Here is a 256,663-nt window from a genome sequence, read left to right as displayed (position 1 = left end):
GGCACAGATCCCTGCAAATTTAATAGCCGCCGCGTGCAGTGCAGTGGTACGGTGAAGCGGTAAAGCTGTCTGGGTCTTTGTTGGTTGACAAGTATTCAAGGTTATTGCCACCTGTACGGGCCGTTATCACGCGTCTAACCAGGAGTTTGGCTGAGTCGTTCCCCCTTGTGTCCAGGATCCGTGATAACGTTAAATGCTATGAATTACAAGCATCTACAGTAATAACATTAAACTAACAGTGAAAGCGTAAAGGAAAAGCAAATGCCTGAATCTGTGTAAATATTTGTGTTCTTTTACTGTTCATCATTCACGGGTAGAGACGGCATGTAGCACACAATCAGTTCTAAGCTCACTGTTGGATTGATGCAAGGACGAATGGTTATCAACAAAAGGGTCTATTTTGGACGCATACGAACTGGCCCACTTGGGGTTAACACGTAAGGTAGAGAGTCCAATTCGCCAATGTGGTGCGTGCAGCTGCGTGGAACATGCAGTTAATTTGATCCTGAAATCCAACTCAAATAATGACCATTTTTTCGCAAGTTACAGAATGCAGAAAGTACTTTTGTGAAACAATTAAGTGACCTGCAAACGAAGTCACAGTTACCTTAAAAAACATTTTGTCACCCAGATTCATATTTCATTCAGTAAAATCATACCAAATTTTAACACAGGAGGCCCACAAAGTCTTTTTGTTAAAGTGTATCTTAGATAGTAAAAACAAAAATTCCGTGAAGCCTATTATAACCAATAAACCAGAAGATTATTTCATTTCGTTCAGTCCCCTGAATGCCCTTGGATATTTCCCCCCGCCCTCATTACTGTGGTGCCACGAAATTACACACTTCTCATATCTTTAAAACGCCAAATTATAATTTATGTTAGTTATGAAATTAATAACAAAAGAGTGCATACATTTTGCATGAATGTGGTTGGTTATAGAGTGTATGGTATTAATTATAATTTACTGACCTTTGTTTTATTGTACGATAATAACATTTCATAAATGCAGCAATTTTAGCGCAGAGGTATTTGCTTTATATTTTTCAGGTAGCCCCAAACCAAACCTTGAAAAATAACCAGTAGGCTAAATACTTCCAATCATGCATTCCTTTGTATTCATACAAAATATAGCACTTATAGAGTTAGCACACTTCCAGCAAAAGCTAAAACAGTAAAAGTCAATCCCTTTCAGTTTAAGCGAATGCTTTTCAGTAAAAACCTTTTTATTCATTTGTATTCATACATATTGGAGTAGATGAACGTTACAGGTGGAAGGGGATTAATTTATGGTTCTTGGGAAGTGGTTTGGGTTGTAAATCTGTTTATCTAGGGCAACATCGTCTGTTTTAATCTAGGGTTTTAATTTTTTAGTGGTTTTAATTCCTTTGGTTATACATCATATGTTGTAATTTAGGGTTTAAATTTTGTGTGGTTTTAATTCCTTGGGTTATTTTTAGTAATGTATTCATTATGTCTTTTTTGTGTTTTTTTGGTTAAATTTTTGTGGTTATTATATTATGTTTTTATGTAATCCAGGGCCCCAAGGGAGAACAGTTCATTGACAACTGATGGGACTTCCCTGTTAAATAACACGAAATAAATTTAAAAAAAAAGTAAATGTTTAAAAATTGACAGTGAATGTAAACGCTCGGTCTTTTTTTGTTTTATACATACGAACGTATGTACCTCCTATAATCAAGCAAAAGCTAAACAAGTATGAAGTCCATGTTTTCAGGCTTAGCTCAGGCTCAGGCTTTTATTCATACATATAGGAGTACATGCTTAAACATTGCAGTAATTAAGAAATGCTGGGTTTTCTTTACATACGACAAACGAACCTATAATGTGCCTCCTATGTGTCACCTATGTGCCGCCTATGTGTCACCTGTTTCGGTCCTCAAAGGGTGTTTATGTTCCTTTTCTGGCAAGCTCTGGCAATGAAACACCCGCTCCAGTACAAAGAGGAAAGATTCCTATATCTTGCCATCACTTTTCACCCGTGAAAAACACAGTGTTTTCTAATTAAAAATACTTCAACACTTTTCCCCTCTAAATTTGACTTGTTATGACATATTATCACTTTTTGATGGCTGATAAGTGTCAGAAGGGAAAAATTACTATCTTTATGCTCTATCTTTATAGGACTGCATGGTGACTAATATCACAAATCTTGTTCATGTTAAAGTTCTCCACTTTGTCTTCCTTGGACTCTACTGCATGTTGGGCTCTACCGCATGCAGGTGTTTTCAGTGTTAGAATAGAGTTCTACATGTCCAATGCGCCTGTATGGTCTTGAAATAAGCACTGTGACTGAAAACTATGTAGACCTATGTCTACCCGGAAACAACCCGTTTTTATTTCCCCCTCGAAACATCGCCCATGTAACAAACACCAGCGCGAGTACCTACCTTGCTATAATCACAGTTCACGTAGATGAAAGTTCGCTGTGTTTTGGTCTCCGTTTTGTGCTATCACTTAACGTATTTCCAAAAGCTCCACAATCGTGAAAAATCGTAGACACAACCCAATTGCAAATAATGCGTATTCAGTGGGTGTACACTTCGAGTTAAGCTCAGACTATGCACTAAACGGTGGGTATTTCTCATACCCGGAAAAACTTGTATTTTTCGATGCACAGCCAAAGTTGGCAAGTTGAAGGTCATAATGGCTTTCTCGTTGCAGGCTCGACTTATTTACATTCCTATGGATAATGGCTGCAGTGTGTAAATTACCATTACAATAGTTATGACGTTGCTGAATCTATACATCACAGATGTCTACGGAAGCCTGGAGTTGCAAACACGTCCACAAAATTGTGAAGTTCTAGTCTCCGACTGTAGAGTGCGGTTTTAATTTATTAATTATTCTGTCGTAAATCTAATATCCATCCTCATCTTTTTTTTCTTTATAATGGAATAAAACAAGTTTACCCGGCTTTAAACAAGTACGTTTAAAACTGGCCAGGGGCACAAAAAAATTAAGTCATCCAAAAGTACTTATATGCGACGTAGTCTTAATTTAAGGCAGTTATCGTGAAAATGTTTTCGCTTAGTGCCCCTCTTATATTCGCGACTTACATCTAAGTGTGGTCGGACCTGTCTGAAGTCAAGTTAAGTGGAGCACTAGGGTGTCATGGCAGATTTATTTCTGTTCGTTGGTTTGTAATTATTTAAGTACAAAATTGGACTTTCTAGGGCATAATGTAAATTCTCGTAAATATCGAACTATTAGGAAGGGAAGCCAAGATGAAGTTAATGTCTGACAATTCTAGGATTGCAGTTCGTAAACATTCTAACATAGATTTCAGTTTTAAACTATTTTTTTTTGGGGGGGGGAGTCGGAGAGGAAATGCAAAGACGACTGCGCTGTCAATCAAAATATTATTAGAGCAAAAGCATCAATGTCGGTTACAGTCTCCGTCAATTGTTCAAAGACTGCCCAGGTTTCCAAAGGTCAAGTAATATCAGCCTTACCCCTATCCTTTTGAAGCTTTGTAATCCAGTTCTTTATCGCTGAAGTAAAAAGGAGGTGTAATTGAGAATCAAGCTTGATTGTTTTGAACGAGTTGGAATACATGGCGGCATACGCGATTTGCAAGGGTGTAAACAAAGTGCAAATATTTGAGAAAGGACTGGAATCGAGTTTTCTTGGAAATATTTGGAAAAATTTTCAACAAATCTCGTTGTCCATTGATTCATATTCCGATACAATTAAAAGCCAAGGAACTCAGAAAACACTGTATTGCTTTTCAGGCACAGGGTCGACTTTCACCGTATCACATTAAATTTCAGCATAGCTTCATGGGAAAAAAACATCTGCAATAGGGTGCGAAGGTTCAATGAATTTATATGTATATGAGGGGATTCAGCGAAAATCATCGTGGCGCTCCATACTAATGTTTTTATATGCGCCCCATACTTCTTCTGCCCCACGAATGTATACAATTGCCCCAAAATGTATACATTTGGGACGTGTACGCAAACAGCTACCACGTATTATAGTCAGTTCTACTATACAGTTCTACTATATACAATCGACAACAGACGGATGTATTTTTTTTGCATTGTTGGGCTACGTTTCAACCCTTTTGTGCGCTTATCACTAGGTTTGAACTGAGCTGAAGGAGCTGTGAATCAAGTAATATCCTTTTGTTGAACTTGATACTGGGGTATGTATCTCTACAGGGTGACCGTTTAAGCCGATTTTCGGCTAACTTTGACAGAATTTTTGTTCAAAAACGAGTGACAGAAAATTTGACAGAATGGATTTTTTTGGCAGATTTCTAGCAGAATTTTGCAAAAATGGTTATTTGACAGAAAAACAGCAAATTTGAACAAAAAATGGTACATTTGTTTGAAAAAGCTTCAATCCTTTCAAACAAACCCTTGCATAAAAGGGACAAATTGGCTGGTCTAGCCTAGTTGCTGAGGTTCCATGTGGCCGGATCCAAGTTGTACCTGAAATTTACGCCATAATTTCACAACATCTTTATGAGACTATAGATTATTTTAAATGTAATTTGAACTTTAATTTAAGCAAAAGAACCAAACTGCATGTGATTTTAAGTGTTTATAGTGTATTTCGAGTAATTCTGGGGAATTTGGCAGATTTTTGATAAACCTGACAGATTTTGATGTGCATTAAGCAGAATTTGGCTCTGACCGTACGGTCACCCTGTATCTGCATAAAATTATTTTGAAATCTAATTCTTAAAAAGGACACTTTAGTGATAGAAAATTGTGTAAAAAAAATGTCCTAGCTCGTTCAGTTGTTTACTAATTGTAATTTTAGGGTTCTTCCTTTTTTTCATCATCAGTGAGCCTTAAAGGTAGAGTCCATCATTTGCAGCCATCCGAAAAGTAACTGGCGTAATTATTGTTGAAAAACTAACTTGGTTGAAAGATAGTAAGGAGACTAAACTCCCTGTGAAATTATTTTTTCTGGGAAGCTGTCATTTTGAAGTAATCAACGAAAGAAGGCATTTCCAACGGTGATTCTTAAGAAGCACCGTAGGAAAATTTAAATTAGTAGTTCGTTTTGTTATTCAGCGCAGCGCGCACAAGTATTTGAACGACGCACACGCGCGCGCGGTTGTTATAATTCGTCGGATCAGTGCGCGACGTCGCGTATAGTTGAAATTCAAAACAATTCAAAACATGATTCAGCAACTTTTGATTTGAAATTGAGATCTTAGAATGCTGTTTTTCTCGGAATGTACAGCTGAAGCTTAGCTGAAACTTCATCAGGTTAGTTGCTCAGTATCCTTCATTAGATTTTGAACTCTTTTGTTGCTTCAAACGAACAAAATGCACAAATTGCAAATGATGGACTCTACCTTTAAACACGTAAGGGCCCTGCACAGTAAAGAATGAAGAAACTTAAAAAATGAGAGAAGCTTGTCATCCGTAATTTAATGAACCAGCGGGGCCTGCCGACGAGGCGACCCTACACTGATGTGTGGCTTCACTGCTATAAACAGGGTTAGTCAAAAAAAGTGAAACCCACATTTCGGGACTGTTTTATTGAAGTTCTTGCACGTAGTACTTGAACATCTACGATATGAAAGCCCAGGTTATAAGCTCTCTGTTAGTACAAGAATCATTCAAATCACTCATGTACTTTTCAAGTTAAGGAATTTTAAACACAACCAGCGTTCTGTCCACAGATCACAAAAAATGTGTGCGTTTTTTCAGCAAAACGAAAACAATTCACACACATCCCTATGTGATTTTGTTTTGTTTTGCTGAAAGAACACTTACTTTCTTGTGATCGGTAGACGGAACTTTAAAACGGTGGTTGTGTTTAAAATTCCGTAACTTGAAAAACACATGAGTGATTTCAATGATTCTTGTACTAAGAGAAAGCCTATGAATTGGGCTTTTGTTTGATTCTAGATTTTAAAGGGCTACATTCAGAACTTCTCTAAAACAATGATTCCGACATTTGGGTCACGCTTTTTGACTCGCCCTGGTTACTCTCAAAAGTGATAATTCAGTGGATTATAAAACTGCTGTACTATTAATTACAATTTTAATAACGTTTTCAAAATGACAAAATCAACACTCTGCAATAATTATCTAAACTATAAAAGAGAAAATGTAAGATTTTTACCGATTTGTGGAAAAATCAAAGTCAACAGAAATCGATATTTGCAAACAAATTAACGTGATATTTATCTGTACAGTGTTTTTCGTTGCACATTCCAACTTTCTACCAATCACGTTTCGAAATTGTACTTTAAAATGATGGCCGAGCATTAACGGTGATAATGGACCGGCTTCAAAGATCAAGCGAATAAATGGCCCCTGAACCAGCATTGATCCAGCTTCGTTCAGCCCCATGCAAGCCAATGATTGGTCAAAATATAGTAACAGTCCTGCGGTAGCTTTTAACACAGTTGCTAGGGATGCGTGCGTTAGGAAGTTTTGAAACGGCTAAAGATGATTTTGTCCAAGAGAGCTTCTCTAACTTAATATCTGTTTCTCAGCGGTTAGGCATCTAACATCCACCCGTTCTTTATTTATTGAATCCTGTTGCTGCAGCTCGCACAATCCCAAATTAATGAGTATAGTGTGTTTTGTTTGTGTATGATGATTCAAATGATAAATGTTGATGCATTCGGTTGAGTCCAGAACGAATTAGAATGCATCGAATTTATCATTGATATGCTGATGATTGTATGGTTTGATGGTCAGAGCGGGAATTTTGAATAGGTAGTGGTATGTGATGCCAGCGGAGAAACGCGTCGCTTCACGCTTGCTAGCAGCAACGCAACACACGTAATTTAATTAATTATATGCTATTGTAATGGCTAAAGTAATTCAATCTTAAAATACATTTATTTAAGAACCCCCCCCCCCATAATCATTGCTTAGCTAGCCCGAGAGCGATCGTCAGCATAGGTCAGTGCATACGTTTCCACTTTTTCCAAAAAGGTTTGTGGTTTTTCGTATCTGACGATCACCAAAAGGAATGGGTCGAATTCACAGTTTGTTATGTTGATATATCGATGTATATCGTGCAAAATTATCAGTAATAATGATGTGTATTAAAGAAGTTGTAGAAACAAGTGTAGGCTAATTAAAGTACCGGTTGCTGCAGCTCGCACAATCCCAAATTAATGAGTATAGCAGGTTTTGTTTGTGTATGATGATTCAAATGACAACTCCTTCTATTGTCTTAAGCTGGAGATAGAAAGAACCTCTAAGCTATGAAAGCCCTAGTCTTGGCCCAAGACGCTATTGATCGATAATGGGTCGTGCATAGTGCGCCCTCTAATGGCACAAAGTAGACCAGCGGGCCTACTCGCACTAACGTCTTGGCCTTTTCTTATCAGTGGTTTAATTTTTTTTTATTTCCGTAGGCTTTCCTACGGAACCAATCAGCGATCGAGAAAATGATTCAGTGGCTCGCCCGAAGTGCGGTGGTAAATATTCGCACTATACGAATAGCCATTTTGTTCGAATTGATACAGACAGTCCTATTAACATACAATGGCCCGCCCCCATTTCTACGAAGTGACCAAGACGTTAATGAGAGAACGTAAAAAAAAAACCGGTTGTGCAAGGACGCTACAGAACGTTGCTAACATCGTTCTTGATCACTGACGTCTTGGGCCAAGACTGTAGAGGGCCCGGCTTTTTTCAATTTCTTTTTAATTCAATTCAATTCAATTTAACAGAACATTAAAACACAAGAACTAGAGACTGGCGTTTGTTGAGTTACAAAGACAGAGCGGTCGGGCTCGCATCTGTTTCATATGTCATAAACTTTGGCACAAGAATAAACTAAAAATTCATTTTACCTGCCACTAGAGGGCGCACTAATATTTTATGACGTCACCGGTAATTTGTTTAAAGTACAACCTAGCCAATAACATTGTTGAAAGCAATTTCACATCTTCTTCCACTTTCAAATTATAAGGCACTCCCGGTTTAGACCGGAAGGAAGGGTCAAGTGATTTTGCACGTAATATCACAAATGAAACGCTGGATTATTCTGTCAATTTCAGTAAAAAGCAAAATCAGATCTGTCACAGTTGAATTTTTTATTGATTTTCAAAGAATAAATCTACAAATCTTTGGTTACTTGTTATATGATACTTGATGACGTTATCTTAACGTCATTACCAGAAAGCTCGAGAGCTATGTTAACTGTGCTGTTTGGAGCAAAAATCTGGATAATATCGCTTGCGGTTGATTTTTCAGCAATTTTTTAAAGTTTAAAGATCTTTTCATTGTAACTTCCGGTTTGATGAAGTCATCATTGTTTTCGATTATGATTTCGATTTTGAAGCGATTACCGCAAACGTCGCCACATATATCAACTGAGAGTTCATTTTAGACATTTTTCAACCTGCCGCTAGATGGCACTCTAACAGTTTATGACGTCATCTATTTGTTTGTGTAAAGTACAACCACAACCTAACCAGAGACTAGCATCGTTAAAAGCAATTTCACATCTTTGTACACTTTTAAATAATAGGGCAGTTCCGGTTTGGACCGGAGGGAAGGGTAACGTGATTTGTCGCACACGAGATAAAATGAAGATCCTTGATTATTCTATCAATTCAGGCACAAGTCAAGTTCAGGTCTCTCATGGTTTGATAATATTGATTTTCAAAGTTTAAACCTAGAAATGTTTAATTTATTGTAATTTGACACCCGATGACGTCATCATGACTTCAGAGTAATATACACCCCTAGGGATGTGGGTCAATAAATGTTGAAAGTTAGCACACAGTTCATACCACATATCGTTTAGATGAAGGAACCAAAGCTGTATTAAAGTACCTAATTTGAACAGGGCTTTTCTTCCTTTTCACTAAGGATGCGAGGTCTCAAGCTTAAATTCACCAGAGGCGTGCGTTTATGTTTTACCCTTACAATATCTAGAGTTACATACCCCTTTCTTCGTTCATTTTATCAAGATGTATGCATATGCATTGCACAATACGCGCCTCGTTTAAAATATGTGAAGTTATGTTGAGAATACTCATTCACATTAAAGATATATTTGTTGTACTGAGACCTAGCGATATTGTTATTACTATTTGTATTACTATTTTATTTTAGATAGATAGATAGATAGATAAATGGTTTATTTTCATTAGACTTGATGTGGCAATCAAAGATTGAATTGGATCAAGTCAACAGATAAAAATGCTAATACAAATACATTAAATAAAATAAATTAAGTTAAATTTAAAATAAACAAGTACTTTTACATTGAAAGGTCCAAAAACTGTCTTAACCCAAAAGTATCTCTGACATGCCAATCTTCATTAATTAAAAATTCCATTTTACAGATAAAAACAAATGTCATATGGTATCAGTTGTGATAAAAAATAAACAGATATGTATGCAATAATTAAGAAATTTGACAAAGATAACGATAAAGATAACGAGAACAATAACAACAATTAACCACAATCACGACTATATAATGATGAGAATAACGATTAAGACAACGATAATGACGACAAGAACCATAATCACAATAATGATGATAAAAGTAACAACGAATACAACAAGGACAGTATTGACTACAATGGAAACAATAACCACAATTTCCACAGTGACAACGAAGATATAACGAAGACAACAACAACAACGATTACAGCTATAACGACAATCACAATCACCCCGATTTCCCTGCGATTCATCAGGATTTCCCTAAAAAGAGTTGGGGTCTAGCAAGGAATAAAAACTGGTGAACTTCAAATCTAGCAATCATAAAATTAAAAAAACACTGGAATTAATTAGAATTAATTAAGTCAATGAGGTAGGGTACTGCACTGTTCTTGAATCTATTTGTTCTATATTGCAACTGAGGAATACTGGAATTACGTAGAAATCTGCCATTTGTGGGGCGAGTGGGGATGATATTATTCAACTTGGAATTTGCTTTCAGATCTGTGGCGAATTTAAGACACAACTCAGTTCGTCTGCTACTCAAGGTCGGTATGCTAAGAGTATCTAGGGCATGTTGATAATGTGTGTAATCAGAACCTAATATAAGTTTGAGTGAGCGTTTCTGAACACGTTCAAGAAGATGTACATGCTGTTTGGTTATTCCGCCGTTCCAGAGTGGTACAGCATACTCTAGAAGCGGCCGTAGAAACCCCTTGTAGATTGTAAGAAGGTCCTCTACCGGTAAACCATGGCCTTTGAGAACTCGGATCATGTGTAACCGTCCATTTGCTCGTTGTAATATTGAGTCGACATTTGTATCCCACTTGAGATTCTTCTGTATGTGTACACCCAGGAGTTTCACTGTATCCGACTGCGGGAGCTGTTGACCATATATGGTGAAGATTGGTGGAATTGGGGGGTCTCTCATGAAGTTAATTTCCATTGATGAACATTTCGCAGGATTGAGCTTCATGTTGTTTGTTTCAGACCACAGAACAAGGGACTCAAGGGATTCTTGCATTCTTGATGGTGCATGTGAGGACCGATTCTCAACTATACTCAGGTCATCTACATATTTCCAGTAATGTGTGGAGTCATGATTGTTTTGGAGCGCATCATTGACTACTGCTAGAAACACGATTGGTCCAAGGCGTGTTCCCTGCGGGACACCAGCATGCACATTGGTCCAATCAGAGTTGATTCTTCGATAACGCACACACTGCTGTCGGTTACTGAGAAAGTTACAAATCCACTGGACTAGTGTGGGTTCAACTCCTAAGGCAAGTAGTTTCGTGATAGCGATGTTGTGGTCAATGTGATCGAAGGCCTTGCTGAAGTCAGTTAAGATAAGCGTGGATGATGTTTTAGGTTTCTCTGCATGTTGAAACAAAGTATGTAGCAAGTCAACAAGATAGTGTGTGGTGCAAAATCCCTTGCGATTTCCAAACTGGTGTTGATCTATGTTAGGTGCCAAATCCTCAAAGGTCCATTTGGCAACAAACCCTTCAAGAACTTTGGCAAAATGGTCTGTAAGAGCAATCGGCCTTAACTTGTCGGCCACAGCTGGTGATGTTTTGGGAATTGGAACAATAGTGGCTCGTTTCCACAGGTCAGGAACCACTCCACAGTTAATAGATGTATTGAATATGTGGGCCAATGGCGTGCTCAGTTCACAAGCGAACTCCCTGATAATGCGAGCAGGTACATTATCCGGTCCACCTGATTTGCCAACTTTAACACGTTTCAGTTCGTGGAACACCTCCCAGGGTTGAACGTTGGGAGGAGGTACCTGTGATGGCAGATATGCTGGTAGTTGAGCAGTGTCAACAGGCTGGAGATCATCAGTGACAGCCACCAGTAGCTTGTTGATGTAATTAGCTACCTGGGCTGGGCTCGTTATGTCTTTGTCTGGCACACTAATTGTTGGTCCCACCTGATGACCATGGGTAATGGCTTTTATTCCTCTGTACCATCCAGCTGGGTTAGATGCCTTATGAGTCTGTATCCTGGTGATGTAGTGTTTTCTTTTAGCAAGGCGTATTTCTCGGATGACTTTGTTTCTAAGTTGTTTCCATGTTCTGTCTTGTTTATGATGGAAGGCATTTTGTCGCTTCCTAATCAATGATTTGATTGCAGGGGTTATCCATGGTCTGTCCTGTGAGTGCAATTTGGTGGTGCGAGTTGGAAGGAAGCAGTCCAGAGCCCAGTTCAACACTTCATAGAAGGCCTCGCATTGCTGGTTAGGCTCAGTAGCCTCTAAGACAGGTGACCAGTCATAATTGCAGATCCACATCCCAAATTGGCGAGGGGGGCAAGATTTGTTTTCGTGAAGCGTTATCATGCAACTGAATCAAGTAGTCCGCCTCAACCAGATATAACTTGGTTTTACGTAAATTATAGAAAAAGATAAGAGCTGTAAACAAATAATGTGCCTTCACGTTCGGGTTGCAAAAGCAATTCAGGCACGCCTCGAGAAAAACTTGCATCACGCTCATATTTCAAAGATTTTGTTCATGCTTATATGAAACATATTTAAATCTACCTCGTTTTATGCTTTTGTTTGTGTGTGTGTCTCCCCTATATTATAAATTGCGAAAGGCAAGGCGTGGGGTAATTTTAATGTGCATTTCTGCGTCCAAAATCTAGCGCCCACAGGACTCGGCGAACCATTCGATAGGAAGTACACATTTTGGCTGTAATCACTGCGAACATTGGGCCAAGATGGACTGATGCCTGTGTGTGTTGTCGGTTGTGACGGGTTGTCGCCAATCAGTACGGACTAATATGGCTCACACCCGCTGAAAGATCTTGACACAGATACAATCAGCCGCCACGAGGTCTCCACTTTGCGTGAATGTCAGGCCGCAGGTAGGGTAAATTCCGCGAGCCACCCGCCCAATGAAGACGCCCTCGGGTGAGTAATGGTGCACTTCACCGCCTCCACTCTTGAGATGAACGGAAACATAGATGTCCCCATTATTGGCGCAGCACACGTGAGAGGGTAGTACATGTTTCCCCCGAAATGAAACCTGGGCAAGTAATCTCGTCTGTCTTGGTGTGCTGACTGCTGATGAACTCTTCAAGGCAATTCAGGCAGAAGATGTGCAGACAGTCCAGCATCTTGGGATCGGTGAAACGACAGCAACAAATCGGACATTCAAGGTGTCCCCGACTGATTGTACCCAGCACGGATTTGGTTGCAGCTTTTGCCATCTACGACAAAATGAGAGTGAAAAGACATACCCAGTACCATAGTGGGACAACGTATCGTAACAATTCCAATGCGTATCGGTTGAACAAAAATGATAGAAAATCTGAGACAAAACTTGCAATTTGTTTTACAGATCTTAAGTTGCGGTGTTTTGTTGTCTCAACTGAGGGTATTTGGGGTTATCTAAGTTCAGGAATAGGATGCGATAGGGCACTTTACAAAAGCCTCCTCTTCATTCTTATAAAGGGTGGATCAAAAAAAAGTATACACTTAGAGAAATGTATCAAAAAAGGATGTTTTATAATTTTCAAAAATCTGTCACTAAATATTGATGGACCAAGGTCTTACGTTTTAATTGCCACGATGTCCATCTTCAGCTGTTCCGCATGAGTGAACACTAGCTATTTACTTTCAGCAGATTTAAATCGGCTTGCGCACAAAATTGAAATGGTTAAAACATAATCAAACACCTTGGTAGGGAAGTTTAGGCATGTGTTTTGTTGCTCACAAATTTTCAAGAAAATTGGATTAACCCTTAGTCCTCCACAGGCCCACCAAGTTTGGACTCAAGTTGCGCCTTCCTCAAATTATTAACAACAGCATGACCTTACAAGTCAATGATTAGGCCTAATGGTAATCGTCATGAGGGAATGCAACGTTTGCACTTCATGCATGCACGATTCAGTCTTTGACGTGGCCACCTCTTCTTTGCACGCAGAATTCTGTCCTCCTCAGCATGTCATAAACTGCGCACCTAATCATTGCGGTATCCTGCCTCACAACATCAACTTCGGCAGTAACACGTTCTTGCAGGTCATCCAGGTCTCTAGGTGGAGTGGTGTTACTCCTTAGACTTAACATGGCCTCACAAGAGAAAGTCCAGTATGTTGGGCGATCTTGGGGGCCACTCGACGGGCCGGTTTAATGCGATGAAGCGATCGCCAAACAATTCAGTGAGCCGTTCAGTTACGATCCTCCTCTTGTGCGGTGGTGCCCCATCTTGCGCCCACCAGGCACGCCTAAATTGTCCATTTCTTCTGCCAGGACGAAAATGACGAAAATCATTGACATGCTGAGGAGGGCAGACGTCTGTGTGCAAAGAAGAGGTGGCCACGTCGAAGACTGAATCGTGCATGCATGAAGTGCACACGTTGCATTCCTTCATGACGATTACCATTAGGCCTAATCATTGACTTGTAAGGTCATGCTGTTGTTAATGTTTTGAGGAAGGCGCAACTTGAGTCCAAACCTGGTGGGCCTGTGGAGGACTAAGGGTTAATCAAATTTTCTTGAACATTTGTGAGCATCAAAGCACATGCCTAAACTTCCCTACCACGGTGTTTGATTATGTTTTAACCATTTCACTTTTGTGCTCAAGCCCATTCTGATGAAAGTAAATAGCTAGTGTTCACTCATGTGGAACAGCTGAAGATTGACATGGTGGCAATTAAAGCGTATGACCTTGGTCCATCAATATTTAGTGACAGATTTTTGAAAAATTATAAAACATCTTTTTGTTTGATACATTTCTCTAAGTGTATACTTTTTTTGATACACCCTGTAGTTCAAAACAAATAAAAGGTTCGCATTGTCTACTTTCAATCTAAAACAGGTATTTTCACGTTTTTTTAAGTGTAAAATACTAAAATATATCTTGGCTGCAGCTTCCACCATATTTTACAACCAAAAAAGAATGAAAGATTTACTGGTTACATGGTTGGACAACTTATCGTAACAATTCTGATATACGTTGGTTGAAAGAAAATATTGAACATCTGAGAAACCGTATACCAAGTTTCACTGCCGTGAGTTGATTTCTGTGTAATGGGGAAGGGAAAAGGAACGAGACATTTTGTCAAAGGGTCATATACTCCGTTCTTGTGGTGCACGTTTGTTTTTTGGTTTTATGGATAATACTTCTTATGAAGTCCATCCAGCCGTCTCTACTATAGAACACCTGTTGCACTTTTTCTAATGTGCGCATGCTAAGTCTGCAGTTACCTTATGTTTGCTTAGGTGCGTCTCCTACACTCGACCAAAAAAAGTCCCCTTCCTATACTTTTTTGTCGAACTCAAAAGCTACTGAGAGCCTCTCGCTCAAATAACGACTAATCGGTACAGAAATTCCCTAGCAATCCAGCCGTACTCTATATTTGGCCCAAAAAAGTGATCATATGTACGAAATAATGCAATTCGTGACAAATGCTACCGAAAACAGTTCCACTTTTGTGTACGTGCAAGTTGTGGTTCACACTCACCTTGCAAGTTTAAAAAGTGCAACTTTTTTCGGTGCCCTTTGTCATAAATTGCATATTTTTTTTTTTTTTTTTTTACACATTATCACTGTTTTGGGCCAAACATAGAGTATACTGGATTTCCAAGGAATGTTTGTACCGATCATTTGTAATTTGAGCAAGATGGGCTCAGTAGTTTTTGAGTAAGACATAAAGGAAGTATTAAGGGGGGGGGGGACTTTCTTTTTGGGTTGAGTGTATGTTTCTAAAGATGCAGCTTGTTGTATTGAAAACAGTTCCTTTTTCTGTAAACATAATGTATTTAAAATGCAATTGACAACTTTATCACCAGTAACGTAAGCAATCGCATTTACTTTATAAACATATAAAATGGTTGAAATTTAAACTTACAAATTCGACATGTATTTTTTTTTATATACCATGACACCCACCTTGTCTGAACTTGCGAAAACACTAGTTCAAGATCTCCACCATGTGTGGTTCTCTCTCATGAAACTTCTTGTAATGGTAACAATTGAAGAAGAGAACTATCGCTGTGAGGGAATACATCCGGATGATGACTGTTATGAATTCGTATTCACTATGTAATATACTACTCCGATTTCGCAATGTCGGGAAAAACCAAAATCTATTTTTGTAGCCCACTGCATATCGATATAGGTTAAAAGTCATTTTATCGTGCGTCGTCTAGTAGCTGTGTAGCCTTAGCTACCTCTCAACGTCCGGTATGAAAGATAATCAATGCTGTCAACCTGACAATAATAAGTAGCTATTGCACCTCAGTCCAATGTTTTACTGTTGTTTCAATCTTGAAGTATTGGACTTTCTTTTGTCTAGCCTCTCATAATTTTTTTTCCTGAATATGACTTAATGCAACTGCTGCCAGATTCAGTTTTGGTGTTCAAAATGCGTTGGGTGTATCTCGCCGTTTGGGGACAAAGTCTCCAGGTCACTGTAATATTGGAACAGTTCTTTACCAACCAAACCACTTGACTTCAATGCTTGTTGACACAATTGATAATGTAGCTTAGGCCCCTATAATAATTGCATGGGCACATGGCGTTGTACCCCACTACACATTGAACGCAGAGGTGAACAATGATGAACTCTACTTCTAGGCTCGTTTACTTCACAGAGCACTGCCTGGCTTGTGATTTGCAAATGACGCTGCTGTCCTTTTTTGTTTTACCCATTTTGACATTGCGCTCTCTCACGATGGTGACAGTTACAGACAATCTCAAAACCTACGCTGGTGCTCGTGGTTTTATATAGTTTTGTTTATTGCATTACCATTTAAGTGTACGTTAAACAATGACACTGGTTTATTTCAAGTGCACTAAAGTCTGGATCTAAGTGCTATATGACTTTTCCCATGTACTTTTCAAGGCGTGAAAGTGATTGTATGAATACCACAACAAGTGTATATTTTGTCCAAATACATGTCCAAATTTGACAGCAACAACCAGCATTTTAGGTCATTTAGAAGAAAAAAAAACAACTCGTGGAGAAATATTTTACAGGCTTACTTTGGCTTTAATAGGTGAGCTTAAAAAAAACCAAAACATTTCCTATCAGTAACGCCTTCGTCAACTTTACTGAAATTTTGACTTCGTAACATTGAAATTTGAGTCCATTCTTTAAACCATTATTAGGTGATTGTCATTGATTTTGTTTTTGTTAACACAACCTGCAGGGGGAGGAAATGCAATCTCTGGAAATGCCTGTAGAACGCTTGGGTCCATCAACAAAATAATTGTAAATTGTCCTTCATCGTGGCTGAATTTGTTAAAAATTCTTTGGGTTAATTTATTAATACTTTGACAACCGATTCGAAAATTCACTATTATTTTTTCCTCGTGGGGTGCTCAGAGAGTTGTCTGTTGACATTGCTCATAGTGAAACCTGCAATCAGCCGGGGTGTTGGTAAACCCTGCAATAAATAGACGATCATCATCGAGGACAAGAGTAGCTATTTTCGTGGCACAATGCAAATTGAGAGGTCCAAAGTCGAATCAGTCATCCCGTCCGTGCACTCGTGCCTAGTAATTGCATTTACATTGCTACCTTGCAACACCTGGTGTATAACACTAGCAATGATGTCAACTGTCAATACAAAGAAGCTTCTGTATTTTAATCAAATGCTTGCATTTTCTTTTATTCTTAAAGTTTTTGATTCATTTTGTTGGTTTCTTAGACCTACAGTCAGTTTTAAAAATAAGGTAAGGAATAATGCAACAGCTACAAATTCAATTTTTGTGGTAAAGTCAAATGTCGGTTGGGTGTATCACGTCCCGTGTGGGAACGAAGTCCCCCGATCACAACGATATCGTAACAGTTCTTTGACATCAGAACCACTTGAACGCTTGTTGACATGATTTATAGTTGACTTATCTTGCATGGGCACTTGTTAAAATACAAACTACAATTTGCACTACACGCAAAGCTGAACAACGATGAATAAGTTGAATCGACCCGGCTCTTGTAATAATTATGTAGGAGTAAACGATGCCACTTTTCTCTCCCCATTTTGATATTGCGCCCTTTTGCGATTGTGATCTCCCTCTTACGCATCGTTTAGAATCCTACGGGTTTAGTTATGCATCATCATTCACTTGTGCTAAGACCGTGAAATTGATCTATTCTAATTGGAATAAAGTCAGGAGCTCAGTGCCATCATGAGTCGTTATCTTCATACGACCCTTTCCATGCTCATGTTGGGGCCAACATTAATGTCTGTATGAACTGAAAGTATGAACTATAAGAACAAAACGTTATTCCTTCAAAGTTGGTAAAAAGTTCGTCTTGTGGTTACTCTGCAAAATAATCATTAAATTGACGTTCAAGGACTCAAAAATATTTGTACCGAAGTGGAAAGAATTTTAATGAAAATGAAAAATCAACCCCAAAATAAAATGACCCTTATGGAAAAACCCATGATAATTATATCACCAAATAAAAAATATATTAAAATAAACATCATTAAGCTCTGACAATAAAGAATTTTTTTCCCCGAAAAGAAATAATTCCGTTTATTATTGTTTTACTTTTTTGTATGGAAGTTGCTCAAAATGGCATAGCAGATAAGAGGACAATGATGCACACGAATGGGAATTGCATTGACTATTAATATTACATGTTTTCTCTAAGAATAGTGTTCATATATTCCAATGATCTCAGAACTCGTATTGTATCTATATATGACTTTCTTGGAGTAGACAAAGAGTCAATTCTAGTTGCTCTTAGCCTGCCCAATCATACGTCTTAGTGCCTGACGTTGGGTGAGGATGGACCGCTTTTGAGCTCACGAAAACCTCTCTGATTAGGTAGGAGTTTGAGGTTGTTGACGCCATGTAATTGCGATTCATTATCTTTGAAATTATTTTCATGTGAGAGCTATGGCTCAGAAGTTATCCCAAATTGCACGCGAACCATCTACTTCTACCTTGATGAATACTGTTTTAGAAAGCATAAACATTCAATGTAGAGCAAATAGCAAACTGAGATATTTCCTTTAGAAATTTGTGCTATTACTGACTGCGCTCTGCTTCAACGAAAAGCCTTAATCTGATGTTAAGATTGCTCTGTTTATTTTATTATTTTTTTTTTTTGTACAGTAAACGCTCATAAAGTACAGAAAATAATATGCCATAGGATTATCCCCTACGTCAAGGATACATAAAACATGGATCATGATCTGGTATTTTAAGAGCTTTTATATGTTTGTATAGGGGGCGCTAAACAATAGAAGACAATAGGGTCCACAATTTCCGAAGGTCCCCAATGACAATCGTGAACAAAACATATGGGATTTCATCCTAAAACGTTTAAGTACAAAGAAAAGAGGGACAATAGGGGTCCACGATTGCAGGTAGGTACACTTGTGCTCTAACCGAGTAACCGTACATAGGCCTACTCCTGCGGACCTGTAAACAAAAGTTGCACGGAGCGTGAACGATTTGTGGAATTGCACACGTTCACACGAGGTTTCCCCTTTCTAATAAATTAGGTTTAGATGCATTTTTGGGTTTGGTTTATTAGTCGCAAATTGAAGAGGAACACTCAAGGAAATCATGAAAAAAAACAGTGCAAGTAAGATGAGCTTTTACTCTGTTTTTCTTAACTACACGAATACAAAAGAAAGTCCACAATAGGTATGTAATGTGTGGAAAAGTATTACATTTACTGTTTGGACTTCCGAACAAAAGATGTCCACATCAACCGGTTTTCATATACGTTGTGTGCACTTGCCCACGTCCACACAATGTTTCCCCTTCTCTGGAAAACAGGTTAAGAGGCATTTTTGGGTTACGTATATCCGTGGCAAAATGAAGAGAAACACTCAAGGGAATCATAGTACAAAACGTGGGTTCAAAGAGTTTTTACAGTGTGAGTAAAATGATTCTTCTCACAGGTTTTTCTTAACTACACGAAAACAAAGAAAATTTCCACACTAGGTATGGACATGAGTGTGTTCATGTGCGTGTGTGTGCATGATATATGGTGTAAATCGAGGACGCACATGTGAAGCATGTCAAGTAATTGAGGACAAGAGTCAAATCGAGGACGACCTCGATTAGAAAACCTGTACAAAACCAATGGGAGCTTTGCAAAAAACTTATAAACACAAGATCGATGATGAGGAGCAACAAACAATCTCTGATTACACCAAAAACAAACCCGAGTGTGTTTATTGGGGCTTTCCAGAGATCATAAAACTCTAACACTTGTGTGCAAAAGACGTTTCGTAGTTTTAGTGTTCATCAGCGTCGATTATCTCGAGCCCAACAGTACTCAGCAAATCATTAAATAGTTAATACTAGATCGCTGATTACTACGAACATAAAGTCAAAATGAAGCAAAGTCCGTGTGTGTTGTCGGCTAATGTCAATCAGTACGGACTATATTCGGCTCACACCCGATGAAAGATTTTGACAGTCACACAATCAGCCACCACAAGGTCTCTGCTTTGCATGAATGCCAAGCCACCGGGATACCAAATTCCGCGAGCCACACACCCAATGAAGACTCCCTCGGGTGAATAATGGTGCACTTCAACGCTTTCACCTTTATTGAGGTCAACGGAAACATAGATGTCCCCAGCATCATCGCAGCACACACCAGATGGTCTTATAATTACAGGTATTTCGCCAATTGAAGTGTCGACATTGAACACCTCATCTCCCGTGTAGGTAGTGCAAATCAACTGGTTCTTAAGGTAGTTGGTGAAGATCAAACGTTCCTTGATCCCGATGGCCAAATAGCCACCGACCATGTCCCCATGTGGTATGGTTGTAATCAAGGACCCATCCATATGGTGGAGAGATATCAGCTTTCGCCCTCTGTCTGCAACTGCTATCCGATTATTCTTGTCCACAGCGATGTCGTCAAGACGACACTTTGAATCAACGTTTTCCGCATCCTTTGATGATGCAAACTGGTGAATGAATTCTAGACTACAGTCAAACACCTTAACATAGTCCTTATCAGTGACCAGAAGTAGGTCATCGGAGGTCGCCGCTACTCCCCATGGGTCATTCAACTTCTCCCGACCAACACTTCCTTCATACTTCCCAGTGGAAGTACAATTCATCAACTGCTTCTTATCATTGTCAACTACGACAATGTCACCATTGCTTAAACAGGCGATGCCTGTAACAGTCTCAAATTCTTCCTGCCCAACATTGAAGATCTCTTCCCTCATCTCCCACTTTTTTTCCTGAAGTACTTCACCGAGGTGTGTATCTGTAACGACATCTTGACATTTGACCCCGATGAATGAGAGCTCATGCTGTGCCTTCCTCAATTTGAGTTTCTTGTGGAACTTCAAGTTGTGCATCACCTTCGGTTTGAGGTCCAGAAGCTCGAAGTCGTCAGCTTGCTGAATCAAGTTGTTGACTGCCGCTACGATTTGCTCAGCCCGCTCCATTTTGTCACGGTTGCTTTTCTGGTCTTCCTCGAATTTCCTATCTCGTTCTGCTCCGATTTGTGATACTTTGTCTCTGAGAAGGCGAGATTTGTCTCTGATCTTGGCAATCTCTTCTTCTTTGGCGGTGATGTCTTTACAAGCCCGGGCGACCATGATTCTGACCCGGTTTCTGGCATGCGTCAGTGATTCGTCGGTGACTTTGAAAACCACTTCGCTCCGTCTGAACCTTTGCAGAATCTGTTCGACATCCAGACGGTACGATCGTATGGCATCGGCAACTTCTCTGTATTCATGCTCTGCTCCTCGATGATCTAACGCAGCACACTTTACACACGCTAGGGTTTTGCATGTCTCGCAGTAAAAACAGAGTTCCTGATTAGTATGCTTGTGACATTGCTTCCAATCTTCCTTCCGAAAATCTTTCTTCCGAAAATCCTGTGATCTACTTGGATCGAAGTTTACGATCCGATGTTTCTTAGTAGATTTCATTTTCCGATGGGCATCCAAACATTTCTGACAGATGTTCCCATCACAGTCTAAGCACCTTGAGACGGCTTCTAAGCCCTCGTCGCATTCCTCACATGAACGAGTATCCGCTCTCGCGTCTTCTAGCAACCGCTCCTGCTTGTTGAATTCATCGACGAGGGAACTCAGGAAAAAGCAGTTTGGTAGACCCTGCAATCCGGTGTCTGGTACCGCAGTTACCCATCTGCAAACTGGGCAAGTAATCTCGTCTGCATTGGGTTGCTGTCTGCTGATGAGCTCGAGTAGACAGTTTAGGCAAAAGTTGTGCAGACAGTCCAGCATCTTGGGATCGGCGAAACGACAGCAACAAATCGGGCATTCGAGGTGTCCCCGACTGATTGTACCAAGCACAGATTGGGCTGCAGCTTCCGCCATCTTTCTACAACCAAAAAGAGTGAAAAGACATTCTGGTGTGCAAATATTTTGTTTGCATCTCGGTTAAGTCATTGACTGTAATACGTATGCGTGAAACATAATTATCACGTAAACAACAAATTTTCCCCCAAAGCGAATATTCTACCCCAAATTGTTTTGAATCAAGTTCTGATGAATGATAAAATAAAATTCAGCCTTTTCTTCTCATTTAAAGCTCCGGAGTTTAAAAAAAAAGAGAAGTAAAGTCCAAAACAAAAATTCTCCGGTTTCTGGTATGCGCGCGCGTTGCCGTAGCCATGCGCGTCGGCAAAATGAAAATGTTTTTTTTTTTTAAATAAAAGATGATGTCTCAAACCGCCAAACTCATTGGTTTGACTGAAATCCTGCTGCTGCACAATTTTAACGGGAATAAGCTTTATGTGGCCTCTCTGGACTCCCATTTATTTGCTTTAAGTTCATCTGCACCATTTGCAGTCATCAGCCGACATTTGAAGCAAAAAAAAAACAGGTAAAAAAAAAAAAGCCGCGTCGCCGCACCACTTTTTTTTGGGCAAGCTCCATACCAAAAACCGGAGACTTTTTGGGGGGCCTAAAGTTCGAGAACCATTTTGTAGCCCAACTGACGCATGCACATATGACCATACATGGTTGCATACATAAGTTATTGCTTCCGATACCCAAAGTTGGATGACTTATGGTTCCCATGCATTCTGATGCACGTTGTTTGAATATGGATTGAGAATCCGAGAAAACATTGTCTTTCAGTAGATCACATCTTGCAGTAGGTCACAAACGGATTTCCCAATGGCATTGATGTAATAGGGATTTCAAATCAGGGAGAAATGAAGGCATATCTTAATATTTAATTCTTTGTTTATCTGGGGGGGGGTGAAGGGTTCACTTCTGCAAATTTCAGTGCTTTGTATGTCATTATTTCAGCAGTTATTTCATGTCATCGGAGCACCAACTCGTACTACTCGTAGGCCTACATAGAATCCAACTGTTTTAACGACATTCTGTTATAACCACATTCACCATTTGATTTAAACAGAATTGAGATTGCTAAATGAACTGAGAGAATATTAAGGCTTTGAATTTATTTCACTCAGTTTCTGTCTAAAGCAGCACACCTTGCATCCTAATACCTAGAGTATGATTAGTTTGTAGTTCCGATAACTTTGTTCGGTTATTCGTCATCGTATTGGCATGTACCACATTCAATGACTTCATCACCATTCCTGTTTTCAGTTTAATGCACATTATGAACAATTATGGGTGAAAACGTTAACAATTGATCAATTTCATTTCCATCTCAGCTATGACACCTACCTCATGAACTTGCGTAACCACTAGATCAAGTTTACCGGCCCATTTGAGGTTTATGTCACGGTCAAAAACGCTATAAAAACCGGTGAGAATTGAAGACTGTGTGTGTGTGCGGACGTAGACATCCGTATGATGAGTGGAATGGATCCGTAGTTATATTTTGTGTAGTTTACTACTCCAATCGTGCATTTTCTGGAAAACAATGACTGCATGGGAAAACCAGATGCTATTTTCGTGGCACAAAGCAAATCGATATAGGTCCAAGGTCAAATCGATCATGCAGTGTGTACTCCTGTCTAGTAATGCCGTTTCCTACCTCTCAATGTCTGGTTTAACACGACTATATAACAATGATGCCAATGTAAATTTACGGAGACGAGTTGGTCAAATAATTGGCACAAGTATTAGATTCATTTCACAGGTTTCCTATACCCTAGCCTCATCTTTATGAATATGTCTTCCTAGATATGAAAAAAAATGCAACAGTTGCAAAATAATGTTTTTTTTTCTGGTAAAGTTAAGTATCGATAGATTGTATTTCACGCTGCGTGGGGACGAAGTTTCCTGATCACTACCATAATTGTAACAATTGTTTGACATACAAACAACTTGAATGCTTAATTGTTGATATCATTATTATAGTTTAGCTTTTTGGTAATAGCTGGCATCCACGCTAGATCAATTCTTCAACCATAACAAACGAGATATGGGTGGATGCCCTCGTTAATTTGACCCTCAATATACATAATTTGCATAAATCGTTAATACCTGCCATATGATATTTTCCACAATATTTGGGTGTACTTGGTGAATAACAATAATTATAATTTATTAATTTATTTAGCGCAAATTCTATAAAAATATTTTCAAATGCGTTTTCCATAAAAATTCTTAAAATACACTAACAAGTGCCAAAATCACTATATGGAAAATCATGAATAAGAAATTATATAATTAAGACAATGCAAAGACCAATGAAATGTTAATCATTAAAAAATCAAATCAGAAAAAAGATACACCAACTTCAATTTACACGGATAAAAAGCTACACACAAGAATAAAGAAAGATTAAAACATTAAAGCAAACATTAATTATGAGGACATAGTAACGATCCAAAATGGCTACTATCATACCCCATTGTTGCGCGCATTTACCTTGTCTCCAGATATCTTCAAGTAGTCTTGCCAAAACCTCAGTATTGATGAGCTTCCAATTCACGAAGTTGCTTACTGGCACAGTTACCCTATTGGGTACAATAGTAGCCATTTTGGATCGTTACTATGTCCTCATAATTCAGTCACTTATATGCTTCAGACAAATGTTATTTAAGTAAAAGTGTGTACGTAGAAAAAAACAAAATAAACTTAAAAATAGAAATTAATAAAGAATATACCCGAGTATGGGATTAAATATATTACACGGTAGGGATTAACAACTTATCAAAATTTTGGCAATTTGGGTAAAAATAAGGGTGGCATCCACCTACATTTTCTTCTCCACCCTTTGACTGATTGATCTGACATGGTTGCCTGCTGTTACCAAAAAAAACAACAAAAAAACCAAAAAAAAAACCAGTCCAAAGTGTAAAATTCCACTTTGGTTAGTCCATTAATATTGAATTTACATCACCGCCACGTAAATTCCATCATGAATATCTGGGATTGTAATATATTGTGGTGAAACAGGGGTAGACTTGCGTAGGAGTCTATGTCATGAATTATTCATATACTAGCGGAATGCTGCGCCTCGCGCGGGCACCAGCTAGCTGGGTTGGGTCGTAAAGTCCCCGCCTCCTTTAAATAATAATAACAATAATAATAATAATAAAAAGAGGTATAAGAAAAATCTGGGGCAAATCGACCAGGGGCGACTTCGAACAATCATCTGACCAGACACTAAGACAGACATTTTGTTCATCGTGTTGTTCCAAGAAATCCCCATAAATATCCGAATTATTCATTATTCCCGATAAATTTCCCCAAGTATCCGAATTTTTTATTTTCCTCTCAAGCACATCAGCTACAGAGATCCTACCTTTGCTTAACTGAACACCGGAATGAGCGAAAACCTGATGGAATCTGACAGGAATGATCCATGCGCCCTCAATTGACGTGTGTTTACTTTGACCTCAATTTGCATGTTAACCCCAAATGGGCGTGGAAATCCTTGGTGAAACATTTTGGCAATTTTGTCATCATCAACGTTATCTTTTGCGTAATAGCATTACGTTTTGGAATGTTTTCCTAGAGATAATGTTGTTACAAGCAAAAGCAAAAGAAAACAAATAATTATCAGACGACAGACAGACGACAGTCAGAGTAGGATCTTTTAATAGAAGTCTAGGACATTAATATTGTAACAGAAAGAGTTGAGACTTGTATCCAGTTTATTTCCTACGTCTTTCGTATAAAGTTGCAATAATGTTAATTCACCGTGTGTTTGGGAGCATCTAGAAATCCAAAACCTTTTTCGGGCCCTTAAGCGGGACCCGAACCCCACGCGGTAATTTTTTGTAACCAAGTTTTGGGTGACCACATTTTTTTTGGCCCCCCAAATAGTGTGTTCTGGATCCGCCCTTGACGCCTGAGTGAGGTTATTGACGCCGGTTTGGTATCATACGATGGAACATATTACAAGTGAGACATATGTCTCGAAAGTTATCCCCATTCCATAGACACAGTCCTCCTTTGCCTTGATTCATCAAGCAAAACCATAAAATGCATAGGAAAAAACAAACTGAAGTCTTTCCATTAGGACGTTTGGATATTACTGACTGTACTTCTTCAACAGATATTACGAAACCCGCGACCAAGCGCAACGATAAACGCGTTGTACGTCTCATTGTCAGATAGTTTCTCTTACGCAAATGTCAGCAGTATCGACACACTCAGCTTATTAGAATTAGTTTCACATCTGGTTGTGAAATCACAAAACGACTACATCCGCTGGAAGATCTTGACTGACACCTCGTCAGCCACCACGAGGTCTCCGCTTGGCGTGAATGTCAGGCCGCAGGGAGAGTGAAGTCCGCGAGCCACCCGCCCGATGAAAACACCTTCAGGTGTATAATGGTGCACTTCACCGCCTTCAAATTCTTCGGAATCAACGGAGACATAGATATCACCTGCATCATCGCAGCACACGCCAGAGGGTCTGCCATGTTGCTTGACACATGAAGTACTAACACTGAACACCCCTTCTCCTGTATAGGTTATGCAAATCAATCTCTCATTTGAGTAGTTTGTGAAGATCAAGCGTTCTTTAATGCCAACGGCCAAACCGTAACCAACCATTTCATGTGGAATGGTTTTCATCAGGGATCCATCCAGCATGTGGAGAGATATGAGCTTTCTGCCGCTGTCTGCCACTGCTATCCGATTCTTCTCGTCCACAGCGATACCTGTGAGACAACTCTCTGAGTCCTGTCCTGTGTCATTATGTGATGGTGTGAACTGGCGAATGAATTCTAGACTTGAGTCAAACACCTTGACATGCATCTTATCGGTGACAAGTAATACATCATCACCAGAAACAACAACTCCGCAGGGGTCATTCAGGATATCCCAACCAACAGGTGTTTTACCTCCAGCCGAATTTACAATTTTTAACTGTTGTTTGCCTGTGTCTGTTATGGCCAAATCATCATTGCTTAGACAAGCAACGCCTTCAGCGCTTTTATATTGGCCGTCACCAGAGTCCTCATCCAACACTTCCTTCAACTGCCATTTTTCTTCCAGAAGCACTTCGCCAAGGCTTGTATTTGCAACGACATCTTGACATTTGATCCCAATGAATGACAGCTCATGCTGCGCCTGTTCCAATTTAAGTTCCTCCTTGAACTCCAAGTTATGCATCACTTTCGGTTTGAGATCCAAAAGCTCAAAGTCGTCAGCTTGTTGCATCAAATCGTTGACTGTCGCTACGATTTGCTCGGCCCGCTCCACCTTGTCACGGTTGTTTTTCTGGACTTCCTCAAACTTCCTATCTCGTTCTTTTCCAATGTGTTTTACTTCGTCTCTGAGCAGGCGAGACTTATTTCTGATCTTTGCAATCTCTTCTCTCTCTTTGGCGGTGATGTCTTTACAAGCCCGGGCGACCATGATTCTCAGCCTGTTCCTTGCATGTTGCAAGGAATCATCGGCGACTTTGAATTCCTCTCTGCTCTGTTCAAACTTTCGCAGACTCTCACTGACATCCTGACGGTACGATCTTATGGCATCTGGGACTTCTCTGTATTCATGCTCCGCTGTCCGATGATCTAACGCAGCACATTTCGCACAGGCCAAGGTCTCGCATGTCTCGCAGTAAAAACAGAGTTCCTGATTAGTGTGTTTGTGACATTGCAGCCAATCTTTCTTCCGAAGATCCGCCAGAGGTACCTGTGATCTACTTTGATCGAAGTTTACGATCCGATGTTTCTTAGTAGATTTCAGTTTCCGATGGACATCCAAACATTTCTGACAGATGTTCCCATCACAGTCTAAGCACCTTGAGACGGCTTCCAAGCCCTCGTCGCATTCCTCACATGAACGAGTATCCGCTGGTGCGTCGCCCAGCAACCGCTCCTGCTTGTTGAATTCATCGACAAGGGAACTCAGGAAAAAGCAGTTGGGAAGACCCTGCAATCCGGTGTCTGGTACCGCAGTTACCCGCCTGCAGAATGGGCACGTAATCTCGCCCGCCTTGGGTTGCTGTCTGCTGATGAGCTCGTCTAGACAGTTCAGGCAGCAGCTGTGCAGACAGTCCAGCAGCTTGGGATCGGTGAAACGACAGCAACAAATCGGGCATTCGAGGTGTCCCCGACTGATTGTACCCAGCACGGATTTGGCTGCAGCTTCCGCCATCTATGACAAAAACAGTGAAAAGACATACCCAGCACCATAGTGTGATAACGTATCGTAACAATTCCGATGCATATTGGTTGCAACAAAAAAACGATAGAAAATCTGAGAAACTAGCAATTTGTCACAAACCTTGTACTAAGTTGCGCTGCCGTGATTTTGTGGCAAATAAAGTAATATACGCCGTTGCAATTGTGCACGTCTGTTTTTGTGTGTTTCTCAACGGGGTGTTTGGGGCTACTGAAGTCCAGGGGTGGGATGCAATAAGGTTCTTCATTAGGCCCGCGTATTCGAAACGAATACAATGTTTGCATATCTAGTTTCAATGTTACTTACTGACAAATAACGTCCGTCATTATACGCATTTATAGAAACCGATTGTTTCAGCATACACCGATATCAATCTTTCCCATTTACTCTTTGCAATCAAACTATTATGTTTGCGCAGTGATATGTGCGAGAATGAAAAAAAAACTTGTAAAGTTCATCCTTCAGTATCTACTACAGACAACCCAGTTGATCGCCAATGCACACAAGCAAATAAGTCTGTATTGTAGTTAACCTAGGTTCATTCAATCTCTGCCCCTATGTTTGAGCTAGTTGTATTAGGCCAAAAAATATATATCTCCGGGTTCTGGGTGGAGCTTGCCCAAAAAGTGGTGCGGCGACGCGGCTTTTTTTTTTTTACCTGATTTTTTTTTGCCTCAAATGTCGGCTGATGACTGCAAATGGTGCCCGACTAGACTTAGTGCAAATACATGGGAGTCCAGAGAAGCCACATAAAGCTTAATATTCTCGATCATAACCCCATCTAAAAACACGTTAAAATTGTGCAGCAGCAGGAATCCAGTCAAACCAGTGAATTTGGCGGTTTTGGACATCATTTTTTTTTTCATTTTGCCGACGCGCATGGCTACGGCGACGCGCGCGCATACCAGAAACCGGAGACTTTTTGTTTTGGCCTTAGCCAGTACAGCTGTTGAATTCACCAGGCATGTAAGCAATCGCATTTACATTATGAACGTGTAGGGTTGAAATTTATACCCACATATTGTACTTGTCTATATACTATGACACTTACCTTGTATATGAACTTTCAATTTCTTGCAAAGGGTAACAATTGAAGAAGAGAACTATCGCTGTGAGGGAATGCAGACATCTGAATAATGAGTGGAATGGATTCTTACTCACTGTGTATTACTACTCCAATTTCGCAATGTCGGGAAAAACCAACACCTATTTGTGTAGCACAATGCATGTCGAGAGGTTCAAAGTCCTATAGATCATGCGGTGTGTTTGTGTGTAGCAGTTTTGTTACCTTTGGTACGGTACCCCTCAACGCCTGACACGAAACGACCAGCAATGTCACTCAATCCGACAATAAAAAGAAGCTTTTGTATTGTATTCATATGTGTTACTATTGTTTAAATCTTGGAGTATTGGACTTGTTGGTTTCTTTAAACTAGCCTCGGCTTTAAAAAAATATCTTCCAGAATATAAATGAATGCAATTATTGTAAGATTCAATTTTGGTGTTAAAGTTCAAAATCTGTTGGGTGTATCACGCCGTCTGGTGACAAAGTCTTCAGATCACTGCGATATTGCCACAGTTCTTTACCAACCAAACCACTTGCCTTCAACGGTTGTTGACACAATTGATAATGTAAATTAGGCCCCTATAATGATTGCATTGGCACTTGGCATTATACCCAACCACACATTGAACGCAAAGATGAACAATAATAAACTCTCCGTCTTGGCTCTTTTACTTCACAGAGCACCGCCTGGCTTGTTAGTTGGAAATAACGCTGCTGTTTTTATTCTACCCACATTGATATGGTGCCCTCTTGCGATTTTGACAGTTACGGACAATAATCTCAAAACCTACACAGGCACTCTCGGTAAAGTTGTTGTGGTAGCACCATGTGGCAAAATCTATTTTGTGAGTTTGTGTGGTTCTGAAAATGAACGGGGGAACCACACATACTCACACAAATTTTTACCACACGTTGCTACCGCAACAACTTGGCTTATTGTAGCGGTGAAGCCACATATCTAGGGTCGCCTCGTCGGCGGGCCTCCCCGGTTTATTAAAACACGGATGACAACACACTTCAGAATCTCTTCTTTCTTTATTTTGCACTGCAGGGCCCTCACAAAAATGTGTTTAAGGCTCAGTGACGATGCAGTAAAATTAAGAATCCTGAAATTACAATTAGTAAACAACTTAACGAGCTTGGGCATATTACACAATTTTGTATTAATTAAAGTTTCCATTTTAATAATTAGATTTCTAAAATAATGTAGTACAGATACGTACCCAAGTATCAGGTTCAAAAAAGGATATGTCTTGATTGGATTACAGCACAGCTCAGTTCAAAACCAGTGATCTAGGCTCATCAAAATGCTTGAAAACGTGCAATGATGTAGCCCGACAAGGCCGTAGGAAGCGGTACGGCAGGTACGGCTATGGCCGTACCAATAATAACAGGCATATCTTTTTTTTAATGTATACAAGGCCTTGCATGGCCCCAAGGGTGGATTTGGTGTTTTTTTTGGTTTCTAGATGCTCTGTGGTGCGATCTGAGGCAATTTCTGACCACTTTAACCATTTTTTTTTTAAAGGAAAAGGTGGTGTATGCAGTACCTGCCTCTATTGCGACGACACTGAACAAAAAAAAGGGTTCCATTTTTTTGGGGGGGGGGGGGATGTCCCCCGTTGCCCTCCCCCAAAATTTTTCTTGTGTTGTTTTTGTGTTTTGTTTTGTGTTTGTGTTTGTGTTTAAAGGGAAAGGGGGCGTAATCATACATGTCGCCACTAGGCCTACATGTTAAGTTAAACGGAATGGCGATTGGCAGCCACCATGAATTTTAGTTGTCCTCAGACTAGTACTTGTGTTTTCTTAAAAAGAAGTGGTTTTCTAAATGAGAAAATAGCAAGGAAGAACCGGTTTTGTGCAAGCAAAATTCAGGGAATAATCCGTTGAAGTTAATATCTTGTTGGAAAATTCCAAAATTATCCAAAGAAAGTAATTACCGCTGTGAGTCAGAGTTTATGAAGGGACGGAAAGTGGGATTTGCTATCAACAAGACCGTTCGTCATTCTTTACCTGATGGGATGTGAATCAATTGGAGGATGAGAGACTCTGCGAGCTGATGTATTTTTTTTTAGAAAAAAAAAACTTAACAAATACGCTCGGCAGTTCAATCATGTACGTACACTGGTATCCATACCGGTGAATTAAATTTCTAAAAAATACATCAGCCCGCAGAGCCTCTCGTCCTCCAATTTGATTCACATCCCATAAAAGGTAAATAATGAGGAACGGCCCTGTTGATGCTGATAGCAAATCCCACTTTCCGTCCCTTCATAAACTCTGATTCACGGCGGCAACTTTCTTGAAATGATTTTGGAATTTTCCAACAAGATATTAGTATCAACGGATTATTCCCTGAATTTTGCTTGCACAATACCGGTTCTTCCTTGCTATTTTCTCAGCTAGAAAACCACTTCTTTTTAAGAAAACACTAGTACAAGTCTGAGGAAAACTAAAATTCATGGTTAAATTTCATTTAACTTAACGTGTAGTGCATGGCGACATGTATGATTGCGCCCTTTCCCTGTAAACACAATCATGGATCAAGCTAAAGAGCACAAATCTAGAAAGAGAGTCAAGCTACAGTTTTGATGTGATGCTTGTGATGTTATTTATCATCTTTGATGACCCACCAACTAAAACACGAATACATTTTATTCAAAAAGTCAGGGGAAAGTGGCCAGGAAATGCCTTAGATTGCACTACAGAGCATCTAGATCCAAAAAAAGTTTTGCGATGAGCAAATGTCCAAAACTTTTCACTACGATAGGCTAAATTTTGACGAATTAATTTTGACGATTTATGTAAAGTTCATCAAGTGACATATACTGGTTAAACTTGCAGATGTGCAGTGCTCCAAAATGTGTCTTGTACAAATTACGAAGAATAAAATTCCCTGTATACATGCATAGTGTTGGGGGGGGGTGGCTTTTGGTTACATTTGGGAGGGATTGGGTCAAATCCTGTATCTGCCTCAGCAGGCCTGCCAACTCTAACACATTGAGCGTAAGACTCACACATTTCAGGTTATTCTCATGCTTTAACGCCGACATGGGATTTCTCACGCAAAAAAATATATATAAAAAGATAATTGACTCCAAACTTTAAAATGATGTTTAAATGATGATAGCTCAAAAAAAGGTTAAAGTGGTCAGAAATTGCCTCAGATCGCACCACAGAGCGTCTGGAATAAAAAAAAAAAAAAGAACCCCACGCCGTTAGGGCTTCGCGCTACGCGCTCGCATCAACTGAGCTCCCTGCCCTGAGATGAGCCTGACCAATAAATGTTAGCTTCCTACGGGCTTGTAGCCCGACAATGAGAAAAGGCCTACATTACGGTCTGCTGTTAGTTGAACTCGCCAACGTGGTACCTGGTTTCTTTTCCGTGCGCGTCCCGAATGTATACATTTTGTGGCAAATGTATACATTTCGTGGGGCTGAAGAAGTATGGAGCGCATAGAATAACCAAATTAGTATGGAGCGCCTCAATGATTTTCGCTAATTCCCCACATTATTATTACCCTTTACCATGCAAACCTTCAAATCTCATCTGCTCTCGGTTTGATACAGTTTCATATATTGCATTACCATTGGAGTGTACTATAAAATGATGGCACTGGTTACTTTCAAGTGTACTAGTGGAGCTAAATGCTATTCAACCCTTCTTATGCCCATTTCAAGGCTAAAAAGTATGCCTTTGCGAAACTGAATGTATGGGATACTACCAGAAATTGTCAATTTTGTCCAAATGCATAACTACATTTAACAATGATAACAGGCATTTTAGCTCAGCTTGTAAAATGCGACTTGTCTTCGTGAAATGTTCGACAATGATTCGATTTGGTTATATTGAAACTTGAGTATATTCGTTTAAGCATTAAAAGCTGTTGCGAATTGTCGTTTATTTGTCGATTTATTTATTTCTTGATTATATTTTTTTAACCAGGGTATGCCAAATTTCGTTGTCGTTGATTGTTTTTTGTTTGCAAACACAAACCGCAGTGGGAGGAAATGTCATCGCTGGAATAGTCTGTGGAAAGCTTAATTGGGCCCATCGAAAAAATGTTGGTGAATTGTCCTTACTTTCATCGTGGCTGAAGTTGTTAAAAATGTTGGGGTATTTAAATTATTACTACAATGACAACCAATATGAAAAGTCATTATTTTTTTTCTCGCAGGGTGCGTGCTCAGCCGGGGCGTGGTTGGTTAACCCTGCAATGAAGACATGAAGAGTGACAAAGAGTTTCTTTTCGCTGGACTTTTGCTCGAGTGGTTGTGTAGTTATCAGGCGCGGATCCAGGGGGTTTTGGGAGTCAAACATCCCAGCTCTGTCAAGTTTTTTTGGCATAGAGATTCGTTGAAAATATGTCGGTTATTTTGTAAATTTTACACTATGTGGGTTACAATTTTTTTCAATTCTTTTTCAATCAACCTAAATTAACGAGCGTTTTGAGCGTGTACGCATCATGCGTTTATAACACGGCTCCATGCGTGAACTTCATCACGACAACAGACGGAAATTCAGTACCTTATGCAATAATCTACCATTCATTTTAATAACGTAAACAACTGAACAAATACTTGCAATTTACATGAATTTACAGCATCATGAGATAGTATTTATTAAAGTAAAAGAGATGGATGCAGTCTGAAAAAAAAGCATGATCACAACTGTCATGGAGGCATCCATGTTTTCTTCACGTTCTGCTGCAATCGGCATGTAAAACGGGCCCAAAACGCTATTTTGAAGGCTCAATTCGACAGATGAAATGGTCCTGTTGAAACTGTTGGCTTTCAGGTTTGGATCATCAGATTCAGCTCTCAGTTTTTACTAAGTCCCAGCTCTCAGGTTCTGCTCAGCTGAGACTCAGTCGGCTCTCCGTTCCCGACTCACATCACAGCCGTCAGGTGACGAGCTGCATGAAGTGCAGACCCTGGTCAGAGTGCACCTGATCTGGACCATCTTCAGAGAGACTAACCTGTTGAGGGAGAGTTCTTCCCCAGTCGACGGGTACGGAGATAGTCTACGGTTGATTCCGTTCTCCAAGGAGCAGTACACCTGGACTGGAACTAGAGCACGCGTGCAAATATCCTTTGAAACTGTCTGTTCCTTGTTAGTGGAACACAGAACGAGGACAGAGACAGAAAATCCAGGAATTCTGGATCCTGGTTCGCATTATGTACATGTACATGTTTTATTAAAGTTGAGCGCACATTTTTTTCTTGTTGTTCTTAAATACCTTAAATCTGTATTCATACGGTCTAAGTAGTTTAATCCGATTAATCAAAAGTAATTTGTTGTTCAGAAATCCGTGTTGAATTAAAGTGTTAAATCAAAACGAAACAGATAGAAGTCTTTGTGACACTGGTAGTTTGTTTATGTGGGTTACACTTATCTTATGCATGGGAACATTAAAGTCTACAGAATATATTCAACATATTCAAAATTCCTACTTATAACTCTATTGAAATCGTTCTGAGCCTGTGATAACGGCACACTTAACTAAGACAAGATTTTTTGTAAATTTTAATGACTACAAGCGTGTTTTGTTCAAAAAATAAAATTAAGCAAGAGTAAGGTAAATTATTGATATCTTACAACATTATGATTCAGTCTACACATTTTCATTTCTTACATGAAACGAAGAATCGCATTTTAGATGACAACATGTTTACAACATTTTCAAAGTCTATACACTCTGAAGATATTCGTTAAATTTGATTAGAAATCAGTCGACTTTGCAAAGTGTTCGGGTGAGTGCAAGCAAGACTGTTTTCTTGTTAAATCAAAATTGGTGTTTTATTATTTTTTGTCTGTATCTTAAAGAGCCTACCAATGCCAATATACTAAAAAATTGAATTGATATCACATGACGTCAACTGGCAATGTACATGCATAATTTCACTATTGAGACATTTCTATTTAATTAGATGAAGCTCTTTAAAGTATTTACATTGCAAGGGAAATAGAACAGAGATCGCAAAAAACAAAAAAGCATGAACACAAAAGTCAGAAGATTTGGTCAGTTCTTTCAAACAAATGTTGCAATAAAAAAGACAACAAACCTTAGCCACATTCTACCCTTGCTCCCCTAAGAAAACCCAATACTACCAAAAGGTTCACGTTTACTTTTCAGTAGAGATGCGAAATCTAAACCCAGAGATAAAGCCTGAAAGTTCACCCCGGTTCTTGTGATTCCTATGGGCGCAAAATATCTAACACAGAAATTAATACTTTTCAATAACACACGGAAGACGGATAGTGCCACTAAATGAGTGTAAATATATTTTTTGGTGCGTGTGAAAATATTTTGTTTGTACAGCGGCCGCCACTTATTTTGTGGCGGCCACCAGATAATAAGTGGCGGCCGCCACATAAGTCGTCATAATAAGTTGCGGCCGCTGTACAAAAAACATATATTCACACTTTTTTAAGTGGCGGCCGCCAGATAATAAGTGCCGCCACATAAAAAAGCGTAAAAATATTTTTTTTTGTACAGCGGCCACCACTTATTATCTGGCGGCCGCCACATAATAAGTTGCGGCCGCCATATAAGTCGTCATAATAAGCGGCGGCCGCTGTACAAAACAAATATATATTCACACTTTTTTATGTGGCGGCCGCCACTTATTATGTGGCGGCCGCCAGATAATAAGTATATAAAAAATATATTCACACTCATATACTGGCACTATCCGTCTTCCGTAGAAGTGTTATTAAAATAGTATTAATTGCTGTGTTGGATATTTTGCACCCACAGGAATCACACGAACCGTTCAATAGTATTAATAAGTGTGGACTCAGGGGTGGATCCAGAATTGTTCGCGGGGAGGGGGGGAGGGGTTCATCGGCAAACAAAATCTGAAATAAGGGCACGTTTTTTTCTTCTCCTGATACATCACCTCCGTAAAATCGAAACGCAAGGGGGGGGTGCTATATGGCTCACACCCGCTGGAAGATCTTGACGGAGTCCCCATCAGCCACCACGAGGTCTCCGCTTTGAGTGAATGTCAAGCCGCAGGGAAAGCGAAGTTCGCGAGCCACACGCCCGATGAAGACTCCCGCAGGTGAATAATGGTGCACTTCGCAGCTATCAAACACTTCACCGCCTTCCCAACCGTCATCGCCTTCACTGCCGTCATCCCCTTCACTGCCGTCATCCCCTTCACTAACGTCATCACCTTCACTGCCGTCACTGTCTTCACTACCGTCATCGCCTTCACTGCCGTCTTCACCTTCACTGCCGTCACTGCCTTCACTACCGTCATCGCCTTCACCACCGTCATCGCCTTCACCGCTTTCACTGCTTTCAGCTTCTCTGATACCGACGGCAACATATATTTCACCGGCATTATCGCAGCACACGCCTAAGGGCCGTACAGTTTCCCCGTCCAGTGAAGTATTGACATTGAACACCTCATCTCCCGTATAGGTAATGCAAATCAACTTGCACTCCTGGTAATTTGTGTAAATCAAGCGTTTCCTAATCCCAATGGTCAACTCTGTATCGATCATGTCATTTGAAATGGTTGTAATCAAGGACCCATCGAGATGGTGTAGAGATATGAGCTTTCTGCCGCTGTCCGCTACTGCTATCCGATTCTTCTTGTCCACGGCGATACCAGTAAGATCACTCTTTGAATCAACGTCTGCATCATCATGTGATGGTGCGAACTGGCGAATGAATTTTAGCCTGGAGTTAAACACCTTTACATATTTTCCATCAGTGACCAGAAGTAGCTCACCAGAGGTGGCAGCTACTCCGCAGGGGTCAGACAACTTCTTTCGATTAACACTTGATTTATACATCCCAGTGGATGTAAACAACATCAACTGCTTATTAGTAGTGTCCGTTACGGCAAAGTTACCATTGCTTAGACACGCGACGCCTGAAGCACACTCAAATTGTTCATCTCCCGGCCCGATCTCAATAATCTCTTTTTTTAACTGCCACTTTTCCTCCGGAAGTACTTCACCGAGGTCTGTATCTAATACGACATCTTGCCATTTGACCCCGATGAATGAGAGCTCATACTGTGCCTCTCTCAATTTGAGTTTCTTCTGGAACTGTAAGTTGTGCATCACCTTCGGTTTGAGGTCCAAAAGCTCGAAGTCGTCAGCTTGCTGCATCAAGTCGTTGACTGTCGCTACGATTTGCTCGGCCCGCTTCATCTTGTCACGGTTGTTTTTCTGGACTTCCGCGAACTTCCTATCTCGTTCCTCTCCAGTTTGTGTTACTTTGTCTCTGAGATGACGGGATTTGTATCTGATCTTTGCAATTTCTGCTTCTTCTTTTGTTTTAATGTCTTTACAAGCCCGGGCGACCATGATTCTCAACCTGTCCTTGGCATGCGTCAGTAAATCGTCGGTGACTTTAAATTCCTCTCTACTCTTGTTGAACTTCTGCAGAATGTCGCTGACATCTTGACGGTACGATCGAATGGTATCGGCGACTTCTTTATATTTATGCTCCGCTGTTCGATGATCCAATGCAACACATTTTGCACACGCCAAGGTCTTGCATGTTTCGCAGTAAAAACAGATTTCATGATTTGTGTGCCTTGTGCATTGTGGAGTAGCTTTCTTCTGAGGATCGATAGTGGTTACATCAAATCTGTTTTGTTCTTTACCAATAATCCGATGGTGTCTCATGGATTTCATGCGCTCGTGGGCTTCAAGGCATTTTGTGCAGATAAATTTGCAGCAGTCTAAGCACCTTGAGACGGCTTCTAAGCCCTCGTCACATTCCTCACATGTACGAGTATCCGCTGGCGCGTCTCCTAGCAACCGCTCCTGCTTGTTGAATTCATCGACGAGGGAACTCAGGAAAAAGCAGTTGGGTAGACCCTGCAATCCGGTGTCTGGTACAGCAGTTGTTTGCCTGCAAACCGGGCAAGTAATCTCGTCTGCATTGGGTTGCTGTCTGCTGTTGAGCTCGTCCAGGCAGTTCAGACAGAAGCTGTGCAGACAGTCCAGTATCTTGGGATCGGTGAAACGACAGCAGCAAATCGGGCATTCGAGGTGTCCCCGACTGATCGTACCCAGCACGGATTTGGCTTCAGCTTCTGCCATCTTTTCTCACCAAATCTGTACAAAAGCATTTTCATTATATTCAGCATCATTTTGAGTCAGAAAGAGATATTTTGGTGAGCATCCCAATGAACGTTTTTAGATTAATTTCATTTTGAGCTTACCCCGGCCTTACGCACAAGTTGGCCATTTTTGTCGTGCTCCCCGAATGGATTTCATAAATTGTGAATTGTTGCATGGGATGGCGCCAGACTTTTTATTCACAATAGCCTCAATTTCATTTGTTTTTTAGTACTTTAAATCACAATGAATAAATTATTCACCAGAGCAGACTGGTATTAATTTGTAACGCCATTGCTTCATTTCTCTGCGCAAGTTCCAAAAATGAAGATTTCACCTCACTCTCAATCCAGTATGGCCGACACGTGAATAAGGCATAAATCCGGGAAGCGTACATTGTGCCCCCTCAGTTACTCTTTTATTTAAAGCTCTGGGACACATTTACCGAGCAGTATGAAATTGGATGGCATTACCAAACAACTAACGGGGGTCAGTTATACCATTGCACGCTATTGGGACGATTAAACGATTTTTCTATAATAATGATAATAATCCCGGAGTCTGATAAAGCGCACGTATCTACCAAAAATTAGGTACTCAAAGGCGCTAAAATTGCGTCTATTATTAAAGTCAGGTATATGAAGTTGATGAGAAATATGAGACTCCTTATGAAGCACCTTATAAGGATTTACAGTGTTTTCAAGGTTTACAATATTCATATTAATACTTATAAGGTAAGTTGAATTATGTACATAGGTAAACATTTTTACGGAACTTGAAAAGAAAAGTATGGGGAGGTCAGACAAGAAGCTGAAGCTTGTACTTGGTCTGCCCCCTTCACAAAGAATACATGTAGTTATACGATTCATGATTAACAAAAGGAAAAGTCGATAATAAATAAAAACAGTTAATACATTAAATTCATGACGTAATACAGTTCAAAAAAATGTATATGTGTAAGGGAAAAGTCTTAGATTTCCTCCAGGCCCATAAAGTGTCCCTTCGCGATGACTCCGAGTCTCGAATAGTGTGCCCCTCCCCCGAAAAAAGGTAGCTAACAACAAAGTGATAATATGAACAAGCCATGACCTATTGTAGTTTGATCATAAAGTAGGCGCAGGATATCTTGGATGCGTGTTACTGGTCATGCTTCACCGTGTTCCACTGTTTTGAAATGATATGTGAAAACCCTCTAAGACATAAGATAAGTAGCCACAAGACATATTCAACTTCATGAAACATGTGACCTACTGAGGCAAACTGAGGAATGTTATCCCAAACCTTGTTTTGAGTAATGGACGCCTGAATTCGGAAATACTAGAAAAATCATGTCAAAATAGATATTGATTGTTTTGGTTTTTGAGTAGCCAAGGTATCCCAGATTAGCGCCATGTATTTCTGTTGGAAAATAATACCCACCAAAGTGGAAAAACTGAAGAAAGTTTTTCACAGTCGTTTGTGGTGCAATGCGTGTCTTTTTTTAAAGCTGCTTTTCTCGAAATAAGATAAGCGAAATTTGGCAGGACACTGTTGAAGTTCCTACGGCATATCTTTGAAATAAACTATTAAAGATACAGAAATAAATTTGGCATCTTTGGAAAGCCAATGATTAGCGCTTTAACATGATGTACATAACGCGAAAAGTCAAAGGTGGGGGTTATTCCTCATTATGCTATGGCAGGTCACATAATGTGGTTGTTACATCAATGCCAAACGGTTCTCTTCTGCACTAAATGTATATCTCTTGAAATATGAATGAATCAAAAGTTTGCATATAAAATGTTTAATTTGGGCAAATCGATATGCAAACAAATGCTTAAATATTTGGATTGCCCTGCGGTGGCCTGTCGGCATGACGTCACATTATGGGCATAATCTATAGAGCAGAACTGTGTAAGCCTGCAATGAACCCTTCAGACGAAATGATTCAATTCCACTGCCATTTATAGGACTGCACGGTGACCAAATTCCAGAATATCTCTCACCGATAATCTAGAAATGCTGTTCACTGTGACTGAACACCGCTAAATTTATGTACCCGGAAACGCCATTTTACATTCACAGCATCGCCTATACAAAAACAGTACCTTGTTTGCTAACCACAGTTCACATGGATCCTGTAAGTTTTGCTGTATTTTAGTTTCCGTTTTGTGTTATTGCTAAAGAATTTCCATTGGTTCGACCATTCAGCAGGCTGTCGTAAATGGTACTCAAATACAAACAATCCACACTCATTCGGTGTACACTTCGAATAAAGCTCAGACTATATGCACTCATTGCTGGGTATTGCTCACATCCGGGAAAAAAATAATTTCGATGCACAGCCAAAGTTGAAGGTCAAAAGGCTTTCTCGTTTCCGGTGTTCCCTTTCCGGCTGAACTCATGCACTCCCCGTGGATAATGGCTGCATAGACTCTTTGAGATATGGCGGACAGAATGGGAGGGCGCCTTTTGGTGTGAGCAAATAAAAAGAAGAGATTTTAGCCGAAATCAAACAGCGCCCCCTACCTGTCTGCCATATTTCAAAACGGCTAATTGTGTCGACAGTGACGAAGTGTCGTCATAACCATTGAAGTGTCGACTCGACACTTCAATGGTTATGACGTTGCTGAATCTAAACATCACCAATGTCTACGGAAGCCTTAAGCTACAAACATATCCACAAATTGTATAAAAATCTCTTATTGTCATTTTCTATTTAAATTACTATTATTTTGCAATATATTAAATGTAAATCCTCAATATACCTCTTCCCCTCCCGACTTCATGACATGTCTCATAACGTTGATTGATCCACGATCAATACCTAAAAAGCCATCCTCGTTCTTGAGATTAAAATGTTGCACTGAAATACCACCTTTCGTTTCATAATTATTTCGCTATGAAGCTTGTTTGAAAACAAAAACCAATAAAAAGCTCTTTTTTTAAAAAGTTATTACTCGGCACATCTATAGGGTGAGCTTAAAAGGAAACCCAAATGGCCGGAACATTTTTAAAATAAAGTTCTGCATGTAGCACTTTCAAAATCTAGGATATAAAAGCACAATTTAGCTTTCTTTTAGTACAGGAATCGTTCAAATTACTTGTGTTCTTTTCAAGTTACAGAATTATAAACACAAGCACCGTTTGAAAGTTCTGTCCACGGATCATAAAAAATGCAAGTGTTCTGTCAGCAAAACAAAAATAATTCACATACGGATGTATGTGAATTATTTTGGTTTTGCTGACAGAACACTTACCTTTTAATGTCTCGCCTACCCTTTTCGCTTGTTTGCAATCCAGTTCCTTTTCGCTGAAGTAAAGAGATGGTTCATTGAGAATCAAGCTTGATTATTTTGAATATTAAGTTGGAATAATGGCACGATTTGCAAAAGTGTACACAAAAAAAAAAAAATTGAAAAAGGGATCCTTGCGATTGTTTTGGAAATTTGAACCAAAAAAATTACCCATTGTCCATTTACTCATATTCCGAAGCAATTAAAAGCCAAGGTACTCAGAAAACACTGTATAGCTTTTTAGGCCTTGGCTCGATTTTCAAAGCACCACATTAAATTTCAGTAACGCTTTCGGAATAAAAAAAATGCAATGTGGTTGCAAGGTTCCATGAGTCCATATTTGTATTTAATTACTCTAAAAAAACCTCTCAATTACTCTGGAAACACATATTATACTACTTTCTAAATTCCAAAGAGTGAGACTATAGAGACCAAACGATTAGATTGACAATCATCTCATTTTAGATTAAAAGACTATGAAAAAAAGGGAGTAAATCCAGTGGAAACTCGAGTGAAAACTCAATATATTGGATTAAATGAATTCCACTCGTAAGCGTCTGATCCCTACTTTCAATCGATGGGAGTGAATTTTCACTCTTTGGAAATAAGAGAGCAGTATCTTTAAAGATACTTCCACACCTCTTTTGAAAAAATAAGTGTTTAATAATAATAATTTAATTATCCTTATATCAGATCAAACAGTCTACATTTTGCCCGTAGTATGACAACGAGTGACAACATGACTCCTACTAAGGGTGACGAGGCTGTACGAGTGTGTAGCAGTAGCGACTGGACAGGAGATTACTGCGAAAACGTCATTGGTTATTATGTTAAATCTTTCTTTTTATTACAGTATTCAGTATGAGTAATTATCCAGGTTCAAATAACCAGGGGGAAGGCTTCAGCACGATAGATCATGCATCATCCGTTTATAATGCTGCTCTACGTGAGAACATATTCAGCTTTAAAGAAGAAAACAAGACACTATTTTTTTTTCAAAGTGATAATCCAGTATACAAAACTGCTGTACAATTAATTTGAATGTTAATTACGTTAAGACAATTACACAATACTTCCAATCAAAATCAGCGTTCTTCGTTATTATCTTAACTAAAAGAGACAAAATCAGATTTTACTGATTTGTGGAAACATTAAAGTCTGCAGAAAACGATATTTGCAAACGATATTTGTACAGTATTTTTCGATGCAAATTCCAATTGTCTACCAATCACACCTTTAAAATTATACTTTATAGAAAGCTAATACGATAAAACCACACTTAAAAAAACATTTGAACATTTTTTGGTGACAACACCAAGGCTGTTTCAATATACAGTTGAACAGTAAAGTAATTATCTTACAACACTAAGGATTTTATGCATTATCAATACTTAAATGAAACGTAAAATCACATATTAGATGACACTATAGATACATCATTTTCAAAGTCTATACACTCTGAAAACACTCAAGTTAATTTTGATACGAAAACGATCAAATTTGCACTGTATTCAGATGGCTGAAATTTTTGCTGTGTTCTAGTCAAATTTAGCTAGGTGTTCTGACAGTGTGTACTTTAGTACTATCATCGCCGATACCAATGAGCTAAATCTTTGAATTCATATCACATGACGCCATTTGTGACGTCACAATTATTTCACATGTCATTTCATTGAGGTGACAGTTTGATTAAGATGTAAGCTCATCAGTGTATATACATGTAAAGAAAACAATATTTGAAATCGGAAGAAAAAAAATGGACTTCAGAACATTTAGCCAGTTCTTTTGGATAAAATGTCACGACGAAAACCAAGACAACAAAACCCGAGCCACATTCCACTCCCCAGACAAAAAAATATAAACAAAGGCAGATGCCAAAAAATATTGTAATGAATTTAATCACCAAAATGACCGAAACTTCACTGTTACATTTACGCAGGAAAATGGTCCGACTGGTCCAATTGGAGTCCTTGCTCAGAGTCATGTGTTCAGAGAAAGCGGGGCAGGTCGAGGGAGAAGAATCTTACAGTCTGGCTTGCGTTTTAACAGGTAAACAGAGAAATGCTTTCATTAATGAGCGTCATCATGAAATTATCGCCAATTATTCGATTTCTTTATATTGTAATTTGAGTCAATCTGTTTAACCGTTAACAGCTGTTACGGATTGTCGTTGTTTGTTGCAAACCAAACAGCAGGAGGAGGAAAAGTCATCTCCAGAATAGCCCACGGAACGCTTGGGCCCATCGACAAAATGTTGGTCATTCTCCTTACTTTGATCGTGGCTGAACCTTTTAAAATTTCTTTGGGTTAATTTATGAATACTTTGTAAACCAATTCGAAAAAAATCACTATTATGTTTTTCCTCGTGCAGTGCTCAGAGAGTGGGGTGCTCTGTTAGCATGGCTCATAGTGAAACCTGCAATCACCTGGGGTGTTAGTAAACCCTGCAATAAATAGACGGGCATCATCGAGGACAAGAGTAACCAGGAGTGTCTTTTCGCTCAGCTTTTGCCCGGGTAGCAGTGTAGTTATGTTCTATTTGATCTAATTAGTCAGGGTGGGACCCGATTATCTTTAGGATATCAAATTACGATGTATTGTATCTAAGGCCTTTTTGTAGTCGATAAGAGTCAATGGTATATAGATCCTCTTGACCTCAACGCCTAACGTGAATGTTGTTTTCGCAAGCATGCACATAATCAACTAAAGTATAAAAGGAAACAGACAAAAACTCACATCAACAGTTTTTTTTATCAGGGATGTTCAGGATATAATAGTCTGCACCTCTTCAACTGGTATTTACGGAGTCCGCGACCAAACGCAACAGAAATCGAATTGTGCATCTCAAACTCATATTTCTCACGTCAAGAGGAAAAGGGGAAAAAATGAGGCACGGTCAATTGGATGGGAGGTTTGCGGTAACACCATGTAAATGACATTTCTTAGTTTTAGTGAGTTGTGTGGTTCTGAGAAAAACAAATAGTTGGTTTATTCGACGATTCGAACGTTGAGACACAGTCGTTACAAATTGTCCACAATAACGGCACTTGCCTAAATGGGTTAATCAAATGTCAGCTTATCGTGTTTACGTTTGAAATATGGTTGATAAATCAGGAGAGTTTCCCGTTTACACCCGCTTGAAAATCTTGACGGAGAACTTGTCAGCCACCACGAGGTCTCTGCTTGGCGTGAATGTCAGGCCAAGGGGGCAGTAAAGTCCGCGAGCCACCCGCCCAATGAACACTCCGCCAGCTGAATAATGGTGCACTTCACCGTCTTCACCTTCCTTGAGATTAACGGAAACATAGATGTCCCCAGCATCATTGCAGCACACACCACAGGGCCGTACCGGTTCCCCGTCAAGTGAAGTATTGATATTGAACACCTCATCTCCTGTATATGTAGTGCAAAGTAACCTGCTCTCCTCGTAGTTTGTGAAGATAATGCGTTCCCTGATCGCGATTGCCGAATCGTTACCAACCATACCATTTGGAATTGCCGTGATGAAGGACCCATCCTGATGGTGGAGAGATATCAGCTTTCTCCCACCGATTGCCACTGCTATCCGATTGTTCTTGTCCACAGCGATATCGGTAAGACGACTGTCTGTATCAACGTCGTCCTCATTCTGTGAAGGTTCAAACTGTCGAATGAACTGTAGATTGGAATCAAACACCTTAACAAACCCCTCATCAGTGACCAGAAGTAGGTCCTCGGAAGTCGCAGCTACTCCCCATAATTCATTCAACTTCTCCCCACCAGTTGTTTTATACTTCCCAGTGGAAGTAAAATTCATCAACTGCTTCTTATCACTGTCAATTACGGCAATGTCACCATTGCTTAGACATACGACGCCTGTAGCACACTCAAATTCTGCCAGCACCACATCAGAAATCTCTTCCCTCAACTCCCATCTTTCTTCCTGAAGTACTTCACCCAGGTCTGTATCTGTGACGACGTCGGGACAATTCACCCCGATGAATGAGAGCCTATGCTGTGCCTGCTCAAATTCGAGTTCCTTCTGGAACTCTAAATTGTGCATCACCTTTGGTTTGAGGTCCAAAAGCTCGAAGCCGTCAGCTTGCTGCATCAAGTCGTTGACTGTCGCTACGATTTGCTCGGCCCACTCCATTTTGTCACGGTTGCTTTGCTGGGCTCTCTCGAATTGTCTATCTCGTTCTGCTACGATTTGAGATACTTTGTCTCTGAGAAACCGAGATTTGTCTCTGATCTTGGCAATCTCTTCTTCCTCTTTGGTGGTAATGTTTGTGCAAGCCCGAGTAACAATGATGCTCAACCGGTTTCTGGCATTCGTCAGTGAGTCGTCGGCAACTTTGAATTCCTCTTTGCTCTGTTCGAACCTTTGTAGGATCTCACCGACATCCTGACGGTACGATCGTATGGCATCTTCGACTTCTCTGTATTCATGCTCCGTTGCCCGATGATCTAACGCAGCACATTTCCCACACGCCAATGTCTTGCATGTCTCGCAGTAAAAACATAGATTCTGGTTAGTGTGCTGGTTACATTGCGGAGTAGCTTTCTTCCGAGTGTTGATCGGGGTTACATCGAATCTGTTTTGTTCTTGTCCAATGATCCGATGGTGTCTCATGGATTTCATGCGTTCGTGGGATTCGAGGCATTTTGTGCAGATAAATTTGCAGCAGTCCAAGCACCTTGAGACGGCTTCTAAGCCCTCGTCACATTCCTCACATTTACGAGTATCCGCTGGCGCATCTCCTAGCAACCGCTCCTGCTTGTTGAATTCATCGACGAGGGCACTCAGGAAAAAGCAGTTGGGTAGACCCTGCAATCCGGTGTCTGGTACCGCAGTTACCCGCCTGCAAACTGGGCAAGGAATCTCTTCTGCCCTGGGTTGCTGTCTGCTGATGAGCTCTTCCAGACAGTTCAGGCAGAGGCTATGCAGGCAGTCCAGTATCTTGGGATCGGTGAAACGACAGCAACAAATCGGGCATTCGAGGTGTCCCCGACTGATCGTACCCAGCACGGATGTGGCTGCAGCTTCCGCCATCTACGAAAAAAAAGAGAGAAAAGACATTCCCCAGTGCCATAGTGGGACAACGTATCGTAACAATTCTGATGCATATTGGTTGAAAAAAATGATTGAAAATCTAAGAAATCAACTTGCAATTTGTCACAAACCTTTTACTAAGTTGCGCACTCGTTATTTGAATGTTAAGGTAGCGAAGGGGTAATATACAAACTGCGCAGGTTTTTTTGTCTCAACGGGGTAATGGTGGCTATTGAAGTCCAGGGGTGTGGTGCGATAAGGTGCTTCATAAGTCCCGCGTGCTGATCATTATAGTCCAATAAAAGGTTTACACGTCTAGTTTAATTCTAGAACAGGTATTTTTACTTTTTCTAGTGTTACATAGTAACACATTTCTTCTGTCATCATAATAGCGTACATAGAAACCAGCTGTTTTAGCATACACCGATATCAATCTTTCCCATTTACTCTTTGTAATCAAACAAGTATATTCAAAATGATAACACCATATATTATAACCTAGGGTTCCTACATACATTTATATAGTACATCAAAATTAATGTTGTGTATATCATTTACGATTGTTAAACTAGCTTTATAAAGATTGTAATAATTAGATTTGCAAAATTGTAATAAATGGGAAAAAAGTTATATTTGCGAAATGATATTTGTGAGAATAAAAAATTAAAATAATTTCTTTTAAGTTCATCATTAAGACCACCCTGTTGCGAGCCAATGCATTTATATATATATATACATACAGGTTTGTTTTGTCAATACCTAAGTTTGTTCAGTCACTGCCCCTAAGTTTGAGCTTGTTGTTTTAACCACGGTTTAATTTGTCTTTAACCCTAAAAGGGCCGGGTTATTTTGACCATCTCTCCGCTGGGGGGGGGGGGATTCCGTCCCCGTAAGATCTCGGCCATCGAGTGACAGAAAATTTTGAAACTCGGTACATACATAGAGCAACTCTTCATAAACATACCCAAGAAATTTCATGACTATAGATTAAACCAAAATTTATTGTAACATGCATTTCCACGACTTCATCACCAGGCACGTAAGCAATCGCATTACTTTATGAACATATAAAATGGTTGAAATGTTTACCCACATATTGCACTGGTATATATATATACTATGGCACCTACCTTGTATGAACTTTCAATGTCTTGCAAAGGGTAACATTTGAAGAAGAGAACAATCGCTGTGAGGGAATGCAGACATCCAGATAATGATTGTAATGGATTCGTATTCACTGTGTAATATCCCACTTCAAGTTTTCAATGTCGGGAAACCAACAGCTATTTTTGTAGCACAATGCATGTCGAGAGGTTCAAAGTCACAGCGATCATGCGGTGTACTCGTGTCTAGCAGTTTTGTTACCTTTGCTACCTCTCAACGCCTGGCACCATGGGCGTCGCGACGGGGGGGGGGGGGCTAGGGGTGCACTTGCCCCCTGGAAAAGCAAAATAAAAAAGGAAAAAACAAGAGAAAAAGAAAGAATGGAAAAAGAGGTCGAAGTCATAGTGGTGTAAATTTAATGGGTTTGGTTGGGGGGCAAAATGTCCCCGCCCCCTCTGAAACTTATATATCGACTTATATTAAACTTATATATTGAAAATACAGGAATTTGTTAGGAAAACTTTGTTTTGTCCCCCTCTAGAAAAAAAATCCTGGCGACGCCCATTCCTGGCACAAAACAACTAGCAATGTCACTCAATTTGACAATAATTATAAGCTTCTGTATTTTAGTTTTACTATTGTTTTACTCTAGATGTATTAAATCAAATTTGTGGGTTTCTGTTACCTAGCCTCGGCTTTAAAAAAAAAATCTTCCTGAGTATAAATGAATGCAACTGTTGCGAGATTTGGGTGTTCAAAGTCCAAGTCCTGTGGGTGTGTAACGCCGCGTGTGGACAAAGTCTCCAAGGCAGATCACTACAATAATTATTGTATCACATCTTTGACAACCGAACCACTTGACTTCAACGCTTGTTGACACAATCGATAACGTAGATTAGGCCCCAATAATTATTGCACAGGCCCATGACATTGTACCCCTCTACACATTGACCGCACTGATACAATGGTATTAAAACTCCCCTTGTAGGATCTTTTAATTCACAGAGCACCGCCCGGCTTGTTATTTGCAAATGACGCTGCTGTTTCTATTTTACCCACTTTGATATTGCGCCCTCTCGCGATTTTGAGAGTTACAGACAACTATCTGAAAACCTACCCAGGTGTTCTCGGTTCAGTTTTTGCGGCAGCACCGTGTGGCAAAATCTCTTTTGTGAGTATGTGTGGTTCTGAAAAGAACCGGAGAACCACAGATTCTCTCAAAGGAGATTTGACCACATGGTGCTACCGCAACAACTTACCTTATTATTACCCTTCACCATGCAAACCTTCAAATCTCATCTGCTCTCGGTTTTGTACAGTTTCATTTTTTGCATTACCATTGCAGTGTACTATAAAATGATGACACTGGTTTATTTCAAGTGTACTGGACCTAAGTGCTATATGACCATTCATATGCCCATTTCAAGGCTAAAAAGTAGGCCGTTGCGAAACTGAACGTATAGAATACTACCAGAAAATGTCCATTTTGTCTAAATGCATACCTACATTTGACAATAACAACTAAACAACAGGCATTTTGGCTCATTTTGTAAAGGCGACTTGTTGGGAGAAGAATTTTACAGGCTTGCTAGCGTTTTAGTAGGTATAAACAGAGGAATGTTTTTGCTTATATTTTAGAGCGTCATCGTGAAATGTCCGACAATTATTCGATTTGGTTATATTGAGATTTGAGTAGATTCGTTAAAGCATTAATAGCTGTTACGAATTTTCGTTTATTTATCGATTTATTTATTTATTGCTTACATTTCTTTATCCAGAGTATGCCAAATGTCGTTGTCGTTGATTTTCTTTTGCAAACAAAAACTGCAGTTAGAGGAAATATTACCTCCGGAATAGCCTGTGAAACGCTTGGGCCCATCGACAAAATGTTGGTGAATTGTCCTTATTTTCATTGTGGTTGAAGTTGTTAAAAATGTTGGTGTATTTTATTAATACTCTGACAACTAATTTGAAAAGTCATTATTTTTTTTACTCGCGGGGTGCATGCTCAGTGAGAGTTACAGTCTGTTAACATGGCTCATAGTGAAACCTGCAATCAGCCGGGGGCATTGTTGGTTGACCTGCTATAAGAACAAGAAGAGTGACAAAGAGTGCCTTTCCACTGGACGTTTACTCGAGTGGAAGTGTAGTTATCAGGCGCGGATCCAGGAGGGTTTTGGGGGTCACCCCCTCCCCCTCAGCTCTGTCAATTTTATTTTGCATCGAGATTCGTTAAAAATAATGCGAACCCCATTCCCTGACACCCAAAAAAATATACTGGTAATGGTAATATTGTCCGCCCGTGCACAAAATACGGACAGAGGCAGCTTGGTTACGGTGTATTGTACAATATTCTGTGATATATCTATTTATATAAGAGAGAGTTTAACTCGGCCTCCGAGACGATGTTTGCTCATGAAAGGATCCGAGACCGCGGGCTCCCGCGGCGCCAAAATCGCTCCACGTCCGTGGAAAAATGCGGAGGGTGTCTTCCGCCGGGTCGGACGCTTCGGGTCGTCCTGATTTTCCCGTACGGACCGGCGATCCGTTTCGTCGATTTGTCGTGACTGCGTTTTGCGCAGGAATTTGCCGTCGTGTGCGCTTTCACTTTGACTGCCTGGCCGCCCCCTGTGCTGGCTTTTCTGCGTGTCTAGACAGTGCGAGGTCAGCGGCTTCGAATTAGGGGTTGCGTTTACGTGTGCTACTCGGCTGTTCTGCAAAAAAAAAAAAATTCTCCATGGTGCGTGGCCTCCAAGTGTCCCTATTCTTTCATGTGCTTTGCTTGCCGCCCCTGCGCCGAGTGCAACGAATACTCAGAAGGACTAACATTAGTATGCCTTGCGCGGTCTGACCAATCGAAAGTCTACACTGCGTAGTTTTTCCGGGCTATGCAAAACTGTCGATGGCAACGCGTACTGCAGCCTGCTCCACACCCTGGAAACGAGGTTGGGTCTACGGTGCTCGCTATATGAAGCGCAAGCATGTGGCGTCGCGTGATAGAGTGCTGTTGCTTCCATAATGTGTTTACAGCTCCATGCTTCCACCACCAAGGCTGAGCGTTGTGAGTTCGCTGCCCGCCACGTATAATTCAGTGTTGCGTTATAATTTCGGGGGCCTGCTTGGGGCCAACGAAGGATCGATGCATTGCTTCAAATATCGCGATCTTAAACGCAGTCACAAAAAAAATCGACGAAAAAGTGTCCGACACGGCGCGAGACACCCACATTTTTCCACGGACGTGAAGCCGCGGTCTCGGATCCTTTCAGGAGCAAACATTTCTCGGAGGCAGAGTAAAACTTGCTCTTATATAGATGGTTGAACCAACTTCAATAAAAGTTAAATCGACTTTTTCCTCGCAGACGGTCTCGCAAATTGTAAGAAGTTCAAGTTTACGTTTGTTGAAGAGTCCAATACTGAAACTTAATTATGACTTTCCTCCATGATTCAGACCGTTTGTAATTTTATGGTAACACTCAACATTTTCATTTCAAATGACACGTTCACGTTTTATTGCATTATGATTTAAACCAGCCTTCGCCTGTGTACTACAGTAACCTTTTCACTACGTTTTCCAAATGCGACTGCCTCACAAAAAGCCAATTTAACAGACCAACGGCGACATTTACAGACAGTTGCCACGGTACATAATTATCATGTGCGTAAATCGACGGGGGACAGGGGGAACCCCCCCACCCCCCCCCCGCCCACCCCCCCCCCCCCCACACACACACATTTTGAGGCGGGGGGCATTGTTTGGTCCCCCCCCCCACTTTTTCTTCCCCGAATAAAAATATTGTAGCCAACAATAATGATTCTATTGCTCAGAATACATGTAGCTGATTCAATTACTCCAAACTCAAAAACTTTAAAAGAAGATCTTTTGCTCAAATTGGTTTTATTGGTCAGAAATTGCCTTAGATCACACCACAGAAATTGCCTTTCTATAACTGCATGTCTCCCCAACTATATCCCCCATTTACATTTAACTCCCCACATTTTCATCCCCAACACTACGCCCTACCCGATCTATGATCGGGTAAATCAGCTTGTTGTTAATAATCGTCGGATTTGAACAGCACTCCCATTGAAAGTATGGCACGAGGCCCCCCCCACCATACACACACACACCTATTGATTTTCGGAGGCCAAGTGTCCGAAGAAAAAACCTGTCTATATTTCATCATTGCTGATGAAACTCCCACCCTGCAAAAATTCCTTGATCCACCCCTGGTTATGCTCTATCTGAACAAATTAGTCATGGCTGGGACCTGATAACCGTTATACATTGTATCAAATTACAATGTTACTATATTGTAGCCAAAGGCTTTTATTTTGAGTGAATGTTGTTTTCGCAAACATGTACATAACCAACTAATACATCAAATGAAACAGACAAAAACTTATAAACAGAAGTCATGCATGTTGAAGATATACTGATGCGAAGACGTGATTGGTAATAACTGGCTTTTGTTAAATCTTTCTGTCTGAAAGAACGTTCATTGTGAGCAATCCGTTCATGCAGGTTAACAGTGTTGTAGTACTCGGTACTCGTACTCGAGTACTCTTTTGAGTACTCGTACTCGTACTCGAATGTCAAAGTACTCGAACTCGAAATGACGGTACTCGTACTCGGGCAGCAAAGTATCGTACTCGACATGTCGAAATTGTACTCGATCTTTAAAGTACTCGTACTCGAAAGCAGTACACGGGGGAAGCATGTTGTAGCTTCACTTACCATGGCCTTCTTATTTTATCGATACTTTCAGTTTGAAATGGTTGATTGGCTTGTGGAGAAATGGAAATGTCCTGTTTTTCCTCTGTGCAAGTCCGGACAAACTCATTTAACAGCTAGCCGCAAGTGGGTCTGTATATCGGTCTGACTGGACCTGTGCCAATTACGCCGCATGAACCATTTGCCGTATGGCCGTATTCTGAAATGCGATTACTCGAACTCGTACTCGGAAGTACCAGCACTCGTACTTGACGCGAAAGAGAAATATCATGACAAAAATTAACCTCTAACTCGACTCTGACAAACATCTAAAATACATGTGGAATAGTGGAACTCAATGTAGTGGTTCAAAGATAAAATATTATGCAATACTTTTGTGGCGGTTATAAGGTGAAAACGTACACTTAGTAAATGCGTAAATTGTCTAAAGTGCAATTGTTATAATTAAACTTGAAGGACCCATAAGCATTTACAAAAATTCTAAAGTGACGGCTGATAAGGACTGCATTCAAGTTAGCCTTGGTCAAGGCGTTTGTCATTATCCGTTGGTACAGCGCGAACAGCGACCTCAAGCGGTCACTATTATTATGCAAATCCACCGGGGACAGACTAACACCTTGGTCGAATCGTCCTTGGAATCGCATTTTTTTTTGGCGTAAGAGTTTTAGCCTACGACCTTGTATGCAAATACAGATAAGTTTTATATATGCGGGGCTAATTTATGGAGTGTTCAATCACACCTCGATTAATCCCGACGTCATCACATTATATGCAGCTACGACAAATTACATCTGCGCCACTGTTTTTGCAGTAAAAATGTAAGGCTGGTTTCAATTTTTAAAAACCTTTACCCCCTTTGTTTTAGTAATACTCTTTCGCTTTTTAAAGATTATGATTTTCGTGTTGAGTACAAAGCGTCATTTTTCGGGGCACGCTTTTTTTTCGTACCGTGTTTTTCCCGTACCGCATTAAGCAGATAAAACAAAGAAAAAAAAGCTGGCCTCAGGTCGACCCATGACTTGCTTGCGCCGCGACGAAGAGCCATGGTCTATGATATGCGAGTCAATTCGCTGATTAATGCAAGACAGCCGCCTCTTGGCCTCTAGATTTTGACCAATCAGCAGGCGCTTTCTATATCGGGTCTTCGGTCCATCACCCGTTGTCGCGTAATAGACATGGATAAACAAAACCTAGACACAGCAAACAAATGCTGTGGTCACGTGCTCTGTAATGTGTTACGCGATACGCTTTTCCCCCTACCGCATCTGGCAGATTAAACATGGTTTACGCTTAACATAGAATGAGTACCATACAGTCAACTTGTTGCTTTACGTAGGGTTGCATACAAATGCGAGAAATTGTCAATGAGTTGGGAACAACTCGGATCAGTTTTACTTGTATGCTACACAAGTGTTATGTAAATAGTATCTGCATTTTAGTGTTGGATATTTTGCGCTCATAGGAATCACACGAACCGTTCAATAGTTAATACGTGTGGACTAATCACTGGGAACATCAGGCAAATACGGACCAATGAATGTGCGTGTTGTCAAAGACTATGCACACGGGCTGTTGTACAGACTATCCGCTCCGTGCGCAAGTACCCCCATCAACGACCAGAAAAGGAGAGTTGGGGTGATTTAGACTGGTTCCCGATCCATCCACTGCGTATTTCGAATGTCTCCAAAGACGTTGGAGGCGGAGATTAGTCTCGGAGACCATTGCAAGTTGAATTCGAATGTATTCGCGCGCCGACGACGCCTGACGCTTTTGCACACTCAGTAAGTCGTGCGTACTTTGCGCACGAACCAGTACAGTACGCGCACGCCGTGTCCCCCGTCCACGGAGCTCAAAAACGCGCCCTCATTTGGTAGCGCACGGAGCTCATGTGGCTCACACCCGCTGAAAGATCTTGACAGATTCCTTATCAGCCACCACGAGGTCTCCGCTTTGAGTGAATGTCAGGCCGTAAGAATTGTGGAGTCCGCGAGCCAAGCGCCCAATGAAGACTCCATTGGGTGAATAATGGTGAACTTCGTAGCTATCAAAGACTTCACTGTCTTCATCGCCTTCACTGTCGTCATCGCCTTCACCGCCTTCACTGCCGCCATCGCCTGAACCGCCTTCACTGCCGTCATCGCCTTTACTGCCTTCCCTGCCGTCATGGCCTTCACTGCCTTCCCTGCCGTCATCGCCTTCCGTACCGTCATCTTCTGCACCGCCTTCACTGCCGTCATCGCCTTCCCTGCCGTCATCGCCTTCACTGCCTTCGTCGTCTTCACTGCCTTCACTGTCTTCACTGCTTTCACTGCTTTCACTGCTTTCACCTTCTTTGATACCAACGGAAACATAGATGTCCCCAGCATCATCGCAGCACACGCCAAAGGGACATACTGGTTCCCCATCAAGTAAAGTATCGACATTGAACACCTCATCTCCCGTATAGGTAGTGCAAATCAACTTGCTCTCAGAGACGTTTGTGAAGATCAAGCGTTCCCTGATCCCGCTAGCTAAATCACCAGCGACCATGTCATTTGGAATATTTCTAATTAAGGACCCATCCAGATGATGCAAAGAAATCATCTTTCGCTCTGAGTCTGCCACTGCTATCCGATTCTCCTTGTCCACGGTGATACCAGATACATTTGTCTTATCGTCTGCATCGTCCGGTGATGTTGCGAACTGTCTAATGACCGATAGACTGGAGTCCAACACCTTGACATAATTTTTATCTGTGACAAGAAGAAGACCACTAGTGGTCACAGCAACAAACCTAGGGTTATTCAACTGCTCCCCACCAACATTTTTGTTATACTCCCCAGTGGAAGTAAAAACCATCAACTTCCATTTCTCCACGTCGGTTACGGCTATGTCACCATTGGTTAGACACGCGACGCCTGCAGGACGCTCCAATTTCCCATCTTCTGGCCCTGTCTCACCAAACTCTACTTTCAACTGCCAGTTTTCTTCCTGAAGTACTTCGCCGATGTCTGTATCTGCCACAATATCTTGACATTTGACCCCAATGAATGAGAGATCATGCTGTGCCTGCTCAAATTCGAGTTCCTTCTGGAACTCTAAGTTGTGCATCACCTTGGGTTTGAGGTCCAAAAGCTCAAAGTCGTCAGCTTGCTGCATCAAGTCGTTGACTGTCGCTACGATTTGCTCAGCCCTCTCCATCTTGTCACGATTGCTTTTCTGGACTTCTTCGAACTTCCTATCTCGTGCTTCTCCGATTTGGGTGACTTTGTCCCTCAGATGGCGAGATTTGTTTCTGATCTTTGAGATCTCTTCTTCCTCTTTGGTGGTAACGTCTTTACAAGCCCGGGCGACTTTGATTCTCAACCTGTTCCTTGCATGTGATAGTGAAGCGTCGGCGACCTTGAATTCCTCTCTGCCCTGCTCGAACATTTGCAGAATCTCGCCGACATTCTGACGATGCGACCGTATGGCATCTGCGACCTCTCTGTTTTCATGCTCTGCTCCCCGATGATCTAATGCAGCACATGCCGCACACGCCAAAGTCTAACATGTCTCGCAGTAAAGACATATATCCTGGTCATGGTGTTTGTAACATTTTAAATTACCTTTCATTCGAGGACCGATCAAGGCTTCAGCGAATTCGTGGTCTTCTTTTCCAATTATCCTATGGTGTCTCATGGATTTCATGCGCTCGTGGGCTTCGAGGCATTTTGTGCAGATAAGTTTGCAGCAGTCTAAGCACTTTGAAACGGCTTCTAAGCCCTCGTCACATTCCTCACACGTTGGAGCATCCGTTGGCGCGTCGCCAAGTAACCTCTCCTGTTTGTTAAATTCATCGACGAGGTTACTCAGGAAGAAGCAGTTGGGTAGACCCTGCAATTCGGTGTCTGGTACCGCAGTTACCCGCCTGCAAACTGGGCAAGTAATCTCGTCTGCCTTGGGTTGCTGTCTGCTGATGAGCTCGAGTAGACATTTTAGGCAAAAGTTGTGCAGACAGTCCAGTATCTTGGGATCGGCGAAACGACAGCAACAAATGGGGCATTCGAGGTGTTCCCGACTGATCGTACCCAACACGGTTATGGCTGCAGCTTCCGCCATCTTTCTACAACCAAAAGAGTGGAAAGACATTCCGGTAACATAGATGACCACGTACCTATCATAACAATTCTCATGCACGTTGGTTGAAAATATATTGCAAATCTGAGAAATAAGCAATTGTCACAAAACTTACACTAAGCTGTGGTGCCGTGATTTTGAATTCAGTGTAGGGAAGGGAAAAGGAGCCGTTTGTCAAAGGGTCATATACTCTTCTTATGGTGTACGTCAGCATTTTTTGTTGAATGGGTATTTGGGGCTTTGAAGTCCTTGGGAGGTACGATACGAGGTGCTCTAGGAGAACTGCGTGCATAGCTCCATAGAACAAAACGAGTCAAATGTGTTTGTGTTTCGTGTTCGAAACACAGCCAAACAGCGGCTGTCAGCGTACGCCTACATAATTATTATCCAACTGCTCTCATTATCAAACACCCTATTCACTCTTTGTATTTAAATGTCAATTGTGTTTGTTCATTGATATACCTTTCAAATGAAGAATACTTTCTTGTACTTATGAAGTTGAATCCATCTAGCGGTATCTGCAGCTATAGAACACCCTGTAGCATCCTAATGCATACATGGTTAGTCTGCAGTTACCTAAAGTTTGCTTAGTCGCGTCTCCTGTGCTTGTGTCCAAGACAATACTATACAAAGAGCTAGTTGTATGCCCAACAGTTTAGTTTTTCTTTAAACCAAAATGTATTTAAAATGCAATTTGACAACTTCACCAGCAGTCATGTAAGCAATAGCATTTACTTTATGCACTTATAAAATGGTTGAAGTTTATACCTACATATTCAACATGTATTAGTCTATATACTATGACACCCACCTTGTATGCTCTTGGAAAAACAGTAGTTTAAGATCACCACCATTGTAGTTCTCTCGCTTTCAATTTCTTGCAAGTGGTAAACAGAAGAAAACTGTCGCTTTGTGGGGATGTAGACATCGTAATAATGAGTGTAATGGATGTGTATTCACTGTGTAAAATACTACTCCAATTTCGCAATGTCTGGAAAAACCAACAGCTATTTTTGTAGCACAATGCATATCGAGAGGTCTAAAGTCACAAAGATCATGCGGTGTGTGAGTGTCTAGAAGTTATGTTACATTGCTACGGTACCTCTCAACGGCTGGCACAAAACGACCAGCAATGTCACTCAATCTGACAATAAAAAGAAGCGTTTGTATTTTAGTCATATGTGTTACTATTGTTTAAATCATGGAGTATTGGACTTGCTGGTTTCTTTAACCTAGCCTCGGTTTAAAAAAAATATCTTCCAGAATATGAATGAATGCAACTGTTGTAAGATTCAATTTTGGTGTTAAAGTTCAAAATTTGTTGGGTGTATCACGCGCGCAGGGACAAAGTCTTTAGATCACTTTGATATTTAACGAACAGTTCTTCGCCAACCAAATCACTTGACTTCAACACTTGTTGACACAACTGATAATGTAGATTGGGCCCCTATAACGATTGCACTGACACATGGCTTATATCCCATTACACATTGAACGCAGAGGTGAACAACAATAATAACCTCTACTTCTAGGATCTTTTACTTCACAGAGAACCGCCTGGCTTGTTAGTTGGAAATTACGCTGCTGTTTTTATTTTACCCACATTTATATCGAGCCCTCTTGCCATTTTGACAGTTACAGAGAATAATCTCAAAACCTACACAGGCATTCTCGGTAAACTTGTTGTGGTAGCACCATAATAATAATAATAACAACACAGTTTTTATATAGCGCATCTAATTAATTAAGGTCTCGATGCGCTTCACAGGAAACAACAATTAAAAGCAATTAATGGAACAGGTGAGTTTTAAGGAGTGTTTTAAATTCATTTTCGGCATTGACAGTTCTAATATGGAGTGGGAGAGAGTTCCAAAGCGATGGTGTTGCATGCATGAAGGAACGATGTCCATAAGTCTTAGTGCGAGTGACCGGTGTACTGAGCAGCAATGTTGGCAAAATCTATTTTGTGAGTTTGTGTGGTTCTGAAAATGACCGGAGAACCACACATACTCACACACATTTTTACAAAAGTTGATACCGCAACAACTTAGCTTATTGTAGCGGTGAAGCCACATATCTAGGGTCGCCTCGTCGGTGGGCCTCGCCAGTTTATTAAAACACGGATGACAAACACTGCAGAATCTCTTTTCATTATTTTGCACTGCAGGGCCATCACAAAAAAGTGTTTTAGGCTCAGTGACGATGCAGTAAAATTAAGAACCCTGAAATTACAATTAGTAAACAACTTAACGAGCTTGGGCATATTACACAATTTTGTATTAATTAAAGTTTCCATTTTAATAATTAGATTTCTAAAATAATGTAGTACAGATACGAACCCAAGTATCAGGTTCAAAAAAGGATATGTCTTGATTGGATTACAGCACAGCACAGCTCAGTTTAAAACCAGTGATCTAGCTTCATCAAAATGCTTGATAACGTGCAATGATGTAGCCCGACAATGAGAAAAGGCCTACATTATTACGGTCTGCCGTTAGTTGAACTCGCCAACGTGGTACCTGGTTTCTTTTCCGTGCGCGTCCCGAATGTATACATTTTGTGGCAAATGTATACATTTCGTGGGGCTGAAGAAGTATGGAGCGCATAGAATAACCAAATTAGTATGGAGCGCCTCAATGATTTTGGAATACTACCAGAATTTTTCAATTTTGTCCAAATGCATACATACATTTAACAATGATAACAGGCCTTTTAGCTCAGCTTGTAAAATGCGACTTGTTGGAAGAAAAATTTTAAAGGCTTGCTAGCATTTTGATAGGTATAAGTAGAGGAATGTTTTTGCTTATATTTTTGAGCGTCGACAATGATTCGATTTGGTTATGTTGAAACTTGAGTAGATTCATTTAAGCATTAAAAGCTGTTACGAATTGTCGTTTATTTGTCGATTTATTTATTTCTTGATCATATTTCTTTAACCAGGGTATGCCAAATTTCGTTGTCGTTTTTTTTTTTTGCAAACACAAACTGCAGTGGGAGGAAATGTCATCTCCGGAATAGTCTGTGGAAAGCTTAATTCGGCCCATCGACAAAATGTTGGTGAAATGTCCTTACTTTCATCGTCGCTGAAGTTGTTAAAAATGTTGGGGTAGTTTATTACTAAATAGAGATTCGTTGAAAATAATGAACCCCCCCCCCCCCAATGCTCTGACACCCAAAATACTTATACTGGTAATACTATCCGCCCGTGCACAAAATACGGAAGGAGGCAGCTTGGTTACGGTGTATTTTACAGTATTCTGTAATATAGTGTTAATAATCGTCGGATTTGAACAGCGCCGCCATTGAAAGTAAGGCCAGAGGCCCACCTTCCCTCCCCACCTATTGATTTTGGGAGGCCCAGTGTCCGAAGAAAAAATATGTCTACATTTCCTTTTTTTTTGGCTAATGAAACCCCGTGTTCTATCTGATCAAATTAGTCATGGTTGGGACCTGATTACAATTATATCAAATTACAATGTTACAGTATGTATCTAAAACCTTTTGTTTTGAGTTGTTTTTGCAAGCATGTACATAACCAACTAATGCATAAAAGGAACAGACAAAAACAGGTTTTTGTCAGGGATGTTCTGGATAAACTGATACGAAAACGTGATTGGTAATGATTGTCTTTTGTTAAATCTTTCTGTCTGGAAGAATATTCATTGTGAGCCCTCCGTTCATGCAGGTTAACAGAGCAAAAGGAAAACAATCCAATGCTTGATTACACCTTTAAAACGCTGGTTAAAATTTGGTTGGTTGAAAAAAGTTTGTTAAATTTTAATTAACATTGTGCAAGATTTTCAAATTTTTCCCAAATGTTTACCAAATGTTTGGCACATTCTGCCCATTTTGTTGGGTATTTATGTTAACCAACTGTTGGGCTGCTCACCTGGTAAAAACAGTTCGTTGAAATTAGTCATTTTACCCATGTCGGTTATTTGGAAAATTTTACACTATGTGGGTTACAATTCTTATCAACTTTTTCAACCAACCAAAATTAACCAGCGTTTTGAGCGTGTGCGCATCATGCGTTTATAACACGGCTCCATGCGAACTTTATCACGACAACAGACGGAAATGCAGTACCTTATGCAATAATCTACCATTCGTTTTAATAACGTAAACAACTAAACAAATACTTGCAATTTACACTGATCAGCATCATGAGATAGTGTTTATTAAAGTAAAAGAGAAAAGTGATTTTTTATCTTATGCATGGGAACATTATAGTCTACAGAACATATTCAACATATTTAAATTTCCCATCTATAACACTTTTAAAATTTGACTAAGCCTGTGATAACGCCACACTTAACTAAGAACAGATTTTTGTAAATTTTAATGACTACAAGCGTGTTCTGTTCAAACATAAAATTAAGCAAGAGTAAGGTAAATTATTGATATCTTACAAAATTGTGATTCAGTCTACACATTTTCATTACTTACATGAAACGAAGAATCGCATTTTAGATGACAACATGTTTACAACATTTTCAAAGTCTATACACTCTGAAGATATTCGTTAAATTTGATGAGAAATCAGTCGACTTTGCATTGTATTCAGATGAGTGCAAGCAAGACTGTTTTCTTGTCAAATCAAAATTGGTGTTTTATTATTTTTTGTCTGTATCTTAAAGGGCCTACCAATGCCAATATACTAAAAAGTTGAATTGATATCACATGACGTCAACTGGCAATGTACATGCATAATTTCACTATTGAGACATTTTTATTTAATTAGATGAAGCTCTTCAACGTATTAACATTGCAAGGGAAAAAGAACAGAGATCGAAAAAAAAAAGCATGAAAACAAAAATCAGAAGATTTGGTCAGTTCTTTTGAACAAATGTTGCAATAAAAAAAGACAACAAACCTCGGCCACATTCTACCCTTGCCCCCCTAAAAAACCCAAACACAACCAAAAGGTTCACGTTTACTTTTCAGTAGAGATGCGAAATCTAAACCCTGAAATAAAGCCTGAAAGTTCACCCCTGGTAGCGCAATCGCGAAAATTAACGTGCACAAATCCAAAATATTTGTTTAAAAACAATGTTAGGTACATTAATTTCTAAAAAAAAATCCCCATCGAAAATGTTCTTTGTAAAAATGTTAGGATCTCAATTTACGGAAACTGGAAAATCGCATGACGCGAAAGAGAAATATCATGCCAAAATTAACCTCTGACTCGACTCTGACAAACATTTAAAATGCATGTAGACTAGTGGAACTCAATGTGGTCGTACAAAGATGAAACATTATGAAATAATTTTGATATCCGATTCTCCTTGTCCACAGTGATATCAGATAAATCAGTCTGATCGTCTGCATCGTCTGGTGATGTTGCAAACTGTCTAGTGACCGATAGACTGGAGTCCAACACCTTTACATAATTTTTATCTGCGACAAGAAGAAGACCACCAGTGGTCACAGCAACAAATCCAGGGTTCTTCAACTGCTCCCCACCAACATTTTGTTTATACTCCCCAGTGGAAGTAAAAACCATCAACTTTGATTTCTCCATGTCGGTTACGGCTATGTCACCATTGCTTAGACACGCGACGCCTGCAGCACATGTCCAATCTTCTGGCCCCGTCTCACCAAACTCTACTTTCAACTGCCAGTTTTCTTCCTGAAGTACATCACCGATGTCTGTATCTGCCACATCTTGACATTTGACGCCGATGAATGAGAGCTCATGCTGTGTCTGCTCAAATTCGAGTTCATCCTGGAACTCTAAGATGTGCATCACCTTGGGTTTGAGGTCCAAAAGCTCAAAGTCGTCAGCTTGCTGACAATGAGTTGGAAACAACTCGGATCATTTTTACTCGTATGCTAAATGAGAAGTGTTATTAAAATAGTATGAATTTCGGTGTTGGATATTTTGCGCCCACACGAATCACACGTACCGTTCAATAGTTAATACGTGTGGACTCAGGGGTGGATCCAGAATTGTTTGCGGGGGGGGGGGTCATCGGCAAACACAATCTGAAATGAAGGCACGTTTTTTTTCTCCGGATACTTGGCCTCCGTATAATCGAAACGCAAGGGGGTGGGTGCTCGTACCAAACTTTTAATGGGGCGCTGTTCAGAACCGACAATTATCATCACTATATCGCGTAATAATGTATAATACCCCTGACCAAGCTGGCTCTGTATGTATTTGGTCCAAGGCGGACATTATTACTAACAAAACCAAATTGGGTGTCGGGGCAGGGGGGGGGCGCATTTTTATCATGAATTTCTATGGAACAAATTGCCAGAGCTGGGGTGGATCCGCCCCTGGGATTAATCAATGCGAACAACAGGCCAATACGGACCGATGAATGTGTGTGTTGTCACTTAAGATGGATTGTTGTACAGACTATCTGGCTCACACCCGCTGGAAGATCTTGACGGAGACCCCATCAGCCACCACGAGGTCTCCGTTTTGAGAGAATGTCAGGCTGACGGGAGAGTGAAGTCCGCGAGCCACCCGCCCAATGAAGACTCCCGCAGGTGAATAATGGTGCACTTCACAGCTATCAAATCGTTCACTACCTGCACTGTCGTCATCGCCTTCACTGCTTTCACTGCCGTCTTTGTCTTCACAGTTTTCCCTGCTTTCACTGCTTTCACCTTTTATGACACCAACGTTAACATAGATGTCCCCAGCATCATCGCAGCACACGCCCCAGGGACATACTGGTTCCCCGTTAAGTAACGTATCGACATTGAACACCTCATCTCCCGTATAGGTAGTGCAAATCAACTTGCTCTCATAGAAGTTTGTGAAGATCAAGCGTTCCTTAATCCCGATGGCCAAACCACCACCGAACATGTCATTTGGAATGGTTCTAATTAAGGACCCATCCAAATGGTGCAAAGAAATAATTTTTCTCTTTGAGTCTGCCACTGCTGTCCGATTCTCCTTGTCCACAGTGATACCAGATAAGTCAGTCTTATCGTCTGCATCGTCTGGTGATGTTGCGAACTGTCTAATGACCGATAGACTGGAGTCCAACACCTTTACATAATTTTTATCTGCGACAAGAAGAAGACCACCAGTGGTCACAGCAACAAATCCAGGGTTATTCAACTGCTCCCCACCAACATTTTTTTTATACTCCCCAGTGGAAGTAAAAACCATCAACTTCGATTTCTCCATGTCGGTTACAGCTATGTCACCATTGCTTAGACACGCGACGCCTGCAGCACATAGAAATTTCCCATCTTCTGGCCCCGTCTCACCAAACTCTACTTTCAACTGCCAGTTTTCTTCCTGAAGTACATCACCGATGTCTGTATCTGCCACGACATCTTGACATTTGACCCCAATGAATGAGAGCTCATGCTGTGCCTGCTCAAATTCGAGTTCATCCTGGAACTCTAAGTTGTGCATCACCTTGGGTTTGAGGTCCAAAAGCTCAAAGTCATCAGCTTGCTGCATCAAGTCGTTGACTGTCGCTACGATTTGCTCAGCCCGCTTCATCTTGTCACAATTGCTTTTCTGGACTTCTTCGAACTTCCTTTCTCGTGCTTCTCCGATTTGGGTTACTTTGTCCCTCAGAAGGCGAGATTTGTTTCTGATCTTTGATATCTCTTCTTCCTCTTTGGTGGTAACGTCTTTACAAGCCCGGGCGACTTTGATTCTCAACCTGTTCCTTGCATGTGATAGTGAATCGTCGGCGACTTTGAATTCCTCTCTGTTCTGTTCGAACCTTTGCAGAATCTCGCCGACATCCTGACGGTACAATTGAATGGCATCAGCGACTACTCTGTATTCATGCTCCGCCCCTCGATGATCTAATGCAGCACATGCCGCACACGCCAACGTCTTGCATGTCTCGCAGTAAAGACATATATCCTGGTTATGGTGTTTGTTACATTTCAAATTACCTTTCTTTCGAGGACCGATCAAGGCTTCAGCGAATTCGTGGTCTTCTTTTCCAATTATCCGATGGTGTCTCATGGATTTCAAGCGCTCGTGGGCTGCAAGGCATTTTGTGCAGATCAGTTTGCAGCAGTCTAAGCATTTTGAAACGGCTTCTAAGCCCTCGTCACATTCCTCACACGTTGGAGCATCCGTTGGCGCGTCGCCAAGTAACCTCTCCTGTTTGTTAAATTCATCGACGAGGTTACTCAGGAAAAAGCACTTTGGTAGACCCTGCAATCCGGTGTCTGGTACCGCAGTTACTCGCCTGCAAACTGGGCAAGTAATCTCGTCTGCCTTGGGTTGCTGTCTGCTGATGAGCTCGAGTAGACAGTTTAGGCAAAAGTTGTGCAGACAGTCCAGTATCTTGGGATCGGCGAAACGACAGCAACAAATGGGGCATTCGATATGTCCCTGACTAATCGTACCCAGCACGGATTTGGCTGCAGCCTCCGCCATCTTTCTACAACCAAAAGAGTAGAAAGACATTCCGGTAACATAGATGACCAAGTACTTATCATAACAATTCTCATGCACGTTGGTTGAAAATATATTGCAAATCTGAGAAATTAGCAATTGTCACAAAACTTACACTAAGCTGCGCTGCCGTAATTTTGAACTCAGTGTGGGGAAGGGAAAATGTGCCATTTGTCAAAGTGTCATATATTCCGTTCTTACGTCTGCTTTTTTGGTTGAATGGGTATTTGGGGCTATTTAGGCCTAAGTCCTTGGGAGGTACGATACGAGTTGCTGTAAGAGAACTGCGTGCATAGCTCCATAGAACAAAACGAGTTAAAGATTTTCGTGTTTCGTATTCGAAACACATACTAACAAACAGCGGCTGTCAGCGTACGCCTGCATGAAAAAAAATAAAATAACTGCTTTCATATCAAACACCTCATTCACTCTTTGTAATTGTGTTTGTTCAGTGACATAATTTGCGAATGAATTGTTCTAATGAAGTTCAATCCATCCAGTGGTATCTACTACAGAGCAAACTGTTGCACCATAATGCATAACATGTCGAATCTGTAGCTACCTCAATTTTGCTTAGTCGTGTCTCCTATGTTTGTGTCCAAGACAATACTGTACAAGTAGCCAGTTGTATTAGCCACAGTTAAATATTTCTGTAAACCAATTTTTGTTGTCAAATGCAGTTTTACAACTACTTCACCCGTAATGTATGCAATCGCATTTACTTGATGAACATATAACATGGTTGAAATTGTATTCCTACTCATTTGACATGTTTGTGTCTATATACATATATATAACTATATGACACCCACCTTGTATGAACTTGCAAAGACACTAGTTCAAGATCACCATCATTCGTAGTTCTCTCGCATGAAATTTGTTGGAAAGGGTAACAATTGAAGAAGAGAACAGCTGCTGTGATGGAATGACATCCGAATATTGAGTGGAATGGATTCGTATTCACTGTGTAATATACTACTCCAATTTCGCAATGTCGGGAAAAACCAACAGCTATTTCAAAACCAAAAGCATGCCGAGAGGTTCAAAGTCATATAGATCATGCGATGTACTCGCGTCTAGTAGTTCTGTTATCTTTGCTATCTCTCAACGACTGGCACGAAAGAAACGAGCAGTGATGATGTTACGCAAGCCGACAATAACAAGTAGGTTCTGTGTTTTTGTCAAATGTTTTACTATTGTTTCGCTCTTGAAGTATTGCATTTTTTGTTTCTGTTACCTAGCCGCGGCTTAAAAAAAATCTTCCTGAAGATGAATGATTGCAACAGTTCTTTGCCAAACAACCACTTGACTTCAACGCTTGTTGACACAAGTGATAATGTAAATTAGGCCCCTATAATTATTGCATTGGCAGTTGGCATTATACCCAACCACACATTGAACGCAAAAGTGAACAATGATGAACTCTCCTTTCTAGGCTCTATTTCACAGAGCACCGCCCGGATTGCTATTATGCAAATGACGCAGCAGCTGTTTCGTTTTTTTGTTTAACCATGATGATATAGCTCCCTCTTGCCATGATGGCAGACAATAATCTCTAAACTTAGACAGGTGCTCTCAGTTTAATAAGGTAAGTTGTTGCGCTAGCACCATGTGGCAAAATCTCTTTTGTGAGTATGTGTGGTTCTGAAAAGAACCGGAGAACCACAAATTCTCTCATAGGAGATTTGACCACATGGTGCTACCGCAACAACTAAGCTTATTATTACCCTTCACCTTGCAAACCTTCACATCTCATCTGCTCTCGGTTTTGTACAGTTTCATTTATTGCATTACCATTTGAGTGTACTATAAAATGGTGAAACTTGTTTATTTCAAATGTACTGGACCTAAGCGCTATATGACCATTCATATGCCCATTTCAAGGCTAAAAAGTAGGCCTTTGCGAAACTGAACGTATGGAATACTACCAGAAAATGTCCATTTTGTCCAAATGCATACCTACATTTGACAGTAACAACTAAACAACAAGCAATTTAGCTCATTTTGTGAAGGCGACTTGTTAGGAGAATAATTTTACATGCTTGCTAGCGTTTTAGTAGGTATAAACAGAGGAATGCTTTTGCTTATATTTTTGAGCGTCATCGTGAAATGTTCGACAATTCTTCGATTTGGTTATATTGAGATTTGAGTAGATTCGTTAAAGCATTAATAGCTGTTACAAATTTTGGTTAATTTTTCGATTTATTTATTTATTGATTACATTTCTTTATCCAGAGTATGCCAAATGTCGTTGTTGTTGATTTTTTTGGTGCAAACACAAACTAGAGTTAGAGGAAATATTATCTCCGGAATAGCCTGTGGAACGCTTGGGCCCATCGACAAAATGTTGGTGAATTGTCTTTATTTTCATTGTGGCTGAAGTTGTTAAAATGTTGGGGATTTTATTACTACTATGACAACCAATTGAGAAGGCATTATTTTTTTTTCCTCGCGGGCTGCATGCTCAGAGAGAGAGATCGTTACAATCTGTTAATATGGCTCATAGTGAAGCCTGCAATCAGCTGGGGCGTTGTTGGTTGACCTGCTACAAGGACAAGAAGAGTGACAAAGTGTGTCTTTCCGCTGGACTTTTGTTCCAGTGGTAGCATAGTTATCAAGCGCGGATCCATGGGGGTTTTGGGGGTCAACCACCCCCCGCCCCCCAGCTCTGTCAAATTTTCTTTGCTTAGAGATTCGTTAAAAATCTGGTACTGGTAATAATGTCTGCCCGTGCACAAAATAAAGCTTGGTTATATACGGTGTATTTTGCACTATTCTGTAATATGGTGTTAATAATCGTCGGATTTGAACAGCGCCCCATTCAAAGTATGGCACGAGGCCTCCCCCTCTCCACCTATTGATTTCGGAGGCCAAGTGTCCGAAGAAAAATAACCTGTCTACATTTCATTTTTTTTTGCTGATGAAACCCCCACCCTGCAAAAATTCCGGGATCCACCTTTGATATGTTCTATCTGATCAAATTAGTCATGGTTGGGACGTGATTACCGTTATATCAAATTACAAGGTTGCGGTATTGTATCTAAAGCCTTTTGTTTTGAGTGAATGTTGTTTTTTTGCAAGCATGTACATAACCAACTGATGCATAAAAGGAAACAGACAAAACCTTATAAACATTTTTTCAGGGATGTTCAGGATAAACTGGTGCGAAAACGTGATTGGTAGTGATTGTCTTTTGTTAAATCTTTCTGTCTGGAAGAAGGTTCATTGTGAGCCCTCCGTTCATGCATGTTAACAGAGCAAAAGGAAAAAAAAATATTCAAATGCTTGATTACATTCTGAAAATGCTGGTTACAATTTGGTTGGTTGAAAACGTTTGTTAAATTTTAATTAACATTGTGCAAGATATTCAAATTTTCCCCAAATATTTACCAAACGTTCGGCACATTTTGCCCATTTTGTTGGGTATTTATGTTATCCAACTGTCGGGCTGCTCACCTGGTAAAAACAGTTCGTTGAAATTAGTCATTTAACCCATGTCGTTTATTTGGAAAATTTTACACTATGTGGGTTACAATTCTTTCCAACTTTTTCAACCGACCTAAATTAACCAGCGTTTTGAGCGTGTACGCATCATGCGTTTATAACACAGCTCTATGCCTGAACTTCATCACGACAACAGACGGAAATTCAGTACCTTATGCAAGAATTTACCATTCGTTTCAATAACGTAAATAACTGAACAAATACTTGCAATTTACACTGATCAGCATCATTAGATAGTATTTATTAAAGTAAAAGAGAAAAGTGATTTTTTTATCTTATGCATGGGAACATTATAGTCTACAGAACATATTCAACACATTTCAATTTCCTACCTATAACACTTTTAAAATTTGACTAAGCCTATGATAACACCACACTTAACTAAGAAAAGATTTTTGTAAATTTTAATGACTACAAGCGTGTTCTGTTCAAACATAAAATTAAGCTAGAGTAAGGTAAATTATTGATATCTTACAACATTGTGATTCAGTCTAATACATTTTCATTACTTACATGAAACGAAGAATCGCATTTTAGATGACAACATGTTCTACAACATTTTCAAAGTCTATACACTCTGAAGATATTCGTTAAATTTGATTAGAAATCAGTCGACTTTGCATTGTATTCAGATGAGTGCAAGTAAGACTGTTTTCTTGTTAAATCTTTTTTTTTACATGCCATGTCTGTATCTTAAAGTGCTTACCATTGCCAGTACCAATGGACTAAAACTTTGAATTGATATCACAAGACGTCAACTGGCAGTGCACATGCATAATTTCACTATGGTGACAGTTTAATTAAGTTGAAGGTGTTCAGAGTATTTACATTGATAAATTGGAAAAAGAACTGAAATCGAAAAACCAAAAACATTAAAACAAAAGTGAGATCATTTAGTCAGTTCTTTTGAACAAATGTCGCAATAAAAAAATACAACAAGCCCGTGCCAAATTTCACCCTTGCCCCCACCCAAAGGCACGTGCCGAAGATATTTAAATGAATATTATCACTAAAATTACCCAAACTTCTTGTTACACTACAAATGGCCCGAATGGTCCAATTGAAGCCCTACTCAGAGTCACGTGGTCTGGGAAAGCGGAGCAGGTCGAGGGAGTACTCATGCAGGCTCAGTCTACACCCCTGACTCCAGCATCGGAGAAGTGTTGTATTTAGGGACTGCTGGAAGTAGGCGCCATGCGCAGGTGAGTTTTAGCCAAGCCATGCCTAAAAAGGGTCACGTTTTCTTTTCAGTAGGGATGCGAAGTCTTAACCCTGAAATAAAGACTTCAAGTTCACCCCTGGTGGCGCGCTTCCAGAAACTTGAGTAGGAACATTAACCTGTAAAAATCCTACAATTTGCAATAATGTTTGGTACATTGATTTCTTAAGAAAATCCCCAACGAAAATGGCCTTTATAAAACTGTAAGCATCTCAATTTATGGAAAATGAAAAATCACATGAAGCGAAAGAGAAACATCGTGCCAAAACTTAACCTCTGACTAGACTCGGATGAGCATCTAAAACGCATGTGGACTTGCGGAACTCTGTGTACACTTACAAGGACGAAACATTATCAAATAATCTCGTAGCAGTCATTAGGTAAAAACTTAAACTTAATTTAGAAGACTAGATTGTTTTTTTTAGTGCAATTTTTTTGATTAAACATGAAAGACCCATTAATATTTACAATTTACAAAATCATAAAGTGACAGCTGAAGAGGACTGCATTCAAGCTAGCCTTCGTTAAGGCGTTCGTCATCCGTCTGTACGGTAATCCTCGCCGCGCGCTGCAGTGTCAGAGCTAGCAATGCGAAAATACAGACAGCGACTTTAAGCGGTCACTATTGGATATGCAAATCCTCTAGGGACCAACTAACACTTTAATGCAATCGTCCATGAAATCGTATTTTTTCTTTACTTTGCGCTAGCCTGCGACCTCGTATGCGAATACAGATATGTGTAGGTGAGTGTCCAATCACACCTCGACTAATCCTGACGACATCAAATTATATGCAGCTACGACAAAACTGGCGGCGATTTAGCGTCGTTTGGTGGACGAAGATCTGTGGTGTTATTGTGCAGTGGATTCATTTTTCGTCGAAGATTTTCGCCCGAGCAGTGCCAGGCCTTACGATACGTTCTTCTTGTCCCTACGTTTTTATTTTGCGCTAGATTTCTAGCCTACGACCTCGTATGCAAATTCAGATAAGTGTAGGCGGGGCTAGTATGTGGAGTGTCCTATCACACCTCGATTAATCCCTATGTCATCAAATTATATGTAGCTACGACAAATTACATACGCAGCACTGTTTTCGCACTAAAAATGTAAGGCTTATTTCAATTTTTTTTTGTTTTTCTTTTCTCCCTATGTTTTAGTAGTGCTCATTCGCTTTTTAAAGATGATGATCTTTGGTATTGAGTCCCATGCGTCATTTTTCGGGGAAGTTTTACTTTCGTTCCATGTTTTTCCCGTACCGCATCAAGCAGATAAAGTTTACATGGTTAACGCTTAACAAAGAATGAGAATCATACGGTCAACTTGTTGCCTTAGGTAGGTATGCATACATATTCCAGAAATTCTCAATGGTTTAGGAACAACTCGGTCCATTTCTACTCGTATGCTAAACGAATATTGTTATTACAATACTATGCATTTCTGTATTGGATATTGTGCGCCCACAGCAATCACACGAACCGTTCAATAGTTTATGCGTGTGGACTAATCACTGCAAACATCAGGCCAATACGGACCGACGAATGTGTGTGTTGTCACTTAAGATGGGTTGTTGTACAGACTATCTGGCTCACACCTGCCGGAAGATCTTGACGGAGGCCTCATCAGCCACCACGAGGTCTCCTTTTTGAGAGAATGTCAGGCTTTCGGGAGAGTGAAGTCCGCGAGCCACACGCCCAATGAAGACTCCTGCAGGTGAATAATGGTGCACTTCACAGCTATCAAATCCTTCACTGCCGTCTTTGTCTTCACAGTCTTCCCTGCTTTCACTGCTTTCACCTTTTATGACACCAACGTTAACATAGATGTCCCCAGCATCATCGCAGCACACGCCCCAGGGACATACTGGTTCCCCGTCAAGTAAAGTATCGACATTGAACACCTCATCTCCCGTATAGGTAGTGCAAATCAACTTGCTCTCGGAGAAGTTTGTGAAGATCAAGCGTTCCCTAATCCCGATGGCCAAACCATCACCGACCATGTCATTTGGAATGGTTCTAATTAAGGACCCATCCAAATGGTGCAAAGAAATAATTTTTCTCATGGAGTCTGCCACTGCTGTCCGATTCTCCTTGTCCACAGTGATACCAGATAAATAAGTCTTATCGTCTGCATCGTCCGGTGATGTTGCGAACTGTCTAATGACCGATAGACTGGAGTCCAACACCTTTACATAATTTTTATCTGCGACAAGAAGAAGACCACCAGTGGTCACAGCAACAAATCCAGGGTTATTCAACTGCTCCCCACCAACATTTTGTTTATACTCCCCAGTGGAAGTAAAAACCATCAACTTCCATTTCTCCATGTCGGTTACGGCTATGTCACCATTGCTTAGACACGCGACGCCTGCAGCACATAGAAATTTCCCATCTTCTTGCCCCGTCTCACCAAACTCTACTTTCAACTGCCAGTTTTCTTCCTGAAGCACTTCGCCGATGTCTGTATCTGCCACGACATCTTGACATTTGACCCCAATGAATGAGAGATCATGCTGTGCCTGCTCAAATTCGAGTTCATCCTGGAACTCTAAGTTGTGCATCACCTTAGGTTTGAGGTCCAAAAGCTCAAAGTCGTCAGCTTGCTGCATCAAGTCGTTGACAGTCGCTACGATTTGATCGGCCCGCTCCATCTTGTCACGATTGCTTTTCTGGACTTCTTTGAACTTCCTTTCTCGTTCTTCTCCGATTTGAGTTATTTTGTCCCTGAGAAGGCGAGATTTGCTTCTGATCTTTGAGATCTCTTCTTCCTCTTTGGTGGTAACGTCTTTACAAGCCCGGGCGACTTTGATTCTCAACCTGTTCCTTGCATGTGATAGTGAATCGTCGGCGACTTTGAATTCCTCTCTGTTCTGTTCGAACCTTTGCAGAATCTCGCCGACATCCTGACGGTACGATCGAATGGCATCAGCGACTTCTCTGTATTCATGCTCAGCTCCTCGATGATCTAATACAGCACATGCCGCACACGCCAATGTCTTACATGTCTCGCAGTAAAGACATATATCCTGGTTATGGTGTTTGTTACATTTCAAATTACCTTTCTTTTGAGGACCGATCAAGGCTTCAGCGAATTTGTGTTCTTCTTTTCCAATTATCCTATGGTGTCTCATGGATTTCAAGCGCTCGTGGGCTTCAAGGCATTTTGTGCAGATAAGTTTGCAGCAGTCTAAGCACTTTGAAACGGCTTCTAAGCCCTCATCACATTCCTCACACGTTGGAACATCCGTTGGCGCGTCGCCAAGTAACCTCTCCTGTTTGTTAAATTCATCGACGAGGTTACTCAGGAAAAAGCAGTTGGGTAGACCCTGCAATCCGGTGTCTGGCACCGCAGTTACCCGCCTGCAAACTGGGCAAGGAATTTTGTCTGCCTGGGGTTGCTGACTGGTCATGAGCTTGTCTAGACAATTCAGGCAGAAACTGTGCAGACAGTCCAGTATCTTGGGATCGGTGAAACGACAGTAGCAAATCGGGCATTCGAGGTGTCCTTGACTTATCTTACCAAGCACAGATTTGGCTGCAGCTTCCGCCATCTTTCTACAACCAAAAAAGTGGAAAGACTTTCCGGTAACATAGTTGGCCAACTACTTATTATAACAATTCTGATGCACGTTGGTTGAAAAGATATTGTAAATCTGAGAAATTAGCTATTGTCACAAACCTTATACTAAGTTGTGCTGCCGTGATTTTGAATTCAGTGTGGGGAAGGGAAAAGGAGCCATTTGCCTAAGGGTAATATTCTCTGTTCTTATGGTGCACGTCTGCATTTTTGGTTGAATGGGTATTTGGGGCTATTGAAGTCCTTGGGAGGTACGATACGAAGTGTTCTAAGAGAACTGCGTGCATAGCTCCATAGAACAAAACGAGTCAAATGTGTTTGTGTTTCGTGTTCAAAACACAGCCAAACAGCGGCTGTCAGCGTACGCCTACATAATTATTATCCAACTGCTCTCATTATCAAACACCCTATTCACTCTTTGTATTTAAATGTCAATTGTGTGTGTTCACTGATATACTAAACAAATGAAGAATACTTTCTTGTACTTATGAAGTTGAATCCATCTAGCGGTATCTGCAGCTATAGAACACCCTGTTGCATCCTAATGCATACATGGTTAGTCTGCAGTTACCTAAAGTTTGCTTAGTCGCGTCTCCTGTGCTTGTTTCCAAGACAATACTATACAAGCAGCTAGTTGTATGCCCCACAGTTTAGTTTTTCTTTAAACCAAAATGTATTTAAAATGCAATTTGACAACTTCACCAGCAGTCATGTAAGCAATAGCAATTATTTTATGCACTTATAATATGGTTGAAGTTTATACCTACATATTCAACATGTATTAGTCTATATACTGTGACACCCACCTCGTATGCTCTTGTAAAAACAGTAGTTCAAGATCACCACCATTGTAGTTCTCTCGCTTTTAATTTCTTGCAAGGAGTAAACAGAAGAAAACTGTCGCTGTGTGGGGATGGAGACATCCTAAAAATGAGTGTAATGGATTCGTATTCATTGTGTAATTTACTACTCCAATTTCGCAATGTCGAGAAAAACAAGCTATTTTTGTACCACAATGCATATCGAGAGGTCCAAAGTCACAAAGATCATGCGGGATTGTTCGTATCTAGTAGTGCTGTCTCTTTTGCTACCTCTCACCTGGTACGACACGACTAGCAATGATGTCATTCTGACAACAAAAAAATTGCATTTGTGTTTTGGTTAAATGTTTCACTTTTTTTACTCTCGAAGTATTGGATTCATTTTGTGGGTTTCTTTTGCCCAGCCTCGACTTTAAAAAAATCTTTCTAAATATGAATGAATGCAACTGTTGCAAGATTATATTTTGGTGTTAAAGTTCAAAATTTGTTGGGTGTATCACGCCGCGCGGGGACAAAGTCTTCAGATCACTTTGATATTTATCGAACAGTTCTTTGCCAACCAATTCACTTGACTGCAACGCTTGTTGACACAACTGATAATGTAGATTGGGCCCCTATAACGATGGCACTGACCCATGGCTTTATACCCAATTACACATTGAACGCATTGAACGCAAAATCTATTTTGTGAGTTTAATACTATACTTGGATAACACATCCCAGCAATTTCGATGCACGTTGGTTTAATAATGATTAAGAATCCGACAAAATATTATCTAACAGTGGCTTACAAATTTAGTTTTTGGGGGGGGGGGATGGAGGACGCACTTGAGTTTATTTCACTTAGTTGTTGCCTTCACTACACTCTAAAAAAAACTTAGTCAAAATATTGACTGGTTTTCCTAGTTATTGAAAATTGACTAGGAATTTAGTTAAACATGCAAAGTTTCATACTGTGACTAGAAAAAGTAGTTGGGTTCAACTCGAAATTCAGTTATTGGCATAACTATTTTTCCCAAGTCAATGATACTGACTGGAAAAATTTAGTCAGATTGACTGATTTTCAGTTGCACCCAGCTGACCCTGAATGGCTAGTCATATTTAACTGGTTTCTAGTCAAATCTGACTAATGCTTTTTTAGAGTGTAGTACATTCTGTTTCATCGATTAAAGCAAGCGCGGTTCTGGAGCCAATATTTTAGGGGGGCTAGCAGGGGTGCATCCAGAAATTTTAGCAGGGAGGCGTGCTAAAATGTAGACCGTTTTTTTTCTTTCTCCGGACACTTAGGCGTTCGAAAATCAATAGGTGTGGGGGGGGGGATAGAGTTGGGAGGAGGTCGTACCATATTTTCCAATGGGAAACACTGATAAAACCCTACAATCGTGCACACTATATAGAGGAAAGACCGTTCGCAAGTGGCGTCACATTGTTACATTTGCTACTGCCATTTTATCATGGATTTCTTTTGGTGTCCGGGGTCCGCTCATAAGTCCGACGCCTCATAGGTCCAACGCCTCATAAGTCCAAAAATTCGGACTTATGAGTCGTCGGAGGTCCGACGCCTCATAGCTCTGTCGCCTCAAAAGTCCGAAACAACATTTGTCCAATGTCGGACTAATGAGGAGTCGGACCTATGAGGCGTCGGACTTAGGGTACTGCGTTCTCGTACTCTCTGTTTATAGTCCTACAGGTTAGTCACGCATCATTATTCAGTTGTGCTATGATTTATTGCAATTGTTATAAAGTCAGGAGTTATATGCAAGAATGAGTCCTTAACTTTATACAACTCTCTCCTTGCTCAGGTACAGGCCTACTTTAAGGCATGTACGACACTCAAAGTATCAAATATTACGGGACTTTCCTTCACTGTCAATATTACATTTTTTTTCTCTTGGAGTAGTTGACTCGGCCAACATCGATATTATATCTTACGCTTTTAAGCTTGCATTACAAATGCATAAAAAATCTCAATGATTTGGGAATAATTTGGATCCATTTGCTGGTATTTTAAGTTTTTGTTCACAGTTTTGTGAAACACCTTCTTTCTAATCGTGTATTGTGTGTGCGTTATCTTCATCATTTTTATTATTTGAGAGTGTTATAATTTGCATTGAAGAGTGTAGCTTAATAATGTGCATTCTGTGTCAGACGTTTCAAGCCCCGCGGCCCATCACGACTCGGCGAATCATTCAATATTTATTACGCGAGGGATTGATCACTGCGAACATACAGTCAAGACAGACCGATGTCCATGAGTTTTATCAGTTATGACGGGTTCTTGCACTATATCCAGCTCGCACGTACCCACTGAAAGATTTGGACAATGTAGCAACCAGCCATCACAAGGTCTCCGCTTCGCGAGAATGTCATGCCACCGCCATCTGGAAGTTCAACAGTCACCCGCCTAATAAAGACTCCTCCGGGTGAAAATTGGAGCACTTGAAAGATCCCTACACCTCCTTCGAGATCAACGACAACATAAATGTCCCCTGCATCATCGCAGCACACGCCACGAGGTTTTGCTTGTTCCCAGGCAGGTAAAATGTTGACATTGTACACTTCTTTTCCGGTACAGGTAGTGCAAATCAACTTGCTCTCCTTGTAGTTTGTGAAGATGAAGCGGTCCCTAATTCCGATTGCCAAATCGCAATTGACCATGTCATGCGGAATGGTTGAAATCAAGGACCCATCCAGATGGAGGAGAAATATCAGCTTTCTCCCTCTGTCTGCTACGGCTATGCGACTCTTCTTGTCCACAGCGATCCCCTTAAGATCACTTTCTAATATCTTGACATGCTTCTTATCAGTGACCAGAAGTAGGTCATCAGAAGTCGCAGCTACTCCCCAGGGGTCAGTCAACATTTCCCCACCACCACATGTTTTATACTTCCCAGCGGAAGTAAACATCATCAACTGATATCTATAACTGTCTGTTACGACAATGTCACCATTCCGTAGACACGCTACATCTGTTCCACCACAAAATTCTCCATCTCTCCCCCGTCCTTTAATACCAAACTTTTTTTTTAACTCCAACTTTTCTTTTTGTAGTATCTCACCGAGGTCTGTTTGTGCCACGACATCTTCACATTTGACAGCGATGAACGAGAGCTCATGCTTTGCCTGTTGCAATTCGACTTCCTCCTGGAACTCTAAGTTGTGCATCACCTTCGGTTTGAGGTCCAAAAGCTCGAAGTCGTCAGCTTGCTGCATCAAGTCGTTGACTGTCGCTACGATTAGCTCAGCCCGCTCCATCTTGTCACGGTTGCCTTTCTGGATTTCCTCGAACTTCTTACCTCGTTCGTCTCCGATTCGCGTTACTCTGTCTCTGAGTTGACGCGCTTTGTTTCTGATCTTTTCAATTTGTTCTTCTTCGTTGCAGGTTATTTCTGTGCAAGCCTGAGTAACCATACTTCTCAACCGGTTTCTCTCATGCGTCAGTGCATCGTCAGTAACTCTGAATTCCTCTCTGCTCTGTTTGAACTTTTGCAGAATGTTGCTGACATCTTTTCGGTACGATCGTATGGCATCTGCGACTTTGCTGTATTCATGTTCCGCTGTCCGGTGATCCAATGCAACACATTTCGCACACGCCAATGTCTTGCATGTTTCGCAGTAAAAACAGAGTTCTTGGTTAGTGTGCTTTTTACATTGCAGTGTATCTTTCTTCCGAAGTTCCGCAAGAGGTACCTGTGATCTACTTCGATCCAAGTTGACGATCCGATGTTTCTTAGTAGATTTCAGTTTCTGATGGGCATCAAAACATTTCTGACAGATGTCCCCGCTACAGTCTAAGCAGCTTAAGACGGCTTCTAAGCCCTCGTCACATTGCTCACATATACCAGTATCCGCTGGCGCGTCTCCTAGCAACCGCTCCTGCTTGTTGAATTCATCGACGAGGGAACTCAGGAAAAAGCAGTTGGGTAGCCCCTGCAATCCGGTGTCTGCTACCGCAGTTACCCGCCTGCAAACTGGGCAAGTAATCTCGCCTGCCTTGGGTTGCTGACTGCCGATTAGCTCTTCCAGGCAGTTCAGGCAGAAGCTGTGAAGACAGTCCAGCATCTTGGGATCGGTAAAACGACAGCAACAAATCGTGCATTCGAGGTGTCCCCGACTGATCGTACCCAGCACGGATTTGGCTCCAGCTTCCGCCATCTTTCTAGTTCTACAACCAAAAGAGTAAAAAAAAACCACATTACGGTTTCATAGTTGGGCAATGTGTTGTAACAATTCCAAAATGCATCTTTTCCTAGCATCGATCAAGGAAAAAAAAGACATCTTCTGGAGTAAGTCTAGTGCGCGAATGCTCAGAACGAAAATGGGCGTCAATGAGGGCAGCAAACAGAAATACCGGTAGCCTTTTTTGCCGACGTCACGCGACGTCTATCGTGCGCACCACACAAATCAAAGTTCTTGACCTAATGATTGTCTGGTTCCAGACCCGTCACTTTCCGTGGCTGCATGTCCCGTGCAGAGCTGGGCAGGCTGCGCTGGTTAGGCCCTGCAAGCCTAGCGTCGGTCCGGTACACCGAGTGCCAACGTCATCGCTTTTGCCATACAAAAAAAAAAAAAATACGCTCGTCATAAACATCCGTCGCAATTTGGTAACAAGTATGAAGATGCTAAATATATGATAACAAAATATGATTAAATGAAAATATAAAATATAGGGACAAAACTTTTTGAGGACAAAAAGGTCGCTCAACGTAAGATTGTGAAGTTTAAGGATTAGTGCAGGATTAATTTTGTGGAGATTTAGCAATTTTCAAAGGAAAATAGGTATTTTCCTTGTAATTTCCGGTCTGATTTTGTAATCTTTTTGTTTTTCGTGCACAGGTCTTGTCTGCATTAAGGTGATCATGTTTATTAATTTTGAAGCGATTACCGCAAACTTCGCCACAGACATCAACTGAAAATGCGTTTTGGACACTTTTTAACCTGCCGCTAGAGGGCGTTCGAACACTTCATGGCGTCACTGATCATTTTTTTTTTGAAAGATCAACCCACCCACAGGCTCACATCGTTGAAAGCAAGTTCGTATCTTTTTCCATTTTCAAATTATAAGGCACCTCCGGTTTCGACCTGAAGGGAGGGTCATGTGATTTTACACGCGCAAGATAAATTGAAGATCATGTAATATCATGTTGATTCCTGCAAAATTCAAGTTCCGGTCTCTCACCGTTGATTTCATATTGAATTTCAAAGATTAAATTGATTATTTTTTTCAAGTGACGTCACGTGACCCATGTTGACGTCATGATGACGTAATTGCAAAAAAAAAGCACATCTTCAGTGGGTTGTGCATTCATGTATTGACAATTGAAGTTCATATATGTTTTCATTTTGACAAACAGTTCTAGAAATAAATGGCGAGAATAATAATAAGAAGAAGACGAACTAGAGGTTGTAGGAACAATCACATGGTGTTGGGCCATGGATTACTGCAAACTTTGCCACACACATCAACTCAAAATGCATGTTTAAATTCATTTTTGACTTTTTCAACATGCCGCCAGAGGGCGCTCTAACATTTGATGACGTCAACTGTAATATTTGTGTACAGTACTGCCTAGGCAGACACTCACAAAGTTGAAAGCAAGTTCGCATCTTCTGTCAATTTCAAATAATATGGCACTTCCTGTTTCGACCGGAGGTAAGGGTCACATGATTTTGCACTTAATACCGGATATTACGACCCTGCAATATTGTATCGATTGCCATAAAAAACGATATCAAATCTGCAGCTGTTGATTTTACATTGATTTTCAAAGATTAAATCAAAAAATCTTTGATTGCTTGTAATATGACACTTGATGACGTCATTATGACGTCATTACCAGAAAGTTCAAGAGCTATGGTAACTGTGCCATATATAGCCAAATCTTGCTTATATCTATCACGGTTGATTTTTTAGCGATTTTTTAAGGTTTAAAGGATTTTTATTGCAGCTTCCGGTCTGATGACGTTATCAATTTCTTTTTCGCGCACAGGTCTCGTCTGCGTTAAGGTCATCATGTACATTAATTATGAAGCGAATACCGCAAACTTCGCCACAGACATGTAGTAAAAATGCGTTTTTGACGTTTTTTAACCTGCAGCTAGAGGGCGCTCCAACACTTCATGGCGTCATCGATCATCAACTGAAAATGCGTTTTGGACACTTTAATCTGCCGCTAGAGGGCTTTCGAACACTTCATGGCGTCACTGATTTTTTTTTTGGAAAGATCAGCCCACTCACGGACTAAAATAGTTGAAAGCAAGGTTCATATCTTTTTCAACTTTTAAATTATTAGGCACTTCCGGTTTCCACCGGAAGGAAGGGTCACGTGATTTCACGCGCACAAGATAATATGAAGAGCATGTATTATAATGTCAATTCCGGCAAAATTCAAGTTCCGGTCTGCAACGGTTGATTTTATATTGAATTTCAAAGATTAAATTTATTATTGAAGTGACGTCACATGACCCATGACGACGTCATGATGACGTAATTGTAACAAGCACATCTTCAGAGGGTTGTGAATTCATATATTGACAACTGAAGTTCTGGAAACGAATTTGCTGAGGAGAACTAAAACAAAAAAATAGTAAATTCTTACAATAACAATAGCTAGTTTTGGGCTCAAGGCCAAACAGCTAATAATAGTAAATTTTTACAATAACAATAGGTGTTGGGCTCAGGCCCAACACCTAATTATGAGATGTAAGTCATATTATGACTTAATCTTTTTTTTTTGTCTGTATTCTGTCCCTTTTACGCTTCCGTACGTTCATGCTATTTTTTTATTTTTGAATAATTATCCTGAGCTGATAATTCTCTAGACCCAATTGTAGACCCAATCATGGCTTTAATTCGTATCGTTCAAAGTCTGTCTGGTCCCACTTGCTTGGATTTCAAGTGAGGTCGTCATTATCGTTGATGTCTTCATCATTCAGTTCGACTGGAGTCCTGTACTCAGTTTCATTCACATTATGAACATATAGAATGGGTGGGGAAAAACCGCTTAAAATTCGAACAATTCCATTTCATATCAGGTATGACACCTACCTCATGAATTTCTGTAGCCACTAAATCACGTTCACTAGCCAGCGAGAGGTTTATGTCGCGGTCAAATTGCAAAAAATACGGTGAGAATCGAGGAAAAGCAATGTTGCTGGGTGCAGACGCAGACATCCGCATATAGTGGAATGGATTCGATTCGTACTCACTGTGCATGATGCAATGCACTCTGATAACTCATTGTCGGAAAAACCACCAGCTGTTTTCGTAGCACAGTGCAAATCGAGAGGTCAAAAGTTGAACCGATCACGCGGTGCACTGGTGCTACTATTTCCCAACGCCAGCTATAAGATTAGCAATGATTTCAGTCTGAAATTAATGTCTTTTGTATTTTTGTCAAAATAATAAGGTTAGACTGTTGATTTTTCACTAACACTTTAAGTTTCATTTTCCTGTCTAGCCTCATATTTTTTTTAACAATCTCATCAGATACGAAAAACCGGTCAAACTTTATGAATATGCATTTATGGGTTCATTCGTGCGCGTGCATACATTACGAACGAATACCCCTCTCTACTTGACGCATGAACCCGCTGTGGATAATGGCGTCATTGTGTCACCGCTACGATAGTATTGTATGATGGCTTTTAATTGACATCACAAATAACGAATATTGATGTCAATGTTCGCGTTAAAGATTTCACGTCTCGCTCTCCGGTCGCAAACATCCACGTCAATATTCGCGTAAAAAATAAAAATAACGACCTGCTCTCGCTCGCAAAGTTGTGTCACTTTTACCAGTAAGCAGGCGCGGATCAAGAGGGGGCGGGGGGGGGGGAGGTTCAACCCTCCAAGCTTTGTCAAATATTTTTTTCATGGACATTTATAACAAAATAATGCAACCTTCCTGCTCTGACACCCAAAGCAATTATACTGGTAATATTAATATACACCTGTGCACAAGATACGGACAGAGCCAGCTGGGTTACGGGGTATAGTGTTAAATATTGTTGGATTTGAACAGCGCCCTCATTGACAGTATGGTACGTACTTTCAATATTTATGGAGCATTCCTTGATTATTAATCTTACAAGTTTAGTTCTCGGAGTATTGTTTACACAAAAAATATTAGGTTTTCCTGACTGTAAATACATTTAATTATAGGTTTTCCCAGTTATTATAGGATTTCCCGCACATTTTAAAACTGCCCTCATTCAAACTCACAAACGGTTGACTTTAATGTCGTCTATAGAAGACCGAAACGCGCAAATGCTGCAATGAATTTTGTCATTGGGCATTCGGAATGATCGGTGGTCAATCAATTTCAATATTAGTACTGTACATAGATTCGAGTCTCAGAAGTCGTATTGCATCTAAGACGTTCTTTTAGACAATGAGAGCCATGAAATTTGCTTGGTAACTGTCCATGTTCGGGATCCAATGTTGAAAGTGCATTGGTCGAATACTCTATTTCTACAATGATATCGGTAGTTTTCTGTCATAGAAAATTTCTTTACATCTACCAAATAGTCTCCATCCTGCTTTGATTTTTGCGAGTATTTCATTTTAGTTGTGTCTTGCATCTTTAGGGTTTGACCAAGGTATTTGTATTCCTTTGCTTTTTTCCAGTATTTCATTCTCAATTTTGACATTGACTCGAGATTCAATATTAGACCAATGCATCGGAAGTTAATTATCCCAAACGACGCAAACTTTCTTCTATTGCCTTAAGGCCAAAACAAAACAAGTCTCCGGTTTCTGGTATGCGCGCGCGTCTCCGTAGCCATGCGCGTCGGCAAAATGAAAAAAAAAAAAATTCAATGAAAGATGATGTCTCAAAACCGGCAAACTCACTGGTTTGTCTGGAATCCTGCTGCTGCACAAGTTTAACGTGTTTTTAGATTGGGTTATGGTCGAGAATAAGCTTTATGTGGCCTCTGTGGACTCCCATATATTTGCACTAAGTTTAGTCGGGCACCATTTGCAGTCATCAGCCGACATTTGAAGCAACAAAATCAGGTAAAAAAAGAAAGAAAGAAAGCCGCGTCGCCGCACCACTTTTTGAGCAAGCTCCATACCAGAAACCGCAGACTTTTTGTTTGGGGGGGGGGCCTAATGAACATTGTTTTAGCAAGCATAAGCGTACAATGCATGAGAAATAGTAAACTGAGATCCTTACTGAGTTATTGCAATATGTTGCTTACTGCACTTCTTCACCGAAATCCACCATTAAACCAAACCGCCGAAATGCTTTAATCCGATGTTAGGTTATAATGTGGAATTATTTATTTGATATTAGTTGTTGTAGTTTTATTATCCTGTATCAAGCAGGTAGCATTGGATGCTCATAAAGTACAGAAAATAAGGTGTCAGAGGAATATCGCATCCGATGACTTGTGTACTCTCCCATAAAGATTCAGCTATATGTGTGCTAATTGCTGTTAACAACAAGTCAAGAAGGACCAATGTCTATGTTCATCGTCAGTTGTGACGCTTTGTTGTCAATCACTTTAACGGACTATATCTGGCTCAAACCCGCTGAAAGATCTTGACTGAGACTCCATCAGCCACCACGAGGTCTCCGCTTTGAGTGAATGTCAAGCCGCAAGGAGAGAAAAGTCTGCGAGACACCCGCCCAATGAAGACTCCCTCGGGCGAATAATGGTGCACTTCACCGTCTTCACCACCTTCACCGCATTCACCTTCTTCGGTATGAACGGAAATATAGATGTCTCCGGCATCATCGCAGCACACGCCCAAGGGCCGTACATGTTCTCTATCAAATGAGGTATTGGTATTAAACACCTCATCTCCAGTATAGGTAGTGCAAATCAACTTGCTGTTCAAGTAGTTTGTGAAGATCAATCGTTCCCTGATCCCGATGGCCAAACCATCAGCTACCATGTCATTCTGAAAGGTTGTAATCAAGGACCCATCCAGTTAGTGGAGAGATATCAGCTTTCTTCCGCTGTCTGCCACTGCTCTCCGATCCCTCTTGTCCGCAGCGATATCAGTAAGTTGACACTCCGAATCACCGTCTTTCTCCTGTAATGTTTGGAACTTGTGAATGAATTTCACACTGGAGTCGAACACCTTTACATACTTCCCATCACTGACATGAAGCAAGTTGTTGCTGGTTACTTCTACTCCTGAGGGGTCATTCAAATTCTCCTGAACTACAGTTGTTTTATATTTCCCAGTTGAAGTCAAAATCACCAGTCGTTTGTTTGGTTCAAGTACGGCCATGTCACCATTGCCTAGACAGGTAACGTCTGCAGCATTCTCAAATTGTCCATGTCCCGAGCCAATATCGCAAATCTCTTCCCTTAATTGCCATTTTTCTTCCTGAAGAACTTCACCGAGGTCTGTATCTGTCACGACATCTTGACATTTGACCCCGATGAATGAGAGCTCATGCGGTACCTGTTTCAATTCGACTTTCATGACCTTCTCGAACTCTAAGTTGTGCATCACCTTCGGTTTGAGGTCCAAAAGCTCAAAGTCGTCAGCTTGCTGCATCAAGTTGTTGACTGTCGCTATGATTTGCTCGGCCTGCTCCATCATGTCACGTTTTCTTCTTCGGACTTCCTCGAACTTCCTTTCTCGTTCTTCTCCGATTTGGGTTACTTTGTCTCTTTAGAAGGCGAGATTTGTTTTTGATCTTTTCTATCTCTTCTTCCTCTTTGGCGGTAATGTCTTTACAAGCCCGGGCGACCATGATTCTCAACCTGTTCCTGGCATGCGTCAGTGAATCGTCGGCGACTTTGAATTCCTCTGTACTCTGTCCGAACCTTTGCAGAATCTCGCTGACATCGTGGCGGTATGATCGTATAACATCTGCCACTTCTCTGTATTCATGATCGGATGTCCGATGATCTAATGCAGCACATTTTGCACAAACCAGGATTTTGCATTGTTACATTGCAAAATCAAGGTTACATTGATTTTGTTACATTGCGGCCAATCTTTCTTCAGTATATATCCTCCAGAGGTACCTCTCCTCTGCTTTGATCCAAGTTGAAGATCCGATGCTTCTTAGTAGATTTCATCTTCCCATGCATATCCAGACACTTCTGACAGATGTTCCCGTCACAGTCTAAGCATCTTGAGACGTCTTCTAAGCCCTCGTCACATTGCCCACATGTACGAGTATCCGCTGGCGCGTCTTCTAGCATCCGCTCCTGCTTGTTGAATTCATCGACGAGGTTACTCAGGAAAAAGCAGTTGGGTAGACCCTGCAATCCTGTGTCTGGTACCGTAGTTCCCCGTCTGCAAACTGGGCAAGCAATCTCGTTTGCTCTAGGTGGCTGACCTCTGATGAGCTTGTCCAGGCAGTTCAGGCAGAAGCTGTGCAGACAGTCCAGCATCTTGGGATCGGTGAAACGACAGCAACAAATCGGGCATTCGAGGTGTCCCCGACTGATCGTACCCAGCACGGATTTGGCTGCAGCTTCCGCAATCTTTCTGCAACCAAAAAAAATAATCAAACAAACAACAAACAATCGTTTAACACATTCCGGTAGCAAAGTTTGGCAACGTATCGCAACATTTTTTGATCAATGTTGTTTTTATAATAATTAAGAATTTGACTTGGCTGCAGATTCCACCATTTTTCTACGACCAAAAAGTGAAATGATTTTTTCCATTAGATAGTTGGAAAGCTTATAGTAACAATTCCGATGTACGTTCTTGGTCGAATCATGATTGAGAATCTGAGAAAACAATGTCTTTCAGTAAGTTGCAAACATATTTTTGAGTGGTATTGCTGTAATATTTACTTCAAGTCAGGGAGGAAAATGAGGCATGTCTTAAGTGGTCTTGCTTCCTGGCCGGGGGGGGGGGGGGAGCGGTGGAGGATCCTTTTTTAGTATTTTTATGTCATTTTATCATTCATTGGAACACCTACTAAAACACAGTGTTTGTTTTTGGTGTAAATCAAGGACACACACCTGCAACATCATTGGTTAATCGAAGACAGGAACCAAACAGAGGACGAAAAAGTTAAGAGTACAAACAACGGAAAAAATGAAGAGGAACCAAAGAAAATCATTTCTGTTTAATCTTAACTGCTGCACCTACCTTTTATGAACTTGAGTGACCACCAGATCCAGTTGAAAAGCCAATCAAAGGTTTTACTCGCGATCAAATTCGAACCAAAGGGTATAAAACTCGAAGAAGAGAAATGTCACTGTGTAATACATTACCCCTATTTCCCAATGTCGAGAAATCTAGCAGCTATTTTCGCGGCACAATGCAAATTGAGAGGTCCAAAGTCGAAGCAGTCATCCCGTGCACTCGTGGCTAGTAATTGAATTGCCTTTGCTACCTCGCAACGCCTGGTGTAGTGAGACTAGCAATTAAGTCAATTTGCTAATACAAAGAAGCTTCTGTATTTTATTCTTGAAGTTTCATTTTGTTGGTTTCTTAGACCCTAGACTCATTGTTCTAACAAATATTTCACGATATGAATAAATACAACATTTACAAATTCAATTTTTGTGGTCTAAAGTCTAATATCGGTAAGATGTATCACGGTGTGTGGGTGCGAAGTCCCCCGATAACATCGATGTCGTAACAGTTCTTTGACATCAGAACCACTTGAACGCTTGTTTACATGATTTCTAGTTGAACTTATCTTGCTTGGGCACTTGTTAAAATACATACGTCACTTTAAACTACACGCAAAGCTGAACAACAACAATGACTGAATCAGTGAAACTGACCATGCTCTTGTAATAGAAGTAAACGATGCCACTTTTCTCTCCCCATTTTTATATTGCGCCCTCTCGCGATTATGATCTCCTCGTACGCATCATTTATAGTCCTATAGTTTAATTATACATCGTCATTCATTTGTGCCAAAACCGTGACATTTGTCTATTCTAATTGTAATAAAGTCAGTAGCTATAAAGTGCCATAATGAGTCGTTATCCTTATACGACTCTATTATTAAAGTATGAAATATATTACAACCAAAAAATAATCTACCAAAGTTAGTAAAGTTCCCGCTAGTGGTGACTTTGCTAAAGTAATCGTTAAATTTACATTGAAAGACTAAAAATATTCGTTGAAAATGTCGAAAGAACTTGAGGAAAATGAAAAATCGATCCCCCTGAAAAAACATTTATACAAAAAAACAACAAAAATAAAAATAAAAATAATCAAAAAAGTATAACAGGAAACACTATTAAACCTTGAAAATGATATTTTCGTTTAACACAAATGATTTTGCTTCTTGTTTTGGTGTCTTTGGAGGAATCCTGGCACGTGATCAAAGTGTACTCACACGGGGCCCTCTTTCAATGGCGACGCATTGTGCAAGCTAATGTGCTAAGATTACTGCCCATGACAAGTTATCTGAAAGGCTATAGCAAGCACAACGCTTTAGCCATTGAAGAGTGCCTCCGAGATGGAATTGACAGCGTGCCCAGATTGGCCAATTAAGTTTAATTCTGCATCGTCATTAGTTTGAAGAAACCCAGCTATGCTCCCATTGTGCGTCTCGATGTCATAATTTTCTCACGTTAAGAGGTGCAAATGAGGCTCAATCTTTGCAAACTGTCAGCGTTAATAGCAAAGTGCCCAAATGCGTAAATCCGATGGTAGCTTATAGTTTTCACAGATGTTAATAAATCACACGAGAGATTCTCGCTCACACCCGCTTGAAGATCTTGACCGAGACCTCATCTGCCACCACGAGGTCTCCGCTTGGCGCGAATGTCAAGCCGCAGGGAGAGTGAAGTCCGCGAGCCACCCGCCCGATGAAAACACCTTCAGGTGAATAATGGTGCACTCCACCACTCTCATCTGATTCGTAATAAACACTCACGTAGATGTCACCAGCATCATCGCAGCACACGCCAACGGGTGTCACAGATTCCCCGTCAAGCGAAGTATGGATATTGAACACCTCATCCCCCGTACTGGTGGTGCAAATCAACTCGCTCTCCTCAAAGTTTGTGAAGATCAAGCGTTCGTTTATACCAGCTGCCAAACCATCACGAACCAAGTCATTTGGAATGGTTGTAATCAAGGATCCATCCAGCTGATGGAGAGAGACCAGCTGTCTTCCGCGGTCTGTGACTGCTATCCGATTCTTCTCAACAGCGATAACTGTAAGACGACTCTCTGAGGTATCTCCTGTATCATGGTGTGATGGTGCGAACTGGCGAAGGAATTCTAGATTGGAGTTGAACACCTTCACATACTTCTCATCAGTGACCAAAAGCAGGTCATCACATGTCACGGCTTATTCAATTTCTCCCGACCAGCATGTGTTTTGTACTCTCCAGTTGAAGTAAAAAGCATGATCTCCTTTTTATCAATATCTGTTACGGCAATGTCACCGTGGCTTAGACAAGCAACGCCAGCTGCAAACTGAAATTGTCCATCTTCAAGACCTTCCTCACCAAACTCTGCTTGCAACTGCCACTTTTCTTCTTAAATCACTTCTCCGAGGTCTGTATCTGCCACGACATCATGGCATTTGACGCCGATGAAAGAGAGCTCATGCTGTGCATGCTCCAGTTTGACTTCCTCCTGGAACTCTAAGTTGTGCATCACCTTCGGTTTGAGGTCCAAAAGCTCGAAGTCGTCAGCTTGCTGCATCAAGTCGTTGACTGTTGCTACGATTTGCTCAGCCCGTTCCATCTTGTAACGGTTGCTTTTCCGGACTTCCTCAAACTTCCTATCTCGTTCTTGTCCGATTTGTACTACTTTGTCTCTAAGTAGTCGGGATTTGTTTTTGATCTTTGCAATCTCTTCTTCCTCTTTGTCGGTAATGTCTTTACAAGCCCGGGCTACCATGATTCTCAACCTGTCCCTGGCATGTAGCAATGAATCGTCGGCGACTTTGAAGTCCTCTCTGCTGTTTTCGAACCTTTGTAGAATCTTTCCGACATCCTGGCGGTACGATCTTATAGCATCTGCAACCTCTCTATAATCATGTTCCGCTGTACGATGATCTAACGCAGCACATTTTGCACAGACCAAGGTCTTGCATGTCTCGCAGTAAAAACACAGTTCATGTGTAGTGTGCTTGTTGCATTTCAAGGTATCTTTCTTCCCAAGATCCAACCGAGGTACCTCCGCTCCGCTTTGATTCAAGTTGACGATCCGATGTTTCTTAGTAGATTTCATCTTCCGATGGGTATCCAGACATTTCTGGCAGATGTTCCCGTCACAATCTAAGCACCTTGAGACGGCGTCTAAGCCTTCCTCGCATTCCTCACAGGTTAGAGCATTTGCTGGCGCATGTCCCAGCAACCGCTCCTGCTTCTTGAATTCATCGACGAGGGAACTCAGGAAAAAGCAGTTTGGTAGCCCCTGCAATCCGGTGTCTGGTACCGCTGTTTCCCGCCTGCAAACTGGGCAGGTAATCGCGTCTGCCCCAGGTGGCTGACTGCTGATGAGCTTGTCTAAACAGTGTCGGCAGAAGCTGTGCAGACAGTCCAGCATCTTGGGATGAGCGAAACGACAGGAACAAATCGGACATTCGAGGTGTCCCCGACTGATCGTACCCAGCACAGATTTGGCTGCAGCTTCCGCCATCTTGTCTCACAAAACCTGTGTAAAGGAATTTTCATGATATTCATCAGTAAATTGAATGTGCGATCAGTGTTATTAAGATCCGGATGAGATTTCTTTTTATATTGAGTGTCCACCAGGAACTTTTTCAGTTTTGACAATGTGTGCTGCAAGAAACAAATACGCGAACGAAAGAACACTTTTATCGATCATTGAACCCTGTGATTATTATTAACAGTTATTCGGGTTGTAATACTTGCATGACAACTTCTCAGATTTTCGGTTATTACTCAACCTTTGTGCATCAGAATTTTTGTGCTTAATTGCCAAAATGTGCTACGAGAAAGTCGTTTTTGTTAACTGTGACTGAACTGCGTGAATATCTCAATATTCACCCGGAAACGCTCATTCACTCTCACAGTATCGCCAATGTTACAGTAATGAGTACGAGTGCCTACCTTGCATGCTAATCACGGGCAGTTTACAAAGACCATGTAAGTTTGCTGTATTTCAGTTTCCGTTTCGTGTATCACTAAACGTACTTCATATACAATAGCTTCAACCACTTCGAATGCTGTATTAAATCGTATGCAAAAATGTACATGAAATTGGTCTAACTTTCGAGTTAAGCTAGGACTATGCACTATACGCTGGATATTTCTAATACCCAGAAAAATAACAAGCAAAGTTGACAGGTTGAAGGTCGCAAAAGCTTCCTCGTTTGCAGCGTTTCGTCTGAATATCATTTCCCCTCTCTTCTGAACGCATGAACTTCCTGTGGATAATGGCTGCGTTGTGTCATCACTACAATGTTAATGAATGGTGGCTTTGAATGGACATCGCAAATTGCGAATATTGACGTCAATTTTCGCGTAAAAAATGTCACGTCTCACTCTTCGGTCGCAGGTGTTGGCGCTAATATTCACAAACAACAGCTGTTCACGACTTGCCCCAAATAACTAATATTGACCTAAACATTCGCGTAAATTTCACGTCTCGCTTTTTTCTTTTGCAAATGTTTACGTCCATATTAGCTTAAGAAAATAATCGACTTGCTTTCGGTCTCAAATCATTGTCGCTCCTTTTCCCCCAGCAAGCTAGCCGAGCTCAAACATCTAAGGTGCACCTTAAACTTGATCTCTGCGGTAATCAGTGGCGCCCACAGGTACATCCTGACTTCATGTGAAATCAGGCAAACCGCAATTCTCCGCTACGTTGCCACTTTCCCGCCCCATCCAATCCCGGTCCGTCAGGGCCGGCGCTACGGGGGGCATGGTGAGGGGCATCCAACCCGTTTGCCCCCTTCGCGTTCAATGTGGCTAGCGCTTAGTATTATACAGACAGCACACACACTTATTTTGGGGTGAAAAGGCTGTATTACTCAAAATCTGCATGGAAAGTGTGATTACCGTATTGGTTTTTTTTTAATCTGATGCTACCTAAATAATACTGAGTAGGCCTACACAAGCTTTTTTCCTTATAAACAAAAAAAAATGTTCCTATTAGTTTAGTGTATTTTAGTTTCTGTTTTGTGATTTCCATAGGTTCGACCACTTTGCATGCTGTAGTAAATCGTACTCAAAAATATACATTGCGCAATCAGTTCGTGTAAACTTTAGTATAATCTCAAAATAATGCACAGGCGCGGATCCAGAGGTTTTTTTGGGGGGTCAACCCCCCCCCCCCCCCAGCTCTGTAAAAAAAAAAAGTCGAAAATAAGTCGAACCCCCCCCCCTGCTGTGACACCCAAATCAGTAAAAAATACGATACACCATTCTGTACTCTAGTGAATTTGAACAGCGCCCCTTATTGAAATATGGTACCAGCCCCCCCCCCCCCCGTTCATTTTCAGAATTTTGGGCTGCTGACCCCCCCCCCCCCCCCCCCGCGAAAAATCCTGGATCCGCCCCTGATGTACTAAGAATTATGCACTAAACGCTGGGTATATTTCTCATACCTTCGCTTAAGAATATTGTATTTTCGACGCACAGCCAAGTTGACAAGTTGAGGTTCACAAAGGCGTTCTCGTTCTCCTCGTTGCGTTTGAATAGAAAACTGCCTTTCTATCTCGACCCACGCATGAACTCACTCTGGTTAAATGGATGCATTGTGCCACAACGACACTTGCTGAAAAAAAAAAACACACACCATCGATGTCCATGAAAGCCTGATGCTGCAATCATTTGTGCACAGCACCTCAAATAGTCCTTTTCCATTTTAATTATAGGCCTAATTATTCCGTGATATATTCAATATCGATCCAAATACACAAAACCTGCTGGAAATGGAAGTTGAGTGGTTTACTGCTAACTTGGGAAAGTACACTTTCGAAGTAAACTTTGTAAACTTCTGCGTGGAATGTGCGTACAATCATGTTTTGAATTGCTTTGCAAAGCACGTGCTAGCCAGTAGGAGCGATATTTATGTTCAAACCCCCACCTTTGTGTAAGTGTTTATTAATCCCCCTCCCTGGAGGGAGAGGTTGAAGATGGAACCCCTCCCTAACCTTAGACTATGCCACTTCCGATAGGGATGATAAATGCGTGAGTAATAAGGCCATCCTCGTTTTTAGAATTGAAATGTTGCACTTAACTACCACTTCTTGTTTAAAGACATAGTCCATCATTTGTATTTGTGCATTTTGTTCCGTTTGAAGCAACAAAAGTGTTCAAGAGCTAATGAAGGATACTGAACAGCTAACCTGATGAAGTCTTAGCTCAGCTTCAGCTGTATATTTCGACAGCTGTATATTTCGAGAAAAAAAAACAGCATTATAGGATCTCAATTTCAAATCAAAAGTTGCTAAATCATGTTTTGAAATGTTTTGAGTTGCAGCTTTACGCGATGTCTTGCACTGATCCGATGAATTATAGCAACAGTGCGCGCCCGTGCGTCGTGCCAATGCTGCGCCGAATAACAAAACGAAATACTAATTTAAATTTTCCTACAGTGCTTCTTAAGACGCACCGTTGAAAATGCCTTCTTTCGTTGATTTCTTCAAAATGAAAGCTTGCCAGAAAGAATGTTTCCACAGGGAGTTTAGTCCCCTTACTATCTTTCAACCAGTATATTTTTCAACAATAATTACACCAGTTATTTTTTTTGATAGCTGCAAATGATGGACTCCGGCTTTAATAAATGTGTCGCGATAAAATTCATATTGCAATGTCAATTATGCACAATAACTTTATACGCACAAACGAGTACAACTATTTTTATTTGATGATTGAATTTGTCTATTACTTATAGAGTGGTCAGCCTGGGCGGATACCGAACCGTGATCCGGCTCTAGTGGGTGTGGTTACGGCACCGTGGTTCGCTCCAGGGTCTGCCGGGAAAATCGCACCGATTGCCCCGGTGCTGGCAGCCAAACAGCCCTCGCTTGAATCGATTCGCACTGTATTCGATTCCCTACCTTAAGTGAGAATCGAACTTTGTTTGTCTCGGGGCACCGAGTAATGTGAACGCATGCGTAATATATTATGCCTTTCACAGGAGTCTATAAATCACGAAGCATTGGCCGATCGGAGAACAAAAGAAGAATCAGCAATGATCAAGTGGCTCAAAAAAATTATATTCATATGCATATTTTCCCTCATATTACCCTAACAAATTTGCGAAATCGATCAACATGACACTAGGTTGTTTACACAGATTTAGGTAGTCTATGAAACCGCTGTTTTTGTCGAAAGTGGGTCAATACCAGGCGAATTACAAAATTTACAAACTTAAAATTGGCTGCAGCATATAGCCAGGCCTCGAAAATCATATAAATATTATTTTATTTATACATTTGTTTGTGTTTTTAAAAGGAACTTTATCTCAGCACGAATCACAGAGAATTATTGTGCTTATGTTTGGGGTTTCGTTTCGTATGTGTCAAAGGATGAACACAATGGTATCATAATTTATGTGCAATCAGAAAGATATCGCATGATGTAAATACAAGTTCAGTTTTTCTTCTTTTGAATTCGGAAATTCAAAAGGTCCCACCTGTAATAAAAAAAAAGTAAACTGATGTTCGCTCCTGAAACGCACATAAAGAAGAATAAGACTTGATTGAAGGTTTTTGTTTTTTGTTTTTCGTTCAAAACGATTTTTAGGAATCGTCTTCCTCCATAACACGTTGGTAGGGGCAATCCGTTAAATCACACGCACTTTTTATTAAAATCGGAATGAGATTTAGAGCGAGGTTGCGCATAAGGACACACACACACACACACCCAGACTTACGTTACATACCTTGTGTGGACATTGCTTTGTTTTCGTGTAGTTAAGAAAACTCGGTACAAAAAATAACTTTACTTAAACTGTGAAAACTCTTTTAACCCAATTTTTTTTCTATGATTCCCTATAGTGTTTCTCTTCATTCTGCTACAGATAAACCTAACCCAAAAATGCCTCTAAACCTGTTTTCCAGAAAGGTGCCAAACCTTATGTGGACACGGCTTAGTCCACATAAGGTTAACACAACCTGCATTATGTGGACCTCTTTTGTTCACAAGTCCACATAGGGTATGTAACACAAACTCACCCACACACACACACAGGTTTACGTTACATACCTTGTGTGGACATTCCTTTGTTTTCGTGTAGTTAAGAAAACTCGGTACAAAAAATAACTTTACTTAAACTGTGAAAACTCTTTTAACCCAATTTGTTTTCTATGATTCCCTATAGTGTTTCTCTTCATTCTGCTACGGATAAACCTAACCCAAAAATGCCTCTAAACCTGTTTTCCAGAAAGGGCAAAACCTTATGTGGACATGGCTTAGTCCACATAACGTTAACACAACCTGCATTATGTGGACATCTCTTGTTCACAAGTCCACATAGGGAATGTAAGACAAACTCACACCCACACACACACACTGACACACCCATTCTGGAATTTGTATTCCTGTGGAGACATTTCTTTGTTCTCGTGTAGTAAAGTTTTCGAGTTTGAAATTGAAGTTTCAAAATGCTCTTATTTTAACCAGAATTAATTTCCTGGGCTGAAATTTGGACTAAATATCCCTTTTCTAAAACTCTTCTATTTGCGACAAATCAACCTACCTTGGAAATTCCTAGTTTTTGAGTAAAATCCATATATCTATTTCGTGAAATTCTTGTGGAGACGTATTCATCTATAGAAATGTTCTTCTGGAGACGTATACAATCTTTTGTTCCCTATTGTGTGCATGTCTCCGTAAGGTAGTAAATTCCAGCACACACCCACATCCACCCACACAAGCCCATTGTGCTATCTTTGCAAGAGTGTGTGAACTTTTGAGAGGTGTGTCGTTTCTATGGTAACCGATATCGTCGTCCGAGCAAAATAACATCGCTCGTTGATCAACAAAATATTGATTTTTGTTTTACAAGATTAAAGAGCTGTGCGTATAAAATGGCTTGGTAGATTAAATCCGACACAGAATCCACCAAAGCCTGCTATCCGATTATTCTTGTCCACAGCGATATCGGTGAGATAACTCTTTGAATCAACGTCTTCCTCATTCTGTGAAGGTGCAAACTGGCGAATGAAGGTCGATTGGAATCAAACACCTTAACAAGCTCCTCATCAGTGACCAGAAGTAGGTCATCGGAGGTCGCAGCTACTCCCCATGGGTAATTCAACTTCTCCCCACCAACACTTGTTTTATACTTCCCTGTGAAAGTAAAACTCATCAACTGCTTCTTATCACTGTCAATTACGGCAATGTCGCCATTGCTCAGACAGGCGACGCCTGTAGCATACTCAAATTCTTCCAATCCCACACCAAAAATCTCTTCCCTGAACTCCCATTCTTCTTCCTGAAGTACTTCACCGAGGTCTGTAGCTGTGTGGACGTCGTGACATTTCACCCCGATGAACGAGAGCTCATGCTGTGCATGCTCCAATTTGAACTCATCTTCCTCTCTCGTTCTGCTCCGATTTGTGTTACTTTGTCTCTGAGCAGGCGAGATTTGTTTTTGATCTTTGCAATTTCCTCTTCCTCTTTGGCGGTGTGTCTTTATAAGGCCGGGCGACCATGATTCTGACCCGGTTTCTGGCATGCGTCAGCGAATCGTCGGTGACTTTGAAAACCACTTTGTTCTGTTCGAACCTTTGCAGAATCTGTTCGACATCCAGACGGTACGATCGTATGGCATCTGCAACTTCTCTGTATTCATGTTCCGCTCCTCGAGGATCTAACGCAGCACACTTTGCACACGATAGGGTCTTGCATGTCTCGCAGTAAAAACAGAGTTCGTGGTTAGTGTGCTTGTTACATTGCGGAGTATCTTTCTTCCGAGGATCGATCGGGGCAACATCGAATCTGTTTTGTTCTTGTCCAATGATCCGATGGTGTCTCATGGATTTCATGCGCTCGTGGGGTTCTTGTCATTTTGTGCAGATGATTTTACAGTAGTCTAAGCATCTTGAGACGGCTTGTAAGCCCTCATCGCATTCCTCACATTGCCAAGTAACCGCTCCTGTTTGCTGAATTCATCGACTCAGGAACTCAGGAAAAAGCAGTTGGAAAGACCCTGCATTCCTGTGTCTGGTACCGCAGTTCCCCGTCTGCAAACCGGGCAAGTAGTGTTGTCTGCCTAGACAGTTCAGCAGAAGCTGTGCAGACAGTCCAGCATCTTGGGATCGGTGAAAGGACAGCAACAAATCGGGCATTCGAGGTGTCCCCGACTGATCGTACCTAGCAGGGATTTGTATGCAGCTTCCGACATCTTTCTACAATAAAAGAATGAAATAACATTCCGGTACCATACCTGGATAACTAATACATGTAGTAACAATTTCTGATGCACGTTCTTGATTAAATCGTGATTGAGAATCTGAGAAAATAATGTCTTTGAGTAAGTTACAAACATATTTCTGAGTTGTATTGATGTTATATTTAATTCGGGGAAGAAATGAGGCATATCTTAACTGGTCACGCTCGGGGGGGGGGGGGGGAGGAGCGGTGGAGGATACACTGTTGCTTTTTTAATATTTTTTGTCGTTATTAATTCAGCAGTCATCGGAACACCTACTAACACACAACGTGTGTCAACGTACGCGTTGGCCTGAATAGAAAGCAAGTGTTTGAGCAGCATTCCGTATACCCCACCACCTCTTTTTGTATTTAAACACAAGTTCATGGTCAACGAAGCATAATATCATGGTCTATAAAATGAGAGAACAATAGGTCTTTGGATTTATTTCGCTCAGTTGCTATCTGCAGCAGCACACCCTGTAGTCTATGTAATAGACCACGGCGAATGCCGTGGTCTATTATGCGCGAACAGATTTGCTGATTAATTAGGCAAGACCCCGCAAGACCAATCAGCAGGCGATTTCTATAGGTCTATCGGGTCTTCGGTCATTCACCCGTTGCGCGTCATAGACATGGATTTAAAAAAAATGTCACGGCGCGCTGCGCTCGGTATCATGTTAAGCCCGATTCATACTCGGCGCGAAAGCGAAAGCGAACGCGAATTGACGACGTCGTGGCAAGTATTCGCGCTGCGAATTCGTAAAAGTTGAACATATTTCAACTCGGGCGAATTTCGCAGCGAATGCTTCGTGACGTGAAATTCGCTTCGCATTCGCATTCGCGTGAAGTATGAACCGGGCTTTACGCGAATGCGCTCCCGGCTGTTGTTGTATTACAAAACGCTCCATTCGAATTGACCAATCATGGCGCGCAGTGTTCGGTATCATGTTACGCGAATGCGCTCCCGGCTGTTGTTGTATTACAAAACGCTCCATTCGAATTGACCAATCATGGCGCGCAGTGTTCGGTATCATGTTACGCGAATGCGCTCCCGGCTGTTGTTGTATTACAAAACGCTGCATACGAATTGACCAATCACAGCGTTAGTCCTGATTTTGGGATGAAATGACGTCACGATTTATTAAAGTCGTCTCCGATTGGCTGGCGCGCGGCTTGCATAAATCTGCATGCTTTGACATATCAGAAGTTAGACAGGAGATGGCTCCGTGGATAACGGGTGATACTCAGACTACACACCCTGTTGCAGCCCAACAAAAATACAGGCTGAATAGTACAGTCCTGCATTCGGTTTCATTTACTTTATGAACCACCCACACCCTCAAAAATTTAAATTCCACATTTCCGTATAATCTTAACTGTCATACCTACCTTTTATGAACTTGAGTAACCACCAGATCCAGTTGAAAATCCGATCAAAGGTTTTACTCGCGGTCAAATTTGAACCAAAGGGTTAGACTTGACTTGAAGAGAGATGTCGCTGTGCAATACACTATTCCTATTTAACATTGTTGGGAAAATGAACAGCTATTTTCGTGGTACAGTGCAAATTGAGAGGTCCAAATTCGAAGCAGTCATCCCGTGCACTCGTGCCTAGTAATTGAATTGCCTTTGCTACCTCGCAACGCCTGGTGTAATAAGACTAGCATGATATCAATCTGCTAATACAAAGAAGCTTCTGTATTTTAATCAAATGCTTTTATGCTGTTTTATTCTTGAATGTTTTGGATTCATTTTGTTGGTTTCTTTGACCTTATAGACTCATCGTTTTAACAAATATTTCAGGATATGAATAAATACAACAGTTACAAATTCAATTTTTTGTGGTATAAAGTCTATTATCGGTAGGATGTATCACGGTGTGTGGGGGCGAAATCCCCCGATAACAACAAAGTCGTCACATTTCCTTGACATCAGAACCACTTGAACGCTTGTTGACATGATTTCTAGTTGAACTTCTCTTGCTTGGGCACTTGTTAAAATACATACGTCACTTTGAACTACACGCAAAGCTGAACAGCAATGACTTAATCAGTTAAACTGGCTGGGCTCTTGTAATAGAAGTGAACGATGCCACTTTTCTTGCCTCATTTTTATATTGCGCCCTCTCGCGATTATGATCTCCTCCTACGCATCATTTATAGTCCTACAGTTTTATTATACATTGTTATTCATTTGTGCCAAAACCGTGAAATTCGTCTATTCTAATTGTAATAAAGTCAGTAGCTATAAAGTGCCATAATGAGTCGTTATCCTTAAACGACTCTACTTTAAAAGTATGAAATACATTACAACCACAAATTAATCTTCCCGCTAGTGGTGACTTTGCTAAAGTAATCGTTAAATTTACATTGAAAAACTGAAAAATGTTCGTTGAAAATGTCAAAGAACTTGAGTGAAAATGAAAAATCGATCCCCCTAAAAAAAGTTTATAAAAAAAACACAATAATAAAAAAAAAAATCAAAAAAGTATAACAGGAAACACTATTAAACCTTGAAAATGATATTTTCGTTTAATACAAATGGTTTTGCTTCTTGTTTGGTGTCTTTGGAGGAATCCTGGCACGTGATCGAAGTGTATTGACACGGGGCCCGTTTTCAATGGCGACACATTGTGCAAGCTAATGGGCAAAGATTACCGCCCATGACAAGTTATCTAAAAGGCTATAGCAAGCACATTGCTTTAGCCATTTCAGAGGGCCTCCGAGATGGAATTGACAGCGTGCCCAGATTGGCCAATTAAGTTTAGTTCTGCATCGTCATTAGTTTGAAAAAACCCAGCGATGATCCCATTGTGCGTCTCGATGTCATAATTTTCTCGATGTCTTAATTTTCTCACGTTAAGAGGTGCAAATGAGGCTCAATCTTTGCAAATTGTCAGCGTTAATGGCAATGTGCCCAAATGCGTAAATCCGATGGTAGCTTATCGTACTTATAGTTTTCACAGATGTTAATAAATCACACGAGATATTCTAGCTCACACCCGCTGGAAGATCTTGACCGAGACCTCATCTGCCACCACGAGGTCTCCGCTTGGCGCGAATGTCAGGCCGCAGGGAGAGTGAAGTCCGCGAGCCACCCGCCCGAGGAAAACACCGTCAGGTGAATAATGGTGCACTCCACCACTCTCATCTGATTCGTAATAAACACTCATGTAGATGTCACCGGCATCATCGCAGCACACGCTGACGGGCGTCACAGCTTGCCCGTCAAGCGAAGTATGGATATTGAACACCTCATCCTCCGTACGGGTGGTGCAAATCAACTTACTCTCCACGAAGTTTGTGAAGATCAAGCGTTCGTTTATGCCAACGGCCAAACCGGCACGAGCCAAGTCATTTGGAACAGTTGTAATCAAGGATCCATCCAGCTGATGGAGAGAGACCAGCTGTCTTCCGCGGTCTGTGACTGCTATCCGATTCTTCACAACAGCGATAACTGTAAGACGACTCTCTGAGGTATCTCCTGTATCATGGTGTGATGGTGCAAACTGGCGAAGGAATTCTAAATTGGAGTTGAACACCTTTACATACTTCTCATCGGTGACCAAAAGTTGGTCATCACATGTCACAGCTATTCCTATGGGCTTATTCAATTTCTCCCGACCAACACGTGTTTTGTACTTCCCAGTTGAAGTAAAAAGCGTGCACTCCTTTTTATCAATATCTGTTACGGCAATGTCACCGTTGCTTAGACAAGCAACGCCCGCTGCAAACTGAAATTGTCCATCTTCAGGACCTTCCTCACCAAACTCTGCTTGCAACTGCCACTTTTCTTCCTGAATCACTTCTCCGAGGTCTGTATCTGCCACGACATCTTGACATTTGACGCCAATGAATGAGAGCTCATGCTGTGCATGCTCCAGTTTGACTTCCTCCTGGAACTCTAAGTTGTGCATCACCTTCGGTTTGAGGTCCAAAAGCTCAAGGTCTTCAGCTTGCTGCATCAAGTCGTTGACTGTTGCTACGATTTGCTCAGCCCGTTCCATCTTGTAACGGTTGCTTTTCCGGACTTCCTCAAACTTCCTATCTCGTTCTTGTCCGATTTGTACTACTTTGTCTCTAAGAAGTCGGGATTTGTTTTTGATCTTTGCAATCTCTTCTTCCTCTTTGTCGGTAATGTCCTTACAAGCCCGGGCGACCATGATTCTCAACCTGTCCCTGGCATGTAGCAATGAATCGTCGGCGACTTTGAAGTCCTCTCTGCTGTTTTCGAACCTTTGTAGGATCTTTCCGACATCCTGGCGGTACGATCTTATAGCATCTGCAACCTCTCTATAATCATGTTCCGCTGTACGATGATCTAACGCAGCACATTTTGCACAGACCAAGGTTTTGCATGTCTCGCAGTAAAAACACAGTTCATGTGTAGTGTGCTTGTTGCATTTCAGGGTATCCTTCTTCCCAAGATCCAACCGAGGTACGAATACCTCTGCTCCGCTTTGGTTCAAGTTGACGATCCGATGTTTCTTAGTAGATTTCATCTTCCGATGGGTATCAAGACATTTCTGGCAGATGTTCCCGTCACAATCTAAGCACCTTGAAATGGCTTCCAAGCCTTCCTCGCATTCCTCACACGTTTGAGCATTCGCTGGCGCGTCTCCCAGCAACTGCTCCTGCTTGTTGAATTCATCGACGAGGGAACTCAGGAAAAAGCAGTTGGGTAGACCCTGCAATCCGGTGTCTGGTACCGCAGTTCCCTGCCTGCAAACTGGGCAGGTAATCTCGTCTGCCCTGGGTTGCTGACTGCTGATGAGCTTGTCTAGACAGTTCAGGCAGAAGCTGTGCAGGCAGTCCAACATCTTGGGATGAGCGAAACGACAGGAACAAATCGGGCATTCGAGGTGTCCCCGACTGATCATACCCAGCACAGATTTGGCTGCAGCTTCCGCCATCTTGCCTCACCTGTGCAAAGGAATTTTGATAATATTCAATAGTAAATTGAATTGAGAATGTGCGATCAGTGTTATTAAGATCCGGATGAGGTTTTTTTATATATTGAGTGTCCACCAGGAATTTTTTTCAGTTTTGACAATGTTTTCTTCAAGGAAAAAAAACCGCGAACGGAAGAACACTTGTATCGATCATTGAACCCTGTGATTATTATTAACAGGTATTCGGGTTGTAATAATTGCATGACAACTTCTCAGATTTTCGGTTATTACTCAACCTATGTGCATCCGAATTTTTGCGATTAATTGCCAAAATGTGCTACGAGAAAGTCGTTTTTGTTAACTGTGACTGAACTGCGTGAATATCTCAATATGCACCCGGAAACGCTCATTCACTCTCACAGCATCGCCAATGTTACAGGAATGAGTAAGAGTACCTGCCTTGCATGCTAATCACGTACAGTTTACAAAGACCATGTAAGTTTGCTGTATTTCAGTTTCCGTTTCGTGAATCACTAAACGTACTTCATATACAATAGGTTCAACCACTTCGAATGCTGTATACAATCGTATGCAAACAATGCACATTTAATTGGTGTAAACTTCGAGTTTAGCTTAGACTATGCACTGAACGATTGGTATTTCTCATAGCCAGAAAAATAAAACTGCCAAAGTTGACAGGTTGAAGGTCGCAAAAACCTCCTCGTTTCCAGCGTTTCGTCTGAATATAATTTCCCCTCTCTACTCAACGCATGAACTCCCTGTGGATAATGGCTGCATTGTGTCATCGCTACAATGTGTAGAAGTAGTAATACTTCTACACAAGTTTTTTTCTGTTTTCTGTTTTGTGATTTCCATAGGTTCGACCACTTTGCATGCTGTAGTAAATCGTACTCAAAAATATACATTGCGCAATCAGTTCGTGTACACTACAGTATAATCTCAGAATAATGCACTAAGAATTATGCACTAAACGCTGGGTATTTCTCATACCTTCGAAAAAAACCTTGTATTTTTGACGCACAGCCAAGTTGACAAGTTGAGGTTCACGAAGGCGTTCTCGTTCTCCTCGTTGCGTTTGAATAGAAATCTTTGTATCTCGACCCACGCATGAACCCACTCTGGATAAATGGATGCATTGTGCCACAACGACACTTGCTGAAAACACACACACCATCGATGTCCATGAAAGCCTGATGCTGCAATCATTTGTGCACAACACCTCCAATAGTCCTTTTCCATTTTAATTATAGGCCTAATTATTCCGCGATATATTCAATATCGATCCCTATACACATAACCTGCTGGAAATGGAAGTTGAGCGGTTTACTGCTAACTTGGGAAAGTACACTTCGGAAGTAAACTTTGTAAACTTCTGCGTGGAATGTGCGTGCATTAATCGTATTAAAGGGAATATACAACATTTGCAAACATCGAAAAATAACACTACCCGGTTTTTACGAAATACCTAAGTAGGATGTTGGTAATGGACAGTCTAAAGCATCCTGTAAAATTATGGAACCTGGTGTGAAGTGATTTTCAAGAGAATGGTATTTTTGTAAAAATTGCCAGCGGTGGTCGGCCGACCACCGTTGGAAAAACCTAACAATTGTTCAACTACTGCTCCAAATTTACCATTAATTCAGTCCAAATTTTGTTTGCTATTGGTTACATGTTCATGAACGGGTGCAGGCCAGCTAGACTGGTACCCTTACCTTACAATTTTCCAGCATCTGTAAATTGATCCATTTTATATTTAGTGGAGTCAGGAAACCAGACTACTTGAACAGTTTTGTTTTTCTTGGTTTTTCCAGCATTTTCGAACACAAAACTTCAAACATGTCAGTGTAACAATATTTGATGTATTATACTAACCCCTCAAATAGTTCATTTCTGAAAATTACAGCAAAAGCCAATGATGTACATTCCCTTTAAATCCCCCGAAGTGCTTTGCGAAGTGTGCACTGCAGGGGCACTATTATGTTCAAACCCCCTCCTGTGTGTAAGCTTATGCGCCTCCCTGGAGGGAGAGGTTTAGGATGGAACGCCTCCCAGACCCAAGGCTATGCCACTTAATTCATATTGTAATGTAGGCAGTTGTTAGTACATTTCTCAGCACATTTGGATTGTTTATAATGTCAATTATGCACGAGAGCTTGATATGCACTGTACTTACGAGCACAACTACTTTGATCCCATGATACGAATCTTTTTATTCCTTATAGAGTGATCAGCCTGGACGGATGCCGAACCGTGCCGCCTGTAGTGCGGTTCCAATCGTTCCAGGGTCTGCCGGGGAAATCGCACCGATTGCCCCGGTGCTGGCTGCCAAACAGCCCGGTGCGGAAGTGTTTATTGCGAAGGTTCGAATCAGAAAATGAGTTCGCCTATATTCACTGTTTGATCCCATACTTTCTTTTTTCCTTCATGTCAGCAGTATTGCTCGCTTGAATCGATTCGCACTGTATTCGATTCTTTAATCTTCTGATCCCTACCTAAAGTGAGAATCGAAAGTAATATGAACTCATGCGTAATAAATTATGCCTTTCACAGGAGTGTATAAATCAGGAAGATCGGAGAACAAAAGGAGAATCAGCAATGAATCAAGTGGCTCCCAAAATATATTAATATGCATATTCTCCCTCGTATACCCCTGGTAATTTTACGAAATCGATCAACATGACACTAATTTGTTTATACAGATTTAGGCAGTGGATGAAACCGCTGTTTTTGTCAAGTGTGGGTCAATACCAGGCGAATTACAAAATTTACAAACTTAAAATTGGCTGCAGCATATATCCAGGCCTCGAAAATCATATTACTAGTTTTATTTTATCTATACATTTGTTGGTGTTTTTAAAAGGAAGTTTATCTCGCACGAATCAAAGAGGAAGTGTGCTTGTGTTGCGGGTTTCATTTTGTATGTGTCAAAGGATGAACGCAACGGGACAGATTTCCTGTTAGCTTTAAATTATTGTTTTCGGTATCATAATTTTTGTGCAATCTGAAAGATACTGCACGATGTAAATACAAGTTCAGTTTTTCTTCTTTTGAATTCGGAAATTCAAAGGGTCCAACCCGTAATTAAAAATAAAAGTAAACTGATGTTCGCTCCTGAAAAGCACAAAAAGAAGAATTAGACTTGATTGAAGGGTTTTTTATTTTTGTTTTTTGTTCAAAACAATTTTTAGTAATCGTCTTCCTCCATATTACACGTTGGTAGGGGCAATCCATTAAATAACACGAACTTTTAATTAAAATCAGAATGAGGTTTAGAGCGAGGTTGCGCATAAGGACACACACACACACACACACACACACACCCACATACTTGTTTCACATGACTAGTGTGGACTTTCCATTGCTTTCGTGTAGTTAAGAAAAACCAGTGAAAAAACTCATTTTTCTCAAACTGTGAAAACTCTTTCAACCCAATTTTTTTTCTATGATTCCCTTTAGTGTTTCTCTTCATTCTGCTACAGATAAACCTAACCCAAAAATGCCTCTAAACCTGTTTTCCAGAAATGGGGAAACACTGTGTGGACGTGGGCAAGTCCACACAACGTCGGTGCTACCTACATTATGTGGACGTCTTTTGTTCGGAAGTCCACACTGCGTATGTAAGACAAGCTCACACACACATACTTGTTTCACATGACTAGTGTGGACTTTCCATTGCTTTCGTGTAGTTAAGAAAAACCAGTGAAAAAACTCATTTTTCTCAAACTGTGAAAACTCTTTCAACCCAATTTTTTTTCTATGATTCCCTTTAGTGTTTCTCTTCATTCTGCTACAGATAAACCTAACCCAAAAATGCCTCTAAACCTGTTTTCCAGAATTGGGGAAACACTGTGTGGACGTGGGGTAAGTCCACACAACGTCGGTGCTACCTACATTATGTGGACGTCTTTTGTTCGGAAGTCCACACTGCGTATGTAAGACAAACTCACACGAGCCCGTTGTGCTATCGTGGCAAGAGGGTGTGAACTTTTCAAAGGTGTGTCATTTCTATGGTAACCGATATCGTCGTCCGAGCAAAATAACATCGCTCGTCGATCAACGAAATATTGATTTTTCTCTTTACAAGGTTCAAGAGCTGTGCGTATAAAATGGCTCGGTAGATTAAATCCAACACAGGTTCCACCATAGTCGCATCAAGTGCACTCATCAGACAGTCTGAGTAATAGCGACTATAAGATATTGTTTCTATTATTAAGTCTGAATTTACACACGGCTCAATCTTGGACTTGCTGCAATCCTGCGCCTGCGACAACGCTATGGAGTCTGTGCTGTGTTCGGCATTGTTGATCGTGTCTTTAGCGTGCATGGCTATTATTGTACAGTGCTCGACTGACACTGTGACAGTCGGAATCACTGGAGCACCTGCGGTGACTACTGATTTCACTGAAGGTAAACTATTTTTGTTAAATTGAATTTTTGAAATAATTATGCTTTATTTTGTGGGACGATCGTTTTACTTGTAAACGGAGAGAAGGTTGCGGTGGCAATCTTCAATGTTTTGTTGTTGGGGGGGGGGGGGTGCAGTAGGTGTGCATACCCATGTTCCCCAATACCTATGTTCCACAACCTTAACCCTAACCCTACCATCTAACCCTATCCCTAACCCTAAGGATTTGGGGAACATAGGTATTGAGGACTATCGGGTAGACATCGGGTAGACATCGGGGTATTTAAAATAATCGGGAACATCGGGGTAATAAGGGGACCTTTTAAAGTTGTGGGGCACTCAATCCATTTTAACAATAGAAGGCCAACTTGTAAAGAAGTGATACAGATATAAATTGTTAATATTGGAAAGTTATAACTTATATCCAGGTAAATGCATATTGTTTTTTAACTAGATTCGGCCACGATCGATCATTTTCATCTGCGCAACCACACGCTCCGCACGCTGGAGCGGGTGCCGAGCTTGACCGTCTGCGGGGAGAAGTGCGCCAGCCTCGGCGGCTGCCGCTCGCTCAACTACCGCAGAGCAACCGGACTCTGCGAGCTAAACGGGGCAACTCGGACCGACTTCCCGGAGGATTTAGTGGAGAGCGACAGCGGAGAGGGAGTCGTCTACCTCGGTCGAGCCTCACCAATAATTGTGAAAGTAAGTTTTTGACAACTGTGTAGAGATGCACTCTCTGTTCTCTTAAATAACTGCGATTCTTCCCGTCACGAATGTCCAATTTGTTTCTTATATTTTACCCAATAAACCTACATTTTTTTATATAGGGGGAAAGGCTGTAGCCTCTTGAAAAAGGCTTTCTGAGAATAATACAAATTTAGAGCACTAGCCTCTTCCCATAATAGGGAGCATTAGAAATGGTACACATGAGGGATATTTATGGGGCTCGGGAAAAACTAGCTGTTCATATCGCCATTTTGTGTGGTTATTCCACCAAACCCACAATTTTAATATTTTGAAGTGAAATGCACATTACCCCAAATGTGCCAGATGAAGAAAATAATTACAGCCATGTCGATTCGCCTCGATTCGACCTTTCTGACCAAATGACCCGACTCAAGTCACTGCCTTAAAGGTAAAACAACATTTGCAAACATCAAAAACAAAACCTCCAAATTATTCTGAAATACATTTTACCTTTAATACGTGACTGTAAGTGAATAACAGTCTCAATCATCCTGTGAAATCGTGGCACCGAGTGTGCTGTCATTTTCAAGAAAAGTGCAATTTTTGTATCAATTTCCAACGATGGTCAGCCGACTGTCCCCAATTTAGTCCACTTTTTGTTTGCAATCGGTTACACATCCGTGAATAGGTGCAAGCCAGCTACATGTCTATGTACGTTGCTCTGACAGATCGTCTGAAGTAAGATAGCAGATAGATATCTTTAACAGATAGATACCTCTCCTCTTTTTAAAGAAAAAGCGGAGTTAATGAGGGAATAGTTATGTGCTTGGGGAGGTATTAAACACCTTGTTTAAGATCGGTTGAAGTCTGGATGCTTATTATTACCCGAGCCGAACAAATATCAAAACTGTTCGATCTAAAAGTCAAAACCAGTCAAACGTTTTAAATTTTCAAAACACCCCTCTAGCTATTCAATGGTAAGGCCCTCGGGTAAACAACCCAATATGGAGGAGATTGTCGCGCGTATCACGCGTTCTGCTTGATGTCGCACAGAACGCCGATATACCGGTGTAGTGTGAATTTAGGACTATGAAATAAGGAATCACTGGTAGTATTGCGCATGCCTACGTGATGATTGTGAACGTGCAACCAACAAAACGGTGCTGGCACGAGGTTTCATAGGAGTCAAAAGTTCATGTGACATTGGCAAAGTGTTTTAGACCAGCCAGCCATTACCTTATCAACCGTTTAAAACCAGCCACGTGACGGGCTCTCGACCAATGGGAATGGGTAGACTGTGTTAGGTATTTAAGAAGAATTATTTAATTATCATAATTTCAGATGAAACAGTCTACAATTTGCCCGTGCTGCGATAACGAGTGTCAGCATGATGCGTACTGCGTACCGAATGACGAGGCCACGCCTAAGTACAAGTGTGTCTGTAGCCGCGGCTGGACAGGAGACTACTGCGAAAACATGATTGGTAATTAAACCTTTTTTTTAAGTAGAGCGTTCATATTGAGTATTATTTGATGTTAACACAACGAAATTAAAAGATAAAATGAAAATGTTTTTTTTTTCAAAAGTGAAAATTCTAACTACTCTATCATTAATGACGGAAACGGTTTTTGAAAACATACTTGCAAACAACATCAGCGTGCCGAGATCTTTATCTATTCTCAAAGAAAACAGTTGTAATTTCACTGGTTTTATGAGAATATTACAGTCCACAGAAAAAGATATTTACAAACAAATTATCGTGATTGTCCGTACGGCATATTTCAATGCATATTAAAATTTCCTACCGATCACACTTTTTAAATTATAATTTATATATAACTATGATAACACCACACTTAACAACAGAATTGTGCACAATTGTCATGACTACACCAAGGCTGTTACATACACATACAATTTAACAGTAAAGTAATTGCTTTACAAATCTAAGATTATATATCAATACTTAAATGAAACGAAAACAAGTGCGAGTGCACAAGCTCTGGCCGTCTTCCATGAAAGTCTGGCATGAAATCCATCAAAATGATCCCTGCCACAGCCTAAAAGAAATCGACGCCTAAAAATGCGACGCCGATGGCACATATGGAACACCATACGTCAGATGTATACCTATATTTATAGCGATTTGTAACGAATACCACGTGACTATACTGCACATATTTTGCCTCCATTTAGAAACTGTTCATAAGAATCTTTCCGAATTGTTACAAACAAGTATTTATTTGATTTTGGTTGCTTTTTTAAAATTAAAATTTGGTAGTTATATTTTGTTGGAAACTTATGGGGCTTATTTTGGTAAATGTTCGTGGACTGACATAACATTATGCAAAAATCAACGCGCACGCGCATTGATGGAAACAAAATATGTGTTCCGAAAACCGTTATCAAGAGTGCATTTTGTGACCACGGCCTGTCATTTTGGTCAAACTAAACGCGCATGCGCATCCATCGAAACAAAATCGGAACTCCGAAAACAGTTCAAAAGTGCCTTCTTGACAACAGCATGGCATTTGGTCAATTAGTCGAGTATTTTTGGTCAATGTTCCGGGGACAGACAGACAGACTAACCGACCAACCACCAAGTGACATATAGAAGCTCCTGCCAGAGCTTAATAATCACATTTTAGATGACGCCAGGGTTATATCATTTTCAAAGTTTATACACTTGGAAACACTTTTTTTAAACTAGAAAACAGTTAAATTTGCATTAATATCAGTTGGGTGCAAGTTTGGCTGTTTTCTCTCGTCAAATTTATTAGGTGTTTTGACAGTATATCTTAAAAGTGCCTATCACGGCCAATACCAATGAACTCAAACTTTGAATTCATATCACATGACGTCGCTTGTGACGTCACCCTCGCAACGTACTTTGCCCTAGGATGATATTTTGATTCAGATGTAAACTCTTTAATGTATTCACATGGAAAGGGAAACGAACCGGAAGCGAAAAAAAAACTCACATTAAAACAAGATGGAACTCTTAATCAGTTCATTTGAACAAAATGTCGCCACAACAAAACCCAAGTTAATCTCTACTCTCTCCCATAAAAAGTGCCGAAGATATTTAATTATTTTTATCACCAAAAATAACTGAAACTTGATTGTTACACTATATGCAGCAAAATGGTCTGAATGGTCCGATTGGAGTTCTTGCTCAGTGTCGTGTGGTCAGGGAAAGCGAAGTAGGTCGAGGGAGTGCGCAGGCTCAGTCTACATCCCAGACTCCTGCATCGGAATGAGCTTTGAGTACAGGAACTGCTGGAATCAGGCACCATGCGCAGGTGAGTAATTGCAATTTATCAACACATTAATTTTTCTATGGGATTGTCAGTTGTGCAACATAGCTCAATTCATCACTGATACCAAATATCTTAATCGTTGATTGACTTTATAATCTTTCACCACAGAGTGGTCAGCCTGGATGGATATAGGACCGTGCTCTGCCTCTAGTGGATGCGGTTACGGCACCGTAAATCGCACCAGGGTCTGCCGGGGAAATCGCACCGATTGCCCCGGTCACGACAGCCAAACTGCTCGGTGTGGAAGTGTTTCTTGTGAAGGTTAGAATCAGAAAATGAAGTCGCCTATATCTTCTTTCCCCTCTTTTTGTCAGTAAATTTCTTCGCTTGAATCTATTCTCCCGTTAATTGATTCTTTATTCTTTATGATCCCCCCTTTTTTTTTAAGAATTGAGTTCATCATATTCGTATTCGATCTCTGATTTAAACTCAACCAAAATATGTACCGCCCTCTGTCAACGACGATCCTAATATTGCTTAGGGCTCAAAAACTGATTGTTAAATAACTTTGTACAAAAGAAAATTGTTGGGAGAAGGACTGTCCTCTATTCTGAAAAACAGATGTGTACTGAAGAAGGGTCCTTGGCAGATATAAACGAGGAATTCACCCACGATGATAAATGATAATGGTGTGAAGTAAGAGTTGTAACGGATTAACTTTTAAAACTTATTCGAGGGAACGTTGCCCTGACTAAGTAAATTAATTAACAGTAAAACACCTCGGAGAGAATTGATCAGTAAAGGTTCGATTGTTTACACGAAAACAATGACATAAGGGAGGTTTTCAATTTTAAGTAAGTAGAGCTACCGTTTAATATTACTTAAAGGAATCACTCCTTGGGATACCTTCTCAATGTTGGAATCCTACATTTACCATATTTTAAGGCCCGAGATTTCGTCAGACAGGCTTCCGCGAAATCTTGTTATTTTACTTCTAATGTGTGTTAAATACTTGTTAAACATCAATTCACTCAGCACCCTGGAGACTGGTTGGCGGGTCTCGACCCGGGGAGGGCCGACTGGAAGTCTTTAGCACCGTGCTGGGGCTCTGGGGAACGGTATGCTCCGACGGCTGGGACCGCTGGGACACCGACGTGGCGTGTAGAACCCTTGGATTCCAGCCACCACCGGCATACTTGGAACCCGGCTACGGTAAGTGTCACGAACTCCGTAATTGTGTTGCCCAACAAGTGTTTTCGTAGTCTATGGAATAACCCCCCCCCCCCCCGCACAGCAAGGGTCTGTGATATGCGAAGAGATTTGGCGACTAATCATGCAAAACAAGACTGCATCTTGACCGAGAGACCAATTGAGCCAGTTGCGTATAGCTAGGATTTTACGCTAGAGGGCGTTTTTTTCTGATCAATTTATTCACATTTAAAAAGCTGTACGGTAAAGGGAAATCAAAAATTGTCATCTAGATTCCTCTTCGTTTTTATATAAGACAATGCCTTGGCGAGCGGTAAATTTAAGCTCTTTGGGTGGGGCACCTGGGGGAACGAGGAATTTTTTTAGGGGGGGGGGGGCTGTATTCAGCGTGCGCTTTCTATCAGGACTTCCGTAACCCAAACTTGACAAATCAATAGCTTCCACATTTCTGCACGAAATGACGTTACAATTTCGAAAGCTGACTTGCCGATAAGCTGTTGCGTGGGGTCACACTAAAATGTGCATTGCTCACAATGTATGAGAGGTTACAATTTGTGAGGGCTCCGACCTAATAGAGAACTGGTGATACTCAGACAACTGTTTTCATGAGATTGCGATAGCTTCTGTAACATCTATGCAGTGGCGTAGCCACGGGGGGGGGGGGGGGGGCATGAAACCTTGTCGCCCCCCAGTCGCCCCCCCCCCACTGAGATTTTGAGTTTCTAAAAAAAATATCATTGATCTACATGACGCCCCCCCATGAAATGTTCCAGCCCCCCCCCCCAGCGCCCCCCTCCCCCCCCAGCCCCCCCCTCCCCCCCCCCAGCGCCCCCCTCCCCCCCCCCAGCGCCCCCCCCCAGCGCCCCCTCCCCTCCCCCCCCCCCCCACTGAAAAATTCCTGGCTACGCCACTGGCCCCGGTTGACCATGCACACCATGGCTCGAACTGTAGTGTGTACACTCTCTGGCCCCGTCCAGCTGTTGCTTCCCCGTCACTGTAGCGGTCCGCTCCCGCTTCAGTCCGGCCGTCTCTGCGAAGCAATAGCTTGTACCGTGCCCACTCGGTTCAGCTAGAATCTTTGGCTTACTTGGTTCCCCCAGTTAGTGTTGTGATACTCCGACACCGGTGTTGAAACCAAGGAAAAGCCTGACGTTGGAGGAATCCCCACAAAGTTAAATAAACCAGTAAAAGTCACTGTGTGAAAGCTCTGTTTCCCGCCAAATTCGTTATCATGGATAATAATGTTGATTCTAATATAAAGTTAATGAACTAATAGTTCGAGATGCAACAATAATTTCAGGAATGAATTGCAGGGCAGCTCCATCGCACAGCCTTTAACGTGTCACCACTTGAAACTTAGAACTGATAGACACATGGATTACAAGATACGAGAACTGATCGATTGCCTCATTGATGTTCTCCGAAGTCACCGTGTTAAAATTAGAAAAAGTTTTAACTATGGAAGGTTGTGAATCTTTTCTTTCAAAACTGAGGGAGGAAATATTGCAGTCATATTTATTTTATCGTCAATGTAAAATTGTGTCTTATTTCATTTTGTTCCCGGGTATTTTCTTGTTGTTTCTTTAGTGTGTGTATTTAATGTGAGTGTAGACCTATGTATGTCAACTAGGTTGTTTGTTTTTATGGTTTCCATTTTTCTCTCTGGGGAATGGGATTGCTTTTGTTTCTCGGTTTTGTTTTGTTTTGTTTGTAATAATCTTTTTAGCCCGTTTGTCATTCATTCCCGTTATAGAGTCTGGTTGTTTGTTTTGTTTGTTTGTTTGTTTGTTGGGTTGTAAGAGTATTTATTTATTAGTTCGTTTTTATATTTTTGTATCTGTCTGGTTTGTCTAATGTTTCACTCTATGATTTTTTTGCTGAGTCTCATCTCCCCGTCTTGTCTCGTCTCGTCATGTCTCGTCATGTCTCGTCTCGTGTGGTTTCGTATGATTTGTACAATTTACTTTTCAATAGTACATGTACTTTAATTGTTATGAATGGAATTTTAAATCTGTTTTATTGGCAGGGGTTTGGATAATTGTCTGATGACAATTGTTTTTTTTTTTACTTTTACATATCCGTGGCAGCCTGTCCAACTTTTAGCTTTTATTTTATGTTTTAAGATTTAAAATAAAATAATATCAAATAATTCAAATAAAGTTTCTTCAAGTCTTTATTACGCTGGAGATTTCCCGATCGCAGTACATATGAGAGGCAGCCCAAATAGGCGCGACCTAATCCGGCCAAATTACGATTTGTATACTAGTTTATCTGTAATAATAAAGAATTTTGGCCCCTGCACTTGAGGGTCTGTATTTGTAGAAGTGAAGGGTCCATGTCCCTGAATTTGGATTTCTGAACAAAACATTTGAATGGAATCTATATTGAAATGGAGTGGAAGGAATCTGTTTGTTTGTTTGTTTGTTTTTCAAAATGGCGAGGGGGTGATCATCGTTGGAGGGAAAAATCACCCAAAAGTCATAGGTCAACCCCCCCCCCCCCCAAAAAAAAAAGATTTCCAAAAAGGTAAAGAGGATTAATTCAGCTTTCATTTGATGTATGTTTTGATCACCTGTGAGGGTTCAGAGTATGTTCCCCGATTTGTTTAAATTGGGGTATTATCTTTGGTGCCTATGGGAATTTATGTAATGGTGTGCACCCTACGGAGTGCTGTAAATTCAGGGATCGCATCAACAACTACTTTCACACAGTCATGTTTGTGTACCATACTTTCCCACACATAATCTTTTCATCTGGAAGGCTCATGTCACAGGAATGTCCCATTAAATTTTTTAGAAATTATGTTGAAAATAACATCTTCAAATAACAACTCCTCACAATAAGCCCAGTGTTAACAATATTTCTCGTTGTGGGTCTGAAAATAAAAATTGTCGGTTTGTGTATTATGAATATGATCAAGTGAAATTATTTATGCAGTATTTTGCGCATTTCCCTCAAAATTGCATATTGTAATATTGTACATTTTTATCAATTTGCTAGAATATGTGATACCTCACCAACAAGTATCTTTTAACAAAATTCAATCAGAATATTTATCAATTTTTAAAAAAAATGTAGTTGTTTTGTTACTTGTTGGTGTCCCTGCCACACTGTACGATGGTGTAGCCGTGCGTTATGCACGTGGATTGTTTACTTTCGTTTTGACGGGGACTTTACTGAATAGAGTCTGGTGACTGTACATAGAAATTTCTTTGAATAAAAGTCGAATCGTTCATTCATGTGCACTTGTTATGCAAAGCAGGGGCAGTGGTTCAAGGATATCTATGTCGACTTGCAGAGAGTGTGCAAGAACGCGACTTGAATGCTTTATGTGTTCACAATACAACGACGCTGTTTAGTTATTTCACTGTGTGACACAGTGAGACATTTTGGAATCATAATGGCGTCCGCGATACTTGCTGGGGAGCTCTTGCGTACGCCTTTCTGTACTTTGGTACTGTTGTCTCCAGGACAATTGTGTGTACGGTAACCCGACGTACCCAGATTTTTAAAGACGAAATTGCCGACCTCAAAGTTGTTAGTGCCATATTTGGCAACTATGTGTGCGTTATTAGTTTAATTAAACAAATGAACAGGTTAATTAAACATAGTACCATTGAAGGTACCTAAAAGTAAACATAACAGCATAGAAGACCGACAGACGAACATAAACTGTTACAAAATAAACACATTTGTCTGGATAATTGTTTAGGGCGTTACCGGCAAGTTAACACAAACTTGGTGTCAAATGGGAGTTACTTTTCTTTGACTTTTCATACAAGTTTAAATGTATGAACTGCAGTGGCGTAGCCACGGGGGTGGGGGGCGTGGGGGGGGACAGCCCCCCCCCCCCATGAAACCTTGTCGCCCCCCCCCCCAGTCGCACCCCCCCCCCACTGAGATTTTGAGTTTCTTAAAAAAATATCATTGATCTTCATAACGCCCCCCCCCCCATGAAATGTTCCAGCCCCCCCCCCCCCCCAGCGGCCCCCCCTCCCCCACTGAAAAATTCCTGGCTACGCAACTGCATCTATGCCTCAAGAATTTGTTTTGTTAAATGAAAAGCACAATCCATTGCCGCTATGGTTAATTCTTTACAAAATTATGCAAGAAATACTTTGCAACGGATCATTGACTTGCGCGGTTTGTAGCAGGTTTGCAACAGCAGAGGGAGCGTTGAATGTCAAACACGGATTTATCCCTAGAATCGAATGCAAGTTGGCAATTGGCCCGGTGAAGGTCACCCGACCACTTACCGACCGGCGTGGACAGATACAGCATACAGTCCCGGGGTATTCTTTAAGCGTGTGGTAGTGGTCCAACACTTGGAACGCCATTGCGCATCCTCAGCCTCGATATGCGTGTAGGTAGATACACGTCGAGGCCAGCAAATAAAATCAAAACGATACCAAAAAATACCGAGCTAGTAAACATTGGGCGCCGACTGATAAAACATGAATGTCTTGCGACCTGTCTTCAAGTCTTATAGAGCCCGACTATCCAAACTATCAGTATATGACATCTAAACATCGCTGGAGCTTACTTAGCCTGCTGCCCTCTTCATACGCATCCCGTTTGTCTAGGACTTGACACGCCCTCTTCATTGGCTAAGAGAATTATTAATCTATGACCGCTAGCTCAACTCTTGCACAATGTGAAAGACTGGTGTCAAGTGCAATCAGGCAGGATCATCTCGACAATGTCACGTCGAAGTCCAATGTGAGGGTGATCCGCGATTATAACCTGCACTTACTTTGACCTGCACATTCCGCCCTTCATGAAGACTAAACAAAGACGCAAGAAGTTGATTGAATGTGAGTCTGTGGAAACGAACATGGCGCAACAAGCCCTCTACCAAAAGATATATTTTTCTCATCGGGGCAGTCGGAAATGTAAACGGATTGTTCTTTAGATAGAGTTTCACTCCAGCAAAATACGTATCTATTCTAATTTAAATCTAAAAATTAATGTGGCCTGACGTTGCGAACTTAGCAAGTTCTTCTTCAGAGGCTAAAACAGCCTGTTTTAGCCTCTGAAGAAGAACTTGCTAAGTTCGCAACGTCAGGCCACATTAATTTTTAGATTTATATATTTCAGGTCCACCCAGTCAGTAAGCAGTTTGCAGCAGTCTTACTTTTTTCATCTTCTATTCTAATTTAATGATATGAAACAACAAACACAAGAAAGTAATGCATTTTGGAAGATGTGCGTTTTGTAGTGTTACATTTTGACTTAATGAGAAACGTGGAAATTTCGTTGATCTTTCGAATATTTTTTAAAAACAATTGGAGAATTAGGTATACCATTGCAAAACCAAGTCAATCCCGTAAAATGGTAGTTTATTAACCAAGTTGGATACAATAGTTCGAACAATAGTTCGAATGGAATGTATGTATCGCACCACGTTTTCTATTCTAATGCTTACAATGAATCATAATTAAGAAACAATATTAAGAAAAAAAATATTTCCCATACAAGTATGATGTGTACGTAAGAATAGAATATTCATGAACTTGACAATTCCGAACAACGACTCAGCTAAAAGCAAGATTATATATCCTTTTTTTTCACGTTCACACACAAACCACAATAGCATTGAATCTCTGTATTGTACGTTTACGTTACTTTAGTATAACGCCTGGGCCCAATTGCACGGTGCTCATGGGCGTCGCCAGAATTTTTTCTAGAGGGGGGCAAAAAAAAAAATTGCCAAAAAATGCTTGTATTTTTCAACACATTCTCGATTTATCAGTTTTAGAGGGGGGCAGGGACATTTTGCCCCCCCCCTCCCAACTCATTAAATTTACACCACTTTGTCTTCGCGCCTCGTTTTTTTTTCTTTTCTTTTTCTTCCTTTTTTTTTTTTTTTTTTTTTTTTTTTGGCTTTTCCGGGGGGGGGGGGGGGCAAGTGCCCCTCTTGCCCCCCCCTCGCGACGCCCATGACGGTGATGCTTAACAATTAGTAGAAAAGTTTTGCTTACTTTAGCAGTACATTGTGCTAAGTACTATTTCATGGCGTGGATGTGCTTACGATCGCGCGCGCATGGATATTTATATTATTACGTCACTAAGTTCAGCAACTTTTTCCTTCGAGGTATGCGTGCCTTTTGCTTTACTTACTGCTTACGGTCTCCATGAAATAAACGGAGGCTCTAGCTACGTATTCATCATGTGTTAGTATTTTAAAGTTGGCCTATACATGCTTTTTAAAAATTTTGTAATTTTGTTCTTCTGAAAAATTAAAGGGAATTGTTTATTATTACAGGCCTTAAAACAGTTTTTACAAAAGTTGTTTTAAATGGAGCGCTCCAGTTCGGAAATTGCGCACACTATTCAGAGAGAATTAGGAGCGTCCCGCTCTTAACTAAAAACTTGCAATTAATTAATATAGATACTTGTTTGGTTTCTTTCGTGTGATGTCTCAGTGGAAAGCTCATAACTGATGTGATGCTAGAAATTAATTTTATCAATCCAGTTTGAAAATCTATTTTTTTTAAGATGTCACATCTAAAAAGCGCGATATACCAACTCTGCGTGAAATGCAGATGTGAGAAACTTTTGGTCTTTAATTTGCATTGGTCTAACATTTTTTTCAAATGTCAGTGGTTCTTTCTGTCCCTTTTAAAGATACATATTGCAAATAACTAGCTTTAGTTTTTAAAGCCCTATCTGAAAATACTTCCGCCAACATATGCAGCACACTATGCAGTCTCCATATTCTCGCAAATTCTTACAAGGTCTCGCTGACACTCGCAAGCTAAATTACATGTATCATTCGTCCTGCTCCACTAAATATCGCTTTAGATCTTGAGTGGTTTGGATTTTCTCGTAGTCGCGGATCAGTCGCTGCCCTACCCGCAGGCACCCCTGGTCAGTCAATGGCTCGTTTAGACCCTCATCTGGCTCATGGAAGCCCCAGACCCTGCAAGCATCCAGAAAAAAATCAGCCCTGAAATAAGACTATTGTCAACCTTTCCGTTGCCTTACAGGAAAGTGTTGTCTTTCATGCAAAGCTTTCTTTGAACTAGGTGAAAGAGTAAAAGGGATTTTGATCACTTTCAGCGGTCAACGCGTCAAAGCCACTTCTTAACTTGAAGAACTCTGGTGCAAAGTTAACTTAAAGGGCCCACGCAGCACAAGTGTGGGGACGAAGGTCCTTTCCGTTAACCATCACTTTCAGTCCCTCTATTGCCATTTCCAGCAAATGCTTTTTGTGGGTTAGGCGATCTTTTTGCTTTTCATTAGCTATGTTCATAATCAGAAATGGTAAGCCATGTATATAAAGGCCATGTATTAGTTACTAGAGATACAGGAATGCTTTTTGTTTTAATTATGAGCCCGACAAATTGGACTTCATAGAAAGAAGGGTAACCAACGAAGCCAGGCCTCACCTGTCCTCATTCTATATAATTAGAAGTTGGGTTTCCAGACTTATCCTGAGCAAACTGTTCTCAAGAACGCTCACAGAAGGCTTACCTGCGTATGAGTCTGGCGCCCGTGAAGCCAGCCGTTTCTGATATCGTGCGGGCAAAATCTGCATCGCTCAAGTACTCCCTAGCTTCCTGGAAATATGCGTCCACTGAAAGAAAACAAATGATATGACAACTTTAACATTTTTTGAACAGCGTCTGGCTGTGCTCCACGGTAAGACATGGGTTGTTTAGCGGCTGCCTAAAGCGCCCTTACATGCCTTCGGCTCCACCACGATGTTAGCTGCGTACTTCGCAATTCAGCTTCTGCTGTGAGTAAGGACGACTAGCTGCCACTCAGTAAAAACTCAATCACTTAAAGCTGTTTGGTTGAATTGTTGCAATGTTAAGAGTAGGTAAGTTAATATTATATTTTCCACTGCTTTACTAATAGGGAAGGTACCACACCTAGAATCATGTCAGTTTCACACAATTTACCTTTTCCCAAACCAACGTTAAAGGCAAGGCTACTGGTCAAGGCAGTTTCTTTTGGAACCACTGTCCTTTATATACGTACCGATGTCATACAACGCTGTCTTCAGCTGTTCGTGGTAGGCCGGCGCGTCTTTTACTGGATAGCACTTGTGGTCGAAATAAGGCTTGACAAAGTTGCACAACATGTGGCCCAGGTCCGTGCCGGCAGGTCCCATGTGCGCCATCTCGAAATCAAAAATCTGATTACAAAGGAATAGTAGAAAACGACTTGGACTAAATTGAACTTCAGATGTCTTGTGATTGACTCGGGATTGACTTGTAATGACTTAATATCTAGTTGTGATTGACCCGTGATTTACCGAATTTGTCGCCAAACGATCTGATATCATTGTTGATCATCGTATACGGTTCCTTAACCATCAAAACATGGGGAGAGACACCAAAATCAAGCTTCTGTTAGTTTCCTGAGACCTAGATATGGGCAGCAGTAACATAAATATCGGTTAACGGCCATTTTGAAAAATTGCCGGAATGCATAGTGTACGCAATATTTTTTTACAATCATCCGGGTTCCTTAACAAATTGGTAACACTCGCGGAGGTTTTCTGAGAGGTGCAAGAGTGTTACCGTGGACTTACATGCCTACATCCAGTTATGTTCCTCCACTAGTTTTCTACGTACCTTGATGGAGGAACCCATGATCATGACGGAGCTGGTGTGGAAGTCGCCGTGGGCCAGGCAGTCGTGGTTCTTCTCGGCCACGGACCGTAGCTTGAGCCAATTGGGGTACAGGGTCTGATCTCCGGTGAACGCCTCCACCTCCCGGGCGTACTGCCCACCCTCGCCCTTCTGGTCGATTGGGTCGTCGAACAGGACCGTGGTGCGAATGAACTGCATGTCGTTCAAGCTGAATGAAGAAATTATAGCCCTGGATATGTAAACTACACTGTAAAAACAGTGTTTAGCATTTAAACACATCAGAACGTGTTTAGAGTTTAAAACGTTTAGGAATGTGTTTCAATTCTAAACGTTTACCACTTTTTAATGTTGTGAAACTAAACGTGTTTACGTTTTGGACATGTGCTTAGGATTGTATATCTAAATGCGCTTAGGAAGTTGTTTAAATGCTAAACATATTATTCATTGAACATGTCAAACGGATAATGTGTGTCACAGAAAAAGGACATCTAAACATGTCATGATGCTAAACGTGTGGAAAAAGTGGGTACAGAATAAGTGTTTAGAAATGTGTTTAAATCCTAAGCACCATTTTTACAGTGTATTGATTTTGTTTTTTCAATCTATCTTTAGGTTTGACTGTCTGGTTACATGAAGCAATTTCGCTTGAATATTTGAGCGAAGCTAGTGGCACATAGTGTTTTGCCAAATGAATCACGTAAAAGCAACCATAAAGGCTGGACTTGAACCTACAATCCGCAGAATTCTCCGTTGGAAGTGAGTTATGCATCTCCAGACAATCATACAACGGAACTTCATCAGTTGGTTTTGTACCACGGATGAATAGCCCGTGTTCTAACCGGATAGCCTACCCAGAGCTGCGGCTATGTTTATTGCCAGCCGTTGTTTAGGAGACTTGCAGCCTAATAGACAAGAGATTAAACTCACGTGCAGAACTGAATCATTTCACGATGGGAAGCCTCGTCGATTGTGACTCGGTGGGTGACCCGGTGCAGCTTGGCGATACGGCGGACCAGCTCCCAGACCAGGGAAATGTCGAACCGGCCCAGGTTCAGCTGCTCCCTTAAGAGCTGATAGCCACCAAGGTCCTCCAAGACCACTGAAAGAAAAAAAATCCTGAAGATTCACCAATGGGAGTATGTCAACTTTAACAGTGGCGAGACGGGAGTTGAGGGCATGATGACAATACCCAGACCGAGTCTTGCCTCATCAGCATTAAGAACTTAATGGGTTGCCCTCTTCCAAAAATGAGGCACCCCCAAAAGCCAATCACCTGCAAATTGGCCCCCAATTACGCCGCTGGCCAAAAACGAATATACTCCCAAATATTTGTCATGGAGGCTACACCTGATGACATGCTCTCAAAGATGCTACTCTGACAACAAATATTATTTCTAGTAATGCAATAAGGGCCTAGTAATGAATAAGTAAAGTCCGTCTCGAGCCAATAGGGCTCTTCCTGCTGGTGTTTATCAACGGTTTTCTGGGTAAGAAACGACTGAGAGTATTCTATCCACACTAGACTTACAGTCATGGTTGTTGAGAGGCAATTGGCCCAAGTTTGCAGAAATCTCAACCCTGTCAATAAGTCGGTACTTGTATCTCTCCGACACCGTACTTTATGACCAATCGTGCCCAAGGGTCGATTTATGACAGTTACGTCAACATTGTCCTTGATTTGGTACTTTCAAGATTAAGATTCATCGGTCCAAGGTGCTGCTTAGGAACATAATTTCAACTTAACCCATGATTTGGTAGTTCCAAGCTCTCTCTCGCTCATTTCAGGACCCATCAGACCCAAGGCGTGTCTTCCGACGAGACAAACGAAGCTGTCATTTTAACTTACTGAAGTTTTGGTCAGGTTGGTGCAGGTACGGCGTGGGTACTGAGCCGGGCACGATGGTGTCCATCTTCCGCATTGCCCAGATCTCCACACGCGCTCTCTCTGGGCTCAGAGGCTGCATGGTAAACGCCTGCAGTTGACACGAAACCGTCGATTTTGAATGTGCTATTGCTGTTTAAGACCCAGTAATTAAGAGCAATAAGCAGTTGGCAGTTCCCCTCAAGAGAAGTAATAATTCTTTTCGAATCAGTTAGTTTCTCCTTTGATTTTTCATTTTTTCTTTCTGTCGTTACCTTGAGTGACTTTCAGCCTTATTACGTGCGAATTCCATTTTAAGCCTAAATCAGAACTGCATCAGTTTAAGTGGATCCGTACATTCTCAAAGCTCCCGAAGAGTAGTATTTTTTTCCAACTGGTACCTGGTGTCTATCAGTTTATAACTGAGAGATACAGGCAAGAGACCCAATCAATAAGTTTGGATTTTGGGCATGATTTCTGAATAATACTTTAGCCAAGAAACTACTAGTTAATTGTTTCTTGTTATTATGTCATGGAAGTACCTTTACATACGGCTCGCTGTTCTTCACCACGACTGTCAGTTTATCGTCCTTGTCGCTCCGCACCCGGTACACGAAGTTGATGACTCCACCGTCGATGAGCTCCACTTTAGACCCTGGACCAAATTTCTGCACACGAAGAAGAGAAAATACTCAAGTAGATTCTTAGCTGCTGAATATCAAAGTCAAACGGGGCAAACTTTTAATAAGCCTATATTAGCACGGATCCAGGATTTTTCCAAGAGAGGGGGAGGAGGTGGGTTGTTGAACTCTTACAATTCTTCAAGGGGAGGGGAAATGCATAATGATCAGTTGCAGAAAACACATAAAAGACAAAAATGCCTAAAGCAGCATATCCTGATATGAAACAATGTGATAACAATGTTCAGGGAAGTACATTTTGGAATCCACCATTAGGCCCTATTTAATTAATTAACTTTGGTCAACCGGTGGGAGGGGGTGTTATAAGCCACCCCATCCATCCCCTTGGATACCCCTTGTCTATCACAGTCAGGGGCAGGGTCCATAATTCTTAACGCTAACCTGCTAGGGTGTATGGAAAAGTATATTATACTTGGAGGGTTCAAGACCGCTATGGTTAGTGCATATTAAGCCGAATCACGTCAATCAAGAGTCGAATCAGAAGGCTGTCGCTCGTCGACTCCCCAAATACGATATAACATGCATCGCGGAGATGAACAGCAAAAAGGGAACTAGCATTGCCTCAGTAGACTAGCTCGTCACTGGACACGAGACTGGGTTATTTGTGATGAATTTGAGACTTGACTTGTACCCTGACTGTATTGTGTTCACTGTCAGCCTAAACTCTTAATAATGCTAAGATTTATTAGAATGGAGCATGACAGCCATGATAACCATGCATGTCGCTGAATTGTATGAAAGCAATAGCTGTTTTGAGAGCTGTTTTGAGGGCGGTATCATTTCACCATGTACATGACAATATCCTTTCCTGACACGAAGATATGACGATTTCATGCTATGAAGATTTCATGGCATTAATTAGAAAAAATACATATTTTTAACAGATATCCACATGGAAACTACATCATGTCTGGCGTTTTTCTGTTGTCCTTTCCATGACTCTGTGGGCTTTGTGTCCCGCAATGAACTGTGTGCGTAGCCACAGTCGTGCACACGCTCCGATCATCAGTTAGGGTTATACAACAAAAGCAATGCGAAGTACAACAAAAGCAACGCGGAGAATAGGCAGTTGGGGAGAGGTCATGCATGGTCATGAGGCTTTTGTATTCATATTTTTGACAACCATGCAGAGGAAAATACGTATTGATAGTTTTTCGTTTTCGATGTGACTAAACAAAGTAATCTTGCTTTTATATTCTTCCATAAACTAAGCACCATATTACTTGGAAATAAAACAATACATTTGCAAAGCCGATTGATTAATCTGTTAATTGATTAATCTGCTGTATGGTTACAAATATGTTGGGATAGAAGTGAAGCAAAAGCTTTTAAACTTCTCCCCATATAACAGACAAAACACATAGGGCCTAACCATAGTAACAACCATGAGTACATGTTCCTACATGAAACACAAGACACTTCAAAATACGTTGAGTGAGACCAGACAAGGTTTTGTTTTTGATTGATACATCATTGACCAAAAGTCGGCTGGAAATGCATCGAAAGTTGACCAAGTATAACTCGGAATCGACTATTTTCGGTGTGGCACGCACCGCACCGTTTTTCAGTAAGCCTACCTCTAGTCCCGGTGTCCTTGCCCACACGCTCCAGTCAATGACTGGTGCTGTCTTTTCCTTGACGTCCACGGGCGCTGCCATTGTAATTACGGGTGCTCGATCTGATCTGCCCCTGCTCCGAATTAGGAAAAAGTAGAGGATCAAAAAATGATTTCCAATGCTCGCTATTGGACAATTGAGGAAACAATGATTTCCGATGTTATGAAGAGAAAACACGCTAAGGGATAAATAGTGCCAGGAACAACAAAGGCTATATATCAGCACCCTCCTAATTAATATAGGGCCTACATCGACATCATGGACGCGTACACAATTGTAAAGACATCAGAGCATGTGGTACAGCAATCCCCGGGCGAAATGAAGTGGGAAACGCAGGGTTCGACCTTAACCTTTTTCCCACTAGCCAGCAAGGCTACTGAAACAGGCTTACCTAGCCCACAGACATTTTCACTAGCCCGCATGTTTTTCTTTTATAGAGTCTTTCATAAACAACAATGTGCATACATGTAAAACGTGTAATCCTGAGGCAATCGTGTCAATATGTTTAATAAACAGAAGGTTAAACCTAGAGAGTTAATAACATTAGACACACATTGATACAGGTTTGCTTTCTGAATTTAATGATTTATGTCTTCCTGTCCTTTCATCTTTGTCGTATCCCAAAAATGTTTGACTCGCGCCAGCCGGACTACTTAAGGAATCCCGCCGCTGTTTTGACTAGCATTTGGCTATATAGCGGACTAACGCTAAAGTCGAACCCTGTAATCGGAAACTTTAAAATGTCTCGGCTGGGATTCGAACCGGGCCAACTGGACTGAAACGGGAGCTAGTGTTCTTTTTTTTGTTGGGGGGGGATTTGTCTTCCCCTTTGCTTCTTAATTCCCGGCCCTGTTTTTTTTTCCTGCGAAAAATTAACATACATCGCTTAGTCGGTGTCATAGTTATTCCTTGTATTTTTTTTGGCATGGGATATACGGTCCAACAAACATGTAAGGTAAATCGTTTGAAAGGAGAATAACATGACGGATCACACTACATTAATACATTGTTGAATACGAGCACGATATAGAAAATACCACTATCAGAGCCTAAATGTTAAACATATTCTCTCTTTGTTCGTACATTAGCTCATAGAGCAAGGAACAGTTGATGAGCTTAATTATTCCTCCAATTTCACATGAAATTATATATTGCTGACATGTACACTGTCGATATTATATCGATCATTAACACAGCCATAAAACTGAGTCATGGTACAGATAGTAAAGGTAGAAAAGGTTTTGATACACATCTTTATCTCATTGATCTATTGCTCCTTCCACCTGTTCCTCTTCCACTACATGTCATATGCCTACCTGAAGCGTTTTCCCTCAAAAACTTCAAGAAGTGAAGGCGTATAACTCCATGAGGGTCGAGTGTTGAAGACCTCCAATGGATTCCAAATCCCTACCGACTGATGCAATCACACAGTTTGAAAGGGGTATAGAACAACAAAGCAGGTCTCCGTTTTTTTTTTTTTTGTAAAGCCGCTCAACCGTCTTTCATTCAGACACGAACGGGTCAAAGTGTGTTTTTTATTTAGGAGGAGTGCCACGCACTTGAACCTGCACTGTAGTAACACTCAAAGAATTGCGCATCTTGCTGGCCTGTAAATAATGGGACGGCATGTTGGGTTTGAACACGTATAACCCAGAGGCAGAATCTACTGTAGGAACATGGCAGCCGCTAAAAAAAAAATGTTTGCTTTACCTTGAATACTCGAATTGTTTGATTTGAACGTGGTCACGAGCAGCTGTTTCATTATTAGGCCCAGTGACAAGAAATCTACACGGTCGGGATGGAGAGCCACTGTTAGAACGTACGGAGGGCACAGCAGGCGGCTTGACCTACAATTGTCACGGCCGATCACCCCCACCCGCTGGGCCATTTTGAGATTATGAATTGGCACTTGACACCTCTGTTATCGGAGTACTTTCCATTCACTGCTTCTGGCGGGAAGCTTTTATTTTTAACTGCGAGCTAGTATAATTTTGTGATGTCATTTGAAATAACTCAGTACAGTTTTTAAAGGGAAGTTAAGTCCGAGAACCTTTCCGTTACGAACTGACGCGTGCGCATATGGTCGTTGACTATACGTGGTGCAGAAAAAAAAATACTCGCAGGAAGGGGTCATTAGGTCCGCCTCAGGTTGACCTCAGGACGACACAGATCAGTCGGCGACTGATTTTTCATCGGATCAAGCTGCGCCTGAGCTACGACCGCCGGGAACACCTCAGTCGCCGATTTTGTGCGACCTGAGTTTACTGCGACGATATTAAAGCGATCGGCATCAGTCGGCGCTAACAAAAAAAAAACCCGCAAGAGTAGGAAATCTTCAACTTCAACACGATTTCTCAGTGTTGTGACCTGAGCATTACTTTTCTGCTTGATGCCGACAGTTCCGTTGCGGTTCAAGCAAATCGCGGGTCGACCTGAAGGGCGGCTTTAGGCTGCCATGTTTTGGTTACCTGTTGGGTTGGTGGTTATATAGTTCGTGATGATACGGGGGTGTAGCAAGCTCATTTTTTTTTTGGTGGGGGGGGGGCATTTCTTGAAAAGGGCACTTGCTGAAATGTAGACACTTGTTTTTTCTCTGGACACTTGGCCTCCGTAAAACAAAATGAGTGGGGGTGGGGGGCTGGTACCATCAGTCGATGGGGGCGCTGTTCAAAACCGACAATTATACACACTAACGGAAAATTCATGCAATACATGCTCGAAATTTAAAAAAAAACACTCGTAACAGCCGCGCGCTAGTACAAAAATGGCACTATTTTTTTAATTCTTAAAAAAACCACTTGTTCAGAGAAAGATGGCACTTGTTAACAAAAGAAGGGCACTCTTTAAAAATATTGGGGGTGGGGGGCGCGGGTAAGCAGTGGTGAGGAAAGGCCATTTGAATGAAAAAGGGCAGTCTTTGCAAAATATTTTCTGAGCGCACTTCACAACAGCAAGGTTGGGAGCAATATATTCCTTTATTCCAATGCATGGGTGTTGCCCGGATTTTTCTATCCAAAAATCCTTGCAATTTATCTGCCATATTCTCAAATTAACATTCTTTTCTAGGGTAGGTCGGGGGGGGGGGATATTTGCCCACTCCAACCCCATTAACACCCCTGCAGACGCCCATGCTGTTAAATGTGCCTTAAATTAATCAATAAGACCTTGCACCTCGTCTTTATTTTCCTTTATCTTTTTTCTCCTGTTTTCCTCGTTCGGGCTGGGGAGATGGGGAGACAAGCGATGGGGGGGGGGGGGGGGGGCGCCCCATCCTGGCGACGTCCATGCTCCAATGGCCACCGTGTCCGATCGATCCCCGTTAGTTGTTCCACAATTACTGAGAACCTGTAGTCCCCCAAATGGTTATAGCAACATAATACTATATTTCTTTTGAGTGATGCTTATTGCTCATTACATGCACACTCCTTACATGCACACTCCTTCCCAAGCAAATTTTATTATAGTTTTTTTTCCGGCCAATTTCCTGAAAAGTTCATTCACTTCTGAAAATGGGTCATTCATTTTCGTCTGAATTTGAATTCACGTCCTTAATCCCATTTCAATTCTTCAAAAGTTCAATTGTTTGTATTGTCCGTGCATTCGGTTTTGAGAAACAGACGGCCAAATACGTTATGCATTCATTTACGCAAGCATACCTTTTCTAAATTGATTTCAGGTACAGCTAATTTGATTGACGGTTAATGAAAAAGAAACCCCTAATTGTATCTGGTGCCGAATGCATTAAACTAAAAGTGAAATCGAATGGTGAATGTTCGAAATCGCCCTCTAAAAGCGAAAAAGAAGTCTTGTAAACGAATCTGAATGAACATAAACGAAAGGTGCATGCTCAATAACATAATTGATTGAACTGAAATGGAATCGAATGATCTGGTATCGAAAATGAAACGCGTGTTCCGAGCGATTCTCAAATTCAGACGAACACGAATGACCGATTTTCAGAAGTGAATGAACATTTTAGGAAACTGGCCGGGAAAACCTTATTCTGGAAACCTTAAACTACTCCCATAAAACGCTATTAAATTGAAGAAAATATTGCATTGTTTTTCTAAATCACTAACATTAGTATGAAAACAACCATCAACAAAGAGTAACATTGGTAATTTCATCTTCACTGACTGTGTAAACTTTTTCCCCGGTATAATTTGTATGGATTTTAGAGAATTTGTGCGACGAGGGTTGGTTGTACTACGAAGGATCGTGCTACTGGGGAAGCCTTTCTCAGCCTAACGTGGACTTCATGGAAGCTGAAGAAATCTGCCGCCTCTCGGGATCTTATTTGGTAAGTGAGGTTGGACTGAACAAAATGTTAAGTTTGGTTCTTCAAATATAAAAATCCATCTCTCTCTCGGTGACCCTATGCATGATATTTGAAGGGCACCCTCCTCTCCTCTCTTGAAATTTCAGACATAATTGTTTTATACAGAGTGTTCCAAAGAAAGTTGCAACATTCAGAAAACAAATAATTTAAACCGTGTGATATGTTTTTCTTCGTTGAAATTATATATTGCATTAAATATTGATAATTTCTCCATCTACTCCTGTTAACCTAATTCTGTTTGGGTCCCTCGTTCCAGAAGCGCATTCAATTTTAAATTGTGTAAACAGCTGTTTATTTTACTTGATGAACAACCATCAGTGGCGGCGCTGGGGGGGGGGGCTAGGGTAGGGGGCGTTTGTATTCCCTGCTCCCCCAGTCCCCCCCCCCCACCCCCCCCAGGAAAAATCAAACAAATTAGAAAAAGGAAGCAAATAAGGTAAACAAAATGAAACCACTAAAGAAAAGACTGGAAGTCGATATTTTCACTGTACATTACATGTCTAGTTTCAACTGGAAACCGTCGGAATGGCCCCAGAAACGCTACTATTCAAACATATTTATGAAACTTGAACATCGCCTCAAGCGTCAATTGATGTCCAGCCACTCCCCTTGCATCCTCTTTACGACTTTCTACATTGCCCCCAACATTATTTCTTTGCCCCTCACTTGCCACCCCCCCCCCTCAAAATTGTAGAGTCTGGCGCCGCCACTGACAATCATGTTTACAGGATGGCCAATTTAAAGTCATGTATTTACTCTTCACCTCCAATTTTAGGCGAGTATTTTGACGTCAGCTGAGAACACCTTCTTCAGAGACACTTTTCCCCATCCCTCGAAGATCTGGCTCGGGGCCCACAATGCTGACCATGAGAACGGTGTGTGAAGACCATGTACCATTAGGCGACCTGAAAGATATATGCATCTTCTACATATTAACCCACATTTTTTTATGGCAACATTTTGAAATCAGTAACATATCTCGAGACACGCCGCAATGCAGTAGAGAACAGTTTGCAAGCAATTCGTCAGCGTTTTCACGAAAGTACGAATTAGGCCAAGAAAACATTTTTTTTTTCAAAAGTCTTTTTTTTTCCGGCCGAAGTTTTTTGGTCAAAATATGTTTAAATCAACGAAATCGTGACAATCAAAATAAGGGAAATTTCACCTGAATCGTATTTTGAGTATTTTTACAAAGACACAAATTCAAAGTCTATCACGTTGTTTTATGGGGCAAAAGCAATGCGCGGATGGAATTTATACGGTTTTACGAAAAGACGCGCGCGCGCGAAGGGCAAAACGCGGCCGTATCATAAGTCCAACGAAGTCCGAAATTTGAGACTTATGAGACTTATGAGGCGGCGGACTTATGAGGCATACAATTTTTTTATTCCGCCTCATAGGTCGGACGCCTCATAAGTCCGACGCCTCGTAAGTCCGACGTCGGAAAAACGAGGCGTTTAATTTGTCGGACTGACGAGGCGTCGGACCGATATGAGGCGTCGGACTTATGGGCCTTTATTTGGTTAGGGGATGCGATTTTGTCGGACCTATGAGGCGTTGGATTTATGAGCCGACCCCGGCAAAACAGCAGGCATGTGGGATTTTGAGTTGTCACGAACGGACAAATCTCTGTGGCGATAATTTACTCCGCAATAAAGTAGTCTGTTATTATTAGACTGTAATTTGTACTTCTTTAAAGTTTAAGATCTCAACTTAACTGTATCAAAAAGAACTCGGCATGTGGTCCAAAATAGGTGCTGTATCTCAAAAAGTGACCCACTTTAAAACCCGTTTTCCTCAAAACCACTGTTCAACACCCCATGGCCCAATTCGTCCCTTCGTGAAAACGCTGACGAATTGTGACAAGGTCTTTTAATAATATGGTAGCGTGAACGTATTGGGCTACAAAAACGCAAGAAAAGGTGACACACAGGATTTCAAACTCCTGAAGAAACTAGAAACTCAAATTTATTAACAGCAAATAGTCCCACAACTGCTGATTCCTAGCATAGAAAAGCACAGCTGCACAAAATGAATTACATTGTAACAACTTGGAGTAGCCAAAGCTTTTAGTAGTCTATTCATAGAAAGTATCTCCGGAGCGCGCACTTAGCCAAACAAAAGAACTAGGTCATCGCACCTGTGACCCAAGTAAGCAAAAGCAACAACAAAGTGATATACAAAATGTCCGTTACATACATGTAGGCTCCTGTCTAAACTGGATTTAAATTAGATGCTGGGTAGTGACTGCAACGTTAGCGTCAGTAAGCGCAACATGGTAAATATCACTGTAGGCTCCTTCAACGTCTTTTACGTTCCTTGGCAATGTTGAGTTAAACACGGGTAACGCTTGGCTCATTGTAGCTTGCTTAAGCATTTGGTTTGTTTTACATATAACGTTCTGTTTCTGATTGTTAACCACCGAGAAACTTCACAGAAGCGCTAACATTTTCACCAACCGGTTGGCAAAAATGTTAGCGCTTCTATGAAGTTTCTCGGCGGATTACATTTCGAAATAGAACGTTGTTTATTGTTTATTCAACACATTGACATCAACAAGTAAAATGTCTCCGTACTTATTAGTTTGAACCCACTCATTCATAAATTTATGATCTGCTGATGGAAATCATTATCATTTTTTTTTCATTCTCAACAATTTGGAATGCTCTGTTTTGGTATATTTTCAGTTTAGTACTTCTATTTTTACATACAAATAATATAATGTAATGTGTTCATTTTTCTGTTCGTCAACCTAAAAAAAATCGTTTTAGTCAAACTTTTATTTTGCTTTATTAAAAAAACAAAACTCTGACTGTTAAAAAATCGCCGTGTGTAAAACACTCTTGATGTCACCAACGCTCGAGTAACTGGTACCCGCTCTTGTTACTGCTCCTTTACAGGCGATTATCTCCAGTCTTTGCACTGGACGGATGGAAGCTTCCCTGGTTTCCGGGAGTCGGTTCTGGACAACGCCGTGCCAGACGCCGACAAGCACAAGTGTTTATCGATAGAGCACGCCGGCGGCGAGTGGGCGGTGAAGCAGTGCACCGAGAAGAAAGGCGTTGTCTGCAAGAAGTATCCACGTAAGTATTGTGCCAGATGAGGGCGCTCTTATTTTGTGTGGTCTTGTTAGACTAGACTAATCCCAGCACAAGCTTGGTTGCATACCAGAAATTAGAAAGCCCAATTTGGCCTACGATGGCCAAATCACGATTTGTATACCCTTAATTTGCTATCAGAGCATTTTGTGCGCCATGAACTTGAAGGTTTGTTAAAAAGATGGGTGGAAGCCGAGTATAATGTAATGACCAACGGATAAAGTATCACCAACCGATAATGTATCAATAATAATTGACCGATACTGTATTACTGACCGATAATGTAACACAAATTGACCGATAGTGTAGTAGAATGTACTGCACTATCAGTAAACTTTTGTTACATTATTGGTTAGTAATATAGTATCAGTATCGGTGAATTGTGTTAACATTATCGGTTGGTGATACGTTTTTCGTTGGTTACTTACTACATTACTAGATGTAAGAAGCCTAACACATTGGTTGTAACAACTCGACATTCGACATTTTAACTTGAAATTGCATTAATGTTTGATTCCACAGACTTTTCACTTGAGTTTGGACCGGGAGAGGGCGCCATCCACTTGACCCACGTGGACTGCCAGGGCTGCGAGGACCACCTGAATCAATGCCGTCACGGAAGCTGGCATGACGTCACTGCTTGTGACCACTTACAAGATGTGGGCCTGAAATGTTCAGGTAATATGCAAATTAATTACATGTTACACCAGTGTTGTAGTGTTGGATTAGTGTTTCTACAAACAAAAGAGGGATAATAGGGGTCCCCGATTGTAGGCAAATTCACACTTGTGTGTGTTGCTGATGTATGGGTAGAATTGCTTTCAGTAATAGTCTGGTTCGGTTTTTGTCTTGTAGTTGTGTGCCCTACCTACGAGACCAACGCCAATACTGATGCTCGCTTCCCATTCAAGCCCCTGGACCCCGCCTCGCTCCTGCTGAACTTCAAGGCCCAGACAGGCAGCACAATCCAGCTGATTCTATCCGGTGGAGAATCTGTAGCCGAAGCCGTCTACACGTTAAGTAAGGATCTTGGTTAAAGACGTCACTTAGCGTGCGCGGTTGCCATTCGTGTAGACTGGTTCCCAGGCATATCCTGACGAGATTTTGGTGACATAATTTTAAGTGACAGCGAGTGCAGGATTTGTCCCATTTCCAAAAGTGCCTGAAGTTTTCCCATCGCATTTTCGTTGATATTATTTTTTATAACTATTCCTTGTGTCAAGTCTTGAAAATTATAAATTCATTAAATCGACGCTTGCATTTGCATAATTTCATCCCAGGCGTAGTACCAAGCCTGAGCGATGTTATGTCACGTTCTTTTGGAAGTGATAACTACCTGCTTTTAGATAACAGACGTCGACAGGTCAGGGAGACAGACGATGGGCCGCGCAGTATTAGGCTGTGTCCGAAACGGGCGTCCAGAGCTACGGCTACGCCTATTGTCAGCGCGTCCCCGCGTATTTTCATGGGCGCAGACATGTATAGCTATGCAGATAGTACTCCCTCCGACTCCGACGGTCGATATTTGGGCATCACCACTTCGCGTTGTACTCAAGGACGGATCCAGAAGACAATTATTTTTTTTTTTTTGGGGGGGGGGGCCTAAAAAAACGTGGTCCCCAAAGAGTGCGTCAAAAAATAAATAAAAATACGGCGTGGGGTCAGGGCCCGCTTAAGGGCCCGGATTTTTTTTGGATTCTAGATGTTCTGTTGCGCGATCTGAGGCAATGTCCACTTTAACCTTTATTTCGAAGTCACTAAAAAAAAACTAGATTCTTTTTTTTGGGGGGAGGGGCATGACCCCCTTTGGCCCCCCTCCCCCGGATCCGCCCTTGGTCGTACGAGGATGAACTACTGCGTACCTCAAATTGACCGATATAAATCGATTGATGGAGGGGCAAGGGGGACAGGTCAACCAAATAAAAAAAAATACAAAACCCTATTCCAGGTAAACATTTTTGCAGCACTCTAGGACCTCCAGTTGGGGTTTAATGGACCGATCCAGTAAGCCCCTCCCACTGCGCACGTGGGCAAATTAACAGGTGCTCCTCTCCAATGCAACACTGCATTTTTGCTGCCACGTGCATCATACGCGCGTGCACGCATGTCGGACTTTTGTGCAAGCATGTCGGACATAAATCACGGCTGTGATTGGTCAGAATACCATGGGGCGGTGCTTACTGGATCGGTCCATTATAACGAAGCGTTTCACGTACTTCTTTGCTCACAGCACTCTCAGCAGCCTCTACGAGTTTCATCTACCATCACGACAGTGCCACATACAACGACGTGAGGGTCATTGAGGACCTCTTCGACGAGAACCAACAACGGGGGTTCTGGGTCACCAAGACCGACGAAACCATCCGGCTGGGAAGGCAGACAGACAGCGAACCGCTGCTTGAGTGGACGGACGACCAGTCTGTGGAAGTCTTGGGCGCCCTGTACGTCGGGTTTGCGTCATCTCAGCCGACCAAATGGCAATTCACGTCCTTCTGTGGTTAAAAAGCGTTGTTCCTTGTTATCCCACAAGAAGAAAAAAAAGATACGTAGAGCTTCTTGTTTGTTTTGATTTTAATATACCTTTATGTATATCCGTTGTACATTAGACAGAATGATGAAAATAACATTAATTGATAAAAAGTGTTCAATATCTATCCAACCAGATAACCACACATCTCATCCAACATCACATTTCCCCCAACCCATCTAAATCAGTCTTCTCACCCTATCCCTCCAACACAATCAACCTACATGTGCCTTCTTTTCACGAAACTTTGTGATATCCCTTATAATCAATTTGGGCGATTCACAATGAAGTGCGCCACCAAGAGTTTGCCACGAGGAGTCCATTTTTCAAGTTTACGGTCGACAAAATATGGCCCATTTGAATGAGTGTCAGCAGACAACTTGATCTAATATGTTATGAATTGGAGCATAGCGTTCTGCCGCCTTACAAAAACACAATATTGATAGCAAGAAAAGAAAAGGGCAACATATCCTCAAATCATACGCTTACGAAACTACTGACCGGAAAAACTAACAATTTTAAATGTCCCGCGCTGCAAATTTGTCGACCATTTCCCACAATATATGCACTGGGAAAAATGAACTCTCTGTGGCAAACTCTTGGTGGCCCACTGCATTGTGAATCGCCAGAATTATAATAGACACCTCCACATGACGAATGAACAATTGTCTCTGAAATTCATCAAACGCAGACCTATTATACTTTGTGCTGACGTTTCTACAACTATTTTATTTTTACTGACGTTTCTACAACTCCGATTTCGGCGATTACTTTCGCAGACTTGAAAAAGTTCGTAGTCTAAAGTATCTGTTTGATCATGTGCGTACACAAGTTACTCATAACGCAAACAAAAGCAATATGATCATTTGCATTGCCCCCAAAAAGTAACCTAGCGAATTATTACCAAAACCCTTCTTGGATTAAAGATCTTATTGGTACCAAACACCTCCTGAAATTATTCAATCTGGGTTGCTGTCGTTCCGAAGAAACCACACTGATCGATAGGAAATACAATTTGTTGACGACAAAATCGTGTTTCGTAATACATATTTTACATTTTTGTTTTTGTGTACTGTTTTCTCAAAAAGTGTAACATACATTTAAACATACTGCTCTGGATTTTGCGTGGTGTTATTTATACGACACTTAATGCGTGAAAAGCAAATCATCTTATATGGATTCAAGTATCTAATAAACAGATGAACTGATTTCATTTTCTGTTGGTATGTTACTCACTGCACATTTTAACAAGTCGGAAACGTGATTCACAAAGCTATTTTTCAAACTTGAGTGTGACAGTCTGTATAGCCCGCTGTACAGTCTCCGCAGAAAATTGTGGGAAGTGAACCTTATACACCTCCGCCAACTCTTGAGGGGACGAACTGCGCTTCTTGTTGACCTTACCACTGGCGTCTTCCTCCACGTTGGATGTGCCGGTGATGGCAAATAGCTTCCCGTTGCGGAAGACTACTGCCTTCAATTTAACCAAGAATTGTGACAAGGCCTCAGGGCCGCTCTCCACGGTGTGGATGTTCTCCATGTGGGGGGCAAAGAACTCGATATCCCGGAACTCCAATTTGAACTCCAAGAACGTGTACCAATCGTGGACGACACTTCTCGGTGGGCCGTCGTAGTCCTGTAATGATTTGTGCATCCATCGGAAGCTGCCATCCGCGTCCTTCACGAATTTATGGACTAGATAGCTGGCCTTGTATAAGGGCGACTCCTTGTCAAAGTCCATTGGGATTGGCTCAAACACGGGATGCCCGCAGCCAACATCTACTAGATGCAGGTCGCCCGGCCGACTCAGATTCTTGACCACTGTTGACAGATGATTGTTCGGTTTTCCCATGAACGTGCATCCAATGTGGTAAACCTCAAATCCTAGCCTTTCCAACAGCACCTTCGTGAAGTAGTTTATCTCGAAGCACAGGCCGCCCCTCCGAGTCGTCATTTCGACCTTGATCTCCTGGAAGGTCAACCCGCGTCTCTCTGGTTTGGGCGTGGCGATCGCAGTCACACTCTGGAAGGGAATCTTGGACATGAAGGCAGCGATGAGGTCACGCAGGAAGCTGACCCGATCTCTCGCTAAACTATCCATGGGTGAGTGCATCTGTAGGACGCCCTCAAGAAACTGCGTCGCCTCGGATAAGCTAAGGTTGCCTGCCATGTCTGGATTGAAACAGAAAAGCAATGTACGATTTTTTTTTATCCCTGTTCTGTAGTCTTTGATATCCCCGGATATCGAGCGAAAATAGCCACCAGAGACGCAGGTGAATGCTTTGCGTACTGGCTTTGGACAGCAATACACCACAATTATAAACACTTATAATCAATTGAAAGTATGTCTTAATTACAAGAAATAACTAAGATGGAATATAGCCATGTGGAAGATAGATGAGTATATAAAAACGCACTTGTCCCACTTGCGATCGTCTGGTGATCAGATGGATGGGCATAATGAACAATCGTTATTGCAATTTGTTTGATATTCTGTACGTCCAGCATACGTTGTGGTTGTTCAAATATGGTTAGGTTTCTGAATCTGATTTCTCGAAACCTGCGACGCGTCCTGCGATCCATTTCACACGTCGTATGTGTATTTATAGCACAATGCGGTGACTGTTGCATGTATTAATTAAGTATACAGTAACTATTCGTCTGATAGTTAAGAAACAGTCGTCGGATCTCCGCTCCAACTTGGTTTCAAAACGTAAAAGAAAATGGCGAACGTGTGATGTATTTTATAATGTAACCGTTGAAAATGCACCTTTGTGTCCCAATAAACATATTTTCAGTTTTCATTTTGCCACTTTTATAGGCATTTTGGTGACTTTCAATTTTTTTTGGCTTAATATGCGAATGTCCATATTCATGACCAAAAGTGTGATGGCATATTAGGCAGAATTGTTAAAGCTATTTCAGCACCACAATTTAACAAAATTTCTGATATTCTGCTGTCGTAAATTTTCTTTTCTTTGATTATTCTCTGTTGTTTCGGTACATGACAGCAAGTCAGTGAGGAATTTTTTTCTCACAAATGTGTTCAATGAGAACTTTTTGGGTTCAGAATTTGAACAGAAAACCCCTAAAGTAAACAGTGCTTTCCTGAAATGACATCATAAGCAACAGCTCCCTCATTTGTCAGGAAATGTATGGGAAATTTAAATGTAAAAAAAAGAGGGGGTGGGGGGCTCGAGCCATACTTCCAAAGGAGGCGCTGTTAAAATCATTTATTAACACTATTACATATAGTGTACAAATAACACATAAAATAACCGCTGGCTCTGTCCGTATTTTGTGCACAGGCAGACATTATTTTTGGGGGTGTCAGAGCAGGAGGGGGGGGGGGGTTGGATTATTTTAAAAGATATTTCTATGATTTTTGTTCTTTTGACAGGGCTGGTTTTTTTTACCCTAAATCCCCCGCACAGGATGCGATATTTTTTCTCCCAAACGACATCTACATATGGGTGTACTCTATGGCGTTTCGGACTTAACTTTTATAAAAAAAAAATGAAGAAGAAAATATAAAATTAGACAACTGAAAAGTGACCTGGAACATTATGCAATTCAGACTTTATTTCCCTTAAAAAAACCATCCTCCGAAGCCTCAGGTTAGAAAAGAAAAACTATCGAGTGCAAAACCGTGATTCGAACCCGCAACCTCGCGGTGCAAAATCACAACTCTGTATTGGACTGACCAAACGTGACTTGTGGATAACAATATGCACACATGTACAGGGCTTGCATTTCGGCAGTTTCACCTAACCCATCGTGTGTGTCCACTAGTTGTGTGTGACCTTCCCCTATAGGAAAAACAAATATCGGAGTGCCATTGCCCTATGATAATAGATTGACCAACGATTATGATAAATTCCTCATGCACTGACACATTCCCACCCAGCTATTCTATAGAGGTACTGCTATATTTCTCTTGTTGCGCCCCCCCCCCCCCCAAAAAAAAAAACACCACCCCAAATAGCAGTGAGGTTTCTTACTTGAAATTCCGGACACTTTCAAATAGTTGAACACTAGCTCGAGAGACAAGATAAACTGCAGTGTAGACGCAAACCTCAAATACACAGCGATCCGTCTTCCATGGCATAACCTAGCCCCATAAATGTGGCATATTTACTGGACTGCCTCCGTAAACATAGGCCACACATCCACATGTACAAAAACTAAGCCTAAATGTGAAAATCAAAATTTGGCAAAGTGCGACACGTTTTTGTACATGTGGATGTGTGGCCTATGTTTACGGAGGCAGTCCAGTAAATAGGCCACATTTATGGGGCTAGGCATAAATTAACCCCGTGCACACAGCAGATACTACGTGTGCATGCGTGTACAGTATATCACCCACAGCATAAGTGTAACGTGAACGTTGCACGTCAGCAGCTGCCTATGAGAAGCAGACAACGCTACGAACAGCATGGAGACGTACGTGCATGCGGGGCAAACGTGCATACATGTAGTAACCTATAAGCACCGCTGCTTTGTACAGGCTCCAGAGTGAAATGATTTAGTCTGAGATATGGGGTGGAAAGATTCGAGCGTAGAAACCGGGGTCAAAAAGAAAGCAACCTTTTGGGAGGGTGGGCAGGCAGGGCGGGAAAAACAAATTGAACGGCGACCTTCTTGGCCCAAACTCGAGAGGATAAAACAACCTGCCTTACCTTACCGTTTCTGCTTCACCTTACACTGTTCATCCTTGCCACAGCCGGATTAAACTTCTGACATATTCTCTTCCGCCCTCAACGTCGCTAGCGGTTCAAATAGCAGTGAGGCTATATCTTACTTGAACAGCCGGATATACTCTCAGATGGTTGAATGCTTGCTTGAGTTAAACGAGGAGCTGCAGTAGGCCTACAGGTGCAAACCTCAGTTTTCCGTTTTAAGACTAAAGACACAGCGATCCGCCGCTCCATAGCATGACCCGGTGCATGCATACGTTTATACTGGCTATATCACCTATTATGAACCAAGTATATAAAGTGTACTTCGAACATCAACATCTGCCTATAAGAGGTCAATGCCGTGAACAATAGAAGAACGTGTCTGCCGGGCAAACAATTTCGCAATGGTCAAACGTGCAAATGCATGCATAGTATCGTGTCGATAGACTCCATTGTAAGGCTGACACAGTAATACAGTAGTATGCATTGTTAATTTTGTGCTGTTCCGTTATAGATTAGCAATGTACAGTAGTTAGTGGAAGTAGAAGTAGTAGAATGTGGTACAGCGCAAATGACCATTTTCTGTGTGAATAACGTACAGCATAATCATGACATATAACCCAGGTCCCTGCAAATTAAAATAGAATTCCCAAACCCCAGACCATCCCTTGTAGTCCTACGGTGGCTCTTATTGGACACCACAGTCATCGAAAGAATCTGCGCGGCCATCATATTTCCTTTATAACCATGAGGCAAAATAGTAAAAAATATCTGAAGTGTTCATGTGTTTTCATACGCCAAACTTTTTCTGATACGTCAATTACGTATAAACTAGTAGTGCACTTAAAAGAGATTTTTAATGAACCGTATTTTATTCAATCAATCAATCAATCAATCAATCAATCAAAATTTTAACTAATGCTCGAATTTCAATTACTGTTAAATAAAGAAATGAATAGAATTGGCCAAAAGCGTTAAAAGTAAAGACAAATGGAAATAAAAAAATATATATATGCCCTTTAATTTTGTAACAGAGCATTGAAATTCGTGAACCCCCAAAACATGGCCTTTTGAATGTTGTGTTTCACAGAAAATATGCTCGGTATGATTGAAAGTTACATTATAACTGAAGAAGAAATTCTAAACTTCATGTCAGTGAAAAAAAAAAATCGCCGTCATCGATGCCGAAACGTCAATTCTGGTTACTGTCAAAGCTGACCTTCAAGTCTGGAAGAAATTGCTTGAAAACCTCCCCAAATGTATGTATTTATCCTAATTTTTAGGAATTTACCCAAGTTGTAATTTCACGAGTAGATGAACACTTAAATCATCTAAGTATATTTCGAAATTCAGCTTAATCTGTTGTTGCGGACGCTAGTGTTACACCTGGAACCATCTCAAAGAAAATTTTTGAAGAGGATCAAAAAAAAAAAAAAATAAATAAAAATATGCCGACCAAACCATGTACATTGTTTAGCAAAGCGCTACGGCTTTCCGAGTTTGGCCCGGCACGCAATGATGAAGGGCATATTAGCATATTCATTAGCGTCACTAGGCGTGACATGGCGTGGGTCTCGATCGGTATCGACTAATGAAAGCCGGCAAAAGGATGACATTTCTTAACAACTCGTGATGGAGGCTTTTATGCAATGTTTACTGCACACCGTAATGGATAGGAACCTCATTAATATTGGTGAGGCTTGAAAAGATTGATAGCTATTGCTCACCCCAGTGTTACAATTTTTAAAATTGCATGTAGCCAGGCCTATTTTTTTTTTCCAATTTCAACGAAAAGTAATAAACATATCACAACGACTTTTAGCACATACTTGGATCATTATAGGGGAATTAAATCCTAAAAGTTGCAATGAGATACGGTCTTTCAAACGGTAGAAATTATTTTCAAATATTTCACCCGCCACCCGTGTACAGGTAGTTTCATTCAAAATAAAGCGTCACATAACCTTTGGAATTTGCCCTTCGCAACCATATGGCTGGGTGGTGTAAAACTAACCGGAACATAATTTACGTTGCTAGAGCACCAACCAAGAATATTTGAGGTAATTAATAGACTCCTTTATCAGGACAGAATAATTATGACCAAAATTTTCCCGCGAAATAATACAGAATGTAGTATTGATAATTGTGATCGCGCGTGGCGGGAGCAATGATCATGGATAAATAATTAAAACTCGGATTTTGCATTTTTCAATCGAATTTTAAACTATGATTGCACACCTGTTTTAATGGATGTTATTAACTCAGTTTCCAGAACTAATTTTTGAAATTTGAGAGTGACCTGCTGTTTAGCCTGCTGTACAGTCTCTGCCGGAAACTGCGGAAAGTGAACCTTGTAAGCTTGTAAGTAAATAAACAGATTAACTGTATTCATTTGTATTGATATGTGTTAACGTTGTAACAAGTCCGAAACTTGATTCACCAAGTTATTTTTCAAATTTGAGGTTGACAGTCTGTATGGCCTGTTGTACAGTCTCCACGGGAAACTGTGGAAAGTGGACCCTGTACGCCTCCAGCAACTCTTGAGGGGACGATATGCGCTTCTTGTTGACCTTACCGCTGGCGTCTTCCTCCAAGTTGGACGTGCCGGTGATGGCAAGTAGCTTCCCGTTGCGGTAGTCTACTGCCTTCAATTGGACCAACATGATTGACAAGGCCTCGGGGCCGATCTCCACAGTATGGACGATCTCCATGTGGGGGAAAAAGAACTCGATATCCCGGAACTCCAATTTGAACTTCATGAACATGTACCAACCGTCGACGACAATTACCGATGGGCCGTCGAAGTCCCGGTACGATTTGTGCATCCATCGGAAGCTGCCATCGGCATCCTTCACGAACTTATGAACCAGAAAGCTTGTCTTGTACAAGGGAGATTCCTTATCAAAGTCCAGTGGGACTAGTTCAAACGTGGGATGCCCGCAGCCAACGTCTACCAGATGCAGGTCGCCCGGTCGACTTAGATTCTTGACCACTATTGCCAGATGATTGTTCGTTTTTCCGAAGCTGGTGCATCCAATGTGGTAAACCTCGAATCCTAGCTTCTCCAAGAGCAACTTCATGAAGGAGTTCATCTCGTAGCACAGACCGCCCCTCCGAGTCATCATGTCGAACTTGATCTCTTGGAAGGTCAACCTGCGTCTTTCTGGTTTGGGCGTGGCGATCGACGTCACACTCTGGTAGGGAATCTTGGACAGGAAGGCAGCGATGAGGTCACGCAGGAAGCTGACCCGATCTCTGGCCAAACTTTCCATTGGTGACTGTATCTGCAGGACGCACTCAAGGAACTGGGTCACCTCGGTTAAGCTAAGATTGTACGCCATTTCTGGACTGAAACAGAAAAGCAATGTGCCATGCTTTTTATCCCTGTTTTGAAGTCAGTGATAGATCAATCAAAAATATCCACAAGAGACGCTCGGGTATGATTGGCCTAGCTTGTTCTGATCTGAACAACAATACACAACATAGTGGTGCGGCAATGCCCCAATATGCCAAGGGATTGTGCAATTTGTGATAAAAACATGAAACCCCGCATGTTGGTTCTTCATGTCATGAAGTAAATTTTAAGACAGGCAACCATTTCATAGTTGACCTCTGGTGACCTTTGAGAGGTCAATGAATTTTACATGCTCTATTCATAACGTTTGTTCTCAAACTTTATTTCCTATGACCCAAGTCTATGCCATAGGTCTTCATACATTGCATTGGAAATTAATGATCAGACGTGAGCGCACTTCATGTCTGACCTTTGGTGACCTTTGAGGGGTCAATGACATGTTAAAACTTGTTTATAGCTATTAGTAAGAGCTTTTTCTTTAAACTCTTTTTTTCACAATTCATGTCTCTTATGTAAATACCATATTTCTTCATGAGCCAAGTCTAAAACTTATATTAACATTTAAAATATTCAGATGTGGGGACATCATATCTGAATTGGTGATACACCTGTTGAAATCAATGAACTCAGTATATCTTTAGTTGCTGTTATTTGACATATAGGTATTTCATGGCCAACTTCCTCAAATGCTTATTCACTTCTTATAATCGGTCTTTCATTTTCGACTGAATTTGATAATCGCTCTGAACACGCGTTTCATTTTCGCTACCAGAGCACTGGATTCCATTTCAGTTCAATCGATTAAGTAATTGAGCAGCACCTTTCGTTTATGTTCATTCAGATTCGTGTACAAGACTTCTTTATCGCTTTTAGAGGGCGATTCCAAGCCTTCATCATTCTATTTCACTTTAAGTTTAATGCCATCGGCACCAGATACAATTACGGTTTCCTTTTTCATTAACAGTCAATCAAATAAGAAAAGGCATGCTTGCGTAAATTAATGCCCAGGTAACGTAATTGGCCGTCTGTTTCTCAAAACCGAATGCATGGACAATGAAAACGATTGAACTTTCATTGAATTGAAATTGGATTCAACACGTGCTCTCAAATTCAGAGGAAAATGACTGACCGATTTCCAGGAGTGAATGAACATTTCAGGAAATTGGCCCGGAAAACCTATATTAATTCGTCAAAACGCCATTTCTTCGTGACCCAAGCCTCAATAGTGCAAAGAACGGTATTGTTATGAATGTTATGAATCTAGACCTCCAAAACCGTTTTGAGGTGACCTCTGACCTCAGTCGTTTGTCCTTGTCCATTCTTTGGTTGAGTGTATGTTCCCAGGTGAAATACATGGGCCTTTGTTACAACTCATAATGTAGTAACTAACTGATAATGTATCAATAATCACCGATTATGTCAAACAAATGGACGGATAATATCACAAACTGATTGAGTAACAAACAATGACGGATACTGTATTGAATGTTTATCACTCAATTTTTGTTACATTATTAGTCAAGACCGGTAATACAGCAACAACTGATTGGCAGTGTAGTCGGTCAATTTATGTGACATTAATTACGGGTTGGTGATCTATTACGCGTTGGTTACTGAATAATCAGTTGTAACACACATGATAATTCCACGTGTACTTACAAATTCGGCCCTAACTATTGTATTTAGATGTGCCATGCTTTTTATGCAAAAACAACCATAGCAGTGAAGTTATATCTTACTTGAACGGCCGGATGATACTCTACGATGGTTGAATGCTTGCTCGAGAGAGAAGGGGGGCTGCAGTAGGCCTACAGGCGCAAACCTCAGCTTTCCGTTCTAAGACTAATGACACAGCGATCCGTCTTCCACAGCATGACCCGATGCATGCATACGGTACATACTAGCTATATCACCCATGAACCAAGTATAAAGTGTACTTTGAACATCAACATCTGCCTATAAAAAGGTCAATGCCGTGCACAATAGAAGAACGTGTCTGCCGGGCAAACAATTTCGCAATGGTCTAATGTGCAAATACATGTATAGTATCGTGTCGATAGACTCCATTGTAAGGCTGACCATGGGCTGACACAGTAATACAGTAGTATACATTGTTAAATCTTGTGCTGTTCCGTTATAAATTAGCAATGTACAGTAGTTAGTGGAAGTAGAAGTAGTAGAATGTGGTACAGCGCAAATGACCATTTCTGTATGAATAACGTACGCATAATTCGTGACATATAACCCAGGTCCCTGCAAAATAAAATAGAATTCCCGAACCCCAGACCATCCCTTGTAGTCCTACGGTGGCTCTTACTGGACACCACAGTCATCGAAAGAATCTGCGCGGCCATCATATTTCCTTTATAACCATGAGGCAAAATAGTAAAAATATCTGAAGTGTTTGTGTTTTCATACGTCAATTTTTTTTTCTGGTACGTCAATTACGTATATGAACGTGCACTTGAAAGTCCCTAGATCCTCAAAATACATGTGAAGACATTCGACACCTTAGATTTTTAATGAACGGTATTTATTCAATCAATCAATCAATCAAAATTGTAACCAATGCTTGAATTCAATTACTGTTAAAAAGAAACGAATAGAGTGGGCTATATACAGGGTGTATCAAAAAAAAGTAGACTCTCCAAAAAGTACCCGCCAAATTTACAATTGAACATTTTCATGAAATGTCTTCGTTTGCATATGTTGGTATGGACGTCCTGCTTCGGTCCACACCAAAATTAATTGCATAATTTCATGCATGACGTACACAGGCCCGTTTTCCGGTGGGCAATAAAATGTCCTTCCTCCAAAAAATTAAAGGGTTAAAATTGGATGAAAAGTCTTAAACTGTAATGCAAAATGTGAATTTTTGTTTTTCTCCGCCGCGATACTCAAATTAACCCTTTGTTTGCTGCTTTTTGCACTGGGGCAATGGATGTATGGGAATGAGTCGGAGGGCCACGCGGTGGTTTACAAGTGATCACTACCCACTCGCATCCTTAGAGAGGACATTTTGAGGAGCAAGTCACATTTAATCATTTTAATACCCTGTTTTTCATCAACTTAGTCCTCGACGTGACCATCATTTCTTTATATGCACACTTGCGCTCTCCTTCGCATGTCGCATCAGGTGTAAAAACATGCCATGCCCCTCTGGCATGCTTGATTACAAACACATGAAAGGCTATCCATTGCCCCAGTGCAAAAAGCAGCAAACAAAGGGTTAATTTGAGTATCGCGGCGGAGAAAAACAAAAATTCACATTTTAAATTACAGTTTAAGACTTTTCATCCAATTTTAACCCTTTAATTTTTTGGAGGAAGGACATTTTATTGCCCACCGGAAAACGGGCCTGTGTTCAGTCATGCATGAAATTATGCAATTAATTTTGGTGTGGACCGAAGCAGGACGTCCATACCAACATATGCAAACGAAGACATTTCATGAAAATGTTCAATTGTAAATTTGGTGACTACTTTTTGGAGAGTCTACTTTTTTTTGATACACCCTGTATAAGCGTTAAAAGTAAAGACAAATGGAAATAAAAAAAAATATATATGCCCTTTGATTTCCCGCATGCCATTATTTTGTGAGTGCCTTAAATTGAGTCTAATGTGTTTTTCAGAAAATAAAATGAAAAGAAACAAACTACATTTCTGAATAACATGTTATGGCTCCATTATATAACACAGTGTTTCACGTGTTTTCCGTGTTCGCAGCACTCTCGTCAACCTCTACGAGTTTCATCTACCATCACACCAGTGATACATATAACGACGCGAAGGTCATTGAGGACCACTTCGACGAGAATGAACGGCGGGGTTTCTTGGTCACCAAGATCGACGAAATTATCTGGGTAGGAAGGTACACAGAAAGCGCACCGCTGCTTGAGTGGACGGACAGCCAGTCTGTGGGCGTCTTGAACGCCCCCTACGTCGGGTTTGCCTCATCTCAGCCGACAAAATGGCAATTCAGCTCCTTTTGTGGTTAAAAAGCCTTGTTCCTTGTTATCCCACAAGAAGAAAAAAATACATATAGTGCTTCTTGTTTGTTTTTATTTTAATGTACTTTTATGTATATACGTTGTACATTAGATGGAATGCTGTAAAAAACATTAATTGATGAAAAGTGTTCAATTGTAGCTGGCAATTACATCTATCCAACTTGAACCAGATAACCACACATCTCATCCAACATCACATTTCCCCCAACCCACTTAAATCTGTCTTCTCACCCCATCCCTCCAACACACAATCAACCTACCTTCTTTTCCCAAAACTTGTGTGATCCCTTATAATGAATTATAATAGACACTTCCCACATGACGAATGAACATTACCTCTGAAATTCATCAACTGCAGATCTCTGATTTTCGCGATTACTTTCACAGACTTGATGAAGGTCATAGTCGTAAGTATCTGTTTGATCATGTGTGTACACAAGTTACTCATAACGCAAACAAAGGCATTAAGATAATTTGCATTGCCCCCAAAAAGTAACATAGCGAATTATTATCAAAAACCTTCTTGGATTAAACACCTTATTGGTACTAAACACCTCCTGAAATTATTCAGTCTGGGTTGCTGTCGTTTTGAAGAAACCACATTGATCGTTCGGAAATAAAGAGCGCTAAAGACCAAATTGTGTTTTGTTATAAAAGTTTAACATTTTTTGTGTGTATACTGTTTTCTCGAAAGTGTAATAAAGATTTGAGCATACCATTTTGGATTTTGAGTGGTGTTATTTATACGAAACGAACTAAACGCATGAACAGCAAATCATTCTATATTGATTCAAGTATCTAGTAAACAGATTATCTGATTCATTGTCTACTGGCATGTTACTCATGTTACTCAAGTCAGAAACTTGCTTCACAGACTTATTTTTCAAATTTGAGATTGACAGTCTGTATAGCCTGTTGTATAGTCTCCGCTGGAAACTGTGGGAAGTGGAACTTATATGCCTCCTCCAACTCTTGAGGGGACGATATGCGCTTCTTGTTTACTTTACCGCTGGCGTCTTCCTCCAAGGTGGACGTGCCGGTGATGGCAAATAGCTTCCCGTTGCGGAAGTCTGTTGCCTTCAATTGGACCAAGAAATGTGCCAAGGCCTCAGGGCCGCTCTCCACGGTGTGGATGTTCTCCATGTGGAGGGCAAAGAACTCGATATCCCGGAACTCCAATTTAAACTCCAAGAACATGTACCAACCGTCGACGACACGTCCCGTTGAGCCGTCGTAGTCCCGGTAGGATTTGTGCATCCATCGGAAGCTGTCATCGGCGTCCTTCACGAATTTATGGACCAGATAGTTTGACTTGTATAAGGGCGACTCCTTGTCAAAGTCCAGTGGAATTGGTTCAAACATGGGATGCCCGCAGCCAACGTCTACCAGATGCAAGTCGCCCGGCCGACTCAGATTCTTGACCACTGTTGACAGATGATTGTTCGGTTTTCCGATGATGGTGCATCCAACGTGGTAAACCTCGAATCCTAGCTTCTCCAAGAGCGCCTTCATGAAGTAGTTCATCTCGAAGCACAGGCCACCCTTCTGAGTTATCATGTCGACTTTGATCTCTTGGAAGGTCAACCTGCGTCTCTCTGGTTTGGGCGTGGCGATCGCAGTCACACTCTGGAAGGGAATCTTGGACAGGAAGGCAGCCATGAGGTCACGCAGGAAGCTGACCCGATCTCTCGCCAAACTCTCCATGGGCGATTGCATCTGTAGGACGCCCTTAAGAAACTGCGTCGCCTCGGATAAGCTAAGGTTGTCTGCCATGTCTGGATTGAAACAGAAAAGCAATGTACTATTTTTTTTTTATCCCTGTTCTTTAGTCATTGATATATCGAACGAAAATAGCCACCAGAGACGCAGGTGAATGCTTTGCATACTGGCTTTGGACAGCAATACACCAGCATTATAAACATTTATCATCAATTGAAAGTATGTCTTAATTACAAAAAATAACTAAGATGGAATATAGCCTTGTGAAAGAAAGATGAGTACATACAATTCTGTACGTCCAGTGTTTATTTCTAACATACGTTGTGGACGTTCAAATATGGATTCAATTCTGAATCTGATATCACGAAACTTACGATGCATCGCAGCGCTGCGACGCGTCGTATCGAAGCAACCTTGCGTCGCAACTGCGACGCGTCCTGCGATTCAATACGGTGACTGTTGCACGTATTTATTAAGTATGTAAATAGTCGTCTGATAGTCAACAAACAGTCGTCGGATCTCCGCTCGAAATGGTCTCAAAATGTAAAACAAAATGGCGAACGTGTGATGCAGTTTTAGCGGAAAACTAACATACTGTGAACTGATAGCTACTTTGGAATTTAAATATTTAAATATCAATTAAATTGAAATATTCCAAGCTACTTCATAATTATTCAATGCATGTACCAATTGCAACTTTAAACACATTTTCTCGGTATTATAGTATCCATGTAATTTATGTCATGAAACTAGCTAAGAAAAGGACGCTTCTTATTTCGTGATGACCATCGGTCACGTCGTAACTTGCGACTTATTTAAAGCTGTTGTCAAGGACCTTACAACGCATTTCAACACATCGCAAGGTTTGGGGAAATGGATCGTTCAACGCGTCGCGAGTTGCTAGGTGTTTACACGTCGAAACTCGGGTTGCGACGCGTCGTAAATAAAAATGTATTTGATAATGCAACCGTTGAAAATGCACCTTTGTGTTCCGTTAACTTTTTTTCGATTTTCACTGTGCCACTTTTATAGGCATTTTAGTGACTCTCTGTTTTTGTGTGTGCTAAATATGCGAATGTCCATTTTCATGAGCAAAAGTGCGATGTCATACCAGGCAGAATTGTAAGAGCTATTACAGTACCACAATTTAAAAGAAGTTGTCTGTTGTCGTAAATTTTCTTTTCTTTGATTATTCTCTGTTGTTTCGGTACATGACAGTAAGCCAGTTAGGAAAGTTTTCTCACGAATGTGTTAAATGAGAACTTTTTGGGTTTAGAATTTGAACAGAAAACCCCTAAAGTGAGCATTGCTTTCCTGAAATTACATCATAAGCAACAGCGCCCTCATTTGTCAGGAAGGTATGGGAAATTTAAAATGTAAAAAGGGAGGGGGGGGGGCTCGAGCCATACTTTCAATGGAGGCGCTGTTAAAATAATTTATTAACACTATTACAGATAGTGTACAAATAGTACATAACCGCTGGCTCTGTCCGTATTTTGTGCACAGGCGGACATTTTTACCAGTATATTAGGGGGGGGGGGTGTCAGAGCTGGGGGGGGGATTATTTTTAAGATATTTCTATGATTTTGTTTTTTTTTGACAGAGTTTTTTTTACCCTAAATCCCCCGCACAGGATGCAATTTTTTTTTTCTCCCAAACGACATCCACATATGGGTGTACGCTATGTTATTTTGGACTTAACTTTGATAAGAACGTGAGAAGAAAATATAAATTTAGACAACTGAAAAATAAACTGGAACATTAGGTAATTCCGACTTTATTTTCCTTAAAAAAAACAATCATCCGAAGCCTCAGGTTAGAAAAGAAAACATCAATCGAGTGCAAAACCGTGATTTGAACCCGCGACCTCGCGGTGCAAAATCACGACCCTCTATTGGAGTGACCAAACGTGATTTGTGGATTACAATATGCACACATGTACAGGGTTTGCATTTAGGCAGTTTCACCCAACCCATCGTGGGTGTCCACTAATTGTATGTGACCTGCCCCAATTGGAAAATATCGGAGTGCCATTGCCCTATGATTATATAGATAAACCAACGATTATGAAAATTTCCATAATGCACTGACACATTCCCATCCAGCTATTCTATTTAGAGGTACTGCTATATTTCTCTTTTTGCGCAAAACAAAAACCAAAGCAGTGAGATTCCTTACTTGAAATGCCGGACACTCTCTAATAGTTGAAAGCTCGAGAGACAAGAGGGGCTGCAGTGTAGACGCAAGCCTGAAATACACAGCGATCCGTCTTCCGTAGCAAAGCCCCGTGCACACAGCAGATACTACTTGACGGATTTACATGTACATGTAGATGTACATGCGCGTATATCACCCACAGTGTAAGCGTAACGTGAACTTTCCACATCAGCAGCTGCCTATAGTATACAGCGATCCGTCTTCCATAGCATGACCCGGTGCATGCATACGGTATTTACCAGCTAAGTCACCCATAAACCAGGTATAAAGTGTAGGCCTACTTCGAACATCAACATCTGCATATAAGAAGAGGTCAGTATGCCGTGAACAATAGAAATACGTGCCTGCCGGGCAAACAATTTCGCCATGGTCAAACGTGCAAATACATGTACAGTATCGTGTCGATAGACTCCGGCCTGTGTAGGGCTGACACACAAATACAGTAGTATATATATGCATTGTTAAATTTTTGTGCTATTCTGTTATAGATTAGCAATGTACATTAGTGGTACAGTGTAAATGACCATTTTCTGTGTGAATAACTTACACCATAATTCGTGACATAACCCAGGTCCCTGCAAATTAAAATAGAATTCCCGAACCCCAGACCATCCCTTGTAGTCCTACGGTGGCTCTTATTGGACACCACAGTCATCGAAAGAAACTGCGCGGCCATCCTATTTCCTTTATAACCATAAGGCAAAATAGCAAAAATATCTGAAGTGTTTGTGTTTCCATACGTTAATCTTTTTCTGGTACGTCAATTACGTATAATTATATACACGTGCACTTAAAAATCCCTAGTTCCTCAAAATACATGTGAAAACATTCGACACCTTCGATTTTTAATGAACGGTTTTTAATCAATCTATCAGTCAATCAAAATTTTCACTAATGCTTGAATTTAAATTACTGTTGAATAAAGAAACGAATATAATGGGATATAAGCGTTAAAAGTAAAGACAAAGGGAAATAAAAGTATATATATATATGTCCTTCAATAACCCGCGTGACATTATTTGTGTGTGCCTTAAATTGAGTCGTATGTGTTTTCAGAATAATAAATGAAAAGAAACAAACTGTACATTTCTGAATAACAAGGAAGCAAAAAATAACAAAAACAAAACAAAAAAAACAAAATGGAACCTTAATTTACCAGCGCGGCTTCTACTGAAGATGTCGCATTGAATGAAGGATGATGGAATTGAACCAAATAACGATAAAACTGTGGCATAAAGACGAGTTTTCTTCTGAACAATACGAAACGTGCTAAATGAGACGAAATTGAATACTCTTTGACGAAACTGTGAGCTCATGGTTAAAGTTTTCTTATGATGTGCACCCATTCGATTTTGCTGGACGTTTGTGAGTACTCGAGCCCGTAAATTTGAATGACAACAGGTTTGAAAATTGTTTGGAAAACCTACTTATTAAAAACATAATTCACATGATTCATACCTAGAATCTTGAGTTCGAAATGTTCGACACCTATATAGGTACAATTTGCGATGTTACTAGACAATATAATGTGGGTGTGCATTGTCAACGTCATCGCCATTGGTTGAAAGTTAACGCCATTGTAACCGTAATTGTTCACAGTTCAGAGCTGATGATAGTGTACTATTAAAATGTCACTTTAATAAATACCGAATTTTATAGTACAGCATCGTTTAGGAAATAAGGCATTTGAGTTAGTTAGGTGCAGTGACACTCACTTGTGCGGCGATAATTAGCGGCGGGCACATGCCAAGTTGTATATGCAACCGCCTGACCAGGAACTTTCGAACAAAAATTGCAACTAGACACCTAAACGTATAAACAGCCAACATAAAATGCACTCGTGTGAAAGATACATTTAAGGTAACGCGAGGGCCCCATCACAACCTGTCAAGCCCTGTATAAATGCGAATTATACTCACGTTATGACCCCCATGAGAAATGATTGACTTAATTTCGCTCGATAGCCCTACACTGTATGCTGATAACCCCTAATCGACCGTCAACCCACTATTTTTAACAATCCAAGCAAGATAAATCAGTCAGTGCAGCCATATGGTCGCGAAGGCAAAGCGTCGGTCGTTGTCAAGGAAAGCTAACCTGATTACGTACTAAGACGCTGCAACAGATTGAAATTCGTGAACCCCCCCCCCCCAGATGGCCTTTTGAACGTTGTGTTTCTCAGAAAATATGCTCGGTATGATTGAAATGTTACATTCTAACTGAAGAAGAAATTCTAAACTTCATGTCAGTGATAAAAATCGCCGTCATCGATGCCGAAACGTCAATACTGGTTACTGTCAAAGCTGACGTTCAAGTCTGGAAGTAATCGTTCGAAAACTCCCCCAAATGTATGTATTTATCCCAATTTCTAGGAATTTACCCAAGTTGTTATTTCACGAGTAGTTGAACACTTATACCATCTAAGTATATTCCGAAATTCAGCTTAATCTGTTGTTGCGGACGCTAGTGTTAAACCTGCAACCATCTCCAAGGAATTTCGAAGAGGCCTTTTTTTTCCAATTTCAACGAAAAGTAATAAACATATCACAACGACTTTTAGCACATACTTGGATCATTATAGGGGAAATAAATCCTGAAAGTTGCAATAAGATACGGTCTTTCAAACGGGAGAAATTAATTTACAAATATTTCACTCGCCAACGTCAACATGTCTGTGTACATGTAGTTTCATTCAAAATAAAGTGTTACGTAACCTTTGGAAATCGCCCTTCGCAACCATATGGCTGGGTGGTGTAAAACTAACCGGGACATATTTACGTTGCGAGAGCACCAACCAAGAATTTTTGAGGTGATTAATAGACTCCTTTATCAGAACAGAATAATTATGACCAAAAGTTTTCCCGCGAAGTAATAAAGAATGTAGTATTTATAAATTAGATGGCGCGTGGCAGGAGAAATAATCATGGATAAATAATATAAACTCAGACATTGCATTTCAATCCAATTTTAAACTCTGACTGCACACCTGTTTTAATCGATGTTATGAACTCAGTTTCCAGAACTAATTTTTGAAATTTGAGAGTGACCTGCTGTTTAGCCTGCTGTACAGTCTCTACCGGAACTGCGGAAAGTGAACCTTGTAAGCTTGTAAGTAAATAAACAGATTAACTGTATTCATTTGTATTGATATGTGTTAACGTTGTAACAAGTCCGAAACTTGATTCACCAAGTTATTTTTCAAATTTGAGGTTGACAGTCTGTATGGCCTGTTGTACAGTCTCCACGGGAAACTGTGGAAAGTGGACCCTGTACGCCTCCAGCAACTCTTGAGGGGACGTTATGCGCTTCTTGTTGACCTTACCGCTGGCGTCTTCCTCCAAGTTGGACGTGCCGGTGATGGCAAGTAGCTTCCCGTTGCGGTAGTCTACTGCCTTCAATTGGACCAACATGATTGACAAGGCCTCGGGGCCGATCTCCACAGTATGGACGATCTCCATGTGGGGGAAAAAGAACTCGATATCCCGGAACTCCAATTTGAACTTCATGAACATGTACCAACCGTCGACGACAATTACCGATGGGCCGTCGAAGTCCCGGTACGATTTGTGCATCCATCGGAAGCTGCCATCGGCATCCTTCACGAACTTATGAACCAGAAAGCTTGTCTTGTACAAGGGAGATTCCTTATCAAAGTCCAGTGGGACTAGTTCAAACGTGGGATGCCCGCAGCCAACGTCTACCAGATGCAGGTCGCCCGGTCGACTTAGATTCTTGACCACTATTGCCAGATGATTGTTCGTTTTTCCGAAGCTGGTGCATCCAATGTGGTAAACCTCGAATCCTAGCTTCTCCAAGAGCAACTTCATGAAGGAGTTCATCTCGTAGCACAGACCACCCCTCCGAGTCATCATGTCGAACTTGATCTCTTGGAAGGTCAACCTGCGTCTTTCTGGTTTGGGCGTGGCGATCGACGTCACACTCTGGTAGGGAATCTTGGACAGGAAGGCAGCGATGAGGTCACGCAGGAAGCTGACCCGATCTCTGGCCAAACTTTCCATTGGTGACTGTATCTGCAGGACGCACTCAAGGAACTGGGTCACCTCGGTTGAGCTAAGATTGTACGCCATTTCTGGACTGAAACAGAAAAGCAATGTGCCATGCTTTTTATCCCTGTTTTGAAGTCAGTGATAGATCAATCAAAAATATCCACAAGAGACGCTCGGGTATGATTTGCATGCTTGTTCTGATCTGAACAACAATACACAACATAGTGGTGCGGCAATGCCCCAATATGCCAAGGGATTGTGCAATTTGTGATAAAAACATAAAACCCCGCATATTGGTTCTTCATGTCATGAAGTAAATTTTAAGACAGGCAACCATTTCATAGTTGACCTCTGGTGACCTTTGAGAGGTCAATGAATTTTACATGCTCTATTCATAACGTTTGTTCTCAAACTTTATTTCCTATGACCCAAGTCTATGCCATAGGTCTTCATACATTGCATTGGAAATTAATGATCAGACGTGAGCGCACTTCAAGTCTGACCTTTGGTGACCTTTGAGGGGTCAATGACATGTTTAAACTTGTTTATAGCTATTAGTAAGAGCTTTTTTTTAAACTCTTTTTTTCACAATTCATGTCTCTTATGTAAATACCATATTTTTTTATGAGCCAAGTCTAAAACTTATATTAAAACTTAAAATATTCAGATGTGGGGACATCATATCTAAATTGGTGATACACCTGTTGAAATCAATGAACTCGTGATATCTTTAGTTACTGCTATTTGACATATAGGTATTTCATGGCCAACTTCCTCAAATGCTTATTCACTTCTTAAAATCGGTCTTTCATTTTCGACTGAATTTGATAATCGCTCTGAACACGCGTTTCATTTTCGCTACCAGAGCACTGGATTCCATTTCAGTTCAATCGATTAAGTAATTGAACAGCACCTTTCGTTTATGTTCATTCAGATTCGTGTACAAGACTTCTTTATCGCTTTTAGAGGGCGATTCCAAGCCTTCATCATTCTATTTCACTTTAAGTTTAATGCCATCGGCACCAGATACAATTACGGTTTCCTTTTTCATTAACAGTCAATCAAATAAGAAAAGGCATGCTTGCGTAAATTAATGCCCAGGTAACGTAATTGGCCGTCTGTTTCTCAAAACCGAATGCATGGACAATGAAAACGATTGAACTTTCATTGAATTGAAATTGGATTCAACACGTGCTCTCAAATTCAGACGAAAATGACTGACCGATTTCCAGGAGTGAATGAACATTTCAGGAAATTGGCCCGGAAAACCTATATTAATTCGTCAAAACGCCATTTCTTCGTGACCCAAGCCTCAATAGTGCAAAGAACGGTATTGTTATGAATGTTATGAATCTAGACCTCCAAAACAGTTTTGAGGTGACCTCTGACCTCAGTCGTTTGTCCTTGTCCATTCTTTGGTTGAGTGTATGTTCCCAGGTGAAATACATGGGCCTTTGTTACAACTCATAATGTAGTAACTAACTGATAATGTATCAATAATCACCGATTATGTCAAACAAATGGACGGATAATATCACAAACTGATTGAGTAACAAACAATGACGGATACTGTATTGAATGTTTATCACTCAATTTTTGTTACATTATTAGTCAAGACCGGTAATACAGCAACAACTGATTGGCAGTGTAGTCGGTCAATTTATGTGACATTAATTACGGGTTGGTGATCTATTACGCGTTGGTTACTGAATAATCAGTTGTAACACACATGATAATTCCACGTGTACTTACAAATTCGGCCCTAACTATTGTATTTAGATGTGCCATGCTTTTTATGCAAAAACAACCATAGCAGTGAAGTTATATCTTACTTGAACGGCCGGATGATACTCTACGATGGTTGAATGCTTGCTCGAGAGAGAAGGGGGCTGCAGTAGGCCTACAGGCGCAAACCTCAGCTTTCCGTTCTAAGACTAATGACACAGCGATCCGTCTTCCACAGCATGACCCGATGCATGCATACGGTACATACTAGCTATATCACCCATGAACCAAGTGTGTACTTTGAACATCAACATCTGCCTATAAAAAGGTCAATGCCGTGCACAATAGAAGAACGTGTCTGCCGGGCAAACAATTTCGCAATGGTCTAATGTGCAAATACATGTATAGTATCGTGTCGATAGACTCCATTGTAGGGCTGACCATGGGCTGACACAGTAATACAGTAGTATGCATTGTTAAATCTTGTGCTGTTCCGTTATAAATTAGCAATGTACAGTAGTTAGTGGAAGTAGAATTAGTAGAATGTGGTACAGCGCAAATGACCATTTCTGTATGAATAACGTACGCATAATTCGTGACATATAACCCAGGTCCCTGCAAAATAAAATAGAATTCCCGAACCCCAGACCATCCCTTGTAGTCCTACGGTGGCTCTTACTGGACACCACAGTCATCGAAAGAATCTGCGCGGCCATCATATTTCCTTTATAACCATGAGGCAAAATAGTAAAAATATCTGAAGTGTTTGTGTTTTCATACGTCAAACTTTTTTTCTGGTACGTCAATTACGTATATGAACGTGCACTTGAAAGTCCCTAGATCCTCAAAATACATGTGAAGACATTCGACACCTTAGATTTTTAATGAACGGTATTTATTCAATCAATCAATCAATCAAAATTGTAATCAATGTTTGAATTCAATTACTGTTAAAAAGAAACGAATAGAGTGGGCTATAAGCGTTAAAAGTAAAGACAAATGGAAATAAAATAAAAATATATATGCCCTTTGATTTCCCGCATGCCATTATTTTGTGAGTGCCTTAAATTGAGTCTAATGTGTTTTTCAGAAAATAAAATGAGAAGAAACAAACTATATTTCTGAATAACATGTTATGGCTCCATTATATAACAGTGTTTCACGTGTTTTCCGTGTTCGCAGCACTCTCGTCAACCTCTACGAGTTTCATCTACCATCACACCAGTGATACATATAACGACGCGAAGGTCATTGAGGACCACTTCGACGAGGATGAACGGCGGGGTTTCTTGGTCACCAAGATCGACGCAATTATCTGGGTAGGAAGGTACACAGAAAGCGCACCGCTGCTTGAGTGGACGGACAGCCAGTCTGTGGGCGTCTTGAACGCCCTCTACGTCGGGTTTGCCTCATCTCAGCCGACAAAATGGCAATTCAGCTCCTTTTGTGGTTAAAAAGCCTTGTTCCTTGTTATCCCACAAGAAGAAAAAAAATACGTATAGTGCTTCTTGTTTTTTTTTTTTTTTAATGTACTTTTATGTATATACGTTGTACATTAGATGGAATGCTGTAAAAAACATTAATTGATGAAAAGTGTTCAATTGTAGCTGGCAATTAGATCTATCCAACTTGAACCAGATAACCACACATCTCATCCAACATCACATTTCCCCCAACCCACTTAAATCTGTCTTCTCACCCCATCCCTCCAACACACAATCAACCTAACTTCTTTTCCCAAAACTTGTGTGATCCCTTATAATGAATTATAATAGACACTTCCCACATGACGAATGAACATTACCTCTGAAATTCATCAACTGCAGATCTCTGATTTTCGCGATTACTTTCACAGACTTGATGAAGATCATAGTCGTAAGTATCTGTTTGATCATGTGCGTACACAAGTTACTCATAACGCAAACAAAGGCATTAAGATAATTTGCATTGCCCCCAAAAAGTAACATAGCGAATTATTATCAAAAACCTTCTTGGATTAAACACCTTATTGGTACTAAACACCTCCTGAAATTATTCAGTCTGGGTTGCTGTCGTTTTGAAGAAACCACATTGATCGTTTGGAAATAAAGAGCGCTAAAGACCAAATTGTGTTTCGTTATAAAAGTTTAACTTTTTTTTATGTGTATACTGTTTTCTCGAAAGTGTAATAAAGATTTGAGCATACCATTTTGGATTTTGAGTGGTGTTATTTATACGAAACGAACTAAACGCATAAACAGCAAATCATTCTATATTGATTCAAGTATCTAGTAAACAGATTATCTGATTCATTGTCTACTGGCATGTTACTCATGGCATATTTTAACAAGTCAGAAACTTGCTTCATAGACTTATTTTTCAAATTTGAGATTGACAGTCTGTATAGCCTGTTGTATAGTCTCCGCCGGAAACTGTGGGAAGTGGAACTTATATGCCTCCTCCAACTCTTGAGGGGACGATATGCGCTTCTTGTTTACTTTACCGCTGGCGTCTTCCTCCAAGGTGGACGTGCCGGTGATGGCAAATAGCTTCCCGTTGCGGAAGTCTGTTGCCTTCAATTGGACCAAGAAATGTGCCAAGGCCTCAGGGCCGCTCTCCACGGTGTGGATGTTCTCCATGTGGAGGGCAAAGAACTCGATATCCCGGAACTCCAATTTGAACTGCAAGAACATGTACCAACCGTCGACGACACGTCCCGTAGAGCCGTCGTAGTCCTGGTAGGATTTGTGCATCCATCGGAAGCTGTCATCGGCGTCCTTCACGAATTTATGGACCAGATAGTTTGACTTGTATAAGGGCGACTCCTTGTCAAAGTCCAGTGGGATTGGTTCAAACATGGGATGCCCGCAGCCAACGTCTACAAGATGCAAGTCGCCCGGCCGACTCAGATTCTTGACCACTGTTGACAGATGATTGTTCGGTTTTCCGTTGATGGTGCATCCAACGTGGTAAACCTCGAATCCTAGCTTCTCCAGGAGCGCCTTCATGAAGGAGTTCATCTCGAAGCACAGGCCACCCTTCTGAGTCACCATGTCGACTTTGATCTCCTGGAAGGTCAACCCGCGTCTCTCTGGTTTGGGCGTGGCGATCGCAGTCACACTCTGGAAGGGAATCTTGGACAGGAAGGCAGCCATGAGGTCACGCAGGAAGCTGACCCGATCTCTCGCTAAACTCTCCATGGGCGAGTGCATCTGTAGGACGCCCTCAAGAAACTGCGTCGCCTCGGATAAGCTAAGGTTGCCTGCCATGTCTGGATTGAAACAGAAAAGCAATGTACGATGTTTTTTTTTATCCCTGTTCTGTAGTCATTGATATATCAAACGAAAAGAGCCACCAGAGACGCAGGTGAATGCTTTGCACACTGGCTTTGGACAGCAATACACCATCATTATAAACATTTATAATCAATTGAAAGTATGTTTTAATTACAAGAAATAACTAAGATGGAATATAGCCTTGTAGAAGAAAGATGAGTATATACCATTCTGTACATCCAGTGTTAATTTCTAACATACGTTGTGGACGTTGAAATATGGCTAGGTTTCTGAATCCGATATCACGAAACTTACGATGCATTGCAGCGCTGCGACGCGTCGTATCGAAGCAACCTTGCGTCGCAGCTGCGACGCGTCCTGTGAGTCAATACGGTGACTGTTGCACGTATTTATTAAGTATACTGTAAATAGTCGTCTGATAGTCAACAAACAGTCATCGGATCTCCGCTCCAAATGGTCGAACGTGTGATGCAGTTTTAGCGGAAAACATGCCTACTGTGAACTGATAGCTACTTTGGAATTTAAATATTTAAATATCAATTAAATTGAAATATTCCAAGCTAGTTCATAATTATTCAATGCATTATTGCAACTTTAAACACATTTTCTCGGTATTATAGTATCCTTCATGTATTTTTTTATGTCATAAAACTAGCTAAGAAAAGGACGCTTCTTATTTCGTGGTGACCATCGGTCACGTCGTAACTTGCGACCTATTTAAAGCTGTTGTCAAGGACCTTACAACGCATTTCAACACATCGCAAGGTTTGGGGAAATGGATCCTTCAACGCGTCGCGAGTTGCTACGTGTTTACACGTCGAAACTCGGGTTGCGACGCGTCGTAAATAATAAAATGTATTTGATAATGCAACCGTTGAAAATGCACCTTTGTGTCCCATTAACCTTATTTTCGATTTTCACTGTGCCACTTTTATAGGCATTTTAGTGACTCTCTGTTTTGTGTGTGCTAAATATGCGAATGTCCATTTTCATGAGCAAAAGTGCGATGTCATACCAGGCAGAATTGTAACAGCTATTACAGTAACACAATTTAACAAAGTTGTCTGTTGTCGTAAATTTTCTTTTCTTTGATTATTCTCTGTTGTTTCGGTACATGACAGTAAGCCAGTTAGGAAAGTTTTCTCACGAATGTGTTAAATGAGAACTTTTTGGGTTTAGAATTTGAACAGAAAACCCCTAAAGTGAGCATTGCTTTCCTGAAATTACATCATAAGCAACAGCGCCCTCATTTGTCAGGAAGGTATGGGAAATTTAAAATGTAAAAAGGGAGGGGGGGGGGGGCTCGAGCCATACTTTCAATGGAGGCGCTGTTAAAATCATTTATTAGCACTATTACAGATAGTGTACAAATAGTACATAACCGCTGGCTCTGTCCGTATTTTGTGCACAGGCGGACATTTTTACCAGTAAATTAGGGGGGGGGGGGGTGTCAGAGCTGGGGGGGGGATTATTTTTAAGATATTTCTATGATTTTGTTTTTTTTGACAGAGTTTTTTTTACCCTAAATCCCCCGCACAGGATGCAATTTTTTTTTCTCCCAAACGACATCCACATATGGGTATACGCTATGGTATTTTGGACTTAACTTTGATAAGAACGTGAGAAGAAAATATAAATTTAGACAACTGAAAAGTAAACTGGAACATTAGGTAATTCCGACTTTATTTTCCTTAAAAAAAACAATCATCCGAAGCCTCAGGTTAGAAAAGAAAACATCAATCGAGTGCAAAACCGTGATTTGAACCCGCGACCTCGCGGTGCAAAATCACGACCCTCTATTGGAGTGACCAAACGTGATTTGTGGATTACAATATGCACACATGTACAGGGTTTGCATTTAGGCAGTTTCACCCAACCCATCGTGGGTGTCCACTAATTGTATGTGACCTGCCCCAATTGGAAAATATCGGAGTGCCATTGCCCTATGATTATATAGATAAACCAACGATTATGAAAATTTCCATAATGCACTGACACATTCCCACCCAGCTATTCTATTTAGAGGTACTGCTATATTTCTCTTTTTGCGCAAAACAAAAACCAAAGCAGTGAGATTCCTTACTTGAAATGCCGGACACTCTCTAATAGTTGAAAGCTCGAGAGACAAGAGGGGCTGCAGTGTAGACGCAAGCCTGAAATACACAGCGATCCGTCTTCCGTAGCAAAGCCCCGTGCACACAGCAGATACTACTTGACGGATTTACATGTACATGTAGATGTACATGCGCGTATATCACCCACAGTGTAAGCGTAACGTGAACTTTCCACATCAGCAGCTGCCTATAGTATACAGCGATCCGTCTTCCATAGCATGACCCGGTGCATGCATACGGTATTTACCAGCTAAGTCACCCATAAACCAGGTATAAAGTGTAGGCCTACTTCGAACACCAACATCTGCATATAAGAAGAGGTCAGTATGCCGTGAACAATAGAAATACGTGCCTGCCGGGCAAACAATTTCGCCATGGTCAAACGTGCAAATACATGTACAGTATCGTGTCGATAGACTCCGGCCTGTGTAGGGCTGACACAGAAATACAGTAGTAAATGCATTGTTAAATTTTTGTGCTGTTCTGTTATAGATTAGCAATGTACATTAGTGGTACAGTGTAAATGACCATTTTCTGTGTGAATAACTTACACCATAATTCGTGACATAACCCAGGTCCCTGCAAATTAAAATAGAATTTCCGAACCCCAGACCATCCCTTGTAGTCCTACGGTGGCTCTTATTGGACACCACAGTCATCGAAAGAAACTGCGCGGCCATCCTATTTCCTTTATAACCATAAGGCAAAATAGCAAAAATATCTGAAGTGTTTGTGTTTCCATACGTTAATCTTTTTCTGGTACGTCAATTACGTATAATTATATACACGTGCACTTAAAAATCCCTAGTTCCTCAAAATACATGTGAAAACATTCGACACCTTCGATTTTTAATGAACGGTTTTTAATCAATCTATCAGTCAATCAAAATTTTCACTAATGCTTGAATTTAAATTACTGTTCAATAAAGAAACGAATATAATGGGATATAAGCGTTAAAAGTAAGGACAAAGGGAAATAAAAGTATATATATATATGTCCTTCAATAACCCGCGTGACATTATTTGTGTGTGCCTTAAATTGAGTCGTATGTGTTTTCAGAATAATAAATGAAAAGAAACAAACTGTACATTTCTGAATAACAAGGAAGCAAAAAATAACAAAAACAAAACAAAAAAACAAAATGGAACCTTAATTTACCAGCGCGGCTTCTACTGAAGATGTCGCATTGAATGAAGGATGATGGAATTGAACCAAATAACGATAAAACTGTGGCATAAAGACGAGTTTTCTTCTGAACAATACGAAACGTGCTAAATGAGACGAAATTGAATACTCTTTGACGAAACTGTGAGCTCATGGTTAAAGTTTTCTTATGATGTGCACCCATTCGATTTTGCTGGACGTTTGTGAGTACTCGAACCCGTAAATTTGAATGACAACAGGTTTGAAAATTGTTTGGAAAACCTACTTATTAAAAACATAATTCACATGATTCATACCTAGAATCTTGAGTTCGAAATGTTCGACACCTATATAGGTACAATTTGCGATGTTACTAGACAATATAATGTGGGTGTGCATTGTCAACGTCATCGCCATTGGTTGAAAGTTAACGCCATTGTAACCGTAATTGTTCACAGTTCAGAGCTGATGATAGTGTACTATTAAAATGTCACTTTAATAAATACCGAATTTTATAGTACAGCATCGTTTAGGAAATAAGGCATTTGAGTTAGTTAGGTGCAGTGACACTCACTTGTGCGGCGATAATTAGCAGCGGGCACATGCCAAGTTGTATATGCAACCGCCTGACCAGGAACTTTCGAACAAAAATTGCAACTAGACACCTAAACGTATAAACAGCCAACATAAAATGCACTCGTGTGAAAGATACATTTAAGGTAACGCGAGGGCCCCATCACAACCTGTCAAGCCCTGTATAAATGCGAATTATACTCACGTTATGACCCCCATGAGAAGTGATTGACTTAATTTCGCTCGATAGCCCTACACTGTATGCTGATAACCCCTAATCGACCGTCAACCCACTAATTTTAACAATCCAAGCAAGATAAATCAGTCAGTGCAGCCATATGGTCGCGAAGGCAAAGCGTCGGTCGTTGTCAAGGAAAGCTAACCTGATTACGTACTAAGACGCTGCAACAGAGCATTGAAATTCGTGAACCAACCCCCCCCCCCCCCAGATGGCCTTTTGAACGTTGTGTTTCTCAGAAAATATGCTCGGTATGATTGAAATGTTACATTCTAACTGGAGAAGAAATTCTAAACTTCATGTCAGTGATAAAAATCGCCGTCATCGATGCCGAAACGTCAATACTGGTTACTGTCAAAGCTGACGTTCAAGTCTGGAAGAAATCGTTCGAAAACTCCCCCAAATGTATGTATTTATCCCAATTTCTAGGAATTTACCCAAGTTGTTATTTCACGAGTAGTTGAACACTTATACCATCTAAGTATATTCCGAAATTCAGCGAAATCTGTTGTTGCGGACGCTAGTGTTAAACCTGCAACCATCTCCAAGGAATTTCGAAGAGGCCTTTTTTTCCAATTTCAACGAAAAGTAATAAACATATCACAACGACTTTTAGCACATACTTGGATCATTATAGGGGAAATAAATCCTGAAAGTTGCAATAAGATACGGTCTTTCAAACGGGAGAAGTTAATTTACAAATATTTCACTCGCCAACGTCAACATGTCTGTGTACATGTAGTTTCATTCAAAATAAAGTGTTACGTAACCTTTGGAAATCGCCCTTCGCAACCATATGGCTGGGTGGTGTAAAACTAACCGGGACATATTTACGTTGCGAGAGCACCAACCAAGAATTTTTGAGGTGATTAATAGACTCCTTTATCAGAACAGAATAATTATGACCAAAAGTTTTCCCGCGAAGTAATAAAGAATGTAGTATTTATAAATTAGATGGCGCGTGGCAGGAGAAATAATCATGGATAAATAATATAAACTCAGACATTGCATTTCAATCCAATTTTAAACTCTGACTGCACACCTGTTTTAATCGATGTTATGAACTCAGTTTCCAGAACTATTTTTGAAATTTGAGAGTGACCTGCTGTTTAGCCTGCTGTACAGTCTCTACCGGAAACTGCGGAAAGTGAACCTTGTAAGCTTGTAAGTAAATAAACAGATTAACTGTATTCATTTGTATTGATATGTGTTAACGTTGTAACAAGTCCGAAACTTGATTCACCAAGTTATTTTTCAAATTTGAGGTTGACAGTCTGTATGGCCTGTTGTACAGTCTCCACGGGAAACTGTGGAAAGTGGACCCTGTACGCCTCCAGCAACTCTTGAGGGGACGTTATGCGCTTCTTGTTGACCTTACCGCTGGCGTCTTCCTCCAAGTTGGACGTGCCGGTGATGGCAAGTAGCTTCCCGTTGCGGTAGTCTACTGCCTTCAATTGGACCAACATGATTGACAAGGCCTCGGGGCCGATCTCCACAGTATGGACGATCTCCATGTGGGGGAAAAAGAACTCGATATCCCGGAACTCCAATTTGAACTTCATGAACATGTACCAACCGTCGACGACAATTACCGATGGGCCGTCGAAGTCCCGGTACGATTTGTGCATCCATCGGAAGCTGCCATCGGCATCCTTCACGAACTTATGAACCAGAAAGCTTGTCTTGTACAAGGGAGATTCCTTATCAAAGTCCAGTGGGACTAGTTCAAACGTGGGATGCCCGCAGCCAACGTCTACCAGATGCAGGTCGCCCGGTCGACTTAGATTCTTGACCACTATTGCCAGATGATTGTTCGTTTTTCCGAAGCTGGTGCATCCAATGTGGTAAACCTCGAATCCTAGCTTCTCCAAGAGCAACTTCATGAAGGAGTTCATCTCGTAGCACAGACCACCCCTCCGAGTCATCATGTCGAACTTGATCTCTTGGAAGGTCAACCTGCGTCTTTCTGGTTTGGGCGTGGCGATCGACGTCACACTCTGGTAGGGAATCTTGGACAGGAAGGCAGCGATGAGGTCACGCAGGAAGCTGACCCGATCTCTGGCCAAACTTTCCATTGGTGACTGTATCTGCAGGACGCACTCAAGGAACTGGGTCACCTCGGTTGAGCTAAGATTGTACGCCATTTCTGGACTGAAACAGAAAAGCAATGTGCCATGCTTTTTATCCCTGTTTTGAAGTCAGTGATAGATCAATCAAAAATATCCATAAGAGACGCTCGGGTATGATTTGCATGCTTGTTCTGATCTGAACAACAATACACAACATAGTGGTGCGGCAATGCCCCAATATGCCAAGGGATTGTGCAATTTGTGATAAAAACATAAAACCCCGCATGTTGGTTCTTCATGTCATGAAGTAAATTTTAAGACAGGCAACCATTTCATAGTTGACCTCTGGTGACCTTTGAGAGGTCAATGAATTTTACATGCTCTATTCATAACGTTTGTTCTCAAACTTTATTTCCTATGACCCAAGTCTATGCCATAGGTCTTCATACATTGCATTGGAAATTAATGATCAGACGTGAGCGCACTTCAAGTCTGACCTTTGGTGACCTTTGAGGGGTCAATGACATGTTTAAACTTGTTTATAGCTATTAGTAAGAGCTTTTTTTTTAAACTCTTTTTTTCACAATTCATGTCTCTTATGTAAATACCATATTTTTTTATGAGCCAAGTCTAAAACTTATATTAAAACTTAAAATATTCAGATGTGGGGACATCATATCTAAATTGGTGATACACCTGTTGAAATCAATGAACTCAGGATATCTTTAGTTACTGCTATTTGTCATATAGGTATTTCCTGGCCAACTTCCTCAAATGCTTATTCACTTCTTAAAATCGGTCTTTCATTTTCGACTGAACTTGATAATCGCTCTGAACACGCGTTTCATTTTCGCTACCAGAGCACTGGATTCCATTTCAGTTCAATCGATTAAGTAATTGAGCAGCACCTTTCGTTTATGTTCATTCAGATTCGTGTACAAGACTTCTTTATCGCTTTTAGAGGGCGATTCCAAGCCTTCATCATTCTATTTCACTTTAAGTTTAATGCCATCGGCACCAGATACAATTACGGTTTCCTTTTTCATTAACAGTCAATCAAATAAGAAAAGGCATGCTTGCGTAAATTAATGCCCAGGTAACGTAATTGGCCGTCTGTTTCTCAAAACCGAATGCATGGACAATGAAAACGATTGAACTTTCATTGAATTGAAATTGGATTCAACACGTGCTCTCAAATTCAGACGAAAATGACTGACCGATTTCCAGGAGTGAATGAACATTTCAGGAAATTGGCCCGGAAAACCTATATTAATTCGTCAAAACGCCATTTCTTCGTGACCCAAGCCTCAATAGTGCAAAGAACAGTATTGTTATGAATGTTATGAATCTAGACCTCCAAAACAGTTTTGAGGTGACCTCTGACCTCAGTCGTTTGTCCTTGTCCATTCTTTGGTTGAGTGTATGTTCCCAGGTGAAATACATGGGCCTTTGTTACAACTCATAATGTAGTAACTAACTGATAATGTATCAATAATCACCGATTATGTCAAACAAATGGACGGATAATATCACAAACTGATTGAGTAACAAACAATGACGGATACTGTAATGAATGTTTATCACTCAATTTTTGTTACATTATTAGTCAAGACCGGTAATACAGCAACAACTGATTGACAGTGTAGTCGGTCAATTTATGTGACATTAATTACGGGTTGGTGATCTATTACGCGTTGGTTACTGAATAATCAGTTGTAACACGCATGATAATTCCACGTGTACTTACAAATTCGGCCCCAACTATTGTTTTATGCAAAAACAACCATAGCAGTGAAGTCATATCTTACTTGAACGGCCGGATGATACTCTACGATGGTTGAATGCTAGCTTGCTCGAGAGACAAACCTCAGCTTTTCGTTCTAAGACAAATGACACAGCGATCCGTCTGCCGTAGCATGACCCGGTGCATGCATACGGTAAATATACTAGCTATATCACCCATGAACTAAGTGTAAAGTGTACTACGAACATATCGGCCTATAAGAGGTCAATGCCGTGAACAATAGTAGAACGTGTCTGCCGGGCAAACAATTTCGCAATGGTCAAACGTGCAAATACATGTACAGTATCGTGTCGATAGACTCCGGCCTTTGTAGTGCTGACACAGAAATACAGTAGTATACATTGTTAAATCTTGTGCTGTTTCGTTATAGATTTGCAATGTTCAGTAGTTGGTGGAAGTAGACGTAGTAGTGTGTGGTACAGTGTAAATGACCATTTTATGTGTAAATAACGTACAACATAATTTGTGACATAACCCAGGTCCCGCTGAAAATTAAAATATAATTCCCGACCCCGAGACCATCCCTTGTAGTCCTACGTACGGTGGCTCTCAGTATCGGACAACGCAGTCATCGAAAGAAACTTTGAAAAAAAAATACGTAGAGCTTCTTGTTTGTTTTGATTTTAATGTACCTTTATGTATATACGTTGTACATTAGACAGAATGCTGTAAATAACATTAATTGATGAAAAGTGTTCAATTGTAGCTGGCAATTACATCTATCGAACCAGATAACCAAACATCTCATCCAACATCACGTACATTTCCCCACACCAATTAAATGTTTTCTCACCCTACCCCGCCAACCAACAATAAAACCTACCTTCTTTTCCCGAAACTTTGTGATCCCTTATAACGAATTATAATAGACACTTCCCACACGACGAATGAACATGATCTCTGAAATTCATCAACTGCAGATCTTTTTTACTTTGTGCTGACGTTCTACAACTCCGATTTTTGCGATTTCTTTCACAGACTTGATGAAGGTCATAGTCGAAAGCTATCTGTTTGATCATGTGCGTACACAAGTTACTCATAACGCAAACAAAGGCATACAAGGCCCCCCCCCCCAAAAAAAAAAAAAAAAAAAAAAATATTCGGTCTCTGGTCAGACCAAAGTTCCGGAATTGACGCGGCGACGCGGTTTTTTTTTTTTTTTTTTTTTTTTCTTCAAGCTTGGATTGTACAGACAAGGTGGGGTTCTATTTTGCTTTTTTGTGTCCTCGTGTACATTTGTGTCCTTCATAATTTGCTTTGGTGCTCTCGATCATTTGCCGTGGTGCAATTTCCCATTCCTTGGTGCTCTTTGGTAAAACAAATTGAGGAGGTGCGGCAATAGAGGGCGCTGTTGAAGCTACGCGTAACATTTTGGAAAAAAAAAGATTGACGCGCATGATTAAAATCGACGCGCGCGCTGACCAGAGACTGACTTATTATTTTTTTTATGGCCTAATTATGACAATTTGCATTGCCCCAAAAAGTAACCTAGCGATATATATTATCAAAAACCTTCTTGGATTTAACACCTTATAGGTACTAAACACCTCCTGAAATTATTCAGTCTGGGTTGCTGTCGTTTTGAAGAAACCACATTGATCGTTTGGAAATAAAGAGCGCTAAAAACCAAATTGTGTTTCGTATAAAAGTTTAACATTTTGTGTGTGTATACTGTTTTCTCGAAAGTGTAATAAAGATTTGAGCATACCATTTTGGATTTGGAGTGGTGTTATTTATACGAAACGAACCAAACGCATGAACAGCAAATCATTCTATATTGATTCAAGTATCTAGTAAACAGATTATCTGATTTCATTGTCTACTGGTATGTTACTCATGGCACATTTTAACAAGTCAGAAACTTGAGTGAGTGCATCTGCAGGACGCCCTCAAGAAACTGCGTCGCCTCGGATAAGCTAGGTTGCCTGCCATGTCTGGATTGAAACAGAAAAGCAATGTACGATGTTTTTTTTTATCCCTGTTCTTAGTCATTGATATATCGAGCGAAAATAGCCACCTGAGACAATAATACACCACAATTATAAGCATTTATAATCAATTGAAAGTATGTCTTAATTACAAGAATTAAGCTATTCTTTTTAGGTGCTGCTATATTGCTGTTTTTGTGCAAAAAACCCCAAATAACAGTGAGGTTTCTTACTCAATATGCCGGACACTCTCAAATAGTCGAATACTAGCTCGAGAGACAAGAGGGGCTGCAGTGTAGACGCAAACCTCAAATGCACAGCGATCCGTCTTCCATAGAATAACCCCGTGCACACGGCAGGTACTGGTTGTACGGATTTACATGTACATGCGTGTATATCACCCACAGCGTAAGCGTAATGTGAACTTTGCACATCAGTAGCTACATATGAGAAGCAGACAACGCCACGAACTACACGGAGACGTACGTGTCTGCGGGTCAAACGTGCATAGTAATGAACGGTATTTATTCAATCAATCAATCAATCAAAATTTTAACTAATGCTTGAATTTCAATTACTGTTGAATAAAGAAACGAATAGAATGGGCTATAAGCGTTAAAAGTAAAGACAAATGAAAATAATAAGAAAAAAATATATATGCCCATTAATTTCCCGTGTGACATTATTTTGTGAGTGCCTTAAATTGAGTCTAATGTGTTTTTCAGAACTATCAAATGAAAAGAAACAAAATGTACATTTCTGAATAACAAGAAAGCACCCTCCTCCAAAAAAAAAAAAATGGAACATTAATTACCCGGATTCAGGAGGGAATATTGACTCTACACATTTTTATGTTTTATATTGTCCTGGCCACGTGGTAAACACACCCGGGGCCATCTATCACCAGATCGTAGTATGGACCATACTACATCCTTCAGAGGGGGTGTCAGTCTTGTGATCATACTGGAGGGGTTGAAAATTGGCGGGAAAACCCTGTGTGCTTGTGCACATTTACATAGGCTTGTGTACAAATGCACTATATACATTGGGATTATTTCGATCACCCCTGTGACCAAAATGGAATGTCAAATGGGGTTATGTCTGTGGTTTTAACGGCTGTTTGGGGCCTGAGAGATACTCCAGACATGCCAGAGGTTAATCAGGGGTGAATGGGCTGGTTGTGAGGGTCGGGTGGCTCAAATTACATTGTGTAGAAACCACATTCCATACAGTCATTGGATAGTAAACATTAAAGGTGCTCGATCCAGCAAGCCAGCGGCGGCTTCTACTGAAGCTGTCGCAATTTATAAAGAACGATGGAATTGAACAAAATAACGATATAACTGAGTGGTATAACAAAGACGAGTTTGTCTTCTGAACTTTACGGTACGGCCTAGATGAGACGAAATTGAATATACCTTCGGCGAAACTGGGAGCTCATGGTTTGAGTTCCTTGAACAAAATATGAAATCGTGTGATAACAGAGCGAATTTAAACATTGTATGTGCACACATTTGAATTTGCTGGACGTTTGTGAGTATTCGAACTCGTAAATTTGAATGACAAAAATTGAATGACAAAAATTGACAACAGGTTTGAAAATAGCCTGGGACAACCTACTTGTTCAAAACATAATTCACATGATTCATACCTAGAATCTTGAGTTTGAAATGTTCGAAATTTGCGATTTTAGTAGAAAATATAATCTGGGTGTGCATTTCAACGTCAACGCCATCGGTTCAAAGTCAACACCATTGTAACCGTCTACATGTTCACAGTTCAGAACATAGAATGTAATATTTTAAATTGTGATCGCGCGTGGCGGGAGGAATGATCATGGATAAATAATTAAAACTCAGATTTTACTTTTCAATCCAATTTTCAACTCTTATTGCGTACCTGTTTTAATTGATGTTATTAACTCATTTTCCAGAACTATTTTGAAATTTGAGGGTGACCTGCTGTATAGCCTGCTGTACAGTCTCTGCCGGAAACTGCGGAAAGTGGACCTTGTATGCCTCCAGCAACTCTTGAGGAGACGATATGCGCTTCTTGTTCACCTTACCGCTGGCGTCTTCTTTCAAGATGGTGGTATCCTTGACGGCGAAGAGCCTTCCATTTCGGTAGTCGATCGCCCTTAAGCTGACCAAAAAAGGCGCCAGGGCCTTTGGTCCGCTTTCAACTGTATGAATGTTTTCCATGTTGGGGAAAAAGAATTTGATATCCCGGACCTCCAAGTTAATCACCATGAACGTGTACCACTCGTCGACGACATCTGCTGGCGGGCCATCGTAATAATCCCGGTAGGCTCTATGCACCCATCGGAGGGTGCCGTCAGTGTCTTTTAAAAACTTATGATATAGGAAGCTTGTCTTGTACAACGGTGACTCCTTGTCAAAGACCAGTGGGATTGGGTCGAACATGGGATACCCGCTGCCGATGTCTACCAGATGCAGGTCGCCCGGTCGGCTCAAATTCCTCACGACCGTTGATAGATGACTGTTGAGACTTCCAAAGACGCTGCACCCAACGTGGTCAACCTCGAATCCAAGCGTCTCCAAGAGCACCTTCATGAAGTAGTTCAACTCGCAGCAGAGGCCGCCCTTCCGGGTCATCATGTCGACCTTGATCTCTTTGAAGGTCAACGCGCGCCTCTCTGGTTTGGGCGTGGCTATCGACGTCACACTCTGGAAAGGAATCCTTCTATGGCAGCTGGCGATGACGTCACGCAGGAAGCCGGCTCGGTCTTCTGTCAGTCGGTCCATTGGGAACTTGAGCTGCAAAATGCTCTCAAGGAAATCTTCTGCTTCAATCAGGCTGATGGTGTCGTTAGACCTTGACATCTTGGCATTGACTAGCAATCTGTTGACGCAATAATAGTACTTTTGGTTGAGTACCCAGGATAAGGATGGTCTACCTACCAATTTCGTTGGCTTGTTTTTAAAAAAAAATAGAGGCCTGGATAAGATTTCGTTTTCTGAATGAAAGGTCGCAAATGGATCAACAACAACAAGCCCCTAAAATGAAACGTCCCACCAAAGAATTATGCCACAAAAATATTATCCCTGATATTTTGGGATGTATCTTGATGCATTGCATACGTCTATTTATCAAATATCTTGACACATATCAAAGTATAATATTGCAGGTTCTGTACTGTTTGTTCGATGAAAAGTTCACCACATTCACTATTTCTTCTATCCGGTCGTATATAGAACACTTTGGTTTCGATCGTATGGAACACTTTGGTAAACACTGTAGGCAACAGTGTTGGTGTGATTTTATTGTTCCTAATTTGCAATCTATTAATGGGGGCAGTATCATAAGTCCGACGCATCATAGGTTCGACGCCGCATCAGTCCAAAATTTCTGACCTATGAGGCGTCGGACTTATTAGGCAAAAAATCCGCCTCATAGGTCCGACGCCTCATAAGTCCGGCGCTTTGTAAGTCCGTAAATGGACAAATGCTGTTTCGGACTTATGAGGCGTCACTTTCAACTCAATATGGCCGACTCATAACTGAGGCCCATGGCCAGTGGCGTAACTACCGGGGAGGGGGGCGGGGGGGGGGGAGCTCAGATACGTGCCCGAGGGTGACCCCGTTTAAAAAAAATGAATTTAAAAAGGTTCCCTTGGAAATGTTATGCACCCACAGCTTAACGCAGAAGTTTAACCCTAGTCACGCCAATGACTTTAACTTCTTTTTTCTTTATTCACGAGTCTTTGTTTCAGAGCCTGCACCCAATCAATTTCAAACAGGCCGAAGTCCACCAGATATATCGGTCCTTCACGTAGTTCACAACTGTATAGGTAGTAATGAGGGAATGCATGACCATCGACATGGTCACTCACTCAATATCGGGCTTATTTTGTTAAAGGTACATGTCTTTTGTCAACAGTAAAACATGGGAGTGGATCCATACAGGCTCGCCATATGCCTACAACTACATGTATATCCTATAGTAGACGCCACGGTGTGGCTTATCTTACCTTTCTTTCCGCTTGACTTTGCTTTCCCTCTGTATGCAACTATACGCACATTTGGCTACGACGTAAGTCTGCGGTAATGCTATTCGGATGAGTAGCTTTGAAAAAGGTCCTGTTGAATATATACCACTCTATCTGCAAAAGGTCACCAGATTAGCTAGGCTACTGCACAAATAAAACGAACTGCGGTACGTACACGGTGTCACCAGCTGAAATAAACTTGCAATATTAGAAGTGTTTAATAATTACACCGAAATGAAGTTTACTATGTCCCATGCTCTGCCGGTTTGTGCGGGTTGGAGGAAGTTTAATTGCTTACGATCATGAAAAATAATAATTCCCGGTAGTTCGTTACCAGTCGAAAGTGGTCCGCCATCATGTGACCCGGACGTGTATATCCGTTTTCATTAACTCGGGCTATTTTGTTGGCATGTCGGGGAAAATTACTTTGGGTGACCTTGGGCTAAATGAGACTTGCCAGTTGACCTGAAAAAACGGCGAAATTTTAGTTGTTCTTTTTAAAAAATAGGAGCCATATGTTGTATAGCTCGACGAGTTCTTTTTTTAAACTTGGCTTATTAGATCAAAGGCAATAAACACATGCTGTGAATTATGAAACACAAAAACAAATGTAGATTTTAAAAACATTTCAAATTTAGGACGATAATCAAATAATATAAACTCTTTGATAAATCAAAACTGCTGACATACTATGGGTTAAAAAAAACCAAACAGGGAGGTCTGTGTCGCGAATAGTCCAGCCCTTTCATGACAAAGCAGCCCAACTCAAAAAAAAAATATAAACTCTCAAACTTTGAGAAAATTGAGTTTAAACTTTAACCTACTGCCTTTTTTGGTAAATAACTGGATTTTACAATGTCAAATTGTGTGATCATGGCAGATATTATATTTTACTTTCCTGCAAAATTTGACGTCAGAGTTCTTGGTAGTTTTACGAATTTAGTTTCGTTTGCCGCATTATTATCACATATACATGCATGCTTCACTTTGATGGCAAAACAATGTGTTCTTAGATATATGATCATGACAACTACTTCAGCTCTTTTGCCGACTTGAGTACAATTTTATTCCAATTTAGGACTAAAAAAACCCGACCTAAAAGTAAACTTACAGCGCTTTGCCATTATAAAAACAAACAAACAAAAAACAACAAAAACTTTGATGTCCATAGCTTAACATTGGCATGGGAAGTTTTGCCATTAAGAAAAGAGGCAAAGGATATGTGGCAAAGGATGGGTGGTGTTTCAAGAAAATGGTGCATTCACTGATCTCTGCTTTACTGACTGGATAACGCTTGTGTCATGGGGGACGAAGTCACTGGACGCCATTTTGAAGCACCCTTAATTGGCCACGTAAAAGTAAATGCAAAGTCATAAAATGATTAAATATTTGAACATGTATTAACATGAATAAAAACGCGTTTTGTAATTCGAAATCGCTTCATAAACTAGTGTAATTCTGTGCTTTTTTGTATACAGATCTCTGCGTTGTGGGGCTTGTTAGGGAGCTTCATATTGGTCACTTCGGTATTCCAACTGCGCAAGTGCACATCAAGATTTGACGCTTTTTCTTTCGGGATAAACATTTCATCGTATGCGTGCAAAGGCATAGCGGGGTACCAGCAAAATTGAAGAGATCGTCGTGTTCTGTATGGTAACATTAAACAACAAGTTTGGAAAGCGAAGTGTTTCAGGTGTCTTGTTTGTCCAAACTTTTGCTCGAACGAAAGTTTCCATTTTTTTTCAATTGCACGAACAATCACTCAGAATGCAGATTCGGCTACCACGTCCCTCATAGCCTTGTTGTGCCTTTATCTGCCGCGTTCCCCCCCCCCCCCCGAAAAAAATCGTCGAATCTTGTTGGCACCACACTATTTTGTAATACCAAAATGGCTTATTAACTCGTAATATTAGAAGTGTTATTTCAATTATACCGAGTGGAAGGTCACTTTGTCCAAGGCTCTGCTGATTTGTGCGGGTATAGGTGGAGATAGTTCTGATGGTTATGATGATGAAAAGGAATATTCGATAGTTTAATGGCTTAGGCAACATGCCTATCAATTCTGAAGGTGGCCTACCATCATATACCGCCGACGATATGTCTGGTTTATAACTGCACTATTGTGTTGGCCTGGTGGGCGATGCGTATTTTACTTTAAGTTTGTACCCTTTGGTTATGAATACAAACAGAAAAAAAAAGGAGATTCAAAGTTTTGTTTTAATCGTGTAGAGCGTGTGCGACGAGTTGTTTTTATTTTCCTGATTGGGTTTACTTTGATCAAGGCTCATTCTTCGTTAAGTTGCTCAAGTTGGAACTAGGACTTTTCAAAATATCAATTACAATGAATATATGAAATCTGCTCAAAATTGTAAAGTTTAATAGCTCCAGGACATGGAACAAAACAGTACTGATTTTTAACTAAACCATATTTTTTGACATAAATACTTGAAAGTTAACCTTCTAAAACGTGTTTTAACAACCTAACAGATACGTTACCACTATTTTATTTATAGAAAAGTTGTCGTTGAAACAAAAAATGGGGAGGCTTAAGTCAATATGAATTTCGGAGCTACACATTGTAAAAGACAGACTAAAAATAGAGGGATTTGACAGGTACATTGGAAAACATCTTGTTTTATTCTAGATTGTGAAAACAAGGCACATAAATTGTCTGTCTCGATTTGCTATGCACATAATTTCAGTTGCTTATCTATCACTTTGCATGTTGCAATTTCGCATTTATTTGCCATAAACTAATAATTAGTCATTATCATTTCGATGAACAGGTAATTATACAAATATTTCCCATGAGATTGAGATAGTGAGATCCACAATGCCAAGCTGGCAAATCAGATTTATAATTAAAACACCATATACGGGATGACGCAGTATAGCAGCACTTACACAAAACTTTATAGCAGCTGCTGTAATCAATCATATTATAATGATGTTATTGAAAACGCCACGCGCTTCGCACCTAGGTCATCAAACCTAATTTACTATGTTTTTCTTTCAAATTACTAAGTTTTCAGAACTCTGCCAGAAATCTGCCAAACAAAAAATCCATTCTGTCAAATTTTGTGTCACACAATTTTTTCATCTTAAATATAGCCGAAAATTGTCTACAACGGTCACCATGCTTACGAGCTGCAGGAGTCAAGCGTGGGAACTGCCTCCGAAAACAATACGTTGCAAAATGATACAAGTGCAATGTATCGACGATACAAGTGCGATGTATACAAATATATTCAAGTGCAATTTATACAAATGTATACAATGTATTAAGTCACTTCCGGCTGACGGGAGTGTCGTCGAGACAAGGGTTTTATAATTCAGCTCGTGATCATAGGCAAATAAAGTTTAAAGGTTACCTGACTTTCTGTCCCTCAGTATTTACATTCATCTCATGTGTAATGAAATTATGTTTGTCCCATTATTAGTCTACCTATGCATGTTTTGAGTTGTCATTTTGGTTTTGTTTTGTCAAGTCAGCTTAATACAAGCCCAAATAACTACCTATTGTTTTATTTTTCTTCTTTCTCTCTAATCTATCTACATCTACATGTACATGTATAATCATACTAATATTGTTTATTAGTTCACTTTGTTACATTATTTTATGAAAGTTGTAGCATTTAGGCTTATGGAAATACACGTTGATTAAATGCAATAGAGTGGGAAATCCCTAGATCCCAACATTAAAAATTGCAGGTGTCCATTTAATAATAAACCGTTGACAGGATACTCAAATTGAGATAATTAACTGATCAAACCGAGTAAATATCGTCGTTTAGTTACAGAAAATTTCATTGAGTCAGTAACGTGACTCGATTGACAAATTTAGCCTTCAAATGTGAGTGTGACAGTCTTCATGGCCTGCTGTACAGTCTCTGTGGGAAACTGTGGGAAGTGGACCATGTACGCCTCCAGCAGCTCGTGTGGGGACGATAGGCGCTTCTTGTTCACCTTACCGCTAGCGTCTTCCTCCAAGATGGTGGTATCCTTGATGGCGAAGAGCTTCCCGTTGCGGAAGTCTATCGCCCTCAGGCTGACCAAGAAATGCGCCAAGGACTGTGGGTCGCCCTCCACTGTATGGACGCTCTCCATGCTCTCTGCGAAAAATTCGATATCCCGGAACTCCAGGTTGAACACATTGAACGTGTACCACTCTTCCAGGACATTTTCCGGCGGGAAGTCGTCATATTCCCGGTAGACTCTGTGCATCCATCGGACGCTGCCATCGGCCTCTTTCACAAACTTATAAAACAGGAAGCTGTCCTTGTACACAAGTGACTCTTTGTCAAAGTTTAGAGGGATGGGTCTGAACAAGGGATAACCGGTTCCTATGTCTACCAGATGAAGGTCGCCCGGTTGGTTCAGGTTTCTGACCACGTTTGCCATATGACATTGGGGCATTCCTTTAACGGTGCATGCAATGTGGTACACCTCGAATCCAAGCTTCTCTAACAGTACCCTGACGAAGTGGTTCAATTCGTAACAGAAACCGCCCTTCCGGGTCATCATGTTGATCTTGATCTCTGGGAAGGTCAAAGCGCGCCTATCTGGTTTGGGCGTGGCGATCGCAGTCACACTCTGGAAGGGAATTCTCTTATAGAAGCTGGTGATGACGTCACGCAGGAAGCCCTCACGGTCCTCTTTCGGCCAGGCTGAGGAGGTCGTTACTATTAGACGATGACATCTTGGCGTTAATTGGCAATCACTGGGAAAGAATCTACGGAAGCAATAAACATACATGTATTACATTTGGTTTAGTTTGTGGAGGATAATGATCAATCAATTAATATTGTGTTCATCTAGTCTTTATCTCTCTAAACAATTAGGCGTGTAGTAAAAAAAAAAAGCAGGCCTAGATATTCTTTTAATTTTAAACGGATGGCTGTATAAGGGGGATCAACATATTCGCAAAATCCACGTCATAAGACAAATCAACCATTTCCCACGAGCCCTAAATTAAAAAGTCCCACCGAAGAAAAAAAAATGGTCACAGAAACGTTATGCTTGTTAGTGGGTTTTAGTTTGGTGAAATATACACGTTTTTATATCAAATATGTCTCTCGGCATTTTCCACAGTAAATACATTATTGGTCAGTTTGTGCTGAAAAAAAATGATAAACAAAAAATGGTACTTCTAAAGGATACTTTATAATGACTTATATGTAACTCGATTATGAGGTGATTTTTTTTGGTTTAATTTTCCTCCCAAGTAGTTATGCCCGGTTGTCACCCAATAAATTGTATGTCGGATGGTCTGCCGATTGCAAAGCAGGAAAAGTAGCATATGCAGTGGCTGAACTACGGGGGAAGTATCTATCCACTCCCACTCCTTGGAGAAAAAACAAAAAACAAAATCGATGCCTGCCACACCAACTCTCCCCTGAGTGATAATTTCCCATCAGCCAAAAATGGATCCGCCCCGGATATGAGTTGATAGCTTTGCGTCCCTGTGCATTTGCCGCCAAACGTTATAAGCTAACCACTGGGGTTATATTGTTGAAGGTGTGCGTCCATTAAAAACAAAAACAAAATAAAACAAAAAGGGGATACATACAAGCTGCCATCTACCTATCCAAAACGGATGAACACACACGTGTAAACTTACCTTGTAAGTGTAGTGTTGAAAGATCAAGGAAATCGGTGATTGAACTAGTAAATGACAAATCCAATACCAACACTTATCTTGTCTACAGAGCCTTTATTCCTTTTCTCGACCATATGCCGCTAGCGCTATCCAATAACTTGAATATGCCCTTCCGAGTAATATGCATTACCAGGGGTCAACAGATCTTTTTCATATTATTCATAATTCATTTACATGTATAATGATATTCCTTTTTTTTTGAAGGGCAAGACATAATAAAGATTTACATCAACCTGACGCATATTCCATCTAATTAATAGTTTAATTGCGGTACCCGCTGCTGCATGCACATCTGATTTTGTCCAAACGAACGGATCCTGCAAGCTCAGTTGTCGAGTGGTAACACAACTGCACAAGCATGCAGGAGATCATTTGTTAAATTCCCAACGAGTGATTATTTTGCTAATTTTTAATTGGGAGTTAACACAGACGTGTGGTTGCGAGGCCCTAACCGTCGCCATTGTTCATCCGATTGCGTACTAAGACGCAATAACAGAGCAGTGAAATTTATGCACCACAAAACACATTGCCTTTTGAATGTTGTGTTTCTCAGAAAATATGCCCAGTATGGTTGAAAAGTTAAATTATCAAGGAAGAATAATTTCTAAACTTCTTGCATAGCTGCCAACTATTACGAATTTTTCGTAATTATTACGATTTGTTTGTTAAATTACGAAAATACGAATTGCCACTAAAAAATTACGAATTTCCAATTGTCTACCTAACGAAAAAAAAAATACTTGTTAAGTATCGTTTTTGCCCAAAAACTTCTGGCGAAATGTTGCGATAATGGATGGACTGGTGACAAGTCTAATAAGCAATGCGGTCAAGCACCTGATAGACATCAATGCGGTGTGCGCAGTGGAGTACTTGAGGACCAGACTAAAAGTGTTTTTCAATGGTGTGTCATTTGTGTGCACCTCGTGGATGTGTGGTTGTGTGTACTGCAACTACTTTTCAGTGACGATCGTACGAGCACAATTGGTCGCTTTTTGCCGGGATAAGACCCATCAGTGGAGATTTTAATCATGGAATTTAATAAGAGTATAGTTGGAAAAATTGGTAATAGAGTTTGAGTTTATCACAACGTCCAGAAAAGATAAATCAGCATGCGTTTGCAAGGTATGTTGGCAGGATATTTTTTATTGTATACGGTGGACCTAAATCATTGCGTGTTTAAAAACATGATACAAACTCGAAACTCAACATCGGTGGCATGCATCTCAAAAAAATATGCGCACATGTTATTATTGTTGTTATTTATTTGACAAACAAATATAGACAGTAAAACAAAATTAATTTTAAAAATATATTAAATTATATTTATATATATATATATATATATATATATGCAATAAATTCAGATTGGAAAAATTGGTAATAGAGTTACCAATTATAATAAATAAATAAAATAAATAAATTATTGCATAAATTATTGCATGTTTATAGCTCTACAGAGATGTATCGAGCACTGTGAATTGTGATAGAAGACGATTTCATTGGATATATATATATATATATATATATATATATATATTTTAAATTATCCTATAGCCTACAGTACATTATTAATCACAACAAGAAGGGTATGCACATGTATGTGTACATGTAAACCATGTACCTGTACTCGATGTTGGTATAAGCTGGTACACAGTGTTAATATACGAGCAGTTAAAAATGACTGCGCGGGTTGATTACTAATTGGGATTTTGAAAAGTTGGCTTCTTCAATCTTGTCATTGAAAATATCGCTGTCAGCGATGCCAAAACGTCCATTCCGGTTGCTGGTAAAGCTGACCCTAAAGAATTTCTAAGAATCCCCTATCTAAGTAGGGCCTATGTTCCGAATTTCAGCTGAATATGGTGCTTCAAACGCTTGCGTTACGCCTTGAACTATCTCCAAGGTAAATTTCGACTAGGATTGTTTGCCAACCAACTTAACTCACGTGCATGGTTTTCTGGTTGGCTGATTTTAGGGAAACAATGACGAACGCTTATTAGCATATTCAGTAGCGTCACTCCGCGTGACTTCGCGTGACCAATGGAAGCCGGCAAAAATGGTGATATTTATTAATTAATAACTCTTGAAGGAGGCATTTCTGCACATTTTTACTGCACAGCATAATGGATTAATATTTATGAGGCTTGAACAGATTGATAGATAATGTGAACACCATTGTTACAACTTTTTAAAATGTACGTGTAGCCAGACCTATTTCAAACCTATCGCCAGGTCAGCATCCTGATAATTAAGAGGAAAGTCAAAACAAGTCAAAAATTATAATTTTACAATGATTTTTTTTTTCAACAATTTTACCTCATGTTTCTAGGGACCCCTTTATGTAGCATATCCAGTCTCGCGAGAGTCGTTAACAACTTCTGATATGGAGATTGGCGCGCGCGTGCATATTTTTTTTTGCATTAATTAATGTCAGTACAGTGTTGGACAAGTATTGTACACGATTTTACCGTTGCGATCCCTAGTAACCGAATCTGTACAGGTTAATCAAAATAACCCTAATTCAAACTCTCCGGGATCAAATAAAGTGGGCCTATTTGTGTTTGGATGACGAAAATGCAAAAGTATTTAATATAGAAAACAAATTAACAATTCACAAGTATTAATAGTTCGGTGCGATGTTTATTGGATGCCCAGTTGCCATAAACACAAGCTAAGAGGTAGCCATCTTCGTTTCATTGAAGGATACAATAAATCTAATATCAAATTGCCTCCTGTTTTAGCTTTGCGATTATGTTTCATATTTGTACCTTCTCCGCCATTTGAGAAGTTGTCGGGTATTAAAACGTTTGATCGTGCTGTCTAAGTGAGTGATCTTAACTGTCTATTACCTTTTGGAATGGGAATGCTACTGTAGACCTCAACAGAAAAGTAGCTCGTGTAGTTGACGCAGTGTCACAGAGTATTGGTGTTCCAATTACTTTAGTTGAGGAGATCTACAAAATGGCACACCGACGCGAACTCAAGCAATTACTGCAGCTGAATCTCATCATGCTAATGGACTCTTCCAGATGAAAAGGCGCAAATATCGACCACTCGAGGGACAGAGTAAGCGATCATTTGTTAAGGTCTGGTAGGAGCTTCTACATGCCACTTGGTGGTTGGTTGGTCTGTCTGTCTGTGTGTCTGCCCAGAAAATGGACCAAAAGTATGGTGTTCAATATGTGCCAGCGGCGTCGCATTTTTCGGCAACGTATTTTTAAGCTCTGGCAGGGATCATTTTGGTATATTCCATGCAAGACTTTCATGCAAAACTTCATTCAACACGGCAAAAGCTTATTGTGCACTCGCACTCGTTTTTATCTCAAGAACTATATGTTTCAAGTGATGTTTTTGTAATGTTCTTTTTTATAACTTATATTTGAGATTGTACATGTTTAATGAGTTAAATAATGCGCCTATCAATTGATTTCTGTAGCAGTCAATTGCTGCTGGTTATTCCAGCTCTTCATTTTCAGCTGTAATCTCCGCTCGATTCCCCCTCCATAGTGACTCTCCTTAACAACAGCGCTTTTCCCAGCAAAGCGCGCACCATCAAAACTAGCCTTGATCAAGGCTGTTTAGCTTACACCGCGCTGTGCACACTAGTACTTGTTTAATAGCCTCAACGACACTTGCTTGCGCGTTGTCTGCACGTATGTACGCCCCACACACATTCGTAAACACCCATTCTGGAATTTGTATTCCTGTGGAGACATTTCTTTGTTCTCGTGTAGTACAGTTTTCGTGTTTGAAATTAAAGTTTCAAAATGCTCTTATTTTAACCAGAATTAATTTCCTGGGCTGAAATTTGGACTAAAATTTTTCTAAAACTCTTCCATTTGCGACGGATCAACCTACCTTGGAAATTCCTAGTTTTTGAGTAAAATCCATATATCTATTTCGTGAAATTCTTGTGGAGACGTATTCATCTATAGAAATGTTCTTGCGGAGACGTATACAATCTTTTGTTTCCTATTGTGTGCATGTCTCCTTAAGGTAGTAAATTCCAGCACAGCCGTGCATTAAGTCGAGGCGGATGATAGCCTTGACGCAACCGTGGCAAATTCCTTATGTGTGTGTGGGTGTGTCTGGGTGTTCCTGCATGGCATTACGCCTGAGGACAGACAACAAAAGGAGCACAAAGGGGCCATTGATCCTCGAAGGAAGGTGCCTATTGTCCTCGAACGCAGGTTTGTGTGCTTAGTCTATGGGAGAGTGTTATATTACAGGGACAAAGGAAAACACAAAGCCAATCCTCGGAAGCATAGCAAAAAACGACGGTGTGTGTGTGTGGCCGAATTCGGGAAAGAGTTCCTGATTGCCATATATAACACGATATCCAATCAAAGCCTGTAAACTTTGACGCGCTACATACATATTCATGTTAGCATAGTATACACCGTGCACGTATGTTGGTTCACTCAAAAATATTGGCAACAGTCTAGGTGTTTCAATCCCACTTTCTAACTCTCTCTCCATTTTTTTCCCAAACAAATCAAATATGCTGCCATATGAATGAACACTTGTTAAACAAAATTAAAGGTGATGATACCATTTCCAATGTATTGCGAATTGGACAGTTCCAGACAGAATGACTTATCCGCCGATGCTGTTGTCGGAGCAACATCGTATACGCCGCTACCGTACCTGCCCTTGACATTCAGACAGCAAATGTAGGGCACAGGTCAACTCGTACCTTGGTCAAATAGTACCCATTTAATCACATGCAGGTTAACTCGTACCTATGAGTCATGTCGCATCCACCCCATTGTACGAACTAACTGTAAGAAACTAGCCATCGGTTTTTTTTTTTTACTTTGATACTTTACAGGCAATTCGTATGTATTTGAATTCGTAGTGCGACCGTCATGTCATACCTACGACATACCTACGATATGTAAGTCGTACGTATGACATGTAAGTCGTACATATGACATACAAGTCATACGAGTTACAATTCATTCGTCGTACATACCGGGTACAAGTCGTACGCACAAGATCCAACATATGTCGTACATACGAATACAACTCGTACGTACGGGTTAAAATTCATATGTTTTACATACGAGGTATTGATTCATTTGTATATACGACAAAGTCGTTTCGTACCATGTCGACATATAAGTCTTACCTACAACATATATGTCGTACCCTGTCGAAATATAAGTCATACGTAACACATATATGTCGTACCCTGTCGACATTATAAGTCATACGTAAGACACATATGTCGTACCCTGTTAACATATAAGTCGTATGTACGACGTATATAGTCCTACGTACAATTTAAATTCAGCCTTACGTAATAAGCTGAAAAAGAGATAATTTTTTTCCTCATGTCCCTATTGACAGCGATAGAGATTCAATAGCGTGAGCGCCTTTTTGCCGCTGACCGAGAAAACGCAGCGTGTTTTACCGCATGGCGCAAGCCGGGCCGGTGCCTCTGTCATTGGACGGCCCCAACGTGGCCATCCGTGCACGCTGAAATCATTATTTGCCGGTGCGCGGTTTGTACCGCTCGCCGCTTTTTAAAGGTGTAATTTTGTTATCATTTTCACCCAAACTATGCATATTTTTTTTTCTTCAGATTTTAATGGGGTGTTTTACAAAATTATTACCACAGACCGTCAGGTGTAATAACATTTAGTTGCATTATGCAGTAAATAAATATTTATTTTTTTTGGTCAGCCATTATCCAAAGAGAGAAGACTGTACTATAGCGCGTACTAATTATCATATGGAGCACATACCGTTGCGTCAAAGCTGTCACCCGCCTCGACTTACTGTGTGGGGACGTGTGTGGGGCGTACGTACGTGCACACAAAGTACAAGGAAGGGTCGTTGTTGCTAATGGTAGAGTACAACTAGAATGTCGCGAAACGGTGTGCGGTAGCGGGAACAAGCTTGTGTAGGGAACAAGCTTGACCGCCGTTGTCGAGGCTACATCAGAACGTACAACCAGACGCCATACGTCACATGATTATCAGGGACGTAGCACGGTCGTTTTTATTGGGGGGGGGGTAATTGTTTTGAAAAGGGCACTTGCACACACATCCGTTGTGAAATGTAGACAAGTTTTTTCTTCTCCGGACACTTGGCCTCCGTAAAATCAAAAAAACGGGGGGGGGGGGGATCTGACCATCTGATGGGGGCAATACTGATGGGGGCGCTGTTCAAAACAGACAATTATGCACACAAAGGGCCAATACATGGTGCTTCTCAGGGCGGTTCATGTGCGAAATTCTGAAAAAGGCTCCCAAAACGGCAGATGCCACAAAAAGGGCACCACTTCTTTTTTGAAAAGGGCACTGTTTACAAATTATTGGGGGTAAGCCCGTGGAAAAAAGGGAATTTGAATGGAAAAAGGCAGTCTTTACAAAATATTGGGGGGATACCCCCCTTAACACCCCCCCCCCCCCCCGCTTGCTACCCCTATGATTATAAACATCATTATACTAATTATACTCCCGCGATGAAAGCGTGTATTGATGGTCTTCGTCTGGTAGGCGTGTGTGCCATCTACAATCAAGCACTCGATCCTCGCTACATCTGACAGAATCCCCCCCCCCCCCGCTGGCTACCCCTATGGTTATAAACATCATTATACTAATTATACTCCCGCGATGAAAGCGTGTATTGATGACTTCGTCTGGTAGGCGTGTGTGCCATCTACAATCAAGCACTCGATCCTCGCTACATCTGACGGAATGGACGGTGCGGTGTTTCCTCTCATGTTGATGTCGGCACTCATTGGTAAGCAAAGTTATAAATGAAAAATCGAATTCTGGTACTAAACACCCCGTTAAATTATTCCGTCTGACTAGAAGCTGTCAATTACAAGAAATAAAGCAATGAAGGTGATTTGTATCAATCAGTCAGTTGACTTATTTCGCAAATAGAGTGCTATAGACGGAATCGTGTGTCGTGATCGAAGGTTTTGTGTATGTTTTTTGTCACTGTTTTTTTTCCTCGAAAATGTAATATCCACTGAGCTTAAATTCAACAGGTTGGGTTTTCATTTTTCGTATTTTAATGATTTTGAGTGGTGTTATCATTGGAAATAAAACAAAATGCACGTAATTTCAATTGATCCGATCTGTAGTGAGCGTTGTGAAACAGAAGGAGGCATGTTATAGCATTGAACTTTTTGTTCTATCTGTTATAACGAAATGACCCATCTGTTTAATGTTCTGACTAGAAAATAAAGAGTGTCATTAAGATTATGCAAGAAATGAGAAGAAAAAGATTTGAAAAAAATCAACTCCGAAAATCCTTTGTTTAAGCGTTGGTAATTTTTTTTTTTTAATTGAATGGTCCAAATTGTAGCAAGATATCTGAAAGTCGAAATATTGAGTGTTTGTCGAATTGCATAGTTGAAAAGTTGTACTTTAATCTTACTACTACATGGTATAACTGCTTGCGTTTCGCTCACTGTCCTGCAGTCGTTGAAATCATCACGTCAATGTGGCAATAAATACGTTCAATTTTAAATAACACAACATTTGTATCATTGGATTCTTAACAAACTATTGGAAAAATATCCGATAATTTTTTTCCGGATGATTCTGTTCCCAGCCGTGCACCTCTTTTGCAGACATGCAAGTTGGATAGACGTGCAAAATGTGGATTTTTCTACTTCATAATGACATAAAACATGAAATAAAACATATTCATTATTAATTATACAACTTTCTCTAAAAAATCACATTTTCAAGAACGTAATTTTAAACGTTTTCCTCTGTAGATATTTTCAGGAATCAGAGTGTTTCATACCTTAAAATAAATATTGAACAAATCGAGGGATGAACATTTAAAAACACTGCAAATCGAAAATCTCACTTTTTTAGGCAGGAATTTACATGGTATATAGATATCACATAGATACCGCGTGTGCTGCGCAGTGGCGATATTTGATTGGCTATACGTATTGGCGCGTTGAAGGTGGACGATTCTTATTGGTTGTCAAAATGGTCTGCACCATTTTTGCGTTTAGAACAAGGCAAAGCTATATGCCTCATAGGTTGTTTGTGTGTGGTAATCAGCATGGCTTTGTCTCTGTTCTGTCATGTGGAACCATTCTTGCTAAAATGCCATCTAGTGCTTTTACTTTACAAAATTAGCAAGTATGGAGCTCAGGAGACTTGTACAATTGGAACCAAAATTACTACACTAATCGACAGCAGCGGGGGGTGGGGGGGGGGGGGTAAGTGACGTATTTTATACTTTCCCACAAACTGGCTACAATATAACGGGCTTGATACGACTGGAATAGAAAACGACATGACATGGTGACTGATACGAACGACTTGACTGAGTACTACCGTTCGTGACGTCATAACTGCATGAACAAAGCATGCTGGGATATAATCAAAGATGGCTGACCATCAATGTGATTCCCAATTATCGTAATCTCGAAATAGATCAAGCATAACTGTTCATTCTGAATCAATAATCTCATCCCGTGAAGTTATCCGAGCCTTACATGTGTGTAGTGACCGTTACAACCTAAGACCCGGTTGTGGGTAATGGGCCCTTTATATTGTGATATGTTTGTCAATAATTTCCCCTCCATTTTCAATTATCCTCTAAGCCTTTAACTTGTTGATGATTATTTAATGAAGTATTTGAATTCTATTTTGCTTGAACTGATTGAGTTGGGAAACCTGGTTTATTCTCAACAAGGCACTGGAAAACACTGATGAATTATACACACACTATAGTTTGGCAGGAGATGTGGTTTCCCACGCACCTGCCCCCCCCCCCCCCCTAAAAAAGAAAAAGAAATCAAAATGATTTTTTGGCGTCCCTTGGACTAAACCTGGCATCATCCCGAGAACCTCATTCTGTTAGAATATTATGTCGCTTTTCTGAGACTGTTCTATATATATTTTCAGGGCATGTGCTCAGAAGGTCTCTCACTTTGTTGACCCTTCAGTTCGCTCCTTCATTATAGAAGCACACGTTTTGCAATTTGTATACACTTTATGTACATCTATATCATAACAGCGCCCCCTAGTGTCATTGGGTGTCCATCAAGGCGCCCCCAACCAAATACATGTTGCGCCCTTCAACGGTGTCAAATCTATAACAACTAAAAACCTAAAAAAAAAAAAACGTTCATGGTGTTATAATTTCCTCACACACTGACATTACAGTGATGGTCTCATGTCATCCAGTCTGCCTCATCGGGTCAGAGTACAGCCCACAATCTGGTACCCCACCCCGGTGGTTCTTACCGTACAAAGATCCGTGCCAATGCACCGCTGTACGTCTCGGTGGGATGCAAATCCCCGCTTCGTCATACCGCCAGGGGGCGCCCTACTACCTGGACGAGCTTTTCCTCGGCGAGGATTCTGACGAAATTCAAGCCTACTTCAACTGTGCGCTGACAGGGAACAATACAGGTGAGAAGTATGATTCTAAAGCCGCACGGTAACTCGTTTCCATATGACTAAAACAAAACAAGGTTAATGAAGCATCCGGACGTCACTTCGGTGGTTCTTAAATTAGATCGTTAATGTCTTTAACCAATCGGAACATATTTTTTCAGTGCGATATTTAGATTTTGTGCATATTTTCAAAAACTTATTATCATTCAGATTTATAAGGTAAAAGTGTCTTGAAAGTGCTGCGTTTATTGCAAAACAAAAAACTTCGGATTTAAATTAAAGGGACACTACGGCCTGGAATACGCCTAATTGGACTACAAAACGCATTTTTGAACAAAATGATGTTATTCTGAAAGAACTTTTTAAAGTAGAATACAAACATCCATACAACTATCCTTTAAAAGCTGGCCAGTTTGTGCTATTATTGTGATATTCGTGCGAGAACGAATGTCGGGGTCCACTTTTGCGATCCAAACAAGTCGGGCTGTTCATTGCTCGTTGTGAATCCATCCGTAAAGTGTTTACCTTCTGCGGACGTGTAAGAAACCCGGGTTGTTTACAACCAATGTGTGCATTGGTGCTGCGTGTAATTAAAGTGAACAGACAACGTGTATCGTACATGGAATGAAAACGACTAGACAGAAAAAAACGTGTACGATGTAAACAACCGTTTTCCCTGTTAATTTCTCGGGAACAAGACATTAGCTTAGTTTCCTTTCAACTAGATATTTTAAATAGTGCAGGCTTAGTAAACAATCCAAAACATGAAATTTTCGGGGATTTCAGGTCGTAATGTCCCTTTAACCTTCACACGGTATCAGTCCATGCACATATATTTACTAGTATCACTATCAGCTTCGTTTATTTTACTCGGTTATTACCAACAGGGTGTTCCAGTCCGCGACCCCTAGGTATGGAGGATGGGACAATCCCAGATGATCGCATCACTGCATCCAGTTGTTTCAACTCTGCGTATTTTCCTGCCAGTGCTGCACGCCTCAACAATAATAACAGATGGTTATCTGCATAGTGGGTACCAACGGGAAATTCCACACCCTGCACTCCACTCTCATATCTTTATTCACTCTGCATCATGTCAATGCCACAAAACGCTCCTGAACGGGATGAATTAATAAACATCTAATTCGTCACCGTTTTTACGAAGGGACACGCTTGTGGATGTTGAAGAAAAACCGTTTTCGAGATAATCGCAAGAGAAGTTTCTCCTATTTTAAAACTGCAAAAACTACTACTTTGCAACAACTTTATGCAGTAAGGAAAACTTCACAAAATTTGTTGATAGGTAAACTTTAATTTAAACCCGGTAATAACATTTAACACAGTGGTTAATTGGCCAATATTAGTGAGTAAAGATGCCCGTCCCTTTGTGAAAACGAAAATCCCAGTTTTCCACAGCTATGACCTTCTTGTTCCATGTGTTTTTCTATAGGGAAGGGGTGCACTTGTTTACGCGCGCAGCTGAGAATGTAACAAAGATATCCGTCCCTTTTTGAAAACAAAAATCGCAGTTGACCTACTTTTACGACTCTCCGTGCCATACGTTAGGTACGCGTTCAATTACAAGCAGGCATGTTCGTGTCTCTTTTTTTTGTCGCAACAAACAATATTGCACGAATAAATCGCCATTTTTCTCAAACTTTGGTCAGACAAGCTGATCAAATTTTATAGCATTTTCAAGCCTATGGTCTTCATTGGTGCAAAAATCAAGAAAATTAAACAATGCAAACCAGAGATATAAACTATTGTATCTGGTAAGGCCATTTATTCTTCAACCTGCACAATGTAATTTCCAAACTTATTTGCTTGTATACAGCGCATGTCCCAATAAATATTGTGCATGAAGGATTTGCTCAAAAGGTGGACATACTAACTAATCAAATTTTAATTTTATGTGATATATTTTAAAGCCTATGGTCTTGTTTATAACTGGTTGAAATTTAAAGAAAATCCATCAATGCAAACCAGAGATATCGTTCATTCAGAACGTGAAAAGGGTTTATACATTGTTGACGCTCGAGTAATTTGCAATTACAGCAGTAACCGTGTGCTTTTGAATAATCTTCTTCGATGAACAATCAAACATACACCCTCTTGCTCTGCTGTTTCTTCTTTTATTTGTTTACAAATGAAATCTTTTTACATAAAGGCCATGCAATATTTCGAGCAACACACACCAAAAACCCAATAATTGGTACATGTATATACCAGCAAATACTAAGTGTTGAAATTACATTGTGCAGCTCGAAAAATACATAGCCTTACCGAATCAAAGATATATCTGGTTTGCATGGTTGGATTTTCTTGATTTTTTTTACCAGGTATAAACAAGAACTTAGGCTTGAAAATGCTGTAAGATTTGATTAGCTAGTCTGACCAACTTTTGAGAAAATCAGCGATTTTTTTTCATGCACATTTTTTATCTGGACACCCTGTAGAGAAAAAAAATCGAAATCGAAAACATGGTCAATTTTGACCAGCCCGTCCCTTCGTGAAAACGACGACGAATTGCACCAGTTGAGGTTTTTTTTTTATATATTTTTTTTAGTATTAAAAGTTACACATCTCAGGCCGAAGCCAAACCAGTATGCTTACCTGACATGAACACTGTAACGAGTTTCAATAACTCTATTCGATTTTTAGATCCATTCTCACAACCACACTAACGTAATCGTAAACGTCCTATTGTCCCTCTGTTGTTTGTACTCTTTAACTTTTTAAGAAGACTCCCATATGTTTGGTACAAGACCCCAATCGCGGACGTATGCTAAGAATCGTGGACGATGTTGTTCTCTTTCGTTTATTGGAATTTTTCGTCCACGGTTTGAATGGATGAATACGCCCTTATGTGCGGGGTACTGTTATTTCATTGTTCCTCATCCTCCCTTCACTTTGTGTACAGTGGCGATACCAATCCATGGGTCGAGGTGGACCTCGTCCAGAGTACAGTGCTATCTGGGGTCATCACACAGGGCTCCGGCTACGGCAGTTATATCAAGCAGTACAAGGTGGCGTATAAGAAGCAGCCCTCATCTGACTATGAACACTTGAAAGATGCAAACGGAAACATCAAGGTAAAAATAAATCTTCTTTCACTTAGTCTTGCTGTAAGGTAATTTTATATGTAACTTTTATAAAATGAAACATATTATCAACGTAACCATTACTCTCTACCCCCGTTCAGCCGCTTACTTGTTATGAAAGTAGTCAAATGGAGCCACAAATAATAAACGGAATGCTAAATTTCCCAAAGGTATTCTCAAATTGCCTTAGAATGCAGGAGAAAGCATCGTACAGTTCATTTTCCCCCAGGGCAAGCATCCGGATCCGACCTTGTGCAAGACGTGCATTTCATCTGTGTAAACACCGGAAATCGTGGACCCCCTATTATCCCTTATCCTCATTCCCTTGTTTGTACTTAAACTATTTAGCAACAGCTCTCATTGGTTTTGTACGCGAATGTAAATAGTGGACTAACGGTCAATCGTGGACGTATTGTTTGTGCCCTAACCCTTGTGTCCTAGGTCCACGATTGCGGTGTTTACATAGTACCTACCCCACATTAATATTACCCCCCCCCCTCCGTATCATGAAAGCTAGATCCGCTCCTGCTTGTTTAATAAGTTCTTCTGTACGGCTATGTTCGGTTCCATACTTATGCAACCATTTAGCCATTCTGAATAGTGCCTGATTATCATATTGACAATAAAGCATATTCAGATAAGAGGTATGCTACACATTATCTTGTAGAAAGGGTAGTCATGAGAGGTTTTTGTTAAAAAAAGAGCAATGCAGCTGAACTAGAATCTCATGGAGCCCAGCCGAATCGTAGCCCATGTGGCATGATTTTTTGAACTGAAAAAAATGGTCTTACCCTGGACACATGTAATAAAATATCACGGTTTTTTAAACTTGTCTTTCGAACAACGACCCCGTTCGTTAATATTTCCCGCCCTTTAGATAGTCTTGGTCTAAAACAACTGGTTACCAACTCGTTACCAACTGGTAACCAGATGGTTACCAACCGGCTACCAACTTGCGTTCATTGTATTGGTTTTCATTTCAGGTTTTCATTGGTAACAATGATACCTACACCCCGGTCACTAACCTGTTTGGTGAGAGTGTGGAGGCTACGGTAGTGCGTATTGAGCCCACTGATAAAAATGGTATTCTCTTTGCCCTGCGATTGGAGGTGCTTGGATGTCGCCGTGATTAATTCAGCTGCATCAATCAGGTGATTTTGTTGGGCAGCGCTGACGAATGGTCATGGAATACAACTAAAAAAAGGAGGCATGTAGAAAATGTTAAGATTGATGGTATATGCTGTATTTATCTAATATATCTGAAAAATCTATCAATCAATCAGTGGCGTAAACCTCGGGGGGGGGGGAGGGGGAGATGGGGGATGACCAAAATCCAAAAATGTCCCGGCAGTGGAAATTCGAAAATTGGGAGGTGGGGGGGGGGGGGGGGGCCTGGACACAACGATACACTAGGGGACGTTCTTCAGGATATAGATGTATATCAACATGTATACTCGCGCTTACATCAAATGGGCGCATTTTAAAAGCCTTTGTACTTTGTTTCTCCATTTTGTAGTGCTATTGAATACATTTGGGTTGTTAAGATGTTCGAACAATAACTCAAAATCCGCATTTTGTTTTCCTCATCACGAAAAAGTACGGGAGGATGATTTAATAGCCCATCCCCCGGTCTAAAAAAAAGGGGGGGGGGAGGGTATCTCGTCGCTTTGCTCACGAAGTGACAAAAACCTCAAACATTGACAAAGTTCATACTGAGATAATCGCATTTGAAGTTATTTATTTTTTCAAAAGACATTTTCGACCACTTTGCAGTAACATAATTCGGAAATGTTTGCATTGTCCGATAGGATATGATTTGCTCTTTGTTAATTCATAGTTGTTTGTCAAAAATAGTTCGTAATTAAACAGTAATTCATTAATAAAACGTTTTTGCACTTCGTGAAAACATAATACTTTGGCTCCCATATTTTGCCAATTACTTTGTACACAGTTTTTGTCACTTCGTGGGATCATGAATCGCGGAGGCTTTACTTATTTGTATTTTTTCGTCGCAACAAACTTGTTACTTTTGCGCGTCACGACAGTTGAGCGCGCGCGCGTCTGTTCTTTTTCAACATCGTTCGCGCGCGCGTGTACGCTCCCATCCTGCCGCGTGTAGACCAATGTATAATTTTTGGCCCTGCTCACGAGGTGACTTTTTGTCACTTCGTGAGACTATTTTACACTTTTTTACACTTCGTAAAAATGAAAATCACCGATTTCAGGCTTTTTTGTCAATTGTTTGTTTACAATAATTAAGAAAGTAAACAACATTTTGCCTTGAAACTTGGTCAAATTGTTCCTTGAGACAACTATAATAAAATGGCTAGAACAACTCAAAATCGAATAATTATCGATTTTCGAGGTTTTGGTCACTTTGTGAGCAAAGCGACGATCTATACCCCAGTCCCCCCGGCATTTACGCCCCTGCATTAAATCAATTAATCAATTAATCAATCAATCAATCCATCAATCCTTCAGTCGGTCGGTCAGTCGGTCGGTCGGTGGGTCAGTCAGTCAATCAGAATGTGTTTATGTATGCCTATCTGACCAAAAAATAACATCACGAAAAGTGAAAGCGAACTATGTGCTAAAAAATAACATTAGCCTTGTACAAAATGTATATCTTTTGGATAGATGTAGCGCCTATTTGTATTTCAAACATACATGTTCTCTTAATCGAACTTTTATATATTGGTTCTACGCACTGTTCGATTTTAAAATCATGAAATGCTATACGTGATATAAAATTTACAAACACATCAACTCAAAAATATTGAAGTGAATTGGATATATTTAAGACGTTGGTGGCAGCAGACACAGCGGCCTTTTGTCCATTGTTTGCGTCATATTCAGCATGCGCGCGCTTTAGCTTTAACGTTAAGTAAACAATTGAAAGGAACAGTTTTGTTTGCTACCACCAACGACTCAAAAACCTCCCATTGTGGAAAAACATATCGGCAATTCAATTATTCTTAATGATATAATTGTTCGAGTAAATGCCGGTTTACACTTCACGCGAATGCGATTGCCGAGTTTTTTGTTTGCATCGGGAAACGTTCTCTGCGAATTTGCAGTGCGACGTCACAAATCTGCGGTCGTGTTGGCATTTGTACCAGTCAAACCAGACATAAGGCATTTCCTTTATATTTGTAAGCATTCTATTTACTGTGATATTTTGCTGAAAATTCAGTTCACGATATCAAAAAGTCCTACAATAATTCGTCATCGTTTTTGTGAATAGACACATATGTCAAAAATTACAATTTTTTTCGTTTTCGATGTTTTCACTATTTTGCTTTAAAACATTGTACTTAACCATTTTGAAATGTTTCTGTAAGTAAAACACCATTAATTTCCTAATTACATTAAGGATGCGAGGGGAAGACATCTCGATAATTGCATTTTGCGTTTCACGAAGAGCCACATATATTTTGGCCCTTTGAACGCTTACAAAACCTATTGCACGGAAAAACGAAGTATTAGTTGGTCAACTGAGATTTTCGTTTTCACGAAGAGCCACATTATGTTTGTTACATACTCCGCTGCGCGCGCATACACACGCGCACCCCTTCAAAACACATTGAACAAAAAAGGCCAAAATGTACAACACTTGAATTTTCGTTTTCACGAAGAGACACTTATCTTTACTAATCTTTACTCATGAACTTCCGCTTATTAACTATTGTGTTATTTCAAATTACTGTGTTCACGTAAAATTTTACCACTCATAAGATCATGTGAATGTTTCCTGACTGCACAAAGTTGTTGCAAAGCAGTATTTTGTTGCGATTTTAAAATAAGAGAAACTTCTTTGGCGAGTATCTCGAAAACGCTTTTTTCTTCAAAATCCACGTATGGGGCTCTTCGTGAAAACGGTGACGAATTTAGGTGCATAGTATGCTGTGTCATAGGTGTGTCAGAAAGCAGCAACCATAGGTTGAGCTTAAGAGCGCCCTCTTGTAATTTATATTCATGAAGGCCTTATCACCAGACAGCAAGTAGGGCGCCCTAAAGGCAGATCACATGTATCCACACTTTCTATTTCCAAGCAAAGAATTGAACCATTGTTCAATTATAATAGAACCAAGTTGACTCTTATTCCGTCTAGAGATATTCTTTATTCATCAAAGATAATTCATGTGCGTGATTTAAAGTATTATGTATATTTCTTATGTTTTAATGGGAATTTTCTACGGCGATTTATAATCTCGTTGTGATTTCTCATTGATATATACACATTATAAACACATGCATAGTGCTCGAACCACTTTTACACATTCAGTACACGTTTAAAGCGTTATTAGTCATTATAAAGGCCATACTTATTGCACTAAGTGTTGAAGCTAAAGACACCCAATACATTTGTATTTACCTTTCTATTTATGTGATACATGTAGTAATAGTTTGAAGACATGTAGATCTATGCACATATACATGCTAATCTTTTTTTATTCTTCTTACAGTAAATGATATTTATTCTCTTCGGCTTTGGACATTCATGCACCAACTTATTCATAATAAATAACCTAACCTCATTTATTCTATGTTTACAAAAAATGAAGAAATGCATCAGCATTTTACCAAACAGTGTAACAAATATCATCAATCGTTTGCTCGTACCACTCTCGCCAAGAATACAGTCAAGCATGAGGGTCAGGGTGACCGTAAGGTCATGGCCAAATTCTGCTAAATGCAATTCCAAAATCTGTCAGATTCATCAAAAACCTGCCAAATTCTTATTTATTTATTGTCTTATTGTATGTGTATTAAGTTGTAATGCAAATTGTTCATGCAATTGTTAATTGATATTAAAAGGGATCCCTTCTCGACAAGCAGTTGCTTTTTGGGGACCTCCATCCACATTTACTTTTCTTTTCGTACATACATATATTGCGTAGACACCAATTATGTGGAAAATAAAGAATGAATGAATGAATGAATGAATCACATGATCCTAGTATTGTTTATTATGTAATTAAGACACTGGATGCACAGTGTTTTCTCCATTGAATGGGTTCTTTTGCGTATACACCGATCACATGCCCTAATAGTTCTAGGGGGTCTATGGACCTATTGGAATGAACTGAACACTGACTACTCTAGCAAAGGATTTTCGGGTTTTTTCTCTACCACTCAGTTGTAAAGTACAGTATCAGAAACTGTTTTCAGTATATGTTGTTATTATAGTGACGAAGTTGCAATATTTTCAAAATCTACATTAAATTTTGTATTTTTTTCACAGCAGCTGTTTATTGTCTTTCATCATAATAAGCCAAGTTATGAAAATAACAAGACAAAAGGAAATTGTTGCATACGTTGCAGCTCCTATAAGTTAACTCATTTAGGTACAAGGTTACCCGTATTAGAATGCTCTTCCCCGAGTCCAACAAAATAGCCAGAGTTAAAAACCGGACTTACACGTCGGAGCGCTATGATGGTATACCACTTTCCGAATGGATGGGCAGGTTGCCTTGGCTGGTGACAAACTATACCGGATCATTTATTCTTCATGCTTTACTTCCGCCTACCCGCAGAAAGCTGCAGAGCATGGGACAAAGCGACCTTCCACTCCGTATAATTATAAAAATGGCTTCAAATTATTGACAGTTTATTCTAGCCGGTCACACTATTTATTTATTTATTGATGTTTTATTTTTTCTCGTGTTATTTTACCAGGGTAGCCCCATCAGTTTTCAATGAACTGTTCTCGTTGGGGGCCCTGGATTACATAAAAACATGATATAATAACGACAAAAATTACAAAAACAACCACAAAAAAAGACATACTGAATACATTACTAACAATAACACAAGAAATTAAAACCACACAAAATTAAAACCCTAAATTAAAACAGACGCTGTATTGATAAACAGATTTAAAATGGAACATAAATCCCGAGTTAAAAAATTGTATTATCTTGTTTAAAAATGACGTGTGACATCGCTTGTCCCTTGACCATTAAAAGGTAATTGTTCTTAAAATACAAACCATCTAAAAACCCACCCCACTCCCCAAGAACCATAAATAAATCCCAATACACCTGTAACTTTCATCTGTTTATATACCCAGTACATACAGAGATTTAAAAGACGTGAGATCAATTGCCAAATTCTCCAGATTTACTCAAAATACATGTACACTATAAACACTTAAAATCACACATAGATGTTGTAGTATAGCCTTAAGTAAGGTTTAAAATACGTTATAAACAATCTATAGTAACATAAAGATGTTATGAAATTGCATAAATTTCAGGCTAAACGCGGTGGCGTCAGGACAAAGTCCGGTTCCCAGTGAACCTTAGCACCTAGACCAGCCAACCTTTCCCGTTATGTGACGGTCTGTTTGAAAAGATTGAAGCTTTTTTTTTTCTGTCAAATATCCATGTTTGCAGAATTCTGCCAGAAATCTTGCATACGTTGCAGCTCCTATAGGTCAACTTATATAGGTACAAGGTTACCCATAGTAGATTGCTCTTCTCCGAAGCCAACAAACTAGCCAGAGTTAAGAACCGGACATACACGTCGGGGCGCTATGATGGTAGACCACTTTCCGAATTGATGGGCAGGTTGCCTTGGCTGGTGACAAACTTTTTCGGTTGTGTAAATATCAAACGGTTGTGTACTATATGAACCTAGCAACCTGTTGTGTAAACTGTTGTTTACATAACTTGTGTAAGATATTACACGAGTTGTTCATTTTTTTTTACACAACTGGTTGCTAGGTTCATATAGTACACCGCCGAAATAACAGTGATAAGCTTTACTTCCGCCTACCCGCACAAAGCTGCAGAGCATGGGACAAAGTGACCTTCCACTCCGTATAATTATAAAATAGCTGCAAATTATTGCCAGTTTATTCTAGCCGGTCACACTGTGCGCCTTCGTTTCTTTTATTTTGCACAGCAGCATTGCTAATCAGGTGACCCTTTGTGCATAGATTAGTACTATACATATATTTAATACGACGTTTTCAAACCCACTCATCCAAACTGAATTCCCGCAGACGTATACAGTCGTGACCAATTGCACATACCACACGAAAAGTGTGGTCAGTATGAAAATAAGGTTACAATAATAAAAAAATAATTAACATTTATATAGCGCTTCATACGCATTGTTTCTAAGCGCTTTAAGCCCGGTTCATACTCCACGCGAATGCAAATGCGAAGCGAATTTGACGTCATCAAACGTTCGCTGCGAAATTCGCCTAAGTTGAAATGTGCTCAACTTTTACAAATTCGCAGCGCGAATACATGCCGTGACTTCACAAATTCGCGTTCACTTTCGCGCCGAGTATGAACCGGGCTTTACAAAAAGTAAACCAAAAAGCAAAAAAAAAAGAAAAAAAAGAAAAAAGGTAAGACCAGCCAATTTATGTAAGATGACTTTCAACATCTAGTTGGATGGCAACCTCGTATGGATCCCCTCTTAATATTTTCTTTTTATTTTGAAACGCACCCGGTGAGTTCTGCCAACCCCCACACCGTCGAAGTCTCGCGAACGTCCTCCATCTTGAACAAACCGTACAACGTGGCGCGCGCATACCTCACACAGCGTAATCTTTGCCCTACTCAGGGTTAGTCTGATTCCAAGACCAAAAGATTCTGACTTTTCCAGATGGATCAGGTAACCGCTAGCACTGCGCGCGCACTATTATTCGTCACAAGTTTTGGAAAAAGTAGGAATGCCTCCTTTTTGTGTGAAAATGATCGAAGTTTGCCGAAGGTATTTTGTCGACAATCTCAGATAGTGCCCGCGTATTTCTGGGTATAAAATAGGTTTTATTTGGCTACCTTGCTTATTTAAAATTAAGTTGATCATTGCATCAAGAAACTTGAAATTCAATGACGATTTGGTGCATTAATTACAAACTAGGACCGTGCGAGGGGCGATCTTTGTTGCGTATTTGAATCTGGCGACGGTTACCGGTATTTTCCAAAACTTGGCGTGGTCTCCATTTTGGGTGCGCCTTCTAAGATGATATTTGGGTCCCTAACTTTTAAGACTACAGGTGAACACTCGTCCATGTTTTCTTACAGACATTTGAAGCAGGTAATGTTTTTGAAAAATTTGACCGGAAAATTTAAAAGCTATAGATGATAAAGCGAATTGGAAACGTAGCCGTGTTGTCAATGTCGTCATGTATATTTTTGGAGCGGAGGTTGCCTGACTTACAATTTAGACGTCTGGGCGTAGGGGGAAATTGTCAGGTCAGCAAACCAGACCAACTCGGAGCATAAACAACAAAGATTCACAGTCTGCAACTTTTACTTGTTGTTGAGCAACTTTTACCTTGTTAATGGGCATCACCGGCATCTTGAATCTTATCTTGTATCTTGTTACCAGTGGTGCTGATTATTGTTTTGGTGTTAAGTAATGAAAAAAAAATACTCAATTATTTTACCCATTCACTTTAATCAATAATTTACATTATGTTTGTAGAGCATAATTCGATGTTGTTTCAACATTGACATTACAGTACTGAATGTTAACCTTCACCTTGGCCTGCAAATCTTGCCTGGGAAAATGCTCGATTACAAAAATGTATATAATTTTCTGACCAAATCCAGTGTTTGCCGCCCTCCACATTAACTATTATTGTTTTGCATTGGTGTTTTACATCAAACGTCGATGAGGTGACCCGATTGACAGACTTAGGCCTAAGCTTTAAAAGTTGAGTTGGACATTACGTATAGCCTGCTGTACAGTCTCTACAGGAAACTGAGGAAAGTGGACCTTGTATGCCTCCAGCAACTCTTTAGAGGGGACGATATGCGATTCTTGTTCACCTTACCGCTAGCGTCTTTCCTCCATGATTGTGGTATCCTTGATGGCCAAGAGCCTCCCGTTGCGAAAGTCTACCGCTCTCAAGCTGACCAAAAAGGGCGCCAGGGCCTCTGGGCCGTCTTCCACTGTATGGACGTTCTCTATGCTGCCCGCAAAAAAAGAACTCGATATCCCGGAACTCCAAGTTGGACACCATGAACGTGTACCACTCGTAGACGACGCTTTCCGGCGGGCAGTCGTCATACTCCTGGTAGCCTCTGCGCATCGATCGGACTCTGCCATCGGCGTCTTTCACGTACTTATAAAACAGGAGGCTTTCCTTGTACAACAGCGACTCTTTTTCAAAGTTCAGAGGGATGGGTCCAAACAAGGGATACGCAGTTCCTATGTCTAAGAGATGAAGGTCGCCCGGTCGGTTCAGGTTTCTGACCACGTTTGCCATACTAGTATGATTGCTCGGTTTCCAAAGACGGTGCATGAAATGTGATAAGCCTCAAATCCAAGCGTCTCCAAGAGCACCTTCATGAAGTAGTTTAACTCGCAGCAGAGACCGCCTTTCCGGGTCACCATTTTGACCTTGATCTCTTGGAAGGTCAACGCGCGCCTATCTGGTTTGGGCGTGGTGATCGCAGTCACACTCTGGAAGGGAATACGCCTATAGCAGCTGGTGATGACGTCACGCAGAAAGCCCTCACGGCCATCAACTTGGTTTTGAGGTGTGTTTTATGTGTGTGAATATATTTATGACCCTGACTGTCCAAGGGTATCTACTTGGCTCTTCCAGAATTTGATGCCGTGTTGTAAGCGTCCACATTTAAGCAAAGTTGTTTGATTATGTATTTGATACAAAGTACTTCGAGATGAACTTCTCCTAATATAAATGAACATCGGCGGATAATAACATGGTTGAACGAACACTATTAGGCATCGAACCTTTCATAAGTTTAAACATACATAATTCCCCACATTTAGATCATGGATGTCTTCAAACGTTTTCATAGATGTCTTCATATGACAAATTTAATTTAGCGAGTAAATGAACCGTGTTGTCAAGATAACCAGCTTTTGAAATAATCCAAACAACTCTCGTTTGTATATAAGAGGAACAGTCTACCAATTTGCGAAACCGAATTGCCCCAAACAATCAACGAGTTTAGTAAAAATAAGAAACGATAAACGAGTTAAATAAAGTTAATGAAGTATCAGTATGAATTAAATGCTTTAACCGGTTAAAGTGCATTTTTTTTTAAAACCTTGCCAGGTACACATTTTTTACGATTTGTCCAATTTCAATGAATATCAAGATATGCATTTCTCCCCAAATCTCTCACGAAACACCGAATTGTCCAACAATCTACAACACATCTTGTAGAGAAAAACCTTTGGAAACACGATCATGTAATTCAAATTAGGAATTGCCCTTGAATAATTGAATAATATCACCCCGGCGCAAAAAAAAAAATTCCATCTTATAATAGTTTATGCGTTACCCGCTGCTATGTACGATCATGTAAGTTAACGTATGTTTCCTCCCAGCTGTAAGCCTCATATTAAAACTCATGAAAAAACAAAAACCTCAACAACAACAACAAAAGAAATTGTAATGAGACATCACATTACTGAATTTCACCTTGGGCAACTTTTCCAGGGAAAAGGTTGGATCACAAAACTGTATATCATTTTCTGACCAAATCCAGTGTTTCCCTGCCTCTAGAATAACTCTCGTCGTTTTCCATTGGTATTCTACTGCTGTAAAACCGCATGCTAGTATCATCTTTAGTTCAAAAGTATGAAAGTCGGAACACCAAGAGATGTGATGAAGTAATGTGATGAAGTGGCCCTGTTAATTTTTGGCCTGAATCTCCAAATGGAAATGCCCGACCAACGACCCATTTAGCTTGATTGCATCACATTATGTTACAGCAAATTTCAATGAGTAAGTGCCGTGACTCGATTGACAAACTTAGCTTTCAAATTCGAGCGTGACAATCTGTATAGCCCGCTGTACAATCTCGGTGGAAAACTGTGGAAAGTGGACCTTGTATGCCTCCAGCAAGTCTTGAGGGGACGATATACGCTTCTTGTTCACCTTACCGCTAGCGTCTTCCTCCAAGATGGTGGTATCCTTGATTGCGAAGAGCCTCCCGTTGCGGAAGTCTGCCGCTCTCAAGCTGACCAAAAAAGGCGCAAGGGCCTTTGGTCCACTCTCAACTGTATGGATGTTTTCCATGTTCTCCATAAAAAATTCGTAATCCCGGAACTCCAAGTTGGACATCATGAACGTGTACCATTCGTCGCCGACGTTTTCCGATGGGCAGTCGTTATACTCCCGGTAGACTCTGTGCACCCATCGGACGCTGCCATCGGCGTCTTTCACAAACTTATTAAACAGAAAGCTGTCGTTGTAGATCGGCGACTCTTTGTCAAAGTTCAGAGGGATGGGTCTGAACAAGGGATAACCGGTCCCTATGTCTACCAGATGGAGGTCGCCCGGTCGGTTCAGGTTTCTGACCACGTTTGCCATATGATTGTTCAGTTTTCCAAACGCGGAGAATGCAATGTGGTAAACCTCGAACCCAAGCGTCTCCAAGAGCACTCTGATGAAGTAGTTTAACTCGCAGCAGAAACCACCTTTCTGGGTCATCATGTTGAACTTGATCTCTGGGAAGGTCAACGCGCGCCTATCTGGTTTGGGCGTGGCGATCGCAGTAACACTCTGGAAAGGAATCCGCCTATAGCAGCTGGTGATGACGTCACGCAGGAAGCCCTCACGGTCCTCTTTCAGCCGGCCCATGGGGAACTGAAGCTGCAAGGTGCTCTCAAGGAACTCTTCCGCTTCGGCCAAGCTGATGAGGTCGTTAGACGATGACATCTTGGCGTTAATTGGCAATCACTGGGAACGAATCTACGAACGCAGTAACATAAATAAAGTCGGTTAAGTTTATGGAGGAAAATTATCAATCAATTAATATTGATTTTATGTAGTCTTTATCTAGCTACATTAAGGCGTGTTGTAAAAAAAACAGGCCTAGATTTTTTTTTTAATTTGAAACGGAAGGCTGTGTAAGGGGGATCAACAGAATCGCAAATCCATAAGACAAACTAACCACGAGCCAAAGTCCCACCAAAAAAAATGCCACAGAAACGTTATCCTTGTGAGTGGGTTGTAGTTTGGTTGAATTTGCATGTTTATAAATCAAATATCTCTCTGCCGTGCCCACAGAAAAACATCATAATTGCTAATTTTGTACTGAAAGAAAATGATAAATTATATTTATATGACTTATATGTAACTAAATTTTGAGTTATTTTGTTTTTCTACTTTCCTCACAAACAACTACTGTTGCCTGGTCGTCACCCAATGAAATGTATGTCGGATGGTCTGCCAGTGGGAAATCAGGGAAATGGCTGAACTACTGGGGGGGGGGTCTAACCACCCCACTCCTGGCAAAAAAAACCACACAAATAATTTATGCTTCCCTCCCTGAAAGCTAAACTTCCCCTTCAGCCAAAGCTGGAACCAGCAAAAGCTGGTATGCGCCGTAGGCATTTGCCGCCAAACGGTATAAGCAAACTACTGCTGGGGCTATGTTGTTGCAGCTAGGTGAGTGTCCTTTAAAAACAAAAACAAAGCAAACAAACATTGGCAGGGGACACATACAAGTTTGCCATCTACCTATGAAACACTGGTGTACTTACACGTGCAAACTTACCTTGTAAGTGTAGTGTTCACAGATCAAGGAAATCGCTGATTTAAGTATCAAATGACGAATTCATCACAAACACATATGTTGTCTACAGAGCCTTTATACCTTTTCTCGACCATATGCCGCTAGCGCTAGGTACTTTTGTGGTGGCTCCAAATCTGGAAAACACTTATAATCTTTATAATTATGTCTTTGTGAAGTTTTCTGCTTTTGTGACAAGTGGGAACAACCGTTTTCACTGCGGGCATGATGAGTCCCGCCCCTTTTTTAATAGGGTGCCACGCCCCTAAAAGGGTAAATTTGTGATGGCGACCCATCTAAAACATTTTCTCGCATGAATATAAACATTTTTTTTTACATATCCGCTGGACTAATATGCATTACCCGGTGTCAGTAGAATTTTGTATAGGCCCTAATTCATTATTTATTCACCGGATAATGATATTCCTATTGATATATTCTCTACAGAGGCTTTGTACCTTTTCTCGACCATATGCCGCTAGCGCTATCCCTTAATTTTATTATGCCCATCCGAATAATATGCATTACCCGGTGTCAATAGAATTTTGTATAATTTATTATTTTTTCACCAGATAATGATATTCCTATTGTTTGAAGGACAAAACCCAAAATAGATTTACATCAACCCATCTTATGAATAGTTTCATTGCGGAACCCGCTCCTACATCAGATTCGAACCAGCCAACCGATTCTGCAAGCTCGGTGGTCGAGTGGTAAGACATCGGAGATTGTTGACCTCTGCCGTTGTCCCAAGTTTGGAATCGTCCGCCAGACATCGTGACGGTGAGACCGGGATGGACGTTTTGTCCACGCTCTCGAACCATCTCAGCCGCCCTGCTGCCAGCAACCAGTGTTACCACTTCACCCATGGCTGGGGGTTTGAAGACTTTTTCTTCTCCTAGGCGGGCTGCCTTCCAAGGCTAATGAGCCTCACCTCCCCAGAGGATAATCTGGTTTTTAGGCGCCAGAGTCTCGCCTTCACACCTCTGCCATCTTTTATGAACAGGGGTCGGCACAAGAAGCCAAGCAGTAAGAGCTTGATTAAGAGAGGCTGTTGGAGACGCTGAACGTATGGGATATTTCATGGGAGAGGGGCTGCTCAATTCCTCCCACTATCCCGATCATCCTTAACCCTTTGACCCCCAATATAAATGGGTAATCACAACGAATTACAAATCGCCGTAAAAAAATCCCATTAAAACATCAGAAATATACATAATACTTTAAATCAAGCACGCAGGGATTATCTTGGATGAATTAAGAATAACTGTAGATGGAATTGTAGTCAACTTGGTTATGTTATAATTGAAAAATGGGTTAATTTTCTGCTGGGAAAATACTTGAATAGAAGTGTGGAAATATTATAGGAAACAGATCTGCCTGAGGGCGCCCTACTTGCTGTCTGGTGAAAATACCTTCATGAATATAAATTACAAGAGGGCGCTCTTCAGCACAACCAAGGGTTGCTGCTTTCTTGCACACCTAAATTACACCACATAACGTGATGAATTCAACGACGGTAGGACAGTGAACAAAATGCAAGCAGTCATACCATAATGTAGTACTCAGATTAATGTACAACTTTCAACTATGTAATTTGTCAAACACTCGCTGTTTCGACTATATTTTGCCACAATTTGGACCGTTATCGCACAATTTTTAAAAAAAGTTGACGATCGCTTAAACAAAGGATTTTCGGAGTTAATTTCTTCAGTGTTCGATTTGCTCTTATTTGTCATTTTCAGGCATATTTTCAATGACAATCGTTACATTCTATTCAGAACATTAAACATTTGATCATTTCGTTAGAACAGAGGCATCACTGTGTTACAAACCATTAAATGCTACGACGATACCTCTTTCTGTTACAGAACGCTCACTGCACCACATGAACACAACATGTGCAACACATGTCGTAAGGGGAGATCGGATCGTTTGCATTGTGTTTATTTCCAATAACAAAATCACTCAAAATCATTAAAAAACGAATATTGAAAATCCATAACCTGCTAAAGTTCAAGCTCATTAGATATTATACAGTTTCGAGTAAAAAAAAACCTGTAAAAAACAACATACATAAAGCCTTCGATTATGACAGACGATTCCATCTATATCACTCTATTGGCAAAACCAGTCAACTGACTGATTGATACAAAGCACCTTCATTCCTTGATTCTTCTAATTGACAGCTACTAACCAGACAGCATAATTTAACGGGTTGTTCAGTACCAGAACGATATTTTGATAATAAATTGGTAGGTTACTTTTCGGGTATATACAAACAATTCTATATAAAAGCTTCAAAAGGAATTCGATTTTTTATTCATAACTTGGCTTACCAAAGAGTGCCGACATCACCGGGAGAGAAAACACCACACCGTCCATTCTGTCAAAAGTATCGAGGGTCGTGTGCTTGGTTGTAGATGGTACACACGCCTACCAGACGCAGACCATCAATACACGCTTTCATCGCGTGAGTATAATTAGCATCATGATGAGTATAATCTTTTGGAGTAATAGCGGGTTTCGCGCGGCACCCGCCAGTTGGGTGCAGTTGTAAATGTTGTATTATTTGCAGGTTTAAACAACTTGTCAGTGGGAAAAAGCGCAGTGAAGGGTATCAGAGATTTAGGGAAAATCGGCCAGATGGCCGGGGCGACTTGATACAATCATCTGCCAAGTCTGACCAGACAGACACTTTCTTTATTGTCTTTATTTTATTAATGGGGGGGGGGGGGCTACTTTAAATATAGTTTATTTCTTGAGATTTCATTTTTAACACCAGTCACTATTCCAAAACCAATTTTCCCAAAAATATAATTCCCAACAAAGCTTGAAAGTGAATTTTCTGAAGCTATGAAATGAATTTGAATTACTGCTACATATTGATAATATCTTTGCCTAGTAAGCTTATAACAGCTATTAATTTCTCATTTTCTACCTCTTGCACTTCTATAACTGCATGTCTTCTCAAGTCAATCCCCGATTCACATTACTCCCCACATTTTCAACCCCAACACAAATACGTCCTACTCGATCTATAATCGGGTGATCAGCTTGCTTGAAATAGCTTCATGGTTTACCCATTCATATTGGTCGGGAGCCCGTCACGTGGCCGGTTTTAAACGGTTGATAAAGACCGGCTGGCTGGTCTTAACTCTGCGCAGCGTTTACAGAACTCGCCAACGGTGGCCCTTTGGGCCACAGGTACTTCCCCGCACTACGCAAGACCCTATTCATGCCAAACAACAAAAAGCCACGTGTCAGACAGTGTCCAGGCAGTTGCCAGACAGAGCACTTATAAAATATATTTGACTGGGGGTGTGGTTTGCGGAAATGAAGGGAGATGGCTGTGTCAAGTTACAGGTGTTTGCATATGTTTCAATGAGACTTGGCAGCAGGCCTGGTCGAAAGTTTGTTGACACAGCCTGGGTGAAGCCCTGGCTGCAAAGTTCATTAAACCAGCTTATTTGGCAAGGGTTGAATGAGGATTAGATGGAAGGTGACCGTCATTGGCCCTCAATTTTTCTTTTTATTAAAAAAAAAAAATCGGTCACCTGTGCACCAAAGGTGCACATGTCACTCTGCGCAGGGTTAAACACTTTTCAAGTATCTCATGAAATGTTGACTCCTGTGAAATCCGGTGCCTTTTAATGTTTTATTGGTTTCATGTGCAATACAAACAGTGAGCCAGAATTTTATGAATTTCTTCATGCACATTACACAGGCACAGCTGCTTTGTGCGTCACATCACGGCAATCTCCATATATGGAGTTGTTTGCGACACTCGCGAGACTGGACTTACCATCACATCCATAGAGGGGTGTCCCGAAACACATGAGGTACAATTGTTGAACAAAATCATTGGAAATTTATAATTTGGATAATTTTCAGCATCTCGACACAAACCGAACTCAAACAGAGTGTTTAAAACCGGCCAAGCACACACTTATTCCCTTTATGTTTGTAGGGCGTAATTTCAATGTTGTTTGAAACATTATGGCAGCTACATAACTTTTCTGACTGTCACGATATGCGTTCTCACCATATCTCCCTTGAAACACCAAATTGTCAAACAATGTATTATCCATTTTGTAGAGAACCACCGTAGGAAACACGACTGTGAAAGTTTAAGTCTGTTTCCTTCCAGCTGTAGTCGTAATGGTCAAACACAAATGAAAAAAAAAACCCAAAACGCCTAAGAAAAAGCGATAGAACACTACGTAACTGTATTTCACCGTTACGTGGGCCGGCAAATTTGCCGGGGAAAATACTGGATTACAAAAAAAAAATATACTTATGATTTTCTGATCAAATCCAGTGTTTACTGCTATCCACAATCATCGTTTGCATTGGTGATTTACAGCAGACCTCACGTCAATGAGGTGATTCGGTTGACAGATGACTAAGCTTTAAAATTTGAGTTGGACAGTCTGTATGGCCTGCTGTACAGTCTCTACAGGAAACTGAGGAAAGTGGACCTTGTATGCCTCCAGCAACTCTTGAGGAGACGATATGCGCTTCTTGTTCACCTTACCGCTGGCGTCTTCCTCAAGGATGGTGGTATCCTTGATGGCGAAGAGCCTTCCGTTGCGGAAGTCTACCGCCCTCAAGCTGATTAAAAAGGGCGCCAAAGCCTTTGGGCCGTCCTCCACTGTATGGACGTTCTCCATGCTGTCCGCGAAAAACTGGAATTCCCGACACTTCAAGTTGAACTCAAGGAACGTGTACCAGTCATCGACGACGCTTTCTGGCGGGCATTCGTTATAATTCTGGCAGATTCTGTTCACCAACCGGAAGCTGCCATCTACGTCTTTGACGAACTTATAAAATAAGGAGCCTTCCTTGTACATCGGCGACTCCTTATCAAAGTTCAGAGGGATGGGTTTGGACAAGGGAAACCCGGTTCCTATGTCTACCAGATGAAGATCGCCCGGTCGGTTCAGGTTTTTGACCACGTTTGACATATGATTGTTCGGTTTTCCAAAGCCGGTGCATGAAATGTGGTAAATCTCGAATCCCAGCGTCTCCAAGACCAGCTTTATGAAGCGGTTCATCTCACAGCAGATGCCGCCCTGCCGCGTCATCATGTTGACCTTGATCTCTGGGAAGGTCAACCTGCGTCGCTCTGGTTTGGGCGTGGCGATCGCAGTCATACTCTGGAAGGGAATCCTCCTATAACAGCTGGCGATGACGTCAAGCAGGAAGCCCCCACGGTCCTCGTTCAGCCAGCTCATAGGTGATTGAAGCTGCAAGGTGTTCTCAAGGAACTCTTTCGCTTCGCCCAGGCTGAGGGAGTCGGTAGACGATGACATCTTGGTTTTAATGAGCACTCACGGGGAGCAAATCTGTCGTGAATAGTAATACCTTCGGTTAAAGTTTGAGGATCAGAATCATTTGCCAATCAATTAATTATTTTTTGTCTGGTCTATCCAAATCTTGAATTGTTTTAAAAATATTGCTTTTTTATATTTAATAGAAGTTTGAAAAGTGGACCAGCAGAGTTGCTTCAGTTTAAATAAACCATCCAACATAAAAACAAACCAATCATGATCCCTAACTGTAAAGTCTCTCCAAAGAATATTGCTACAGACACGTTATCATTCAGGACTTATGGGGCGTCAGACCTAGGCTATGAGGCGTCGGACTTATGAGCGGACCCCTTTAAAAAGCACATGCCTATGAACACCCCCCTTCTTCGGTACGCTAAAGTCACCCTTCCGCCAATGCTGAATCCTTCCCCGGATGCCCTCGAGGGAGTGGCTTGACCTAGACGATATGCGCCACGCGTGTATTTGCCGCCGAACGGTTAGCCTTGAGTGCAAGGCGGTGGCCGGCCATAGCCTACCCGTACTCGTACCATACCCGTACCCGACCGCTTAATTTTTATTCCTAGGAGGGTTAGGGGCAATGTCATGAATAATTCATGTTTATCCATGAGAACGGACAATGACATCAACAGCATTGTTGTTAGTTACTCAACTAGTTACAATACATTAAAGCATTTTAAAGAACGGTTGTCGTCGAGCTACCACACAGTAGCCCAGTGGATAGCGAGATGAGCTATGGATACAAAGATCCCTGGTTCGAATCCACGTCGTCGCTGCTCATTTTCATCAGCTATATTTCTTCTCCAAATTTATCACTGAGATAATTTTAAATTAAGGGGAAAATAGAACGAGAACCTAAGTCTTGCAATGATTCAAAGGAAAAACTGAATTATTCATGACATTGCCCCAAAACCCGCAGTCGTATAATACTCTATGCGTACACGCAATGCCCCAAAGTGAGAGTCCGGCCCCGGCCGCGAATTTTCTTTTCCCAAACGACTTCCGCATGCATGGTTATTTAGTCGATACAGGGTCGTGATTTTGCACGATTGGCCCTTGAGTTGGGCGCGCCACTCTGTTTCCCATGGGTCGCTTCGTGGGCGAGCCGGTTTTGGGCTACCAAAAGTCATTGATCTGTGGCAGGATTTGTCGTTGAAAAACTACATTATTCATAGAGAATAATTTGCAAATCCTCTCACCCCTCCCGTATTTGACTAAGATTCGCAATGCAAAGTAAAGAAAAACATTGAACCCGGAAGTGAATAATCAAGGCTATGAATCGAGCTGAATCCCACATGCACATGCCAGTAAATCGGTCCAAAATTGCCTACGCCGGCCAAATCACGATTTCCGTGCTCTCAAATTCTTCGGTTTCTGACAATTCTTCGGCTTGTAACAGATATGGGTGGAAGCCGTGCACATGACTGTGAGCTTGGTGTTCTGTCCAATTTGGATGAAATTGGAGCCCTAAAAGCGCTCTATTTTGCAATGGAGTGTATAGGCGTCGTTTTTCAAAATGGCGATGGGCTATAGGACCATGTTAAGGGGTGATCATCTTCGGATGGAAAATCCTAAAAGTCGTCAGTTAACCCCCGCAAAGTGAAAAGAAAATGACAAATGATGAAATAAGCTGAATTTGATGTGTGTCTCGAACACCTGGGAGAGTTGTGAGTGTGTTTGTTCGAATTTCTGAAGTGGGAGCATTTATCAATGGGATCTATGGAAGTTTATTTTTTTAAACGTTTAAATTACTGGACTGCAACCCTACAGGATTAGAAGGATAACATCCCATACTGTGCTTCATCGGCAGTCCAAATCACAGAACATCCCAAACGAATTACCCTACCGAATTAGTACCAAAAAGATGACAAGGATTAAAGATAGTCGTACTCGTACTATATACACCCGTGACAATTATTCCGTCTGGATGGATGGCCATTAACCCTTTAAACTCAGCCCTAATTTTGAGGTTTTTTGACTAAGTTAAATTCTGGGACCTTTTTCATTAGTATTTTTTATTTTGTCTGGGTAATTTATATACCAACTGAAAGCTTGTGAGCTGGGCAATCGACAATTTTGGAGACAAAAATGAAAAAAATTGACCCCCCCCCTTTCAATGGCGGCCATTTTAAAAACCTAAATTTTTGGTTGTTTTAATAATTTTTTTGTGGATTTTTGGCAAAACAATTATGAAAACAAACAGCTAGGAGACTTTTGAATGCATCACTACAAAATGCGACTCTCACTTCATGAGTAAACTCCTCAGAGAGCAATTATATGCATTTATGGTTGTCAAAGTAACCGACCCAAAATGACACAAATAGTGCGGTTTTGGTGCAAAATGTATGAATTTTGAGGTATTTCGCGCAATCATTTATTCACCATTCCATGAGACAAAAAAATATTATTTTTTGTATAAAAATACATATAAATGCCTTCCACTGAGTTATTGGAAAATGTTTCCTTGCATAAATAGTGACATAGCATCTAGAATATTGTTCAAATATCATGATTATCATGGCTTTTATGCCAACGAAAAATATTGGGAAGATATTACGTGCATCACTGTACGTGTAGGCCTACTACATACATCGCATGTCGTTCAGAATGTCTGCACACTGCTGTCAAGGTCCTTTCTCATCATTTTCGTCGCCCAAATCAAGAAGATTTAAAACATCTTTGTCAACCAAGTTTCTCTTGGGTTGTTCTTTGTTATCTGCAGTTTTTTTTTAGGAGTTTCTCCGGTCAGATTTAGGCAGAAAATAGGGCAAAAGAAGTGACAAAGAGCGTACTTGAATTCACTGTACATGTACATGACGAAGAACGCGAACGGTCACAACAGAGGTCCGGCGTCTTTTTCACTTCACCTGTGAAAACGTAACGTTCAGATACAAAAACAAATGACACCGTTGGGTAACCAGTCTATAAAGCTAAAAAATGGTATCAAGCATTAGTCAAAATAGGGCGGCAAACACAAAATACAATACTCAGAAATTTTCCATCGCCGGCGATCGATTTTACATAGGGCTGAGTTGAAAGGGTTAAAAAAAAAAAGTGGGTGATTTGAACGATCAGTCAATTGACTTATTTTGGAATTAAAGAGTGATTATAGGACGGAAATGACTTCATGATCAAAATATTGTGCATAATTGTCTTCGGTGTTTTCTCGAAAAGTGTAAACTCCGCACGGCTTGAGCGGTTCCAACCTTCCACAGGTTAGGTTTTCAACCTGCCTGTTTGGATATTGAGAGGAAAACGAAGGCAATGCATGGAAAGAAAATGATCCTATGCCTTTAAAAGAAAGTACAAAAGAAAAATGGAGTTACCTTGTCAAGTTTGCTGTGCTACTGCATGATAGATCCTGAAAAAGTCAAGCGCAGATGTCTCAAAGTTGTGGCAACACGAGTGGCTGTCCAAAGGCAAATGACTTGCACCATTCTTTACCCTTTGCCCGCCCGGTGTTTTATCCATCTACTGATCGAGGCCGTTGCTCATGGCCATATCCAACTGACACAAATCAGCGGTCAAGGCTGCTCTTCTGGTACGAGTTACTACCGCTCGATCTAGGGTCATTGATCCGAGGGTTCGTCACGCCGAGGGGATCGATTGCAAAATTTGGCTTTAATAGTATTTTGGGGACAAATCGCTTTAAGTGTTAGTATTATTCAGAGGAAGTAAACGTTAGTTATGTGGATACAAGATAAAAATAAAAAAGGGAAAAAAGAATTGGTGATAAACATGGCGTTATAAATCACCGTTACATTTATTTTCCGCCTTGCTATAAATTAACCTATTGAGGCAGAATCGCGTTACAATCGCGTCAACGCAGCTTGTGAAATATTGTCCAATTATATGGTATACACATGGACGCGGAACGCGCAACATCTGAGACAAACAAAACTTAGAGTACACACATTCCATAGGGTTGTCCGAGGGGCGTGGCTACGTCATGCAAACTTTCAGCAAATACGGTTCTTTCTGCAATGCATGTGTCTCTCCTGAAATTATCAATCGTTTCAAAGTGTGGACATATTAAACAGTTTAATGTTGGCCAAATAGCATGCAAAAAAATGCTTACATGTTTGAGTTGCCCGGCAGTTATAATAACCTGTTGGCATGGTCTATACGTACAGCTGACCACGACTGTAAGTATGCGGGCATTCTATTTGGCCAAGTGGCTTTCAAACAAAACCAAGACTCTCGAGTGTATCGCATAGTATTTTTTGGTATCAATGTTCAACGATGGTCGACTGATCGTTTACTTTTTTGCAATTTACCAAATGTAGTTATAGTCCACATTTTGTTTGCCATATTGCTTACACATCCGTGTGCAAGCCAGCTAGTCTGGTTCCCTGACCTGACGATTCCCCGACGCTGTTTAATTTGAAGCAGGGTCAGGGAAACAGACAACAAGAATATCATTTGTTATTAATTTTTGTCAAGCATCCATGAACACAAAACTAAAACATGCATGTGTAATAATACCCCAAATCCGTCCATCTCTAAAATTTATAGCAGAAGCAAATGTTGTATAATTACCTTTAAACTAGGCATCCTGCCTATAATTATGCCAATGCTTATACTCACATGCACATTTTCTCTGATTTGCTCGTAGATTCAATTCTACGTTGATCTAGGTATGCTCTACTTCTTTATCACTGTATTAATTTTTTTCGGGTGCTACTGTTTTTTCTTGGGTAATATGTCTTTTGCGTATCTTTCTTTCTTTGGGTTTGCTTATACTTGCCCTTCTTGTGCCTTTGTTCGGTTCTTTATAAATTGTTTGTTTGTTTATAAAAAAAATCAATCCGAGTGGGGGATTTTCATAATGGATTTTGTTTATCAATTGTTATTGATCTTATTGTAAATATTTATACTGTATAATAATCTTCCGGGTTTTTTTTGTCTGACACATCTTTAATAACAGTTTTTACAAACTTTGGTCTAGACCATCACAATGTTTTATTTTTAAAGTAAATTTGTAATTATTGTCCAAAGATATAAAACAAAAATAAACAAATCAAGATAACCTGCTTATCCGGTCTTAAACTGGCCTTCTATCATCGGACAGCGCCGACGTCACGCATGTCCGGTTTCTTGTCATGCTTTGGTCTTTTTATTACACAGCGCGCGCTTCGGATGACCGTATGAAGGCCAATTGCAATTTGACCTCAAAAACCAGCCAGACTTTGATGTGTGTGTTTGTTTATGGTGTAAATCGAGGTCACATAATGTGAGGCTTGTCCTTTGTGTAATTCAGGACAGCGGAGTCGAATCGAGGACAACCTCGATTAGAAAACGTGTATATAAAACCAATAGGAGCTGTTGCAAAAGCGTGAAGATGAACCAAACGGCGACGATGTGGAACAGTAGGAAATCCACGATACACCATACATTTTCCTGTGTGTGAGAGTTGTTTCTGCATTCAACAGGGTTGAACAGTAGAGGGCAATAGGGTCCATATTTCCCAAAGGTCCACAATTCAGCGACGATCGCGTACAAAATATGGAAGGTCTTCCTAAAAATTCATTGCTTCATTGCTACTTCGTCAGGTGCAATGAAGAGAGACAACCGAGTTAACGGGGAAGAGTTCAAACAAAGGTTGTTGGTGACTCACATTACAAGGACGGTCTCGATGCTTTTTGTCATTTAGAGTTTACATGGCGAAGAGCCTTCCGTTTCGGTAGTCGACAGCCCTAAATCTGACTAAAAGGGACGCCAGGGCCTTTGGTCCGCTCTCCACTGTATGCTTTCCATGTTTGGAAAAAGAATGTGAATCCCGGAACTCCAAGTTAATAATAATAATAATAATACTTATAATAATTAAGCACTTCCCAAAGATAGTAGGCCAGCCAAATGTGGAAAAGTTTCCTGGACAATAATTTCACGGCATTTTTGGTAATAGCTGGCATCCATGCTAGATCATTTCTTTGAACCATAACAGACAACATGTGGGTGGATGCCACCGTTAATTTCGACCCTAAATATACCTAATTTGCATAAATCTGTTATCCCTGCCGTGTAGTATATTTTTGCCCTTATTTGGGTATATTTTTTATTTTTTTATTTTTGAAAAACTTTTTTTGGGTGATTCTACTTCACATCCTTACTTAAATACCATTGTCTAACGCATATAAGCGACTGAATAATTATTGGGATATAAGTATCGATCCAAAATCGCTCCTATCATACCCAAAAGTTGCGCGCATTTTACTTTGTCTCCAGATATCTTCAAGTAGTCTTGCCAAACATCAGTATTGATGAGCTTCAAATCCACCAGGTTGCTTACTGGCACAGTTACCCTATTAAAACTTTAAGGAAAATCATGTGAACATGATAACATTGTGACATTTAGCGCAGCAAAGAAAAACGGGAAAACGAGGTGTCTGTTTATTGGCATATTAGTGAAGGGTTGCCTAACGTGGGAGACTTGAAAAAGTTCAAGGAAAATCTCAAAATAATTAGAAAGAAAATTAATGGGAAAGAAAACATTTTGACACTGACATAATTATTACAAACATTTTTTTTTTGGGGGGGGGTGTTTCCTTGAACTTATTCAAGAATCCCACGTAAGGCCCAGTTTCCAAACAGCAAGCTCGTATTTCCCCGTTTTTGTTTGCTGAGCTAAACACCACAATGTTATTATTGTTCACTCTTCCAAAGCCAATTTTCCCAGATATTTACTTCCCAACAAAGCTTAGAAGTGAATTTTCTGAAGCTTTGAATTGAATTTGAATCACTGTTACATATTGATAATCTCTTTGCCTAATCAGCTAATATATGGCTATTACTTTATTATGTTCTATCTCTTGCATTTCCATAACTGAATGTCTTCTCAAGTAAATCCCCGATTTACATTACTCCCCACATTTTCAACCCCAACACAAATAAGCCCTACCCGATCTACGATCGGGTACTCAGCTTGTTTAAAATAGCTCCATGGTTTACCTATTCATATTGGTCGAGAGCCCGTCACATGGCCGGTTTTAAACGGTTGATAAAGACCGGCTGGCTTGTCTTAAACACTTTCCTAGTATCACATGAAATTTTTTAGGGACTAAGTTATATTATAAATATTTGCCCTAAATTAATATCTGGAGTCTGCGCTCTAAACTTGCAGCGGCTTCTTCTGGACTCCTGGTTGTTCGTCAAACTTCTCTTGGTTTGGTAGATGATATTTATTTACAGGCGTATATACAAAAACTAGTGTGTCCTTCCACGGGAACAATCACTGTAAGGAACAAACACTACCTATTATGGTTCCTATTCCCGTATTCGGACACATATGGCATAAAAATGGCGACTGGAACTGTAGAGTATAGACGACAATAACACTGCTAAGTCTCTACACAGCGAATGAGTGGGGTGGTGAAAGCATGCGCTTCTGGTTTATATACCGACGCGTAAAATGGAATGCCGTGCCCTGCCTAGTCCAACGAACTGAACACAATGGGCAATAGAACTCAAAAATGCCTTGGCCACTAGGGCAGAACTCAGAACAAAAAAAGACTTAACTGACTTTGTTTTCCTCGGCCAGGACTGCACATAATATATACAGCTGCTGTAGGAATTTCACTACAATTTTGACTCCTGTGAAATCCGGTGCCTTTTAACCTATTTAACCTATTGGTTAAACATTCACAATCATCACGTATAGGCATGTGCGATACGAACAGTGAGCCAGAATTTCATGAATTTACTTAATTCACATTACACAGGCACAGCTGCGTTGTGCGCCAAGGGCGGCAATATACATATAAGGAGTTGTTTGCGACACTCGCGAGACTGGACTTACCATCAAATCCCTAGAGGGGTGTCTCGAAACACTTGAGGTACAATTGCTGAACACAATCATTGGAAATTTATAATTTGGATAATTATCAGCATCTCGACACAAACCGATCTCCAACAGAGTGTTTAAAACTGGCCAATCGCACATTTATTTCATGATTTACACTATGTTTGTAGAGCGCAATTCCAATGTTGTTTGAAACCTTGGCAGCTACATAACTTTTTTGACTGTCACGATATGCGTTTCTCACCATATCTCCCTTGCAACACCAAATTGTCAAACAATATATTTATCCATTTTGTAGAGAGCCACCGTAAGAAAACGATTGTGAAAGTTTAAGTATGTTTCCTACTAGCTGTAGTTGTAATGGTCAAAATCAAATGAAAAAACTATAACACCTAAGAAAAAGCGATTGAACATTACATTACTGAATTTCACCGTTACGTGGGCTGGCCAATTTTGCTGGGGAAAATGCTGGATTACAAAAATGTATCATGCTCTTCTGACCAAATCCTGTGTTTGCCGCCCTCCACAATAATAGTTTTGCATGTTTTACAGCAAACCTCATGTCAATGAGGTGACCCGATTGACAGACTTATGCCTAAGCTTTAAAATTTGAGTTGGACATTACGTATAGCCTGCTGTACAGTCTCTGTGGGAAACTGTGGAAAGTGGACCTTGTACGCCTCCAGCAACTCATGTGGGGACGATATGCGCTTTTTGTTCACCCTACCGCTGGCGTCTTCCTCCATGATTGTGGTATCCTTGATGGCGAAGAGCCTCCCGTTGCGAAAGTCTACCGCTCTCAAGCTGACCAAAAAGGGCGCCAGGGCCTCCGGGCCGCTCTCCACTGTATGGACGTTCTCTATGCTGTCCGCGAAAAACTCGAAATCCTGGAACTCCAAGTTGAACTCGATGAACGTGTACCACTCGTCGACGACGCTTTCCGGCGGGCAGTCGTTAAAATCCGGGGAGACTCTGTTCATCAATCGGAGGCTGCCATCTGCGTCTTTCACGTACTTATAAAACAGGAAACTGTCCTTGTACATCGGCGACTCCTTCTCAAAGTTTAGAGGGATGGGTCCGAACGTGGGATACCCGGTTGCTATGTCTACCAGATGAAGGTCGCCCGGTCGGTTCAGGTTTCTGACCACGTTTGCCATATGATTGTTCGGTTTTCCAAAACCGGTGCATGAAACGTGGTAAATCTCGAATCCCAGCGTCTCCAAGAGCAGCTTTATGAAGCGGTTCATCTCACAGCAGAGGCCGCCCTGTCGGGTCATCATGTTGACTTTGATCTCTGGGAAGGACAACGCGCGCCTATCTGGTTTGGGCGTGGCTATCGCAGTCACACTCTGGAAGGGAATCCGCCTATAGCAGTTGGTGATGACGTCACGCAGGAAGCCCTCACGGTTTGCTTTCAGCCGGTCCATAGGGAGCCGAAGCTGCAAGGTGCTCTCAAGGAACTCTTCCACTTCGGCCAGGCTGAGGGAGTCGGTAGATGATGGCATCTTGACGTTGATGAGCTCTCACGGGGAGCGAATCTGTCGTGATTAGTAGTACCTTTGGTTAAGTTTTGAGGATAAGGAACATTTGCCAATCAATTTAAAGTTGTTTTTCATCTAGTCTATCCAGATTTGGGCGTGTTCTAAAAATGCTTTTGCTTTGATTTTCAATGGGAGGTTAAATAAGGCGACCAACAGATGCCCCATCAGTTTAAACCACGCCATTCAACATAAAGACAAATCAATAATGCCAGAGAAACGTTATCATTCTCATTCTCATACGAGGACTTGTATATGACTCAATTTTGACTTCCTTACTTTCTTTCTTTCTTCACAAATCACTGTTGGCCCGCGTTCACGTTCACTCAATCAAATTCATGTCGAAAAATTTGACCTTTTGAACTAAAATGCTGACTGAGCGTGGGGGTGTAGGAGTCAGAGGCGTATTTACCCCAATGATTTGTTAAGACTGCCCTTTTCCATTCAAGTTCCTTTTTTTCGCAAGCGTAATACCCTTCCCCTAATATTTGTGAAGAGTGGCCTTTTCGTAGACAAGTGTTTGTTTTTGTTTAAAACAAGTGCCTTTTTTTACCAGCGGCCTTTTACAAGTGCTTTTTTTTAATTTCGCGCGACCTCGGGAATTGTGCCGCCCTGAAAAGCGCCATTTATTGTCCTGTAGTGTGCACGAACGCCCGGTTTGGACAGCACCAAAATTGGAAGATGGTACCTGCCCCCCCCCCCGAAAACACATTGCGTCAACTTACACGAATATAACTTACCTCAAGTGAGCTCAGTTCGTACCGCCACTGTCCAGACAAACACAGGCCAGAACGCCTTTTCGACTCTCAAAGTTGAAGAAAAACCTGTAAACAGAGAATGAACACTTTTGTTTCTTCAAACGAAAACAAAATGCATGCAGTGCAGGAATTGTCCTACATGTACCACTGCATTTTTAACAGTGGATCATTTACTGACCGTTAATCTCTGCAAAACTCTTTACAACATAATGTCAAGGGGGAGAAGGAGACATTAGTTCTATACATATTACATGCCTTCAGTTAAACCAGCACTATTGTACACCACCTTGGAGCAAAATACACATTGATTTCACGCTGTTCTGGAAACTGACAATCGGTTTTCTTTGGCGAAAAATCAACCTTGAGACCATCATCAAGGTCACACGAAAACGGAAGTTGTTTTGATCTCAGGAAGACACTGAACCCGTGGTCAAGGAAATCCCAAACATATACCCCTAAACTACAAGCCCCCATGGCTCCTATTTGATTCCGCATGTCACCGCATGGCTCGCTCGGGCCAACGGTGGTGACCATGGCTATCGCAAGCCCCTAATGCGCTTCATCGGAAGTCCTCCATAACGGAGCATTTGCTTTTATCCCAAAAAGTAACCTACCGAATTAGTAACAAAAAGACAGCTATATGATTAAAGATCGTCGTATAGTCGTACGAAACACCCCGTGAAATTATTTCGTCTGGATTGTGGCCATTAAAGCTATAGTCCATCATTTGCAGCCATCCGAAAAGTAACTGGCGTAATTACTGTTGAAAAACAAACTTGGTTGAAAGATGGTAAGGGAACTAAACTCCCTGTGAAATTATTCTTTCTGGGAAGCTGTCATTTTGAAGTAATCAACGAAAGAAGGCATTTCCAACGGTGATTCTTAAGAAGCACCGTAGGAAAATTTAAATTAGTAGTTCGTTTTGTTATTCAGCGCAGCGCGCACAAGTATTGGAACGACGCACACGCGCGCGCGGTTGTTATAATTCGTCGGATCAGTGCGCGACGCCGCGTATAGCTGCAATTACAAAACAATTCAAAACATGATTTTTGATTTGAAATTGAGATCTTAGAATGCTGTTTTTCTCGGAATGTACAGCTGAAGCTTAGCTGAAACTTCATCAGGTTAGTTGCTCAGTATCCTTTATTAGATTTTGAACACTTTTGTTGCTTCAAACGAACAAAATGCACTACTTACAAATGATGGACTATAGCTTTAAGAAGACATTGAAAATTGTGCTTGATTTGCAACGATCAGTCAAGTGACTGATTTTGGAATTGAAGAGTGATTAGGATGAACATGACTTCATGATCAAAAGGTTGTGCATAAATGTCTTTGGCTTGAGCGGAACCTTCCACAGGTTAGGTTTTCAACGTTCCTCCTTGGAAATTGAGAGGAAAACGAAGGCAATTCATGGTGAGAAAATGATCCTTTATGCCTTTAAAAGAAAGTACAAAAGAAAAATGGATTTACCTTGTCAAGTTCTGTGCTTCTGCTGATCCTGAAAAAGTCAAGCACAGATGTCTCAAAGTTGTGGCGACACGAGTAGCTGTCCAAAGGCAAATGACTTGCACCATTCTTGACCCTTTGCCCGCCCGGTGTTTTTATCCATCTACTGATCGAGGCCGTTGCTCATGGCCATATCCGGCAAACGGCGATAGGTCAATTGCTTTTCCTCCATAAAGTGAAGACCACGTGATGCCAACTTTCAGTAAATACATGTACAGTTCATTTCTGCAACGCATGTGTCTCTCCTGAAATCATGAATCGTTTGACAGTTCGATGTTGGCCAAACAGCATGCAAAAGATGCTTACAGTCATGTTTGAGCTGCCCGGCGGTTATAATTACCTGTCGGCATGGTCTATACGTACAGCTGACCACGACTGTAAGTGTGCGGGTATTCTACTTGGCCAAGTGGCTTTCAATCTAAACCAAGACTCTCGTGTGTATTATTCGTGTTGTGCTGTCGTTTTCAAGAAAAGTGATTTTTTTTTTGTGGCATCAATTTTCAACGATGGTCGACTGATCGTTCACTTTTTTTTTGCAAATATTGCCCACAAAATAATGTAGTTATAGTCCACATTTTGTTTGCCATTGGTTACACATCCGTGTAAAACTAAAAGCCAGCTAGCCTGGTTCCCAGACCTGACCATATCCCTACTCTGTTGAATTTGAAGCAGGGTCAAGGAACCAGACAACAGGTAGAACATCAATATTTTGTTATTACTTTTTGTCAAGCATCAATGAACACAAAACTTTAAACATGTCAGTGTAATATAATATTTGTGTAAAATACCCCCAGCCCGTCTATCTCTGCAGCAAATGCATAATGCAATGTTGTATATCCTGTTGCATCCTGCAATGCCAATGTTTTTACTCAGATGCCACTTTTACTGATTTGCTCGTAGATTCATTTTTTTCTAGGTTTATTTAGTATGTTCTACTGTATTAGTTTTTTTTCCGGTTGCTACTGTGTTTTTTTTCTTGTGTAATCTGTCTTTTGCGGGTTTGTTTCCCTGGGTTTGCTCCTGTGTTTGCTTATACTTGTGCCTTTGTTTGTTTCTTTATGATTTGTTTGTGTAATATAACAAAAAATCTGGGTGGGGATTTTTAAAATGGATTTTTTTAATGGATTTTTATTGATCTTATTGTAAATATTTAAGTATTATAATCTTCCGTTTTTGTTTTTGTTTTGGGTCTGAAACATCTTTAATGACAGTTTTTACAAACTTTTGTCTGGACCAGGGCAATTTTTCTTGTTTAAGTAAATGTGTAATTGTTGTCCGAAAATATGAAATAAAAATAAATAAATCAAGACAACCTGCTTATCCGGTCTGAAACTGGCCTTCCATCATCGGACAGCGCCGACGTCACGCATGTCCGATTTTCTAGTCACGGTGGTCTTTTTATTACGCAGCGCGCACTTTGGATGACCATGGCATATTGAGGCTAACGGCAATTTGACGAGGCTAACTGCAATTTGACCTTAAAAACCAGCGAGACTTTGTTTTGTGTGTTTGTTTATGGTGTAAATCGAGGGCATATGTGAGGAATGTCCTTTGTGTAATTCAGGACAGCGGAGTCAAATCGAGGACAACCTCGATTAGAAAACGTGGAGATAAAACCAATATAAGCTGTTGCAAAAACGCGAAGATGAACCAAACGGCGACGATGTGGAACAGTAGGAAACAGAGTTGTAACGAGTCACTGCTTTTTGTGACTCGAGTCGAGTCGAGTCATTTTAAAGAAGTGACTCGAGTCGAGTCGAGTCATTAGGTCAACAAGGTCGAGTCGAGTCGAGTCGAGTCACAGAGTGTGGTCGAGTCGAGTCGAGTCGAGTCAAGTATTTAGCTCGAGTCAATTCGAGTCACAAATATTTGAACACTTAATTACAATAAAAAAGCAACAAACACAAGAGAGAAAGAATACAAGGCACCAGTCTATTACGGAAATCCAAAGACATAAAGTATGCTGTATGGTACCCAACCAACAGTTTCCATTGCTAGCTCACGTCACAGAAAAGAAGATGTGAAACTTCGGTCTTATAACTGGTTTGGCTTCGGGTCTAGATTTTGTTGTTCGCTGATCGCTGACAACGTTAAAACCTAATTGCATTATACAAAACTGTTTCTGATTATTTAAAGGTGGGCCCGTCCGTATCCATTTTTGTGTGTGAAATCGGGACATGAATTTAGCCAGCGTTCCACCAAGAACTTCAAAATCGCCCGAAACCAATGATGAAACCACGGATTGAGAAATGCGTTTTAAGTCTGGTTCCGGGTTTAGCATTACATGCTGTATACAGAACCACAAGGTGGGAGTCCGCGACACGGTGTATGTTTGTTGTTTCATTATGGAGGAAGGAAACAGACTGCCGCTGTATATAAACGTACATTATTCGCGAACATTAACGTGACGTGAACAAAAACTGGCAACGCGAACGGCGCAGCGTAAGTCATTGCAAATATTTTTCGCAAGTAAGTTTTGCTTTTATTTTGGGACTCGAGTCTTATTAGCCTTCCTCGAGTCGAGTCAAGTCATTCTGATGAGGGACTCGAGTCGAGTCGAGTCATTTGCTCGCAGTGACTCGAGTCGAGTCGAGTCATTTACCCGTCGGGACTCGAGTCGAGTCGAGTCGCCAAAAAATGTGACTCGAGTCGGACTCGAGTCGAGTCATTGACTCGAGTCATTACAACTCTGGTAGGAAATCTTCGATGTACACCATATACAATTCCCTGTGTGTGAGAGTTTGTTTCTGCATTCAATAGGGTTGAACAGAAGAGGGCAATATAAAGGGTCCACATTTCCCGAAGGTCCAAAATTCAGCGAAGATCGCGTACAAAACTTAAAGAAGGTCTTCCTAAAAATTCATTGCTTCATTGCTACTTCGTCAGATGCAATGAAAAGAGACAACTGAGTTAACGGACAAGCGTTCAAACAAAGGTTGTTGGTGACTAATAGTCAATGCTCGTGATAATAAAAGCAGTCCACAAATGACCGTGCTACGCCACTGAGGGTGTGAATAATCTTTGTTCACATAATAAACTGATAGCAATTTTGACCCCCGATTCTGATACACCAATGCTGCACATTAATTACTGTTGGGTAAAGACAAAAACAAACAAAAGAAGTCTGTGGTGAGACTAGTCGATCAGTGATCACAACAGCCGAGACTTGCAAGCTGTACAGGTCCAGCGAGTCCCGAGGACACACAGTTACGTTTGTATACCGCCCTCAACGTTGACATCAAGGACTGCAAACACTGGGACGGGCTGATGAATTTACGCTCGGATTGGATAGATTTTGCGTAACCTGTGACCTGCAAGTCATCACAGCCACCGACGATCCTGCAAGGTTTTAAACGGCCGTTAAAACCGAGTCGCTGCTCTTTTTTGTTTCGATTATGCCATAATCATAAATGTTTTTTAGTTTCGTTGAAAAGCGTAATAATGAAGGAAAATCTGTGAAACTCATTGAGTTCTGTTTTGTAAATGTTCAATTCCCGTGACCTGCAAGTCATCACAGCCACCGACGATCCTGCAAGGTTTTAAACGGCCGTTAAAACCGAGTCGCTGCTCTCTTTTGTTTCGATTATGCCATAATCATTAATGTTTTTTAGTTTCGTTGCAAAGCGTAATAATGTAGGAAAATCTGTGAAACTCATTGAGTTCTGTTTTGTAAATGTTCAATTCCCGTCACTTGCTCAGGCTCCGTTTCAAGGGCGGATCCAGAACACAATTTTGGGAGGGGCCAAACAAAATTTTGGTCCCCCCAAAAAGTGGGTCAAAAAATTACGGCGTGGGGTTCGGGGCCCGCTTAAGGGCCCCGAATTTTTTTTGGATTCTAGATGCTCTGTGGTGCGATCTGAGGCAATTTCTGACCACTTTAACCAATATTTTTTTGAGGAAAAGATGGTGGTGTACTCATTGCCTGCCTTTATTGCGATGTCACATAAAAAAAAAAAAAAATGGTTTCGTTTTTTTTTTGGGGGGGGGGCCATGGCCCCCTTTGGCCCCCCCCCCCCCCCCCTGGATCCGCCCTTGCTCCGTTTCGAATTCACAATTGGTCAACTTACATATTATGCGAAGCTCAAATTTGTCCACACGGTCCGCAATGAAAAAGAAACCACATCCAATATTGAATGTATGCATTCCTATGAGAAGGTTTTCGGATAACATTTGCGCGCATTAGCTAGCTCGTAGATAAAAAGAAATTATAATAGAAACTCATTCATGAATGCAAGATCGTCGACACTCCATGCTAACGATTGCCGTTACTGGTTGACAAGCAAAGTCTCTGATGGAAAATCTTCGAAGCAAAAATTGTAAACTTTCAGATAAATCCGACCTTCGATTCCCATTGTCTTTTTTTATGTTGCATTTTTATTTATTTATTGCCGATGCAAGTGCCAGCATGTTGGGGAATAGTTTTTTTAATGATATCTTCTTCATTATAAGCGAATTCCCCAAAGCCAAGCAAGAGTGCCAAGTGTATCAGCATTTGGTTCAATACAAAAAAGTTCGAAGTGGAGTCTGGCCGACTTATCTGCACACTTCATTCTCAATCATTACACCGAAACTCCAGCTGTGTTTGAGCATGTGCAAACAGGCATTACGAATCAAAGAACAGAATGCTGAGAATGGTACCGCCCTCATTGTCCAGAGTGTTGTGGCAGGCACCGTTCATTCGAGAAGGCGGATTATTTTCATTTTAATGGGAGAAAAGCCTGCATATTCCAGTATCTTTTTAATTTTTTTTCGAAATGATAAAAATCAGGACGAATTTGCTTTTTTTTTCAATACAACGCCGCTCGACTCACGAGACAATTTTTACTCAAATCAGGACGAATTAGAATGCTACAATCTGGAAATATCCTGCACCTTAAATGGAATGTAGTGGAGGCTTTTTGAAATTGAAATCCGGATTTGAGATTGACGATGATCGGGGAAATAATTAATATATCGTTCTTGGGATTTGGTGTGATATAAAGTAAAAAAATGTCTGTGTAAACCTATAATATTCATGCGCGTTTTAAAATTTCCAAAAAAACTAAACAGTAAACGAACTGCGAAACGTCAGGGTCACATCAGAGAATTATTTATATCACCAGACAAAACCATTGAAGAATAAACCGTACAACTTTCAACTTTGACATTGAGTGGTGGAAAGAGTTGGGAAAGGTTCGGGAAGGGAGTTGGGGAGAACTTATTGACCCCCCCCCCCCCCCGGGCCGCTGACGCATCATTGACCGTCCTTGCAAAGTACACAGCTACAGTGGCGTAGCCAGGGTTCTCATTCTGGGGGGGGGGGGGGAGAGTTTGGGTAGATAGAGGCTACAGTGGGACGCCACATTTCACCTGTGCTGAAAGGTAGACACGTTTTAATTACCGCACACCTGGCCTTCGAAACATCATGAAAACTAGCGCGCATCTGCTCCCCGGATTTTCTACACGAAGCTTTAACACAGTCAAACCTCATAAACTTGAGGCACTTTTGCTCTAACAAACGCTGTATCGTTTGAACGGAACGTCGTATTAATTCGTGGTTAACAGATTGTGCAAGCTTACATTTTAAGATTTATGATTATGTATGTTTCGTAAACATTTTCGGGAAAACCAGGGATCATTTTTTCTTCAAAGTTCTGCACTCCCCAAGATTTGTATGTGGAGAAGCGTGGAAAACAGCCCAAATGGACAGCTATTTAATGATTCGTCGTCTTTATCTTGACATAGTGCGAGAACCCAAGGTCGTGACACTTTGGGGTGAACGGTTTTGTAAAGTGGAAGAGTCCGTCTTTCTTCCATGTAAAATTCATTGTGATTGGTCCTAAATCCAAGGATCATTTTCCTCTCAAAGTTTTCTTACAAAAATGACCCTTGAAAAGCCCTGTTTAGCTGAGCCGAGGTCTGGACACCATCTTCTCATGGGGGCGCTGTTCAAAACCGAGATCCTAGTCAATGTCAGACGCTAATGTGGCGGTATTCACTTTCCACGGGACGTTAAACTGAACAGGTAATTGCGAACAAAAAAAGATTTCGGGAAAAAATAAACATAAAACGTGTACAAAGGGCATTTGTTTTTTAAGACCCTCTAGTCATGGGAACTTATATGTCTGTGCTTTTTTCAGGTTGCAAAATTTTCAGTGGTGGGGGGGGGGGGCGGCGTTGGGGAGGAGACGATTGGTCACGCTTTAAAATGTTACATATCTGCATGATTTTACCCCTCCCCTAAAAAAAAAAGTTTAGCGACTTTGCATTACTAAATGTTCACGTTGAGTGCATTGGGATTTTTTTACATACCTGTCCTGCGAGGCGCCTTCCCCATCGTGACCTTTGAGCAAGTTCTTCCTGTTTCACTTTTGAACCGGATTGTCATATCTCACCTTCTGTAGTATCTTTGGCGGCGTTTACCACCACTGGAGCCTTCAAAAAGGTGAAAATGCACTTTTTTTTTTGGCGGAAAGGAGCCTACATACCCTTGATATGACATCGTGTCTAAACGCTGTCCCGCGCCTGCATTTCTTCAGGACCAAGGGTAAAAAAAACCCAATATATCACATGAGCGTTGCTTACACTCTTGAACGAAGGGTTCCAAAGAGAAATTCGATTTTCTTTGTTGTATTCTGTAATTTTTGAAAGAAAAATGATGTCCAACCCACACCCGTTTCACTTTTTATTTAATTGGTGACCGGTAAATAAACCCTCCCTTCCCTTTTTGCACGCATGATGCAACAGAAATCGGGCGCCCCCACACTAAAACATTCAACCCCCGTCCCATATTGGTGCTAACCGGTAAAAAAAAAAAATCCGCCGAGCTCATGAATAAAAGTTATACCCTCAAAATATTCTATACTGAGAGCCGTACAATTTCGGGAATTGAAGAGATTTGGCAATGAACCTATGGCCCGGACTTGAGCTTCCAATTCTGAGCATTGCTGGTGTAATTGGGTTGAAATTCGCGCCATTTTGCCATGTTGTGGTAAGGTCGTTTGTTCAGATGGCTACTTTTTCCGCTTTGGGAAAATTAGGCGTCGTCTTCTTTGGGTGAGAATTTCTCGAAAGGCCAATGTCAACGCACTTAAAAATGAAAAGAAAATTAAAGATGACATGTTGATCATCACTTTTCTGTGCAGCTTAAATACATTTGAGAGTTCTGAGTATTTAAAAAAAAAAAAAATTGAAGCATGAACATTTAAGCTCTGGCGTCTATGGGAAATTTTAATACGGGGGAACATCACCATGGTAAGAACGCCCGTTGCTCCGCTTGTTACCATAAGTCCGCGATCCGGATAATCGCTATGTCTGACTTGATTTAGATTATGGGCCACAAAGAAAGATGAAAGATGATGTCTCAAAACCGCCAAACTCACCGGTTTGACTGGAATATTTCTGCTGCACAATTTTAACGCGTTTTTAGATGGGGTTACGATCGAGAATAAGCTTTATGTGGCCTCGCTCGACTCCTCTATATTTGCACTAAGTTTAGTCGGGCACCATTTGCAGTTATCAGCCGACATTTGAAGAAAAACACGGCAAAAAAAAAAAAAAAAAGCCGCGTCGCCGCACCACTTTTTGGGCAAGCTCCATACCAGAAACCGGAGACATTTTTGTTTTGGCCTCATAATCAAAACTTTTCTTTGTTAATTTTCGGGCTCCAGTCAAACTTGCAGAGAAATCAATGATTGTTATTCTGCTGGTGTGTAAAAGTAAAACGTGCTGAATTTCAGTTCAATCTGTTATTTTTTTCTCCATCAACGCTGGATTATTTTACTTACAAGAACACTGCCACTAGTTGATGAAGTCGGATAATTTAACTGATATTCATTTGAAACAGTACAATAGAAATATGAACACAACAACTCAGTAAAAACAAATCCGAAGTATACATTGAATACAAATTCATTAATACAACAGAAACGGGAATTTTAATAACCACGGTCAATGTTTGGAAAAGAGGTAAAGATGCGCTCCCGTGCAAACGTGGATGCTGCCCTATTCCATATAAACCCTCTTGTTGTCGCTCATAAAGGGCAGTTATTGATTTGTGTTGGCCCTGCTGGTCGTTGCATGAGCGACCATAGAGCAAGGAATTGTATTCTTCAAGCAATAATCCTGGTCCACAATAGCGCATTACGTAACGGTCGAATCCGCAGGACATTAGCGTAAAAGAATTGTATCCATGGACGCTAGTAATATAGACCTTTCTGTGCTTGGTTGGCAAACTGTATTTTTGCCAACCACGGCCTGCACAATATGGAAGGTCCAACGCTGCAAAAAAGAAGAAGAGTTATAACAGATCACCAAACTATTATTTGATACTTCAAAATACAACATTTTCAACAAAGCTACAAAATAATTCCTACACATGCATTTTTACCATGTATTAATGGCGTTATGAGGACTTTTTTGAAAAAAAAAATATGTTGCCAACCACGGCTTCAATTTATGCGCTTAAGGCAGCCCATATAAAATAGCGCCAAGGTTTACAAACAAAAGAAAGGCCTATACACTATACTGTACATGCACGCAGTCTGCGCTGTATCGCAATGCAATGCACTGTGCAACAGCTGCCTGTCGCTGAGCTATTCGCACTTTATCGATCTTGCACATTAGCAAACCTCCGTTTTATATTATCCTGATACATTTTATATCAGGGTAATTTTTTTTTTCGCCCCAAATAATACGATCTCCGATGTTTCCCAGTCTCCGTGTTTTTTCCTGATCAGTGAACGATGTGTTGTTTTAGGATTTCTGGATTCGTGATAATATTGATGAAGACAGTTTTCTATCAGGGCACGTTGAAAGTGTTACTTAGTCGTGAGGTGACACACATTGAGAAAAGAACTTGTGTATATAATATCATGATCCAATAGCAGTAAATCAAGAGAAAAAAGGTACAAACAAGAAAAGAAAAAGAAAAGAAGGAAGACAGTCTACGTATATCTACACAGGGTTGCAGTCTGCAAAAAGGGATACTGTTTTGAGAATTTCTGGAAATTTTGACACAATAAGGACTCGCAGAGGCCGGCGCGGAATGTTTTGCAAACTATATGGGTGGAAATATAACGTTTAACAGGTTCTCCACTTTGCAGGGAAAAACAGGTTTTGAAGCGATAAAATATATAGATGTTGCCATTTGACACTGTTAAAGGCACTGGAGCTGTCCATACCTCGAAAGTTCATCTTGTTTAAACAACAAAGTGTCAATTATATTGCAGCGCGTTGAGTGTCAACTGCTGTCAAAATTAATGTTTTACTTTCGGTGTAGTTTGAAATTTGAACCATATCAAACACCGACTGTATAGGCACATGCCTATGCAGAGGTAATTGTGATGTGTGAGGGAAAGAATCCATACACGGCTATAGAAATCATATTTCAAAGGAGTCCAGATTTCATATGACACCGGTTCGGATTGAAGAGAGTAGGCTGAGTAACGTTGGATTCTACCTACGTTATGTTTCAAGAACATGAAATCCGAAAATATCCATGGTCCATAATTAGTTAAAGGAATCGTCATTTGGTGTGGAGTTTAAAGGCTTAATCAATCCGAATTTGAAGATAAAACAATCTGTACGAGTTGGTCGCGTACGAGTTGGTTCGCGTACGAGTTGACCTGTATTCGTCTGACCCATCCCCTGCAAACATTCCTGGTTCCACCCCTGAAAACATTCCTTTAACCAGTTGAAGGATGCATTAGGTCATCAAACTTTTATTGACACGCAATAAACTTTGATGAGGAGTGAAGCACGGTGTTTTCCTGTCTCATTTTATCTAGGCAATGGATATCGAAATAAATACTCGTGTGCATGCTTTGTGTCCTTTCCTAACTGAAATTTATCAAGTGAATTATACGGTAGTGGCGAACTATATGATTTATGAACTGACCTCTTTAAATTGTAATGTTATTGAAACACCTGTCAATTACCGCGATGGAAAATAGTAACACATAATTGAGAAATCAATTATGCACATGTATGATATCACTGGGTGACTAACGCACTCGAAACATCGAGCATCACCGGTTTATTTCACAGTGCAATTTAACAAGCTTCCCTTGTCATGGCCCGCGAGTCAGTTTACACGGTGCGGCCAAACTTCCACGATCGATAGCCGCTGCGTACTCGAATTGTTTCAGAGGCCACTGCATTTCCACAACACGTTCTGAACGCTACTTGGCAACGATTCATCACTGGCAATTGACCCCTCCCCCCTATCTTGCAAGGACACTTGCTGTTTTCGCTTTTTGTACAGAACAAAAGCGCGCGAACAGTCAACCAACTGTAGGGAGTAAACAGAGTACATGTAAACAGTCGTTACCAACGACTACGACTCCGGCGCGAGAAAGCGCTCGATTGGGCTCATTCGCATCGGACTCAATGGGATTTGCATTCATTGGCCCCTCGCACCGCCTAATTGGGCGCGAATGGGCGAGAATGGAGGCGCCTATGTCATTGGTTATCTTTATAGAAATGCGGTCATTCATAGCAACGGCATTTCTAGAGACGCACGGAAGACGTAAGTCAACAACACAAGTGAGTGTGAATTTTATTTGCTCGTTCGATTTTTAAGATATATTTACTTTGAGAAGGTCAATAAGACACTTCAGTTGCTCTTGGAATTCTTCTTTTACTTCATTAACGATATTTACATTTCGGAGTAATACTTCAATTTGCAATAACACTTTGGAAGATATTGGGACAAGTCCGAACCTGAAGACTGACTGAAAATGGCAGTTAATTAATGAACTCGTTCCAAAAAACTGCGTTGGTATGAATACAGGTCAACTCGTACGCGAACCAACTCGTACGCGACCAACTCGTACGCGGGACAATTCGTACGCGAACCGACTCGTACGCGGACCGACTCGTACGCGGACCGACTCGTACGCGGACCAACTCGTACGCGGACCAACTCGTACGCGTGAGTTTAGACGATTGGTTTAGCTCACATGGACAGATGAAATTAGGTTCGGTACGGTAGGTCGGCATAATTTTACCTTTTCGGAAAGGTTGAGATTTTCAAATTAAATGTAGTTGATTTTTGAATCCGCCAGTGCTACTTACATTCGCGATTTTTTAGAGAAGATTTCTGCGTTGTTTTTTTTTTACAAGTTCGCTTGATTGATTGGGAAGTTGTCTTCGCGATAACCAGTATGATTGGTTCCCGCCGCACCGCGCACTGTTTTAAAGAATGCATGATTGAATCGCTGTAACCTGTGTATGCCGCGGTACAATTGCTGGCTGGTTAGACAAGTAAAATGACAAGAAAACACCGATATTTGCGAGGTCTATTGTATAAAAAGGAGCTACTATAAAAAAGGTATATAGCATCACGCATGCTTATACAGTTGTACGAACAGTGTCCGCCAGTTTTTTGCTTGGGTCAGATAGTTTTTTAGTCCTAATTATTATGTCTCCAAATTATATTTTGTAAAATAAAACAATGGGGAGGTGAATTTTATTTATTTTTAAAAATTTGAATTTTATTTATTATCACTGCAAATGCGTGGTGGCCCTGTGTTATGCTGCAAACAGATTTAAAATGGCTCAAAGGATAGAATTAAAAAGGAGAGGAAACGAAAATGGAGAGGGCAAGGAAGGCTGGGGAAGAACAATAATAAAAAACGGAGAGAACGATTACATTGGGGCGGAATGTGCAGGGTTCGACCTCAACTTCTTTTGTTCACTAGCCAGCCGGGCTACTGGCCCACGGGCATTTCTACTAGCCCGCATTTTTTTCTTATCAGATACAAAATGGCGTATTTTCAAGTGCAATTCTGAGGGACTTTTGTTGGTGTTTTTGATTAACAGATCAGATAATTTAATCCTTTAAAACAGTTGATAATTAGACACAAATTAAAGGGGTTTCCTTTTTGAATTTTATGATTTTTTTTTCTTTCTGTTCGTTGATCTTTGCCGTATCCCAATAATTTTTCACTCGCACGCCGGCCTGGTTAAGGAATAGTTTGTCTAGCCCCGGCCGCCGCTGTTTTGACCAGCATTTGGTTAGCGGGCTAGACCGCTAATTTCGAACCCCGATGTGTTATGTGTTATACCTCCATGGTTATACCAAGCATTTCAGTTGTAAATAGAAATTGCTAGGCCTACGGATGTCCCCGCGTGTCTGCTTTTTAATTGATCTAATTGATCAATGGTTGTGAACCACAGTGAAAGTTGAGTGACAGGCAGTTGACAAGTCTGATCGATCTCTTTTGATCTTCTAAACCCGCCGGTTCTTTCAAGTTTAGGACACCGAACCGCGAGAACAGATCCATGGTAGTCCAGAGCGTTGCAATTGGGTCAGTTTGACAATGGTGGCAATTAATTGACTGACAGGTACATTGATTAAAAAAACACAAAAAATGCAACTGGTACATCGTTGCATTAATATATGGAATTAAATTTGACGTGACAAGGCTACAGGTATGCACAAAACAATACAACACTCGTCTAACTACAAAAATCAGTTACTTTATTATCATCATTCACGGGTTCACTCCCAATCACACACAACGGTCACACATTGAACTACGGACTACCCGTCACACTATTCCCAAATTCTTCCCAACCATGCCAACCCAATCCTCGAAACCACTCCTAAAACGGCCCGCGTACGAGTTGGTTCGCGTACGAGTTGGCTCGCGTACGAGTTGGCTCGCGTACGAGTTGGCACGCGTACGAGTTGGTTCGCGTACGAGTTGTCTAGCATACGAGTTGACCAATCCGCGTACGAGTTGACTCGCGTACGAGTTGGTTCGCGTACGAGTTGACCTGTTTCCGTTGGTATAGCTAAAGGTCGGCAATTGATAGCGTAAACTTTGCATTATTTTTTTTTATGGAGAGTATATTGTGAACAAATCACATAAGGATGTGTGTGAATGATTTTCGTTTTGTTGAAAGAACGCTCACCTTTTTTGTGATCCGTGGACAGAACTTTAAAACGGTGGTTATGTTTAAAAACCCGTACCTTAAAAAGTACTTAAGTGATTCGATTGATTCTTGTTTTAAAGGAAAGCCTATGAATTTGGCTTTTATAACCCAGATTTTGAAAGTGCTACATGCAGAACTTCACTAAAACAATGGTCCCGACATTTGGGTTTCGTTTTTTTTACTCACCCTGTATATCTTGCATCGCCCTTTTTCTTACTTAGAGGAGAAGACACCATTCACTCGCTAAAACATGAAAAGGTGTCCGACGGAACGTAGGATTTGTTATTGTGGCCCAGTATTGAAGAACAAAAGAACATGAAACTTAATGACTTAAATGGTTGGTCAGATGAATGAATGATGTAAAGAAAAACCACAAGTTTCCGAGCTGAGTTGAATGCAGGGGTTGCGAGTAAGATGGTGAAAGAAAAAAACGCAAAAGTTTGGCAAAATGTTCGGGCAGGGTAATACCGCTTGGAGAAAGGCTGGGGTCATAACTGGGAATTTTGTACTGACACTGCTAGTCACACCTAATGTTATTGTTGAACTGAATGGGTCCAGATTACCCAGCGATTGTTTACACATAGCAACCAGTACAAACTTTGCAGACATTCAAGAGACGCTTGCATATATGTTTACACCGGAACACAGTGCAGGACAAAAGCCAGTGAATGCCTGAGTTTTCAAGTATGCGACCGGGATGCGCGATAGATTAATCCTCTATTGACACTGTCATCCTTCATATTCAAAAGAAATCGATATCTGTTCAAAACGATCGCGAAGTCCCCTAGGGTATTACGACTTAGAGTCGCATGCGTATGTTCATGCTTTTCGCAAATAACATGTACACACAATGTACATTGTACATCAAATCAACGTTATTGGGTGTGGTCTTATACTAACGTGCATTTTTACTATTTTTTTGTCCATCTCGTTACAGTTTTTTTTTGTACGGCTACTTCTACACGTACTACTTTTCAATTTTAAAGTTTTCAACTTGCACCTGCGATAAAAAAAAAGAATAAAAAAATACTGCTCCCACGCATTCAACATGCCCTCCTTTTTATTTTGCCTCCAATAACAAATGCGCATGCTTTTATGCGGTCTGATTTGCCCAAGGTATTTGTTTTTCTTCTAATGGACGATATTTTGCACTTTCCCAACATATTCTACGTAAAACCAGCATCCAAGCACCCAGCAAGGAAACATGAATACCCTCGTCACCCTCGTAATTCTCGTCAGCTGCTTCGGTAAGTCGATTGACAGAAAGAGAAATTTCTGATTAAGGTCGCAACTAACTTGAGATAAAACCAAACAGAACTAGCTTTCACTCACTTCTGTAATCCCTGGACTTACTAAGGATTTGGTTCAAAATTCCCAACCGGTGAAGCATGAATTTAGGTGTTTTTTTTTATGAAATACGGACTCATTGGTGGTATTGTGCATGCTCATGCATAGATAATTTGGAGAGGGACCGGTCACGTGAGAGGGTTTCACCAATAAAAGGGAAAAAAGAGTCCGATTTTCATACGAGCCCGATTTTCATATGACACCGGCATTACAAACGAAAGTCTCTCTTTTTTTTAATCATACAATATTTTTCAGCTCTTGATATTCTGAGCAAGCGCGATATCGGGCAGGGTGCACATTTTCAACACATTTAAGACGAATACATTTTGAAAAAAACCGTTACTGAATGTTGTGAAACATTATTTCCATATGGTGTTTCCTCAAACCTTTCATTCATTCCTAGTCTTAATTCCTGTGTCAAGAGTTCTTTTAAACTAACAAAAAAAAAACTTTTAAATAACAAAAACAAAAAAAAACACCACCGCTTGTGAAAGGGCGTTGGGTAAAGGCCTGTTTATACTTCATACGAATCTGACGTCATGAAATATTGTCTGCGAAATTCGTTCGAGTTGAAATACAATGTATGTTCGCAGCGGAAAAAAATATGCCACTACTTCACCAATTCGCTTTCGCTTCTCACGCCGAGTATGAATCGGGCTGAGTCTGAGCTTGTCAGAGTCAGACTCGTATCATTCCATCAATCCCTTAAATCTCACTGGTTATGTTGGGTTTTTTTTTCACTGCAGCTGGCCTGAACGCCCTCACATGCCACTCCTGCGGCTACGTCAGCGGTGTGTCTAGCGGAAGCGACTGCGCTGATACCTTCACGGGCAACTATTCCACCTCCTGCAGTAGCTCAGATGATACATGCCAGGTGAGTTATGACATGACTGCTTCTTGTTGTAAAGTTTCAGCATGAGCAATGGTTTCATATGTATAGATAGACCATTTGCAAATACATCTACATACATGTATAACAAATATTTCAATTTTGAGATGTGGATTTTTGTTTTACTAAAACGTGCATGTCACTGCTGCAACTGCTAGAATTATAAGCGTGAGTTCAAGCTTTTAACTTTAAAATGCACTTTAAATAACTGTTTCATCATGCACGGTCATACGGCTTACACACAAGTGAACAATGGGTTTGAAACGGGAGTCGACTCTAACTGCATTTGAGCATTGGACAGTTAAAACACTTAACATTTGTATTTCACATGTATTTTCAATACAATCTTTAGGTACTTGGAACTTGTTCCCTAGTTCTAATCCATGGCTTGTATGTACAGTCGAACACCTTTATAAAAAGGTCCTTGCGACTTTACGAATTACCTTGTTATAACAGCTACCTTAGTAAAACAAAGGAAAACAATTAAAACGAAGACTTGAGACCTAGAATTGTGCTTGTTATAAGCAGGACCTTGTAGTTACAGTGCTCCTCCTATCAGGGTTCGCCATGCAGTTTCCATATCTAATGACTTTGTTTTCCTCTTTTCCTTTAATCAATCAGAAAACTGTGGTCAAGATCGACGGCTCTGTCACGACCCTCAGCCGTGGATGCACGACCTCAGGGAGCTGCACCGAGTCCTGCGGGTCCATCTTTAGCATCGAGAGCTGCGTGTACTGCTGCACCACAGATGACTGCAACGGCGCAAGCGCCGTGACCTTAAGCCTGGCAACCGTGGCCGCCACCGTTCTGGGCACTGTAGTGGCCCTGTTTTAGACGCGTTTTTGTCCCTACTGAAATGCTTTGAATAATATCTTGTCGGGCGCGTTGAGCATCGTGGCTTATTCCACTTCTCAAAATCTGGGCTGATGACCTTATGACCTTGAAGGGTTTTATTGCGAGTCCCAGTACAGTAAATCAGAAATTCGAAAAGTCATCAACTGGAATAAGACAAAAATATGAAACGTGACCAGTATATTATGCATTCATTTGTGTGTGATTGTTTTTGTTTGTTTATCTAACGCTGGGGTATTGAACTTGTATTTGCTTGTCATATAAAAGCCGGTAAAAGAAATGCAAAACCCTCCAGTATTGCGCAACAAAGTGCACTTATAGTATATATATTTTTTTAAATCATTGGCATTGGGCAGTTTTTGTAGCATCAAACAAATTGTAAATAGTGGTTTTACGATTTTGATTTTTTTTTTACGAGCGCAGAATTTCTTTGCAGAGCCATTTGCTCCTTTGGAAACGAAACTACGGGTATAATGTACATTTTCATACACGTACAGATGTTATTATCTACGCCAATAGACACACAGTTAACTGTGCATGTTCATCTGTAGTATGACATGAACTGTTTATTCATCACCCGATTTCAGCATCCTAAGCACCCAAATATATGTATAATCCAAATTTTCTCACAATTACCCTTAATTTTCATATATTCAACATGAATCCAAGTAGCCTACAATGTACATGTAGACAGTTGAAGTGTGAGCTTGTTGATTCTCTGATCATCGCTATATTGTACAGTGGATTTCTATTTTGGGTAATAAAGAATATACAAAAAGTCCTATAGATCATACGCTTTTGTTCGGCTCAGTCTTTCCTGGTAGCTTTTAAAGCTTGTGATACTCACTTGTTTGAGTTTTTCTTTACCATAATAAGAAGCTACGAAAGGTGTTTACCACAGTCGACTCTCATTATAAAGAGTACTTTTATAAAGAGGTTCTGCTTATAAAGAGCAAGTTCTGAGGTTCCAAATCTTTCTTTTTTTCCGCTGTCCTTTTATAACAACATTCCTGTTATAAATGGATAATTTGGCTAGTCCCATCGACCTTCTTATAACGAGAGTCGACTGTATTTAAACAATTTTGTTATTATGCCCCCCCCCCAAGAAAATCTTCCTCAAAAAATACACAATGTACAATATGTCAACATATGCATAGGGGAAAAACACACCATAACGGGAAGTATCCGTACTAGCGGGGCACCCCAATATTTTTGTTGAGGGCTGAAGATTTTGGGTAAAAGGAACGTTTTTCTGACTCTCCAGAAGACTATCAATAAAAAAAATGACTTTACACTGTCCTCGAGACGTAGGAAGCCTGTTATCAAAACTCGTATTAAGCATTTTTCCCTCGTTGGAATGTTCACACATAGGTCGGGACTGGCGAAATATGCTCCTCTTAACCGGAATCTCGTCCTAAAAGAGCTCGCAATAACGAGAGACAACATGTACTAAAATTCTCCATTTTTTCCTCCTCTTCATTTTACACTAGCTTTATTTGTACAGACGGTGGAGTAGCTATGTCTCAAAATTTAACAAGAATAAACTGTCATTACATTTACAAATGTAAATACATGTACATGTGTATGATGTACATGTAAAATGTACATGTACATGTACATGGTTTTCATTGTGCGTGCACGAATGGTACTGTAATGACAGTGTACCGTATTTTGTTTTTTTTGTTTTTTTAACTGCCGTGGTTACAAAACGTCCCGTAAAGTTTGTAGATACCTTTGTGTGCCTTCAACATAATAGAGGGCCTACGTGAAGTTTCTCAGTACAGTGCACCTCTATTACATGTATATGCTTGGAATCGCACGTCATCCTCGCTTGTGGCAAACGCGTTCGTAATCAGTTCAATAAGTTAATCACATCTTCTTCAGTCAATACGAACGACTTACCCAACCGACAACAATTTCCCTTGGCTCTTTTCATCACATGCCACTGGTGTTAATGGCGCTTAACAAAAGGCAGCAATGCATTGACGTCACAGGGGCGGATCAAGGAATTTTCGAAAAGGGGGGGGGGTTTCGTCGGGAAAAAAATCTGAAATGTAGTTAGGTTTTTTTCCTCCGGACACTTGGCCAGTGGCGGTTCTACGGTGGGGTTGGCGGTTCTACGGTGGGGTCGGGGGGGGGGGGCTTTAGAGAAAATAACCGGTCTACATTCCAGCACGCCTACCTTAAAAAAAAAATGTGGATCCACCGTGATAGCCCCCCCCCCCCAAAAAAAAAAAAAAGATGAAAAAAAAATGGCTCTAGAACCGCGCCTGCACTTGGCCTCCGAAATCAATAGGGGAGGGGCAGGGGAAGGGGGGGGGAGGGGGGGGGGGGGGGCTCGTACCATACTTTCGATTGGGGCGCTGTTCAAATCCGACGATTATTAACACTATATCACATAATAGTGTACTGTTCATATACCCCTAACCAAGCTGGCTCTGTCCGCATTTTTTTGCAATATTTTACTAGTAAAACAAATGGGTGTCAGAGCAAGGGGGGGGGGGGTTCTCATTTAATTGCATAAATTTATATCGAAATTATTTGACAGAGCTTGGGTTGTATTTTTGTTTACCCTCAACCCTCTGGATCCGCGCCTGCGTCATTGCTCCTTTATTCAGCGTCGTTGTCAGGTTGACATGATGTAACCGTGTCCAGAGAACACCAAAACATCTCGGTTCCCTGTGGCCTCTGATGCATTTAACCGTGTAATTATGTCTGAATATAGGCTATCAGCTGGGTCCAAAAATTGGGCCGCCTGTATCAAATGATTGAAAGGGGCAATAAGTCAAAGCGATTTGCACATCTAGAGTTGGACACTGCGTGATAGCTTTGCAGTGTGAGCGGTGGCAGTTTTGTTGGGGTGTAATACGTTTTATTTTTTTTTTCAAAATGGCCGCCAATATGCTTGTTACCTTTTTAAGTATACATGTACATGAACAATGTGGTAACAAGCATGTTTTGGCCGCCATCTTGTGTTTTAACAGCGATAGCAGGCAAATAGCTGCCCCCGCTGCAATTCTATCACATTTCGGACTACAGGGGTGCACAGCTTGCCAAAAATCACAATGAGCATTATTTGATACCGACCAAATCCCCAGGCTGATGACCTAATACACTCTACATGTACACATGCACATATACATGACATTGGGATGGGGACGGCCCGATGTGCCCCCCCCCCCCCCCCCCCACCGGTCTTGAGGAGACCTCCACGATAGTCAGTTGCTATTCTAGGGTTAACTTGAGCTCTTTGCAACCCATGCGTCATCAGCTACTCTTTTGCTTGTTTCGATCCATGATGACAGCAATACAATGTACATGTACAGTCGAATCTCGTTAGTACAAACTCTGTTAATACAAAATTCTGGTTATAACAAACATTTTCAGTCCCGACTGTGCATTTATGTGTACAATGAATGGGACTGATGTTCCTCTTAATAAACAATTCTAACGAGACTCGACTGCACATGTGCATGTGCACGTAAGTCAAACGTTTCCCGATGACAACACAGTGCAAAATGTACATGTATAGAGGACTTCTCAGATTTGGGAGTTCGGGAAGCAAGTTCACTGGTGCGTGTAATAACCAGGATTGTAATAATTATGCTATTATTGAATGTTGACCCCAATTCGGGCGTTCACCTCGACTCGATCAGCATATCCCATTACGTACGACTGTGTTGTGTGCAGGCCCGGATTAGGTGTTTCGTAGGCCCTATGCACTAGTGTTCCCAAGAATGGAGAAGGAAGGGGAAAGGAAGAAGGAATAAGAACACAGTGGAGAATGTAAAAAAAGGCCAATAAAAAAGTCTCCGGTTTCTGGTATACGCGCGCGTCGCCGGAGCTATGCGCGTCGGCAAAATAAAACCTTTTTTTTCAATGAAAGATGATTTGACTGGAATCCTGCTGCTACATGATTTTGACGTGTTTTGAGATGGGGTTACGATCGAGTATAAGCTTAATGTGGCCTCTCTGCAGGGTTCAAAATTAGCGGTAGCCCACTAGCCTTATGCTAGTCAAAACAGCGGCGGGCTAGTCAAACTATTCCTGAAGTAGCCCGGCTGGCGAGTGAAAAATTATTGGGATACGGCAAAGATGAACGTACAGGAAAAAAATAAATCATAAAATTCAGAAAGAAAACCCCATCAATTTGTGTCTGATTTAATCATTTTTTTAAAGGTAACATTATTTGATCTGTTTATTAAAAACACTGACAAAATTGCCTCAGAATTGAGCCTGTAAATACGTCATTTTGTATTTGAGATAATGCGGACCAGTAAAAATGCCCACAGGCTATAGTTAAGAGTCTGTTTTAGTGGCCCTGCTGGCCAGTGAACAAAAAAGTTAAGGTTGAGCCCTGCCTCTATGGACTCCCATATATTTGCATTAAGTTTAGTCGGGCACCATTTGCAGTCCTATCAGCCGACATTTGAAGAAGAAGAAAAAAAAGCCGCGTCGCCCCACCACTTTTTGGGCAAGCTCCATACCAGAAACCGAAGACTTTTTTGGCCTAATAAACACCGCTGCTCAAAACTCCTGGAAGTTAAAATCAGGTTCTGAATCCCATGTCTAAAGACTCTACATTTTGTCATGTCGGCACTGCAGCGCGAAGTCGCTTCGGTTTGACAGCTACAGCCATGTGATATACAAAACTTAAAGGGAATATACATCATTTGCTTTGGTTGTAATTTTCAGAAATGGATGGAATTGGGGCGTTGGAAATATATAGCAAATATAGTTACACTGACTTTTTTGAGGTTTTGGGTTCGAAAATGCTATAAAAACCAAGGAAAACAATCATTTTTCTGTAGTCTGGTTCCCTGACTCCATTTAAGAAGAAACAGAGCAGTTTACATACATTGGGGAATTGTAAGGTCAGGGAACCAGTCTAGCTTGCTTGTACCCGTTCATAGGTGTGTAATCGATTGCAAACAAGTGCCAGCTTGTCAACTGGGGCCAGTATTTGGAAAAAACCCAGTTTTTTTCGGCCGATCAGCGTTGGAAATTGACACAAAAATACCACTTTTTTTTGAAAATGACAGTATACCAGGTGCCATGATTTTACAGGATGCTTTACTCTGTCATTCACTAACAGTCCAGCAAGGTATTTCAAAATGATTTGGTAGTTTTATTTTTTGATGTTTGCAAATGTTGTGTTTTCCCTTTAAATGCTAACTCACAAGTTAGCATTTAAAACTTGTGATACTAACTTGTTTGAGTTTTTCTTTGCCATAATAAGAAGCTACGAAAGGTGTTAAATACATGTATTTAAACAATTTTGTTATTATAACCCCCCCCCCCCCCCGAAGAAAATCTTCCTCAAAACATACACAATGTACAATATGTTAACATATGCAGCGGGGAAAAAACACACCATGACGGGAAGTATCCGTACCAGCAGGGCACTCCAATATTTTTGTTGAGGGCTGAAGATTTTGGGTAAAAGGAACGTTTTCTCTGACTCTCCAGAAGACCAGCATTAAAAAAAATGACTTTACACTGTCCTCGAGACGTAGGAAGCCTGTTATCAAAACTCGTATTAAGAATTTTTTCCTCGTTGGAATGTGCACACATAGGTTGGGACTGGCGAAATATGCTCCTCTAAACCGGAATCTCGTCCTAACAGAGATCGCAATAACGAGAGTCAACATGTACTAAAATTCTCCATCTTTTTTCTCCTCTTCATTTTACACTAGCTTTATTTGTACAGACGGTGGAGTAGCTATGTCTCAAAATTTAACAAGAATAAACTGTCATTACATTTACAAATGTAAATACATGTGTATGATGTACATGTACATGTGTACATGGTTTTCATTTTGCACGAATGATATTTACATGTAATGAACAGTGTACCGTATTTTGTTTTTTGTTTTTGTTTTTTTAACTGCCGTGGTTACAAAACGTCCCATAAAGTTTGTAGATACCTTTGTGTGCCTTCAACATAATAGGGGGCCTACGTGAAGTTTCTCAGTACAGTGCACCTATATTACATGTATGTGCTTGGAATTGCACGTCATCCTCGCTTATGCAAACGCGTTCGTAATCAGTTCAATAGGTTAATCACATGATTCTTATAAGATTTGAGGCTTTGCATGGTGGGGTATCGGTATCGTTTCGGTTTTGCGGTAACACCATGTAGTAATAACTACTGCTTAGAAGATATTAGTTCTGAGAAGAACTTGTCCTGCTTATTATCAACTTGCTAAGTAGTTTGTAAGTTCTTGTAAGTTCTTTTAGAACTTACAGCAGGACTGTTCTAAACAGGACAAGTTCTTCTCAGAACTAATATCTTCTAAGCAGTAGTTATTACCACATGGTGTTACCGCAAAACCGAAACGATACACATGATTCTTCTTCAGTCAATACGAACGACTTACCCAAGCGACAACAATTTCCTTTGGCTCTTTTCATCACATGCCACTGGTGTTATACAATGCATTGAGGTCACAGGGGCGGATCAAGGAATTTTCGAGAAGGGGGGGGGGGGGGGTCGTCGGCAAAAAAATCTGAAATGTAGATAGGGTTTTTTCCCCGGACACTTGGCCAGTGGCGGTTCTACGGTGGGGTCGGGAGGGGGGGGGGGCTTTAGAAAAAAATCCGGTGTACATTTCAGCACGCCTACCTGAAACAAAAAAAATCTGGATCCACCGTGATAGCCCCCCCCCCCAAAAAAAAAAAAATTGGCTCTAGAACCGCGCCTGCACTTTGCCTCCGAAATCAACAGGGGGAGGGGCAGGGGAAGGGGGGGGGGGGGCTCGTACCATACTTTCGATTGAGGCGCTGTTCAAATCCGACGATTATTAACACTATATCACCTAATAGTGTTCTGTACATATACCCCTAACCAAGCTGGCTCTGTCCGCTTTTTTTTGCAAAGACGGACATTATTACTAGTAAACAAAATGGGTGTCAGAGCAAGGGGGGGGGGTTCTCATTTTATTGCATGAATATATAGGGAAATTATTTTTTTTGACAGAATTTGGGGTTGTGTTTTTGTTTACCCTCGACCCTCTGGATCCGCGCCTGCGTCATTGCTCCTTTATTCAGCGTCGTTGTCGGGTTGACATGATGTAACCGTGTCCAGAGAACACCAAAACATCTCGGTTCCCCATGGGCTCTGATGCATTTAACCGTGTAATTTTGTCTGAATATAGGCTGGGTCCAAAAATTGGGCCACCGGTATCAAATGATTGAAAGGGGCAATAAGTCATAGCGATTTGCACATCTAGAGTTGGACACTGCGTGATAGCTTTGCAGTGTGAGCGGTGGCAGTTTTGTTGGGGTGTTATCAACTTTTTTTTTTCAAAATGGCCGCCAATGTGCTTGTTACCTTATTAATTATACATGAACATGTACAATGTGGTAACAAGCATGTTTCGGCCGCCAATTTTGTTTAAACAGCAATAGCAGGCAAAAAGCTGCCCCCGCTGCAATGCTATCACATTTTCGGACTACAATGAGCATTATTTGATACCGACCAAACCCCCAGGTTGATGACCTAATACATGTACACTATACATGTACATGCACCGTGACATACATGACATTGGGATGGGGACGGCCCGATGTGCCCCTCCCCCCCCCTAGTCTTGAGGAGGCCTCCACAATAGTCAGTTGCTATGCTATACTTGAGTTAACTTGAGCTCTTTGCAACCCACGCGTCATCAGCTACTCTTTTGCTTTTTTCGATCCATGATGACACCAATACAATGTACATGTACATGTACATGTACATGTACACGTAAGTCTACTGTTTCCCGATGACAACACAGTACAAAGTGTACATGTACATGTATAAAGGACTCCTCAGATTTGGGAGTCCGGGGGAGCAAGTTCACTGGTCCGTGTTATAACCAGGAATATGATTATTCTGCCATTATTGAATGCTGACCCCAATTCGGGCGTTCACCTCGACTCGATCAGCATATCCCATTACGTACGACTGTGTTACATGCAGGCCCGGATCGGACGTTTTTCGTAGACCCTAGGCACCAGAGTTCCCAAGAATGGAGAAGGAAGGGGAAAGGAAGAGGGAACAAAGTGGAGAATGTAAATAATAAACACCGCTGCTCAAAACTCCCCGAATCCAAAATCAGGTTCTGCAACCCATGGCAAAAGATTGTACATGTACATTCTAGCTGTCATGTCGGCACAAGCTGCCGCGCGAAGTCGCTTCATATACGGGGATTGACAGCTACAGCCATGCAAAACACCAGCACGTGCTTGCTCGCAGGCAGTTACGAATTGAGCTGATTCTTACTAGTGACGACTCAAAAAATGATAGAGAGTCCAGCTACAATTTTGATATTTGCGCCACAGAGCATCTGCAATCCAAACATTTCCCGGGGCTCTTAAGCGTCCCCGGACCCCACGCCTTCAGGGCTTCGCGCACGCATATAAAAACAAATTCCACCATTCCATGTATATATAATTGTTTTTCTTTTTGTTTGTTTTCTGGTCATATTTTTTTTTTCATTTGAGTGTTTAGGCCTATGCCTTTGTATTTTCCCATTCCGTGTTTGTGTGGTAATCTTGTAATGTTGTTTGGGTTGAATAAATAATAATAATAATAATAATTTAAAGACCCCCATGCAGTCTGGGATCAGGGAACAGGCCTGAACAAGGTATGCGTAACTTGGTACTGAGCATGTACATGCAGTTTTGCGACAATGAAATACAAACTTAATAGCTGGATTGAATTTTGTATTTTCGAGCAATTTTAAAAATTAATTTCGAACGATTGCAGTACAAGCTCTCAATATAACAAATGAATCATTCTTGCAATTGTCCCGTGATATAAAAGAAAGAAAATAAAACAAAAAGTTATGTGGCGATAGCCAAGTCTTCAGGAGTCGGACTTATGACCCTAACTCAATGAGCCCCTTACCGACTTCCATATAGAACTCTTCTGGGACCACCACACCTCCTTCCCTGTCCATCCATGTAACTCGAAAGTCAGGCACCATAAAGGGAGGAAACGAGGTGGCACCCTAAGCCTTGCTGCCGAGTCAGCAAAAGAACCCCGTACCTATACGCAGATGCCAACCTGGACTTCGCAGACAGTCCCAACTTGTGAGTCAGCTTACCGACCGACCGAGCTAACTGCTGTTGGTAAATGACGACGGGAAATTAATACTCTTAAATGACAGAACAGCGGGCATCGAAAACCAAAAACGGTACCAAGCGGTTTCGAACCCCAAACCCCTGGGTCCGCTGTCAGACAGCTTAACAACTAGGCTGTTTCAGTAGGTGCTTTTCTGTTTGCTTTTAAAACATGATCCTTATTTCCGCAGTGGGAGTGTTACTTTGTGTTTCATAGCTGCACGAAAGATGCATCAGCATCGCGCTATAGCCTACGCATGAATGCTGTTACGTAACTCTTTTCTACAATCATTCTTATGTTCCGAGCAGTTGACTATTCAGAGTCACAACGAACAATTAACCTTACCAAGCTCGTCCTGATTCTGTCTCATCAATTGTTTTGCGTCGCGCGTCTTTCGGCCGGCACTGGCATATCGCACTGATTGAGTGAAATTCTAGCAAGTTTCCCCTACCTCATTATATTGATATCAAACTACTGACCCGTTTACAAACTATTTACGAGGGAATTTTGTTTGTCTCATTCTAATTCAGTTCCCTTAGCTAGCTGGGGAAAATTCATCTTTTCTTGTACTTGCGCTAAGTCTAGGGAATGATGCCATTATAATACATATTTTAATAAAATATTGTACTTTGTTTCTCCACTTTTCAGTGCTATTGAATACATTTTAGTTGCTGGGACAATCGAAAAATACCTCAAAATCTTCAGTTTTTTCCTCATCACTACAAAGTGGGGGATGATAAAATAACCAAGTCCAAAAGTGTGAGGGGTATATACCCCCACCCCACCCCAACCCGGTAATTACGCCCCTGATGACGGCGCATGGAGCCAACGAGCCTGCCACTTGCATTTTTCTCTCTTTTTTTTTCGTGTCTGGGTTGCCATCATGCGCCTTGACTCAAGTCTATGTGACTGACGATTCACGGTCAACAAAAGGCCTTTGAGATGAAACAAAGCAAATCAATGAACCTTTGGCGACTGAACGATCTCAATTAGGGTCGTATTGTGTACTTAACAAGTGAGTGTATTTTATTTTTTACTAACAGCGTACCTGCACATGTAATACGCCAATTGGTGGCGGCGAAACGTTCTTAAAACTGGGGGCATCACCAAAAAAGAGACATTGGCTTAGAAAAAAAGCAACTTTCGTCGGTGTGAAAGAGGAACGCCACCCTCTTTTTTGCACAAATAAACAGAGTTGAAGAATTATCTAGCGGCTAATAATACGGCCGGTAAGTTAACGTCGATGGACTGTTAAGCTCGGTCAGGGGCTTCTAATGTTGTGTTTATCGCGGCAGGCTTCACCGGCGCGTTAAAAAATCGCAACCTGGAACCGTTGCTTGTCAAATACTGGGTATTGATCTGTATTAAGATCAAATTGTTTCCCCAACATTTCGGTTGTCCAGCTTCAAACAACCGTCTTTCTCAGGCATTGTTTTCGATTTGGGAAGGTGAAAAGATGTTACCCCACTATAGAAACGCACTATTGAAACGCCCGAGATAAGCTTATTGACGGGTTTCAAGGGGCCAGGGATAACCATGGGATTATCATAATTGATTGGTCCATCCAGAGTTGATGCGGTGACGTCAGGGATACCCTCCCAACTGATCAAAACAAGACTCCGTTTTAATCTCTGGTCTCTATAATGCCCTAAAATCTCTTCGGTTTCTGGTATGGAGCTTGCCGCAAAAGTGGTGCGGCGACGCGTTTTTTTTTGTACTTTTTTTTTCTTCTTTCAAATGTCGGCTGATGACCGCAAATGGTGCCCGACTAAATTTAGTAAAAAATGTATGGGAGCCCAGAAAGGCCACATAAAGCTTATACTCGATCGTAACCCCATATAAAAACAAAATTGTGCGCCAGCAGGATTCCAGTCAAACAAGTGAGTTTGGCGGTTTTGAGACACCATCATTAAAAAACTGTTTTAGTTTTGCCGACGTGCATGGCTACGGCCAAGCGCGCGCAGACCAGAAACCGGAGCCTTTTTTTGGCCTAAGGTTTTTTAACACCACTTTATTGCAACCTCAGTTTGATTATATGTTAGTCATGTAATGTTTTGCTTTGTAACGTTTGCCGCTCACACTTTGATAACTACTTGTTGGCAAAATGCCAAAGTGTGCCCTCTCACAGCATGTTTCGATCCGCTGTCAGTTATTGTTGCTAGTTTCAATAAAATGGTCCAAACCAGTCACGTGAGGGCGCACTTTTGTCAGTAACTTCGTGGACCAAGAGGATACGAATTGCAGCCTATCGGAGAACAGGAACACACGATTTCGAACCCAGAACTACATTAGAGCTGGCAGCTTATCATTTTGTTTTGTTGCAGGCTAGTAAAACGGTCATTTACCGTAATACGTATGCGTGAAACATATCATGTGAATAATTAAATGTTCACCGAATATTAAATAACTTCTTAGAGTTGAAGTTCCACGGCGACTAGCGTGGCTTTATTGTGTTATACAGTCAAGGTGCGGGAGTCCAAGTGCTGCAGGTTGCATGTTCAAGTATTACGTTACCCCCCCCCCCCCCCCCAAAAAAAAAAAAAAAAAAAAAAAAAAAAAAAATAATAATAACAAAAGTTGCGAACGGGCATAAAGCTCATTGTTCATGTTGATATAGATGTCAAATAGCCTCTCTGTGAGAAGCAAAATGAGGGACGAACGCGATCAATGGGAATCATGAATTGTTAATGGGACGATTCTAAATGCGGTACCTTCCTCCATCGATTGGAATACGTGGACAATAAGACTCACGCACTACCAATGGAAGACTGTAAACTTTCCTCGATATAGGTTATATTGAGAATTTATGGACGTCTTTCAGCCGATTCATAAATGCCTTGACGTGAGACTTGAAACCGTTTTGGTTGTCATTCTGGACGGCCAGTCGTTGTATGAAAAGAAGATGGCGACACGCCTTTGCTTCTTGGCTTTGTTCGCCCTTCAGTTAGTTGGTAAGTTGACATGGCGGACTAAGTACCTTGATCAGTTGATCAGATGTTGATATGGGTGATCACAGTCGTCTGCACACATGCACACTCTACATGACGCAACATTAAAATGGATTACAATTTAAACTAGTTGGTTATTTGTTAAGTTGACATGACAGACTGTACCGTGTCCTTGATCAGTTGATCAGATGTTGATATGGTTGCTGATCACAGTCGTCCGTACGCATGCACGCTCTAACATGGCTTAACCCTAAAGGGGCCGGGTTATTTTGACCATCTCTCAGCCGGGGGGGGGGGGGGGGGGGGGGGCGGATTCCGCCCCCCCCCCCTAAGATCTCGGCCATCGAGTGACGAAAAATTTTGAAACTCGGCACATGCATAGAGCAACTCTTCCTAAACATACCCAAGAAATTTCATGACTATAGGTCAAAGGGTTTTGGAATTATGGCTAATTAATTATTCATATGTACGAATGGCAATTCTGCTCTGTGTACACGACGTATATGCGAAAATTCAGTTTTCACGGCGCGTAGCGCCGAAAAAAATTTCGCTACGCGGCAACCCGTGGTCCGATTTTTATGTTTTTGGTATCAAAAGATGCGCAAAGCTCGAGGCTAAAAAGTCATAACAGCTCGGGTCGCGAAAAAAGTTTTTTTAGAAGCTATCACGGAAAATGTTGAGGGGGGGGGCGGATTCCGCCCCCCCCGGCCCCTTTAGGGTTAAACTGTTACACTAAAATGGGCTCGGCGTAATTTAAACTAAGGCATCTTAATTTGTGTAGCCCAAAAAATCTGTAGAACAATACCTTGGTTTTGAAAACCCTATTGATGGGGCTATATCTTGATAATTGATATCTTGACTTAACCTTGAAGCTTTTTTTTAATAGTTAGTTTTGTTTGTACAGACCAAGACGTTTTGTTAACCACGACTCCTATTTCTCTGTTTTTTTCTTATTTGCTCACTGCAATTAGCCTTTTAAAGAGGTTGTGGAATGCTCGAAGACATTTCCGTCATTTTTCGGGTATATGTAGCCTAAGGTGTGATGAAATAAAAACGACTATTGTTTCTGTCATGAAATGAGTACAAAGGGTACTTTTGAGAGCTGTTTTTTTCAGGTCCAGTTTCGACCCGAACGTGCAACTGTGTAAAAGTCGTCGTTGCGGGCAGCAAACAAAACACAGTAAATCGTGACGTAATAAACAGGACTCGTGTATGCTACTGTGCATCGGGAGTCCTGTTTATTACGTCACGATTTACTGTGTTTTGTTTGCTGCCCGCAACGACGACTTTTACACAGTTGCACGTTCGGGTCGAAACTGGACCTGAAAAACAGCTCTCAAAAGTACCTTTTGTACTCATTTCATGACAGAACCAATAGTCGTTTTTATTTCATCACACCTTAGGCTACATATACCCGAAAAATGACGGAAATGTCTTCGAGCATTCCACAACCTCTTTAAAATATTATAATAACAGGTACTAGGAGGGTTAGCTCGTTAGATTTGAGAGTGTATCAAAACAAAAGTGTATGGTTACTCCAAAATATCCCCCTATCACACCACCATTATCCCTAAAAGGCTCATTCCCGGGCATACTCGTGACGAGTCCCCTCCCTGCTGAGTTATACGACTCCGTGTGATTTTCAGGTATAAGCAGCGCCCTCAGATGTCATGTTTGTGACAGCTTGGATGGTCCTGGCACCGACTACTGTGCCGAGGTGACGTCAGGCGTAGACAGTACTGACCTCACTGGCAACGTTTCCTATAGCGACGCCAGTTGTGATAAATACTGCATTGTGAGTACACAATCAAGTTTCTATTTTTTTTTATTCTTTCAAGAAATGCACGTAAATTGGTTTGGTAGGCTTTCAAACGAACGCATTTTCCACCACTTATTTTTGAGAATGGGTTATGCGATCACGAGCGACAGTGCATAGGGCGGTTGGATAGGGCGAATTTCTTACAACAAAGCAAAGTGAAAGTCTTACTTGGTTTAAAGTTAGAAATCACACCAAACTCTCTGTGACATAAGCATCTGTACTGCTGACGTCACGCTTTGTTTACGTGTGTACCTGCCTATGGGAAAGTGCACATGTAAACAAAGCGTGATGTCATCAGTACAGAGGCTTATTGTTTCCTATGGCATGCCGTCTTTTAGAAGAAAAAAAAAATAAGGTCATTTCTGTGAACCCCATGCATTGTTGGTTCGCAACTTGGTGTATCCGTGAATGGGTGACACCCGGATGACAGAATGGGAATCATGTCCCGAATGCTGATTTCGAGAGGGCGCAATTCGAATTATGACTGGGCAACTTTGGATTTGAATCGAGATCTAACACATTGTGTTTATGTTTGCTTTGTTTTCTCGCAATATACATCATCACGTTTTTTATTCAACATCTGTCTTTAGATTTTGAGCACTTTTGATGGTTCAAACAAAAACAATGCACAAATTAAAACTTGTTACTGTACCTTTATACATGCATACAAATGTCTGCTCCTTTAGGCTGTACACTTCTTATCTGCTGCGCTTGGACGCAAGACATAACTAGACAAACAATTTCCATTTTACTCTATTCGGTTGGGTTCCCAGAAAACCGAAGTGACCCGAGGACCCGAGTACCAGGACCAAGCCGACTACGTCCAGTCCGTGGCGCGGACCTGCGGTTCTCAATGCATCAATTACTGCTACCCGCTGGAGAAAATGGAGGTTTGCGTCCACTGCTGCCAGACTGATCTCTGCAATGGAGCATGCGCGCTGAACTTTTACACGGCGATTATGACTGGGGGATGGTTGTTGGTGACTTTGCTACAAACTGGTTAATGGCCGCGATCTCTTTTCAATGGGACTATGGTAGCAGACCAGTAAATAAACTTCCATAGACCCCAATGGTAAATGCTCCCACTTCAAAAATTCGGGAAAAATACTCACAACTCTCCAAGGTGTTCGAGACACACATCAAATTAAAGCTTATTTCATCATCTTTCATTTTCTGTTCAATTTACGGGAAGTCAACTGATGACTTTTAGGAGAAATTTCAATCTGAAGACGATCACCCCTGAAAATAGTCCTGAAGCCCATCGCCATTTTGAAAAAGATGCCTACACTCCATTGCAAAATAGAGCGCTTTTAGGGTCCAAATTACATCCAATTTACACTGAACTGCAAGCTCCCAGTCCTGTGCACGGCTTCCACCCATATTTTTTTACAAACCCTCAAGTTCATGGCCCACAGCATGCTCAAATACCGAAGATTTTGAGGGCATGCAAATCGCGATACTGGTCTGCACCCTATAAAGAAGCGAGGTTTTGAAAAAAATCCCCAAAACACTTCTACGGCACGAGGAAGGATGGATGACTCATATTTCATCAAAAAAAAAAATCTCTGACTGCGATTTCTGGCCTGAAAACAAGCCCTCTGTTTGCGGCTACCTTACTGTAGGGCGCCCCCAACGGGAGTTAATTGAGTTTTTGCTCCTTCCGACCCCAAATTACCCCCCCCCCCCCCCTGTTCGCTCGAAACTGTTGTGATCGGACGACGGTTCATCGGCCCCATTGAGATTTTGGGCGCATTTGTTGCGGAACCGCCATTGCTGACCCCTTTTGAAACGCAGCCTCCCCCCCCCAGGTTCCGCCCCCTTAAAAAAACACTGTCGTGGAATGTAATGCGTCTGCGCAAACATTTTGACTACAAACGATGGAAGGCGCCATTTTGAAACTATAGGTAGCAGACCAGTAAATAAACTTCCATAGACCCCAATGGTAAATGCTCCCACTTCACAATTCGTGAAAAATACTCACAACTCTCCAAGGTGTTCGAGACACACATCAAATTAAAGCTTATTTCATCATCTTTCATTTTCTGTTCAATTTACGGGGGGTCAACTGATGACTTTTAGGAGAAATTTCAATCTGAAGACGATCACCCCTGAAAATAGTCTTGAAGCCCATCGCCATTTTGAAAAACGATGCCTACACTCCATTGCACAAATTGCGATTTGGCCGGCGCAGGCAATTTCGGACCGATTTACTGGTCTGCACCCCTATGGAATACGTGCATGTGACGTAACTGGACCAAATGGGCAGTGTATTTGACAGTGTAACGCATGCGCAATAAGCCTCCTTGCCCCACCTACACGCAATTTTGCATCGCCTTAGAGTCACATGCCTGCACGACATTAGTAGCCTTAGTTCGAAGGCGTTTTTTATCACCAGCTTTGTTTTTTAAACAATTGGTTTTTGTACTGAATTCTTTAGCACCCAATCGGAGAAAATACACTGGATCTTTTCAAATGTTTACGACATATGTTTAAGCTAAAGCGCGCATGCTCAGTATGACGCAAACAATCAAAACGGACCGGTGTGTTTGTTGCCACCAACGTCTCAAAAAATTTGCAATGTGAGGTATTTTTATTTAATTCCTAACTTATTAAAAAGATGGCAATAAATCACGCCCTCTGTCTATGACACTTCTAAATAATACATGATACTCTTGTAATTGACAATCTTGTAATGAAATAACTAGATATAGAGGCGCATCAGTAAAAAAATGACCTATTCGATAAGGCCAAAAAAACAAGTCTCCGGTTTCTGGTATGCGCGTGCGTCGCCGTAGCCATGCGCGTCGGCAAAATGAAAAAGTTTTTTTTTCAATAAAAGATGATGTCTTAAAACCGCCAAATTCACTGGTTTGACTGGAATCCTGCTGCAGCACGATTTTAACGTGTTTTTAGATGGGAGTATGATCGAGAAGAAGCTTTATGTGGACTCTCTGGACTCCCGTACATTTTGCACTAAGTTTAGTCGGGCACCATTTGCAGTCATCAGCCGACATTTGAAGCTAAAAAGTCAGGTAAAAAAAAAAAAAAAAAGCCGCGTCGCCGCACCATTTTTGGGCAAGCTCCATACCAGAAACCGGAGACTTTTTTGTCTGGCCTAACATGGAAGTCACTCAAAATGCAATCGTCTTTTCCCTCAAAACAGTAGAATGGGTTCATTTTCAAATTGAGTATAGAAATGATTCTAGGGGCGGATCCAGGAATTTTTGCAGGGTGGGGGGGGGGGGGGGGTCATCATCAAAACATTCTGAATTTTTTTTTTTTTTGACACTTGATATCCAAAAGTCAAGGGCGGGGGGGGGGGGGCTCGTACCCTATCTTCCATGGGGCGCTGTTCAAATCCGACGATTATTAACACTATATATTACAGAATAGTGTACAAAAACCCACAAACCAAGCTGGCTCTGTCCGTACTTTGTGCACAGGCGCACATTATTTCCATTGTACTTTTGTTGGGTGTCAGAACCAGGGAGGAGCGGGTTCGAGTTATTTTTATGAATTTGTATGAAACATAAATAGACAAAGCCGGGGTGAACCCAAAACCTTCTTCTGGATCCGCGCCTGGTTTTGAAGCATGTCTAGGGAAAAGACACTAGCAATACTTTTGAGAAGAATTCAGAAGTAAAGAGAGAGAAAAAAATATCCACCGAGTCCAAACCGAGAATTGTTTACCGAGTATGGAATGTATCACATGTACTATAGCCAGTCGGTCCATCACCGCCACTGTAGATGTTCGAAAATCTTTTGATTATTTAAGACAAGAAAGGAGTATGGCGACGGTTCTCTTAGACTATTGGTGAGTGTACATGAATGAAGAACCGTTTGGTTACAATCGCAAAGAATTTAAGGGGGCCTACTCTAAAATTCGCTAACAAAGTGAAAGCTCGATTAACAGGTTCTTGAATTTCCTCTGCAATAAAACACAACAAAAAGTCACAAACACAAGTCCGTTTATTTTGAAATAGCTGCCACGCTATTTTATTGACGAACTAACACAGAATTCAACTTGAATTCAGTAATTGAACTATAAGAAAGAACTATAAGACACCAGATTTGTGATAGATTACAATTGTTTTGTTTAATTTACTGACCTACAATTGTTGGATTGGTTCTTAGTGCGATACAACTATACATGTATTTGTGAGACGTATGCTCAACGTGTATAAAAACCTGCACCTATCTGTAGCGTGCTGCGAACAAACTGCACTATGTTGCAGGCGCCCGGTGGCTGGCGAAAACTCTATACAATTTTGTTAGTAGGCCCCCTTAGTGTTGAAGACAGCTGCATCTCATGGAGCCTTGACTTAAAGGACTCCACTGAAGTAGCTTCCCTGACTTCTGTAGGAAGTAAGTTCCACTGAGCTGTTGTTCTTGGTAGGAAAGATAATCTGTAGCTGTCGGCAGGGTAAACAAATGATATTGAAGGTAATTTTCTTGTTGAGATTGTGTCCCCTTTGGAATCAACTTGTCATTGATCAACATCAACTGCGATTTTATGGTGAATGGATTTGAAGAGCAAGGTTAGTCTGGATATGGTTCTGCGTAATTATTTAAATTGATTAGCGTTTAAGAGAATAAGACAAAATGTTACCCTAAATGATCATATTGTGATACAAAAAAATATGGAGGGAAATGCAAACTGGGGTCAGGGGTCAGGGAAGTCGAATTATTATTTGCGCGCAAGTCTATAGGAATGCCTCCGAATGGTATAATTTTGGTTATAATAATACGTGTAAAGGTACCATTCAGGAAATACGTTATCGTAATTTCTTCGCACGATGGGAGACATCGGTCATTAGGGAGGCATTTTCATGTCTCCCTAATGTCACAGCCCTCCTTTAGAGGCAAAACTGTGCTGTCGCAATTAGATTATATGTGTCGCTCGTGGTCTAATTAGTAAATATCCCGAAATTCGTGGACAAGGACAAGGGAATATTGGGTTAGGGCACATTAAAGCTTGAAAAAGTTTTGCAAAAGTCAATGGGAATGTCTCCCAAATGACCCATTTCCCGTAATTATTATTACTACTCTATATTATTAATCAATTAATTCAATTATAAACCTGACATTCAAACTGACAAATCACCCATAAAGGAGTAAATGCAGAAATAGTATCTATACTACTACGTCTAGCCATTGATAACTTGTGGCAGCGGGAAAATGAATTTCCAGTTGTCCGTTGCCGGATCCCATATCATTCTCGTCCTTTTCTGGTCGCAGGTACCTTAAGAGGAAAAGAAATTGCAAACAGCGTCAAGAGGTTTTGAAATGGCGGCATTAATAGTTTCTGCGCAGCGTTATGATTCATTCATTACTTTGACACACATTTTGGATTTTGGAAAACAACTGGTCACTTGACTCGTGAATGTTAATCGGAAAGAACATTTAAAAGTAAGATATAAACCAACCACACAACCTTCCTTTATAAACTTTGGCGTCTTTTTGTGATTTCATGCGAGAAAGAATTTCGGGGTCCACTTTTCTGACTCCCAATCATCGGACTGTTCATACTAGTGGTGATTTTCAGCCGTAAAAGTGTTCGCCTTTTGCGGATGTGTAAAAAAACCACATTTTGTGCATTGGTGCTGTGTGTAATATTTTGTGTGACTTGTTTCGTGCATGGGATGAAAATGACAGGAACAACTTATGTGTACTCCGTCGTGTCCGATGTACACAACCATTTTTGTTTTCGTCTTTTCTCGGGAACGGTAAGACATTAGGTTGGTTTCCTTTCGACTAGAAGGTTGAAATAGTATAAGCAAACAATCCAAAGCATGAAATTGTCCGGGATTTCAGGACGCAGTGTCTTTTGGAGAGTGGGGATGGTGACTTGGCTACAACCATACGTATGAGACACGAGCAAACTCACATGTCAAATCATACACAGGATATATCAACAACACGGGACGAGCATTGGAAAGGGACTTTTCAACCTTTCATACCAATATTATATCATTTGCATTTGGCTTTTAACTTGCAGTTGATCGTTTCTGACTAGTGGTAAATTGACATTACTGGATGAACCTTTACAGAGGTGATGTTGGGGTATATATTGGGTATCAATGCCCCTCATTTCAGTTCCCCAGACTAACTTGATAATTCCATTTCCTTGTTGCAATAAAATCGAGACTTCATCCAAGTTTCTTTACCTCTAGTGAGTTTACTTGCGCATGGCTCGCTTCTTCTACTGCAGTTTTCGGGCCATTTTCTCCCATCTCTTCTTAGGAGTCGTCTTCGAACGTTTCCCGAACGCAAACCAACTAGATTGATTCCTCGTGGTCCAAGAAGTTAAAATACCGAATTTCGTGGAGAAAGTTAAACTTGGGTTCGGTGACAGTTTAGGTTTGTGCACAAGTCTATTGGAAAGTCGCCCTATTATAGCATTAGAAGAAATAATAATTATTATTATTTATTATAATGAAAGGTCTGGTTCTTACTGACTATTTTTGTTTGTTTACATTTTTACGATATAAATTATTGTATCCACCAACTGATTTTGAATGATATACATGTTCTTTTTTTTGGGGGGGGGGGGAAGAATTTTCGTAAAACGTGTGGCTCCCATTTTCCCCAAGGGCGGATTCAGAACACTTTTTTTTTGGGGGGGGGAGGGGACAAACGAAATTGTTCCCCCAAAAAGTGGGTCCAAAATCTACGGCGTTGGGTTCAGGGCCCGCTTAAGGACCCTGATTTTTTTTTCTTTTTGTGATTCTAGATGCTCTGTGGTGCGATCTGAGGCAATTTCTGACCACTTTAACCAATTTGTTTCGGAGGAAAAGATGGTGTTGTACGCAGTGCCTGCTATTATTGCGACATCACTCAAAAAAGAAAGAAAAGAAATGATTTGCATGATGTGAACTTTGTGCTTCCTGCGCAAAGGCAACTTTTAATACGTTTACCCCTGTGGGCTTTGAACGGACAAGACCGATACTATATACGGCTGTCCATTCTCTCGTTGTTGTAGGAAGCATGGCCCGGACAGGGGTGTTTCTCTTTGCAGCACA

The 256,663-nt window shown here is 40.9% G+C and overlaps 23 protein-coding genes and 4 pseudogenes across 32 annotated transcripts; 4 read left to right on the top strand and 23 right to left on the bottom strand.

Moving 5' to 3' along the window:
* Positions 1-19,791: 19,791 nt before the first annotated feature.
* Positions 19,792-21,847, bottom strand: LOC119726104 (E3 ubiquitin-protein ligase TRIM56-like). Its single transcript, XM_038197716.1, has one exon. It carries the CDS (start codon positions 21,706-21,708, stop codon positions 19,792-19,794), a length of 1,917 nt encoding a protein of 638 aa, XP_038053644.1. The 5' UTR covers positions 21,709-21,847.
* Positions 21,848-25,971: 4,124 nt separating this feature from the next.
* LOC119726105 (E3 ubiquitin-protein ligase TRIM56-like) lies at positions 25,972-27,879 on the bottom strand. The gene has a single exon (XM_038197717.1). The coding sequence runs from the start codon at positions 27,877-27,879 to the stop codon at positions 25,972-25,974; it is 1,908 nt and encodes a 635-aa protein (XP_038053645.1).
* An 8,036-nt stretch (positions 27,880-35,915) lies between these two features.
* Positions 35,916-38,045, bottom strand: LOC119725320 (E3 ubiquitin-protein ligase TRIM56-like). The gene is made up of 2 exons (XM_038196701.1): positions 36,272-38,045; positions 35,916-36,055 (listed from the first exon to the last, which is right to left on the bottom strand). The coding sequence occupies exons 1-2, from the start codon at positions 38,043-38,045 to the stop codon at positions 35,916-35,918; spliced, it is 1,914 nt and encodes a 637-aa protein (XP_038052629.1).
* A 6,420-nt stretch (positions 38,046-44,465) lies between these two features.
* Positions 44,466-46,370, bottom strand: LOC119725319 (tripartite motif-containing protein 45-like). The gene has a single exon (XM_038196700.1). It carries the CDS (start codon positions 46,368-46,370, stop codon positions 44,466-44,468), a length of 1,905 nt encoding a protein of 634 aa, XP_038052628.1.
* A 7,665-nt stretch (positions 46,371-54,035) lies between these two features.
* Positions 54,036-56,286, bottom strand: LOC119725317 (annotated as a pseudogene).
* Positions 56,287-62,633: 6,347 nt separating this feature from the next.
* LOC119725246 (E3 ubiquitin-protein ligase TRIM56-like) lies at positions 62,634-64,672 on the bottom strand. Its single transcript, XM_038196592.1, has 2 exons — positions 62,905-64,672; positions 62,634-62,814 (listed from the first exon to the last, which is right to left on the bottom strand). The coding sequence occupies exons 1-2, from the start codon at positions 64,670-64,672 to the stop codon at positions 62,675-62,677; spliced, it is 1,908 nt and encodes a 635-aa protein (XP_038052520.1). The 3' UTR covers positions 62,634-62,674.
* A 6,199-nt stretch (positions 64,673-70,871) lies between these two features.
* On the bottom strand, positions 70,872-72,960 carry LOC119725243 (E3 ubiquitin-protein ligase TRIM56-like). The gene is made up of 2 exons (XM_038196588.1): positions 71,193-72,960; positions 70,872-71,138 (listed from the first exon to the last, which is right to left on the bottom strand). The coding sequence occupies exons 1-2, from the start codon at positions 72,958-72,960 to the stop codon at positions 70,999-71,001; spliced, it is 1,908 nt and encodes a 635-aa protein (XP_038052516.1). The 3' UTR covers positions 70,872-70,998.
* Positions 72,961-76,090: 3,130 nt separating this feature from the next.
* On the bottom strand, positions 76,091-77,962 carry LOC119726010 (E3 ubiquitin-protein ligase TRIM56-like). The gene has a single exon (XM_038197631.1). The coding sequence runs from the start codon at positions 77,960-77,962 to the stop codon at positions 76,091-76,093; it is 1,872 nt and encodes a 623-aa protein (XP_038053559.1).
* Positions 77,963-87,459: 9,497 nt separating this feature from the next.
* On the bottom strand, positions 87,460-89,357 carry LOC119725962 (annotated as a pseudogene).
* A 9,708-nt stretch (positions 89,358-99,065) lies between these two features.
* On the bottom strand, positions 99,066-100,982 carry LOC119725960 (E3 ubiquitin-protein ligase TRIM71-like). The gene has a single exon (XM_038197589.1). The coding sequence runs from the start codon at positions 100,980-100,982 to the stop codon at positions 99,066-99,068; it is 1,917 nt and encodes a 638-aa protein (XP_038053517.1).
* Positions 100,983-102,289: 1,307 nt separating this feature from the next.
* Positions 102,290-133,756, top strand: LOC119726009 (annotated as a pseudogene).
* Positions 116,776-125,141, bottom strand: LOC119725316 (methylthioribose kinase-like). Of its 2 annotated transcripts, none has more exons than XM_038196699.1 (9): positions 124,644-125,141; positions 123,289-123,400; positions 121,553-121,678; positions 120,996-121,122; positions 120,077-120,248; positions 119,132-119,357; positions 118,533-118,689; positions 118,023-118,125; positions 116,776-117,468 (listed from the first exon to the last, which is right to left on the bottom strand). In XM_038196699.1, exons 2-9 carry the CDS (start codon positions 123,367-123,369, stop codon positions 117,318-117,320), a joined length of 1,143 nt encoding a protein of 380 aa, XP_038052627.1. In that variant the 5' UTR covers positions 123,370-123,400; positions 124,644-125,141; the 3' UTR covers positions 116,776-117,317. The 2 variants fall into 2 exon arrangements, with proteins under 2 accessions (XP_038052627.1, XP_038052626.1); XM_038196698.1 differs by lacking the exon at positions 124,644-125,141 and adding an exon at positions 123,577-123,669.
* Positions 133,757-133,846: 90 nt separating the features above from the next.
* On the bottom strand, positions 133,847-138,336 carry LOC119725314. Of its 3 annotated transcripts, none has more exons than XM_038196695.1 (2): positions 137,971-138,336; positions 133,847-135,463 (listed from the first exon to the last, which is right to left on the bottom strand). In XM_038196695.1, exon 2 carries the CDS (start codon positions 135,459-135,461, stop codon positions 134,565-134,567), a length of 897 nt encoding a protein of 298 aa, XP_038052623.1. In that variant the 5' UTR covers positions 135,462-135,463; positions 137,971-138,336; the 3' UTR covers positions 133,847-134,564. The 3 variants fall into 3 exon arrangements, with proteins under 3 accessions (XP_038052623.1, XP_038052622.1, XP_038052624.1); XM_038196694.1 differs by having other exon boundaries at positions 137,976-138,336; XM_038196696.1 differs by lacking the exon at positions 137,971-138,336 and adding an exon at positions 137,293-137,415.
* Positions 138,337-139,752: 1,416 nt separating this feature from the next.
* On the bottom strand, positions 139,753-143,276 carry LOC119725315 (uncharacterized acetyltransferase YvcN-like). The gene is made up of 2 exons (XM_038196697.1): positions 143,065-143,276; positions 139,753-141,318 (listed from the first exon to the last, which is right to left on the bottom strand). Exon 2 carries the CDS (start codon positions 141,309-141,311, stop codon positions 140,415-140,417), a length of 897 nt encoding a protein of 298 aa, XP_038052625.1. The 5' UTR covers positions 141,312-141,318; positions 143,065-143,276; the 3' UTR covers positions 139,753-140,414.
* A 2,093-nt stretch (positions 143,277-145,369) lies between these two features.
* Positions 145,370-150,094, bottom strand: LOC119725313. Its single transcript, XM_038196693.1, has 2 exons — positions 149,232-150,094; positions 145,370-147,109 (listed from the first exon to the last, which is right to left on the bottom strand). Exon 2 carries the CDS (start codon positions 147,105-147,107, stop codon positions 146,211-146,213), a length of 897 nt encoding a protein of 298 aa, XP_038052621.1. The 5' UTR covers positions 147,108-147,109; positions 149,232-150,094; the 3' UTR covers positions 145,370-146,210.
* Positions 150,095-151,949: 1,855 nt separating this feature from the next.
* LOC119725311 (uncharacterized acetyltransferase YvcN-like) lies at positions 151,950-155,293 on the bottom strand. The gene is made up of 2 exons (XM_038196692.1): positions 155,110-155,293; positions 151,950-153,365 (listed from the first exon to the last, which is right to left on the bottom strand). Exon 2 carries the CDS (start codon positions 153,356-153,358, stop codon positions 152,462-152,464), a length of 897 nt encoding a protein of 298 aa, XP_038052620.1. The 5' UTR covers positions 153,359-153,365; positions 155,110-155,293; the 3' UTR covers positions 151,950-152,461.
* A 1,433-nt stretch (positions 155,294-156,726) lies between these two features.
* On the bottom strand, positions 156,727-160,669 carry LOC119725310. The gene is made up of 2 exons (XM_038196691.1): positions 160,361-160,669; positions 156,727-158,252 (listed from the first exon to the last, which is right to left on the bottom strand). Exon 2 carries the CDS (start codon positions 158,248-158,250, stop codon positions 157,354-157,356), a length of 897 nt encoding a protein of 298 aa, XP_038052619.1. The 5' UTR covers positions 158,251-158,252; positions 160,361-160,669; the 3' UTR covers positions 156,727-157,353.
* A 2,157-nt stretch (positions 160,670-162,826) lies between these two features.
* LOC119725309 (uncharacterized acetyltransferase YvcN-like) lies at positions 162,827-166,526 on the bottom strand. Its single transcript, XM_038196690.1, has 2 exons — positions 166,224-166,526; positions 162,827-164,497 (listed from the first exon to the last, which is right to left on the bottom strand). The coding sequence occupies exon 2, from the start codon at positions 164,488-164,490 to the stop codon at positions 163,594-163,596; it is 897 nt and encodes a 298-aa protein (XP_038052618.1). The 5' UTR covers positions 164,491-164,497; positions 166,224-166,526; the 3' UTR covers positions 162,827-163,593.
* Positions 166,527-169,167: 2,641 nt separating this feature from the next.
* On the bottom strand, positions 169,168-172,494 carry LOC119725308. The gene is made up of 2 exons (XM_038196689.1): positions 172,139-172,494; positions 169,168-171,009 (listed from the first exon to the last, which is right to left on the bottom strand). The coding sequence occupies exon 2, from the start codon at positions 170,988-170,990 to the stop codon at positions 170,070-170,072; it is 921 nt and encodes a 306-aa protein (XP_038052617.1). The 5' UTR covers positions 170,991-171,009; positions 172,139-172,494; the 3' UTR covers positions 169,168-170,069.
* A 2,379-nt stretch (positions 172,495-174,873) lies between these two features.
* On the bottom strand, positions 174,874-176,911 carry LOC119726008. Its single transcript, XM_038197628.1, has one exon. It carries the CDS (start codon positions 176,909-176,911, stop codon positions 175,997-175,999), a length of 915 nt encoding a protein of 304 aa, XP_038053556.1. The 3' UTR covers positions 174,874-175,996.
* Positions 176,912-184,520: 7,609 nt separating this feature from the next.
* Positions 184,521-191,545, top strand: LOC119726007 (lactadherin-like). The gene is made up of 5 exons (XM_038197627.1): positions 184,521-184,568; positions 186,971-187,237; positions 188,086-188,233; positions 190,125-190,296; positions 191,289-191,545. Exons 1-5 carry the CDS (start codon positions 184,523-184,525, stop codon positions 191,436-191,438), a joined length of 783 nt encoding a protein of 260 aa, XP_038053555.1. The 5' UTR covers positions 184,521-184,522; the 3' UTR covers positions 191,439-191,545.
* A 7,356-nt stretch (positions 191,546-198,901) lies between these two features.
* Positions 198,902-199,818, bottom strand: LOC119726006 (annotated as a pseudogene).
* Positions 199,769-202,960, bottom strand: LOC119726083. Its single transcript, XM_038197698.1, has 2 exons — positions 202,812-202,960; positions 199,769-202,003 (listed from the first exon to the last, which is right to left on the bottom strand). Exon 2 carries the CDS (start codon positions 201,968-201,970, stop codon positions 201,062-201,064), a length of 909 nt encoding a protein of 302 aa, XP_038053626.1. The 5' UTR covers positions 201,971-202,003; positions 202,812-202,960; the 3' UTR covers positions 199,769-201,061.
* A 3,408-nt stretch (positions 202,961-206,368) lies between these two features.
* On the bottom strand, positions 206,369-211,613 carry LOC119725347. Of its 3 annotated transcripts, XM_038196745.1 has the most exons (3): positions 211,483-211,613; positions 210,949-211,023; positions 206,369-208,174 (listed from the first exon to the last, which is right to left on the bottom strand). In XM_038196745.1, exon 3 carries the CDS (start codon positions 208,139-208,141, stop codon positions 207,239-207,241), a length of 903 nt encoding a protein of 300 aa, XP_038052673.1. In that variant the 5' UTR covers positions 208,142-208,174; positions 210,949-211,023; positions 211,483-211,613; the 3' UTR covers positions 206,369-207,238. The 3 variants fall into 3 exon arrangements, with proteins under 3 accessions (XP_038052673.1, XP_038052672.1, XP_038052674.1); XM_038196744.1 differs by lacking the exon at positions 210,949-211,023; XM_038196746.1 differs by lacking the exons at positions 210,949-211,023; positions 211,483-211,613 and adding an exon at positions 210,747-210,938.
* Positions 211,614-216,072: 4,459 nt separating this feature from the next.
* LOC119725307 lies at positions 216,073-218,318 on the bottom strand. 2 transcript variants are annotated; one of them, XM_038196687.1, is made up of 2 exons: positions 218,233-218,318; positions 216,073-217,492 (listed from the first exon to the last, which is right to left on the bottom strand). In XM_038196687.1, exon 2 carries the CDS (start codon positions 217,457-217,459, stop codon positions 216,557-216,559), a length of 903 nt encoding a protein of 300 aa, XP_038052615.1. In that variant the 5' UTR covers positions 217,460-217,492; positions 218,233-218,318; the 3' UTR covers positions 216,073-216,556. The 2 variants fall into 2 exon arrangements, with proteins under 2 accessions (XP_038052615.1, XP_038052616.1); XM_038196688.1 differs by having other exon boundaries at positions 216,073-217,511; positions 218,233-218,315.
* Positions 218,319-230,169: 11,851 nt separating this feature from the next.
* LOC119725306 lies at positions 230,170-236,561 on the top strand. Of its 4 annotated transcripts, none has more exons than XM_038196682.1 (4): positions 230,170-230,283; positions 233,861-233,927; positions 234,774-234,901; positions 235,538-236,561. In XM_038196682.1, exons 1-4 carry the CDS (start codon positions 230,185-230,187, stop codon positions 235,748-235,750), a joined length of 507 nt encoding a protein of 168 aa, XP_038052610.1. In that variant the 5' UTR covers positions 230,170-230,184; the 3' UTR covers positions 235,751-236,561. The 4 variants fall into 4 exon arrangements, with proteins under 4 accessions (XP_038052610.1, XP_038052611.1, XP_038052613.1 ...); XM_038196683.1 differs by having other exon boundaries at positions 230,183-230,283; positions 233,844-233,927; XM_038196685.1 differs by having other exon boundaries at positions 230,243-230,266; positions 233,844-233,927.
* Positions 236,562-247,568: 11,007 nt separating this feature from the next.
* On the top strand, positions 247,569-252,086 carry LOC119725963. The gene is made up of 4 exons (XM_038197590.1): positions 247,569-247,825; positions 249,469-249,617; positions 250,415-250,675; positions 251,870-252,086. Exons 1-3 carry the CDS (start codon positions 247,681-247,683, stop codon positions 250,643-250,645), a joined length of 525 nt encoding a protein of 174 aa, XP_038053518.1. The 5' UTR covers positions 247,569-247,680; the 3' UTR covers positions 250,646-250,675; positions 251,870-252,086.
* Positions 252,087-256,663: the final 4,577 nt, after the last annotated feature.

This window comes from Patiria miniata, unplaced genomic scaffold (assembly GCF_015706575.1).
Source record: "Patiria miniata isolate m_02_andy unplaced genomic scaffold, ASM1570657v1 HiC_scaffold_19, whole genome shotgun sequence".
Classification (NCBI taxonomy): Eukaryota; Metazoa; Echinodermata; class Asteroidea; order Valvatida; family Asterinidae; genus Patiria; species Patiria miniata.
Note: the sequence above shows the minus strand (reverse complement) of the source record. Positions and strands in the feature narration are given on the sequence as shown.

Bases quoted from the DNA above. Each gene is read 5' to 3' on its own strand.
- LOC119726104 (XM_038197716.1), bottom strand. From the start codon at position 21,708: ATGGCGGAAGCTGCAGCCCAATCTGTGCTTGGTACAATCAGTCGGGGA.
- LOC119726105 (XM_038197717.1), bottom strand. From the start codon at position 27,879: ATGGCGGAAGCTGCAGCCAAATCCGTGCTGGGTACAATCAGTCGGGGA.
- LOC119725320 (XM_038196701.1), bottom strand. From the start codon at position 38,045: ATGGCAGAAGCTGAAGCCAAATCCGTGCTGGGTACGATCAGTCGGGGA. The intron at 36,056-36,271 runs GCGGTGAAGGCG...ATAGCTGCGAAG, and splicing joins AGAAGCTGAAAGCAGTGAAA to TGCACCATTATTCACCTGCG.
- LOC119725319 (XM_038196700.1), bottom strand. From the start codon at position 46,370: ATGGCGGAAGCTGCAGCCACATCCGTGCTGGGTACGATCAGTCGGGGA.
- LOC119725246 (XM_038196592.1), bottom strand. From the start codon at position 64,672: ATGGCGGAGGCTGCAGCCAAATCCGTGCTGGGTACGATTAGTCAGGGA. The intron at 62,815-62,904 runs GCAGGGAAAACT...ATAGCTGTGAAG, and splicing joins AAAAGGTGAAAGCAGTGAAA to TGCACCATTATTCACCTGCG.
- LOC119725243 (XM_038196588.1), bottom strand. From the start codon at position 72,960: ATGGCGGAAGCTGCAGCCAAATCTGTGCTTGGTAAGATAAGTCAAGGA. The intron at 71,139-71,192 runs GCAGGGAAGACT...ATAGCTGTGAAG, and splicing joins AAAAGGTGAAAGCAGTGAAA to TGCACCATTATTCACCTGCA.
- LOC119726010 (XM_038197631.1), bottom strand. From the start codon at position 77,962: ATGGCGGAAGCTGGAGCCAAATCCGTGCTGGGTACGATCAGTCGGGGA.
- LOC119725960 (XM_038197589.1), bottom strand. From the start codon at position 100,982: ATGGCGGAAGCTGCAGCCAAATCTGTGCTGGGTATGATCAGTCGGGGA.
- LOC119725316 (XM_038196698.1), bottom strand. The intron at 121,123-121,552 runs GTACTTCCATGA...TGTCAACTGCAG, and splicing joins ACAGCGAGCCGTATGTAAAG to GCGTTTACCATGCAGCCTCT. The intron at 118,690-119,131 runs GTACGTAGAAAA...CTTTGTAATCAG, and splicing joins TCATGGGTTCCTCCATCAAG to ATTTTTGATTTCGAGATGGC.
- LOC119725314 (XM_038196695.1), bottom strand. From the start codon at position 135,461: ATGGCAGGCAACCTTAGCTTATCCGAGGCGACGCAGTTTCTTGAGGGC.
- LOC119725315 (XM_038196697.1), bottom strand. From the start codon at position 141,311: ATGGCGTACAATCTTAGCTTAACCGAGGTGACCCAGTTCCTTGAGTGC.
- LOC119725313 (XM_038196693.1), bottom strand. From the start codon at position 147,107: ATGGCAGACAACCTTAGCTTATCCGAGGCGACGCAGTTTCTTAAGGGC.
- LOC119725311 (XM_038196692.1), bottom strand. From the start codon at position 153,358: ATGGCGTACAATCTTAGCTCAACCGAGGTGACCCAGTTCCTTGAGTGC.
- LOC119725310 (XM_038196691.1), bottom strand. From the start codon at position 158,250: ATGGCAGGCAACCTTAGCTTATCCGAGGCGACGCAGTTTCTTGAGGGC.
- LOC119725309 (XM_038196690.1), bottom strand. From the start codon at position 164,490: ATGGCGTACAATCTTAGCTCAACCGAGGTGACCCAGTTCCTTGAGTGC.
- LOC119725308 (XM_038196689.1), bottom strand. From the start codon at position 170,990: ATGTCAAGGTCTAACGACACCATCAGCCTGATTGAAGCAGAAGATTTC.
- LOC119726008 (XM_038197628.1), bottom strand. From the start codon at position 176,911: ATGTATGTTTATTGCTTCCGTAGATTCTTTCCCAGTGATTGCCAATTA.
- LOC119726007 (XM_038197627.1), top strand. From the start codon at position 184,523: ATGGACGGTGCGGTGTTTCCTCTCATGTTGATGTCGGCACTCATTG. The intron at 187,238-188,085 runs AAGCCGCACGGT...CTCGGTTATTAC, and splicing joins AGGTGAGAAGTATGATTCTA to CAACAGGGTGTTCCAGTCCG. The intron at 188,234-190,124 runs GTGGGTACCAAC...CTTTGTGTACAG, and splicing joins AACAGATGGTTATCTGCATA to TGGCGATACCAATCCATGGG.
- LOC119726083 (XM_038197698.1), bottom strand. From the start codon at position 201,970: ATGTCATCGTCTAACGACCTCATCAGCTTGGCCGAAGCGGAAGAGTTC.
- LOC119725347 (XM_038196745.1), bottom strand. From the start codon at position 208,141: ATGTCATCGTCTACCGACTCCCTCAGCCTGGGCGAAGCGAAAGAGTTC.
- LOC119725307 (XM_038196687.1), bottom strand. From the start codon at position 217,459: ATGCCATCATCTACCGACTCCCTCAGCCTGGCCGAAGTGGAAGAGTTC.
- LOC119725306 (XM_038196682.1), top strand. From the start codon at position 230,185: ATGGAGGCGCCTATGTCATTGGTTATCTTTATAGAAATGCGGTCATTC. The intron at 230,284-233,860 runs GTGAGTGTGAAT...ACGTAAAACCAG, and splicing joins GACGTAAGTCAACAACACAA to CATCCAAGCACCCAGCAAGG. The intron at 234,902-235,537 runs GTGAGTTATGAC...TTAATCAATCAG, and splicing joins GCTCAGATGATACATGCCAG to AAAACTGTGGTCAAGATCGA.
- LOC119725963 (XM_038197590.1), top strand. From the start codon at position 247,681: ATGGACGTCTTTCAGCCGATTCATAAATGCCTTGACGTGAGACTTGAA. The intron at 247,826-249,468 runs GTAAGTTGACAT...TGTGATTTTCAG, and splicing joins GTTCGCCCTTCAGTTAGTTG to GTATAAGCAGCGCCCTCAGA. The intron at 249,618-250,414 runs GTGAGTACACAA...TTGGGTTCCCAG, and splicing joins GTTGTGATAAATACTGCATT to AAAACCGAAGTGACCCGAGG.